Genomic DNA, 280,078 nt, shown 5'->3' on the forward strand with positions numbered 1-280,078 from the left:
TTGATGCCAATCGATAGTACCTGATCCTTATGCAACCAAAATGGTATAAAATTCTCAAATCGGCCAATTATTTGGCCGATTTGAGAATTTTATACCATTTTGGTTGCATAAGGATCAGTACTATCGATTGGCATCAAAAAAATGATGGCAAAATCAACAAAATGGCAAGGGGTTACATCACGTTTTTTCTCAAATTCGGGGTCGGTTCGAAAATCGAAACTTTTTTGAATTCGTCGGGATCCCTATTCAACCATTTAAACAAATTAAATAGTTTTGATTTGCAAACCAATCCCATGTTTGATTAAAATCGTGATGTAACCCCTTGATTTTTTTTTCATATTTGGTGAAATTTACATTTTGATTTTTGCCAACTCATAAGTATTATACATAAATTTTGTTCGAATGCTCTTTGAAAATAGGATATGATGATTTGATGTAGTTGTAACCTCCGTATTAAAGCCCTGTAAATTGCAGAAAGATGGGGCTATATGCACCGAAGTTCATTTCCATACTAATTGTTGGGCAAAGAGTCGAAGCTGGAAATGAAACAATTGATCTATAACCGCATTTTCGCGTGGAGACATGACGTTTGGAAACGACATAACTCCGCCGTTGACCATGTCGTTTTTTGGTGACATAACTCCGTCGATCTTTAAAGGACCTAATGTTGTTTTAAAGCGACATAACTCCGCCGTTGACCATGGCGAGATTACGTTTTAAATTAAGATACCTATTGTAGATGTAAGCAGACTCTTGGATGCGCAAGATCTTGACTGCCTCGCATACATTTTTCTTAAGCCGTTATAAATAATATGGTCGTCTTTTGTTCTTTCGGTTTACTCAGATATATTTTCTTGTTTAAAGCTTAATGAAAATTAACGTACAAATTGTAATAATAATCGCACAGCTTCGCATTAACGATGTGTGTATAGATGCTGCGCCCGGGACGAGTTGGGGCAGCTAAAGATACGAGGGTTGCTCGATGGGTTGTTCTTAGGCCGGGGCCGGCGTCTCGGGCGCCTGTTCCTGCAAGCACACAACCAGAACCAGTTCACACAAATGTTCAAATGAATCAGCGGGCCAGGAACAGCTGCAGATGTGGCTGGTGCTCAGATGTTCACATTGATGTGGTGCCGTGCAATACGATATCTAAGACTAACTCGGGCAACTGCAGGAAACTCGGGTAACTCGTGTGTGAGTGTGCGCATGCCCTGAAGAATGTGTGCCCAAGAGAAGAGAAAGCACGTAAGTGTGCGCTAGTCGGGCGTGTCCGACTGGCAGATACCCTGAACCCAGCTGACAGTGCAAACATGCTAGATATCTACTTCAGGCAGCGACTGTGCTGCTTCATGGACAAAATATTCTTGGTCAACTTGGGTTTTAATGGTCCAAACTTCTTACAATTTTCAGGCCTTCAATGTGGCCACAAAATGTGTGCGTGTTTTAAAGCGCAAGGCTCTAGCTTTTCAACTTGGTATTTTCTACAATTCAGCGGGAAATGGATGCACATATCGAAAATGTGGAAAATGTAAAGTCTGTTTATGCTATACAAGAAGTTTGGTTCACTAAGCTGCTATGTTCTTCGAGTTATGCTCAAGAAAACCATGTGAAAATGCGAGGTATCGGAAAAACTCGGAAAATATAACTATATATCGAATATTAAGTCTCTGCAGCTGCGGAGATTGACAAACTGTCGGACATGGCCAGGTTGACTCAGCTCGTCATCCGGTTCCTGGACTCAGAGATGCTTTCTTCCTTCCTGATATAAACATATGCACAAATATACCCTTTGACTGGGTTCAAGCTATTCGAAAAATAGGTATGCAACATGTCTTTCTGTTTTTTTTTTTTGTAATTTAGTTTAATTTACATTAAAAAATAGAATTTGTAATAATGAAATATAATTAAAAAAAAAAAAGAAGAAATAATTCATCAGAGCGTTCAGATGTTGGGCTGTTGTTTGAATCCATCATGATGGGAATTATTTTCGATAGCTGGTGTTTTGAAATGTTTTTTTTTTTTCTTTTTTCTTTATTTATTTTTTAAGTTTCTGATCAAGCTTTAGCGGTACTTTATTTCGTATGCACACATATATGGCATATATATATATATATGCATAGGCTATATATATAGAGATATATATTGTGAGATATATACACGAATATTGTTTGACTTTGGATATTTGGCATCAGATATTGAGTATTTTTGGTGAAATAATTGTTTATATTGAATTATTATTGTTTAGGGCGGGAGTCACGGGTGGTACAGTGGACACTACGTGGACGTGGACACTTAAGCTTCGGCCTCAACCTCCTCCTTTACCTTGGCATCGCCGGGCTTGCCCTTGGACCAGTCGGGTTTCTTCTGCAGATATCCAATGTGTTGCACAGAAACGAGAATAGATATAGTCGATTAGCAAAATCGGGTTAATTGTATAATGCTTAACATTTAACCAGAACATTCACTAGGTGCTGTGCTGTGGGCACTACGAGGCTACAAACTACATACATACACACAAATACATACAGATTGTGAATACTAGACTAACAAATACGTGTGTGTGGCTGTCTGTCTGTGTGTGTGAGAGTGTGTGTGTGTCTGAGAGAGTGTGTGTGTGTGTGTACCATATAACGAGACAGATAAACAATTAAATAGAGCGTTATGCAGAGACAGTTTGAAAGACAGTGTGTGTGAGAGAGAGAGAGAGAGCGAGCGAGATAGAGATAGAGATCGAGCAGTACATAAAGTGACAATGGAGGACACTTGGTGCTCGAACATAAACACACATCAGTTCACACATTCTTACACTTTTTGGCTGTTTTTAGAGAAGAGGCATCTTTTATCTTTATCTATGGAGCGTTCACAGCAATTTTGTCGATCGAAGTATATAAACACAAGCACACACATATATATATATATATATAAGTAATTATATATATATATAAACATGTGTGTGTGTGTGTATGTGTGTGTGTAAAGCATATAGAGTTTATAGCATATCAGTTATCAAGTTAATATACATAACTATGCATAATATTGCCTGGTGGGTAGCCCTTTGGAGGGGGTCACCCAACTAATGCAATGGATCTTACCTCCTTCTCTTCCTCCTCCAGTGTGAACTCCTTCTTCTTGACCACCTTCAGCTGGTTGCGGAAGTTGAACTCAGCGGCCTTCTTCTGCAGCTTGGCAAATTTGTTTTCGTATTTGGAGACCTTCTTCAAGGCTGGCTTCACGCTGGATTTGGATAAAAGAAATAAACCGTAATCAAAAGGGATTAGGAATAAGGATTTCATAATCTTCTAATGCCAAATTGAACCATCTGAACTAGTCTCTCAGCTAAGCTATGCTGTTGAAACGTAAGACAGCGTTTTCTTTTGGCAGTAGAAAGGTAAGTTTACATAACCAATCTGATCGATTCACTATATCATATAGCTGTACCGTAGCTGCGATCGTATGGAGAATAACTTTAAGCCTAACAAGAGGCGAAAAATAACAAAAGTCTTCCAAAAGATCCCAACTATTCCAAACGTGCTTTTGTCAAAGAACACAGATCAGTTGACTATATCTTATATACTTACAATTTGCCGCGAAGATCGTTAACTTGAGCATTGAGATCGTTGATCTATATGTTTGGCGACGAGAGATCAAAGAGAAATAACAACAGTTAGCATTTGTTAGATATATATCGAATGATTTTACAGATTCGTTTCAATAGACATGTACTCTAGATGTGGCAAACTACTTGAAATTGCAATATCAAAATCAAAATGCGGGCAAGTGGGGGATTGGTTGGGCTATAAAAGACGTGCAACAGTGGCAGTTGCAAGCAGGCGGTTTGCATGCGGCGCAACTTGCAAAGAGTCACAGTTACAGCTAAAAGTATACACACGTGCAGGCATAGTTTGTTCTTTGTTATTGTTATTTTCGAGCGGGTTTGAACTGGCGGCTGGTGCGTGCGTGCGTGCGTGCGTGCGTGCGAGCAAGCTAGCAATACAAGCCAAATACGCAGTTAGGTTTTGGTCTAACGGTTTTATGGGGCAGCTAAGGTCGGTTTCATTATTATTATTATTAATATTTTTTTCAATTGGTGTTTTTTATAATTTATTAGAATTTTCTTCTTTTTTTTTGTGGTCGATTGAACAGCATAACATCCAAATGTCGATTTTCTCTATATTCTTTTGGTATTTTTTTTTTTATATATATAGTATTTCTTTGATTTAGGCATTTTACAGTTATATACGATATTTGATAGAGTCTAGAGTTTTGACCTACATAACACTTGAGCGTACGGAACTGGGGCCTGAGGTACTGCACAGCATGGCACATACATACATAACATACATTGATTGATTGACTGATTGATTGATTGATAGATTGATAGATTGATAGATTGATAGATTTGATTGATTGATTTGTATTTGTTTGTTTGGCTTGATTGTTCGTCACTACAACTAGTACATAACATTAAGATATATATGTATATATAAATATATATATATTTTCGTTTTCTGCTTTGTTTTGTGTTTCTTTTCATTTTGGTTTTCTTCTTTAACATATTCATTTGTTTGTTCGGCTTTTGACAAAGGCTTCGTGTTTGCTTGTGATATAACGGTAAGAAAAATAGTAACGGTATAACGGTAACGGTAACGGTAACAGTAACGGTAACGTTTAGTGGGCAGCGGTGGCAAATGTCTAGCGTTAGCTGGTTGAAGCGAACCGACTTTTGGACTGTAGAAATATTAGCCAGAGCTCGTGCTCTGCGTCAACTTTTAACAGCTACAATTATTTTCATTTTCTCTGCTTTATTTTATTTATTTTTTTTTTTATTTTCTTCTTTTCTTTTTTGTTTTTAAACTCCAGGAAATCGACGCTTGGCTTTTATGCTCTTCAATTGCTTGGATTTTACGCTTTCATATATAATGTTTTTTTTTTGTCTTCTGCTTTTTTTTTGGATTTGTTTTGAATTATTGCTTTGGTGTTTGTTTTTGAGGTTAAGGCGAGAGCGTCGGGTAGAAAGAGAGCGAGCTAGTTAACGATACAATGAAGTCAGTTTTACAACCCCATTCTATTATTTACAATGAAGTGCGAGCGAGGTTCAGGTTGAGGTTAAGTACTTTTTTTGGATACTGTGGAACGAGTTGAAGAGAGAGGTGAGCAGTGGGTAGTGGGTACTGTGTGTTGTTGTGCTTGTTGTGCTTGTTGTTGTTGTTATGGTTCTGGCTGTTGTTGTTATTTTTGTCTGTGGCTTGTTGTTGTTGTTGTTGTGTGGATTTCTTTTGCTGCTGCTGCTGTTGCTGCTGCTGTTGACAAGTGCACATGCAGAAATTCGAAGTAAAAATAACTATTGCCTACATTTGTGCGCGTGCTAACGTGCTGTGTTTGAGTGTGTGTGCGTGTGCGTGTTTGTGAGTGTGACCAACGGACGCACAGACAGTGGCAACAAAAAACGATGCAGATGACGCGACAGCGAAACAAACAAATTATCACAATGAGAAAGAAAGTATGTAAGAAAATAGATATTTTGTAGTATGTAGGTAGAAAACACAAAACAATGTCAGAATTTAAGTGTTGTGCAACAAATGTTTGCAGTGCTAATCAACGACTATAGTTTCTGTTGACAATTTTGGCAGTGTTGTATAGTGCAGTGTTGAGTGCTGCAATTGCCCATAAATAAACAAATAAATGAAAGTGCAACAAAAACAGCTGCAAATTGTGGTGCCGCCTGCCCAAAGAGAGAGTTTTTGCGTAGAACTAACCTCACTTTTTGACAAATGAAAACTATTTGAACTATTTGAACTGCTTGAAGTGCTTGACAGCGATGTGAAATTGGCAATTTTGGAACAAAGTTTCGATTTGCAAATGTTGTTTAAGCAGCGTTTGATTGATTGAGAGTTTGATTGACTGTTTGTTTAGCTGGCGGCTGTATTCTATTCTTTCAATAGTCAAGGCAATTGCTTAAGTTTTCTATTTGAATTTTGTTTCGATTTGGTTTTGTGGCAATTTTTGAACTCACAGATATATATTTCATTGTTGTTGTTTGATTGGATTGTGTTTCCGTTTTAAGTACAAGTAACATGAGATTAACAACGGCATATTAAGAACTTTGAAAAACTTGAAAAACTTTGTAAAACTCGAACAGCGTGGTAAGTACAACAGAACCATCTATATATGTTTTATCATATGTATGGATACGTATTTTGTTTTTTTTTTTTTTTAAGAGCAAGTCACAAAAAACAGTTACAAGTGAGAGTCCAATACTTTTTGTTTTCAATCAAAAAAAAAAAAAAAAAACACACTCGTATCAAAAAGTTTTGATATTTGATGCAAGAAAGAAAAAAAAACGGAAACGTAAAAAACATGATACTAAACAAATTTTATGTCTGGTATTTGGTATTTTTTTTTTGTTGTTGCTTTTTTTCAATTGTATTTAGAGTATTTTGATATTTTTGAAAATTGTTTTTAAAATTGATTGAAAATTGTTGCAGTACCTCCCAGTCTTTTTTCCTGACTTCGTATTCCAGATCCCATTTCTGGCCTTCACAAATATACATACGCTCGTAATACTCTTCGCAAATCTCTTGCAATTCGCCTGTAAAAACACATTTTTTTTGGGTGCAATTTTTGGTTTGTCGTTCGTTTTTTTGCGACGCATCTTAAATTACTTATTTTAAATTTACATTTATGTATACGTGATTTATGTATTCATATTGTTTTATAGTTCTACAGATAAATATAATTATATCATAATCGAATTATATCGTTTATTTTTTTTTTTTTTTTTTTTAGATGTTATGTGTTCGGTAAGTATTCAAAATTTTTAGGAGCTGATTTGAAAAGTGATTTTACTTTTTGGAATGGGGGCGCAACGTACGGGTCTGAGAAATGTCTTGGCTATTGTTGTTGTTGTTATTGTTGTTGGTTATGGTTGGTAACGGAAACGTTGTCAATCGGAATCAGTTATCGATAAATCGATTGCTTAGAGACAGACCAAACAGACTCTGGGAGCAAGAGAGAGAGAGAGAGAGAGTGACAATGGGAGAGTAAAAGATTTTAATTTATACTCATTTGGTTGGTTTAGTTGAAATTGACGTTTAGGTATCGGGTATCGATACTTCTGCAGGCCCAACTGAACAACGTTTCCTTTTTTTATTTTTTTTTGGAGGGGGTCTCCCAAACGCAGAGTTCAAAGCACGCGCCGATGTTGCTTAGTATCGTGCGCCTTATATATTTATATATATGTATGTATATATGCAATTATTAAATAGATATCTGGTATATATATATATAATTTGTTTTTTTTTTTGGTTTTTTTTTTTTTTTAATTTTCGGCTTTGTACTTTTTTTTTGTAGTTTAGCGCAGTTAAAAACAATATCAAAAATTAGGTTTAAGAAAAAAACTGAAGAAGAATAATCGCAAAATAACTAAAGAAAAAAAAATAAGAATATGATTAAGAAAATATTTAGAAAAAAAATCAAAGAATTAAATATCAAGGGCATAATTAAAAAAAAATAAAGATTATAAATAATAATAATTAATTATTATTATTAATATTATTGTAGTTGTTGCTGTTGTTGTTGGCAATATTTTTGTTGTAGTTGTTTGCTTTTATCAATAGATTTGTAATAAATAAATAATAAACATTCGCATTTTGGTTGCTCTTTTTGGTTTCTTTGTGGTTTTTGGTATTTTGTGTGTGTTTTAGGTATTTTTTTGGTATTTATTTTGTAAATTATTTTCGTTTTGGGTTCTTGGCAAAATTAATGGGGAATTTACCTCTTGTGCTTTGATTTTCTGCACGTGCTCTAAATCAAATTTATCGCCCTCCAATTCGTAAAGTCGTTGCCAATATTGTTTGCATATTGTTTGCAGTTCGGCTGTGGTATCGGTAACGGTAGCGGTAGCGGTAACGGTAACGGTAACGGTAACGGTATCAGTAACGGTTGTTGTAACGGTTAAAGTAAACGTCAGCGTTTACGTGACATAACGTAACGCGCGTTAAAGCGTAATACGGCCGAGATCGTGGTGTGCGTGTTGTGTGTGTGTGTGTGCGCGTGTGTGTGTGTGTGTGTCGTTGTCGTGTGCAGGTATGTGTGCAAAAAGAGACGCAGATAGATGCGGATATAAGAAAAAGATAGACAGATATATATATATATAAAAAGTCAGAGACAGAGAAAGAGAGAGATAAATTGATAGTGTGTTGTAAGGTTTTTGTGCGTGTTTTGTGTGAAAGTAGGATAAAGAGATAAAAGATAAAGAGAACGGTAAAGAGAAAGATAATGACAGACGAAAGACACAGAAAGAGAGAGAGAGAGAGAGAGAGAGAGAGAGGAGGGAAAGAGAGAGAGAGAGAGAGTGACAGAGACGCACAGGTATCGCGCGTTGTTCGGCGCGTGTCAGAAAAGAGAACGAATATTATATATTAATATATAAAGTCAGATATTTAACTTTATCCTTAGCTTTACAATATAACATATATATATGTTGTAACACCTACAAGTTGCATATACATAAATACATAATAATTGTGCTTTGCTTGCTTTTCATTATACTTTTTATACGTTTCTTGTTTCTTGATTATACTTTGTTTACTTGGTTTCATAATTCTTATATTGTTGTTTTTATTTTTCTTTTCTTTTCTTTTTTTTTTCAGTGTAGTGCGCTTTTACGTGTTGGGTTGCATGAGTTGGGTGTCTGTTGTGCTTGGTTGTTGTGCTTTGTTTGTTGTGACTGCGTGATTGTACTTGGATATGTGTGAGAGGCCCTGCTTACGGAACTAAACAAAACGGGACGAACATATGGCTAATGCCAGCGAGTACTCATTGTAAGCTTGTACTATTACGAGTACTCGAATGTTGGTTCGAGTACTAGCATGTTGGCGCGAGTACTCGTATGTTGGCTTGAGTACTCGAGAACTCGTTTGCATACTTGTACTTGACGCGGTACTCGTTGATAGACCCTATGCTCAATGCTTTTAACGCGTAACTCGTTGCTCGTTATTCATTGTTCGTTGTGTGCGTTGTTCGTTGTAATTGAATTAGTAAAAGCTGTTTGCAAAATACAAAAATTAACAACAGCTGTACTACGACAAACAGACAACGAAGCTTTGGCTTTAATGACTTAAACTAGTTAGAAATTCTTAACGTTATTTTCAGAATATAAACTTCTGCAAAAAAGCCACAAAAAGCAAAATGTTGGCAAAAATATTTATATGCTAAAATAGATAGGGTCGGGCTGATGTAACAACAGCGTGTTTGTGGTGTTGTTGTTGTTGTTGGTTTAGTAGAGAAGCCGCAAGTTAGGTTAGGTCCGCCCTCTGACTTAGTCAGGGGCTTTCCACTTAGCCTTCTGGTTAGCTGTTAGTGGCATCGAGAAAAAATGGGTTATTACTCGTTTTATATACTCTTTCAATTAGCCCAAAATTCAAAATGGGATGTGTCAAATTTTGAATGTGCTCTCTTGGTAAATGTATTCAAAACTTGCACGGCTCTCTTCCAAAAAATATTCAAAATGCGGAAGAAAACCCCATGAGAAAAAATACAGTGAACAGAGCTCAAAGTTTTCTACGTGTTTAATTTATTTTGTATATTTTTTTTTTGGCTTGCTAAAAATGTTGCTCTACACTACGAATAGCCCCGGACTGACACACACACACAGACAGGCCGACAGGGGGCGTTTGAGTGCCGGCATCTTGATTAATATTTGCATATATCTTTTCAGGTGCTGGACTTATCAGGTATCCAACATGTGTGTGGAGCATTGTTATTAACATATCTTTTTTCTACGAAGAATAGCGACAAAAATTTCGTATAGTTCTCTAGTTCAATTATCTGTCAGCGAACGTGAGAGAATGTGACAGAGCGACAGAGAAAGAGAAAGAGAGAGTGAGAGAGAGAAAGTTAGTTGTGGAACGCTTGCCTCAAATTCCTTTCTGGCTACCTCGTGCTCCACATCGTATTTCTCAGACTCCAATTTCAGTATCTTACTGTTATAATCGTGACAAATTTTCTGTAGTGTATCTGCGAATGTTAAAACGAGTGAGTTTTCTGCGCAGTTATCTCTTTATGTTTTTATTATTCTTCTTGTTTTCTTCTCGGGTCTCGAACTGCTGACAAATTGTGCGTGTGTGCGAGAGAGTTTGTGTGCGTGTACGTGTACGTGTACGTTTGTGTGTGTGTGTGCTAGTGTGCATATATTGATATAACATATATTTGACAGGGGCCGATTGTGTTCTGGTTGTGTGTTGTTTATACGTGGGCGTGGCAGTGTGCTTGTGTGTGTGTTGAGTGCGTGAAACTGAACGACTTTCCAAGGTGTGTGAGACAGTACAGCTGTACACAAGAGAGAGAGAGAGAGAGAGAGAAAAGGAGAGGGCCAGAGAGCAAAGAAAAGAGAGGGAGAGAGACGGACACGGGGACACAGAGAGCAAGATGGCGAGAGCCAGAGCTGATAATCAAATACCTGGAATTACCTAAACAATTAATTGAGTAAATGATTTCTGAATTATTAATAAACTTTTCAAATATTTATAAATCTGGGCAATTACAAGCGAGTTGCTCGAAATCAGAGCTACCTCAACTCAGAAGAACTTTCAATTGCTTGAAGAATGTAAATAAGTTACAATTACTCTGTAATTATATTAAATTACTTTGTAATTATATCACAATTACTCTGTAATTGAATACTTTGTAATAAAGTTACAATTGCTATTCAATTTTAATAACTTGTAATTCAATTAAAATTACTTTGTAATGAACTTGCAATTACTTTGTAATGAACTATAATTGCTTTGTGGATATACTGTAAATGCTTCGTAATTAAAATACAATTACTTTGTAATTAAATGCCAATTACTTTGTATTTACTTTGTAATACAATTTAAATACACGAAACACTTGCTGTTATTATGGCACAATAACAGTTACAATTTAATATATTTATTGTAATTGCAGTTTGATTGGGAATCATTCAAGTAATTAGCTAGGTAATTAAAATTGAAAACGAATGAGTAAAATAATTGCCTGGACAATTAACCAATTACAGCTCTGTTAAAAAAGACTTGGTTGGGCTTATTGGCTAGCTAAATAATTATTCATTAATTGAGTTCGGCTTTCGGCTTACAAGTTAACTATACGAGTAGATATATATAAGTATATATAGGTATATGTATGTACAAGGACTTGTTTGCTTTTTTTAAGATATATATTTTTGATATCAGTTTAGTTTTTAGTTGGCTTGAGTTGGTTTGAGTTTTTACGGTATACAAAATGGTTTTGTACGAAAATTAAGTGTATTATACAAATAGTAAGTGTTTTAGACAGCAATTATAGAAATATATATATAGATAGAGAGAGAGAGAGAGAGAGAGAGAGAGAGAGAGAGAGATAGCTGACAGAAGGTGTTGGTTTTGCTGCTTTTGCAATTGTTGCTGCCATTGTTGTTGTTGTTGTTGTTGTTGTTAAGCGTTAAATTGTTTTAGATATTTGATTTTGATATATATATGTGGAACGCTTTGTTGGCAAATAGTAGATAGTAGATAGGCAGGTTTGTAATAGATAGAAAGATAGATAGATAGTTATGTAGTAGATATGTGCGTGTACCTCAACATCCTTGCGTTTAACAACATACTCAAGATCATATTTCTGGTCCTCCAATTTATTAATCCTGTCATAGTGTTGCTTGATCAGGGTTTTCAGTGTGTCTGTGCGTCGACCCAACCAAAAATTGGCAGCATGACAAAACACACACAGATACAGATACATTTTCAGATACAGATACATATATATATTATATATATATATATATATATATATACATATACAATATACATATTGTTGGGTAACATTCGATATGGACATGGGCGTGTGCGTGTGCGTGTGCACGTGTGTGTATGTGTGTGTATGTGTATGTGTATTTATATTGCAGTAGAAGAAGAGAGACGGGAAACAGGTTGGCAAGTGTGGGAGAGAGAAAGAGAGAGAGAATAAGTGACATATTTAAATACATAACAAATGGTTGTGTGGACGTGTGGGAGTGTGGGTGTGTGTGGGTGTGTGTGAAGCGCAACTTGTTGTTGTTGTGTTCTCATTTGAAAATAGTTTGTGTGTGTGTGTGTGTGTGTGTGTGTGGGTGCGTGTGTGTGATGATAGATGACACTTTTGTAGACTTTAATGTTTATGCTTTAAGTTCCTTATTTCATTTTATTTTTCTTTTTTTTTCTCTTACTTTTGTTTCTACATTTTTTAACTTTAGGCCAAAAAGCAGCAAACAAAATAGGCGTACACAAGGCCAGTGGGCGTGGCCAGCGTATTTTGTTTGCTGCTTTCTTCAGCTCAAGTATAAAAATATATATATGTATATTTTTTGATTGATTTTAATTCATCGTTTATAATTTTCTCAATGGAAATTTTATTGATTTATTTTTCATTTTTTTAGGTTTACTTCATATATTTTCTTCGCTTTTTTTGGTTGTTTGAACCGCTGGCACTCACCTTCACTGGCATCACTGAGATTCCTGGGGCTGCCGCAACGTTCTTCAATGATGCGTCTACGTTCAGCCGCTTTGCGTTCCTGTTCTTTCTTCAATTCCTCAGCGGCTTTCTTGCGCAGCAACAACTGTAAATCGATAGACACATAAATAACCATTCGATCTACCAACTAACTAGACAGAATCCGTTCTCTTATGTACGCATTTCAAGTTAATAATAAGACAAACAAGTTTTTTCGCTTCAGTGCTGCCAACTAGCCATACTTTGCTCAGCTGGCCACACTTAAAGGCTGGCGTTGCCACTTCAACGTAAAGTTGTGCCAGAGCTTATGAAAAGGAACTTGTATGATAACATGAGAGCACAGATCTTTGTTTCGCAATGCTGTCGTGCTTACCCGGAGTTTCTTCTTCCTTTCTGGGGTCATGAAACCCTTCTTGGCCTTCTTGGCCTTGGAGGCTTCCTCCATGCGCTTGCGCACCTCGGCGCGCTTGCGCTCGATCTCAGCCTGTTTAGCCTTCTTAGCCTGTAAGCACAGCAACACAAAATTGCCGATTAGTAGGTTAAACGTGATTGCTTACGGTTATTGTTATCGGTATTGTTATCGTTATCGTTATCGTTATCGCTAGCACAACAACATTTAGATGGCACACGTATATGACGTTGGATACGGGGCTTGGCTGCGTGAACTTGGACATTTGACTTGGTGAGGCGATTGGGGCCGTGAGTTGCGGCCACACACGTACACCAGTGTACCTCCTCGGCCTTCACTTTGGGATCGTTGGGATCCTTTGGCGGGCCGGCGGGCGCTGCAGCTGCCGCTTTTCCATTGGCAGCGGGAGCAGCGGCCGCTTTTCCATTGGCAGCTGGAGCAGCGGCGGCTTTTCCATTGGCAGCTGGCGCGGGGGCGGCGGCTTTGCCATTGGCAGCTGGCGCCGCTGCTGCCTTTTTCTGCAAGTAAACGATAAAGCACCGATTAGTTATCGATAATTTTAATGATACATATATATTAAGAAAGAGCGAGAGACGCAACACAGACAGCACAACGGGCAAGGACATAACGACAATGGACAATCGATAAACGTGAATCGAAAACATTGATCACTTGACAGTTAATCCATTGCAGTTGTCTGTATTGGCAGCGTTATCGGAACTATTATCGGAACTAGCTCGCCACCTGTGAAAGCAAAAGAAGCCATGTGTGTTACCCAAAGCATTTAATTGAGCTTTTCTTATTTATTTAACTATTGTTTGGTTCGATTAGCTTGATTTATGTTGAGTTAGGTTAGTAACTTGGCTAAAGCCAGTGTCGCAAACAAAATGAACTCACCTCAAACGATTTCCGATTGCCCGTCAGTTGCCAGTTGCCTCGTTCATAGTTCACGCGCGTCCCTTTTGCCTTATAAGCTTTAAGCGCTTTTCAACACTATTTCAACTGTAAATTGTGTGTATTGTGAGTATTGGTGAATATGCTTTCAATCGATGCTGCGCATTTGCTTCGATACTCACCTCACCTCATCATCAGCCATTTTGATTTGTGTTTTTTTGAGTTACTGCAAGTAGAAAAGAGTTGAGCACCGGGCGGTGAGTGAGTTTTGAATGAATCGTAATGCAATTGCCGACTAACGCATGACCTCATCAGACACGCACACACACACACACACACACACACACACACACACACACTAACACCCAACCACCCACGCACACACATACATACGCGCAATTCAACTATATCTGTCAGGCTGTCATTTAATTGGCCGGTGGCATATGTTCCATAATAAATTCCAAATAATTGGCTGTTTAGTTTCATAGAATTAAAATCTGTTCTCCCACACACACACACACACACACACATACTTGTGCTCAGTGCGTATGCGCAATGCATATAGATAAGCAGATTACGTATACGCCAGCATTGCCGCACCGTATATGGGGGCAGCGCCTGCTGATCGCGCCTGCAAATCAGACGCTCTCACGCGTGCGCTCTCTCTCTCTCTTTCTCTCTCTCGCTCGCTCGCTCGCTGGCTCTTAGTTGCGCGTGCAAGCAGGACAACCGACTGCCTTTTGCCCAACTCGATATCCAATTACAGGCGTCGGAAGAAAAGACGAAGAGAGAGCGAGAGAAAGCACGCGCGAGCTTCGCTCTCTCGCGCAAGCTCAGCACGCACAACAAAAAAGCTGCCGCTGCAAGCTTTTACAAAAGCAAAATCAATTCTAAAATCCGTTAAGAACGCATAATATTGGTAGAATAACCCATATAGAGCTATATAGCCATATAAACACAATTATTTTGTGTGTGTCAGTTAAAATTTAGCTCAAACCAAGGTCGCACTAAAACACTTCGAAGTGCACAAATATTGTAAAAGCTTTTAGCTTTAGCAGGCACAATGGCAAAAGCTCTGGAAAACTGAATATAAATATATGCATATATATATATTTATTTTTTTTAGAATATATAGTTGCCAGATGTGCATATATATATTTATATATATATATATATATGTATATATATATATACAGCATAGGTAGACTATGCCAATATATAAATACAAATTATTGTAGCCTGCTTTTAAAATTTCTAAATTTGGAGCTAGCTTTCAAGCAAATAGCTGAAATAGTTTATTATTAACTAAACGCGTTTGTTTTTTTATTTAATTATATGCCTAATTAAACAAACAAAACGAATATTGTTTATATGTTTTAAGCGAGTATTTGGCAACTAGAAAATTAATAAAGGAACTTAGTTAAAGTTATTTTGCATATAATGAAATTTTAGAAATATGCTCTTAACATTTCATTAAGCCTCGAAAGTATCTCAAAGTATCTGTAATTTGGGCAAGCAGTCAATTGCTAACGAAATAATCTCGCTTCTAGCCTTAAGCTTCAGCTGATTTTTGCCAGCTTTTGGCCAAGTTCAGCTAAATAAATTGTTAAATTTTCTTGAAAATGCGTCAATTCCAACTATTTGGCAGCTTTTCTTGTGCCTGAAAACGTGTCAAGAGTCAAGAAAATATATTTATATATATATAAATATATATATATCTCTAGTATAGTATATGTGCGTGTGTGTGTGTGTGTGTGTGTGTGTGTGTATATACAATGGCACATTTCTATTTTGGGTGGCAGTTGTTGTTGTTGCTGCGGCTGCTGCTGCTGCTGCTGCTGTTTCTGCTGTTCGCATAGAAATTGTTGCCGTGGCTGTTGCTGCTGCGAATGTATCTTGTATCTGACAGCTACATTTTTAGCTTTTGCACACGCACACACACTGGCACACACACAGTCACACATGCTCACAAAGGCACTGTTATGCTCCACATTCCTTACATAATCGTTGCGCTCAACAAATTATGAAAAATTCAACAAAAAGATGATGCAAAAAAAATCTACATATAAAAAAATAAAGTATCTTTTACTTTTGCTGTCTACACTTGGGCACTTGAAAAAAATGTTTCAAAAAAAAGTTGTATCTATTGTCGTAGAATGGATAATAAAAAAAAAAAAAAGTAGAAAAAAAAATTGTTGCAGTTCACACGCACTTTACGACTGGGTCTCGTCTTTGTTGTTCGTTAAACTTATGTTATTTTTTTCACAGCAAAAAAATATAAGAGTATTTTCTTGATATTGTTATTATTATTCTTTTTGCTTGGATGCGTTTCGCATTTGGCGATTCCAGTTAAGTTTTGCGTTTAGATTCGGTTGGCTTATTGGTTGGGTGCACTTAAACGCCAGCCCACTCACCTTCAAGGAATTAGAAAAAAAAGCAAAAAAAATTGAGCGTTGCTGTCGATCACACGAATCGGATTGTACTGAACGATACAAAAAGACTGAACGGTCCGACGATCCACGGCAGACTATATTCAAGTGGCGGCCAACCTATGGATACAGATACCGATTCGGATTCAGATTCGGATTCTACAATAGACACACACGCACACACACTCACACACACACACACAGAGAGGCAAATACATATAGCTGTGCGCCGCCCACCTGCCCGTCCTTCGCTGATTGCCTTTGTGCGCGCTCTCTCGCCTAGAGCGGGAGGGAGAGAGAGAGCGCGAGAGCGAGCAAGTATCTCGCAGCTGTATTCGAATCTGTATCTGTATTCGTATTTGTATCTGTATCTGGGCGCACCGCCTAAAAATAGACGCCGCTGGCAACCCAAATCGAAATGGATACCGAACAAAAATTCGTGTTTGCCCAATTCATGAGGTTGCCGCTGCGCTCCGCACTGAGCGATCAGCAGCCTGTTGCAGGCGGCCAAAAGAAAAAAAAAACAACAACAAACAGAAAAAACAGAAAAAGCACTTGGAGAAAACGTCCAAACATCTATATAATCATATATAATTGTATCTATATGTCGCTGGCTAGATCAATTGTGCGTGTGTGCGTGTGTGCGTGTGTCTTTGTGCGGTGTAAGCGGAGCCGCTTGGAATTCAATGCATGTGTTAAAAATAAGTTTGCTCCAGTTGAGCATTGAGTGGGCCACCAGCACCAGCAGCAGCAGCCGCGAGGAGCGTGAGAGAGAGAGAGAGAGAGGGGGAAGGTGGAGAGAGAGAGAGAGAGAGAGAGAGAGAGAGGGGACGCCTTGGGACGCCCACAGATCCCAGCCCCCATCAAGAACGATCCATATGCAGTTAACCAGGCATGGAAACAAGCCTACGGGCACTTCAAGCACAACATTAGCAAATATCCAATAATATGAGACAATAAATAGCTCGCCAGCCCTGGTCGGCAGCTACGACAGCTGCGATTCGATTCGAGATAGATATTTAAACATAAATATAACAAAGTCTTTTCCAGTTGAAATTGGAAATATTCAAAAATTATATAAATAGCTCATTGATTCTTTTCCTTTAGCCGTGCCGTGCATTACCCGGCCTTGCCCAGGCCAACTTTCATTTCAACTGCAAATCTTAAATCTACCCTAAAGCCTACTTCCCAAATTTTATTTTTCATAGATACTTTTAAAATGGGCTTCAATTGAATCTAAAGTCGATTGAATCAAAAGTTTTCCTCCCCAAAATCGTTATAATACATATTCATTTAATTTATAGTTAAATTGATTTTAAAACTAAATTTTTCCACACGCAAGCTTTGGCTCACATTTTCCGCTGCCTGGGGAAGAGTTTTCCGAAAAATGTGAAACACGTCTCAAATGAATTTTCATAAGGATTTTTAAAAACGATTTTACGGCCAAGCAATACAATTCAAGACCCTCTTCCACTCGTTTTTCACACTTGCGAGTGGAATTGCCCTAAATATTGATTTAGCTAGCGTTTACTTTACATTAGGTAACTACATTACAGATAGAAGCTCTCTTGATTTAATCACCAATCAGGCAATCAATCAGTCAGTCAGTCAATCGGTAAGTCAGTCAATCAGTCAGTCAATCAATCAGTCATGCAATCAATAAGTCAGTCAATCAATCAGTCAGTTAAACAGCTTTAAATATAAAGATAGTCATTTTTTCAGAGCCTGGACCTCAACTTAAGCCAACTTCTTCAAATCAATCGAATGCCAAATAGAATTATTGTACGAGAATTAATAATAAAATAAAAATTAATTACATTATTCTAAACTTAAAAGGTACTTTTGAGAAATTTTCAACTCCCTGCTTAGTAGAAAAACAAGCAAAGTTTTTAATTGGTCAACTCAAACGGATTCAACAAAATGAAACAAACAAGTCAGCATATATCTGATATTATATAGCATAGATACGTATATATATATAAATATATATATATATATATACATATATATGTATAGTTACGTCTAATGTATGAACATAAATATATATACATCTGTATTTTGGCAATGGCTATGTGAAGATGACGCTGCAACGCGTCGTATGCGCAATCTGCCAGAGAACAAACAAATTGGACAAAACAGACACAGAACAAGTTACAGATACAAGATACAAACACACAAGTGCCAGATACATATACAGATACAGATACAGATACAAACACAGATACAGATACAGATATAAGCGGCTGCCTTGCAGTCAGTGCTAATGTGCAAAAATTTCACAAAAATCCCAAACTTAAATTATTGTTGCTGTTGCTTTTGTTGCTTTTGGCGTTGTTATTGTTGTTTTGATGTAGCCTGGCAGCATTTTCAAAGCGAGCCACAAAGGCAATAGAAAAACTTTCAATCACAGATACATAATACATGCATATATATTTTAACACATATACATCTCTATATATAATACTGGTTGTCCTGACTAAATGACTGACTGATTGAATGAATAACTAATTGACTGGATGACTGACTGATTGACGGACTAACATATTGACTAATTTATCAGGCAATCAGTTTGATTGAATGATCAATTGACTAACTAACTTATTAACTGACTAATTGAGCAACTGATTGACTGAATTGGCTGATTTACTGATTGATGGATGACTGTTTAACTGAATGACTAACTTATTGCTTGACTGACTGAAGACTAACCGGTTAGCCAATGACTGACTGACTGATTGACTGACTGATTTACTAACTGACTAAGTAGCTGATTGACTGAGTAGTTGACTGATAATTGATTGACTAATTGACTGACTGAGTTACAAACTGATTGCATGACTAACTAAATGATTGACTGACTAGTTGAATGATTAATTGATTGACCAATTGACTGACTAACTGATTGACAGACTGATTACCTGTTGACTCAGTGACTAACTGTTTGGCTGACTAGCTGATGGCTGACTGATTGACCGACTGATTGACTAACTAATGGACTGACTGACTGACTGATTGCCTAAATAACTGAGTGACTGACTGATTGACTGACCGACCGATTGACTCACTGACGCATTGATTGACTGATTACAAATCAACTGATGCCTAATTGACAGATTGGTGATCAATGCACAGCTTAAACCGTAAGATCTAAAGCTGATATTCTTACTGTAGTGACCCCATCTGCTGTAAATGAAAACTAACACAGGCTTTTTGTAAATTCGACCCGCAAATATGGTAAATTGGGAGAAGATTGATGAATGAACGTTTGTTGTATAATATCCAAATGGACTCACAGACATAATGAAAATTTATTTAGGACATGTTTCACACTTTTCGCAAAATCCACGCCTCCTTGATGGAAATGGATCCAAAGATTTTGTAGGTGAAGTTTTGTACTCAAATTCTCTTACAAGGCTCTTAAGGAAAATTCATTTAAGACAAAAAGAAACATTTTTGAAAACAATTTCAAGTTTCTTCCAGGCGACTTCCAAGAACTAAGAACTTGGCTAAGTAATGTCTAAAATATGGCAAAAGAGGAAACTCGCCCGAGCAAAGCTGGGTAATACGTGCCAGCATATACATATGAACATGTGTGTGCTGTGTGTGTGTGGGTATGTGTGTGGGTGTGTGTGTGTGTGTGGGTGTGTGTGTGTGTGATGTTGTGTGGGCGTACGGTTAGCATATAGCTAGCATAAATAAGTTTTATATACTATGTCTATATAATGTGTATCTACTGCGATCTCTGTAAACTTTGTGTTGAAAACACAAAAAGAATTTCGTTGCCGAAATTGTCTACACATGAGTATTTCGAAATTATTATTTTCTCAGCTTGTTGTTGTTTTTCAATTTCATTTATCTGTGAGAATTTTGAATTTCTATTTCTTTTGTCGGGCGCGTTCTGTTTGTCTTGTTTTTAATAGAACCTTTTAGACAGCCGTCCATGTAGCGCACTAGCCATCGCATCCATCAGATACACACTAACATTTGGCTACGGATGAAGAATAAATAGAATAGTACTTTTTACGAAGAAGCACACCTGAAGTTCCTAATGAGAAGTGTTACAAGCGCAGCTTGTGCTTGGTTTTAAGTTTCCTAAACAAATCTCTAGAGGTCTTTAAAACTTAGTCCTACAAGATTTCATAAGGTTATATAAATAGAATATATGAATGAAGGAAAATTTGACCTCCATGTGGGAGAGAACATCCAAGTTTGTATGTATAAAAAACAACAACGTCTGAACATCGAACTAGCAATGAAGAGGTCGCTGGTTCAAACCCCAAGAGCAATTTTTAAATTTCATTGAATTTTTTAGCATTCACAAAGAAAACAACAATGAAATGGCAAATGAATAAGTATTAAGAATATTATTAGATCACAGCTCCTGGCATTGATCATCGATCAGTCAGTCAATCAGTCAGTCAATCAGACAGTGAAACAGTCAGTCAGTCAATCGTTCGGTCAGAAAAAATTCTTTAAAGCATAGAAATGAAATATTTCGGTTAATTTTTCCAATTGAAATATTGATTTTAGGTTTATGCTTGGTCAAAACCCGATGAAATACTTTAAAGCAGGCGCTCGAGCAGTTCGTCTATGCCGCAAGATTTGTTTTGAAGGGGCTTTCGCTGTCGCTGTCGCTGCTGCCTCTTCTGCTGTTCATGGCGGCTATTTTTATGCTGAAAAACCGTTTGAAACAGTTTTGAACAGATTTTTAGTAAATGGCTAACGAAATTTATGATGCTCGATATTGCTTTCTCTTCTGATTGTGTGTGTGTGTGTGTTGTTATTGTTGTTTTGCTTTTTGGTCAAGTTTTTGTTGTGTGCTATTTTTGGACTTTGGCAAACAGGAAACGGCGGGCGCACCGGCGGTGGGTCTGTGTTGAACAAGGCAAGGTAAGAATTAAGGGTTCACACACACACACACACACACACACACGCACACACGCACACACATATGGCACACTCATGTGCGCTATTGGGGCTTTCAGAGTGCGTCAAAGCAAAACAAACGTCATAAGTGCAGTCGCTGCCCGCTGCCCGCTGCAGCCCGTCCACGACCACGCCCCAATCGACGCCCACGCCCAGGGCCAGACCCACGGCAAGTGTTGCCAGTGTTTGCGACCCCATTGGCCTTGCGCTCTACCTGACAGCAGTTTGACGCCGTTGCCGCCGCCGCCGCTCCGTGTGACCTATATAAGGTTACACGCGCACACACGCACACACACACACACACACGCGCACACACACAGAGAGACGCCTTGCATAGATGACGTGCAGGCTGCTGTGCATGGAGCTGGCTGCAGCTGGCGCAGTTTCAGGTGCGGGTACGGGCGCGGACGCAGCGGCAGCTCAACAACTTGCACTAGTTTCACTTTGCGTACGTCACTGAAAACCGGCGATGACGTCATTGACCATTGCCAGCTGCGACGCCAGCAGCGACGCCAGCAGCGACTGCGACGTCGGCAACAACAATGCCTTAGCCAAATGGCGGCTAATTGATGTCCAGCAAGGTTCGAGCCGCCATCAGTTGCAGTGCCTAATCCTGTAGCCCATTGAATCTTGCCACCTCCACCCTTTCAGCCCTTCCCCCTTCGACACGCTTGTGCGCACGAAGGTCGCTCTTGGCTTTTGTTTTCGACTGCATCCGATTTGAATTGAGTTTCGGTTTCGGATTCCTTTTTGGCGGTTTCTGACGTTAGCAGCTGGCATTTTGTGGCCCGTGCCCGGATTCGCCTTGAACTGCAGCACTTGCAGTTTTGTGAATGAAATTTGCGGCCAGCACGCGTCATCAATGGATTTGGTTCGCCGAACCACCACCACCCCCTCCCCCCCTCCTTCCACCCTCCCACCTTTTTAAGAGAGGCCGCTGGACATGGTCAGAGCACACGCACACAGTGCACAGTGAGCGTGCATGGAAAGATGGCCCCAGCTCCATGATGCACAAAATTAGCTGACAGGCGTCATCTGCTGGCATTGGCGTTTATTTTTGGAATTTGCCCGAAATAAAGAAGCAGAAAAATGCAGCTCGAGTTTGATGAAAATCATATATAGTATATACACATATATATAAATAAAGAAGTTATAGGAATAGATTTGTCAATTGAATGCATTCGTGACGATCGGATAACGAGCTGCTGCGAAAGACAGGCTTTTAAGGATTGCTACAGCTCGCTTTTAATGTCCCAAATAAGTTGCCATTTACTTAACCGTGTTCCATTCTATGTTCCATTTCTATTCCATGCATTGGATTTGATTCCATGTTCCTTTCAATGTTCGATAAGTGTTCCATTCTGTGTTTCATTTGAGGTTCCACTTTGTGTCCCATTCTATATTTCATTTTGTAATTCACCCAGGTTCCGTTCTTTGTTCCACATTTTCTTAACCGCATTGTGGCTGCATCCCATGTTCCATTCTATGTTCCATTTCGCCCTTTTCAATGGATTTACTTTGGATTTGATTCTATGCTACATGCTGTGTTCGATTAATGTTCCATTCTATGTTTCACTAAGTATATCATTTTATATTCCACTTTGTGTTCCATTCTATATTTCATTTTGTACTTCATCCAGGTTTCAGTTTCATTCCAATTTAATTTACACTTTGTGTTCCATTCTATATTTCACTTTCACATTCTATACTTTCACCCACGTTCCATTCTATGTTCTAGTGTACGAGTCTGTGATCCACTGAAGGATCCACTTTGTGTAGCATTCTAAATTTCACTTTATGCTTAACCACGTTCCATAACATCTTCTATTATGTGTCCAATTATATGTTCGATTCCATTTTGTCCCCTATTCTGTACATAACTTTGTCTCCCATTCTATGTTCCACTTTATCTTCTATGTTCCATGCAAGATTCGATAGGTGTTCCATTATGTATTTTACGTTGTGTTCCATTCTGAATTTCACATTCGTTTTCCAGTTTATGTTTCACTTGATGTTCCACTGTTTTGTATAATTGTATAATTCACGTTCCATTACATCATCCATTATGTGTTCCATTCTGTGTTCCATTCCTCTCTGTCTGCCCTTTGTGACTCTATGTTTCACTTTGTATTCCATATGATATTTCACTGAGAATTCTATTCTATGTTTCACATTGTGCTCCATTCCCATTTCCATTTCCCACTTGGTGTTCCGATCCACGTTCCGCTCTGTGTTCTATTCTCATATCCATTCTGTTTTCTACTCCATATAGCAGCTCATATTCTGCAGCACATTCCATTTTAGCTGTTCCTCTGTAATTAAGATTCCCGTCTTAAATCCCGTTCCATGTTCCATTTGTCACTTCTAAGCTTTAGATGGATTCTATGTTCCTATTTTTGTGAGTATTTTCAATCTTAGTATACAGCTCTTTAATGCTCCCAACGTAACTGTACCCAACACACCCGTTCCCGACTTAAATGTGGGCCAACATTTTTTTCAGGATTTAGTTTAAGACCCCTTGTGATAACAGCGGGAATTATTCTGAGAAATTGCAGGTAAACTGAGAGCGGCCAACTCAGCGCACACGACGGGCGGCTATTGTTTTGCATCGCAGCTTAACTGGAGCCCCCTTGAAATTGCAGGCAATTACTCGACTGTTATTGAAGAGCTTATTAAATTGCGAATTAGATACGATGCCAGCAATAATACATTCAAGTGCATTATGCTCGATACTTCAGCGCACTGAATTTATTTTTTATTATTTCATTTTTTCTCGCTTTTTTTTTGCTGACGCACAATACTCAGAATGATAAGCTTGTGCCTTCATTGTGCAAAGGGGAAATATTCTAGGAATTTTTCATAGAATCGCATTCTTTTTGTTAGCATTATTATTACGAACCCTGGACAAGTGAGTGGGATGAAAATCCATGGGAGCTTAAATGCAAAAATGCAGCTGCTCGCCGTGCAAAGGCTTTAAGCGATTTTCACATTATACAATACTTTATGAAATATGCTGGAATATTAAAACCAGACCGATTGCCAAGTTTTTGGAGACTCTGAAGCGCACCCAGCTAATTCATTTGCATAAGAAAAGAGAAAGCTTCCATGCTTAAACTTATTCGACTGTTTATTTCTATGGTACTTATTATAAGTTATAGTTGCCCAAATGTTGCTTCGATTTTGCTCAGATACAAACAGATTGTTATTCAATACAAAAACAAATAATATTTTAATTATCGACTGATTATTAGGCTGACAAAATATCAGGAGAATATCCCCAAGGCTAAGAGACCCCATAGGTATAATATGTATGTATTTATGTATATTCCCGGTCAACAGAGACAGCCCATAAATATATTTATTAAAGGCAAGGAATGTAAAATATATGCTCTATGCTTTTGCATACCAAGTGTTTATCCTTATCGTCCCATTTGCAATGCTTCGATATAAATCGATTTTAAGAATCGCTTTTTTGGCCTAACTCGCAGTTTAATAGAACTAAATACATTAAACTGGGTATATAGGTTCTTGTATAGCATAAAATATTTTACTTTTTTGATACTTCTTCTTTAACATTGGACAATTAAAAAGGCAGAGTCTTCTGCGTTGTTATATGTACACATTTGGTTGCCATATTGAAGCCCTGAAATTTTCATAAGGATCGGACTCTAGGCACCGAAGTTTTGCTGACAAAGACAGCTGTCAACACAAACATTGCCTAACGCATATCTCATTTATATAGAAATTTAAGAAAGAGCTGATTTGAAATCGATAACTATATGGATACCCACACATAGTCCGAGCTAAATTCGTCGGAGGACTAGGAGATGCCCTCAAACTTCTTCTACCAACACCAAATGCAGACAGATGGTCGGAGAGAAAGACGGACAGACGGACGTAAGTGGCTAGATCGATTCGGCTATTGATGCTGATCAAGAATATATATATATGTGTGTGTGTCTATATATATATATATATGTGTGTGTGTAAAAGATAGCTTGAGGAAGCTGCTCGAGCTGGGTTCTGGCTACCTCCCAGTCGGGCACCGCCAACCAGAGCACTCTCACTTAACGTTATTTTTGCTTAAAATTAAAATTAAATAAACGTCAATCTTTTGTCCGTAATTGAGTATATAAATAAATGGCAAACGATATACTGCAGATATACATATCTAATTGTGTGTGTGAAAGACAGCGTCTAATTTGACAAATGCGGCAAAGTAAAAATAGATTTTGGATTGCAAATCAGGTTGCCTGATGCCTGATGCACACGCGTTGACAATGCGCGGCAAGCCCAAACCCAATCACAAGCCCAATCACAAATCCAATCCCAGCCCGGAGGCCCCAATTCTTAGCGAGATGTGACGCATATGCAAATGCAATTCAAATTGACTGGCAATTGGCAGCTGTCGTTGGAGTAATCATTAGTCGGGCTGTGTGTGTGTGTGTGTGTTGTATGTGTGTGTGTGTGTCTGTTGTGTGTGTGAAGTTGCAGCATTCGCAAAAGTTGTGTTGCTGCTCGACTGGCGCTGACCCCGTTTGCGTATTTTTAGAGAGAAACGCACTAAAAATAAATTTGCGAAGGTCGTGGAGCATAAGCTGGGGCGGGTATGCCAGGCCGTATCAACAGCATGCCCCAGCTGCCAGTATAAGGTCAAAGTGTCAAATAGATGCATGTGTGCATGTGTGTGTGTGTGTGTGTGTGTGTGCGCCACGAAACTGTGGCAATGGTCAAACAGGTGTCGACGTCATCGCAGCCTGCAAGCTCCGGCTGGCCCGAAAGCAGCTCCACCTGCTCCAAGTGCTGCAAGCGCCAAGCGCCAAGCGCCAAGCATGTATTCGAGTATTATCATTCGCTGTCGCCAGCGACAAATGTCGTTGCCGCACCACGTTGCCGTATCACGTTGCCGCGCCACGTTGCCCCAACGCGTGCCACGCCGGGCCGCAGCTGGGGAAAGGGCTGGCAATTCAGCTAGTTTTGGCTAGTTTTAGCGGCACTTTTCTTTCAGATTTAGCTTTTAGCTTGTTCCAAATATGTTTTTATATATTTTTTAGAGCGTTTATTTTAGCTTTTAAATTTATTTTTCGTTTTTTTACATCTAGTTCAAAGCTAACAAAAAAAAAAAAATGTGAGGGCAACATTTTCGCATTGACAATAAGAGAAGAAATAAAAGGCAACATCGTCGAAGCCAGCGCGAGAGCCTTGCCAACTGCTTCAAGAAAATTTGCGCAAAAGTTGGCAGCACTTTGCCTGTTTCAGCTTCTTTTTGGCTAACTCTCTTTGCCTGTTTCAGCCATGTTCGGCCAGCTTTTCTTATAGATAACAGAAGAAATAAATGAATAAAAAGGCAAGCATTGCCCAAGACAGAGAGAAAGAGAGCGTTGCCAACTGTTGCAAACAACAACTACGGAAAAGTTGACAGCTCTTTGCCTGTTTCAGCTATTTTTTGCTAACCTTTAGTGAGCATAAGCATTTTCACAGAGATAGAAGAAGAAATCAATGAAATAAAGTGTCAAACCAGAGAATTCGAATTGCCAACTGCTTCAAAGAAAACTGCGTAAGGCTGGCATCACTTTGGCTTTATAGCTACTTTTGGCTAGCTTTTAGTGAGCATCAGCATTTTCTCATAGATAATAGACGATAAATTAAGCAGACATTGCCGAAGCCAGCGCAAAGGCGTTGCCAACTGCATCAAAGAAAAATGCGCAAGAGTAGGCAGCACTTTGTCTGTTTCAGCTCTTTTCGGCTAGCTCTCTCTTCGTCTGTTTCAGCTATTTTTGGCTAGCTTTTAGCAAGCATATGACTTTTCACAGAGATAGAAGAAATCAATGAAATAAAAAGTCGAACGTTGCCGAAGCCAGCGCGAAAGCGTTGCCAACTGCTTCAAAGAAAACTGCGCAAAAGTAGGCAGCACTCTGCCTGTTTCAGCTTCTTTTTGGCTAACTCTCTTTGCCTGTGCTGCTAGCTTTTTTGGAGCATAAGATTCGGCTTATTTTGTGCAACACTGGCGGGGGAGGGGGAAAGGAGCGCGCCAAGCATCGATTGGCTGTCTGCGGGATGCTGCTAACACAGTGACCTACTGGCGAGGCCGTCGCCGTCGCCGTCGCCGTCTCTGACGAAAGCGAAAGCGCGCGCACGAACTGAATTCGGCCTGTATTTTGTTGCTGTGCTCCGATGACGTCATAGCTGGCATTCATTCACAGGATATGAGGCGGCGCAGCCAAGGTGCGGCAAAAGCTAAGGCGAGCAGCAGGCGGCGGCAAGGGCGCCGGGCAGGCTGCAGCGGGCACAGAAGGCCGGGGCACATGAAACTTCATTGAGAAAAAGAGGCAGCAACAGAGGCAGCAGCAACAGAAGCAACAGAGGCAGCAGCAGCAGCAGCAGCAGCAGCAGCAGCAGCAGCAGCCAAGTCGCGGGCACTCGGCGCTGCAAAGGACACTCTGTGCGACAGCAGCGCTTTGCCGCGCTGCCGGCGTCGCTGCCAGCGTTGGGAAATCTGCTGGCGTCTGGGCACGCACGGGTTTACTTTTTAAGGCTGGCGCATTTGGTAACATCAGTCGGAAATTCGTCTCCAAACCAACCAGTTCGTCAATCTCTCTGACCACAGCCAACATTAGCCACAGAACATACAGAATAATATGTTCTTCTCTATTTTTTTTCCTGTTCTTCAATTTTTTTTTTGTACACACTTGTCATTTTTGTTGTTGTTGTTTGTTGCTGCCAGTGTTGATCAGTGTGAATCAGTGAATCGCCATCTGAGTAAGTTGATAACGAAATTGAAATTCCATTTGGTGTCCCTACAGGAAGCAGCTCGCGCTTCTGCCCTACGTACGAGTTCCACTAATCAAGTTTTGAGCGAATTAGAAATTTGAAAACTTGACACGTTGAGCTCGTCCGTGCGGCGGCAAACAAGCCACAAGAGCACATCGAACGATCAAGTGTATAAATAAATCAAAAATAAATAAGTGACAAACATTGTAAGTAAGCAAAAATTGTAAATTTCGAAATTCTTTGATTGTGCCAGAAATTGGCAAGTTTGTTTAAATAAAGATACAAATTTATGGCATATACTTACATATATAGATTTAAGAATTGGTAAGCGCAGCTTGCGGCGATCTTTTCCAGAATTGTGGCCCGTTCTCAAATACGTTTTCGCCACAATTTCAATAGCATACTTTGTGGCGCCAGCAACAAATCCTAAAACTTCAATACTATATATATATATATATTATCTCTTATTGGTAAATAAATTGTTTAGAATTATAAGCGATTAAAATATGACACAAAGCGATATAAATTACATTATTTATATAAATATAATAGTTAAGTGATTAATTTTATTTCTATCCGAAATGCAAGGCTGTGCAAAATGTCGACAATTGTTCAACCTTTTGCTGTTAGTTTCAACGTTGCTGATGAAATTGAGAATTGACCTTTTTTAGCCATCAAAAATGCTTAATACAGAGCATTTAGCTAGAAATATTAACTACATTTTGAGTTTAATTACTGCAAATATTATATATGACTTATTCTGGTGAAAAAATGTGGATCGTAAATGAAGAAAATTCGGAAACAGGGAGAAAATATACGGGGCATTTGCCAGTTATTAAAAATACAGGCAACTGGCGAAGCTGAAAAGATGGCGAGAATTTAACAATAAATCGCCAGTTTCTGAACTAACTCCAAAATATAGGCTTAGCTACTATCGTAAACAACTTATATTCAGCATAGTCCCTAAATATATCATTTGCTATTCGTGCAACATTTAGCTACTAGCTTTATATTTATATATAAATATATATTTGTATATACATAAATGCATTTGAAGTTGAAAAATCGTCAACCGAAAAACTTCTGACCCGCAGCCTTAAGTCATATTTATTCTTATATTGTGTATGTTTAACATAAACTCTTCTCTTAAACACAAGCCGTCTGTTTGCAAACAAATGTTGCATGCTTTCGGGCGCCAAGCACAGAGAACTCTAGGGTTATTAACAAAAAGCACTTTGCCAACAATTTTACGTACAGTTTTCAACACTTCGCTAAGCTACTTATAAATTTAAGAAAAAATATATAAAAATATGCGAAATATGCAAAAAGCGAAAATAAAAACTGTTGCATGCTTTTAGAGTTCAAAACAAACTCCAGAGGAACGGACGCGCACTTAATCACTTTCAATATAGTTTCTCGAAAATTTTTGCATAAAGCTGCTAAGCTACTTAAAAAGAGTGTTCGGTAATTTAAAAAAAAAAACAATAAAAATGGGGAAAAGCTGCGAAGTTTGCAAGGATTTAAAAATTGTTGCACGTTTTAAGGCCACAAAGCAAAGTGTGCTGCGGAGATTATCTCCAAAACACATTCGGTAAAGTTTGCTGCGTCAAGCTGCCAAGCTCATAATGAGTGTTGGGGAATTCAAGGGAAAAATGTGCAAATATTTTAATGAATTTGTACAAAAAATAAGTATTTAAGGCTCTTGGCCTTACAACTCTAGAGATATTCCCAAAAATGCATTTCTTACAATTTCACGAACATTTTCGCGAAAAGATAAATTAAACCCACAAAAAGTGTTGAATAACGTGGCAAAAAGATTAAATATTTATTAAATATTAAAGAAAATACCTGTTTACAGTTCGTAGAGTTGGAAACCAACTCTGGAGAAGTTCCTGAATCAAAATTAGCTAAAATTTCAGTGTAATTTTTGGTTAAATTGTCCCAAACAACTTATGAAGTGTTGAATAATGCCTCAAAACAAAACTTCAGAGATGTTCCCAAAAACTCTTTCGTTACAAATTCACAAACAAAAGATGGTGAGTAACACATAAAGAGTGTTGAATAATGTGGGAAAAAAGATTGAAAACTTGAAAATATAATAAAAAAGATAACTGTTTAAAGCTTGTAGAGTTCGAAACCAACTCTAGAGATGTTTCCCAAATAAATTTTTAGCTACAATTTCAAGGTAATTTTTGAGTTAAACTGTGCCAAACAAAAAAAGTGTTGAGTAATGTTAGAAAAACGATAAGAAGAAATATTGAAATAAATCATAAAATCTCTGAAGCCTCAAAGACAGCTCAAGAGATGTTCCCAAAATAACATTGATTGCAATTTGAAATTTGGCAAAAAACAGTGTTGAGTAATTTGGGAAATGATGCTGCAAAATTGAAGCGAAATGCTGAGCAGACCAAATTATGTGGTATAACTTCAGCCAAGCGATTTGCAGTGTTGCGGCCTGAGTTTATAGCATAAACCAAGTAATTGCCAACTATTTTAAGCGGGCAACGAGCCAAGCAGCGGGAGCAAGAAGCCGCAGCAAAAAGCGTTGCCTGCCAACAGGCGCCGCTGCTGCTGCTGCTGCTGCTGCTGCTGCTGCTGCTGGGAGTGTGCGTCTTGGTGTGCGTCTTGTGGCTGTGTGCCAGCAACATGTGACTCGCTGACAGAGGCCGTTTACCCGCCAAGCCTGCTGACGTCATTGTCATCGACGGCGGGCACGGCGCGAACAGCATCAGGGCCGGGGCCAGGCGCAGGTCAGGACCAGGCAGCACACTAACCCACTGCCGAGGCGAGTGCCAAAAAAGGCAAAACCAAAGCCAAGCCGAAGCCAACAGCCGAAGCCGCAAAAAGTCTGTGACGTCATCAAAGCGCTTGGCAGCCACTCGATGGGCTAGGAGGGGGACGTGAAGTGTGGGCTGCTGGCGAGCCCACAAAGCCAAATCCCAGTGTCCCAGTTTCGCAATTTCGCACTTTCGCAGTTTCCCACAGAAGCCAACTTGCCAAAAACGGCCGCTTTTGCTGATCCTTTGGGGCGCGTCTTGGCTGCAACAATTTGTTGCCGTTCCTGTCGCGCTTTTGTTGCACGCGTGTTGCATTGACGTCGTCCGTTTGCTTGCACTTGGCCTCGCAACCATTCTTCTTTCTCTCTGTATGCCGCCCATCCCCCGGCTGTGCCGAGCTGCAAAGGACACGGCTGACGTGCACGCGCAGCAGGACACTGAGCCACAACACCTCAACCAACCTTCAACACGAGGAGCTGTCCAAAACGGCAAGTAAAAATAAACCTCAACATGACAAAGTGACACAAGGTGCGTGTGTGTGTGTGTGTGGGTGTGTGTGTGGTTGCGTGTGCATTTTAATACCAAAATTGTTTATGAATATTGATTAAAATCGACAAGTTTTTAACTTCCAGTCAAGATGGAGAGAGAGAGAGAGAGAGAGAGAGCGAGCAGGCGAAATAGTTTGCGACAAAATGACTGCTCAAGTCGGGACTAGCTAATACCCTGTATCCAGTTCCGAATCGGGTATCCCCGACTGTGTACTAGCTATACACTGTTCCTAGTTTCCCTCCCTACATAGAGACACACACACAGACACAAACACGTGCTTGCGCTGCTTCTTGCCTTTGCTCGATTTATCAAGCAACGCGTTCCCGAGTAACTCCAGTAACTCCTGAAGTAACTCGAGTGTTTTTGGTCTGAACTTTCTGAAAGTTGCACCCTTTTAATATGGTAACCAAATGTGTTTGTTAGCCCAATGCAGATGGCTCTAGCATTCAAAATGGGATTTTTTCAAATTATCGTACTACGGGTTGGTGCTATTAAAAAAATTAACTGAACTATTCGAGAACCTACATGCATAGCTGGGCGTCTAGTTCTAGTTATAGTAATCTCCGCGAATTGCTTAAAAAGCCATGTTTCAAAATCGATACTTATCGATATTATGCAAGGAATGGAAATGAGAAATTTCAATATATTTATGTTGCAAATATATATATATATATATAAATGTATCGGATTTGAATAAAGAAAGTATTGCTTTCTTTAATGCGGTAGGCTTTGCTCTTCCAACAAGCTTGAGAGCGTTCGCGTGCTGTCTCGCAAGATTTGCTCTCAAATCAGCTCAATTGACGTACAGTCACGACAAAGCACTGCACTGTACAAAGTCTCAAGTCCTGCGCATTTTCCAACACTGGCTGGTTTTAACGAAATAATCAGCGCACTATGACGTAACGCAACTCTGACAAAATATATATATGTGTTTGTATATAGAGACTTGGTTGAATATAGGTATATATACAGACTTGGTTGGATCGACGACTCAGCTCGGTCGGAGTTGCATGCCTTGCAAACAACTAATATGCCCTTCTTGCTGGTAACAGGATATTGGAACAATAAAGAACGCCTTGTTCCCATAGAAGCCATATGATAGCCATATAGTTGTTCGATTTGATACGGTTTTGGAGCTGTGTTGGGGGAATAATAAAGCTCGTTATTATTCACACACGATCTTTCAAATGGTTCTGTATAAAATGACTGACAATATAATATCATATAGAAGAAAAAGGTAATTATTCAGTTTGTTTAAGAAACAAAGCTCACAGAAGAACCGAACAATTCTCCAGGATAAATCTCAATAAATATATGAGATGGCAGCCCGATTTTGACAGGATTTGCCTCGCATATAAGAATAATGCCTAAAATCGTAAGTGTCAAGTGTGCTGAAGATATCTTGAGGGCCCAGAAACTGTATTCATGCATGTCAAAATAAAGCTGTGCCTACAGAAATGAGGGGAACGGAGGAACGTTATCTTAAACATAAAAAAAAAAATAAATACAAGATATGACAAGATATGACACATATATATGGAATGACATAGATAAATGTAGAATGATATTACGATTAGATCTTTTAAACAAATTAAGTAAATATCTAGATTGCAAAATTCCATTCCACTTCATTTTCTCTCTCTCTCTTTTTCAATGGACTTTAAGCATAAAAAGAATTTGTTATAAAAACAAAATATAATTTAAGCAATTCAATTCGAAATCGATATTCCAGATATTTAATTTAAGCCCTAAATCAAGAAATAAATGTAAAATACAATTTTTATTTCCGTGTAATTGTCTTCTTATACGGAAGCCACATTCGTACTTGTTTTGAGTTTGAACCAGCTAACTGGATCTATTCGTGATATTCAAATAAAAAATATTATATTAAGAGCCCAAGTTAAGGAAAACAAACACACATAGGCACACACAGCACTTGTGCTTCCTCTTCTCCCCTGATCCATACATTGGGTCGGGCCCTAATATAGGGATAGAACGAGAGGCAACTAAAGCTTGAAGCTTGAAGCTGAACGAGATTTTGCGACTGCAGCTGCAAGAATTCTAAGCTGATTGCCGATATTTATCGATTTAAGAGAATCGGAGCCAACTATCGATCAACTTAAAATGGTAACTTAAGTTTTTAGGACGTCTTCATAAAGAGACGAATGCATGGACGGACAAATTGACGCATATCGAATATTACGTATACGTCAAGTGATACGTTTTCCCCTAGATAAGTTTCTTGGAAACCCCCCACGAAGTCCCGCTGGCAGACAGAAAACCATTAAAAAGCGATATCCCTACTGGAAGAATCGCTTTCATATTTTATATAATTTTCATTACTTATTTGTTCCCTCAGCAAATAAGCGTGGTATAATTTACCGGTGCTGCACCTGTGTTAACCGTTGCGTAAAAAGTCCAAATGAATTATCCGCCAGTTGATTACGGACGTCAGTTGAATAGATTTCTCGCATATCAAGGATTTTCATAATATATTTATCCTGACAACAAGAGCGAGCACACTCACACACACACACAGACAATCAAACGCAGCCGAGTGGAAAAGAGACAGCGCGAACGAATGTGTCAAAAACTGTGTGGCCAGTGAGCGTGTGTGTGAGTGACGCCTGCTTTGAAAATTATGGTTTCGCAAGAACAACAACAACAACAACAACAACAGGAACGCAAGCGAGCAGAAGAAGCAGCTGCTAAAGAAGAAGAAGCGAGCACAACAACAACAACAACACTCCACACCCCGCACCCCTGCTGGCCTCTTTGCCGCAGACAATCTGTCACTCGATACGCGCCATTTTCGCTAAGCACCGACTCTCTACTCTCCACCCCCGCCCCCTCTATTGTTGTGGTTGTTGTTGTTTCTTTAAGCTGCTGTCCGCTGCGTTACCTTGTTGAGATTCCCCACACGGGCAGAGAGGCCCCGTTATACGGGCGCAGCGCAGCGAAGCATTCCAAACGGCGATGCCATACAAGTGATCGGTACAGCTGCGGCGGGGAGGGGTAGCAGAGCTCTTCTGTATGTGTGCGTGCGTGTGCATGTGTGTGCATGTGTGCGGCTAAAGGTGTCGCTTGCATAGAACAATGTTATTTAATTTTACCGTTCTTTTTATGCATTTTGGCCTTTGTTTCTGTTTCTTTTGCCGTTGTTCTTTTTCTTTTTTATTTCGTTTGTGTTACGTGTTTTCTACAGATTCACCCGCTGGGCGTCCCCAATCTGAAGGTGGCTAAGCGCAAGCCACCCCGTTGGGCGGCATGCAAATGCAATGGGGCAACTGTGGCAAAGTGTGGCAAAGTGTGGCAAAGTGCTCTGCACATGGAGTTGCAATTGCATAGCTCGTGGCGGCATCATGTTTCTTAATCAACTTTGTGGCTGTAAAGAGTGGGCAGGGGGCGCTGGGCGGGGCTGCTTCTCACTAACCTGCCCCAATGATTTCAGTTTTCCTTTGTTGCTTCTTCCGCTGCGCTCTTCTTCACATATGTTGCATGTTCCTTATGTTGTTATTGCAGCATTTTTGATTTGCAGCAAATGTGCAATCGACCTGCGCCTAAAAGTAGGCAGCGACTTTTTGCCAACATCGCAGCTGACCCCGCCAGCCCCCTCGCAACGGCTGGTCAAGGCACAGCCAACAGCCGCACACTAAAACCGTCTAATAATATTACAAAGTTAGTTACAAGCACACACACACACACACACGCACACGCACGGACACACGCACACAAGCACGCACACACATGTAAGACTTCGCTGACGCTTGCCCGCTGTCCAGTGCGGTATGTGTGTGTGTGTGTGCATGTGTGCATATGTGTGTGTGTGTGGGCGTCTCCATGCGCTGACCAGCAGGTAGTTGAAAACTTGACAGCAGCGATGGCAACGGCAACTTTGTGGGGGATGCGACGCCAGCAGCAAAGCTGACGGCGCAGCCAACGTCAGCGGCGACAGCGACGCCGACGGCGACACCTGCAGCTATAAAAGCGGTACGACGGCCAGAACATTGTCTCAGTTAAATATTGTTAATTAAGCGACAACAGCGACGAGCAGCTCCAGCCAAAGCAAAGAGCAACAATTTTTGCAAAATATCATCAGAAAAAATATTTATTTTTTTGTGTGCATATAAAAAATAAGGATAAGCTGTATATATACATAACAAATTTTTTTTTTAAATAATTTTTTTTACTGTGCTAATCAAAAGTTTGAAGTTACCCAGAAATCCGGGAAATGGCCATGGAAATGCAATTTATGCAGAAATATTTTTGGAATCGTCTAATTGGCTAGCTTTCAATTTTAATTAGGATGATTTGCAGCAAAAGGGACCACTAGAATTATTTAAATTGAAAATCAATAGCCGCTGCGACTATTTAATTCAATGAACTGACAAATTGTCAAATGTAAAAACCAACAAAAACAAAATGAAAAGTAACACCAACAACCACGGCAGCCAAACTGGAGACTTAAATATTCAAACCTGGGATTTGGGAACCGAAACATATGTTGGACCCTGTGGCCCATCATTAATTCAGGCCTAAACTTGTAGAGGACAGGCCTCTTCCGAAAAGCAAAGCAGTCGATTTTTTCAAGTGTTACAGTGCAAGTGTGCAATATGATATTGATATATCATCTTGTTGGTATCTATATATAAATATATATATATATATATTTATATGGCATTCACGAGCGGTACTTATTGCAGCTGCTGGCCACTGCACAAGATTAGACTTAAGACTCTTGTGCGTGTGACAGCGGCTATTGTAAGAGACCAGAGAAACAGCAAATAGTTAACTATTTTTCTTATTACTAATATTATATTATAATAAATGTCTTGCATTGCAGTTTTTTGCTTTTTTTTTTCGTTAAAAGACACTTTAAAAAATAGAAATTTATCCCACCCCAAAAAATCCTCTGCACAACGAAGCCCTGCAAATGCATTCCAAATTTTGTTGCTATACAGAAAAAATAAAAGGTTTTCACTTTTTGTTGTTGTATAATTTATAGACAGCAGAAAAAAAAAACTATTCTTTTGGTATTCGTGAAGGGTTGCTAAATTGTAACGGTTCTTAATCAAATTAACGTGCAAAATTCAAAATTCAGTGCGCCTTCCAGCGCATACCCATGAAGTTGGCTGCGCGCAAATTGCGCACTCACCCAAAGTCTGCACGCAATTTTGCACTGACGTGAGGCTGGCTGCACGCAATTATTTCACTCACGTGAAGTTGGTTGCGCGCACATTTGATATATCGCTGATATTTATCGAAAACAATAATACAAATTTCAACACTTGACATTTTGGCTGTCCAGAACAGCTGGCAGAAAGCTACAAATAGGTAAATACGGTCGGCAAAATTTGCTCTAGTGACAGACATGACGCCGCCACCGCCACCACCACCAACAACGGCAACACAGCCCAAACAACAACCGCCCCCGCCAAAGGGCCAAAGCATTGCACCCACTGGCGCTTTTCCAGGTAAGCCCAGGCCAAGCAATTCTTGCGTTAAAGGCATTATAAGCGTATTCCTGTCGAACTGTTAGGTTCACTCACTCCCGGGTGGAACGACCCGCCGCCAGTTAGCGCAGACGGGACGGCCAGCGCTGGCAATCGTCGTCCCCGGCTTGATCTGCGCAAACGCGTGGCGTATCCCATGAATGGCAGCGAGAGCAATCCACAAGCAACGCAGCCGCCACCGCCGCCGCTTTGATGTGATCTGGAACAGCTCGAACCGCGACACTGGCACCAATGGCTGCCACGTCAGCTCTAGATGTAATCGCTCTTAATAACGCAAGCTTAATATTTTCAAAAATTCCAACAATAATTTACATAGATAGCAACAAAATATATATATATATACATATATACATGATATATGTAGCTCATTATGGTGTTTGCCTCTACCAGGGCAGCTGTTCGCCGTTGTACTGATAGAAACCGCCATTGTGCGACTCGTTCAGCTGGCAAATTGTCTTCACAATCTGCTCTGTGCTTGTGGTCACATCCAGTGGCGCATTGTTGCCGCCCATGTCAGTGCGCACCCAGCCGGGATGCAGGCTAACGCACAGTATCTTTTGTGGTGCCAAATCGATGCTCATCGACTTGGTGGCCGCATTCAGTGCCGCCTTGGAGGTGCGATATGGCAAGAGGCCGCCGTCTGTGTTCGCCTGTATGGAGCCCAGAATGGAGCTCATATTGATAATGGCAGCACGCTTCACGCTAAGGGATACGTTCTCGTTGACCTCCGAAGCCTGCTTTAGCAGCGGCAAACAGGCCTTGGCCAGCATAACAGGCACCACGGTATTTGTTTGCAGCGTATCGATCAGATCCTGCTGCCTTGTGGCACCAAAGCGCACAGACTTGGGAGCAATGCCAGCATTATTGAAGAGCACATTGAGACCGGCATCTTTGGTCACCTCGGAGATTTTGCCAACTAGCTTGTCGTATTCCTCAAAGTTTCTCAAATCTGTTGAAAAGCAGTGTTGATGTTAGATCTCAGCTAAATTAAAGCAAGCAAGTGTGCTTTTACATACCAATCTCAACTATATGTATATTCGAATGCTCCTTCGCCAGTTTAGTGAGCTCCTGCAAGGCAAAACAATTACAATTTGTACGTCGTCAAAAAGACTGTTTTTCAAATGTGGCGCCAAGCACATGCACAGCTAACTTCAAGTGTGCAATAAAGTATCGATATATTTTTTGTTTGTTGCGATACATTGAAACTATCACTGGAAAAAGTGCTGCAAAAGCCGTACAAAAGTAGCGCCAAGTTTGCGCAGAGCGGCATCGTCGGCGTCGGTGCGTGCGCAAAAAAGCACCGATTTACAATTTCTTGCGATACATCGATAGATTGTGCTTTCCATAACTGGAAAACGAGCAGCAGCAAAAGCCGAGCCAAAGCATCGAACCGAAAGCGTAAAAGCAATTGCAAAAAGTTTACCGCTTATTTCGCATTTGCGTTCGCTGGCGAGAGTGTTGCGCAGGGATAGCTAGTTAACTGTCATTTCGACAAAATCGAGTTTGTTATTTTTTTTGTTAATTGCCATTTAAAGTGACCGTGCAAAGTGTGTTCATCTTCAGTCTAACTGAATAAATTTGTTGAATATTTGGAAGCAAGTTCTGATCCTGTTTTTTAGCCTAAAACACTTGCCAAGACTGCAAAACATGGCGCCCGTAGACGGTAAAGGTGAGTAACAGAAGTGATGCCACACACAAGACAAGAATATTTGTTTCTGTCTCGCTCGCGTTACGGGTTATATTGTTATTGCTGTTCTTGCTGTTCTTGCTGTTGTTGTTGTGGCTTTTGCCACTTATAATTATTCGCGTAGTTTCGATGTAGATGTCGGTGATACTCTTTAACAACTGACCCTGTGCATGAGTCACCCGTTGGTGACATGACTAGACAAAACTACTTACTGTGGCCTGCTCCAGGTTGCGGCATGTGGTAAATAGATGCTGCGGCGGCTCCGGCAGTGCGTTCAAAGCCTTCACCAGGCCCAGACCCAGTCCGCGATTACAGCCCGTTATTAAAATCGAGTTCATTTTGTCAAATTGTTTTTGCTTTCTGTTAAAGAAATCTAATCGGGTATTTGCACTTAAGATGAGGCAACAGGCACAATAAAATGTTGAAGCTTTATAACTGACACAAACGGCGTAAACTGGCTGCTCCACGAGGCGCTGCCTTGGCTACACTGCTTTTAGTTGCGTTTATCGCCTAACGTCAACACTTTGCGCACTCTTTATTTTTTATAACCAATAGACAAGCGCTTCCACATAGCGGCCGGTGGCGAAGGCAGCTGGTAGAGTTGCCAGCTGCACGCAAAGGAAGCATAAATGGCTGAAAAGAGTGCCAGCTTATTAGGCTGTACGGCAACCCTGACGAGGGCAGCCAACTGTTGCTCTTTCCAGTCGTTGTATTTATGCAAGTTATGCTAATTAATGTTTTTACTTTATGTTTGCAAAGGCTAATGAGACAGCTCGGCGACCCTATAACTGCCGCCATCTACATTGAATTCTCTTTTCAACGCGCATTCGCATACAACAGCTCTGCCGCTGTTACGTGGTGAGCGTCGCTGCCCACACTTTCCAATCATTCCAAGCACCGAGCAGCCGCCTGACGACGACGTCGCTCTTTTCATTCTTTTTGTCTTCTCCTGTGTCCGCGATTTCGCCAACAAAAACTAAAACTTTGTTAAGATCGCGCAGCGCAATAAACAACTTGAGAATTTCGCCATAGCTTAAAATTTGAGCTACAGCTACCAAGTACCTAGCTAGTGCATCGAGGGGAAGCGTGCTTCAACGTACACACATATATAAGGCGATTATAGATACGTATACAACATGTCGCTTACATTGTGGAATTCGAGATTTTCAGTAACGCTGGTGCGCCAGCAGGCGACGATTTTTATGTCGAGTGCGACAAAAACAATCGCTGCAAATAGTTTACACTACACGTTCAATAACAATTCCCAACCACAACACCAAATACAAAACCAACAACAACGAAGATACCTAACAACAGTAATGAAGCCAGTCAACACAGCCTTGCCTGACAAGGGGACTAGACGCACTTCGCAATCGGGTAACCGCAATCCTGGTAAAACATTGACACAGGGCCGCAACTCCCTCGATAGCTCGACCAGTGATTCCGGCATAAATGTGCCGCCCTTTAATCACCCCCACTGCGATAGGCAGGCCATGTACCAGCAGCCCGTGCGAAAGGTTAAGCCACTACGAGGTAAGCCAATACCACCGAAGCCCCAAAAGATTTGCAACTCTGCTGGTGATCACCGTCTTTCCAACCAGTTGGCAACGCCATCAAATGAAATGGCCGCTTTTATAGTCTTGTATGCTTATAATTACACTCTGCTGCTGCTGCTCTCTCTCCCGCTCGCTCTCACACACACACATATCCATTGTATTTATGAATTTATTATACAATAACTGTTAAGCGCCCCGCGCCGCTACGCACGTACGTTATCGAACGTGAATCGATTATTTGCCGGGCGTCGTTACCATTGGCTAAAATTTGTTATTATTTTGTGCACAGTCACGATCATGCAAGTGAAGGGTTTTTTGCAGCGAAGGGCGGCTTGAGGGTATATTTGGTAACAACTTTCTAACTCGAGTAATTTTATCGCCAGTTCATCTCGCTTCGGTATTTCACAAGATGCAACAAACTCGACATTTGCCCGCTGATAGCTGGGAATGTTCGAGAATATCTTGAGATATTTTGCAAGCACATCCTCAATGCACATACCGATTACGTCATCATGATTATCATTATCATCATCCTCATTAACACATCGTCATCGTGAATGTATCGAACTGCTGCTGCAATCGTGACTTGTTCTATGCCCTTACATTAGGTTCGCACCGTACAAGTTGACCAGTTTGTGACGCAATCAGTTGAGGGCTGTGGGGGGGTGGGGTGGGGTGACATTGTGACTGACTGGCAACGATAACTATGTAGTTATTTTATCAGCAGCACGTAATGACCCCCTTCCCCCCCCCCCCTCCCACCATCCCACGTACCACAATTAATTAGCTTTAGTATGTGGTTGCCTATTATATATTGTTCTAATGTTAATAAGCCTACGCTTAAACTCGATAAATGCTGTTCAATAGATGTCTATACACTATATATGGACATACATATTCATATTCATATTCATATTCACTGCGATCGGCATTGATTCGATTTCATTAAAACGCTTCGATAATCTTTGGATTTTATTATTTCCTCAATTCGGTATTCGAACAGCTTATGCTTATCAGAACGGTTCCGCTCCAATTGGACTTTTGGCTCAGCAATTGAATGGATGATTTGTATTTTTAGATATTTCTAATTTCTACAACGTCATTCCGGGTTTTATCATGTGGAAATTGCAACACTTTCAAATAATTCGGAAAAGCATTAAATCGTCCTACAATATGATATAGTTGAAATTTAATTTTATGCATTTCAATTATGTGCTTTATCATGAAGATAATAATGCCATGTACATGACATTGGCACAGTTGGATGAAAATCGAGCTTATGCATGAACACGACAATTGTTTTCTTTTGATTAGCTTACATTATCAGGAAACATATATTTATAGGCATCATTAATTTTTATTGTAATCAATGAATTTGAGAAGGTCTTCGGCCTGATATAATATCTGTCGTATGTTTGCAAAGGCCGCGAAACCTGCAGCCATTTTTCCTATTAGTTAACATAATTCGTCAGATTAATATATCGATAAACTGTTAATCGATAGAGAGATCCTGGTGTGCTCTTAAGCTTATTGCATATCAACTGGCTGGCGCCCTTTGCCTGTCTGGCAACCCTGCCTCACCACACCCCCCCCCCCCCCCACCCCACCCTTCCAATTTGAAACGGTTTATTCGTAGCCATGGCAAACGTATTGGATCCAAAGCAAACCGCGCGTCAAGGCGGGGCTTGCGATGATTGCTCCACTTTGATTTGCACGGCGGTGACACACATGTGCATAATTAATAAGCGGGACAACAACAACAGCAAAAAACACAGGCTTCTGTGCTGAAGCAGCAATTGCCGGGCAAATGCATCTATTTGAATTTGTGCCCGCCTCACTCGCGGATAAGCAGCCCGCCGAGGGGCGCAGCATATATCGTTCCGCATATATGGACATACGACTTCGGAAAACGAAACAGCAGCAGCAGCCCGCCAAGGGGAAGCTGCCACGGGGTATCAACTGCCAACTGCCCCAAATACACACACACACACACTTCCTACGGAATCATTCCATGTGCAGGTTTTTTAATGTTCGCTCTTTGATTTGCAGGTAACTACGATTATGATCTGGTTGTCATTGGCGGCGGTTCTGGTGGCCTGTCCTGCGCCAAGGAGGCCGTGGCGCATGGAGCACGTGTTGCCTGCTTGGATTTCGTGAAGCCAACACCAATTGGCACCAAATGGGGCGTCGGCGGCACCTGCGTCAATGTCGGCTGCATACCAAAGAAGCTCATGCATCAGGCCTCCCTGCTGGGCGAAGCCGTGCACGAGGCAGCCGCCTACGGCTGGAATGTCGATGATAAAATCAAGCCCGATTGGAACAAGCTCGTCTCCTCCGTGCAGAATCACATCAAGTCCGTCAACTGGGTGACACGCGTCGATCTGCGCGACAAGTAAGTGACCGCGACCGCGACCCAAACAGATGGCCACATCAATCGAAGCTTTATTTAATGCCATTCATGCTCTTTGCTCCCTTTGCAGAAAAGTCGAGTACATCAATGGCCTGGGCTCATTCGTGGATCCGCACACGCTGTCCGCCAAGCTGAAGAGCGGCGACCGCACGATTACCGCTCAAACCTTTGTGATTGCCGTCGGCGGTCGTCCACGTTATCCGAATATACCCGGCGCCGTGGAGTATGGTATCACCAGCGACGATCTTTTCAGTCTGGAGCGTGAGCCCGGCAAGACCCTCGTCGTCGGCGCTGGCTGTAAGTGCCTCCTGATCTTAGTTCTTGATTTTGTGCTTTATAGCTAACCTTTTCTGTTCCTCTCAGACATTGGCTTGGAGTGCGCCGGCTTCCTGAAGGGTCTCGGCTACGAGCCCACTGTGATGGTGCGTTCGATTGTGCTGCGCGGCTTTGATCAGCAAATGGCCAATTTGGTGGCCGCCTCCATGGAGGAGCGTGGCATTCCGTTCTTGCGCAAAACTGTACCGCTGTCCGTCGAGAAGCAATCGGACGGCCGACTGCTGGTCAAGTACGAGAACACGGAGACCGGCGAGGTCGAAAGCGATGTATTCGATACGGTCCTCTGGGCCATCGGGCGCAAGGGTCTGGTCGAAGATCTGAATCTGCACAATGCCGGTGTGCTCGCGCACAAGGACAAGATTCAGGTGGACTGCGAGGAGACAACCAATGTCCCGCATATTTATGCTGTCGGTGATATTATCTATGGCAAGCCCGAGCTAACGCCCGTCGCTGTCCTAGCCGGCCGTCTGCTGGCTCGTCGCCTCTACGCCGACTCGGATCTGCGCATGGATTACGCCGATGTGGCCACCACAGTGTTCACACCGCTGGAGTATGCCTGCGTCGGCCTGAGCGAAGAGGATGCCGTCAAAGCGTACGGTGCCGAAGAGATTGAGGTATTCCACGGCTATTACAAGCCCACGGAGTTCTTCATACCACAGAAGAGCGTGCGCTATTGCTATGTGAAGGCTGTTGCCCAGCGCAGCGGCGATCAGCGCGTCTATGGCCTGCACTATTTGGGACCGGTCGCCGGTGAGGTAATACAGGGCTTTGCCGCTGCCCTCAAGTCGGGCCTGACCATACCCACGCTGATGAACACCGTGGGCATTCATCCGACCACCGCCGAGGAGTTTACACGTCTCAGCATCACCAAGCGTTCCGGCCTCGATCCAACGCCCGCCAGCTGCTGCAGCTAAATGGAGTGCTCCATCACAATGTATTTGCCCCCCAATTCACACACACACACACACACACGCTAACATCTGGTTGGGCCAACGAATTTGAGAGTTGTTGCCGCTTCAAAGCGATAAAAGTTCAAGTTTTAATTTAGTTTCGATAGTAGCACACACACACACACCAACACACACACAATAGCTCAGCCGACCCACAGACGGGCAGACGGGGCACTTTTTTTTAGGGAGGGGGGGAAGGGCCTCTTGACTTTAGTCGAACTGAAGCTCTTACGAGATACCCAAAAGCCCCCAAAATTTGCCTGGCAGCGGCCTCTGTGCGGCATGCATCCAAAATTACGAAATTATGTTATGAATGAAAATTATGTATGAAAATTATTATGAATGATGATTAAATAATAATAAATAAATCTGTAATTTTACGGTTAACAAAAAAATTAAAACATAAAAAAAAGCAAATATAAGCTTTACATTCACATGCGAAACGATTGTCGTGTATTATTGTGAATGATTGATGAATGACGCACGGCTAGAGCTACAAATCCGAAGACCATGTCGTCCGTATTGGAGTCTTTTAATTTTTTGGTGAACGAGGGAAGGTTTCCAAAAGGTCCTCCTTATACTATGCGAGAACCAACATATCGATTTAGGTATTTGCAGCTCTAAGCTCTGATAAGAAACAGGATGGCCTCATCGATATTTATCGGTCTCGTGGAAAAGCAGCAAGTTATCGATGACTTGAAATGAAATCGATCAGTCTTTGAGTCTCAGAGCTACGCACAAACAGACTGATGGCTAGATCGGGACGCAGCTCGTTGATGCCGATCAAGAATATATGTCTGAAGGCCGAGACAAAGTCGTCCAGTTATAGATTCTCTTACAGTTTTTGGGTAAACGAGGAAAGGTTTCGAAAAAGTCCATATTGCGGGGCTGCTTATACTATACGAGAGCCGAAATATCAAATTAGGTATCTACAAGCGCCAAGCTCCGTGGTGTGATAAGAAACAGGATGTCCTCGTCGATATTTATCGATTTCCCGAAGAAGAAAAAATGATGTTATCGATGACCTGAAATAAAATCGATCTAGTCTTTGAGATCGACGCGTTTATCGTTGCGGACAAACAGACAGATGGCAAGAACATATTTAGTTAATTTATACAGATGTATGCTGAATAAAAAAGAATACTAATGAATCTCTAATTAAAGGCAATTCAAACCCAACTGGTTAAGATACTATTCGTATATCCCCCGTGGATCCAATACGGCATAAGAATGTCGGATATACGAACTGAAATAAATACGATTTGGCACTAGAAAAACGAAACAAGATTTACATAATCCAATTTCGTATATTCAACTTGGTTTTCAAAGCAAAATCAAATTGAATATTTCGTATGCCTTTTGCTTTCATCACGAATTCAATCAGCATATATATACCCTACTTCCATATATGTATGTATATATATATGTTATGTCATGTCAGCTCCCTCTTAAAAAGCATAAAAACTCACCCCAACGGGATCCTTAAAGTGTATGATATTTATATTGTATATATAAGTATATTTGAAATGTAGCTTTTCGCTAATTGGCAACCGATTAGAAGAGTGCAAGGGCTGAGCACAAGAACGAGAAGTCTATATAATTAAAGTGTTTAGTTTATAGTAGCTCGAATCTACGCGGTCTACATTATAATAACTCTTATGTGCATATACAATATATCGCGCAATTTTACTATATATTTCACGTTTCACGTTTATTTTGTGGTTCTGTTGGGTTTATCCTTTTCCTATTTGCGAATTGTTTAGTTTGTTTCTTTTCCAACAAGTTCAATGACATTTACAAACTGCTCAGCGCGCCCCGCCCCCTGCACAATTGTTTTAATTCCATTTTCTTTCTTTCTTTCTTTTTTTGTCTTCGTAGCATCTTTTGCAGTCGCTTCCGTTTCCGCTTGCTGCTCCCCAACGCTGCTCGCTGCTGGCCAGGATTTGAGTATTCGGCAATAATCGAAGAGCAAAAAGTGTTTGGATAAGCATTTAAAAAAAAATAAAATCAAAAAAACAACATTAATTATTTAGGATTTATGTTATAGGCCACATCAGATCGAAATTGGGGCGCGGCCGCCGTTTAGATGGCCGCACACTGCTTGGCCGCCTCGTCCTGCCGCTGCTGCTTGTTGACCGCCGATATGCACTTGGCCATGGTGGGCGAGGCGCGCGAAATGGCATCGGTCATGAAATAGTCGCGCAGTTCCTTTTGCTTCACATCGATGGGCGTGCCGCTGATGGATTTGCTCTGTAAATGATGGCAGACAAATTGGTTTAGTTGCGATTCGTTTTGGCACGGAATTTGATTGGTACTCACGGGTGTGGCCTGGGCGCTCGCCTCGCTGCCGCCCGTCGGCTGTAGTTGGCCGTAACGCGTTAGATGTGGCGCAATATTGTCGAGACGCGAGCGCAGCTCGTCGAGCGTGTCGTAGGGCAAGGGTGTGCCGACCACCTCGGAGAGAGCGCGCAGGATTTTCCAATCCTCGCGTGCCATGCCCGGCGGCGAGACGCCCGGATGTGTCTGCTGTGACCTGCCCTCCGTGTTGACATAGGTCGCCTGCTTCTCGGTGTACGCGGCGCCGGGCAGCACAGCGTCCGCAATGGACGCACCATTGTCACCATGCGAACCAATATACACAACGAAACAGTCGTTTGGCAGCTGTTCGCGCGTTATCTTGCCGGCATCGGCGTTCAGCAGAAACAGCACCTTGGGCTGTGACTGTAATGCGCGCTGCACGCCCGGCTGGTAGCCCACATCGAAGGCGCCCACCTGCGCGGCGCTGTTGTGCAGGACATTGAAGGGATTCCAATCCTGCAACAGAATTACACAAATGTTTAACGCTTGCGACTCGAACATGGCCGCCGACTACTCACAGGCTTCTTGAGCTTCTGACAGTACTCGGAGATGGTGGCATGTATGGCAGCGCCATCGGGACGCTCCAGCACATCGACGCCAATGATAATGGCCGGCTTCTTGGCGCCCTCGAGCACCTTGGAGAAGGCATGCGAGCCGCTGCACACGTCCTTGATCAGGCTGGCGTCCGAGCCCAAATTGTCGTGCTGATAGGACAGATCGATTTTGGGTCCAATCGAGGCAATCTGCAGCTCGTTGTGAACGTAGGCCTTGCGCAGGCGCGTGTTGACCAGCGGCGCCTCGTAGCGCGGATTGGTGCCCACCAGCAGCACAGCATCGGCCTGCTCTAGGCCTAAAACGCAAACGCAAAACGTAAATACATGTGAAAGCAGGAAATGGCAAAAACACCTACCTGCAATGGTGCTGTTCAGCAGATAGCTGGAGCGCACATCGATGCCGCTGCCCTTGATGAAGTCCTGTTCGGTGACCAGTTGGTTGCCGTCCAACCGATTGATCAGATCCTTGAGTGCAACCATCGCCTCCACATCGGCCAGTTGACCGGCAACGCCAGCAATCTGGCCGTTGGCCTTCTTCAGCGCCTTGGCCACGCTGATGAGCGCGCCCTCCCATTCCACGGCCTGCAGCTCGCCGTTGGGCATACGCACCATGGGCGCCACCAGACGCTGACGCTTCAGGCCGTCGCAGGCGAAGCGCGACTTGTCCGCCAGCCACTCCTCGTTGACGTCCTCGTTCTCTCGTGGCAGGATGCGCAACACCTCGTTGGTGCGTGTGCTCACCACGATATTGCTGCCGACGGCGTCGAGCACATCGATGCTGTCCACCTTGCGTATCTCCCAGGGGCGTGCAACAAAGCTGTAGGGTTTGTTAGTGAGCGCCCCGACGGGGCACAGATCGATCACATTGCCCGACAGCTCGGTGAGAAAGAGCTTCTCCACGTAGGTGCCAATTTGCATATCATTGCCGCGTCCAGTTGTGCCCAAATCATCGACGCCAGCAATTTCAGAGGCGAAGCGCACACAGCGGGTGCAGTGAATGCAGCGCGTCATCACTGTCTTGACCAGCGGGCCGATGTCCTTGTCCTCCACAGCACTAAAAGGCGAGCAGAGCAGAGTAAAGAGCATGGATTATATTTAGAGCTGTGAACGAGCTTACCGCTTGCCCGTGTAGTTGATGTCCGTGAAACGTGATCGATCGGAGCCAAAGGCCATGGCCTGATCCTGCAGATCGCACTCACCGCCCTGATCGCAAATGGGGCAATCGAGCGGATGATTCATGAGCAGAAACTCCATGACGCCCTCGCGCGCCTTGCGGGTCAAATCGGAATTGGTCTTGATGCGCCAGCCCTTCATCACGGGCATGGCACAGGCGGCGACTGGCTTGGGGCTCTTCTCCACCTCCACCAGGCACATGCGGCAATTGCCAGCCACGGCCAAGCGTTCGTGATAGCAGAAGCGTGGAATCTCAACGCCCACCTCAGCCGCAGCCTGCACGTTTAGAGTGGAGTGGAGTGTGCTCTTTGGTATTTATTTGAAAGCTAAGCTCAAGTGTGCTCACCTGGAGCACTGTGGTGCCTGGCAGAACCATCACGGGTATATCATCGACAAAGACTTCGATCTTCTCGGGCGCCTTGGCCGGCGTTTGGGCCATGATCGCGCTGGTGCGGACCGCTCGGCTGGCGATTTGGTGTGTGGGTGAGCCGAGCGCGCCCAGCGCCTTCACAAGCGGTGCACGTATCATATTTTCTGCAACAAATCAATACACAAACAACAAATTGGCAACAACATTCAATTTACGGGCAATTACATAAGTTGCAAGCGCAGGCCGAGCAGACACTTTCTCGGCCATTTATCGATTTGTGGCAGCCTCGCCTTTGCTCGCCAAGCCGAGCGCTTACCAGTTAAATAAAATCGCAAGTGCCAGCGTAAACAAAACTTACCGATATGCTAGAAAATATTTAGCAGCGCTACAAATAAATTTTAATGCCGAGCAGACAACTTTTTTTTATCGCTTTTGACAGTCGCAGTGTAACAGCGGACAGGGTTGCCAGCTCTTTGTTTGACAGCTGACTTAATGCGCGGCGCATTCAAATGGCAAATATCTAGTAGTATGCTGTTCACAGTGGATAAGAACAATGGCCAAGCAAAAGTTTAAGAAAGCACTACACAACTACAATACAATAATATTCAAGTGAGAAGTAGCTTATTTCCAATTAGCGATATTGAAACCTAGTGTACATATATTTGTTTTAGGGTAATCTTAATAATTTATGATTTGATGCTATTCCAATTATAATAATACAAGAAAAAAAAACAAAGTACTCATCAGTGTTGCATACATGTCTCTTGCTTACTCAATAAAATTGCATATCGGATTACGAATTTGAATTCATTGCTTGCAGCCCTCGTCGGACAGCTGTTCACCTTTTATTTTGTTTACTGGTTTTGTGGCCATTGCCATTCACACGTCAACGGCGGCGCGTGCAAAACTCGTTTGATTTTCAATTTGAAATGCAAATTGTTATTTCAAATAAGGATTGCGCTGTGCTGTCAGCAATGAATGCGTCAGCATAAAAACAACAATGGACAATGGGCCATGCTACCTGGCCACACATCGTGGCACAATTCATTCAGCTGCGCAATGTCAGCGGCGTTTAACAATGTTGGCGCCACACACAACACACACATGCACGCACACAGGTGAATGCATGTGTGGCGTCACACTGATGCGACGGCGGCGCCACAAGTGAGATTTCTTGATTAGAGATCTGAGAGTCACGCGAAAAAAAAAACTAAATACAAATACACACACAGATAGCAAGGATGATGCTTGAGAGGTAGCCATATGTACAATGTGTGTATGGGTGTATGTGTGTGTTTGTGCCAACGCACGATTTGTGGCTAGTCTGGTGCCTGCTGCCTGGTAATCAGATAAAAATATATTATGACGTACCAGACCGACTTTTCATTGTTAATTGAGCGGCGTTGGCGGCGCAAGCATCACCGGCAAAAAACCTTTCTGGCCAAGTCGGGGCCGAGACCGGCCCTGAATGATTTGAGATTGAGACGTGCTTGATATCTGTTGGCATCGGTAACGGCGGCGGCAGCGGCGGCGTCGGCGTTGCCGATGCTGCGCGACGCGTCTTTGGCTGGCGTCTGCTGGCTGTCGCGTCGCGTCGCGCCTCTCCGTGCATTGCTCTTATCTTGTATCTCACCATTTCGTATGTTTTGTTGCTGTTGTTCCTCCTCACATTATCGCATTTGTATCTGCTGCTGCCGCTGTTCCAGCAGCAGACGTGTCGCCACAATTTGCCGCCAAACGCCGACGCCGCCGCCACCGCCAGCGCTTGGCGCCTAAAAATCAAATGGGGCGCCATATAACAAATTTTTAAAAATAACGTGCAACGACGTCAACGCTGACTCTGACGCCGACGCCGATGCCGACATCGACGCCAACGCCGACGTAGACTAATAATGTGATTTGTTCTCCTCGTGGCTATTTTTGCGCGCCACGGCGCATTGTTAATGATCTTCTCCAGCGCGGATCGTCTGCAGTCGCCGTCTGCCGCTTGCTTTTTCTTCGTTTACAATGTGATAATTTTAAACAATTTACTCCCCTTTTTTCGCCGCTGGCGCTTTTGTGCATTTAACGGTGTCGTCCTTGACTGCGGCGCCGCGGCGCCGCCTCGTCGCTGTGTGGCAGTTTCTGGAACTGGAGCGAGATAGGCAGCAATTTCTGCGCATCATAAAGAACAAAAAAAAAAAAAACAAGAACTACAACATGAGATATACAAGATGTGATTATAATTATATTGCAAACAGTTGCCTTGCTGATAGCGCCACGCATAGCAACAACAACAACAACCACTCCAGACAGAGTCGCATGATGACAATGCTGATAATGGGCCACAGCGACAGGGTCACTGCCAGCAGCGACGGTGGCAGCGGTAGCGGCAGCGACAGCAGAAGCAGCAGCAGCAGCATCAGCAGTCGCATTTCCTTTTGGTGGGGTGTTCGTTGGGGGTCACATGCAGCTGGCGCGGCAATAAGACGCCGACGCCGTTGACGCCGTTGACGCCGCTAACTCCATTCAGTGAGAGCGCGCGCATCAGCGGGAGCTGCGCTGTCGCTGCCGCTGGCGCTGCCGCAGCAACAATCGCTCGTGCGCGCTTGTTCATTCGTTCGTGCTCGCATGTTCGTTCGTTCGTTTTGCTGGTTCGCTCGTTGCGCTCGTGCGGCCCGGCACTGGTTCGGCTCATTGGGCTCCGGCTGCGGCTTTGGGCTGGCTCCCCAATCTTTCCTTTCAATAAAACCAGCGCCCGCTTGCAATTTTCACTTAGTTTGAGTCCGAACGGCGACTGCGCCGGCGTGTCCGTGTGTGTGCGTGTGCGTGTGTGTGTGTGTGTGTGTGTGAGACAGTGTGCGCGCGTGCGCGTGCAAGTGTGTGCCCAAGCGCGATTCCAATCGAATCGACTCGCATTGTATTGAAATTGAAATTGGCATCGATAAGCGATCGGAAAAAAAAAACGCGCGCAAACGCTATTTTTTTTAATGGATTTTTCGGAAATTAAGTTCGTTTCGTGCAATTTTGTTCTCACATCAAATTTATTTTGTTTTTTTTTTTTAATTGTTTGTTTATCAGCGCGTGTGGCGCATGCGCAACAAAAAAAAAAAACAACAACAACAACAAGAAGTGAGCAAAAGAACGAAAACAGAAACTAATTCAATATTGAAAATCGCTTAGTCATCGCCGGCGCAAACATTTTAACTCCTTCTTGTTTTTTGGTAGTTATTTTTTTGTTGGTTTTTTTGTTTTTGTTTACTTTTTTGTGTCTGTTGCGATTCTAAAGAATCCGCCGACGACCCAAATCGCCGTCGTTGGCCGCAGTATTTACCTGACATCATCCCAGCGTCAACATCAACATCATCAACATCAACATCATCATCATCGGGCATTATCATCATAATTATAATCAGCAAGAACGTCGGTATTTGCGGTTGACATCTTTACGGGCTTCATTCAGAGCAAAAACAAACACAAGCAGCAACAACAACAACAACAACAACAACAACAACAACAACAACAATCTCAGCAGGGGTGAGTACTCGGAACGCCCTCCAAGCCCATTCATAGATTCATTATTACAAATATTATATGGAATGTTAAAAACAAATTTCAATTTGTACCCAAAATTAGTTCACAAAAAAAAAAAACAAACGGGAACACTTATCGGCGGAATAAGTCGGGCGGGCGAGTTGCCCGGACAGATCAATTTAATTTGAAATTTAAAAACATCAATTTCATTAAAAAAAAGTTCACATTTTTCTCAAATTAGAAATTTTAAGAATGAAAAGATTTCAAATGTCAATATATTTATAAAAAATGGAAAAAAGTTTTGTATTCAATAAGAATTAGGTAAATTATTGGTGCTCTACGATTTATAGAAATTATAATATTTTATTCATAGAAATTAATTTTTGCTCATATCAAAAATGCATAATTTTAATTTAAAGAAGCACAAGAATAGACAGAAAAGGCAAACTTTACTTGTATAAAAAAGAATATAAAAAGAATAAAATAAATAATAATATATATATATATATATATGTTTAACTCATATATAGCATCATAGCATGATACTTTTTTTCGAATTAAAACTCTAGAATTCTTATACAATTTTCCAATTTTTCATAACTGGTAAATCCCTGGGAGAAATTTCTTAGCTGGGATTATTTTGTAAAAAAAGTTTAAATTTTTAACACAAGCTACTGACAGAAGATCTATTAAAAATAAATTGTAATTTTGAGAAAATTGATTCATTTGTAAATTATAAATTCAAGCAAATAACAAGTAAGAGGTTCTAGTCGGGAGCTCCCGACTAGGGGATACCCTGAACCCTCTTCTTCCAAACTCGGGCGATAGGTATAAAATGAAAGAAAGAAAGAAAGACTATTCTAGAAGCTTCATGTCAAGTTTGGTGACTTAAGCTCATATTATTTGCCGAAATTGCTCAAAAAACCGGATTTCGATATCGATTTTTATCGATTACTTGGAAACGGGGCAAGTTATCGAATATCGGAAACAAACTCGATCTATCCAATAAATAAATAGCTTAACGAGTGAAAGATATGTGAGGAAGTTCGTAAAGCACGTCAAAGTTAAGTTTGGTCAAGATATCTTGAAGAACAGCAAAATTTAGAGCTATGATGATATAGTAGAGCTATGATGATATAGATATAGATGTTTCTGCTGCCTACCACAGAAAGAGGGAACTATGCAAAGTTTAGGGACGTTAGCTTTAAGATAGACGGAATTGGCTATATCCACACGACTCCTGATACTGGACACGAATACATATATATATAGCAGAAAAATACATATACATATTATCAACTTTTATCTTAGTTTGTTCCAGTTTGTACTCAAAGAATCCCTTGGGGGAAACAAATGAAATATGGTGAAACAAAAAGCTTTATGCAAATTCGACTTAAAACAAGCGCAAAATAGCTAGAAGCAAAACAGAAAAGTCCTAAAACATACATTTTTATGCCCTTATATACGATATATAAGTTTGTCATTAAAAAGCTGAAGACATCTCCAACTCTATAGCGCATGCATATATATTTAAGGGTTGTCTCAAGACCTTTCCGTTTTGCTTCAAGCTATTTTGTGCTTATTTTAAGTCTAATTTAAAGTTTTTTCCAGTAAAGGATTCTTTGTGTTTCAACAGGAAAAAAATGCTAAGAGAATAGTTGAAAGCCAAGAAAAAACTCTGGCTACGTTCCACATCCATCCAAGGAGCTGTCCGTTTTGTGGAGCTTTCACTGTAGTACATTTGGTTGTGCGGTCAAACAATTTTCAGAGACTTACGAATGCGCCCGTGCATCCATAATTTTGACGTCTTCTGATATAGCTGCGCGCCAGTGACAGCTTTTGGGGGCGCATGCACGAGGGTTTTTTTTGTTTTTTATTTTTATTTATACTTTGTTTCATTATTTATTTTGTGGAGGAATAGTGTGAAAAAAAAACGACGATTCTTTCGCTTCGTTTTTTTTTTCTTCTCTGTTTTCTTTCTGTTTCTATTAACGTGCTGCGGCTGCTGTTTGCACGTTGGTTCGCATTGTTTTTATTTTTTTTTTATTGTTGGTTTCGGGCAAAACGGTAGCCATATATTAAGCTAATTTCCTGTGTGATCTCACACTCGTATACAGATACAGATACAGATACACAGATACACAGATACAGATACAGTATGTGTATCTGTCAGATACACGGCGAGCCAAATAAATGCCACAAGCAGCACCCAAAAATGGTCAAAATAAGCGCCGCGCATGTTTTTTTTCTGTTTTTTTTTTGGCCAGAAGCAGCTACAACATTGTATGAGGCAGCACAGATAAAAGCAAATTAAATGATTTGTTATAACTTTTTGTTGTTGTTGTTGTTGTTTTTTGTTATTTTGTGGGCTGCAGTGCGTCCCACTACACACACACACACACACACACACACGCACACACGCACACACCGCTTCCCCTCGCCAACTCCAACAACAATCTCCGAGCGCTGACGATCCGTGGCCATCCCGAGCAACGCCTGTGCAAAATTTATGGCCTGCATTTGTTGTACAACAACAAGCTGAAGAGAGATACAAACTTAACAAAGAGCAAATTAGACTGCTCGACTAGCACATACCCTACACTCAGGGCGCCAGCTTGCGCAGCGGCTGTGCTTCTTCTTCACTTGGCTCCACACTTTGGTCACACTATTTAGTCTTGTTTAAGTTCGGAGCTTATGATCCGATCTTTATGAAATTTTCAAGATCTACTTATGGCACAAATTTATGTAAAAATGTGGAGAATGTAAGAGCAGTTATCGAAAATGTAAAATATGTAATGAAATCGAGTTCGATTTACACCAAGTAAATAGCTTATTTAGTATTGCAATAATTTCGATTCTTAAAATCGATAATTATCGATGAATATGATAATGAACCTGCATACATTAATCGAGTAATTTTTAAACCAAATAACTTGAATTTTAAATTTTTCAATAAGTCCATTTCTCAAAATCGATATTTATCGATATCGTCAAAGTGGAAGATATCGATAAAACAATCGCAAGAAAGGAGAATAAGTAATATTTCTTCACATTTCTTGCCATTATGTTTTATCGATATAACAGATAATAGAAATCTCCAGCTTTTAACAAAGGCTGGATCGAAACAGCTCGGCGAGCTGATCAAATATATATGTATATATATACATATATATAGAATGTCTGTGATCGTAAATGTCTTCTTCTGCCTGTTACACACATTTGCACAAGCACATTATACCCCTTTTTAACAATTTTCAATGGGTCAAGGGTATACAAAATCAAAACGACGTCGCCATAAAAAATACATTTTCGGCCCACATGCGATGGAACCGACGCGGAGACGCCCGCCACTAAAGAAATTAAAATATGCCTCGAGACGGTAACAGCAGCAACAACAACAACAACAGCAGCAACAACAACAACAACAACAGCAGAAACAACAACATTAGATCCACATATGCGCCTTTGGTTGGAGTTACGTGCGATCTGGACAGAGCTGAGGCCCCGGTCCCGGCCCGCGCGCCCCTCCTCTGCGCACGTCCGTCGCTGCGCGTTTTACTACGTTAAAAGATTCATTTCATTCATAAAAATAAAAGCTGTGTGCGTGTGCGTGTGTGTGTGTGTCTGGCAATGGGCGTGCGTGTGTGTGTCTCAATGAAACTACAACGCATGAATGAAAAAAGAAGAAGAGATATACATATACGTATGTGAATGAAGCCACGCAGCAATATGGGAGTCTCTCTCTCTCTCTCTCTCTCTTACCCTCTCACGCAGCCCAGCTCTCCTCCTCTCTCTTTCTCTCTCTCTCTCTCTCTCTTACGGCTGCCAGGTAGGCGTACAAATTGCTTTGGTCTCGTCTCTGCCTCGCATCCAAGTGAAATCTTTCTATAAACTTCACAGCTCGCCCCTTGCCGCACTTTTTGCCATTTTCTGAACGATTTTGCCATATGCCTGGTGGGCAGATGTTATCCAACGAAGTTTCGACGGCGAAGCTCTCAAACGTTCCTTGGGCATATAGTGTTTGTTCCAGGGGCGATCAATAAGAGAAGTACATATATTATAACTGATCCAAGCTTACTTGATAGAAACCCAAATATATAGAGCCGGGGTATTAAATATCAGAAATATGCCCAGTATTCTTATCATATCACTAACAAATCTCATGTCTCTAGTGTTTCCCGAAGGTTCTCTAAGCAAAGAAAATATAATAATAATATTAATGTCAATATTAATAATAATAATAATAATAATAATATAAAATAATAATAATAATAAAAATAATAATAATAATTATTATAATTATAATAATACCAATTATAAAACAAATAATAATAACAATAACAATAACAATAACAATACGAATAATAATACCAATAATAAAACTAATACTAATGATAATGATTATCGTAATAGTTTGTTAGTAATGCATTTCCTTAGATTCGCCTGCGTCAAGAATTTGCCTAATTAACATCTTATTAATTTATAATACAGTTTTGCTTAAATTTGAATAATAAATTGGCTTATAGTTAACAATAACAATAAAAATAACAATAAAAATCATAAATTAGAGAAAATTAAAACCAGAAATTGGAACCGGCATTTTTAAAGTTTTCAAACTAAAATTGGTATTTCTCACAAATAAAATATATTTGTATTAGTATATGGTTTGCTTACCCTGAACCTATTGAAAATGGCTAAGAAGAGCATATTTTTTACAGTATCATATCAGATCGGACTACAAGCACCGAACTTCATCAAGAATGTGAGGCAAAGAAGAAGCACAACCGCCTTAGATGTATCTAAGAAGAAAGTTAGATATTATGTGCAGTTAGCTAGGGTATCTTCTAGTCGGCCAATTCCGACTTGAGCACTCTTATTTAATCGCTTTTTCTGGGATTTTTCTGCTGGTATTTTGTGTGCGAGTCTTTTGGTCGCATTATTTGCATACAAAGCTCAGCTTGTCGCCTATGCCCCAAATGATGATCATTAATGATGATCATTAGCGCGAGATGATGATGTGATCGAGCAGCCAGGCCAAATGTAAAGCGACAACAAAACGTGGCTAATAAATTAAGCGAAGCGTCAACAAAGCTGTTGACAAATGTCAATTTTGGAACGCCAACGCCGGCCATTGAAAAAAAATATATCTATATATATTTGTTTTTTTTTTATAAAAAAATATAAAATGGGGAAAAAATACTCATAATAATAAATTTATTATGAGCACATAAGAAGTGTGCGTGCGCGCGTGTGTGTGTGTGTGTGTGTAAATCACATTTGGTCTATAGTGAAATTGGCAATCGAGGAAAACAGCCTAAATAAGAGAAACTATGTGAGATCATTCGATGCGTGGGTCATCAAAGTGTTTCAATGATTCACTGGAAATGTGCGCGATTTGATGACACATCCTTGTTGCTGCTGTATCGCCATTCTATCGCTATCTTAACAGCCAACGAATATAATATGTATCTATATATAAAACTGTTTGTCCTGACTGACTGACAGGTTGGTGATCACGCAAGCTGAAGTTTTCTCTGTAGTTACCTTATGTGTTGAAGGTGCACGTTGAGACGGGGTTTTGGCAAATTCCACTCGCACGGGTGGAAAAATTGCGAAAAACCTTTGTATGAAAATTTTTTGCTTACCATCCGATCGGCCTCAAACTCATTTTCAAAGATCTTTGTTCAAATTCATTTGAGGGGTGTTTCACACTTCTCGAAAAATGGTTTCCCCCTTGGTGGAAATGTTGGTCAAAGATTAGGTGGCTGATCTATGGAAAAAATCATTTATGACGTGTTTCACACTTTTTGCAGAATCCCAGATTCCTCGGTGGAAAATGCGATTCAAAGATGTTTACGGCTGTCTTAAGTTTTGTTCGAATTGCATAAAACTTATTTCGAAAGCTCTACATAAGAACTTAATGAATACGTGTTTTAGCGAATTGGGAAATATCGCCCGCGTGGTTAATTACCGAAAAATGGTTATATGAATGTTTTTTACTTACCATGCGATCGGCTTCAAAAACTTGTTCAGTGGTCTTTGTAAAAATTCATCTGAAGGGTCTTTCGCAGTTTTTGGAAAATCCATACTTACTTGGTGGAAATGGAAAGATTTCGCGCTCAAATTCATTTCCAAGGATCCATATGAAAAATCATTTGAGACGTGTTTCTCATTTTTCGCAGAATCCAAGCTTCCTCGAAATAACATTCAAAGATTTTTTTGGCGATGTTTAAAGTTTGCATATGCATGCCAGTTTATACATACATGCATTTTTGTTTTGTATATATTCAAACATGCATGCATGCGTACATGTATGAATGACTGTCCAGACACCTTCATACATGCGTGCATACATGCGTGCATACATACATAAATACATACATACATACATACATACATACATACATACATACATACATACATACATACATACATACATACATACATACATACATACATACGTACATACATACATACATACGTACATACATACATACATACGTACATACATACATACATACATACATACATACATACATACATACATACATACATACATACATACATACATACATACATAGATACATACCTACATACATACATACATATATACATACATACATACATACATACATACATACATACATACATACACACATACATACATACATACATACATACCTACATACATACATACATACATACATACATACATACATACATACATTCATACAAGCATATAAATGTACAAACATAAACACAAAGAAAAAAAAATACCAAAAAAAAAAGGCACTACACTAGTAGCTAAGCATGAAAAGCTGCAGAGCCTACTTGAATTCTTGAGAATCGAGGAGAAGAGCACTTGTATTTAAATTTGCAGCGCAGCGAAAAAATAAGCTTGGTCTGCGTTTGGTATAAGAAAAGAAACATGCATGCATACATATATTCATAAATGCACACATACATGCATGCATACACTAACACGCACACGCCCACACACACACACACACACACACACACACATATATATATATACTCGTACAAAAGGCTGATTAAAAATAACATGGACATAGACAGATACAAACCACGGCTGCTAACCAGGGTGAACCCTAACGCCACACTTTCCTCTGCCGACGACATTGACAGTGTGGTAGCAGGCCTAACTCAAGAAATTCATAACGCTGCAGAGATAGACAGATAGCCAGTAAGAGACCTTTATCTTTGGACTCCTGAGGTAGCCGCTCGCGTTGCGAAAGAGAGGCGACTCAGGCGTAGTTGGTTTTCTACCCGCAGCCCATGGGATAAAAACCTCCTCAACAGAGCCACTAAACGCCTAAAGGAGCTTCTACAAGACTTAAGGAAGAGCGCCTTTGATAGGTTCCTAGAGGATCTCGAACCAGGAGACCCATCAAATAGCTTATGGCAGGTCACACGCCATATTAAACGACCTATTAGAAGGGCAGCTGTGGTCCGAAAAGCAAACGGGGACTGGTGCTGATCAGACCAAAAAAGAGCAGATGCCTTTGCAGAGCACCTTTATGACTCATTCATGCCGTTTGATCGCTGCTCATTGGCGGACAAAGCGGATACTATCCGTTTCTTGGAGCTACCAAGTGTGGGGGACACACGGATCGCATCAGCATTCCTGGACGAGATTGAGAATGAGATTGCTGTACTTAATCCAAAAAAAAAACGCCTGGACACGATGGCATCGACGCTAAGGCGATTAAAATGCTTCCTAAAAATTGTGTCCAGTTGCTGACCAACGTAATTAACCGATGCTTTGAGATTGGACATTTCCCTTCCCAGTGGAAACGAGCTGAGGTAATTTTAATACCAAAGCCTGGTAAACCTGAGGCCGATCTCTCCTCTTATCGTCCCATAAGCTTACTGGCTACTCTCTCTAAATTGCTCGAAAGAGTACTGCTGTGCGGTCATGCTCGACGTGAAGCAAGCCTTTGATAGGGTATGGCACCCCGGTCTACTGCATAAACTTTATTTCACCATTTCATCTATAAAGAACATCAGAGCCGGAGTCCCACAAGGCAGCGTTCTGGGACCTCTGTTATACACGGTGTACACAGCTGACATGCCTGTCAGCCCGGATCAGAGCCTCTTGGTTGCCACGTACGCGGATGATACTGCCTTTCTTACAACGGCCAACACAGCGTCAATTGGACTCCCTGGACAGCTGGCTGAAAAGGTGGAACAGCGCGGTCAACCAGGAAAAGTCCACCGATACCAGCTTCACGGTGCGCAAAGGGAACTGCCCTCAAGTTTTCCTAGATGGATTACAGATTCCGGTAAGCACAACGCCCAATTATCTTGGCATCACACTCGACAGACGGCTGACATGGCGTGAACACATTGTGCGCAAAAGAAAGCAGGCTGAAAACAAGCTGAACAAATATTACTGGCTGATTGGTAGACAGTCCAAATTGAAGCTTCGCGTCAAGCTTTTAATCTATAAAACAATTATCAAGCCAACATGGACTTACGGCATCCATCTTTGGGGTACCGCCAGCAAGAGCAGCCTGAACATTGTTCAACGACCTCAAAATAAAACTCTGCGTATAATCTCTGATAATATACCTTGGGTAAAGGAGGTTATGGCCAAGCTGAGTGATCGATACTTGCTAGGCAACCACCCAAATAATCTTGCCACCCGCCTTTTAAAGAACAACTCAACAACAAGACGGCTCAAAAGGAAACACCCAATTGACCTCCCCCAAAAAGTCTAACTCCACACATTCCACTGCTTCCCCTACACTAAACACACAAAACAGACACATACAAAAAGCGGGCAGATTTTAAATAAAATAAATAATAATTATGTTCAAAAAAAAAAAAATACAAAAAAAAACTCGTACAAAATACCTTAATTAAGCTCACTATTATAAGTGTAAATAAATAAATTGCCTGCGAAAGGAATATCAGTTATTTCTAGGTGTATCGCCTTTCTTTCGCATTTTTAACATCCAAAGGATGTCAAACAGAGGGATGTCAATTCCTGGTCAAAGAAAAGGGCAAGTCTATTGCCTTGCGGGAAAGGAATATCAGTTATTCCTCGGCGTATCGCCTTTCTATCGCTTTTCTATCTGCTATTAGATAAAGTCTATTGTAACTGATCCTGGGGATACGAATGGAAGAGATGAACGAGCGGAAAAGATAAACGAATGAAAAACATGAACGAGTTGAACTATCCACTGGTTCATGTCTTTATCACTAACTTATCTTTCAGGCGAAAAAAGCGGCTAAGCAAAAGGAGACTTCTGGGGGTAAAGAAGCTTAGTCTTGGCTTCTGCCTTTGCCAGGAAACAAAACTAGATTTATTGAGCTATAAGTTAAAGAAATTCTCCGCTATCGCTTAAATGTCGCCCAAGTAGTTAAAAAGGCGATAGCAAAGCCAAAGCTAAGCATCTTTGCAATTTCGCCAAGGTATTTCTATTCGTCTGACTCTAGAGATGAGAAACAATGTCAGAGATTTGCTGAGAAGACAAGCACACTCGACTGCAGTTCATCAATCAGGGCGACGAGCCAGACAACATCATTGATCAATCAATGAATGGGGCATGGCGCCTGGGCATACCTACAGCAATAGGTATATGGTATGGGGCATGGGGCATGGGGCATGCCCGTCGTTGTCGTTGTCGTTGTCCAAATGAAAATTCAATCAATTGGCTGACATTTAATGGAGGGAGACGTCAAATGTGATTGATTGATTGTTTGATTGATAATTAAAAGTGGCGCCTGCAAGCCGACGCACAGCGCCAAATGGCGACAGACAACTTGTTGCTGCGCCAAGAGCAGCAAGAGAGATGCGAGAGAGAGAGATGAGAGAGAGAGATGGGAGGGAGATAGATGAGAGAGGGAGAGAAGAAGCAGAACTGCAGTAAGCTACATTTAACATTATGATAATCTGGCGCTTGCTAATTATGTGCGCCGCTTTCAAGTTTCGCCGCAGAAGCTTAGAAAGAAGCCTCCAAACTCTGGACGAGCGACTGGCAACTGGCAACTGGGAACTGCTGACGACAGTTGAGAGCCGAGAACTGGAACTGGTGACTGGGCCAGTATTTTATTGTCATTATTGGGTTTTTCTCATACAATTTGAATATAATTTAAAACGGCGCCTGCTTCAGGCGCCTCACAAAATCAATGTCTTTCAATACACTTCTGCTGCGAGTCTTTCCAGTTTGACCATCAGGCTTGACGTCAGACACAGATTTATTTAGCTTAGAAAGTCTCTGACGTACAAATCTTCGAATATACGCTTAGCACAAGGCAGGGAGCAAAAGGCAGCTGGTTCGAACTGTGAAAGGATTCACTGGCAGGTTCTTTTTGGCTTTGCTGCTCTGCATATGATATAATTATATTTCTTATTAAGGCTCTTATATTCTGTCTCTCGGAGAATTTAGTCTAAAACACATTTTGATTTTGACATTCTTCAATATTTTAGCTAACGTATTTAAATACATTTTATATATAAAAACAAATGTAGATACTTTTTATGTTTATCTTAACAAAAGTAGAGTACTTAATGTAAAAATAAAGGGAAAATCGATGGGAATTTCTATTAGCAAATCTACAAAAAGTCATATAATATTTTATTTCCAGATAAATTACTTATAAAATTCAAATTAAATCAAGCATAGGGTATGCAAAGTGCGTTGCCGCTTGCTTTCTAATCTCAAGTTTTTATCTTTATTTGTATTTTGTTTTTGGCCACGTTTTGCGACTGGCCAAAAGAGTTTGTTTTGTGTTGCCAGCTAATGAGCTTTATTTAATTTTATTAATGGAATTGCCAACATTTATCATAAATTACAAATCGTGATCGTGATAAGAGCGCCAACAACAACAACAATTGGCTGACTAGACGGGACTCTCCAGTTGCCAGTTGCCAGTTGGCAGTTGGCGATCTGCGATCTGCGATCTTCTCCAGCGTCAGCTGCGACGTCGACGTCGACTTCGTGTCATCTGTTCATCTATTGAATAATTAAGTTGTCGTGTGTTGCTTTGATAATGACACACAATATCGCTGTTTCTATGCCCTACTGCAGGGTATTAGGATTTTGCCGTGAATGATGAAACCCCCAGCCCATGGAGTATATATATATAATTATATATGTTATCTTGATCAGCAACAACAGTTGCAACTGTAGTCGACGATTAATAAGACGCAGCATCTTTTGAATCTGTCGTCAAATGTTCAACTTAATTTGAACATTTGGTCTATACTCGATCTACCCTGTATATAGATTTCAAAGACATCGATTGACTATAGCATATGGCTACATAGATCCCAAATTGTATTCTCTGCGGAAAACTTGTCTGTTCTGCAAGACAACGGCAACTACGAACTACACTATATCCGCCATAATTCTGAAAGGGTATTTGAACTTCGACGTGCCGCCGCTTTTGTTGTTCTCTTGTGTTTGCCTTTGAAGCGCCGCATTCAAATGATTTGCTTAATTTTATTGCCCATTTTTTGGCTTTAAATTTGGTTAGCCATTGTCTGGCTGTGGGCAGTACCCAAAAAAACAAAAAAAAAACAAAAAAACACACACACACCTGAGTAACCCTTCCTCGCCGCCTGCCGCAACTCGAGCTTCAGTTTTATTGTGAAGCATTTGCTAAAAAGCTAAAAGCTAATCAGCTTTTATTTATTAGCTGGAAATAGTTTTTTGCTTTCAACTTTTGTTGTTGCCGTTGTTGTTGTTGTTGCATATTTTCGTAGAAATTTATGCCATAATTGTCTGTCTGGCCCGATCGGGTTTGCATCATTCATTGCGGCGCTCCGCAACGCAAGTGTCCTGTATCCGTCGGCTGTCTCCGCCATTGGCTGCCAATCAAAGCGCTGGCGCCAGGGCGCAGCTACAAAATTGCTGCCGCAGCAGCAACAATTGCTACTTCCAGTTGCAACAGCAGCAGCAGCAGCTTTTGATGAAATGCGCACAATTGTAATTCAATCCGAATGCATTGTGGCCCGAAGCGACACCAACGCGGCCTGCGGTTGTGCTTTGTTGTTGTTGCTGTCTTGTATACCCTGTACTTATACGAAATGGGTAAACTGTCGTGTGCATATGTATGTAACAGAAAGGAATAAGCATCTTCCCGATCAGAACGACAAGCTGAGTCGATTTTTAAACATATTTTTAGCTTATTAGCAATTATTATATAGATATATTCAATCATCGATAAATATCGATTTTGAGATCTGTTTTTTTTTGTGTAGCACAGCTTTAAAAATACAATTTGTAGATACTCCAAACTTGGTATAGTATAGTCACTTGGCATACTCGTATAGTATATTCAGATTAAGAATATTTCACTTTCATGGACTAGCATTAGGGTAAATGGGGACTTATCCAAAAATTGAAAAAACCAATTCTTTTTCTAAGTTAGAACCTTATACCTTGGTATATGCTCACTTATATATATCAAATTTATCACAGCTGCGCAGAAGGATGCTGCACTTAGGGTATTTCCTAGTCGAGCACTCTGATTTGTTGTTGTTGCTGTCAACTGAGCCAAGTGCTTATGGTCACAATGACACTTGCTGCCACTGGCAGCTACTTGATTATTGGATTAATTGCATTACGAAACAGCACAAAAAATATGCGATCAGCACGTGCTCGACTAGTAAATACCCTTTTACACATTAAACACATGCATCAAGCTATTGTATAAGGTCTTAAATATCCCTAATAGATACTTATAACTTTTGTTTTTGGTTCAAAATTTAACGTTTTACTAAAAAGTATGCGGCTTATTCATTCAATAAAGATAATCTCTCAAAAACTATTAAATAGTTGTACTCTAATCTAGCTTTAAGCTTTAAGTTAACTCTGATGCATGCGCTTTGTGCGCTTAATCTAAATGCAAAAAGCTCACTTAAAGCTTTCGCCTAGCTAAAAAGCTTACAGCTTTGACTAAATGCCATAAACTCGATTAAAGCTTTGGACTAATGGAAGGAGCTCACTTAAAGCCCACGCGTAACTTTACGAAAAAGCTAACGTAAAGCTGTACTTTAAAGCTATCGCTAAATGCTATAATCTCGCTTAAAGCTTTCGCCTAACGCAATTAAGCAAGCTTCAGGCGGTCCTTTAAAGCAATTAAGCTATTAAACTAAATGAAAAAAGCTCCCTTAAAGCGTTCGCATAATACAAATATAGGTACATAGCTTAAAGTTGGCACTAAATGCAATAAGCTAGATAAAGCTCACTAAAAAGCTTAATTAAAGCTATCATTTAAAGCTCTCGCTTAAGCAAGCTTCCGGCGGTCCTGCAAAGCAATTCAGCATGTAAGAAGCTTTTGCGTAATTAGTAAAAGAAAGCTTAAAGCTTTCTATAACTACACTCAGGCTCAAAGCCAAAGCTTGAGCTGAGTATAAAATAGTTCGTTCAAGCTTCCAAAAATCAAATACATTTACATGAATAAGTTGATGAAAATAAGTGAACCTAAAAATCGCTTGAACTTAAATCTGAGCTTTATATTCACCTGGTGTCATTTGGCGCTTTACTCAGCAGTAAATCTGATTTGTGCTGTAACATGAATATATTTTGAACAAATTAATTTTTGTTAAGTAGTGTACCAGCTGTGGTTCTCCCGTTTTGTATGGCAAACAACGAACATGTTGTAAAAAATGTGTATTTAAAATAATTATCCATGAGTATTATTGAGTGTTAAAGTGATCTTCACAAGAGACGAAGGTGCTTCTTTCGTCTGCAGGTGTTTTTTGTTTTGTTTTTTCATTTGTTAAGATCTTACATTTAGAAATACTTATCAAAGAGAAGAAAGACGAGCTGAGTCGATCGAGACGTTTCCGCCTGTCTCTCTGTGAGTTAATCTCGGAAGCTACAAGGTCTAGAGATTGAAGATTTAAAATATATATTCTCGTATATCATGCGCATAGTTTTTTGTCGTTATCGAGTCCCTTTTCCATAATATCGATAAATATCGATCTTAAGACTTGGTTTTTTAAGCATGACTCGAAGATTGTATAACACACAGCTGAAATGTATTTCACTTTTTGGACATCTTCTCCCATTCCCTTCCAAATTGACAGAATAATCATTTTCAAAGGTACAACCTTGAGCTTTGGTATGTACATATGCTTGGTTTTGTGTTCTTATGTAGAAATTAGGAAGCAACAATGTTTGTAAGCCTAATACAGGGTATCGTTTAGTCGGTCAGCCCGACTAGAGCACACTCACACGCTTGAATTACGTATCTCTTCACGATTCCGTCTAAATTTTAAGTGTAGCAGTAAAATACTTTTGCTAAAATATAATTGAAATCTTTTGGAAATTAATCAACTTATTATTTATGCTTTGCCTTGCAGCTGCGCGACAATCTGACCGTGCTGGGATTGGGATTGGGATTGGGCTTGGGTGCCTGCATATAATGCAATTGCGGCCATGTGCCCACTAATTGCCAAGCTGTTAAAACGCATGGACAACGGCTAACGGCCACCCAGAGTGCGAATACTAAGGAGCATAAGAGACACTAAGAGAGAGAGAGAGAGAACCAGTTGTGAGAATTTGCGTACTTAAGCGTTCAATTATGAAGCGCCTTTATCTGAGCAGCCTGCTCTGCCTGTGGCTGAGCTGCGTCGGCTGCGAATCGCTTTATGGCCTGCACACGGACGAGCTGGTGGCGGGCGAGGGGCAGCTGGTGGTGCCGCGGCGTGTGCACGCCGACGGCGCGTTCATGACGCACACCCTCCACTATGCCCACCAGCGGGATCATCGACGGCAGCGTCGCAGCGTTGAGGCACAGCCCGAGCTGCATATCCAGCTGCCGCTGCGCGACGAGACGCTGCATCTGGAGCTGACGTAAGTCTTTGTCTTTGGCCAATCTGCGGCAGCAGCTCTTAACCATGCCCCATTGTGCATTGCAGACCGCACAGCTACTTTCTGGCGCCGCATCTAATTGTGGAGCGACATCGTCGCGATCTGCGCACACGTGCGCCGCCGCCAGCGCATCAGCTCAATTGCCATTTTCACGGCAAGGTGCGCGGCCAGCCCTCGGCCAACGTGGCCATATCCACCTGCTCCGGTCTGGTGAGTGATTATCTAATCTTCAATTTGATACTTATATATAATATGCAGGTCGCAAATCCAAAAACAAAATTTACACACACGCTCTACACAAGAATTTACATACAAGAAATAAATATTTGAAGGAAAGTTGTATATATACAACATATGTCAAGTATATATATTATTTAAGTTTATTCAGCCAGATCGACAGATTTTGAGCTTTTTTTTGTTGGCAACTCTCTAGCTATTTCCGTTTGAGCTTAATTGCACAATCTCAAGTTTGTTGCCTAAGTCATTTGTTTTTTCGCAAGTTCGTTGCCTAAGTCTTTCTGCTTGACATTGATTGCTTTTTGGCGCGTGTTTCCATTTATTTTTCTCTGCCAGGTGGGTCACATTAAGACGGCCAGCAATGAGTATTACATAGAGCCCTCCAAGCAGCATGCGGCGCATCCAATCAACGGCCATCCGCACGTGGTCTTCCAGCGCTCCTCGGTGAAGCCCAAGCAGAAGGTATGCCAAACCAGTGGTTGTGCGCAAGAGCTGCCAGATACTAATTAGCGTCCATTTGTGCTCTTTTGCTGTTCGTATTTGGCAGGCGGATCCGCACTGGCGTCACAAGCACAAGCGCAAGCGCAAGGAGCAGCGCCACAAGGGTCAGCAGCGCGGCAACCAGAGCCAGAGCCAGAGCCACAGCCAGAGGCAGAGCTCGAGTCCGGTTAGCAATTGTGGCACACGGGAGCCGCGACGCCGCATGGAGACGCGTCTGGAGTGGCAGGCGCGTGGCAAGTTCAAAATACAAGGCGGACGCAAGGTGCGACGCCATCATCATCATCAGCTCCAGCAGCAGCAGCATCATTTCCATCATCATCATAATCATCGTCTGCAGCCTCATCGGCGCTTGCAAAAGCATCCGCACACGAAATTCAAATACGATACACAGCCGTTGGGGCCGCATATGGAGCGCAGCCGTCGCTCGATCAGCAGTCCACGGCACGTGGAGACACTCATTGTGGCGGATGCGACCATGTCCGCGTTTCACAAGGACGTCGTCAGCTATCTGCTGACCATTATGAATATGGTGTCCGCACTGTACAAGGATCCCAGCATTGGCAATGCCATCGAGATAGTTGTGGTGCGCATCATTCAGCTGCAGGAGAACGATACGGAACCGGAGCTGAATCTCACGCAGAATGCCCAAAAGAATCTGGATCGCTTTTGCAGCTGGCAGCACAAGCTGAACACGCTCAACGAGAAGGATCCGCATCATCATGATGTCGCCATATTGATAACACGCAAAAATATTTGCGGCAACAATTGCATGTGAGTATTCGCCCCTCCTACCCCCACCCCAACCCCAACCCCCGCTAATGTATGCCTGTTGCAGGACTTTGGGACTGGCCAATGTGGGCGGCATGTGCAAGCCGAAGCAATCGTGCAGCGTCAACGAGGACAACGGCATCATGCTCTCCCACACGATCACGCACGAACTGGGCCACAAGTGAGTCGAACAACTTCCGTATCAGTTACTACTATGATGCCCCCGCTGCCCCGGCGCCACATTTGCATAGACACTGTCCATGCGCATGTTGGCCAACATGGAAATGCACTTCCAGTCCAGCTCGAGTCGCTTGGCCGCCGGCAACGGCCAACGCATGGCAAATGCATCAATTGATCGGCCAGCCGAAAGAGATTTATGTGCAGCCCAATTCGTTTAATGAATGAATCGAAGCAGCAAGCAGCCAGCCAGCCAGCCAGTCGGGCGTGCCCGACTATTGAATACCCCGCGGCAAGCTGCCTTGCCTTGCATGTAATATGCATTTCTAACTAACTTCGGTGCTTATTGTCCGATCTTTCAAGTCAAGCTCGCAAATGCTGAGTTAAGTGCAAATATCTTGGAAAACAGAATACTTTGCCATACAAGAACTTTCTTTCGACCGATTGTTCCTATGGCAGCTATATGATTTATAAGTCTGATGTTAAAAAGATTTTGGATATATTTAAGAAGCATAGTAAAACTTATAAATGACGTGTTTGGTCAACATATCTTGAAAAACAAAAAAGTTTTCCATATAATAACCCACTTTTCATCCGATTGTTCCTATGGCAGCTATAGGATATAGTGGTCCGATCCGGCCGATTCCGACATATGTCTTGCCTGCAACAGAAAGACGGACCTATGCAAAGTTTCAAGACGATAGACAGACGGATAGACAGACTTGGCTTTATCAACTCGGCTCTCAAAATCGATATTTATCGATATTACGATAATGGGAAAAGTTAGCAAAAAAAATATGATTAACTCAATTTATTTTACATTCGTATGATACACGGGAATGTATATACCTTGAATTTTCCGTTCTTGCTTATGTATTATAGTTTCCCATATGCCTGTCACATACATTGTCACCGAATCGTGATACCCTTTCAATTCAATTTCAATGGGTCCAGCAACAACAAATCGCATGAATGGCTGCTCTAAGTGGACGCGACGGATGCTTTGACACCTGCGTGTGTTGTGACAATGATCGCCTGCGTTGCACGCCCACAGTCGATAGTTGTTCACACACACACACACACACACACACACAGATACACGCCCCTCCCCTCCCCTCTTCTTCTCGACTGTCAACCTCCCTTTCAGCCCCTTCCGCAGTTGCCGCCCTCCTTGCGCTATTCAAACTCAATTAGTCGCAGAACCAGCGAGAAACACACAGACACACACACGCGTACTCAGAGCTAGAGATGGACAACTGATCGACTCATAAATCTCTTGTTATTTCTGGTGTATACTCTATATAAATTATAGACCATGTTAAATGCGAAGGAAGTGGAATAAATATTTATTTTAAGCTCGCCTTGACCACAAAACGCGAGTCTGAGCTTCCGAAAAACTAGAAGACGTGGTTTTGCAAAATTCCACCCGCAACTGTGGAAAATTGGCGAAAAAATGGCCGTAAACAACTTTTTTTTTACCATTCGTTCGGCCTCAACGACCCTTTTAAAGTTGTTTGTAAAAATCCATTCGAGACGAGTTTCACGCATTTCGCAGAATCCACCCGTGGGGGTGAGAACTGCCGATCAACGGTTTCATTTTTGTTCTCAGGAACATTTTCAAATCTCTATGAATATATGTTAGTGTTAAAGTACTGAAAATATTGTTAGCTTTCTAATAAATATAATTCGCTTCAGGCTCAGGTTAGATGAGGAACGAAGAGCATTACGAACCGATTTTTATATGTGATTATTATATAAGCATTTTAATAACCAAAAGCTTTGAAAGCTCGTATAAGCTTAAAGCGCCTTTAGTGCATTAAAGCATTTACTGAAAGCTTCAGCCGTGGGTTTACCTGACCGAGATGAATCAAAAGCTTAAGCTTAAGCTTTTAATTGAATTTGTATAACATAGTTGAGCTGTCAAGCGAAAAGCCTTTTAATTTGTCTGGCCAAGATTAATCCAAAGCTTTACCTCAAGCAGTTAGTTCGCTTTATGTTTATGTCATCTTTCAACATTTAGTCACTGATTTTTTTTGGTCCATCTCTAATGGGAGTGCGGCACGTAGCAATTTGGTAGCACAGCCGGTGGCTGTCGCAGTTGTCCGGTTTCGTAGGCTTATCTCGTTTGGTGTTCGTGCCAAGTGGATTTTTGTAAAACGCCTTATAAGCGCAGGCAAGTGCCCGTCAGTCTGGCGTGTTCCGATTGACTCAACCGGCCAGCGGATCAGCCAGCAGTAGCAGCAGGCGCTGCAGTGGCTGCAGCGGCCACAATCGTCATTATACCCTGTAATCAGGCAAAGTGTTGAGAAGGCGCTGTGATAAGTTTTCGTTTCAATAGGGCATATAACTATTCCTGATCTAGATTAACATGCAATGCATTTAAGATATATCTCTAAGGTCTCTCATTTAGTTAGTAAACATATTTCTATAAATTAAAGATCCCTTTTTTGAAGCCACAGTCCCGACTTTTGGTACACGTATGTTTGGGCTGATTTCTGATATATTTTCCAAACTTTAGACTTTATAGAAACAAGAAACTCTTCAGACGCTAGATGGTGAGAGCTTGGGCTGATAAAGCAGCAAGGTTTTGTTATTATTTTATAGACAAAGTTTTGATTTCCTTCAATCGATTATAGTTTTATCGATAAGCAAAATAAGACACAAGCTTTTTCGATAGTAAATCGTTTAAGCTTATCGATAACCTTTAATTATTAAATCGTTTAAGCTTATCGATAACCTTTAGTTATTATATCGCTTGAGATTATCGATAATCTATAGATATTAAATCGTTGCTACTTATCGATAATCTAGTTATCGAATCGATTATGCTTATCGATAGCTCTTAGATACTAAACCGGTAATGTTTATCGATAATTGTTGATTATACGTGATATATATGTATGATAGATATTAAAGCATTTGTGCTTATCGATAAGCAGGGTATCTGTAAGTCGATCACAGCCCAGGTCGATAAATTGTGACTTGTTTGTTGTTGTGCAATTTACGTTTGATTGTCGCTGGGTCGCCCGGTCATCGTCAGGTGGCAGCCGCTGGCTAACGATATGCTTATTTTCCATCTCTCTGTGTGTGTGTGTGTGTGCGTGTGTGTGAATTTGTTTTTGTTTTTATTGTGTGCTGTGCTGATTTAAGCACTATTCTAATAATCAGGTTTTTGACTTGCCCGCAGTCTAGTCACAGAGCGTGGCATAAATTGCTTGTCGCGTTTTGTTGTTGATCTTTTCTGTTTGTTTTTTTTGTCGTTTCTCAAAGACAATGCGAATAATAAATCTCAACAGATTAACTATAGTAGAGCGGAGCAATCACGAGAGGGCGATGGAGGAGAAGGAGAAGGGGGGGGGGGGTGTTGGTTAGGTAGGTAGATGCCGCTGAGTCGTTCAATTGCAACAATGTTGATCGAGTTTAACCCCTGTGTGAGTCGAGCGAATCGCTACTAACGCTTACGTAAGCTTCAGTTGCATTACGTAATTACATTACGTTTTTTGAGTAATATGTCGTATCAAATGTCTTGTATATCGTTTTTATGAAGAACTTTTAGGTAATTCCGTGTTTGCAGAAAACTTAAGGGTTTGCTTAGTCCTTTACGTTTGTACTGCGTAGAATGAGTTGCTTACGTCATTACGTTACGTTTTTGGGGTTTCAGTTCTTTTGAAGTGCTAGCAGACACGGGCATATAAAACTATTGTGCTGTGTCAGAAACGGGTTATCGATAACAAAAACTGATTTGATCGAATCGATAGCAATTAACTTGACCTAAGGCCGATAAAACCTCAAGAATCTAAATTTAAATAATGGGTTCTCGATAAAGAAATTGATTTACAGTCGACTTACGATATATATAAAACAATAAAATTGATTTGAGTAAATCGATAACCATTTCAGGCCGACAAAACGTTTAATGGGCTATCGATAAAGAAAATTGATCTACAATCCATTATTATTATCGTTTTCGATAACAAATGTTGATTTGATCAAATCGATAGCGATTAACTTAACTACCGGCCGAAAAAAACGTAAAGCATGTAAAACTAAAGGAATGAGTTAACGATAAAGAAAATTGATTAAAATCCAACTATCAATATAAGGGAGAAGAAAACGTAATGGAACTTATCGATAAGAAATTGATTACGAATTTATACTCTTATTTTAATAATAATTTTAATCTCAAAAATGTACAGGCTTCAGAATCGATTAATAATCGAATCGATTTACACAAAAACTTGAGATAACTTTTAGCTATCACAAATATTTTCTTTTATATAAAAAAAATAAGCAATATCGATTATTCGATCGATTAAAAATCGACTTAACTTACCAGCCAAATGTCGAGTTTTAACCTGTCCCAAATGTTAACTGTTATATATTTTATTTGCACAGCTTTGGAATGTTCCACGACACGGCCAAGATTGGCTGCCATCCGCGAGTGGGCTCCATTGTGCACATCATGACGCCAACATTTGGGGCGGATACGCTGCAGGTTTGCTGGTCAAACTGCAGCCGGAAATACATAACCCACTTCCTGGAGTAAGTAGCGGCTAGAACTGGCCACGATTCAGTGATAATAATCGATTGATCGCTGCAGCCAGGGACTGGGCGAATGCCTGAACGATTCACCAACCCCGCCGGACGAGTACAACTATCCGGAGGTGCTGCCGGGCGAGCGGTACAATGCCAAGCGACAGTGCCGCATGCAGTTCAATCTGACCACGGACAGCGATGTGGGCGCCTGCTCCGCACCGCACGAGTTCTGCTCGACGCTCTGGTGTCGCGTGAACGGCGAGTGCGTAACCAATATGCGCCCGACGGCGCCGGGCACCGCCTGCGGCAAGAACAAATGGTGCCAGAATGGCAAATGCGTGCGCATGGAGGAGCTGACGCCCATACATGGCGGCTGGGGCAACTGGAGCGACTGGAGCGAATGCTCGCGCAGCTGCGGCGGCGGCGTTTCCATACAGCAGCGCGAATGCGACTCACCGGTGCCGGCCAATGGCGGCGTCTTCTGCATCGGTGAGCGCAAGCGCTACAAGATCTGCCGCAAGAAGCCCTGTCCGGATCACGAGCCCAGCTTCCGGGCGCAGCAGTGTGCACGCTACGACAATGTCAGCTACCAGGGCGCCACCTACAAGTGGTTGCCCTTCTTCGACAAGAGTAAGTCCGCAGCTAGCCTGGTAAAAAAAAAATCTATATACAATATATGGCAAACAACGCATGCATAATGTCACCTACGAGCGTGGAAACTGGGTGGAAAATAAGTTCATTAATGAATATAGCTCTAGGTTCAATGATCGAAATTTAAATCAGTTTTATATCAGAAATCAGTTTTAAGACTAAACGCCTCATAAAAATCATTTTCTTTACATATTAATCTATACGTAGTATTTCCACAAGTTGTGCAAAATTCACCTTTACGGGTGGAAAAATGTTTTAGGGCAAAAAAAAAAATATTTCTTCAAACTTATTTGAGTTGAATATGCATTTTACTTTGATTTGAATTTCAAATAATTTACATCACTTTCAAAGATCGCTCCATTAATTCACTTTATACGTATTTCACCTAATTTTACAAAATCCACCTACCTGAGCGGAATGCGGCGGTTAAAGATTTAATTAACAAAAAATAAATTCTGATTCCAAGCCATACCTGAATTTCACTGCTTAGCAATAGCTGATTCCAATACCCCTATGCAAAATCCACTTCCAGAAGCGGGAAATGGGTGAAAAACAAAGATTAATTCAATTTATATACCATAAACGAGTCTACACGTTATACTTTTAGATAATCCGTGTCGCCTGTTCTGCAGTGATGTGGACGACACGATAATCGCCAACTGGGGCGAAACGGTGCTCGACGGGACGCCCTGCACGCTGGGCACGAACAACATGTGCATCGATGGCATCTGCAAGGTAAGTTCGGGCAAGCCGTCTATAGACCACAGCTGGTCGGCGAGATCAATTAAACGAGCGTTTCATTCAGAAAGTTGGTTGCGATTGGATCGTTGACTCGGACATGCAGGACGATCGTTGCGGTGTCTGCGGCGGTGCTGGTGATCAATGCAAGCCCATAAAGGAGATCTACAGTGAGCCCTTCAATGTGAGCGACGGCGTTTATGTACAGATCGTTAATATACCGGCACGAGCGCGTCGCATACTGATCAAGGAGCTGGCCAATTCGGCGCACTTTCTTGCCATCGGACGGGCGCAGGGCGAGAAGTTTTATTTGAATGGCGACAGTCTGATCTCCATGCCCGGCGAATTCGAGATCGCCGGCGCCGAGAGCCTATACGATCGGCTGGACGAGCAGGAGACCATCAAAATACCTCAGCCCATACAGCATGCCATAGCGCTCTATGTAAGTACCAGGAGCTGATCCTCTCTCTTTCTCTCTGTCTATGTATATTATTCCGACTATCTGCAGGCGATCGTGCGCAGCAATGAGAGCAACACGGGCATCTACTTTGAGTTCACGCTGCCCGCCTTCAATGTGACCAGCGGACGGCAGCATCAGTGGCGATTGAGCAACTGGACCGCCTGCTCCGCCAGCTGCGGCGGCGGTGTGCAGCATCGGGAGCCCATCTGCCAGGAGAATGGCAAGCGTGAGTCCATCTTAAATGTTCCTTTATATATATACTTATGTATATATCCAATACATGTGCCCCGTCAATTGCCACAGTGCTCGGCGATACGCTGCCCTGCTGGACGCACGCCAAGAACAGGCGACCCTTGAGGCAGACACGTGCCTGCGGCGAGCAGCAGTGCCCGGCGCACTGGTGGCCGGGTCCCTGGCAATTCTGTCCGCTCACCTGCCGCCAGCCGGGCGCGCCCCTGCCGCAGCGGCGTCGCTCCATTGTCTGCCTCGATCAGCACGATGTTGTCGTCGCGGATGCCCAGTGCGCATTGCTGACCAGGCCGCCCGAAACGGAGCCCTGCGAGTCAACGCTGCCCGAGTGTCGGCTCAAGCAGTGAGCGAGCTTAAGGAACCGGAACCGGAACCGGGACTGGAACTGGAACCGGTGGCGGCAACTATTTATTGCTAATAATTAAAGAGGAAGCTAATTTAAGTGAGCTGCTTTTCAAAACCCAGACAGTTTTACATATTTATTTAACAAGTTCGAATTATACGTGTAGTTATTGATAAGCCATGTTATCGATTAATAACTATCGATTAATAATTTGCGTGTGCCCTGCAGTTGCAGTACACAAATTGCAGTGGCGCCACCTGGCGCATATGCTGCGCAAGATATCGTTCTAAGGCAATTAGAGATGTGCAAATATAAATATATTTTCGATAAATCGATTTCGTTTCAGTATTTCATATTGCGATATTTTTCCTACAATTTGCGAAGCTAACCTCAATCATTCTTTCGATTCTTCAAAAGGGAACCCAGTAACAGAGAAATATAACTAAAAATTGTCGTTTATTCGTGTATAAATCTTGTGATTTATAGAAAATATCGGAGTGTATGGAAAGCCTATTTTAAAAAATAAAGGAAGATGTTTTTTTCCGCTCGCCCACCTCTAATTGCACTTAAATTTAACTTTCGAATATCCCAAAATACATTATTCAATTCAAATATTTAACGTTTAATACATTTTCAAAGCTAAGCTAACTTTGGGAATATCGTGTCGCATATCGTGTTTAAAACGACGATAAACTGTGTTTATGTTAAGTTTAAATAACTAATTCGATGCTAATGCATGCAGGGCATAACATAATGTAATTAATACAAATCGAAAACAAAAAAAAATATTTAAAAAAAAAAAGGATTCTAGAAACTAGGCCCAAAATTTGGGCAATATTTGTTTATATGATGTATTTAGTATTATCTATGAGCGTATATATATGTATATATATATATATATATTATATATTGAGATAAGAACAAAAAAAAAAATACAATAATAATACGCAATTAAAATATAATATAACAAGAGATGAGTGTGAACTAGAACTGGAACTGGAACTGGAACTGGAACTGTGGACGCCTAAAAGCGCGTATTGTCGGGCATTTTGCGAAAATAGGCAATCTTGTCCTTGGGCACACGATAGCCGTGCATCCAGCGGCTGCCCTTGCGCAGGGAGCCATCGATGCCATCCTTCCAGACGCCCTGCGGCAAATAAACTGAAAGCGAGAATGCGAGAGAAATCAATTGGAATACTATTGTGGCTTATTGGAAGCTGGAAGTTACCCTCACGCTCCTCGAGACCGGCATCCAAAATGGGCGCCACGATTAGCTCCTCGCCGACGGAGAACTCATCGCTGACAATGAGACAGGCGGGATCATGGGGATCGAGCATCCAGAGTGGACGGACCAGCGGCAGGCCCTCGTTCATCGATGGGCTGAGATATTTCTTGAGCAGCGCTATGACCACCGTCTGGCGCACCTCCTTCAGCTCCTGGGCGACGCGTGTGACCAGCTCGCTGTGGTACTCATCCGGCAGATGGCTGAACTGCATCGCTGGCAAGAATGTGGCCAACTGCAGCCAGCGTATGAAGAGCTCGGCATCTGGCAGCGGCGGCTGTGCCAGCGAATAGAACGATACCATTTTGGTGAGCGGACGCTGCAGCAGATAATCGCCGCCAATGGCGCCGGCCAGCACAAATGGATAGCCGATGACGCCATAATTGAGCACCGCGGCGAGTGTATCCCGCAGACCCTCCCACGTGGCATTCGCCGGCGGCGTGCTCACAAATGTTGGCGGCTTTGGCACCACACTGGCCGTGGAGACGGCCATCAGGCCGGCGCTCTCCAGGCTGCTGGTCAGCATCCGTGCATACATGTCCGGATTGTCCAATGGCTGTCGGCATTGATAGTAATGCGGCAGATTGTAGCCGGTGCCCAAGTCCAAATAGAAACTCTTTACGCCATACTCATCCTTGAGCCGTTGCAGCTTCTCAAGCAGCCAGGGCACCGATGCATTGTTTGTAATGTCCAGGACGCCGGCACTGGAGCTGCTCTTGTAGCGCGTCAGGGCCGGGATGCTGCGCTCCGAGTAGCGCTCATAGATGAGCAGCTTCCGGGCGACCGCATCCTTAAAGTTCGGACTGTCCGTGCTGATGAACGGCTGTATGGTGAAGACGACCTTAAAGCCGCGCCGATGCAGCACATCGATGGTGTCCTTGAGCGTGGGAAAGCGCACGCGATCCACTGTAAAATCGCCAATATTCTCCTGCCAGAACTCATTGATCACAATGTGACCCAGGCCCATGGCAATGGCATTCTCCGAATAGTCACAGATAATTGACTCGTTCAGATTGTCGCGCTGCGCCTGATTGGGTATACGCCAGACTGGCTCCTCCAGCAGCGAATGCAGCTCCGCAATATCCTGCTCGGTCAGGCCGTCCCAGAGGCTCTGCTGTGTCATCAGCATATGCAGGCTGCGCATATCCTCTGTCGTGCAGATCTTATAGTCCAGCTGGGGCAGCGGCGTCAGCCGATTGACGAACGTGAAATCATCGTTGGCCGCCCGCAGACAGAACTGGTTCTCCGTCCGATTGATGCCCAGCTGGAGCGGGGTGCGTTCGCTCACCTGCATCGCGACGCCGATCGAGTTGATGAAGTAGCGCTTGACCGCGTTGCCGAACTGATGCACCTTGTGATCGCCGCTGGCGTAGGGCATAAAGTCGAAGTTCGCATAGCTAAGGGACCACTCCTGGCCCTTGGTGATGCCGCCGCCAAACCACAAGCCATTGTCCCGCTTTAGCTCATAGCAGTCGGTCGGCAACAGGCCCGGCCTCAGGGCCTGCCATTGCAGCGTGTAGCAGCGAAAGACCTGCTTGTCCTCGAAGTTCAAGTGGAGACGGGCAATGCCGTTCCATTCGATGCAGACGCTGCCGTCGCTGCGCCGATGATTCTCCAGGCAGTGGAACGGCGCCGTGTCGCTGTCCAGGGTCACGCCCAGGTGCCCAGATATCACCTCCTTGTCCTCGTGGCTCAGTATGCGAAAGATGCGATCCTTCGAATTGAACTTGATCTTCTGGAAATAGCTTCTGGTCAGCACCTGATGATGGTACGCAATGTACGCATAGCCAATCTGTACGGACGACATTTCATGAGCTCGAAGTTCCGGCTTTTGATTATATCATTTCCACTTACCAGAAAGATGATGATAAAGAACATGATGATCACAAAGATCTTGATCTTGTAGTCCTTCGTCTCGCGCTTCTTTTTCCGTATCAGCTGTGGAAAGGCCTGTCAGCAAATGATCATTAACTAACGCACTTTTAGCTGCATTCCACTTGTCATTCCGAAATGTTGCTCAACATTTTATTAATATTAATCATTTATCATAAATGTTGGCACATTCGGAATGCAGACAATGAAACGCAACTATGTACATATTTATGCGCATTATTCTCTGTTTTACTTAACTTCTTTCTACTTATCCTCTTCTCTCTTCTCTATTTTCTCTGACATCTTCATTCGTCTCAATCATTTCTATTTTTCTTCTAAATTTCTTCAATTTCTCTTGTCATTTCCTTTCTTTTAAGAGTATCTTTCCTTTTGTTGTCATCTTCCTTTGCTTTCTTTTGCTATTTGGTTGGGCTATGCTATTATTTATCTTTCTTTTTCATCTTTCTTTTCTACAATTTCCATTCTTCTGTTCTTTTAATCTGTAGTCTTTCTTCTTCTTTCCTCAGCTTTTTTGAACTCTTTGCTTGTCTTCTCATTCACCTCTCTCTTCTATCTCTGATTTGATATCTCTCTCATCGCATCTCTCTTGTCTCTCATCTCTTCTCTCTTTCATCTCTTCTCTCTCTTCTCTCATCTCATCTCTATCTCTCATCTCTTCTCCCTTATCTCTTCTCTCTCTCCCTCTTTCTCACACTATCTCTTTCAATCTCTCCTCCCCCCTCTCTCTTTCTCTAACTCTCTCTCTCTCTCTCTCTCTCCCTCTCTCTTTGTCTCACCTGCATCTTCTCGCGCAGCAAACTGGCCAACGAGTTGACGCTCGTGATCGAGGCCTGGTTGCTGGCCAAGCTGTGGGTGTCAAAATCGCTGGCCAACATCTCCTTGCTGTTCAGTCGGAGGGCGGGCAGCGGGGCAATCGAGGCGCGTCGGCGGCTACGGAAGCGATCCCTGTCAAAAGTTACAAACAAAGTGAACCGTTAGAGCAATATTAGCCGATAGTCATAAATATCGATAAAGTCATATTTATCGATAACCTCATATATATATATATATATATCGATAGCTGCGTGAGTGCTCAATGTTTATGATCGCGATAACCGTTGTGTGCTCAACCAATCGATCTTCAGCTGTCAAATGTGTGTTCGTGCTGTCTGGCTGTAAATTACGCAGATACAGATACAGATACAGATAAAGACACAGATACGAAAAGACAACAAGCTGGGATACTTTTCAACAAATATTTATGACAATTTTGACAAGCTTTTGTCTCCGTTCCTATCTGAGATGTCTTAATTTAGTGCATAGTAAATAAATTGATATATTGGCAGCTAAACGGCATTAGAAATATTACTGTCGAGAACGAGTTAGTTTCGAACAACTTTAGGTGTTGGCTGATATTTATATATACATACGTATATTTGCGTTCTTATATATTAATTTATTTATTTATTGAGGGCATAAATAACTTGTTTGCCTCTGTTTAATTTAGTTTTTATATTTACTTATCCATATTCTACAAGTGCGTCTCAATTTACAAGCTATATACATATATCTGAGATTCTGCGTCTCTTAAGCCATGGATTCATCTGGTTGTAATAAACTATGAGTTTGGCTGGTCGACTGGAAGATACCCTTTCATTTATAAACAAAAGTGCAGATACACTGCATTAGTATATGCAACGGCTGTGCTGCCCTAGTTCCACACTTTTTTTGGGATATCGACTCTTACTTAACTAAGAACCCTGTAGATCGATATTCATAAAATTTTCAGGGCGTAAATATGGAATACAAAAGTATGTACATGCCAAAGCGCAACGCTCTGCCTTTAAAAATGGGTTCCTTTTCCCAATTTATTGGGGGTCTTGGGAAAAGTATCCAAAAATTGAAATGCCCTCAATCTGTAGATATTTCACAAGAGCCTACATACCAATTTTGATGCATCTAACTCATATAGTTTTCGAGCTATGCTTGAAAAGCCAAACTTCACAATCGATATTTATCGATATTACGAACTTAAGAGGAGCTATCGATAAAAACGATAAGTTTCCGCGATCGTTGCGTTTACACCGACAGGCAAACCAAGCAGCTCGTCGTTCTAATCAAATACTTCCTTTTTTTGTCAATGGGTTCAGGTTATAAAAAAACGTTGTATACCAGGAATTGGTTGCGACGCCTTGCGATTAAGAATATGATTAGCGATGGTTGGGAATATATTTTTATCGCTTATCTGGCACGCGTACAAAAAGCCCGAAGAACTCTTACCCAGTATATGGGACGGGCGTACGAGAGTTGCAAGATTTGTGACAATTGACTGACCCATTTTATGAGTTGTTGTAAATGCTGCTAGTGGCCTATCTAGAGCCAAGACAGTAGCGTGAATCGGGATCGAGCCCTGATATAAAATATGACTCGTTCTATTCAAGTATGTAAGTATATATTAATATGTTATAAAATACATACATATATTTATTTATACAATTTGTATAGGCGCCGCTTTCGGTGCGATAAGGCCGCCTCTGGGGGCCATTAATGAACTTTGTTTCAGCACAAAATCAGCACGAATTACAGCTAAAAGATGTAGATACCTGAGCGCACACATAGATACGTAGATACATGGCATTTATATGCATAAATATGCATTTTATATGCAATATTTTACCTGTATCTGTATCTAAAATGACAATGTGCCTGGCTTTGGGGCGGCGAGTTATGCGCGTTCGTCTTATCACCTCTAATCACAATTATCTACTGAGCTTTCGAGACTTAAAGATACAGATACAGATACAGACACAGAGACAGTTATAGCAACAGCTACAGCCTGAGCAGCCGATACAACAGATGCTACTGATACATACATACATATAAACACAATGAGTTGATATGTTAATACATATATACACTCAGTCACTGTGGCAATCAACAGACTTTTCACAAACAACAACATCAACAAAAAGTCGTCATGATTTCTGCTGCCTGTGCATCTGCCTTTTGATTTACTTATCAACAACGAGCGAGATTTTGCCCTCACCCTCCACCCGTCACTCGCCGACATCGCCGTCGCCTCTGCAATTACATTAATTCGCTTAAACTGCAAAATTACTCTCTCTCTCACACACACACACCTACGCTTTTCTCCGAAAAAGCTTGAGCTCTGTCGCCAGCCTCCGCGCAGGGGTTGAAAGCGCAAGCGCAGCGTTTGCTCTGTTAACGGCGCAGTGTGTTAACAGAGCTGTTAACTGATTTCGCTTAACATATTATGTTAAACCTTTTTAATGCTCTGCTACGCGAATATATTTGCACATGTTTTCGCCGCTTTTGAAGCTGGAGACTTGAAATTTGAAATATACGCTGAGTGTGTATTCGTGGCAGACAAGGCGTTGCAATGCTGACGGCTAGACTTCTAGGTTAGCTTTAAAAAAATAAAACAATTAAAGCTTAAAAAACTTAAAAAAAAAACATCTGTAGACAGCATAGCAAAAATAGCTGAAAGAAATTGAAAGCTTTTAAAAGTGTATAAGAAACTGAGAGCCTCATAAACTTAGCTAACAATGGGTCTATTCATTTGGAACGCAAGACCAAAAATGGCGGCCAATCGTTGTGATCGATAAACATGAAATAAATTAATCGATCGGCGATTGAGTATGGAATGCGCCGCCGAGTCTGTGTAATTCCCAGCTGTACTTATTAAAAATATTATTATTATTTTTTTATGATTATTATTATCATTATCTTCACTTGTTATTATTATTATCATTATTAATATTATTTTCATTATTATAATGATAGTATATATTATTCAAAAGGTGAAGAAAGATCACAGATTTAAAAAAAAAAAACTTAAAATAAACAGACAGTCTGTGTTAGCAGTCTTCTGACACTATTTACCCAACTTAATCTTTTGTTGCACATTGCGATTTTCGACTAGAGTACAGGGTATCTAATCATTAAGCACTTAAAGGCTGCGTTGTCACCTGTTTCACATTTAATTGCAGCTTTTCTCAGCCATAAATAACTGGCTCGACGCATTAATTTGGCTCAAAAAAGAAAAAATACAAACACCAAAAACTACCAAAGCTAATTGCACGTTTATAAACAGCAATTTTCGATAATTGACAAAACAAAGTTGAAGCCGAACGAGCCAAAGTTGGTTCCTAACTGTAACTAAAGATCCGTGCAATTTAATTTTTAACCGTGAAGCGATCAACTGAAGCTGAAATGTGGAAACGCTTCAAAGCTGGAATGTTGGGAATGGCACGTTCCCAATTACCCGTTCCCCGTTTCCCGGTTCCCGTCCCGATGCCCTTGCCCACAATTAAATGTGATTGGCAAATGGCGTGTTGTTAATGTTGTTAAACAAAAAAAGTCAAATCCAAATTAATTAATTTAATTGCAGCCTGAACTTTGGCATGAGACAAGCAATGAGTACGTGATGCCATATTCAGCAATTCAGTGCTGCCAGATAGTTACACTTTGAAATGGGGAACATTTCAATTACAGGGTATGCCAAGTGTGGAAGTTGTTCAGCGACTGCTTTTACAGAGCATTATTAACTGTAAGATACCCTGCACGAAGTCGTAAGGTATCTTAATCTATCTATAACATGCAAAAACCAAATTCTATTTACGTTTAACTCAACTGATGGAGGTTGAAATACCCTGTACGGACTACTTCAATATTGAAATCGTTTGATTGAATTTCGTGGATTACTCTGGAGAAGGCCGCTGAATGGTTATTATACAATTGCGTATAGACAAATATTTCTTCAAACTTCAACCGAGAGTATTCAACTTAAAAATACCCTGTACAAATTGTATGAGGTGTGTTACATGATATGCCTTAGCTGTTCTTAAGCATATATCTACAGTTAGCACAAAGCTTACGCTTATTTTAGCACTTTGCGCGACTTTACGATACCCTGTACAAATCTTTTACTTTTTAAAGGCTATGATGTACTCTCTTATGTGACCTTAAATTGTCAATTCATCTGATTGTTATGTTAAAGTACAAATCTTTTGCCATTTTATGAAAACTTTTGGATCTTAAATACCCTGTGCTCTTTTGTTAGCTAAGCTATCCATCAAATATACTCTGCAATTGGCTTCACATTTTATTTATTGCATATTTACAGCAACAGTCAACGCGCGTGCCGAGCGTTTTTAACACAATTATACCCTCAATCAAGGCCTTGTCTTGATTTGCGGTAATGCGTTACATATACCCTGTAATTCACTATACAGTATTCAGTATTCACATTGTGTGTGGGAAACAGTATAAAAAACCTCAGCTCGTGCCAATAAACTGTGAAAGTATACAGTTACAGGGTATCTGGCAGTCCAGCATGAGGCAACAACTGATTAATGCGTTCATAACAATGGCCAATTAACACTAGCTTGTGAACTGTTATTGAAAAAACATAAAGCAGGTGACAAAAATGATCAGAGATCGCAGTTAAATAATATGGAAATATATATGGAAATATTTATGGAAATATTTATGGAAAATAGTTTATGCGAATGATATTCGAGAGGGGACTTACCTATGGACGGGTTTCTTGGCATTTCCAAATTCATCGCTGCTGTCATCGTCCTCCTGCTTGGCATTGTCATTCGCTTTGGGAACCACCATGATCGTTGTGGGCGTGCCCATGCTGGAGGCTGAGGCATCGTCGACCATCTGTAAATAAGTCACAAAGTTCGATTTAAGCGAAGATATATATAGTTTTTGTATTTATTTGAAGATGTTTCGTGTGCTTTGTTTTCGTTTTGGTTTTGTTCTCGGCTGGCGGCAGCGGCGCAACGCGGCGTATGCGCAATTTGTAATGCATATTTATAAGACGCAGTCAGTGTGCCCGTTTCCTGACTGCAAACTGGTTTCGGCCAGCCGTAAGCCCCTATGGTTCAGTTCAGTTCGGCTCTGACTGGCATCGGGCCATATTAAGTACCTGCCTTGACCGCAATTAGCCGCTGCGCCTCGTCCTGGCGCGCCTCCTGCTGCACGTTGGCCAGCGCGAAGCGGCCGCTCTGGCTGGGCGAGCTCATCGCCAGTAAGGAGAGCAACAATTCCTGGTCCCGACCAGTCCGATGCCCAACAGATCTGCGAGTCCGGAGCTCGAACCGTCGTCTGCTGCCTTTGCCGGCCGCTTGATAATTGCTCGAATATTAGAAATGACGAGGGCTTTGCTTCCCATCTGCTATCTGTGCGTGTGTGTGTGCGTGCTCGTGTGTATACATATGTGTGTGTGTGTGTGTGTATTGGTATGTGCTTGTTTAATCGCTCGACGTCGCGCTTCATGGCGACTGCGAGCACTCGTTCCTGAGTGATTAATTACGAAGCTTCGGCTTCGCATTTCTCACAATTTCATTGAGACTCTTGCGACGCCGCTCACGGTGCGAGGGCAGTTCCATGAATTACGCACATACGAATTTCCAGATGTAGTTAAGCGAGATTTATAGCAAAATTTAGTTAAATTGCTGTTATCGTTATATCCCAAACAAGCTGACAATAGCTTAGAATGGTCTACATTTACTAAACAGACAGAAGAAAGCAACTCCGACTCCATAAAATTCATTTCCATTTTTCCATTTTTATTTTTAACCGATCGAACAGATGAGTCACAACCACTGTGAACGTCTATGTAAACAAATCTTGGAAACTACAAAAGCAGTAGACAAAAATAAATATTTTAGTGTTTCGGTTTTCGGTTCGTACCAACAGCTCGCCCTAACCGTCGATTCCTATTAACACAAATTAATAGTCAGGCTCGGGCTCGAGCCTTGGTACCTTGCATTGCCAGCTTTCCTTTACAGAACAATAACAATAACCATATTTTAGATACTCCCCGCCCCCAAAAGGCGTTGGCAAACCTAGCTGTTCACACAAAACAAAATTTACTCTTCACTTTGTGAACAGGTACATACGACCTTACAAACATGCATGCATATATACATACATACATACATACATACATACATACATACACACAAATGCGTACCCACACATACATACTAACATAAACACAGAGAAGGAAGTTAATAAATTTGACAACACACTTTTTTTACACAACACTTATAATCAAAGCATGAAAATCTGTTGGACCTACTCGAATTCTTGAGAATCGCATAGTAGGGCGATTTACGTTTGAAGTCATTTTCAGCGCAACGAGTAGAGTTATCAAATGAGTAACGTGCATACACACTTAGGCACAAACATACATACATATACATGAATACATATTGACATACATACATTCATGCATACGTACTTAAATACAAACTGTAATATACATACATGCGTTCACTTATGTGATACCTTCTCCAAACTACAATATATCGCTCAAAATCGATTATGCGTCTTTCTTTGTCGAGAGCGTATACACAGCTAAAGATTATTTTACTTTTTGGCTAAAATTTAAAGAACATGAATTGTGGAGCCTTGAGCTTTGGTATTTACACACATGCTAAATTTATGCCCTAAAATTTTCATAATGCTCGGATTATAAGAAAGGAAGGTGTTAAAGAATATATTGCCCTATAACTTAGGGCTTGGGAAAGACGCACAACCGCTGCGTACATGAATAAATGAAGCACTCTTAACTAGATGTCTTGCAGAATCGATTACTTTATTTCCGTGCTTAGTTTGTGACGCATTCGTAAACGTTTCACTGGCTTTGCCTTGGGCGTCGACAAAACTATTCGAATTAATTTTTGCTAAAGTTAAAATCGATAGGGCCTTCAAGTCTGCCTAAGACAAACAGACAAGCGCTATTCACAACGCTATTAAGGGTCTAGGTTTAGATTCGATTTTTGTGTGTATATCCATATATATCAATACTTCTTTGACCACACTCGCAGCTCTGGTTTTGGTTTTGATATGTGCCGAGAAATTGCCGTGACAGACTCGTAAATTAGTCAAGGCGGCATGCTTCATAATTATGGCCGACTAGATTTAGCATTTAATCTTAACTACTTCCCATAAATTACAGTCTATCGGCTTTGGGTCTCCCCATGGTTGCCCGGCTGTCCCATACACATAAATCATATTGGCCCTCAGCCATGGACACGACTCGCAGACTATACGAAGCTGATCACTGAGCCATCGAGAAAAGTCCTCAGAGGAAAAATTTTGACTTGTGTCTATATAGCGAGTTACCCCGGCCTTCCCCGTGGAACGTTTACAATGAATTCTCTCAAAGATCTTTACAAATGAGTTTTAAACCGGACGGTAAACTAAAAACTTTCATACAATCGTTTCCCGACTCGGCTGTGGCTACTGATCACGAACATATATGTACATATGTAATTTATTGAATTGGAGCCGATTCCTTAGGCTAGTTTATAGGCTTAGTGGATTTATTTATTTCTTTCTTTCTTATTAGCATATTTCAAGAAAATATCGATTTGGAATATTCCGATATATCAAGCCATTTAATTGTTTCTTTGCGCTTCTATACGATAAAAGTAATCGATGTTTATGCGCAACTCCCATCACTATCATCCTAGTAGGCTTTGCTCCCCTCTAATTCCAAAGGTCTAACTGTGCTGTGCAGCTGCTTTTCTTCTCAGTCGGCTTTGACTTCTCGTCCGGAGCGGACCAGATTTGTTTGCCCATTTTATTTTGCGTTTAAATTTTTGTTTGAATTGAAGATTTCAGTCAGTATTATATTGCAGTATTTCTCTCAAAGTACTTCGAAGACCATGTTCGAAAACTCGCAAAAGAAAATAATACTTTTTTTTTATATATTTTCTTTATCAACACTGGGTTGAACAAATCGTGGCTTATTTTTATTCAGCGTTTGAAAATTGGAATCTAAAATGGGTTCGAAATGCTTTAATTCGCTTAAATTTCAACAATATCCATCCGTAGCTATTTGATTTGAAGTCTTCGAAGAAGCCTTCTTCAATGAATTTTAAATGCGCTGCGGTTTGCTGAAAAGCTTTATGAAGACTATATGATATCATTTTAATTTTTTGTTTGCTGAATTTTTCTGCACTCGATAATTATATAATAATCAAGACTCTGTTTAAGGTATTTTGTTAAATTAATTACAATATTTCTTTAAAAGTACTCGACGACCATGAGAGAGAAGTTATGCGATAATAAGCATTCTTCTTTTTTACTTATCGTTTCGCAACATTTTTGTTTTCCCTTGTCTTTTGCAACACTGGTCAACCAGATCAGGACAAGCTTACGTTAAGGGTTTGACAGTTGACAGGCTGCTTTAACGTCTCAGCTAAAGCAGGTAAATCTTCTTTTTATTTCAATTATTTCTTCAAATCATTTTTTAACTGCTCTGCAAATACCTGACCTCAGGTACTCAGCAGCAGTATTTTTCTTTCTGAAAATATATTTTAACTTCAATAATTCTTTAAAGTTTTTGACTCGTAAAAGAATATACAAATATTATTTTTAATATTTACCGTTGTATAATATTTACTTTCCCCTTGCCCTTTTCAACACTGTGTTTACCAAATAGTGTTATGCTTAGGTTAAGGGTTGGATAATTGGAATATAAATGTTTTGATTAGACTTAACTTCAAGCTAACTGCTTTAAAGCCTTAGAGCTGGTATAAAAGTGTTCTCCATGCAGACAATTTATTTGAACAATATTTTACTATTATTTAATTATTCGTCAACAATTCAACTGTCTTTAAACAACATTTTCTTAAAAGGCTTAAAAATTGACATCGAAATGTTTTGATTATCCTAAACTTTTTTTAAGGTCTAAAAATTCAAATGTAAAAAACGTTGATCGTCGTTTATTTCGGTGGCTTCCATGCGCAGTCGAATGTCGATCTGCTTTGTTTTGTTTTATTTTATTTTTAACTATTTCTTTTGCTTTTATTATATTTCTCTCAAAGTGCTCGAAGACAATTTGTAAAAGCTCTTTATAGAGAATATACCATTGTTTTTTTTCTTTTTCATTTTTACTAGATTTGGTTTGGTGTTTAAATAAGATTTTAGATATTTCTTACCCAACTACGACATATTTTTCTCAAAATACTCGATGACAATGTGCTCGTTGGGGAATATACGAATATACGCGAAAGAGAATTTATTATTTTGTAAAATTGTGTACGAATACTTGCAAAGGAATATACTTATGTATTAGATATTTGCCGCATTGCAATACTTTTCATTTTCCCTTTTCTTTTCCAACACTGTGACTTGACTAAGTGCGATAGAATGCGAAGGATATACTGTTATTTTTTTAAAATATATTTATCGTATTGCAATAATTCTCTAGAAGTACTCAATGACAAATTATAAATATGAAAATAGTACGAATCTCGTGTGATTATTTCAAATATTTGCTATATTGCAATATTTCTCACTTTTTCTTTCCTTTTGAAGACTGTTTTGAAAATGTGCGATAGATCGAAAAATAATATATATACATATATGTTTTATTTGTTTAATTATGTAATTCTCTCAAAGTACTCTATGAAAATGTGCAGACTCGAAAGAGAATATATCTTTAAAAGATTCTTTTACAAAATTATTGTTATAAATATTTTCTGTATTTCAATACTTGTCATTTCTTCTTTTTCTTTTTCAACACTGCGTTTACTATGTAGAAAGACTCCTATTGGAATACTTATCTTTCTCACTTCTCTTTTCAATCGGCGATAATGGGATTACTAGAACTAGAGGATAAGTAAAATATATATGTAAATTGGAACAGAACTCAAGTTTTCAGTGAGGTATGTAGATAAAGACTTCAGTTCTACACAAAAGTATTGCAGTTGCTTTAGGCGCGATTCGCAATTCAACAAATATGTTGTTTACTTTAGGGCTGAACCAATATTAAATCGATTAGTTTAAGTGAAAAGAAGGTAACTTTTATTGTTAGTGCAAGTGGGTATCAAAAATTGCCTAAAAAGTTTAGCAGAAAGAGATGCACAAGGAAAAGCAAAAGAAAGAATTTCAAGCGAATAGAGTTCGATATATAGACGATATAATCATGTTAAATCTCAAACGAAAGATCAAAAAAAGGAAAAGAACCAGCTAAGCACATTTCGATATATCCCTTTTCTCGATTTGCCACACCCTCTATTGTGGGCGCAGGCAATATATTTTTTGGTCAGTCCAAAGAAGATGGATCAATAGTCTATGTAGATCCAAATTTGATCATTCTCTTCAACAGCTCTTCAACTGTGGCAGATATTTATATTCCCGATTTGCCGCTTAAATATCCAACAGGGAATACACATGACTTTCTCTGCCAAGTTTAGGATCTTTAACCAACGAGTATAATAAATGTTTTTATTTATTGTAATCTCGAAATGATAAAGGCGGTATTTATTTTTTATGGATACAACGCGCAGTTTCGACCTGGTTTTTGGTCTGTTTGCCGTGTTGCACAGTGTTATTAGCGTAATGCAATATGCGCCAGCCAGTGTATACATATACCCTGCTGCAGACTTGTATAGCGGGTATGCGCGACTGCGGTTCAATTTTGTTCACAATGCTAAAACAGCTTAAAGTATAAAGCTGACAGATTAAAATATATATAGAGAAATCGATCTTTTCGATAGATACATGAATATATATTTAAGTATATGAAGAGAGGGCAAAGTTTTTTAGTTACCCATTTTATTTCATTTTTCTGGCGTCAAATATTAAAGATCAATTCGGAGAGATTTCTTAAAAGTTTCCTTGTCCCTGGTTCGGTCAAGACTTATGAAACTGGCCCAGTTCAAGGTTCGGCTCGTTATAACACAAATAAAGCAATTTAGGGTCTGAACCGGCGTGTTCTAGCTTATACGAATTTGAATGAATAACAGGCAATGTTTATTTACAGAAAATAAATCAACATTTATTGCATATGCTATAAAAAGATAGGCTGAAAATCAAACATGCTCATGTAGGTCATGTATGACATTTCTATTTGTTATATTTATTATAATTTTATTTGCATGCAAATTTAATAGTTGTTGAAGAATATCTAGCAAATATGCAAAATATAAGACCCAATCTTATTATATAGATTCTCAGCTATTTCACTTTATGGATAACTCCACTCTTTATAAGTAGACTCTTGCTATAGACAAACGTTTGGTTGAGATACTTGGGCACTGAAAGTTTCAAACAGATCGGACTATAGACACCGAAGTTAATCAAGACGGCATTTGCCAAAGTCGAGGGGACAAAGGCAAGAAGAAGCACGACAAAAATGAGAAGTATAGACAACTTGACGCTGGGTGCAGGGTATCTGAAATTGAATTTCAGTCTTAATATGAAGCGCTGCCAGACACTGGGTATCTAGCAAGTCGTATACCAGACCAGATGTCCGAACCGCAGAATATTTGCAATTCACATTAATTACATTTGAAGTGTAAACATGAGAAATAAAATGGCAAAGAAAACGGATGAGAGAAGCACAACCGCAATAATCATATTAGAATAGATCGATGATGGCGATAAGAAATGATGACGATGACGATGATGACGATGACGATGAGGAGAATGATAATGATGACAATGATGAGCAGAATGATGACGATGATGATGACACATGATACGAGATGTTTAGGGACTTTTTTGACGGGCGGAGGAAAAAAAAAACCAAAACTTTGACAGCAAACCGATCTCAGCTGAAATATTTGACATCAAGTTTTTTAGTTTATGTTAATAAGCGTGTAATTTGCACACACACACTCGCACACACGCACACACACACACACTGCAGAGATAACAGTTCGCTTAATGAGCTTTTTATTGTTATTTATTTGGTTTTTTTTGCTTGCTGTTTTTGAGTGCAAAACTCGTTTCCAGACTCGAAAATGAGTCTTTAGCTTCACACTCGGCAGCCCCCCGACCAGCCTCTTAAGCAGCCAGCCCCCCCCCCACCCCCCCCCCCTGCCCCTACTCACACTCTCCGTTTGGCTCTCCTCGTGCAGCGCCTCCTGCGCCTGCATCTGATGCCGCAAACGCAATGCCTCTAAATCCAGCGAATTAATGCCTTGCGGCAGAGATATGGAATTGCGACGCAGTCCCGGCCCAAAGTGATCCCGTTCCCGCTCCCGATCCCGCTCCGTTGGCGGCATGGGCGTGCCCGAGTTAAGGGAACATATCTCCGGAGCGGGACGCTCATTGAGCACCAGCAGATGCGGCAGCTCCACATTGCGTCGCTGTCCCAGCGATTGTTTGCGCACGGGCAGCAGCTTTGCCTGCGCCTCATCCTCCTCCGCCTCATCCTGCTCGTCCGCATAGGGCAGCGCCTGAGCCTGCCCGTTGAGCGCCTGCGCGGCACGCAGCGGCGTCTGTGGCATGCTCCTTAACCAGGTTCACACGCGCGATATATACTTATATATATATGTATATATATATATATGCACACGTCGAACACGGGGCTTATGTACGTGTGCACGCGAACGCGTCCAGGTTGCGACTCGCGGCCAAATCGCATGCCAGTCTATCCCCCCCCCCCCCCCCCCTGCCCCACTGCCTTCCTCGCAAGCGTTGAGAGCGCGACGTTGAGCTCAGCAGCTGAGCAGAAGGGAGTTGTCTCTGGGCTAGGGGTGAGGGGTGAGTGGTGAGGGGTGATTGGTGAGGAGGAGGGGGAAGGGGAAGGGGCCATAAAGCCGCCGTCGATTGTGTCGCAGCGTGTGTTTGACTTTAATCAACGCTCGCTGCTGTGCTTATCATCATCATTATCATGAACATTATCATCGCATTCGCTGTGGCGATTATCGGCATTGGCACTGATTACGCATACGACGCGTTGTACGCATCGCTTTTAACTGGGCCGAGCCGTGTTTAATAATCTGTTTATTTGCCATGTTCATATTGATTCACTTAATTAAATTCCTCTATTTCTTTTTTTTTGTTTTTTTTTTTTGTATGGTTTTTTGGCCACTCAAAAAATAAACATGTGCTGATCGCTTTTTCCTTTCAGAATTTGCACAGCTAATTAGTTGACAATATCTCTCGCGCGCTCTCTCTCTCTCTCTCTCTCTTGTATTGTCCGCACACTTTCTCTCTCTCTTTCTCTCAATTTGCGTCTCGGGTCTGGTCTGCTATCAGTGGCTATAAAGCGCTTAATCAACGTCTAGCTAATCGCAACAATTGATCAAATATTGGTAACAAGCGTCAAAAGCGTATGGGTTTTCTTCTCTTTACAATCGATACCCTATACAGGTTACATCTAGGCATACGATATTTTTGCATATATTGCATTTCTAGAAGGGAGGAAGAGAATGCAAGAGAGTCAATTGGAGTTCGAGTGTGAGCAGCGATAAAGTTTGCTAAGTTTCCAACTCAAATTCCTAATAAATATTAACAATCAAAACATGAAAGTATCTAGCTCTTACTTGAATTCATGAGAATCGCATAGAAGAGCCTTTAAAAATACGTTTTTAAGTCATGCTGCGCAGCAGGAACAGACCACGTTCGTTTGTCATACACATATGCATACAAGCACTCACACATACATACATAGAAACTTACATACATACATACATACATACATATGTACATTCATCCATATATACATACATACATGCCTACATACATTCATACATTCATACATACATACATACATATATACATACATACATTCATACATACATTCATACATACATACATACATTCATACATTCATACAGACATACATACATACATACATACATACCCATACTTACATAATTACAGAGAAGTAAGTTTATAAATTTGTCAACACAATTTTTTTACACAACACTTATAATGCAAGCATGAAAATCTGTAGGACCTACTTGAATTCTTGAGAATCGCATAGTACGGCGAGTTACGTTTGATGTAATTTTAAGCGCAGCGGGTAGAGTTCTCAAAGGAATCATATGCATATACATTTGTAGACACATACATACATGCATACATACATACACACATACATACATACAGACATAAATACACACATAGATACACACATACATGCAGACATACATGCAGGCATACATGCATGCATACATTGCTGCGGGGCTGTTATTAAAAAAAATTATAAGCGAACATACCTACATACATAAATAGATATGTGCATACATATATGAATGCAAAAGTAGACTATACTGAATGCTCTTACTTTGAGTATATTAAATAACTACAGCTAAAAAAAGAACAACTTTCTAGTTATTACGGTTGTGCTTTGATTACCAATTAATCAAATACTTAATTAAACTCATATTAAGAAATGTTGATGTTTTCGTTTATTGTTACCAATTATAAACAACAATCAAATAAAAATACCAAAAAAGTTAGCAGGTTGCCAGCATAGCTATTCAAAGAATATGCCGGTTCCATTATAACCAAACTTTGCTAGACTTTGCATACAGCATGTTCCCATTTCAAAGCTTAAACTGGTTGAGAATCACAAGCGTCAAGCCATGAACAAAGCAAAGCAAGCAAAAGCTGGATTTATTTGGTATTTAAACAATCGATTCATGGTTGATAACAAATTGAAAATCCAATTCCAAACTTGTGCGGTTCGGGCTTATATCATTTTGTTTAAATTTAAAGGGTATGCAAAGTGCGACTAATTTCCAAAATACAATCAATTGGACATATGTACATATATTAGGCCACGAACATGTGTTGCCCATAGGCCAACATCATGGCAGCACGAGAGCGGCCCGTACCCCTCTGCACACCCCTTCTGCTCACCCACGACCAGTCAACCAGCCGGCGATAAGTTGATTAGCTGTATAGGCCAATCGAGGGCCACAATAAAACTCATTCGCAATATTATGCCCATAAATTTTGAATCAGCTCTTCACACTGCCAACTGAAATGAATTGGATTGGAAATCGATTCGCATACGAAATGAGGGCCCCGTACGTGGATACGTGATGGGCGCGGGTCAGTATGCAATGCGTTAATACGAACACGAGCAAGTCGTGTCGAGTGAGACGTGAGGCGGCACGAATGTCACGAGAGTAAGCACGACACGCGCTCAGCCAAAGCCACAAAACTGTTGGTAAATTGTGATGCAATGCTTTCTCTTTCACTGGCTCTCGCTGTCTCTCTCTCTCTCTGCCTCCCTCTCTATCTACTCTCACTCTCTCTCTTTCTTTTTTGTGGGGGTCAACCACAAGTCGTGCACGAAATTTCCAATTGCACGCAGCTGTTGGCGATTGTTTACGACTGTTTAATTTGGCCCAGTTAATTGATTTATGCATGTGTTAACGTTAAAACAAATGCCAAAATATGCATACCCTAGAAATCTTTGCTTATTCCATTAAACAACTTAAGATCTCAACTAACAAAGAAAACAGGCAGAAGAAAGTTTACGAATGGAAGAACAAAAATAACAGCAAGAGCGTTCTAGTCGCAAACATTCTAGTAGAATGTTTACGAATGGAAGAACATAAAGAATACAAAAATAATATTAAGATTTATCTGCTATATATATAAATGGTAACTTGAATAACTCGGGTGCTTACAGTTCAAACGTTATGAATTTTTCAGGGATCGAATATGATTGCCATTTATATGCATATACCAAAGGACAAGACTTTACCTATAAAAGTGAGTTCCTTTTAATTTCAAGGAGCATAGGTTGAGGTATTCAGAAAGTAAAATACTTTCAATCTATGCTTTCTATACGATAGCCAGCATAAGAATTTGGCTTTATTTCGCTTTTTTTCGAGTTGTGTTGAAAAGAAAACAAATATCAAAATCATTTTCTTATCGATTCTATGAATCGACAGGCAGATGAACTTTTTACCTACTTTCAATGGGTATTAAAATGCACATGTTGACAGCGAAAACGGTTACGAATGAGCGACAAAGAGGAATGGTAGAAATGCGCAAGCTGCACAAGATAACCCAAAATGAAACAGTTGATAATCTCTTTTTTTTGAAAAGGGGAAAAATGCAATTTTTATTTTTAATAAATTGGTATTCTTTTCATTTTTTATTTTGTTTGTAGTTGGTTTCTCTTTTGCGCTTCTTTGTATTTTGATTTGAATATTTTTTTTTTTTTGGATTTCTTTCGTTTTTTTTTTTTATTGGGCACGCGTGCGCTGCATTGTTGCTGCCTGTACAGTAGTTACTCGCTATATGAAGCGCACGTTTTGTTTGCGTTTTTTAATATGTTTTTTTTTTCGTTTTATGATAAAGTTGTTAATTGTGGAATTAGGCGCATATTTGTTGTAAATGTTTTTTAAATTTATTTATTTATTTGCGTTATGTATATTTAATATGTAAGAAAACATTGATATTCAATTTTAATTTTTTACGTTTTCAAGGAATGTTTCGGCTTTTAATTCTTCAAATAATTAATTTTGAAATAATTATGTTGTTGTTGCTGTTGCTTTTGTTACAATTTCAATTGTACAAATGATTTGCTTATTAATTAAATATGTTAACATTTTGTCTATGTTTTTTGTTCAATTGTTGCGGCTCATCAAATTTGTTTCCTGCACAAAAAAAAAATAAAGGAAAGTAAAGGAAAAGGAAAACAAACAAAACAAATACAAAGGCAACAAATATGTATATGTGTATATAGAATAGAATAGCAGAGCAGTTATACATAATTATATAATTTATGGAGCAATATAATAAACATATACATATAGATATATATATATATATATAATAATTATGGAATATACATAGTTAGTTGTACAAACTAAAAAACGTAAAACGTTTGCTATAGGTAAATGGCCAAAGAGCAATGCGTCTACATGAGTGTTTACTGTATTTGATCATATTTTTCTTTTTTTATTAAATATATTTGTTGTTTATCGATTTTATTTAAACATTCAGCCAGCGATGCGTTTTTTCGTGTATCTCTGGGATACGCACATAAAAATAAGTGACAAATTATTTGCTGTGCTTTTGAGACATTGTTCAGATATACATATGTATATATACATATACAAACATATATATACATATATTTATGCACTAGCGGGCATTACCCAAAATATTCGTTTTCCATCCATTCTCACTTCTGGCAAATTTGATATACAACCACTTTCCGCCGACTTTCCACATTTTTGGGTGAAATTTTCAAAAACCACGTCATGTCGTGGATTGGGATTTGCCATTCGACTGGATTCCAACTAATTTTCAGAGAAATTTGTGAAAATGCAACTTTCAGTACTTAGTTCAATGGACTTCAAGCTCATTTTCAAATATCGTTATAAAATGTGACTTGAGACGTAGAGAAGACTCTGATTTATACTTTTAATGAGCGGATGGAAAATGGGTGGAAAATCGAAGTCTACAGTTTGAAGCAAAAAAACTTGGACCGGGCAAAGCCGGCATATATTAGCTAGTAAATATATATATATATATATATATATATATTTGAATATATCTAAATATATATATATATATGATTATATATAAATATATATATATATATATATGAGACAATATATAGCGCGTTATATTAAATTACATACATTGAATAAATATAATTATGACAAAACAATTAGACAAAACAAAAAAAAAAAGAGAAAAATAGACATACATACATACATAATAATAATCAGATTGGTAATATATAATCATAAGCATAATAATAATTGTGTAAATTGTAAATATCACAAGCAGACGTCACTTGCATCGTTGATAAATATATATACATATATATATGATATATACGTATATACATTATATATATATTTCAATATATAATATATATGTACATATAAATATATATATATATATACAAATATTTGTTTATATGTAAATATGTGTGTATAATTGTTTATGCATGTGAGTGTGTGTAAATATAGTTGTGTGTGTTTATGTGTGTGTGTTTTTGTTGTACTGCTTTCTAAAGTGTTTGTTCTTGTTTTCCATACAATTGTGTGTGTGTGTGTGTGTGTGTGTGTGTGTGTTGGTATGCGTGTGTGTATGTGTGTGTGTGTGTGTGTGTGTGTGCCTGTGTGTATTACATTCATTGCTTAAATTAACCGATTTTTGTTACATTCGCCGCTTGTTACAATAAAGCTTTATTTTGAACAACATTTTTCTGTTAACTTTCACACACACACACACGCACACTCGCACATTTGTTTTACATTTATCTCAATTTAACCAAAATTGTTTGATTGTTTATATATATATATTTTCCTTTTTGTTTGTATTCGCATATTTTGTTTCAATAACTAGTTATAAACAGCTCTTAAGTGTAACTAACATTTTTTTGCTACCAAAAAAAAATTAAAATTGAGTACATAATTTCAACATATTTCGTTTGTTAGTTTTGTTGTTATTTTGTTTCTTGTTTTTACTACATACAAAAGATACTTCAGACAATTCGTACAGTTTTTATTATATATACTATATATATATATATATATATATATATATATATATATTTGCTTGTATTTTCTATATAAAGTTCTATGTAATATGCATTTTTTTTGTTGTATTTTTTTCTTTTGTATAATTAAAATTGACTTTTTACATTATTTAGCAGCTATTTAGTTTTTTCTGCGACTACTAAAAAAAAGTTATATATATATATATATATAGGCATGTATATATGCATGTGTGTGTGTGTATGCATTTTATGTGTATAGAATTAGAATTTATTATTTCTATAAATAGTTTTTGTGTTTGATTTTTGTAATTATTTTTTAATGAGAATCATTTATTTTATTCTTTTAGTTTTTTCTAATATTTGCTTAATTGGTGCTTTGCTTTGTGTGTGTGTGTGTGTGTGTGTTTGTGTGTTTGTGTGTGTGTATTTTTGTGTGTGTTTTCGAACACTTCTCTTCTCTTCTAACACTAAACTGTCTATCTCTATCTCTATGTGCTAAAGTGCTGTTAATAATCTTGAAACATTTTGTTGCCGCTGTTAACATTGGTTGTTTGCTTTTGTTTATTTGAATGTTGCTTGTTTAAACCCATCGCATAATTTACAAATATCATAGTTACTATATATATTCTTTACAATATACATAAGATATAGCACTTACAACATAAGATTCTATTTCTCATTTATAGAGCTCTGGACTGTGACTGTGACTGTGGCTATGTTGGCGGAGGCATTCTTGGTCCTGGTCTATTTGTCTCACTTTCTGCTTAAACTAAACTCAAAACGGAAACGGAAACGGAAACAGAAACGAAAACAAGAACAGGCACACGACAATATCGATATATATATATATACACAACGACACACAATTGATAGCTACATAAGCTTTTTAGATAATACACAAATTCTCGATTGAATAGAAAAAACGTAACCTGCAAATTTTCAAGTCTCAGTGTGTGTGTGTGTGTGTGTGTGCAGGTGAGTGTGTGCTCGTGTGTGTGTGTGTTTGTATGTGTGTGACTAAGATTGCATTGAGCCGCTCGCTGTGATGTTGTTGAGATGATTACGCTGCAATATATGTATATACGTGTATATATTATATGTATATACTAATATGTGTGTATATAATCTTTGTTCCTTCCTAATCGCCGCTATCCTCCCATTTGCGCTCCTCCATAATTCGATCAAAGCAGTCCGCAAGAAATGCGTGCTACAAGCAATGATATATAACAGTTAGAACGGATTATGTATAACAGTTAACGGTATATCAAGTATAATTACATATGGCGTATAGACTTTGACCCAACGTGCCGGCTTATCTGGACGATTGTACTGAAAGCAAAATGACATAGACTCCTCATCGCTCTCGGAGCGCGTTATGCTATCCCATGTTAGCTCCACCATTTGCGCCTCCAGGGAGCCATCATCGCGGCAGGCGTGGAGGCGAAAGCTTTTCATTCCTGCAAAATGCAATAAGCAAATAGACAAATTGAAAACGGGTATATTGGAGGGAGGAAAAATAAGCGACGGAGATGAAGGACGAGAGATTGAGATAGCGAAAATGAGACTTATAGAGAGAGTGTAGGCGAGAGAGAGAGAGAGAGAGAGAGAGAGAGAGAGAGAGAGAAAGAGAGAAAATGGTAACGAAAAAAATGACTAACATGACTTACAAATCAATTTTTGTATCTGTGGCTTGACTTGAGTTCATGAGAATCGCAAAGAAAGGTGCTAATATAAAACCATACTAATATATACTAAATATATCACTACGAATTGGGTATCATCTGAAGAACTCTCAACTCTCTGCTGGAGCAAGCGAAATAGGGAACGAAAAAAATGTTTGATTCAATGGAATTGGCTATAAATGAAATTCTTAGCTAATTGCTCAGCACTTGCACAAATGAAACTAAGTGTGTTTTTTTTTTTATTTCAGATTGGATTTGTGACTCACCCACGGCGGGCACAACATGTCCCTCCTTGCGACTATCACAGGAGCAGTGCGGAAAGACGACATCACCGTAACCGGGCAGTGTGCGGGCCAGTGTCAAATAATCGTTGGCCTTTTTGGCATCCTGCAAGGCTTTCAGCTCATAGAGCCGGCCATCGGCGCGTATATTGCCGCGATTGACCTCATCGACCGCCTGATAGAAGATGAAACGCGCCGCCTGCTCGCCAACGGGCAGCTTCAGCTCCTTGTTGACGGAGAAGAGCCAGCGTCGCACACAGAGGCATGTCGACGAGGCGGTGCTATAGTTCTGCACATAGAGCTGATGGGGTATCTCGTTCGGCTGCAGCTTGCGCTCGAAATTGTACTCAACGATCTCGAACAGATAGAAATATTGTTGCGTATAGGCTGTCAGATTGGCGCGCTGCACGAGTATCTCCCAAACGACCTGGGCGCTGGATGATTTCTTAACCGAAACGCTGGTCACCTCATGATCGGGCAGCATAACCTTAATGTCCACCGGCGATGCGGATACATCATCCTCGGTATCGGTTAGAAAATCCTGCACAGCATCACTTTCGGCAATCACGCGCACCGCGCACACCTTCTCCAGATACTGTTCGAGTCCGCGCCGGCGTGTGTCCAGCTGCTGTTCGCTCAGCTGGAATGGCCATTTGCCGGGCAGCTTCGGAAAGTTGAAGCCGCTGAACTCCTTGCGCAGCAGCGAATGCAAATTGGCGAACTCACGATATCGACGGGAGCACAGCTGCCGTCCGGCCATATGGATATTGAAGACAATATAGCGTTCACCATTCCGATTCACAATGCTGTAGTCGGGTATGCTGGAAGAGACGGGATTTAGTCTAGTGAGGCCTTCTAGTGATTGGGTTCTACTCACCTGATGGGCAAGGAGCGCTTGTCGGAGTAGTCTATGTAGGAGTAGCCGGTTTGATCCTCCTGCGGCTCCAGTCTGTCGGCCTCCTGCTGGGTCACAGATATCACCGTCAGGGTCAGGCAATCCCCACCAGATTTGATCAGATCCACCACCTGTTTGTGTGTGGCGCCCTCCACGCTGACGCCGTTGCTGCAACAAATGACAGATTTGAGAAGATGAGTATATGCGTTATTATTGGAAAATCCTGATGCCCGTCCACACGTACCGCCGGCAGCGACGCTCCATGGCGCTGAGCTGGGCAAAATGCACGCCATGGAAGGGCAACATTTCGGAGGTATCTATATAATCTATATATCTGAGCTAGTGCATCACAGTTGCCGGCTCGATTGCCAATCTTCAAATGAGCTGCTGCTTGCTGCTCGCCGTTCAATTTAAGAGCCCAAGCGAAACGGAGACAGGGAGAGACAGGAGAGAGAGAGAGAGTGAGAGAGTCTGATCCGATTGATCGCTTGGAACACCTTGTGGCTGGCACTTGGCGCACTGATAACGAGCCGCAGTCCCCAGACATACGATTCGGGTCAAGATGAATTTGTTTTAACGATAAACTCGAGCATTTGCAATTGTTGAACTTTTCAATGGAGCGCATCTACTCGAAAATTAAATATTGCACTTGTATAACAAATGAGTGTAATCCTGGCAAATCCTTCAAAAAGATCTCTAAATACTACTATATGTTGTATATGTTAAAGAAACTAAAATAAGGTAACATTTAAAATATGTTTTATAATGAAAGAGGACGAGAAAGATTGAAATAAAAGTGAAATTGAAGAAAATCGTTTGAAATTCGAATTTCTTTGAAAATCGCATGGAAGGGCGATATTTAGAAGCTGGAGCGATTAAGTGAGAGCGGGAAAAAGCGTGACAGACTAAGACCGAGAGAGAAAGAGAGAAGGAATTATTGATATAGAGGGAGCGAGAGAAAGAAGGTGAGAGGACATGTGAAAGAGAGAAAGAGAATGGGGAAAAGAGCGTGACAATGAGAGACAAATAGATGTTAAAAACGAGAAAGATTAAGACAGAGAGAATGTAAGTGAGATAGAGAAAGAGAGAGAGAGAGAGATAATTTATGCGAAAGAAAGAGAAAAACAAAGAGAGACGTAAGAGAGGAAGAAGAAATATACAAAATGAGAAAGTGAATGGGAGTAAGAATAAGCGAGAGAGAAAGATGAGAAAGGGAGAGTAATTGAGAGAGTTTTAGTGTGTGAGAAAAAGTAAAAAGAGAGAAGATGGTAGCAAAAATAAAATTGTATGAAACTTCCGCTTATAAAATGGCTAAAAAAGACTGATAGAGCTCCTGAGAATCGCAAAGAAAGGTGCTACTTTAAAAATTATTTTGGCTTTAGTTTGCAGCTGACCGAACAGAGCTGCCAAAACATGAAATAAATACTTTTTAGTCGCCAAAATATATGCCAACTGGACGGACAGATCAAATGTACATATACCCAAAAAGTTAAAAGACGGTAGATTTTACAGAAATCTTATTTACTATTCAATTCTTTACCTTTTCCCAACGTAGCTGCTCTTATTCGTTTCCTCTAAAGAGATTTTACGTAGATCACCGATCATAAGGCCTGTCAGTTCTCATGAATACTTAATCACATTTGATTTTAAAAGCCATGAGGGGATTAATCATTTTTGGCATAAATATTTTCGTGTGTCTGATCTAACACTTACTTATGTGCGAATGATGGGGGATTTACCGAGTGAGCAGAGAAAATAGATGTTCTAGGCAAGGATTGATTTTTTTCTTTTTTTTTGGGAATATTGCTGTCTGGTTTGTAGAACTAGGAGATACCCAGAACTCAATGCCAAGCTCGCATTGCAAACATTCTAGCTTTCTTCTACTGATTCATACACGAAGCCTCGGTGCTTAAGGTCCGATCTGTTTACAATTTAAAATGGCAAAGAAAACTATGCATAAACAAATAGAGCAAGGGCTCTGCCTTTAAATACAAGGACCTGCATGACAAGTTTATATCGATATATCGATTATATGAATATGGGAGATGACGAGAAAGTTTGGTCAAGATATCTTAATACACAAAACAGTTGTCCATACAAGAACCTAATTTTCGACGAATCTTTCCTATGGAAGCTATGTGATGCAGTCGTCCGATGCGGCCAGTTCCGACATAAGCCCGAAACAGAAAGGCGGACCTAGGCACAGTTACAAGACGATCGAAGGACAGGCTATATCCAATGGCCTAGTTCATGCTGATCTAGAATATACTCTATTTAGTCGGGCATATTTTCTATGCTTGGCACATTTCATGACAAAATTAGAATACCCTCAAACGAGTTGACAAAGCAGCAAATGCGTAACAATAATGTAATTGATTTTATTATCACATTCAGAGGCATTTGACACTCAATAATATTATGGTATATTTATTGAATAATTTGCGGCGTCTGCTGCTGCTGCCTGCTGCTGCTGCCTGCTGCCATTTGCCCCCATTTCGCATTAGTTTTGATCGGGTAAATGCTTTTAGCAAATTCAATTGCCAATTGCATTGGCTGGAGGAGCTGTCAGGGCGGCTGCTTGTGGCTTGTGGCTTGTTGCTTGTTGTTGGCTTCCTGGCCACCTTTTGGGGCCAACTTTGGACGCGTCGAGGTCTGCCAGGCCAGGCCAGAGACACTTCTTAGACATTGTTGTTGTTGTTGTTGTTGTTGTTGTATAACGCTCTCTCCCTCTGTGTGTATGTGTGTGTCTTTCCGGTTTGACTTTTGCCACCGCAGCACAAATAAATAAATCGCAGCTATCGTTTGTTGTCGTGTCGCTGCTGACGCACAGGGACAACAACAACAACAACAACAACAACAACAAAATGACATGACTCACATTCAAGCATACCTAACATACATACATAGTTAACGTATGTATGTGTGTGTGTGTAATAACTACACGTACATCGATATTAGCCCTGTGCTCGACTGCCCAGATACTCTGTAATTGTTAACAGTTCAAAGTAACAAGAGCTTTAACTGCTCTTCATTAAAAGAGTTAAACAGTTAATTGTTCTTTGGTTCAGGGTTCGAACCAGCTACCTGCTGGCTACATTCGGCTCGTGAACCGGGTTTATCAACACTATGAACCCAGCAGTTGGTTCACGTCTTGGTGCATTTTTTCTTATTTGGATAGAAGGTTCGGTTCAAAGCAAGTTTGCAGCCTTCGGTAACATTATCTAGCTCATACCTTGGCAATAAATCTATATGCAAATTGGCAGACTGTATCGATGTACATCTGTTATCGTCTGTGCGGCGTTGCCAGATGCGCACTGCATTGCCAAACTGGTCACATTGCGCACTGCATTGCCAAACTGGTCACACTGCAATCATATCAATTATATGCCCATTTAACAGACTGATAAACTGACTGCAAGTTTGACAATGGACAAAAAAAGCAGCTGTCAACTTTGACATTAATATAAGCAGGCTTTACTTTGATACAACTATACAATGCACAAAGCGAGCCCAACAATGAGCGACAGGCAACTGCTTTCAATGATTAAGTTAACTAAGTTAACTTTGGCATTAACAAGAGCTAATTGAATTTGCAACGCAATTGTAAAACTATTTAAGGTATCTGTTTGCTGCGACACCAAAGCTAATATGCCTTTCATGTGGACCCAGTCACGCTACCCAAGCGAAATAAAAAATAAAATGTAAAGAAATAAAAGTGCAAGAGACAAGCGCTGGCTGAGATTAGGACAAAAAGCGCAGACATGAAACCAGTTTCAGCAGTAAACGTCTAGAGAAGACATCTACTAGACAAGGAGCGCAAAGAAGCTCAAAAGATAACAACAACACTTTTCGACTGCAGAGGGCGCTGCGCTGCTAAACATTTTTAAAAGCTTGAACTCTGCAAAAAGAAAAAAACGTTTCGATTCCAGGAAATGCCTTTTGTGAAATATGAAAATGAATTCAGTGTTGCTTTGGTTCGCATTCAGCATATTTTTTGGCCAGGGCTGCACACGCAAGCAAAGTTGGCTGTGGTTCGGTTCACGAACCAGTTCTTTGCTTACAGATACGGTTCGTTAGCCGGATTCTTTACATTTATGTCACTTTTTTTGGGTTAACTCTTTCGAGTAAATTTTAAAAATAAATATGATTTGAAAGGGAAACAAATATTTTGCAATAAATCATTTCTATTTTTTTTTTTTATAATAAACTTTTTTGATTTAATTATTAAAATCACAGTTTTCTTTATTTCCTGCTGGATTGATAGGAGTTTTAAATTATATATTTGCAATTTAATTGTTAAATTAAATAGCTTTTTTGTTTCCTTTTTTCCAGCTTTGTACTGTAAAAAGTTCACTATCTAAATAGCCAATCCAACATGTTTTATTATTCACCAAAAACCTTGAATGTTAACGTAATTATAAATAAATATACCCTGTAAATGTAATCTATAATATATATTCGATATGATGAACATTCTCAGAGACTGTAAAAATGATTATTAGCAAATGTTGGAAATAAACAAAACTCTTTCAGACATGGGCAAATCATATTTAACAGACATATATTTTTTAAATTTACAAATTCATATTTACATCTTATCGTACGACCCCAACTGAACAAACAGGGTATTTACCAGTCGAGCAGTTTGTTCTAGAACCTTCCTCGTCGTTGCTAATTGTTTCTATTTTGTTTATTGCGTCGAGTAATCGCAATTCTGTTTTGCATTCTGCTTTGCTCTGTTGTTGCTTCGCGCACTTCTTGGCTTTCGTTCACAGTTCGCATTACAGCTCCACCTCCTTAAGAACATGCCCCCTTCCCTGCCCCGCTCCCCTGCCCATAAATTTCTCCGCCCACAGCCTCTGTCTCTTACAAGCCTGAGAGAGCCATCGAATGTTTCTGTCTTGGACTTGTGACGTCGCAATTCCGGAAATTTTTAAGAGGCGCGGAGCTCGAAAGCTACAAGATCTAGATTTCTGAAAATGAATATATATTGCATTCCATGCCATACGCAACGGGTCCTTAATTATCCTTTCAATATGTGCAGTTTTTTTTAAATATCGATAAATATCGATTTTGGGACTCGATTATTAGAAGAGCTAGACTCGCCAAACTTGATATGTGAGTTCTTGTATAAAAACTTTTTCACTTTTTGGATAACTTCCCGCATGCCCCAAAGAAAAAGCCCTTTCCATGAGTATGACTACCTAGTTGCAGGGTATTTCCAAGTCGCACACAAAACAGAAGCTGAGTCTGCTTCGGCTATGCAACTACGACGCCTTCGCCCATGCTCAGCTTGGCCCCAAAAACAGGGTATTGGAGGTAATGATATACTCTGTTGTGTGCGAATGGCCATTAAAGTGTGTTGTTTACTTGAGCCCATTGAGCGGAAAATTTGCCTGACCCATTGTTAAAGTACATAAATTTGATTGACGTTACTTTTACCAGCAAATTCTTTTATTTGCCTTTGTTGCCTGGGACCTGTGTGTGTGTGTGTGTGTGTGTGTGTTTGTGTCTGGATTAACTAGTGGACGCCTGCTCTTAAATGATATTATTTAATTTAGTTGCTTATCTCAATAAAATTCGAGTATCTTGAAACCAAAAGAATGCCTAAATATTTGCACAAGAACTAGCAGATTTCTTGATTGCAGCCAGTCTAAATATTTATAGTTTATTCATTTTTGCAACATTTTATTGCTTCTATTTGCAAAGATTTTCCATCAACACCAAAATATTTTGCATGGTACAAAATAAATCCAAGTATGAGCATATAAATTAAACAAAAAACGAGTAGGAGATTCTAGTTGGGAGCGCCCGACTAGGGGATACCCTGAACCCTTTTCTTCCGACAGGCGATAGGTATAAAATGAAAGATACTTGATATTGGAAACGGGGCAAGTTGTCGAATATCGGAAACAAACTCGATCTGCGCGGGCACTAGGAGGACCTTCAGCTAAAATTTCAAATCTCTAGCTCTTATAGGTTCTGAGATCTTTGCGTTCATACAAACGGACAGACAGACGGACGGACGGACAGACAGACGGGGACATGGCTAGATAGACTCGGCTACTGATGCTGATCAAGAATATATATACTTTATGGGGTCGGAGATGCTTCCTTTTGCCTGTTACATACATTTGCACAAGTACATTATACCCTCTTTACCCATTTTCAATGGGTTCAGAGTATAATAAACATATATATATATATATATATATATATATATATATATATATATATAGATAAGTTATGCATTTAGTATATGGTATACAGATTTTTGAAATATTTTGCATTAAACAAGAAGTGCAAAGTAAAAATTTGTTCTAGTAGATACTAGGGTATCTACCCACAAATAATATCCAAGTATATTTGGGCTTATATGTATATTTTATGTACCAAATTTTGTAGCTTTTGCTTTTCGAGAATTCGGAGATCAATTAGAGCGATATCTGTTTAAGTACCTAGTTGAAATATATATAAATTATACTAAAAAAACAAGATAACTTTCTCTCGATATGCTTAGTAAATTTTTAGTATTTATTTTTCACTTGGAAAATAAAGACACCACAGAAACAGATGGATAAACAGGACTATATCGAGGCATCTGGTGATCAATCAATCAGGAATACGTATTCTATATGGAGCTGGAGGTGTCTCCAGATGCCTTTCTTGACAATATTATAAAATTGAGATCCATAAACCGACAAATACCAAAAGATTAAAAATGTTTAAGTATTAATATATAATTGAAGAAACTAATCCACTTTGTTCTCTCTCTATGGCTCGACTCTATCTACCTTACGAAACGCACCCCCCTCTGCCCCCTTGGTCCTCTTCTTCATGCGCTACAGCGTTGCCACCTGACCGCAATCTTGCTCGCCTCCCTTCCCCCCTCGCGCACACAGCTCATTAAGTATTTTTGGGCAAATTTGTTATTTTATTTTTATGTTGTGTCCGTTGTGCGGCAAATGTTGCACATTGTGTCTATTTGCGGACTATTTCCTAGCACAAAACTCCCAAAAAAAAATCAAAAAAAAAAAAAACCTTAACCCGAAGCCCCAAATTCAAGCCCGGAAACCAGAAACTCATCAACTAAGCCGAAATGTGGGCGGATTTGAGAAGCAACGAAGCGAGCGCTGCCACTTTTCCTGCCCAACCATCCAGTGACGCAAATCTATTGATTATTCTGGGGCATATGCCACAGAGCAACAACAAGAACAACAACAACAATAATTTGGAACATGGAATAACAACAGAACATCAACACATAACCACATGCACAAATTTGGTGGTAGCATTAAATAAATTCAAATAAAGCACGACAACAAAATATAGAAATTGGTCGAGAACTCAATACACTAAGAAACCTGGTCAAGTATTCCAAGTAAACGTATGTATATTCAATACTGGAATATAGTATAAAAGAATTCAAATTTGATTAAATTTAATAACACCCAGCTTAAGCTATTAGCTCTCAGGGCTGCAAGCCAAGTTTGAAACGAACCGGTTCGAAGCCGCAATGCGGGACCACTTTATACCATGAATCGAACTTCAATCAAAGCAGTTATAAAAGTTAGCCAATCCAACCGAAACTCGAACCCAATCATATTTATCCCAGAAATGGTTTAATTTAAAATATAATAAGTAAGAGGTTCTAGTCGGGAGCTCCCGACTAGGGGATACCCTGAACCCTCTTCTTTCAACGGGCGATAGGTATAAAATGAAAGATATTTGATATATGTATATGTATATATACTATTCTAGAAGCTACATGTCAAGTTTGGTGACTCTAGCTCATATTAGTTGCCGAAATTGCTCAAAAAACAGGATTTCGATATCGATTTTTATCGATTACTTGGAAACGGGGCAAGTTATCGAATATCGGAAACAAACTTGATCTGCGCGGTCACTAGGAGGACCTACAGCTAAAATTTTAAGTCTCTAGCTCTTATAGGTTCTGGATCCTTGCGTTCATACCTACGGACAGACAGACGGACGGACGGACAGACAGACGGACGGACAGACAGACGGACATGGCTAGATCGACTCGGCTACTGATGCTGATCAAGAATATATATAGTTTATGGGGTCGGAGATGCTTCCTTCTGCCTGTTACATACATTTGCACAAATACGTTATACCCTGTTTACCCATTTTAATGGGTTCAGGGTATAAAAACTAAAAGCAGGGCGCTGGTTCAAAGCACATACCAAACTAACGGTTTTTTTTTTAGTGTACTCTACTTATTACACTTCTTAAATAAATAGTAATAATAATCATTTAATAATCGAAGAGCTTTAATCGTTTAATAATCGATAACTTTTGAGAAACTCTTTCAGCTTTTCAATAGTTCACGTATTGAATCTAAAAGCAGGGCGCTGGCTCAAAGCACACAGTTCACACAATTTACACTTGTTAAATGCATTATAATAAAAAGAATAATCGAAGAGCCAAAATCACTTTACAATCGATAAACCTTTAAGTATTAAGTAACTCTTTCGGCTTTTGCAATAGTTCCTAATTGTTTGCCATAGAGGAAGAGCAACAATGATTGCTGACACAGGCAAACAAACTAAACAACTTTAAGCAGTTAAGCCAGTTAAGCACCAGCCGTGAGCAACCCTCAGAGTGCACAAAGTTTTTATACCCTGAAGCCATTCAAAGCGGCCAGCATGGGTATAATGTATTTGTGCAAAGCGAATGAACAACAGGCGGAAGGCATCTCCGAGCCCATAAAGCCGAGCTATGCCATGTTTAACTAGCTTTAACTATTTTTTCAATTTGAAATATGTATTGAAGCATTAATATCGATAACAATCGATTCTGAGGCAAGCTCATGCTTCAACATATCCCGAAACTATATGAGCTATATTTTTAATATACATTCTTCCAAGCCGTATGCAAAGTTATTCTAATCTTCTTTTTATAGATATGCCTCCTGCTTAAATAATATCGATAACAATCGATTTTGAGATATGCTCTTTTTTTAGTATAACTCCAAATATTAAAGAGCTATATTTGAAATTCGAAATATATATTCTCCTAAGCCATATGCAAAGTTATTTTAGTTTTCTATCTATAGATATGCCTTCAGCTTAAATAATATCGATAACAATCGATTTTGAGGTATGCTCTTTTTTTAGCATAACTAGAAAACTGCCAAACCTGGCATTTAGGCTATCGTGTAGTATACACAGATTACAAATATATCAAATATATATATATATAGCACTCTTGACTTCTATAGTTTGCAAAGAAGAAGAACGAAAATATTCTCGGCTAGGGCATACGCAAGACAACCAACAAAGTTGAACCCTTAAGCTAAACTATTAGATGTGGATTTTAGTGTTGAACGTTCTTATTGTTCTTATTGCCGTGTTGCTCTAGCCGCTGGGGCAGAATAGTATAAGCATTGTTGTTGTTGTTGTTGTTGTTGTTGTGGTTGCTGCTGGCATTGTTGTCGTAAATGTTTAAACGAGCCACACGTCGAGCAACAAGAAATGAAAATAGTTCATAATCCCCATTGATTGCAGCGCAGACACCACACACACACACACACCCCACCCCACCCTATACACACACACACGCCTACTTTCAAACAATGCAATGCTAAGTGGCAAGTGCAGCAGCAGCAGCAACAACAAGAACAACAACAACAACAATAACACAGAAGCAGCAGCAGCGGCGGCAACAGCGGAAAAAGCTGAAGCTCAGCAAAAACCAAGTTCAATCTTGAATGTCACACCAACAACACACACACACACACACACCAACAACACACACACACACACCAACAACACAACACACACACACCAACAACAACACACACACACACTACATATCATCCATTTGAAAGCTTTCACTTTACATTTCTTGAAATGTTATTTTCTAAATATATGTAACAAATGTCCAAAATATTTTTGCAACTTCTTTAATTTAATTTTTGATTTACTTATTTAATTTTAATATTAATTAATATTTTTTGCAACTTCTTTTATTTATTTTTTATTTACATATTTAATTTTAATATTAATTTATATTTTTTGCAACTAATTTTATTTAATTTTTTATTTACTTTATTAATTCTAATATTAGTTTATATTTTTTGCAACTTATTTTATTTATTTTTTTATTTACTTATTTAATTTTAATATTAATTTATATTTTTATACCCTGAACCCATTGAAAATGGTTAAAAAGGGTTTAATGTATTTGTAACTGGCAGAAGAAAGCATCTCCGACCCCATGAAGTATATATATTTTTGATCAGGATCGATAGCCGAGTCTAGATCTAGAGCTAGAGACTTGATTTTGAGGTGTAGTAACTGCGCAGTACGGGTTAGTTTCCGCTAATCGATCACTTGTCCAAGCAATCGATAAAAATCGATATCTAAATTCTGCTTATGTTTTTTCTCATTGTTTTCAGAGCTCGAGTCACCAAATTTGACATGTAGCTTCTAGAATAGTATATATGAATATATCAAGTATCTTTCATTTTTAGGCTATCGCAGGTTTCAGGGTATCCCCTGAGACGGGAACTGCCACATAGAGCCCCTTACTTGTTTCTATATATAATATTTTGTTATTAATTTTTGTGTGAAGAGAAAAGAAAAGGTAAACTCGAGAAGATAGTATAATTCAAATTTAGTTTCTAGCTATTGTACCTTTCGAGATTGACGATTTTTCCACACACGAACAAATGGACTTAGATCTTCATTCGGATTAAGTATATAAGTGTACAGGCAGATCATATGTGAAACGTATGTAGGGTATCGCCACGTTGAGACAGCTTAGTGCAAGGCTTATTCTTGGCAGCCAGATTATTGAATTGTTTTGATGGACTGCGATGTCTCTATCAGTCCGATCAGTCAGATAGGCGAATGCATAAATGAAGTCCAAGCAAACAATGGAACAATGACAATTTTGGACAATCCACTTGGCCTAATCTAATCTGCAAGCGAAGCTAAGCCAAAAGTCAGTTCTTTGTCAGTTCTTTGTCGTCGAAGTTTGGGCAGTTGAAAAGTTGCCACCGTCGCGACAAGATGAAGTGCTCCAGGCGATTGCTGGCCGGTTTGACGCTGCTGCAGGTGATCCTTGCGTGCGCTGGTTTGGAATGCTATGCCTGCGATTCGGCCGAGGATGCGGAGTGCGCCACCCGACCCGGCCAACAGCTGGAGGTGGAGGAGTGCAGCCAACCGAGCGACGAGTGCGTCACCTCCATTGCGGCGGGCGTAACGCGACGCGGCTGCCTCCGACGCCTCTATCCGAACGGCTACTGTGCCGAGCCCTGCGATCGCTGCAACACCAGCCTGTGCAATCGACATGTCTATCCCACGGATCGACTGCGCTGCTATCAGTGCAGCGGCGCCGACTGCATCGATGTCAGCGCACGGCCGGAACTGTTGCTGCCGTGTCCCGTTTACAGTTCGGAGGATCGCTGCTATACGAACATTTTGCATTTGAGCAACACGCAACGCGGCTGCGAGCACACGAATCTGCCCGTTGGCTGTCCGCACGTGTGCCTCAAGTGCAACTACAACGGTTGCAATGCGGAACGCACCGTCACCGAGAGCCGCTGTCTGCAGTGCACCTCGGATCGGCTGTCGCCGAATGCGGACTGTCAGCGCGAACAGGTGCCCGCCGAGGCGGACAAGTGTGCGCTGAGCAATGCGACGGTGACGCAGTGCGTCAACAAGGTGATGCTGGGCCATCGGGAACGCTGCTACACGCATCGCAACAGCCAAACGGAGGTGCTGCAGCGCGGCTGCTCCACCACGATGGGCTTCTTTCCCACCGGCGAGCTGCATCAATGCTATGGCGACAATTGCAATGCCCAGTGCCAGGACATTGCCTGTGCCACTTGCAACTCGACCAGCGATCCCAATTGCCGCACTGGACACGCCCTCAAGAGTGAACCGTGTGCAGCGGGCACCACTGCCTGCTATTCGTGCGAGCAAGGTTAGGGTGAGTCCGGCGCTGGTACAGTCGCTGAGTCAGTTAAATGAACTAGTTTCAATTGTGAACCAAAATAAGCTTGTCCAGCTAACAAATTGCCCAGTTAAGAAACGTTCCTTTCATTTCTCCTAATATTATTTAGTTAAAGTTAAATCAACCAGTTCCAATTATGAACCCAACTATTAATTGTCTTTCCTTTGAGCTTTTCAAGGTAACAAATTGTCAATTTAAGAAACATTCTACTAGTTCTTCTGTTGAGTTGAATAAGTTAAAGTTAAATGAACCAGTTCCAATTGAGAAACAAAATGAGCTTGTCATTATTAATGAGTTAAAGTTAAATGAGCTAGTTCCAGTTGTGAACCAATTTTTCTTATTCCTAATTTGAGCTTATCAAGTTATCGAATTGTCAAGTAAAGAAAGATTCCTTAAGCTATTGAACCAGTTCCAATTACGAACCAAATTGTTTTTTGTCTTTCCTTTGTTTAATCTTTTCAATTTAACAAGTTCTCATGTTAAGAAACATTCTTCTAGTTGATTTTAAGCTAAATAAGTTAAAGTTAAAAGGACTTGCTCCAATTGTGAGCCAAACAGTTTCTCAATTATTATCTTGATGTTCAGAAAACTGTTTAAAACATCAAGTAATTGATAAATATACATATATTGAAGTTGCTTCAGTATATTCCTGATTTAAATAAGATACAATTTTATTGGACCTCAATTAAAGAAAGAAGTTGAAGAACTGTGTTTGCATATGCTAGAATTTAATGGAATATACATCTTTGACTTTTGGCCATGCTGAGGTCCTGGATTTTTGATTTAATTACAAGACAATTTATCAAGATTTTTCAAAAAGGTGGAACACAGCGTTATCTGTGGAGTTTGGAATATCAAGAATTATATAAATTGGTTTATTCAAAAAATTTCAGTTCCGAAAATAAGAAATAATCATAAGTTATAGAGCTAAGACGTAATTGGTTTCGAACTCAGTTGAATTCATAAAATATACAGCCGCAGCCAACTTAATGCAGACATAATTGTGCCCTTTTTATAGCCATAACTAACTGTTTGTAATTGGCTCTCAACTCAGTTTTATTTCACCATATAACCAGCCGCAGCCAACTTAATCGATCGTCATATTTGTAGCCAAAACTAGCGACTACTTTACTTGTATTTTCTTCAGCTTGTAATTGGCTCCGAACACTGTTTTATTTCACAATGTTACCAGCCGCAGCCAACTTAACACACACATCATCTTTTGGTGCTGCCAGATCGTCATTTTCTTAGCATAAACCTAGCACACTTGTAAACAATTTGTTTTTATTTTTTCCATTCGCAGATACGCTGCTGCGTCGCGGCTGCGCCGATGCGAATTTCGTTGCCGGCGCAGGTGAGGCATGCCAGCTGTGCCGCAGCGGCGATGGGTGCAACCGTTGGTCGGTGCGCAGTTGCTATCGGTGCAATTCGCAGGAGCAGGGCGACGACTGCGCTGCCATGGAGCAGCCGATGGGGATGACATTGAGCAACTGCAGCAGGCCGGCCGAGCTGTGCGTCAGCACGGTCATCAGCCGGCTGCAGTTGGTCTACACGGTGCGGGGCTGTGCGGGCGAGGTGCCCGAGTGCAGCGCCAATGATCCCTACTGTGTACGCTGCAATGGCAGTCTGTGCAACAATGCGCCCACCAAATGGGCCACGGGCCAGCAGCAGCTGCAGCTGACAGAGAAGGGGGCGGGGGCGGGGGCGGGGGCGGATTCAGTAAGGGGCGTGCTCGAGCAGCTGTGGCAGAATCTATGAGTAATTAGCAACAACAAAGCAATTATTTGAAAGCATTTAGATGAATAAACAATGAGCGACAAAAATTTAAGCTCCAACTAAATAACATGCCGCCCAACCACCCCCTACTAGCAGCTGCACCAACACCCCCCCCCCCCCCGCCACCCCTCAAACATCACTTCGCCCCGCAGGCAAATAAAGCAGAAATGTTGATAAGCCCGCCGGCCGGACGGACGGATGTGGAGGATGTGAGGAGGAGGCGGCGTTGGCGGTTGCCAACCGGCACAAAAACGCCCCTCGACAGCGAAAGAGAGACAAAGACACAAAGAGAGCGGGCGCTGCAAGAGAGCAAGAGAGCGGGTGGAGGGAGGCACTCAATAAGAACAGGGCTGGGCAAAACAGGGCTGGGCAAGTAGCTGCCAATTGAAAGGTTGCAGCGAACTGGTCTTTGCTTAAACATTTATAATTATTGAGGAATTACAAATATTTTAATATTATTTATTATTTAAATATATGTGCACGCTTCGATTCCATTTAGCTCAAATTTCGAAACACATTTTTGCACACTAAATAAAATTGAGAGATTAAACTATTTAAATAAAAAATGAAAAGATTTCCAAAACCAACACTAAAGATAAATCTTAATCTTTAAAAGTATTTTAGAACATCTATAAGTTAACTAATGTTTAAAGAAAGATATTCATTCAAAAAACTGAACAATTTAGCTATTAATCATGAATGATAATACAAATAATAATATTTATAATAATACATAAGTAATTTTGATGTTAACCATGAATAATTTTATAAATAATTTAAATTATAACAATAATAATATATAAATAAATAATAATAATATATTAATATATTTATTATACATTTTAATGTATTAAGTGAACTGGTTCATTTGAACGAGCTTGACACCTCGCAGCAATTAGCTGCATTTGTGAACCAGCTCTGAAGTGGTTATCAATTGCATAAAAATGCAGTGTTGCCAGTTAAGCATTGTGCTAGCTAAATTTGTCATTGTCTTTAGTAGAAAACAGTTCAGAAATATTTAGACAAACTTTGTGCTCAAAAAGCCAATTCAGTCTTTTTTTTAAATTGCATTCATCTATAATACATTTTTTTTAAATCGGCAGTTGACAACACTGGCAGCATGTATATACACGAATTGAACTAGATCAAACGGAGTTATGATCTAAAAAGAATTGACGTGTCATGCTCTGCAGTACAGTATTATCCAAATGATCATATGGATGATTCCAATTCCACAGAATCAAACATTCCACGCACATATCAAACATTTGTAACGAGTTTCCTGGTAATTTGCGACATTAAATACTTAAAATACCGAAAAAAAAATAAAGCGAACCAAAAACACAAATGAACCGTATTAATTCTGTTTGGCACATTTGACTGAATCTATGTTTGAGAACGGAAGAGATTCAAATTACAGTTAAAAAAAAAAATAATAAATAAACAAAAATAAATGCAAATGGTGACAAGAAATTCTCAATTTCGTTCTCAATTGTTCTGGACGCAACTGTTATTTATAAATAAATAAATTTATATTTGTAAATATACATACAAAAATGTTGAGAGATAAGCAGACTTTGCTTTATCAAGGTACAGCTTAAAAGCCGAGTTATTTGATAGTAAAACGGAATACACAATGTATACAACACTCGCATATCGATGCGAACTATTCACGGTTCACAATTTGTAAACAAACATAGAGCACATACATATATATCACGATGTGTAGAAAATGCAATAAATTATATTCAAATAATTTCCCATTCCAACAGCGATATATATATTCCTGATCAGGAAGTTATTTAAATGTCTCCTCATTAGTTGAGCTAACAACCAGTTGTTCGGGAAACTGGAATAACAAGGTTCTGGGTTCGAATCCCCAGGCTTGTGTATGGAGGTAGTCTGTCTGTCTTAACTCATAACCTTTAACCATATCTCTATAACTACTTATATCAATATCCAGTATTACAATATATATATGCTATATTCTCTGTATTAAAAAGAAGAGAAAGTGGTACTTAAGTATAGTTTTGGTGTAGTACTTTTCTTCTATTATGCGAATGGGTAAAAGTGTATGTCCTTGTATGAATTTAAGAAGGCATCTTCAACTTTATAAAGTAGATATATTCTTGATCAGGTCTAACCATGTCCGTCTGTGAGAACGCTTCGATCTCGGGAAGAACTACACAAAAGCTAATGTCTTGAAATCTTAAATATATTATATTCCCATATGCCCTACGCAGAACGAGTTTATAATTTTATTCGATAACGTCCCCCAACCATTTTGAAACTTGTTTTCTTAAGCATAGAGCTACTTTTACATAATTGAAGAATATTTCAATTTTTGAACAACTTCCAATTTAATCAACTATATTTGGGTGCCATATTAATGCCTCAGAAAATACACCAAAAAAATCGGAATATAAGCTCCGAGTACTCAAGAATTTCCCATGCTGAGCATCAGGCGGCGTGCTGTGCGCTATTTCCAGGGTATATCCAAGTTGAACATACTCGATCAGAAAACCTACCACTTATTTCATAGTAGCCAACAGATTTGCTATTTTACTTTTTGTTTTAAGATAAGCGCTCAGTACGTTACAATAAATTGTTTAAATTTATTTTACAATGACAAAAATCGTTTATCAGTATGTTTTCCCAAGCAAAAATGTTGTTCAGCAACAAACAATTACCGCAATTAAAGTGCATATCGTCTTCATGATTTACCAATTCGATTATTTCTTTATTCAATTAACGAATTCAACCAATTTGAACCGGTTCAGTTCAGAGCTGCGCCTAGTGGCAAATGAGACAGAAATTATGCACGCATTTAAATCGAAAACTGTTTGTGAAGCTTTTATTGCCGTTGCTTTGTTGCACACGTGCACCCAAATCATAACTGTTATTATTGTTCTCCCGTTAGAATGGATAATCAAATGATGGGCGCTACAACAACAATCGCAAACTGACAGCTGCGCCCCGGAGGGAAGTGCGAAAATATAAGTAAAATATATATATATGTATATATGTATATATATATATATGAATGTATATATATGTATGAAAAATAAACATTGCCAATTTGCGGCGTGTGTCTGCGCGGGGCACGCTGCTGCGCCATGGTGCTGCGCCATGGTGCTGCAGTGGGGAGTGGGCGGGGGTGAACGCTGCCAACGATAATTAAGTTGTTATCCGCCGCGCAACAAAACTGCTGCTAAATTTATTAATTGAATTTGTGCGCAGGTTTTCGCAGGTTTTCCCAGTTGCCACAGAGCGAGTCAAATAGAGACAATCTGACAGAGACAGAGAGAGAGAGAGGGCGGGGAGGATGCCCGGAAAGGTTATCACAGCACGGGCGTCCACGAAACTCAATTATATGCAACGTGTTTTGATTGATAGCATAAGCGGCGAGGGGCGGGAGCAGCATTTGGCTGTGCGCCGATAACACAAAATGTCAAAGATGCAAAACAAAAGCTTAGCGTAAAGCAGGAGCAAGTTTTGTCTGAGATAGAGAGAGAGAGAGAGAGCGAACGAGAGAGCGAGAGCATACAAAGTGAGCGACAGAGTGGAGTGACATAGAGCGAAAGACGGAGCGGGCGCGACATTTTAATTAGCTTGCTCTGTGGGCGTGTGGGTGTGTGTATGTGTGTGTGTGTGTGTGTGTAGGTGCGAGCGTGAGTGTGCATGTAAGTGTGGCCAAACAATGGCATAAATATTACGCCATAACAACAACAACAACAACAGCAAGAAGTATAAGAAGCAAACAGTTGCCAGATATGACGACGGCGACAAAGTTCAGTAACAACCCTCTCACACACATGCACATACACAACGTTTATTGATTGCAGGACTCCCAAGCCGCAGTTTTAAGTTTCTTTTCCATTTCGAGTGGAGCCGTTTTGTGGGTGGGCTAGACAACTCGCACTCTCTCACTCGCTCTCGTGTTTCGTTGTCGTTGTCGTTGCGGGGCAGGGCGGGGCACGGCAAACAGGTCAAACATGAAGGAAGCTTCTTTTTTTTTCATTTTTTTTTTTCTTTCTTTTTGTTTTAGCATTAACACTAGGCTACAAGAGTGCCATACTTACACCTCGAGTATGCGATCGCCTTTTTTGATGCCAGCCTTCTCGGCGGCGCCATTCTCCAGCACAGCGCTAACATGCTGCAGCGGAGCGTACAGTTCACCGTTAATGGAACGCAATTGTCCGCCCTCGGACACCTGTCCGCGCACATTGAAACCGAAGCCAGTTTCCGTCTTGTAGATGGTAACGACGCGCGGTCCATTGGCGGCTGTGATGGTGGTGCTGCTGCTGCCGTTGTTTTCGCTCATTGCTGTGCCGCCGGTAAGCTCCAAGAAGAGCACAAACAACAAACAACACACACGCACACGCACACGCACGCACGCTCACTCACACACACACAGTGGCACGAGGCTGCTGCTGCTGCTGCTGCTGGTGTTGTTATTTTACACAATTTTGCTATGTTTTTGCGTAACTTTTGTTTTTTTGCAACTTCTTTTTACACACAAACATTCGCGCGCGCACACGCTCAACGTAACCGAACGTACATGAATATAAATACAAAAACACAAATACAAATACACATACAGGCAAAGGCAGGCGGCGACGGCGACGGCGACAGCGACGGCAGCCACTTTTACTTTCCGCAAACCATACAAAAAACAAAAAATAATAATAATAATAATAATAAATAACACGGAAACTCGCAAATCGCAGCAACTCGCAACTGCAACAGAAATTGGTATCACACGCCGTTTGATGAGTGAATCTATGTGAGTGTGTTTGTGTGTGTGTGTGTGTGTTATGGGGCTAGCGACTGCAATTGGATATGGTTTGCATTGCGTTAAATGTTAACAGCAAACAACGTGCGTAGTGCACATTAATTTTGCATATTGCTTCTGCTTTCCTTAATTCACTTTTGCTTTTGCCTTTGCCTTCGCCTTTGCCACTCGCCCAACAACTGTCAGCCGCTAGTGTTGGGTTTGTCCATTAGGTGACTGTTTGATGAACTAATCTGTGCAAATGAGCTGCCTCATTCTTGGCTGGTTCTTTTTTGGAGTGAACTGCGAGTCAGTGTTTAGCACGACAGAATGGCAACGCTATGTGACGGTGCAAAAAAGATGACATAAAAAATGGTATATTTAATATAATTTCGCAAGATTTTTATAAAAGCATATGTAATTTATTATCTTAATCATAATATTGCTGATTTCCATTACAAAATAAATATTAACTCGATAGTTTGGCTGACAATTATTGATCCGATGAACTAGTTATCGATTGCAGTCAGCTGGCATTTGATTGCCAACTTTTGTGAATTGTAGCGGCGATTTTTTGATAAATTGTGCCCAGTTATGCATTTTGATTTTTGAAATTCCATATCACACTTTGCAGCTGCATATAAAACAATGCAGCAAGTTTTATTAAAATACAAAACGCCCGCCAATTATTCGATAACATATGCCTGAGGTTTTTGAACATGTTGCGAATATAACCTAAAAAATTTTAGATTCTTAAGACCTGAAAGCTGCAATTGAGGTAAAACTGTTTGTGTGTCTTATAATATTACAAATACCAATATGAAAGACAAAGTCTGGGGTCTTTAGGGGCTACAGGATTATTTCCGAAAATGCGGATAAAAGAAAAATGTACAAGAATTGCATGATCATATTGATTTTATAGATTGTTAAATATATGTATAGGACTATTATTAATGTTAAGTCGACAAAGATCTTGAAATTTTCGCTTGAGTTTATCATCGAACATTTTTCATTTTGCTGTGCTACAGAATAAATAATACAGTTATTTCAATAGTAAACCAAGATTATCCTCCATATAATTAGGCTATTCGAGTCAGGGTGGTGGGTGGGGGAAGGTGGGGACTGTGTTTACACAGGGGCGCATTCATATCATACATGGGCTTCACTGCCGCGGCGCAGCCCACCGAGTGGGGGTCATGGCAGCCGTGGTAGGCGCGTAATGTAGCATGTCTTGTCTATTTGTGGGGGCGGGGGGGGGGGGGGGGATGTTGGGGACAGAGGGCAAAAATAAACAATAAATGGTTGGACAAATTTGATTAGAAGAAAACGCCAAATGGCACACAAAAAATAAATTGTAAGCAATACTTTTTATTCAATTTGCAGCCAAATGTCGAGCTGCTGTTTTTTGTTGTTGTTGCCTATGAAATTTGTTAAATATGCTATTTTATTAAAAATATTTAATGCTCTTGAACGTATGTAACAAAAACAGGCACACGCACACGCACGCACACAGTCACACTCGCGTCTTTCTAACGGTAACTCTCGCCTCGTCTCTCGCCTATGAACAGTGTGCAAAAACGCGCAAATTGAAATAAACAAATATATCGATAACAAATGTTTGCGTTTAAAAAACAGATTTTCTTTTTCGTTTTCTCATTTTGTTTATATATATATATATATATATGTATGGTATATGTAATGTATGTATGTAACTGCATTGCAATTTGTTAAAAGTATAAGTGTGTATATGTGTGTGTGTGTGTGTGTGTGTGTGTGTGTGTTTGTATGTATGTACACATCTACGTTGAAATTGCTGCATAAAAACTAAAATCTAAAATAAAACTTAGTGTTAAAAAAAAAAAAACGTTATGAACAAAAAAAAACTTTTCGCCTAGAACAGATTTATGTATAAATATATATGAAGATATATAGATCAATAATTAAGTCAACTCCTGCTAAATACAACAATAAAAAATCACTTACGAAAAACAAATTTTTTATAATTATTTGAATAATTTAAAAACCTGACGAATCGAGCTGATCGCTTAAAAAAAAAAAAAGGAAATACATTTTTTATGAATTATATTGTACAGCTCAAACGGTTAAAAGTCGAACGCGGTATTAGAATAGAAAAAGTGTGTGTTTTAATTAAAAAATAAACATTAAATGTGATTTTCTTTTTTTGTTGTTTTTTTCTTTTGTTTTTCGCTTAAGCCTAAAGCCTTTATAATAATATATAAGATATATGATTTGTTTGATTTGTTTGATTTGTTTTGTTGTTTTGTTGTTTTGTTGTTAGCAGGCTTTTACGAACTGAAGTGGTTTTTATGCTTACTTGGCTAATACAGTTATTAGGCTATAGACTAAATCGACTAACAACTAATTACATACTCTAATGGGCTACAAATTGTTTTTAATTCTTGCATACATTTGCTTTAACTTTACACGTAATGTAACTAATTTTTGTTTATTTTAATTTTAAATTAATTTTTTTTTTTTTCATTTTGTTTTAGCTGACTTAAAGTTAGGTATTATTTTTTTGTTTATGCTTAGAATTAACTTTTGTTTTGTTTTGTTGTTGTTGTTGTTGTTGCTGTTGTTTGTTTGTTTTTATGCTTAACAACTACATAAATACAGCCCCTATACAAACCCTAAGAAAAAAAATATAATATATATATATAGAAATCGGTAATTATGTAAACCCCACGACACAGAATAATTTGCTCACGACAATTTCACTATATACAAATGTGTAGGTGTGTTATTGTGGTGTTGTTGTGTGTGTTGTGGTGTGTGTATTTTGCTGTTTGCACTCGAATTTGGGAATTGACACACTTAATATATATATATATATATATATATATATACATATATATTAGATCATTTCTGGTTTGGCCAGGCGCGCTGCTTCCTGCTTAATCTTAAGCTTTCATAATAGACTTTATATAGGCTACACACACACACATATATATATATATATATATATAAATTGGATATATATCTATAGAATTATGTATATATATATATATATGTGTGTAGCTAAACCTAACACTGCGGTTCAGTTAACGGCTGCTGTTGTTGTTGTTGTTGGTTGTTGTTGACATCACAGACATGTTGCATGTTGTTGTTGTTGTTGTTGTTGTTGTTGTTGTTGTTGCTGTTGCTGTTGTTGCTACTTGTTGCACGCTCAGTTCCATAGCAGCCAACGTTAACTCTTTGTTATCTCGAGCTGCTGCTGATTCCGCTCCCACCACTCCTGTATGCTGTTGACCATTTGGTGTCGCCGGAAGCGCATCGATTCCGTGATGCACATGTCTATGAAATCGGACTTCATCTCCTGGTCGCCCTTCATCAAATTCAAATGCTCCAGCAGTTGGCTGTAATCCCGACCTGGTCGTCGTATATCACGAAAAATTTGCAAACGCAAATCCACATTATGTTTGCGCGCCGCTTCGCGCTGATCCTCGCTGAGGAGGATGCGTTCCGGCGAGCTCGCGATCTCGCCGTTATTATCGTTATCGTTATCGTTATCATTATCATTATCGTTGCTGTTGTTGTTGTTGTTATTGCTATTATTATTATTGTTATTGTTGTTAATATTGCTATTATTATTATTGTTGCTGTTGCTGTTGGTGTTGTTGTTATTGCTATTGTTGTTGCTGTTGCTGCTGTTGGTGTTGGTGTTGTTGCTGCTGTTGCTGCTGTTGGTGTTGGTGTTGTTGTTGCTGTTGCTGTTGGTGTTGGTGTTGTTGTTGCTGTTGTTGTTGCTGTTGTTGCTGCTGCTGTTGCTGACGTGCGTCGGCGATGCTTTTGGCTCCAGTTTGGGGCTGCTGTTGCCGTAAGTTCTGCTATGAAAGCTGCTGCTGCTGCTGTTGATGTTGCTGTTGTAGTGGCTCAGGCCGCTGCCCCAGTAGAAATGCGGATTGCTAGCAGTTGTTGCGCTGCTGCCGCCGGCTGTGCGCTTCAGTGCATCAAAGCAGTTAACAGCTATGTTGTCCACTTCAGGATCATGGCCATTGCCCTCGCTGGCATTGCCGTTTAAAGTGTTGCTGCCGCTGCCGATGCTGTTACTGTTGCTGCTGCTGCTGTTGTTGCTGCTGCCGCTGCTGCTGCTGCCGCTGTTGTGGCTGCTGCTGCTGCCGCTGTTGCCGTTGTGGCAGGTTTGCAATATGCGCGAGATCTCGGAGGCATCATTGATATCATTATGACTATAATAGGTAGGTGTTGTTGCTGCTGTTGCTGCTGTTGTTGAGCTGCTGCTGTTGGTCGTTGCTGCTGCTGCGGTTGCTGACGCCGCTGCTGCTGTGGCAGCTGGTGCGGTCACGGCCGGCGGCGACAGCATCGCCGCATGCTGACTCGTATAGCCGTTGGCCACCAGCAACAGCGGCGGCATTGCTGCTGCGCCTGCGCCAACCTTATGCATTGCCGTTGTTGCCTCCAGCATGTTCATGGCATTGTCGAGGGGCACGTGCGTTGCGCCCACATTGCTGCTGTACGCCGGATGATGCTGCATGGTCAGCCCGTTGAGCGGCACATAAAAGACGCCGCTGCTGCTGTTGCAGGCGCTGCTGCTGCTGATGCTGCTGCTGTGATTGCTGGCATAGCTTATGCTGCTGCTGCTCGGCTCGGGCGCGCCGTTGCTGACGGCTGCAATTGCTGCCAGGCTGCTGCTGCTGCTGCTGCTGGCTGTTGCCGCCAGCGTTTCCGTCGTGGCAGTTGCCGCTGCGATGCTGCTGCTGCTGTTGCTGTTGCCAGCGCTGCTGCTGCTGCCGCCGCCGCCGCTCCCGCTGCTGCTGCTGCTGCTTATATTGCTGCTGCTGGCGGGGCTACTGCTGCTGCTGTTGTTGTTGTCAACTTCGTTGGCGCGCTCCTCGTCGCTGATGCCGTTGATAAAGTTGTGCACATAACCATTGAGCGGCATCTCCTGCTCGCCGGTCTCCTCCTCGCTGAAATCAAAGCTCATGCGTTCCGGCGTATGCGGACCCAGCGACAAGCCTGAGTCATTGTTGCCGGCGTCAATGTTGCCCGAGTCATTGTTGCCGCCGCCGCCGCCGTTGCTGCTGCTGCTGCTGCTGTTGATGCTGTTGATGCTGTTGATGCTGTTGATGCTGCTGCTGCTGCTGATGGACGCCTCGGATGCATAGCTGCTGTTGCTGTCCTCGTCGAGCAGCAGCAGCTCGGAGACGCTGCTGACCGCGGAGCTGGGGCTGGCGCTGCCGCTGCGCAATGAGTCCATGGACATGCGCCGGAACTCGAAGGCGCGCGGCAAGGGACCCGCCTTGCGTTTGCGACCGCGTGTTGTAGTCTCCAGCTTCTTGGAGCTGAAACCGCCCATGGGCCCGCCCAGGCCAATGCTGTGGTGGCTGCTGCTGCTGCTGCCGCCGCCGCCGTTGTTGTTGTTGCCGTTGCCGCCGCCGCCGAGCATTAGGCCGGACATGCCGCCAACAACTGAACCCATGCCGCCGCCAGAATTGCCGGAGGAGCCGCCGCCGCCGCCGCTGCCGCCGGATGTGGGCGAGTGGTTGCCATTGCCGCCATGGGAGCTCTGCTTCATGGGCGCCACATCGCTGAGATCGGCCTCGTCGACCATGACCATGTGCTTGTCCTTCTTATAGGGATTGCCGAACATGTGCTGGCGCACATTCGTTGGCTCGATTTCGCGCAACGGATTGTCCTTGTTCTTGAGATACTCCTGATAGTTGCCCATTTCGGCGATGGGCAGACAATGGCCCGAATCCTTGGCCACCAGGCTGGCGGGTCGCAAAAATGTCTCCCGCATCCGAGCAATCTCATCGACCAGATCCCGACGTGGTATATCGAACGGATTGCGATACGTTTTCGCCGACGACTGATGCGTCAGCTGGGGCACAACGATCGTATAGTTCTCGACGGGCTCGATTTCGGCATGGAGCTTGGCGAACGTGTCGCGCAACAGCGGATGCCGGACGAGATCGCGACGCAGTGCAGCGCCCGTGCACAGTTTGGCCGTCTCCACCTGGCGATAGGGCGGCTTTGGCTGCTTCAGCTGCTTGTAGACCTTCAGACAGAGATTCTCCTGATCCTGTTTGGCCGTGTTCTTGATGTGCTTCAATTGATTCGCTATCGTCGGCGACAAATAGTTGTCCACATTCTCCGGCAGCAGGAACTGCAGCAGCTGGTACGGCACATTGATGTTGACCAGCGCCTTGCGCAGAAACGGACAGTAATAGGGCGGTATGGAGCGCACATAGGCATTGAACTTGTACATGAGATCGTTGGGCGGACTCATGTTATACTTGTGGATGAGGTCGTGCAGCAGCGGCAACAGCGCCGGATAGTTGTAGGCCAGCACGTATAGATGCACCTGTGTGAAGTTCGGCGATGCCTTCAGATAGCCGAAGGGCAGCTCGAATCCGTGCATCCCATTGGTGACGATCACCTGCCAGCACTTGTTCATCTCCCGCTTGTTGAGTATCTGCAGCGTTAGGGGGCAGCCCTCGATCTCGTACTTGTCCACCGGAAAGCTGCGCACCAGCTGCGGCTCATCGACGGCGGGCGTTAGGATCTTCAGCTTCGGATGGGCATCACGCGGCGGCAACGTGATGGCCTTCGAGTCCGGCCAATAGGGCTCCGGCAGCGGCCAATATCCGATGGGGAAAGTCTTTTGTGTGATATGCTTTTGCACATAGATCATCTTCTTGATCGGCTGGAAGACAATGTCCGGCGTCGGCTCATTCGATGTGGATGTGGCAGCTGTCGAGCTGCTGGCGCCGCCGCCGCTGTTATTATTGTTGCTGCTGCTATTATTATTATTGTTGTTGTTGTTGCTGTTGCTGTTGTTGTTGCTGCCGCTGCTGCTGCTGTTGCTGCCGCTGCTGTTGCTGGTGTTGCCATTGTTGCCGCTGCCCCCGCTCGACTCCTTGGGCACCATGGGCTCGAATTGCAGCACAACACCGGGCTGAACCTTCTGCACCAGACTCTCGATGCACTGATTGAGCACATAATGGCTGCGGACGCGATAGGACCGACCGCCGGTTACCTCGCACATGCGCTCAATGGGTGAATCGTCGTGGGGCACCTTTCCGTCGACACGTTCATCGATTTTATTGCCCGGCATGCGCAATACGAGCGAGAACAGACGCTGATCCCAGCGGAAGGGCTCTTTGGTGAATTTGGTGCCCGGTATTTGATTGCTTAGCGGTAAAATGATCTCCTGATGGACGCCATTGCGATAGGAGTAGCGACCACCGTCGGTGATCACAATAATGACCGATGGCTCCAAATAGAACGGACATCGTCCCTGGCCGTATGTATCGATGCCCGACTGCATCCGATTCAGGTTGAGCAAGTCGAAGGCGTTGCGCAGCGATTCGCCCATTGAGGTGAGGCCGTGACTTTGCAGATTTTTCAATTCATTCATGAATGTGGCATGATTCTCCTTCCAGCCGGCCTTCACATTCGCCGGCGGCTCCTCGAACGTGAGCAGCATATAACGATCACCGAGACAATCCTGGGTCCGTTGACGATATTTGAGGAACGTCTCGACGGCACCTTTGGCTATGTCCAGATACGTTTTTTGCACACCATTCACATACGCCTTCTGGCACATGGACGACGAGGTGTCCACCAGGAAGAGTATGATTGTCATGGCTGCCAATGCCCGACTCTACACACTCACGCCTATGCCGTTGCTCTGAACACTCTTTGGTCTACCTAAAAAAAATACACATTTTTTTTGTTTTAAATACAAAAAAAAAAAAATGCATAAACAAAAAAATAACCGCATGAGTTAAAAACAAATAATTTGATACACACACGCGCACAAACACACACACACACACACACACATGCGTGGACACGCTGTGATTAGTGAGCGCATTAAATGCAAACTTAATTTACCGTTTCTTGCGCTTTGGAGAGTCTATTTGAGCTCAATGCAGCTGCAGTTTGTGAGTGAGTGAGCGAGCAAGCAAGCGAGCGAGAGGAGAGCGTAGGTAGGTATTGTCTGTGTAATTGTTGAGAGTTGTGGGTGTGTTGTGCAGAGTCGTCGTCTTCTTCTTCTTCTTCTCTTTTAACTACTGACTGTTGCACATAGCTCTTCTCCAACACTTATCCGTTACTTGTTGTTGTCGTCTCTGTTGCAGCAGTTGGTGTTTTTTTTCTTCTTTTTGGTGTGTTTTTGTCTGTGTGTGTGTATGTTGTTGTTGTTGTTTTTTTTTACAGCTCTCTTGACTTTGTTGCTGCTGCTGCTGCTGCTGCTCTTTCTCAGTGATTGCTAGCAGCGTGCTTCTTTCTCCTGATGTCCTGGACTTAAGCGATTTGCTCTTTTTCTTCGTTTCACTGTGCCGCTTTTATAGTACATGTTGCGTGAAACAGCTGACATTTGGATTTGAAAAGTACCAACAAACTCTGCAATGAAACGAGAGACAAAAAAACAAAAAAAAATTGATGGAAAGAGAATGGAAAAAAATATCAGTCAATTACAATTCGTATGTTGCGCATACGCACTGTGGTGCGACAGTGAAATTAAGCAAACACAAACGAAGTCGAGCTAAGTTTTGTAATACACACGAACACACACACAAACACACGAACGCACGACAGATAGATACGCATATACATATACATTCATATACATATGCATATATGTATATGTATGCATCTATCACCTTCGCAATCACTGATAATGCTCAAGCCAACGGAACTCAAACACATACATATACAGACACACAAACAAGAACACGCACAATTTGGACAATAAATGTGCTAATTTTGCCTGAAGAGCTTCTGACTGCGACTTTAAAGCTCGATCGCTCGCTCTCTTTTTTTCATTTTTCTTCTCTCTCCCTCTCTCAAGTTGTCGTCTTATATGCGCATCCCCGCGCTCTGGGTTCTGGAAACAAAAACAAAAAACAACAAAAAAAAAAAAACGGTTTGACACAAATTCAGGCCAAACAGCAGACAATCGACTCCGAGACGCCCTCTGCCACAGCCAGTTAGTTATTTCGGCTGCTCTACAAAAGTCATTCATTTACTCTACACTTGGCTAGTATGTGATCGCGATTGGGATTGCGATCGCTCTGTTGGCATTAGAGATGAGCGTGAGCGTGAGCACATTGATCAATTCACGAGATCCACATGCACGATCATGCTGATAAGTGTGTGTATATATACTACATATATTTATGCAAATATATATTCTTTTGTATGCGTCTACCTATGAATGCTCATATTTCTGTTGCTTTCACAATTTACACCCATGTCGAAATGTATTATCAAGGCCTTCTTTTGGAAACACAATGAATTCTCATACATATATGTATATAAATATTTATATATACATATATGTTTATTTATTTACATGCACACAAGAATAATTATATAGAGTCGCAGTCACACACATGCCCGTGCATATTATTTTAGAAGCACGTGTGCAGTTTTTTTCACTATCATCTCTAACGATCGGCTCACGTCACTCTCACGCACGCATCTCTAATTGGCAGCAACAACGGGCCAAATGCAAAGATGAAAAATATTCGGATATTATCTAAAAGTTCCGCACTTGCTGGCAAAAAATGAAGAAAAAAAGCCCTCCCCTGCTTCGGACACGATTTAAGTCCAAGTCAACGTACATATAATGTATTTCGAAGGAATGTAAAATGACGCGCGGCAAACAAAAAAAAAAAACTGAAAAATTCTTATCGACGCGCCTGCATTTTTCGTTGTCATCGGTGCCGCCGCCTTCTGGCGACTAATTGACTGAGTTTCGAGTACAAAGCACTCAATTTCTATTTGAATAGGAGCACTCATTCACACACATACACACACACGCGCACACATGCAAGCGTATTACATGCGTGTACTACATTCACGCTCAACGACGCAGCCCAGTGTTGCCAGACATCAAACAGAATGCACAATATACTAGGTAAGCAGATGCTTGCAGGTAACCAATAACAAGCACGTGGATATTATTATCAAACGGTCACGTCGAATTATTTAATACATTATTATTAAGAAACACAAACTCAAACAGAATTGTTTAGCACACAATAACATTAGCATTTGCCGCTGGTGGCAACGCTGCCACAAAAGCAAGGTAACACAACAATGCGGGTAGGGAGGGGGTTGAACATACTCCTGCAATTTTTTTTTTTGTAGCCGCAACTGAACACGCTACGTCTTTCAAATTTACTGCTTAGAGCTTGTAAAGCAACACAGGAACAAAAACACCTTGATTTAAGAATCGACCTTGCCGCACAGGATCGCCAATTGTTTCTGCGTTTTGTTGTAGTGTGAGTGAGAGCTGGGAGAGGGGTAGATGGTTAGAGTCGCTCATTATTTGACAAACATCATGATTAGAGTGACCTTAATATTAAATGCGACATGAACACGAACAAGAACTTATTTGCATGTGGCAGTGGGGCTGGCTAATGCGTTTATCGTCTATCGATCGACGATACACGCAATGCAACATTGCAACCGATTGTGTAGAACGCGCCAAGATTTCAAATGTTATCGTGTCTATTATTTGCAGCTGATTGTGAGTGCAATAATTGTTGCTGCGTTAATAACACTAAAAGAATAATTTTTACAACTACGTTCGCAACGTTACAAGCATTAACGTACACACTATCTCTTTCACAAACACACGCACAGCATCTTCATCATCATCAGTGAGAGTCGAGTGGTAAAAAAAAAAGAAGCACTAAACATAAGCTGAACTATTTACTACTACTCGGACTGGACTGGCTAACTCTACACGGCGCCTGTAGCCCAAAAGAGCGGGGCGCAGCCTTAGCCGTTTAATATGTTGTTGGCAATTAACTAAACAAATATTCATATTATTGTTATTAATCGGGAATATTCAGTTACAGTTGCTGTATCTGCGTTAAGACGAACAGTGTTGGACTGACTGAGGAGTGGGGGGATGGGGTAGGTAGCGCGCAGTGTTGTTTTGAGCAATTTTTTATTCTGTTATATTTTACTTTGTGCCAACAAAAATTTATCACCACCTCCGCCGCGCGCGCTCAAACCAACGACCATAGCCACGCACTCACACACAGTTAAATAAGGCACACACACATACACATATGGTGTATATGTGTGCGGCTGTATTAAGGTGCATAGCCCATAGCACACAAACAACAACTTTTATACGCACGCTCTCACGCTCACTGCTCCTCTCTTTTGGCGCTCGCTCATCCAAGCAGCCGCCCCCGCCACCCGACCGCGCAACCGAACCCAACATCCAACCAACCAATCCACTCGCCAACTGACTGACTGACTGACTGACTGTCGACTGCGATGACGATGACGACGACGGCGACGACGACGACAACGACAACGACAACGGCAACGACGGCGATGGCGCAAACGACCGACCGACAGCCGAACCGCCGAAGCGACACGACCACGACACGACCAGTGGTGGCATGTATGTATGTATGTAGCAATTTGTATGTTTACTTGTAGTATCTCAGCAGGCGGGTAAGTTTGTTTCACACACACACTGAGGCCGTCACTCTCGTTGCGTCCCGAGTTGTCGCCTCTGCCTTTTCTATTGCTATTGCATCTGTTTCATCTACTTTGGCGCCGCTGGCCAACCAACCTCTCTGTTCAAAAGTAAAAAACTAACTGAGCCGCTGCGATTGTTGTTATTTTTGGTGTATATCGATAAATCGATAAATGGACAGGGCTGTTAGTTATCAAACGGGCACAGAGTTGGTTTGGTTAGTTATTTGTTTATTTTATTAATTTCACAACTGAGCACTGTTTAATTGTCGATTACAATCAACAATAATTCGAATAGTAAATCGGATTTGCTAATACATTAACAAAATGTGGCATAAATTATGTGTTTATTTGTTTTGCCGTACACAACACAGGCGACTAGCCTGTATATTCTAATCGGTTCTAAAACAGGGTCGTTTTTCTATATAACACATGTTATTATTGTTTTGGCGCGCGAACTCGACAGACAACGGATAACAGGAACGACAACAAACAGCATTTCCCGGATCGATATTAGGATAAGGGTGTGCATCGGCGTGCCTACTTTTGTTTGTGTGCTTGCAAGTGCTGAACATAATAAGTGCTACTTCAGTGCAATGCCGGAGAATATTATCGCCGGCATTCCGGTGCATTTTCCCTTTGAGCCATACGAGGTGCAACGCGCCTACATGGAGAAGGTGATTATGTGCCTGCGCGATGGCACCAACGGCGTCTTGGAATCACCCACCGGCACGGGCAAAACGCTGAGTCTGCTCTGCGCCTCGCTTGCCTGGATACGGACACGTCAATCGGAGCAGCAGCTGTACATGCAGAAGATACAACTGGACCAACAGAAGCAGGCAACAGGTGCAGGTGCAGGTGCAGGTGCAGGTGGAGCTGGCGCTGGCGTTGCTGAATTAACCGCCGTCATGGGCAAGGCCAATAATTGGGGTGTGCCCAAGGTAATATACGCCTCGCGCACCCACTCCCAGCTGAGTCAGGCGATGCGTGAGCTGAAACGCACCGCCTATGCCAATATGAGATCTGTGGTCCTCGGTTCGAGAGATCAGCTCTGCATACATCCGGACGTCATGCGGGAGCTGGGCAATTCGAACAAGGTGAACATGTGCAAGCTGAAGGTGCACGCGAAGACGTGTTCGTTTCAGTTGCGCGTCGAGTCCAAAAAGGATCATCCCGATTTCCGTGGCCCCAGCATCATGGATATTGAGGATCTGGTTAAGGTCGGACAGCGCCTCAAAATGTGCCCCTACTTTGCCTCCAAGGAGCTGGTCAACGGTGCGGACATCACATTTATGCCCTACAACTATCTGTTGGATCCCAAGGCGCGCAAGGCGAACAAGATTGAGCTGAGCAACACGATTGTCATATTGGACGAGGCGCATAACATCGAAAAGATCTGCGAGGAGTCCGCCTCGGTGCAGATACGCTCCTCCGATGTGGCCATGGCCATTGACGATATCACGCACATTATGAAAATCTTCACCAGCGGCGATGCACAGGACACGGGCGGTCCCGAAGAGCCCAAAGACTTCACGCTCGACGATCTGACGCTGCTCAAGGAGATGCTCCTCGAGCTGGAGAAGGCCATCGATGGCGTTGTCGTTGACAACAAAGCCGAAGGCGCCACCTATCCAGCTGCACATATCTACGAGCTGCTCGGCAAAGCAAACGTGAGTTGGTCCATCAAATATATGTATGAAGCTAATCCATATACCCATTCCGATGCAGTTCACCTATGGCAATTGTGCCACAATTGTCGCCCTGCTGGACAAACTGGTGCAGTACCTCATGGTCGCCTCCCAGCACTCGACGATGCTGCGCAAGGGCGGCAGCTTTATGGTGCTGGCCGACCTGCTGAACATTGTGTTTGCCAACAAGGAGGATGTCATGGCCAAGGTGCATCGCAGCTTCAAGGTGCACGTCGAGATTGAGGACAACAAACAGACGAAACATGCAGCGAGCGGCGCCAAGCCGCAAACCGGCTGGCTGGGCAAGGGCAACAATGCAGCGAGCAGCGTCTCCAAGACGGCCAAGATCATTAATTTCTGGTGCTTCAATCCGGGCTTTGGCATGGAACAGCTGCTCAATGCACACGTGCGCAGCGTCATCCTCACCAGCGGCACACTGGCGCCGCTCAAGCCGCTAATTGCCGAGCTGGCCATACCTGTGGCCCATCATCTGGAGAATCCGCACATAGTCAACCATTCCCAGGTCTATGTCAAAATCATTGGCACCGGTCCGGATCGCGAGCAGCTCATATCTAACTACAAGAATCGGTATGGCGAAAAAAAAAAACAACACACGAAAGCAAATGCAATTTTCACTCTAATTCTCAAACGGTTTAAGCGACTAAGCTGGGGGAGAGAGATAATTATTTGCATTTATGTTTTCTCTATCTTTATCTTTTTGGCCTATTCACAGGGACAATCCGAAGTACATCAGCTCGCTGGGCCAAACGATTTTGAATGTGTCGCGCATTGTGCCGGATGGCCTGTTGGTATTCTTTCCCTCGTATCCGATGTTGAATCAGTGCGTGGACGCTTGGCAGGCGAGCGGCCTGTGGGCGGATATATCGTGTCGCAAGCCAATATTTTTGGAGCCGCGCGGCAAGGATCAATTTACCAGCACCATGGAGGAGTTCTATCAGGCGATACGCGATTCGAAGGGCGCCTGCTTTATGGCCGTGTGTCGCGGCAAGGTGTCCGAGGGCCTGGACTTTGCCGATCGCAACGGACGGGCGGTTATCATAACGGGCCTGCCCTTTCCCCCGCTCAAAGATCCCAAGGTTGTGCTAAAGCGTCGCTACTTGGAAACGAATCGCACCAAAGAGAACCAGCTGCTCAGCGGCCAGGAATGGTACAATTTGGACGCGACACGTGCCGTCAATCAGGCGATCGGCCGTGTCATCCGGCATCGCAACGACTATGGCGCCATATTGCTGTGCGATGCACGCTTCCAGGACATGTCGCAGGTGCAGCAGCTATCCAAATGGATACGCGGCCATCTGGGCGCACGGCCACAAAGCTCGCCGTTTGGTCCCATTGTCCGTGAGCTGCGGCAATTCTTCAAGCATGCCGAACAGACGGTTAGCCCACATTCATTTCCCTATCAATTTGTTATGCCAACTAACCTACCCAATTCCCACAGATGGCACAGCCGGAGGAGCGCGTCGTTGAGCCGCTGCTGCAAACCGTTTGCAAGGAGGAGCAGCCAACGCTGGCGTCCAGCAGCAGCAGCAGCTTGGGCCAAATCAAACGTGAACCCGGCACTGGAGGCACCAAATTTCAGCTGGCCAGCGAACTGGCTGCGTGAGTGCCTGAAGGGCGTAAATAATGCTGAATAGCTTTTGATATATGTTCAACACATTTTGCAGCCAAGCTGAAATGGCCAACTCGATTAAGACGTGGACGCCGGCGGATTATGCGAATGCAGCGGGACGCAGCACACTGGGCCGAAGAGCGCCCGATGCCATGGACTTTATGAGTCGGCTCAATGCCAATGTGACGGTAAGCTTGTTTGCCTGAGATGATGTCCTGAACTGACCTTCTGACTTGACAGAGCATCGACTTCAACGGCACGGACACTGGTCAGGATCTGGTCAAGATACACAAGCGTGAGCGCAGCTCGCCCACAGCCAGCGAATCTTTGATGACCACCAAGAAGCGCTACAAGCTCATCGGCAACGATTCGCTCAAGACTGAGCCCAGCGAGGCGGCGGCAGCTAGCAGAAGCAGCATCAGCAGCAGCAGCAGCAGTTTCTGCCCAACTCCCTCTCAGTCGCAGCTTAAAGAAGCGCCCGAATCGCGTGCAGATTTTCTGCGTGAGGTTTGTCTGGCCACACAGCATTTCCACAAATTCCTTTAACTCCTCTGCTCGTTTCCAACACACAGGTGCGCAGCGTCATCGATTGCGATCAGTTTCGCAGCTTTGGCAAGGCGCTGCTGGCCTATAAAACCGGCGGCGATGGTTGCTTTGAGACGCTCATGGTGCTCCTACTGGACGTGCTGGGTGCACCCCAGCTGCGTTATCTGCTGCATGGCATGCGACGCTATCTGAAGAACGAGCACAAGGTCGAGTTCGATGTGCGCTTGGCCAGCTTTCAGGCAACCTAGTCTTGCGCCTCGGCCAAGCAAGTTTTTCGCCCAACTGACTGAAGATTCAAGAGAAGAAACAAACTGTGTAAAGCTTCTAACATATATACTATATATAATAATACTGCCTTAGACTTACGCTCTGTGTTACCAAATGCTTGCTCCAGTCGCATATGCCGAAGAGTCCTTAGGGCATGTGCCACGCACACGATCCGTGTACATTCTCCGCCTGCAATTAAACATTTTATACAATCAAATTTACTATTCATTTATGTTTTTGCTTATGTACCGAATATTTAATACCCTTGCAGACACATGTCTTAGAAATGTTGTCAAACCCAATTGTTGCGGCTTATCAGATATGTTATAGGAGCATAATGCAGCTCGTAATATTGAGTTTGGTCAGAAAAAAAAAAACAAGATAAACAAAAAAGACTTAAAGCTGTCGATGTTCATTTTCAGAGTTGTAAACAGAACATTTTTCCATACAAAATGGCAGCTATATAATTTGGTGGTCCAATGTTTAGTTTCATTTAAATAATTTGTAGTTAGATTAAAATGTTTTGGAAAAATAAAAATCTTTGCATAGAAGACTTATATTTGATTATGATTTCAATTGTGACCAAAATATTCTTACATACAGTTATTATATATATATATAAATCTATGCATATAATCTTATGTACACGTCCAAGTGATCCTTTATACAGATATTTGAAAATATGTTTTAAGTTCGCATTAAAAATTTGGCATCAATTTTTTCCGCCCATTAAAAGATTGAACCCGTGTTTTCAGCCAAGACAGGCGGATTTTACGAAAAGCGTGAAACGCGTTTCAGCTTGATTTTTACAGAATGGATCGTCTCTTTCGAGGGAAATTTTTCCCCAAATTATTGTGGTCAAATGAATCAAGAAGAAAAATATATTATTTGATAGAAATATGAGAGCCAAAGGATTAAAAATAACAAAAAAAATAAATAAGCTTTCAAGTCTTCACACAATACCTTGAAACATGTTCAAACCAAATGTTAACAAAAAAATTAATTCTCTTTCGAGTCTTCACACATTGTCGTCGAGTACTTTGCGAGAAATATTGCAACCAAGTATTACAAAAAAAAATGTTGTAAAATAAGGTTATTGCTAAGTAAACGTAAAATCAGTAAACTGCAGAGCAGCCAAAAAAATTAAATGAAAAATCAGCAACAACGAAAAAAAAATAGGTCTGCTCACCACGACAGGTCGAAGCAGACTGAGAGCAATAACAGCAACCCACTCCAGACCTATGTTACTTTAACATAAGCTGTTAAGTTGCCATAACATATCATTAACATAACATGATGCTGTTAAAGTTAACCCGCGCACAATCACGAATTTAAAAATACCAGCTCGGATTAAAAAATGTTTTGCGTGTATGTTGGTGGATGTAAATTAGTAACAAACAACTATTGACTTTTCATACTTGCTTTAAGTTTTATTAAAAAAAAAAAAAAAAATTAAAAACACTTAAACTAATTACTTAAAATAGATATCAAATTAAATGGATTTATTTATATATATATATATATATAATTACTTGCAATTGTAAGTATTTCTTTTTGTTGGTTTACTTTAGTAAATCTGTTTTTATGCATTTTGCCTGGCTTATTACAACTTTACACTTAATTGTTACAATTTAATTCGATTTAAGTTACAATTGTTTGTAGTTGCTTAACGTTACGTTACGTTAAGTGACGTGACGCGACGTGACAATACGTTACGTCTTCGCTCGTCCGGTACTGCCCTATGAAATTGCTGCTGGATGTATTTTCCTTTTTTGATTTATAATTTCTTGTTTGTTTGTTTAAAAGCTGTATATATTGAATATTGTTGTTGCTCTTTTGGTTTGCTTATGGTTTTGTTTAAGTGACGGAGCAGGCGCTGGCGCTGGCGCAGGCGTCCAGCTGGCAGCCGCGAATGGCGCAAGAGCTGCGGCGTCCGTCACGTCATGCGCGAGGAGCCGAGTAACCGAACCAGCAGCCTCAGCCGATGCGCCGCCGCCGCCAGTTGGCGTCTGTGCGGGCTGCCATCACTTGTGCAATCAATTAACGGTTATCGGTTTATCAGTTATCGGTTATCGGCTATCGTAATTTGCATATTGTATGTATGATTGTATGTATGTATGCATGTATATATGTCTATGTGTATGTGCTCGAAGGATATGTGATGCATTTTGTTCAAAACTTTTTCTGTTAACTATTGCTACTGTTGAATGGAGTGAGGGTGGAGAGGCAGGGGGGGGGATGTAGCGGGTAAACACGCCACGCCAGATCGATCGCAAACGCTACTGAGCAGCCACATCATCGCTCTCATTCACGCGCTCTAACTCTCTCGCTCGCTCTAACTTGCTATCTTTTTCGCTCTCGCGACTAACTAACTTCTATTTAGTGGGTATAAAGCGCGCCTTGACCGCCTGCCCCATGGGCAAATGAAGATGTTGCTGCTGCTGCTGCTGCTGTTGTTGCTGCTGCTGCTGCTGTTGCTGCTGCTGCGCGGCCGCCTGCTGCTGCATATGCTGATTGAGCTGCTGCTGTATGGAAAGGCCGCTGGCACTGCTGATGATGTGCTGACTATGCAACGGCTCATTGATTTCTATTTTAATGGCCGTAGCTGCCAGTGAGGTCTTGTTCTTGTTTTTGGGCGGTCTGCCACCTGAAAAAGAGTTACAAAATTAATATATGTACGATAATATAAAGCTCAAATAAACTCAAATCAGTCGACTAGCTGATATGCCCTGTACACAGCTAAGAGAAACAGGCTAAGACCTCAAAATATATATAATATAATCTTAACTAGTTTAGTACACAAATTGTCGATTATAGATATACTAAAGAAGCAACTATTTTCGACAGGTGATCTAATACCCCTTTAGATATTTGGCTTAGAAATGCATTTTGCAATTGTGTTAGGCGAATAGTGAAGCTTGTATAAGCCAAGTTTGGACATGATATCTTGAAAAACAAAAAAGTTTTATAGTGATATAGTACTCCGCTATTGATAGAATGTTGTTCTTTGGTAGAACTTGAATAACAAACAGATTGTTCATACAAAAACTTAGTTTTTAGCCGATTATTTCTGTAATATATTGATCCGATTTGAGAGAGAGAGACTAGTTTGTAGCGAAAGAGACAGACATATCCACTAATATATATGTATATACACCTTATAAGGTCGAGATGCGTTACACATTTCCTGCCAAAATGATCATTTGCTTTACATGAAATGGTATGATAAACGAGAACTATTACATCAAAATTTGCTATGCCTAGTTTTCTGATATCTATCGTATTGATAAGTCAGGCTTGGCTATATAATCGGGGCTGTCCAGGCAGATCCCTAATATAATGGCAAAAACTAATAGCACCACAATTATCTGAATGTTACAAAAAGTTGCTTAGATATGTAAGGAACGTAAAATACAATATGCCTCTTTTCAACTACAAATTATGCTCATTTTCCATTAAGAAGTTCCCTAACTTTACAAATGTATATAGTTGTATATATGTACATAAACATACTTAACAAACCCTAATTAACCCAAATTAACTCTCGTCGACTTAATTTTGACCTGCCTCTCTTAAACAGCTGCACATAGCTACAGGGTATCTAATAACTAGATTTGTCAGATTTGTTTAAATTCGAGCTGTGGCCCAATCTCTAGATGGCACTTACGCTGCCCCGTCGTATGCTGCAGCGACAGCGGCTGCCCGATCATGGCAAGCGGCTGTTGTGGCGACTGCAGCGTGATCGTCTTTTTGGATCGTTTCGGTGGCGGCAGCTCGTGATGTGAGTGATTGGTGAGCAAATGTTTGGATAGATGCTGTCGGACTGCGAACGATTCGGCACAGTTTGCCACCGGGCAGTTGAGGTAGCGTCCCTCGACGTGGCGCTGCACATGCTTCTTGAGCAGCGATTCCTGATTGAAGCTGCTCGGGCATATATCGCATTTGAATTTGAACTCATCGTGCATCTTCAGATGCTGATCGAGATGCGATTGCTGCAAGAATTTCTCATCGCATTTGCTGCACTCATAGGGAAAGGCCAGTCCGTGGGTCTTCATGTGCGTATGCAGCTGTGACTGCAGCTTGAAATTCTTTTCCGGACAGCGCGGACAATAGTAGCCGGTGACGCCGGCATGCGCCTGCAGATGTTGATTCAATGAGGTGACCTGCGTAAACTTCTTGCTGCACACGTTGCAGCAATACTGCTGCACCTTATGGTGCGACTTCATGTGATTGTTCAGATTGGTCACCTGCAAACGTAATTGAACATTTTAATTGAAACTTGCCGGCAGAGCAGACACAGTACTTACCTGGGCAAAGCTGCGTCCACATTCCGGCTCATTGCACACAAAGGGACGCTCGCCGGTATGGAGACGCCGATGATTGTTAAGGTTGGTGATTTGAGTGAAGGTCTTGCCGCAGTCCACGCACTGATACGGCCGATCATTTGTGTGTATGCGCTCGTGATTCCGCAAATTGGCCGCCTGCGTAAAGCCTGCAATTTGGGAGGGCAATTAATTATGGTTGCTTAATATACATACATGAAATACAATGAACATATGCTATATGAACCCCATTTGATGCTTGTCATATTGGGTCTTAATATCGAAGCATCGATAAACGGGTAAGAGTGCTCGCCCGACTGGGAGATACCCTGCTCCTAGCTGCTCCTAGCTACCTCATACATATACTATCCACAAAGGAAATGCGTGTGTGATTAACTAGGTCTAAACAAAAATCGCCTTTTAACTTAGTTGCCTTTTAAATTAGTTAGTAGAATGTAGAATGTTTTCATTACCAATTTGGTCTATAAGGATTATCTTATTTTTGAAGTAATGCTTAAAAAACCAAGTCGCAAAATCGTTTTTACCGATTTATGAAAATGATATATAATATATAATGAAATATTTCTAAGATCGACGGATTTATATACATATTGTATAGACAAGGCTAGGTTAACTCAGCTCATCGTCCTGATCAAGACAAGACATGTTTAATGGTGTCCGAGATGCTTCCCTTCACCTCCAGTCTACCCTTTGCACACAGTTGTCACTCGCTAATGGGGAATCAAAAAGCCTTCGATATTTCTGTCAAAATCATTTGTAAGAAATTGCATTTTGAAAATTGAGTCTAAAATGTAGCTTTGTTGTTTTCATCTAAATTCCCTTGAACTAGTGAATTTATTCACTCTCTTGATTTTGTTGTTAGTTTTTTGATTACTTTTTATATGTAACTAACATATTTCATGAAACAAAATGACATTTAAAAAGAAAATTATCACGATCAGTAGAATTTGCGAGTAGCTATTTTATTATTTGAAGCATTTATTTTATTATATATTGTGATTTAGCCCTTGTTTATTATTTGAAATGTTCTAATTAGACTCCTTGCTTTTCTCTGTAATTCTACCGACAATTCACCATATCAAGTGTGCACTGTATACTTTGTATTGAGCAGCTTTGCCTAGGCATATAACCAGCACGCCTCCATTAGTTTTTTTTTTTTTTTTTAAATATACCCACCTTTGTGGCAGTAGGTGCACACAAATTTACGCTCAGCCGAATGATTGCGTATGTGCGTCATGAGCGAGGATTTGCGCGAGAAGGTCTTGTTGCACAGCGGGCAGGAGCCCTCCTCGTTGAATATCAGATCCACCTGCGTTGAAAGAGAGCGAGAGCGTTAGCGATACGGTTAGAGTGGCATTTTGATAGAGAGCTTCGGAGCTTTGCTAATTGCAAGTGTCACACTCACGCACGCACGCACCCACACACACACACACACACACACGCACACACACACAGACTCTTACGCTCAACAAGCTGGCGGTCAAAATTGTTGCAATTTTAATTCTATGCGCAAATTCCTTGCGACTTATGTTTGTTTATTGCAGATGTATTAAGTTTTTTCTAAATTCTGTATTGCGTTTTTTTTTTGCGTGCCACGCACACCCACACAAAAGCGTCAACTGAAAATGAATTTTTTTCGCTTTACACAGCGCACAAAAACGTCGTGCAGTCGACGTCAACGTCGACATCGCAGTTCCCTCTGACGCTGCTGTCTTTGTTGTTGTTTTTGCTTCTGCTGCTGCTGCTGCCGTCGTGAAAAGCAAAGCAAGAAAAAGGCAAGCAAACAGCGCAGATATTAATGAAAATAAAATAAAAAAAAATAAAAAAAAACAAAACAAAATAAAATAAAGGCAACACAAAAAAAAGAAGAAAATGGGCAACAAGAGCCGGTGAAGGCGACGTGCGCATACCCTGCAATCGCACATCTACTTTATAACCATGTACTAAAATAAATTCCTACCCACTCTAAAAGCACTTTAGGCATTACATTTATGCGCATATATGTGTCTTTTATTTATATTAATTAAAATAAGAACACAAAAGTCCTTTATATTTAATACAAGTTGTACTGCATGCTGTCTAGCGTATTGTTATGCCCGTATACGCAGACAGAAATTATGTAGGGCATCTGTGTTGTTGTTGCTGCTGTTGCCAATATTCTCAGTGCAGCGGTGTGAAAAAGAAAGGCAAAGGCATAAGCAAAGCGTAAAGAAGCAGGCAAAAGAAGAAGGAAACGAACTATGAATGTACATTAGTACATATGTATGTATTTATGTATATACACATGTATTTACTGCCAGTGTAATCTGCAGTTATGTATAGGGGAAGAAAAAAAGAAATAACAAGACAGCAATGGACAAGTGCAGCGGCAGGAATATTGCAGTTATTCTGCGCTTGTATGTGTGCGTGTCTATGCCGTAAGCCAACACTGTTGCCGCTGTAAGATTCTATTAGTGCGACTATACTCACTCTCTCTCACACTCGCTCGCTCGCTTACACTTACATCTTCAGAATCGTCCTGCGATTGTAGATTCTCGGAAGAACTTGATGATTGCAACTGTTGTTGTTGCTGCTGCTGCTGCTGCTGTTGTTGCTGCTGCTGCTGTTGTTGCTGCTGCTGCTGCAACTGCAGCACAGCAGCAACAGCGCTGCCGTTTGTCAGCTGTGCCGCCACAGCGTCGCCCTCACTGGCTGCTGTAGATGCAGCAGCAGCAGCGGCTACTGCAGCCGCCGCCACAGAAGCTGCTGCACCGTCCTGCACACGCACCGCTTGATGGAAGTTCGAATTGTTTGTCAACTGTTCCGAGCAGCGCACGCACGTGGGTATGCTATAGCCGGGCACTTGAAATAGCTGTAATTAGAGCAACAAAGAGAGAAAAAAAGAGATCATTAGAAATTAGACTCAAATTGGCGTGCAAGGTTGAAACCAAAAAAGAAAGTTTGTTGGTATTAAAATCTATAAAAAAGATACATAACGCGTTTTTTTTTTGAGGCAGACTCCACAGCTCCCCCTACTCGTCATCTCCTAATAATAACAACCAAGGAGCTCTCGCACTCATATGTGTATATATATATATAAATATATGTACATATATACACACACACACGTGCGCACCGAAATGCCAGCACCAAACAATAACAACTACAACAACAACAACAACACTGGCGACGGCAACGACGGTTTGTTGTTTTCATTTCATGTTTTTTTTTCCCCCTCTACAGCGTTGTTATTCTTTCGTTTTTGTTTTGTTTAGCTGCGAACGAACAGTGGCGTCGTTGCACGGGGTCTTAGAAATGTGACGTCACAAAGCTACGCTTATAGCAACAAATGGTGCGGGAGATCGTCGAATTTGTGCATATAGGTCTGTGTGCACATGTTGTGTGCGAGCGAGAGTTCTACAGCACCTTAAAGCTTGGCTTTGGCTGTAATGATCGCTACCCCACTTTACCCCCAATGAGCTGGGACCCCTTCTGTGCACGCCGCTGCTGCCTTAGCGGAATTTTTGTCATTTTGTTTTATTTTATATTATTTCGTTTTGTGCTCTTGTTGAAAAGGAGTCAAAATGAAAAGCAGCGCACAAACGAAATGTAAAAATATTATTATTTTTCGACATACATATGTACATACATCTATATAAATATTTTTTTTTGTTTTCAAGTTGGCGGCTTGAGCAACTTTGGCTGACTTGGCTAAAAATAAACGGCCGCAATAGTTGGTGCCAGGGAGGGGGAAACAAAACACACGCACACATACGGTGTACATACAAACATGCATACATACATATATATATATATATATATAAATGTATATTTATATATGTATGTGTGAGCGTGCGTGTGCGCGAGCCAAACTTTTGCCGTTGGGGTCGCGCCGTGTTCTGCGCGCGCTTTTCAACCCCCACCCAATTGACGACGGCGATGCAGCAGCAGTAGCAGCAGCAGCAGCAACAGAAAGACGAAGAAGCGGCAGCAGAAGTGCAAAATCCGCGCACAAATTCAATTTTTATCATTCGCCCCCCGCAAAAAAAAAAAGAGACAAAAATCAATAGAAATAACAAAATACAACACATAAAAATGCGCTGCTTGTTGCGCCCGCCAACTTAATATATATGTATATATAAATATATGCATGTTTATATGTATGCATATATTAAATAGTTAAGCTTTAAACGGTTTCTTGCACTTACCGTTGCTGTCTGAAAGCACAGCCTACAAATGGTGTCCATGGCTCTGCTCCAGTTTGGCGGCAGGGGCAGGACAACGTGCTCGCTGCGTCTTGCGGTATTGTTATTGTTTCTGCGGATGCTCCTGCTGCTGCGGTTGTTCGGCGTTGCACATGTATTGGCAAGGGGAACGGGATCGGCTAACTTTACCGGTTAGCATTTACACGCATCCAAAAGCTTTAATTGCCTTGTATTCTTTTTTTAACCAATGCAATAACAACACACTGTAACACACACTCACACACGCACGCGAGCACGCACACAGAGACAGCGATCTGCGTTTGTTTAGTTCTTGTTCTTGCTCTTGTTTATGTTTGCCACTTGCACTCCGCTTGCGTTGTTTTTGTTGCTTAATTTCTATGCAGTTTTTTTCTTCTTATTTTGGCGTAGGGTTAAAATTGCACTTTATTTTTTTTTCTTTTTTTCATTTACCATTCACGACGAAGGTTTTTCGTCCGTCGTCGTCGGTCGCGAGCAAACGAGCGTTTTTGGGGCCCCCGATGTTATTGTTTGGTTGTGTGTGTACGCGTATGTGTTGGAAAAAAATTGAAGCCATCTGTCACTATAGCCGTACTCCTCTAACACAGGCTACATTGCGCCATTGGCCAACAAGGTGCCATCTCTGTTTGCAGAACTAACTAAACAACAGATATCGTTAGCCAACACTGGCATTCAATGTACAAGAATCAGAGCGCGCAATTTAAATTTGAAAAGCCAAAAACATCGATTTAATCAAACACAATGGCTAAAAACACAAATAAAACATAAAATTGAATGATAAAATTAAAATGGCGACACAGCGCTTTAGATACAATAGACAAATGTCCAAAAGAACAGATTAAAGACCAAAAAGGCGAGCGGAAATATGAAACGCGCCCGGCTATCAATCCAAATGGCGATTTCCTGTGGAGTGAGTGTTGTCCAGCCGGTGGAAGCAATCTGTTCCTCATGGCTGAACTCTTCACCTAAGAGATTGTTACAGCTGCTAAAATCGGGCAGCTCCATGCTGGTTGCAGCAGCAACAGGAGCAGCAGCCGTAGTTACAGTAGCGCCCAAGGCACTTTCCACAAACGTCACATCTAGCTTGCGATTGGTGCTGCTCAACATATGAAGGCTATTTTTCCGGCTCGGAGCCGTTTGCGGGCCCATCACTTGGCCCTCGGTAATGGTCGAAATGGGTAAATTGACCGTCAAATAGTTGTTGAACGGTTGATTGCCGCCCAGCGAGCTGCTGTCCGGCTGGCGTCCAGTTCCTGAAAAGGAAAGGGAGCGGGCGTGGCTGCGGCGACGCATCAAATGCGGCGATAGCGTCGACTTAAGGATGTGCCGACTATTAAGCTTCCTGATGGGCACATTGTGTTTGCGTCGCCAAATGCTGTTCACAAATGCAAACTCCACCATGCTGCCGAATATGAAAATGGTGCAGCCTAGAAACCAAACCTCCGATACCTTAATGTAGCTGACCTTGGGTAGAGTTTTGCCTGCGTCCAAAAAGTTAAATGTTAAAACAGTAAGGTTCATAATTTGAAGTACTCATCGTGAGTTACCCTGTGCTGAAGCAAGTGTAATAAATGTTAACATGGTGCTGGTGCCTAGGGTAATGCGTGGCGGCGCTTGGTCCGCTTGCAGCCAGAAGGATACCCATGAGATGGCCACAATTAATATCGAGGGCAGAAAGTAGTCCATCAAGTAAAAGCCCACCACACGCGTTAGATGCACCGTAAAGCTTAGGGAACTATAATTGCCGGCAAAGGCGCCATGACGCAAATCGCTTAAATCAGCATTGATCACCGTCTCATTCGACCAGGAGCGCTGCAGGAGAAACTCGGTCAGGTGCAGTGCTGGATCGTACGTGATGGGACGCTTTTGCTCCCAATGTAGCACCAGCTCGGATGTGTTATACATCCAGCTCTCCAAAACCGTGGAGCAGTGCTGCTCATCAAATGGAAATTTCTTCAAATTTAGCCAGCAATAGAGCGTGGCTTTAATGCGCGTTGAGACAATGACAGTGCCATCAGGCGAAACAGATGTGAGGATATCCTTCTCCGTGGTGCCTATGTGAGCAGAAATTTGATGTCTTTGACTTGACAGATATATCGACACTTACCCAAGATGCTGGAGTCGCGCTCGTTGGCCAGAAAGATGTGGGGCAGCCATAGGGAATCGCGCAGCTGCTGTTCACCCAAAATGGGCTGCAGGCGTTTGGGTGACACATGGCGAAAATTCAATCGGGGATCCAAGTAGCGCATCTGCAACAGCGCAAAAATCTTGAATTGCAGATCGTGCGCCTCTAGGTTCTGCATAAAGTATATATAGGCACGCATGTAGACATCCACGGGCAGGCGTGTGCCGGCCTCGGTGTAGGTAACAGGTCGCTCCAGGCGATCGTAGCGGCAGCCGTGCGTCAGGCGATCTATTAACTGCGTCTGCGACAAACTGTCGCCGTTCGCCAGCGTTGGGCAGTCGTCATCGATGGCGGCCACAGCCAAGCGCAGACAATTTAACAATATTGAAATAATAAGTGACAAATGCATGGCGGACAACACAACTAACACGAAAAGTCGAATAAAATGAGTTTGCAAAATGCAGGCAGTTCAATAACGGTTAAGGCTGGTGGTGAGCAAAAGTGTTTGATTTGCTGAAAACGCGCCAAAGCATATCGATAGCTGATAAGCGCGATACTTATCGCACATGCCACCAGCGATAGTATACCGCGACGGCTGCCACATGTACAAATTTATGTTTGGCTTGTCAATGCCAAGAAGTTCATCTTACAAAATTATTATTGATTTTTTACAGTAATTTTTAATAAAATATTTTACATATATTTAATATTATGTTTTGGCTTTCAATAACATATGAAATCGCGCTTAAGTATATCGATAGCTAAGCATAATTATGCATTGCTTCCAAGTATTTGCGATATATTTTTATAGCACAATTTCCTAGATAACTTGCATGTCGGTAGATGGCGCTAGTGTGCCCAACACCTTCGATAATGGCGTGCAACGCATTTTGTAACGGATTTTTAAATTGTATAGTACCATATCTAGTAAATTACAATAATAATTAAATTATTTAATTGCATCGAATACTTTCAGAAACTTCAGAAATATATTGTAAGCACTCAAAGAGCTTTTACAACATTTGACGTGTCTTGAATATTCACACTTATCCCAAGATACTTCAGTAACTATCCAGGATACCGTTAATGATATCCTTTTATACAAATATTCATTCACGCATTTCAAATATAGAAATACAGCCAAAAATATTAATAAAAACATATAACAACAAGTAAGAGGCTCTAGTCGGGAGCTCCCGACTAGGGAATACCCTGATATGTTTTTTTTTCTCAAAATCGAGGTCGATTCGAAAATCAAAACTTTTTTGATCATTTTTTTTTTATATATCTCGGGTAAATATTGTCTGACTTTGAAATGTTATAGCTTTTTGAATTCGTACGGATCCCTACTATCAATTGGTATTCAAACAAATTCAAAATCGATCGGATAAAAAAAGTTGTTGGCCAAAAAACGATTCGTTTGTACAGTCAACCATTTGTGACGATTTTTTTTTTTTATATCTCGGCCAAATAATGTCCGATTTTGGAATTTCATACCATTTCGGACTCGTTAGGATCAGTACTATCATTTTTTTCCGATAATCGATAAAAATGGATATCGAAATCCAGTTTTTTGAGCAAATCTCGTATGTTATAAGAGCTAGAGTCACCAAACTTGACATGCAGCGTCTAGAATAGTATTTATATATCAAGTAACTTTCGCCTCCCCGCTACCACCACATAGCTATAAATCAAGTAAATAAACCAATTTGTATTGCCCGGACAATTGAAATTTTGAGAACATACAAATATCCTATAGTACAAAAGGAACTACTGTTGAACATTTCGTCAAGATCGGTTAAGGAATACAGAAGTTATTAAAGAAAACGTGTTTTGGCGGTCTTCGTATTAGCGGCAGCTAGCGCAAATTGCAAGAATTGTTGTTAATTGTTTACAAAGTTCTTAATGAAAATTTATTGGACAGGTCGTCTTGGCAGGAGTAAAAGACTGGAAAAAGTTAAATAAATAATATTATGTTTGCTTTTTTGTGATGTGTATAGATAAAGGTATTTTCCCAGTGCCTACCTCATATAGATGGGAGTAAAATAAAACAAGAATTTTCGGGTTAATAATGTTAATATTTAAATATGTATCATAATTTCTCGATGCGCCTTTGAACATCATCTATGCTTCCCATGCTCCCCTTACCCCTCCCACCACGTATTTCTATTAATTTTTTTTATTTAATAAAATCATAATCAAACACAAACAACGGAGTGTTTTTGTATAAACATAACATATTTGGAGGAATCTACTCGCTTCGAGCTTCAAGAAGATGTAAAAAGTTAAACAAATATACGCCACGCGCTTTTGCATTCAGCATATCAATAACAATTATAATATGCTGGATTTGAACCGGCGACCTCTAAATGATTAGTTCGATGCTCATTCCGTTTACACGCCACTTTTGCAAAGCTTAATTTTATAGCCGGGTTTTTTTTTTAAATATATTTTTCATCGAACCATTGGCCATCCCGCTGGTGGTTCGAATTTTTGCTAAATCCCATCGTTCAGTCATTCGGTTAGTCAATCAGTCAGTCATTCGGTCAGCTAATCAGTCAGTCAATCAGTCAGTCAATCAGTCAGTCAATCAGTCAGTCAATCAGTCAGTCAATCAGTCAGTCAATCAGTTAGTCAGCCAATCAGTCAATCAGTCAGTCAATGAGTCAGTCAATCAGTCAGTCAATCAGTCAGTCAATCAGTCAGTCAATCAGTTAGTCAGCCAATCAGTCAATCAGTCAGTCAATCAGTCAGTCAATCAGTTAGTCAGCCAGTCAGTCAATCAGTTAGTCATTCGGTCAGTCAATCAGTCAGTCAATCAGTCAGTCAATCAGTTAGTCAGCCAATCAGTCAATCAGTCAGTCATCCAGTTAGTCAATCAGTCAGTCAATCAGTCAGTCAATCAGTCAGTCAATCAGCCAATCAGTCAATCAGTTAGTCAGCCAATCAGTCAACCAGTCAGTCATTCGGTCAGTCAATCAGTCAGTCAATCAGTCAGTCAGTCAATCAGTCAGTCAATCAATCAGGTTTAACTCTTTGGTATATAGCCAAGCTAGTGGGTATTTTTTTTGATATTATTTAAATACAATTATTTGAATATGCTCAGATTTAAAAAAATGGGTTTGCGGGAATTGGTTGCACCTGAAACAGTTTTTCCTAGATTCCTTGGATCCGGAATCTTAAATATTCGAGCTAAGCCTGAAAACGACGCGTCTCAAAATCGATATTTATCGATATTATGAAAAATGTAAATATAGCTATCGAATAAACATTAAGTCTAACTTTAATCGCTTCGCCGAAGGACGCGCTCACGCAGACAAGCCGATATCCTCTTATGGATATATCTACTCGACTCAGGATCAAAAATATGAGTATATACTTTATGGAATCGGGGCTGCAAATGCAAACTGTTGTCTGGCAATCAATTTGAAGGGGAAATACTTAAGGAAGCAAGACAATTTCGCTCCATAAATAAACAAATCTATCAATTAAGGATGAAGCTTTAAGCTGTCGACACGCCCATCACGCCCATCCCGCCCACACGCACTTAAGAACTTGTCAGCGCTGGGAGAAATATGGCCAGAAATGCTTTCTCAGACTTGCAGCATTGTTTGTTCAGGCCACCCCCCCCCGCACCGCACCGCACCGCACCGCACGCCCTAACCCTTGAGGCCCCACCCCTTTCCGTTTGTGTGGTTTTCTTTTTCCACTTTTCCAGCAAAGCGCTGCGTTGTCATTGGTAAGAAACTTTTTTGGCGCAAGTTGAGCTTATTGCCCAGAAACTCAATCCACTTCCCTGCCACATCCCCCACATCCCCCCCCCTGCGCCTGCCAATCGTCGAGTGCTGCATGAATTATGAGCGTCTGCCAAGATTTATGAATACCAAAAAAAAAAAAATGAGAATGAGAAGACGAAAAATTGTATCCACAAAAGGCTTTAGCTGGGAAAAGCCAAAATCTGTCAGCTGTTAAGCTGCGTTGTAAATTTCCCGCAATTAGGTTGAATTTCAATTTCCCTTGACGCTCGGCGGGGGAGGGCAGGGGTGGGGCTGGGTGGGGGGCCAGCTACTTACTTTGATTGCGATTATGCCGCAATGATGCGATCCGGCCGAAACCCAAACCCAAACCCAAGCCCGAACCCAAGCAAATTCGTGGACACGCTCATAAATCAAACAAGTCGATTTTTTAGCGCTTTTTATCGATGCCTTTTGTTCGACCCCCCCCCCCCCCCCACCCCCTCCCCACCCACGCAACTGTACAACATTTTATACCCTTCACAGAAGGGCATTCCAATTGTGTTGCACATCGAAAATTATGTTTTGCTTTAAAAGATAAATTGGCCCTAGGTAAAGAAAAACTGTTAATCCCTTGATAGACTGGATCCGGATCGAGCTCAGCTATTACCAGATGAACTATTCAACTTATATATCTGCCAAGTCGGATTCATATATCTTTTAGGCCTTATGTCTACAAGAGTATTTCACCTTCGGCTAGCCGAAGTTTGTTCTTTTCTATTGTTCATACCCTGTTCAGCACGAGAAAATAGAGCATATATAGTCAAACTATCGATAGTTTTCATATATGCACAGAAAAGAAAGTAAGACTAAAATACAAAGTAAAAACTATCGAAATTAATTGTTCTGATTTAACGAAAACTTAAAATGTATATCGAAAATTCCGTAGCAAACTATCGATAGTGTTATCGATAAACGCAATTCTCTCTGCAAACTAAAGACGGGAAACTTGGAATATTTGCCTGTAAGTCTGTTTCAGTGAACCAAGCTGTAGATATCGATATATTGCACTTTTTTGCAATTTGTAAGCCAAAGAAATCGATATATATTTACTTTTCAGGCGATAAATTTATCGAAGCACCTGTAAAAATCGATATGTTGCACGTACCAAGGGATATATTTATAGCTGACAAATTTATGGTCGCAGAAATCAATATATAGCAGTTTTTAAGCAATATATATAATGCGGAGTCTGGAAAAATTCCCTTTCTATCCGTGTCGAATTCAGTGTATAAATCGATATATTGCACTTTTCTAGCGATTTATTTATCGCTCGTATGCGATATATATCGATTTGACTTTTTTCAGCTGAATTTTTTCGGCCAATTAAAGTTCGAGCAGAGTATCGCGCAGCCGTTGACGGCCGCCTGCAACATTCTCACTTGTTATTTTCATTTTGATTCCTTTCCATTTTTGTTGTTGTCTATTTTTTGATTTTTCCTTTTTTTTTTTGCCTCTGATTGGCTGGCAGTGCAGTTTTTCTGCCTCAATGCCTTGTGCGGTTGCGCCGGGGGGCGGGGGTTGTTCGGGGCGCAGCAAATTTTGCAAGCTCATGGAAAGCCATGCACGCCTTTTATTTTTTATTTAAAACAACACTGAGACAAATTTATAATGTGCATCGGCTGCGATACCCTAACAAATTTCGGCTATGGATGCTTTCAAGTAACCGGATACCCATTAAAAAACAACTGTCATTTCGCAATTCGCAAGTCAAATACAATTTTTTTGTATGAATTTTTTGTCGGGCATTTATCATCTATCTATCTTTTTATATCTATCTATTTATCATTTATAAGATCGATGTATTTGAATATATGTGCCATATGAATATATATATATATATATATATATATTTTTATGTATACAAATCCAAACAGATCTACAGATCTATTTCTTCTAAGTAGGACACGTTTTGCCTTGATCAAATAAATATATAGCGCACTTTTACAGGGTATAAGTAACAGGAAGCACATCGAATCGTCTATATATTTGTCTTATATATAATATGCGCTATATATATATATATATGTTATATAAACAGATCTACAGATCTATAGCTTCTGTCTTGCTCATATATAACCCTATCGCACTTTTACAGGGCAAAATGCCTGAAACTGAAACTGAAACGGAAACGGAAACATGCCGGACCGTCTATCAATTTGTGTTATATAAGATCTACTGCATTTGTATATATACATATTTACGTTATTTATAAATATCAATCTGAACAGATCTCCAGATCTATAACTTTTCCTGTCTTGATCGAATATATAACTTTATCACACTTTTACAGGGTATTAAAGAACAGCGTAAATTGACAACGCCTGAAACTGAAACGGAAACGGAAACACGTCGGCCTCGTTGTCGCGCGTAAGTTGGTGTTCAATGTTTGCTGCAAGTGCCACGCCCATTTGACCAAAAAAACGCAACGCCACAAATGGGCGAATATCGTGCATGTTCATTAAGCGCGGAATAACGGAATCAATGAATGGTGTAAAAATTAATATCCTGTGCACAAAAAACAAAAATCACAAAAATCGAACACAATTACAACAAAAATTAAAATTAAAAAAAAAAAATAAATCGCGGGCAATTCTTATGGCAAACACAGTTCCAAAAGGCACATGCACGAAGAGTGTACGAGGGGAGGGAGGGGGAGGGGGAGGGGCTTTGGTGTCAGCAGCCGGCAGCAGTTTTAATTTACACAAAGCGTAGTCAGGCGTGTAATGCGACAAGGGGGAAGGGTTGGGGCGAGCGGAAGGGGCCGCAGCCGTGTTGCTTCACTAAAAGCTGTTATGCAGTTGGGGGTGAAGGAAGGAAATAGCGGGGGGGGGGGGAGAGAGGGCGGGGCTTGGCTGACAGCACAGCAATTCGCGACAACAAGGACGACATTTAAAAAATGCCTTGAGGCAGGCGACGACGACGCCGACGCCGACGCTGACGCTGACGACGACGACGGCGTCAAATGATTTATGAAATTGCTTTTGCCGTTGCGTACTTTGCGGTTAGCGGTGAATATGGTCGGTGGGTGGAGGGGGGAGGGTGGGGGGGGGGGGGAGGGGGAGCTAGATATTGCGAAGGGATGAGGTTTGCGTTAAAGAATGTTGCTTGATGAAGCCGCGACTGATGCGTTGTCAATTAAGAACGAAGACAGAAATACAATCAAAATGGAGAGAACGATATGCAAATATTATTACGTCAAAAATTCTTTTCATTTTCTGTGTACGTGAGTGTGTGTGTGTGCGTGTATTGAGAGGCAGACAACATTTTGCGGTGGTTCGTTCGGTTCACGGCTTGAACCAGTGCCTCGGTTCGTGAACCGAATCTAGTTTTTCTAACAACCTTCAGCTGGCTGCGAAACTTGTTTCGTTTTATAGTTAAATTATTTAAATAATAGACAAATAGTGCATAAAGGGTTTCCAACAGGAAATATCTCCAGCCCGATCAGGTTTGAACTCTTAACAACTTTAAATAGCTGAATTCAGCTAGAAAATAGCTAAACTGGCAATACAGTTGCGTGCTGCTTCTAACAACAGCAACAAATAACATGAGATACTCATGTTATGACACTTAACAGAGCTCTGCTTGTGCTACTGGTATTTCTCTTAGTCTGCCTTGACGCCTCGTGCAGAACAGACCAACGTTTTACCTGCTTTCGATTTTAGTTTGAATTTGCTTTTATTATCTGATCCCTCGATGACCCTCTTTTTAATAATTATATAAAAATAATAATATAAATATAAATTTCTCTCTCAAAGTATTCGATAACATTGTGCGAAGCCTCGAATGAGAATATACTAGCTATAACAACCTCAATCGAAAAGCTGGGGTTTTTTAGAAAGCTTTGATTAATTTGGACTTCTTTGATGTGTTCAGTATTTTTGAACACTGCCCTTCTATGCGATTCTCATGAATTCAAGTAAGAGCTCGTGCGTAGAAATAGAAGTAACTCTCACTCTCTCTCTCTCTCTCTCTCTCTCTCTGTCTCCGTTTGTCACACTCTCTCTCTCTCTCTCTCTGTCTCCCAATCGAGGTCGAAAGTAAAGTCTTGAGCTATATATTTTTTATATTTATAAGCAATTTATATTAAACATTGTTCGTTAACACGATGATGTGGTAGGGCCTAGTCGATCTGGGTAACGGAGGCCTCGTCGTTGCTGGAGCAGCGGCTGCTCTCGCCATCGGTGCGATACTTGATGGAATCGATGATTTCCACATCGATGTCGCGCTCGTGCTGCAGGCTGCCCGTCTCGTGGAGTGCGCCGGCCATGTCGCTGGAGCCGCGGCCCAGCGAGTCCTCGTCACAGAGATCCGCGCACGCCGATGCCGATTCCGATTTGGTATCCAGATCGACGTGGCTCGCTGCCACCGCTGCTGCTGCTGCTGCTGCTGCCGCCGCCTCCTGTTGTGCTGCGAATTGACTATAGAGGCGTGGCAGATGCTGCAGCATATAGCTGGCGCCGGACTTGGACAAATTGGCAGCAGCAGCGGCCGCGGCAGCCGCTGCCGCCGCCGTACTGGCCGCCGGCTGATTCTCCTTGCTCTCGCCCAGATCATAGTATTTGGCATAGTGCTCGAACTTGCCCAAACCAGCCACGCCGCCGGCCAGGCCAGGCCCGGCAGCGCTGCCGCCGATCGCAGCGCTGCTGCCGTTGGCGCACAAATTGATGGCATCGTTCTGCGCCGACTTCGGTATGGGCACGGTGAAGGCGGAGCCGTGACGCTGCTTGCTCAGCAGATTGCTGCTGCTGTTGTTGTTGTTGTTGCTGCTGCTGGCCAGGCCCGTCTCCTCTGCAGCTAGCAGGGCGCCGGCGCCGGCGCCGGCAGCGCTGCTGCTGTTGCTGTTGGACAGCGGCGAGACGTTCTCCTTTTTGCGATCGTAGATGTGGCCCGAGACGCGCAGATCGATGAAGAAGTGCAGCGGATCGATGCCATAGGGCGCGTACAGCGGCGGATACCAGACGGGCGGCGGCGGCGGCAGCACAAGATCCTGTGGCGGCAGCGATGCCGCCGGCGGCGCATTATCCTGCAATTGGCTGTCCACGGAGCCGCCGCCCAGTGTCACTTTTGTCGGCGGCTTTGCCTCCAGCTGGGCGTACGTGTACGGGGTGGGCGTGGCCGACGTCTTATTGGTCAGCTCCAGCGGCTTCTCGGCAACTGTTGCTGCGGTGCTCGCGTGCTGCTGCTGTTGCTGTTGCTGCTGTTGCTGTTGCTGCTGCTGATGTTGCTGCTGCTGCTGTTGATGTTGATGTTGCTTCTCCTCGGCGTCGCGTCGCTCGCGCAGCTGCTCGTAGTAGGGCCTGTGCGACCAGGAGCGCTTGCGGGAGCGTCGCACCAGCGCCGCCTGCTGCTGCTGTTGCTGCTGTTGTTGCTGTTGTTGCTGCTGCTGTTGTTGCTGCTGTTGCAGCTGCAACACGCGCGCGGTTTCATTGTTGCGCGTCTGCACCAGCGAGCGCAGCATGTCGCTGAAGAAGTAATTGTTCGGCCCCACCGGTGCCGAGTATAAATATGGGGGCGTGGCAGCCATTAGGCGGCTAACATAGTCCTGATTACGCAGCTCGTGAATGTTGCTCTTGCGCGGCGTCAGCTGCTGCTGCTGCTGCTGCTGCTGCTGTTGCTGCTGTTGCTGCTGGTGGGTGCCTGCCGATTGCTGCTGCTGATGTGGCAGCGCTTGTTGTGCCGCAACTGCTGCTGCTGCTGCTGCTGTCTGCTGGGCCGCTGTGGGCGTGGCTGCCGCTGCAGAGCCGCCAACGCCTAACGCTGTGGGGCTGTTGTTGTTGCTGCCGCTGCCGCTGTTGTTGTTGTTGTTGTTGTTGTGGTTGCTGCCGCTGCTGCTGCCATTGCTGTCCTTCATGCTGTCACTGCTGCAAGCGAGAAAATTGAAATTTGTAATTAGCTAAAAACGTGCTTAAGAGATGACACGCCGTGACACGAACTGATTCGTGCGTGTTGCCTAAATTCCTATTGAACACGAAAAGGCAATGAGATTGAGTAGAAATCGAAGCACAAGCGATTCTCTTTAGACGAATCAAACATAGATTGTCCTCGAAAGTGTTAAATATGCTATATAAATTAATTCCTGAATAAAGCTCGTGACACGACAGACTCGTGCTTAATATTGAAACAAGAGAAGAAAGCACGTTAGAACTTACACGATGGACTACAGAAATGCCGTTGGCAAACCTTAAATAGTATCAAGGAACTACAGAAATGCCGTTGGCAAACCTTAAATAGTATCAAGGAAAGGGCTCCGACTTCATAATATATATATATCTATATAATATATATTCGTGAGCAAGGCGAAGAGCTGAGGCTTTCTCTTCGTCCGTGGCAAAAATTACAAAATATTCTCGCATATCATACGCAGAATATTGTTCATAATTGTCTTGTGATATGTGCTAACATTTTTAAAATATCGATAAAAATCGATTTTGTGATTTTGTTTTTCAAGCATAACTCAAAAACTATGCGGGCTAGGTTCACCCAATTGGGTATGTAGGCTCTGATAGACCATCCACATAGCTTGGCAATATGCGACTTTTGGGTTAGCTTTTCCATTCCCCACTCTTAAAGCCAGAGTCCTGCCCTTTGGTACTAACACATATCTGGATCGGACCTTAAGCACCGAAACTGTTCGAGAATACATTATCAAAAGTAGCTTGACGTGGGCTGCAGGGCATCTGCTCGTCGGGCACTCCCGACTGGATTATTTTACTAAGCATTACTTGCCCATCTCTAGCTGGAATCCGTTGTGCATTGTCATTTGCGGTTTTTAGTCTTTTAGTTGGTTAAAGTTTCTGCTGTTCTGCTCTTGATTTGAATAAGACGTTGTTCAAGATTTATGTCCATATTTGCATTGTCTTCGTAAAACGTCTTCATCTTGACTGTGTCCCGTGCGCTCTGTGGCACGCCCATTGCGGAACTCAACCCCCTTCCCCTTCCCCTTCCCTTTCCCCTCGCCCTCGCCCTCCTATCCTACCCGACATCCCGCACTCACAGCTGCTGTTGTCTACCTTTTGCCAGCACTCGAGCTCGTCTTCATTTTCCATTTAATGGCAATTAAAAATGATTTCCCATTTGCCTCGCAGTCTGTGTGTACCCAAGAAAAGCTGTTTAAATAGCAACGAAATAACATGGAATAGTATAAAGTGAGATTTAGATTTGGATATTAAGCATATTTAATGTTAAGGCTTTCTTATGAATCCTGCATATATTCCTATTCGTTTAAAATATTTATTATTTGTGGAACGTTTTTCATTTCTTTTCAAAAGTTACCAGTTACTTTTTACGTTTTAGGAAATGCCACTGAAAACTGTGGAAAACTCGCAAGAAACGTTTTTATGAAACATTTTTGCTTTACATGTAATAAGATAAACTATTAACATCACATACCTATGTTAATGACGCACTAACATGATCATTTAACATAACATAGAAATGTTATTGTGTTGCCCATTTACATAACATGCTATTGCTTTTTATAAATTAATGAATATATGTAGCCAGTGTACATATCATATAAATGTTAGTTTTACATAGAATATTCTTAATGATTAGCATAACATATTTATGCAAATGACAAATTCATTTAGATTAACAGTCGCTGCACAACTGAACATTGTACGTAACATATAGCTGTTAGTTTAACATTGAGTAATATTAACAATTAACAGGACGTATTTATGTAAATTGTCACATTCATTTACATGAACAGTCGCTGCCTAGCTGAGCAGAACTGTTGCCTAAGTACTTCTCAAAACACTTGTTTCCACTTGCAAATCCCTTAAATCTGTTATAATGCACATACACATGGCCAAATCTTTTTGTACAATGTGCGCCTCTTCCTTCCTACCCCCCACCCCCCTCCCCCGCACACACCCCACCCCTTCCACAGGCAGCCAAGGGCGCTGTGTGGATTACGTTGTTTGAGGCACGTGCTTTGTGTGGCGCTCACTCACAAATTTGCATAGAAAAACAGGCGACAGAAAAACACTCGCACACACACACCAACACACACACACACACGCACACTTGCGCTTAGTCTGTTAATAAGCTTACATGACGCGCTAAATTCCAGCAAATTAAATGTTTCAACAGTTGCCACACGCACACTAGACTGCAGCACACACACCAACACACACACACACACACACACAGTGGCAGGGGGGGGGGGGGGGTGTAACAAACTCAATTGTTGTGTTCGCCTGCCAAACTGTTGAGGCACTTGTCGCCGTGTGGCCGTTGATGTGGCATCCACACGTTGCCTGCCAGCCTGCCAGCCTGCCTGCCTGTATCCTGTCGTTGTCAATTCTAAACGCCCATCTGCCCCCCCCCCCCAACCCCACCCCCCTCCACCCCTACATCCCCAGCCTTGTCTTGTTGCTCTTTCATTTTCACATTTCAAAAAAGTTTTTGCTGCTGTCGCGGCTGTTGCCAACTTGTTGTTGCTTTCCATTTTGCTGCTACTTCTACTATATATATATATTTTTTTTTTTTTTGGTTTTTAATTTAAAATATTTTTTATTGTTCTTTCATTTGGTTGTAAAAATATAAAAGTTTTTAACTGTCGCCAGCGGCGTCGAGCGGGGCGCTCGATTTGCATTTTTTGGCAGCCGCAAAGAACCCGCGACACATTTCCGACCAAGTTGAAATTAGATTATGCTAATTAAGGCGTGGCCCACCGCCCAACCGCCCAACCGCCCAGCATCCGATCCGCCCGCCCGCCCGCTGGGCACTGATTGATGCGGCAGAGCTTTAATTGGCCGCGTCTGCTGGCCGAGCAGCATTTTAATATTCAATCAGCAGCTGGCGGCAACTTTTTTATGGCCAAGTCGACAAACTTGGCCAAGAGCGCGAGTTAAGTCTGCAGCTGAGATTAATGCGCAGCTGGCAAAAGTGCAACAACAGCAACAACAGCAACAACAGCAACAACAACTGCAACAACTGCAACTTCGTGTTTGTGTTGCGGCAAACAAAAATAAAACTTTTGCATAGTTAGCAGCAACAATTAAAGCCAGCAGCAGCAACTGCTGCGCTTTTTCTTGCAGCTGCTGCTAAATATATTATTCAGGATTTGAACCAGCTCCCAGCTCTTTTTAGCGTGCAAATCCCCTTTCCATACACTTTGGCGAGGCTATTCTAATTTTGTCGTGACATCGGAGACATCTCCGACCAGTTAAAGCCTATATATATTCTAGATCAGCAGCAACACTCGATTTTATATAGCCTTGTGTGTCTGTCTCAAAGCTTTCACATGTCGAAACCGACCGGATCGGACCACTATATCCTATAGCTGCCCTAGGAACAATTCGGTTGAATTTTTTTTGTTTATCAAGATATCTATTCTCATATATATATGCAGAATACTTTCCAAATCGGACTACTATATCATATAGCTGCCATATAAACGATCGCTGCAAAAGATGTTTCTTATCTTCTTATCTTCATCAAACTCATCATATCATATCATATCATATCATATCATATCATATCATATCATATCATGTCATATCATATAATATCATATCATATCATAGCATATCATATCATATCATATCATATCATATCATATCATATCATATCATATCATATCATATCATATCATATCATATCATATCATATCATATCATATCATATCATATCATATCATATCATATCATATCATATCTGCAAAAGACAAGGGCATTAAATCTTCGACGTGCCGAAGATATTCTTACTTCTCGTTCAAATTAAGTTTAATATGTATTTTTGCTGCATAACAGAACAGTTTTCTTTTTGCTGCGAACAACTTCTAATTATAGGCCAAATGTTAAAATATTCATTCGATTACTGTCCCACTGAGTCCAGCATAGCTGGCCCTATTATAAACATACTTAATATCTGTATTCAGTTGCTCCAGAAATTCGGTTCTATATGCTGAGAAAAGTTCTACAACTAGAACAATTGATATCATCGTTTAAATGGGCTTCAAGCTGGATTAATTTCTAGATTAATTTAAGCCTATTTCAAGCTAAACTCGGGTTTGTTTTAATATTAGATTGGGCTTTGTTTCTGGGCTTGGATTCTGTTCTTTTAATGAGCTCCAAATTGAGCCGAATAACTCGTACTTAAAAAGTCAAGCTTATAATAAGCATTGCATACTTAAGTCAAGTCTGATTTTTCTTGATTCAAGTACGAAAATCATTGCTTCTCTCTGTATAAGGAGCATAGATCAAAGTCAAGCAGATTCAGGACATACGATTCATTTCGGCAACTAGTTGAGTTCAAGGTTGCGTTAATGGTGAAACCAAATTGCAGCTTGGGGTTTGAACCGCAACGGTTCGAACCCTGCTGCGCAGCACGGGCAGCTCTCTGTTGATTGATATGTGTATGTATGTGTATGCCGTATACCTTGAACATAAATCAAATCAAAATCTACCCCTTTGCGGACAACCCTCAATGAAAGGCGCTTCAGCTGTGCTCGGGCACACACACACACACACACACACACGCACACACACGCACACACACAGACGCACATCCACTTAACTGACACTTTACGGGAACAACCTTATAACATAATTACAGGCATATCAAACAAGGCTTAGTCCATGGCTGGTACGCTGACAGACTCGTAGTTCGGGCGAGAGGTCAAAGCCACCCCGGCAAAACATTTGCACCCTTTTGTTAAAGATTTGGTAAACTAAACTTATTTGAATGGCGCCCAATGCAGGGCCCTCTATCATAACTAACTGATACAAATAGCTTATAGTATTTGGATAGCTGCAAAGTACACATATTTATATTCCCAACTGAAATAACCAAAATCACAGAAAAAAATAGAGAATTGGTTCACTAAGATCTTATGTTGCCCTCTATAAAGCGCTTCGTTTGGCGCCCAACGAGGGGCTACTTAATTTAACTTAATTTCAACTCGGAATGGTATCCAATTGGGAATACGGCAAGAATAAACACTTTTAACTAACACTACATGAAAACTGAATAGATGTGGAAGTACGTTCAATATAACCAAGCTCAAATGTGACTCAGCGAAGCGCCCAAATTGGGGCGTTAAATACATTATGAGAGCAAGGAAATTTGACGAACGCCTAGGTAAGGCCGTTGGAAAACGAAGCACGTTGGAACATCAAGCCGAATATGCTTAAAGCATAGACCGAAAAACGTAATACTGTTTATTAAATGAATGGCGCCCAACGGGGAGCGCTGTAAATCAAATCATTTAACACAAATTGCAAAACTAGCCAGTTGAATTTTCTCTACTCATTAGAACTTATTATCGCCATAAATATGTTGCCAATCATTGGAAAAATAACGCCATAAATGTGCTCCAAAACATTGAAGCTCCCAACTTGGGGCAACGAAAATGTTAAAACAGCCTGTCAATCGACAAGCGCCCACATGAGGGCGCTAGAAATGAAATAGAAATGCGCCAACTGCACACAAACTGCATAACGAGCTTCGTAAATGCGACGCCAATCAGAGTGGCGCCCAAGGTAGGGCGCTAAAAATGAACAAAAACCTTGTTAGACGAGGCCGCTAAAAATGAAATGGGAGTATGTCAACTGCAACCAAATTGCATAAATAACTCAATAAATTAGCTAGGGTCCAACGTGGGGCGCCAAAAATGTTGTTAACCAACTGGCGCCCAACGTGGGGCGCCATAATTAGGTTTTTCTTTGCATTTCAACACTGTTTACCATGGCTGCTGAAGCATTTAAGCTGTGACAGGCACAGCAGTGACTGGCCCTGTCCATTGGCTGTCCACACACGCACACACACACACACACACACACACACACTCACAGGCACACAGGCACACAGGCACACACCCAAAGTTGAAATTGTTGCTAAAGTGTTGTCGTCGTTGTTTTTGTTGCTGTCGTCGTTTGGTGTAAACGTTACAACGTTTGACTGCGAATTAAAATAATGTGCCACTTGTGGCTCCTGTGGCATGTGTGTGCGTGCGTGTGTGCGCCCGTGTGAGTGTGCCACTCCAGGACCTTCAGGACACATTCACAGCGCAGTTGAAGTGGCAATGGGCTGACCGCTTTTTGGGGTAGCTCCGTGCTCGACAAAATCTCATTTAGCTCGTGAGGTCCTGGCCATGTAAGCCAACACATCGTTACCCTAATCGAATTTGATTTGAACCCTTTTTTATTTTGGTCCTTGGCAAGGACAGTTCCCCGAGATTGATGTGTGTGCGGGGTGTGTGTGGGGTGTGTGAGGGGTGTGTGTGGGGTGTGCACTGCAATCCTTGACGCTTGGCTGCATTTTGTGTTCTCGCATTGGTAGATCTCAGGTTTACGGGTTTCGGATTTCGGATTTCATTTTTCCGACAGGGTTCACTCTCGAATTGAGAGCTTAACGCTCTCTGTTTGGGTTAGGCAAATTGATATGTTAGGCATTATTGTGTGCACAGAGCTTTTCATGGTCTGCTAACTCCGGCTATTTATTTACCTATTTATCTGTTTATTTATTTAACCATCAACGAAATCCTATTAGTTCCACGCTAGACCAAATCGTCTCAGCACTTGCTCAGCCAAGCTAATATTATAGAGAGTTAAGCCTTAAGATTAGAAATTGTTGAATAGGCTGCAAATCTAATTATGTGGATCCTTCTTCAACTATTGTCTCCTCTTAAGTTTCGGTCTTATGAAATCGGCCTCGGACTCGAACCTAACTTTGTCATATTCTCTCCTATTAGTCCTATGCTTAATCACATGTCTTCAAATGCTCTCAGCACTTGATTCAGCCAAGGTATTATATAATTAAGAGCTATATCTTAAGATTGTTGAACTTATCAGGGCTCCCATCAAGTCTGCAAATCGAATTGTGGTTCCTTTGCTGGTTCCGTTCACAGTTCCAATCCATGCCTCGTCCTAAGTTTCCGTTCTATTAATCCCTCCTCGAATTTCCTATGTTTTCCAATAGAACATTTCTAATGAACTAAAAAACTAATTGGTTTTTCAACTATATACGCAATAATAACTAGTTTTATATATAGTTATAGCTATTTATGCTATTTTATATTTAATTATAGTTATATTATTGCAAAATTCGCTGTGTTTCGACTTGGCTCTATAATATTAAAAAACCAACTAGTTTTTCATAAAGTAAAATATTTTAATATTGAATATATAAAGGTATATTATATTGAATATACTGAATATACTAAATTCTTAGAACAGTCAAATGGAAATATTTTGAGTACTCGACAGGAGAGCAGGAGGATAATTTATAGTTCTGGCCAACATGTCAGGGCTTACAATAGCTATCACTTTTCCAGAGAGTCAAAATCGCCAGCAACTGCTGCTTGATTTATTGATAAAAATGTCAAGTTTTGCTTTTCTGCCTCATCAGCTAAGCAGAACCAGAACCCAAATCGGATCTTATTTATATAACAAAAATGTTGGATATAAAAATATAATTTCCGAATTTGTTCATTTGGAAATATGCTAACTAATTTCGACCAACTTTTATTAATAATTTATTAAATTGCCTTCTTGAAAATGGTAAAAAAACAAGTGTGGCAACATTTTAAAAGTTCGGAGCCGAAACTCGAGGCAGCCGATGGGTTTGAACCATTAAACGAATCAAACGCACATTTTTGTGGCGTGTTTTTAGACTACAATTAAAAAACGATAAAAAACGAAAAAAACCATAAAAACTACAACACATTTATTTCTAGAATATGGTTTTCGTGTCCATCTACAAGTCCAGAAAAGTTCGAATCGAAAATGATCTCAGGAATTGATTTTAATACGCTCGACTTTACTTGGGATTTATAGATTGATGAAAACAGCGGCTATTTTTTGAAATAAATAATTCATTAACTTTTTCGGTGCGCTTAACAAACTTTTCGCATAAAACTTTCATATACTCCCGTTTGAACGTTTAACATATATTTTGTTTATATATTTTGTTTATATATATTGTTTTAATCAATTCTCACCGTTTGATCTTCGATAACACAAACTGTTTAATTTATAATCGATTGTCCATCGATTGCGCACATTCACAAAAAGCAATCAAAATATAAATATATATATTTATTAAAAAAAAAAAAAAAAATGAATATCGCGATATGATAAGCAAGTTTTGCCGGAATCGGAATCGGAACTGCGGCCGTGGATGTGGACTGAACTGGCGTCGATGACAGTTAAAAATCAAATGAAATGAACGCCACGGCAGTGAAGGCAACCGCATGCTGCATGCCGCATGCCGCATGCGGCAGGACACAGACACCAGACGGCAGACGGCAGACGGTGCACGGCGCACGGCGCACGGCAAACGAATCCGATTCGGAATCCGTTTCAGAGACGCGAGCACGAACCAGCTCGAGCATTCGGCACGGTTTTAAAATTATGAATTTGTTGAAAATGAAACGAGGCGTAAGCAGAAGCCGCCAGCAACAGTCCGCCTTTTGGGTGGGTGTCCTCCCAGCTGTTGGTGGTGCGCAGCAGCAGCAGCAGCAGCAGAGTGTTAAGCCGAGGCGGCAAGCAATCGAGCCACCCTTGTGGCATGCTTCTAAAAAAGGATTGCGGCCGTGGCGCCGCAACTTTGCGCATTATCTCTTGAGAATGGCTTAGTTGGCTGATCAGTGCGACGTTGCCGCACTTCACAATGACAAATCTCTCCTACGCCTGGTCACACAGTCGCTTATTTTGCGGCAAGCATTCGAGCCACCCTTGTGGCATGCTTCTAAAAAAGGATTGCGGCCGTGGCGCCGCAACTTTGCGCATTATCTCTTGAGAATGGCTTAGCTGGCTGATCAGTGCGACGTTGCCGCACTTCACAATGACAAATCTCTCCTACGCCTGGTCACACAGTCGCTTATTTTGCGGCAAGCAATCGAGCCACCCTTGTGGCATGCTTCTAAAAAAGGATTGCGGCCGTGGCGCCGCAACTTCGCGCATTATCTCTTGAGAATGGCTTAGTTGGCTGATCAGTGCGATGTTGCCGCACTTCACAATGACAAATCTCTCCTACGCCTGGTCACACAGCCGCCCATTTTGAGCGACGTTGACGAATTTCAGCTGCGTTAAACAATACACACAACAATATTATTGTATTCAAAGACCTTGGGGGCTTCAGGCAGCGACAAGTGTACATATGTAGATGTAGTACAGTCTTTGTATGTATAACTTAGTTGCCAGTGCTATTTTATTTTTTATATATTCCAAATCAATTCTACAGCAAATTGTTTTTTGCATTACACAATTAGGATAAAATAGATCCATAATTGAAATTGGGAGCTTGACCCACATAACCTCCAAACGCGCCGCAAGAATAATAAGCGTCTCGTAGTTTCGTACGGCTTTAAGCAAATATCAGGCAAAGCTGTAAACCGGCTTTGAGACGAACACATTCGGTATTTTGCAACACTTTCTTATTGTCAACTCAATTGAAAAGAAACTGAAATAAGCTAATAAAGTTTTGAGACATCTCGTGATTCAAACTGCCAAGTTATCTAATCTACATTTTCCATTTGCAGCGTTGCTAATTTGCAAATCGAGACGAACCATTTCGTACCAAGTTCTTTGCAACCCTGATATTTAGGCACATTTGGTATTTCGCATCACTTTTTAAGTGTTTTTTAATTGTCAAGTCAATTGAAAAGAAACTGAAATAAGTTAATAAACTTTTGAGTATTCTCGTGATTCTAATTGCCAAGTTATCTAAGCTTTTCTATATTTGCAGCGTTGCCAATTTGCACATTGAGTTCCTTGCAACCCTGATATTTAGGCACATTTGATATTTCGCAACACTTTTTTATTGTATTTTTAATTATGAACTCAATTCAAAATAAACTGAAATAAGTAAATAAGGTTTTCAGATTTCGAACTGTTTTTATCCAATTAACATTCCTTAACACAGCTTCAGCGTGTGCAACGTTGCCGTATGTATTTCAGTTGCAATTATTTAGTTCACATACGAGCAATATCCATTTCCATGCAACGTTGCCGCACTTCATTACAACTTATAAAACGAGACTGCGGCGAGCGGCCGGCGGCCGTTTAGCAGCGAGAACAAAAGAAGCTCCTGAAAATGGGATACGGCAAATGGAAATGGGCAACGTGTTGCTAAAACGACGGGCCCGCCAATTGTGTGGCCGGGCCGTAAGCTTATAATTTCTATTACAATAAAGGCGTGCGGATGCGAGCATGTAGAGCTGCGTTTTACTTCTCTCTGTTCTTCTTCCTTCTTTTTTTGCCTATACCCTGTAACCGAACAATTTCGGGCATATGCGCAATAAGAAATGCAATGGACAAATTGTTGAGAAAAGGATGATTTTTTTCCTTGAATATGCTATTCCAGCAGTAGTTAACGCTTTATGGATATTTATATCGCCCTTTTATCGCATTCCTAACTCTCAACGGAAATAAGTCTTCTTTGTCTATTGAAAGCTTACTAATAGAAGGAAAGCTGTCAAATGGAAGTGGCAAAACGTTTTGCTTGGGGGATGAGAAATAAGAGAAGACGACAGCTCTGAACCCAAATAAAAAAGTCGCTGGTTCAATTCACGGCTCGAACCAGCTTCCTGCCCATAGATTCGGTTCGCTCATATGGCTTGGTTTTGGTTCAAGCCTTGTCATAAATTTTCAAAATTGGATATAGTTTTAAAATCTACCTATCTCGCCAAGGGATTAAGGTATTGAAGTTATATTGTACGTATAATCAGGACACTTTTCGCTCCTTTTTTTCTGGCTCTCGTTGAGTTAATGCAATGCTGTCGCATTGGAAGATAAAAAAGCGATATTTATGTAGGTTTATTTTGACTGGATTCCGCTTTCATTAGTCCTTTCTTTTGTTGTCTAAGGCAAAATTAAACTCTCAGTTTTGAAATTCTTAAATGAGTGCAATGCTATCGCTTAGGAAGATAAAAAAGCGATAACAATTAATTGTTTCTTTGGGCATCACTGTGAAAACTTTTAACCAAATGCTTGGAGATAGGAAGAACTAGAAAATCTATCGCTTAGGAAGATACAAAAGCGATACCAATGCATTTTTTCTTTGGGCATCACCTTGAAAACATTGAAGCTAGAAGCTTGAAGATAGGAAGAACTAGAAAATCTATCGCTTAGGAAGATACAAAAGCGATACCAATGCATTTTTTCTTTGGGCATCACCTTGAAAACATTGAAGCCAGGAGCTTGAATATAGGAAGAACTAGAAAATCTATCGCTTAGGAAGATACAAAAGCGATACCAATGCATTTTTTCTTTGGGCATCACCTTGAAAACATTGAAGCAAGGAGCTTGAAGATAGGAAAAACTGGAAAATCTATCGCATAGGAAGATACAAAAGCGATACCAATGCATTTTTTCTTTGGGCATCACCTTGAAAACATTGAAGCAAGAAGCTTGAAGATAGGAAGAACTAGAAAATCAGGTCATATATGTATATATATAGATGTCTCTCTTTAGATGTCGATTATAGGGTATCTTCTAGTCTCTCAACTAGAACGTTTTATTTGTATATTTTTTTTTTATATATTTTTGCTTTTTAATGAATATGCAAAGCGGCAACGTTGACTGCGGCTGCCTGTTTGCGACTTCATTAGCGACACCCCCCAAAGGACTTTCCCATGTTGCAGTCCCTGCTCCTCCTCCTCCTCCTCCGGCTGCTGCTGCTGCTGCTGGTGTTGCCAAGCAATTGCAATGTGTGTGCCATCCGCATCCGCATCCATGATGTTCCTTTTCTTCTCCACACATACATATATTTTTTTTTTTTGTATCCTTTTCGACTTGTTTGGAAATAAATACCGTGTTAGCTGTTGCCGTTTGTCAGTCGGTCGTTGGGCGCGTTGTTAGAGATACACACCCCACACACACACACATAGTACACACCCACACCCTCACCCCCCCCCCCCCCCTCCCTTCCCTTAGACCACCTTTCGCACACACACTTGTCCGTCTGGAGCTGCACATCAAACGTCAGGAGCCAGCGCAGCGCGTCAGCTCGGAAGGAAGCTGTTGGCTGTTGCCTGTGAGGCGCATTGTCTCGCCTCCCCCTCGCCTCCCCCATCACAGACCCATCCCCGGCGCCGCCGCCCCCATTGCCAGTGTTTGCCTATTCCTCAGAGTGGCTCCGCACAAAGGCTGTGAATGTTTACACTTTGGATTTGCTGCTGGTCGTCGCTTTTTTTTTTCTTTCTTTTTTTTGATATGAAATTTGTTTGGTTTGCTCTGCTTTTAAATGTGTTTTCGGTTAACGGTTGTTATGGCAATGTCTTCGGGTTGGGGGTGGGGCCAGCGCCGTGTAGCAGCGGCTGTTGCCACTCGGAGCGCCCAGCAGCCACTCACTGCCACTGCGGCAGTGCATCATCTAGTTTTCTAAGCGAGACCCATTTCAACTGCAGTGCGCCATTGCCAAACTGCACAGCACTTAAATTTCCACTTATGCTACGTTGCCAAACTGCACAGCACTGAAATCTGTGCTTATGCTACGTTGCCAAACTGCACAGCACCTTAATTTCTGCATATGCTACGTTGCCAAACTGCACAGCACCCAAATTTTACTATCGCAGCATTGCCAAACTGCACAGCACTCAAATCTTTGCTTATGCTACGTTACTAAAATGCACGGCACTTAAATTTCTGCTTATACTACGTTGCCAAACTGCACATAAGCCAAATTTTATTATTGCGGCATTGCCAAACTGCACAGCAGTAACAGTTTCGCTTTTGCTACGTTGCCAAACTGCAAAGTACTACAATTGTTGCTTGTGCTACGCTGCCAAATTGCACCCCATTAAAATAGAACTAGTGGTACGCTGCCAGACTGCACTACACTCAAATTTTTGCCTATGCAACGATGCTAAACTATTAATTAAGTTCCCAGTTAATTTACTTGCTACGTTGCCAAACTTCATAACATTAACATTTGCTTTGCGACATTGCGAAGCTTCAGAGCATGCTCTAATACGTTGACAAAGTTCACTTATTGTTATCATATTATTATTAATGGTATGTTGTCAAACTTCACAAGATCATTCTTTAAATAAGTGTTACGTTGCCATACTTCACAGTATCAACTTTGCAATATTGGCAAGCTTCAGTTTATTAATCTTTATTGAATGTTGACAATCTTATAAGCATCGCTTGAGACAATACCGAATGGCACTTCATTGGCATTTACTTAAGTAAATGCTATGTTGCCAAATTTCGTTGCATTGCCTTTCCACTTTGCCGCACTTTTCAGTACATATCACTTAGTACAAATGTTATATTGGCAATTTTCATGATATCATCTATTACAAATACTATGTTGCCAAACTTCTAAGGACTCAGTGCAAATGCTATGTAGCCACACTTCTCCCTACTGATTATTACAAATGACATGTTGCCAAACTTCTCCATAATGATTATTACAAATACCTTGTTGCTAAACTTCCTATCACATAGTGTAAATGCAATGTTGCCACACTTCTCCCTACTGCTTATTACCATTGACATGTTGCCACACTTCTTAGCACTTAGTACAAATGCCACGTAGCCCGACATCAACTTTATTGCCGCTACGTTTGTCAAATTTGATTGTCTAAGCTTGGCAAATCTCTGTTTTTACTGTACAGGATTTGTCGCGCTTTGTCGCTCAACCCACAACCCACCGAGCGCTAGATATCACCTGTACACGTGTGTAATATACTACTATAGACTCGCAATCTGTGAATAGTTGCAGAGCTTGCAACGTCTCCACACAGTCACACACACACACACACACACACACAGACACACATGGCGCACAATTTGTGCCACTTAAGTGTTGCGCATCCATTTCCGCTTAGGAGGCAACAGCCACAAAGCCCAACCACAAGCCCAACCCCACAATTCACCCACTCAACCACAGACACAAGCGCAGTCACATTATCCTTGCCTTTATTTTTTTCAATTTTCACTCGAGCGTTGATTGAAATGTTCAACGAACGAGACACACACACACACACACACACACACACACAGAGAGAGAGCAGAGAAGCGTGAGTGTAGATGGAGTATTGAAGGACAGGGGATTGGGAATTGAAATGAGAATGAGAATGAGAATTGAGGACATGCAGCAGCCGGCAGCAGTCAGCGGGAAACAAGGCAGCCAGAAAGAGACAATTCACAAGATAGTGTTGACAATTTAGCCATTTTCTAGCTAGCATTTGGCCACTTTCAGCGGTTGTCAGCTGGGCACAAGATTCACGCGCTTTTGTTGACAATTCAGCTATATTATAGCTAATATTTGGCTACTTTTAGCGGTTGTCAGCTGGGCACAAGATTCACGCGCTATTGTTGACAATTCAGCTATATTATAGCTAATATTTGGCTACTTTCAGCGGTTGTCAGCTGGGAACAAGATTCACGCGCTATTGTTGACAATTTTGCTATTTTCTAGCTAGCATTTGGCTTCTTTCAGCGGTTGTCCGCTGGGCACAATGTAAAACCGATTTTTTTTTTGGCAACTCAACTAGAGATGGGCTTGACTCGTGTTTTTCTCCGTGACACGAAGCGCCTAGACTGCGTACGGGTCCGATCAACTCGATCTTTAAAGTTAGGCTGCAGGACAAAAACCTTTTTTTTGGATTAAGCTTTCGACTACAATCCATCAAATCCATCAACTAAAATCTTAGGCTAGTCGACAAAAATATGAATAAGAGTAGAGCCATAGATATTGAACTACAAAATAGTTAAACAATACAATACTATATTAAATAAAAGCTGATTCAGTAATTCCTATTATTTAATTTTGGATAGAAGCGAACAGTTGAAAAATATTATAGCTCAAGGAAGCAGATGCCAAGATCCCTATCATTAAATTTTAGGAAAATAAGAGAATAATTAAAAAATATTCAATTTTCATTCGAAGCAGATCCCGAAATTCCTATTCTTTAATTTTGGATAGAAGCGAATAGTTGAACGAAGCAGATCCCAAACTTTTTTCTATTCTGAAACTTTCGAAAGAAGCGATTTCCAAAAAAAAATATATACATTTTTTTTAGGAATCGAAGCAAATCTCAAAATTCCTCTTCCTAAATTTGTTTTAGAAAGTGAATAATTAAAAAAAATATAATAAATGTATTCTCGAACGTATTGGGCAAGTTAAGGTATCAAAAAAAAACAAGTAAAAGGTTCGATAGGTATAAAATGAAAGATACTTGATATATATATATACTATTCTAGAAGCTACATGTCAAGTTTGGTGACTCTATTTCATATTATTTGCCGGAATTGCTCAAAAAACAGGATTTCGATATCGATTTTTATCGATTACTTGGAAGCGGGGCAAGTTATCGAATATCGGAAGCAAACTCGATCTGCGCGGGGACTAGGAGGACCTACAGCTAAAATTTCAAGTCTCTAGCTCTTATAGGTTCTGAGATCCTTGCGTTCGACTCGGCTATTGATGCTGATCAAGAATATATATACTTTATGGGGTCGGAGCTGCTTCCTTCTGCCTGTTACATACATTTGCACAAATACATTATGCCCTTCTTACCCATTTTTAATGGGTTTCAGGGTATAAAAAAAGCCCAGCACGCGTCCATTTCTAGCTTGAGCTCTGCAAGCTAAATCAGCCGTTTTTAGCTGCTTTTAGAGCTAGAGCTCTCAACACTGGCGCAATGGGCTGTGCTCAAGAGGGATGGGGTTCGGTTTGGTTTGGTTGGTTTGGTTGGGTGGTTGGGTGGTTCGCTGGGTGGTTGGTTTGTTGTTGCTTTGTCGGGCTTATTTGTTTGTTTGCATATAAATTGCAATGTGCCGCCCGTCGCCCGTGTCGCTTCCATTTTTACTTTATTTCTTTTCTCTTTTCCCTTTTTTTTTTTTTTTAGATTTTCAACTTTGTATCTTGCCTTTTTGCTAAATGCTTTAGCTGCTTTTAGCCACCACCGCCAGTCCGTCAGTCATTCAGTCAGTCAGTCAGTCTGTCAATCAGTCAGTCCGTCAATCAGCCAGTCCATCAGCTTGTCAGCCCATCATTCATCAAGGACAATCAACGCCGAGGCTCGCGATTTCCATTTGATTTTCAGCTCGCAACAAATTTGGTTTCATTTTCATTTTTTATTCATCTGCAGGGGAGCAGGGGGAGGGGAGGGGATGGGAGGGGAGGGGAGTTCGGGCTGCCGGCTAATGAATTAGTTTTCTGCGTCCGCCCAACCGAAGTGAATTGTAATTATTTTAATGAAAGTCCACAAATTGATAGCTTCGGCGCGAGGTCTTTGGCAGGGGCAAACAAAATTCCATATAAAACATATTCTATGCTCGACTCGACAGTCGGTCAGTTGTCCGAGGAGAGGAAGGAGCGGGCCAGCCGACTGCTGGATACCCTGTACTTGCTGGCGAGCTGAAGTCGCGGGCATTCTAACCTTATTCTTCTGTGCTTCTTCTTCCCTTTGCCGCACACTATGAAAAATGGCGATCGGTGCTTGGAGTCCGATCGTTATCAAATTTTCAATGCCCGCACAATTTGTGTCTATGTATACCAAAGCGAAAGGCCTTTAAGTATGAGTTGGGATAGGTATCCAAAAAAGTGAAATAGTTTTCATTTGCATACAGATTTTGGAACATATAGCTCTCAAAATGTAATTGTTTTCAATATGTCGAAACTAGATGGAAATATCAAATAATAAAACAGACAAGCCCGATTTGAGAGAGACAGACAGACTTGGCTAGATGGAGTTAGCTCGTCGATATATATATACATAATCTATATACTATATCCTTGATCAAGTGTATTTTATGATTGAGCATTCTTGCTATACATCATTCTATATCCTCTATAAACGGACATGATCGATTCAGATCATCTCCTTAACCAAAGATCGAATATGCTTTTTTCATACATTTATATTCTCAATCATATTATATTTATAAATATTTTACTAGCGGGTATACTCCGGCTTTTCCCAGGTCGCATGATAAGCCAATTTACCACTGTTGCGGGCGAAATTTCCCAAATCGCTGAAACACGTATTGTGGGAAATTTCGACCCATGGGTATATCTGATATTTTCACATGAACTTCGACCCAAAATAATGTTGCTAGATTTAGATGCCAAATTGATCAAGAGGCCAAACCATGAACAGAGAGCAAAACTTTATTAAAATCCGTTGAATTTTGACCGAGTTATTTGAGTTATGGGAAATTTCGACCTAAGTCTGAATAGGATTGTTGAGGGTACAATTTTCTGGCATGAATTTTGACCAAGAATAATGTAGACAGATTTAGATGCTGAATCGATTTATAGGCCAAACCATGAACAAAGAGCCAAACTTTATTAGAATCCGTTAAGTTTTAACCGAGCTATGCGAGTTATGGGAAATTTCGTCCTATGTCTCTATAGGATAATAACGGGTATACCCTTCTCCGAGATAAAACTTGTATTATGCAAGTATTTTTTGATTAACATTTTAGCTGGACACCTGTTTCAGGGCTAACTCAAGTTTTCCAGTCTAAATTGAGTTTGTTCTGATCGTCGCTGGGAAACTTTTGAAAAGAAAGACGAGTTCCCTGCGATAAAAGCCCATGCTGGGCAAACACTAAAAGGACGATTGAAATTTTGAAATAAGTATTATAGTGAAAACTTCCGGAACGTAGTTCACATAGAGAGAGGAAAGAATTTCAGGCAGTCGAACCAGCAAAAAGCGGAGCTCATTCGCCTAAAACAACTCGTACAATAAACAAATACAATAAAACTCTCTCTCCAGAAAGACATACAATTTTATAATAATATAATTTTTTTTTTCTTCATAATATAACGTTTCCAACAACAATATGAAGCTGCGCAGCGGTCTAGTCTTGAAATCTGGAGAGGGACGCAATCCGATGCGCGGCGTCAGGAAGCCGAGCGCGGCATCGTCTACGCGTACAATTACGGCACAACAGGTGACATCGCTGATCACATACACGGACGAACTGGAGGAGATGCTGTGCGAGGCTGGAACCAGTCGACCCAGCCGACCCAGCCGACCTAGCCGACCCGGCCGCAGTCTCAAGGCCAGGCAAGCCGCGCAGGCTGCCAAAGGTGCCGCCAAATTGGGTCAACCTCGGCGCTCTGGGCGAGTCGCTGAACTCTATCAAATAGCTGGCCGGGATCAGCTGGGCGGGATGAGCAGCCGCTGCGATTATCGAGTCGTTGATGTGGGCCAGCAAGTCGATATGGGCCAGGCTGTTGAGGTGGCCGGAACGGATGGCGATTCAATGCTGGAGGCGGATCGAGCAGCCGTCCAGCTGGTGAATCGAGCCGCAACAGGTACTAGAGTCGTTCAATACATTGAAATCCTTGACGTCATTACAATCGTTGGAGCCACTCCAGGCTTAACGGACGCCGAGCTCGTTGGACGAACTGCAGCCACATTGGGCGCACTGAACGCCTTGAGCAGCCGGTTAACGCCAGTCGCTGCCTCCGCCTGCGCTCCTGGCGAGGATGAGGCCACAGCCGCTGCCGCTGCCGCTGCCGACGGCGATCTGAGCGATTTGGATGAAGATGCCGAAACCGAAATGTCATCAACGGAGGAAGACGAGGATGTGGCAGCTGCTGTCCAGGCACGCAAGCAAGAGGTAGGTGCAGTAACAAACCATTAAATTGATGGTCAACTGGATGATATGTTCGCAGGGTTGTCGTCGGAGATTCTGGACGAATATCAAGAGCGCCTTGATGCGGTGGGTGAGCTTTGCCTGACTTTGCGGCTGGACGAGCATTAAATACAAAAGCACTCGCCCGATGATTTCTATGTGTGTGTGTTGTGCGTATGTCTATATATATATTTTTATAGTTCTTCAAGCATTGGTGTAATGCCTGGAAGAGTTTTTCGAGCATCAGGTTGCATGCAACTCCCCGAAAAATAGTTCCTATAATCATTTATTGCCGTTAGATATTAGTTCAGCGAGCAGTTTCTCGAGAATTCGCCTTCAACAACCATAAAAAAAAAAAAATTCCAAATTTCTCCCAAGTTTGTACTTTCCCATTTTTGTTTCAACAAATTATATATCGACAGGTATTTATCTAGAGCAGCGTACGTGCCTGAATGTAATTTACCAAAATGAAAATAAAAATTAAATAATATTCGAATGCATCTCGAGCACAATTCAAATTACATTTACACAACACTTATAATCAAAGCATGAAAATCTGTAGGACTTACTTGAATTCTTGAGAATCGCATAGTAGGGCGCAACGCCTAGAGTTCTCAAAAGAGTAACGTGCATACACACTTATACATTCATATATACATTCGTACACACATGCATACATACATTCTTGTATACATATATTCATTCATACTTACATATATACACCAATACATACATACATACATACATACACATGCATATATATATTTACATAAAAACACAGAAGGAAATTGGCCAACACACTTTTTTAACACAACACTTATAATCAAAGCAAGAAAATCTGTAGGACTTACTTGAATTCTTAAGAACCGCATAGTCGGGCGATTTACGTTGGAAGTCATTTTTAGCGCAGCGGGTAGGGTCCTCAAAGAAATAACATGCACATACACTTGTAGACATACACATACATTCAGACATAGAGACATGTGTATATACATATATACATAAATACATACACACATGCATACAAACATTACCAAAAGTAGAAAAGACATATCTTTACATAAACACGACACTTTTTGACAAAAAAGCAAACTAAAGTCAAAGCAAGCAAACCTCGGCTTACTTGAATTTTTGAGAATCGAGGAGTAAGGCACCACTTTAAAGTACGTTGCTTTTTAATTTACAGCGCAGCTTGAATTTAACTTTGTCTACATTTTTTTTACATACATGCATTTGCATATATACATGCATACATACATACATGCATAGATACTTACGTACATACATGAATGCATATATACTTACACACACACACATATTCACACATATATACATAAGTACAAATACACACATATACATATAAATACAAATACACACAAAAGTAAACTTTCTTAAATTTCCAACACTTTTTAATATAATACTTATAATCAAAGCATGAAATCCTATAAGTCTCACTTGAATCCATGAGAATCGCATTGAGGGGCATTCAAACATACATTACTTTGAATTTGCCGCACAACAGGGGAGTTATCATAAAAGTGAACTAAGCTTGGTTTGCGTTTGGTATAAGAGACAATACATACATACCCGGTTTTAAGCCAGGTTTTACAGAAATAAATGTAATTTGAGTAAATTTAATTCGATGGAAAAGTGTAATTAATTTGAACATTATAGAAGGTTCGGTATTATTAGTGAAATGCTACGGGGATTAAACAAAGTCCGTGGCAGATTAGATAAAAGCTTTTGAAAGCTCTATTGAAACTCGCATTAAATTCATTTATTGGAATTGGAATTTACTTTCATCTGGAGCTGCACGCACCCTGCTACGAATAGTTAATCGATGCCATACAAAAAAAAATAAATCGTGTAACTATTAACTAGAAGAATAAATGGTATACAAAAAAAAAATCATGTATATATCTAAGAATAATGTCTCATCCTGCTAGTTGGCGGTTCTGAAGCTATTTGTTGTGCAGGACACTTTTAGTTAATACCACAATTAAACGTTGAGCTTGAGAGCAAAGTCAACATTCATTTTGACAGCCGGTTTGCGCACAACAATTGCCCCATTACGCTGTTCCACCTCCAGCTGCTGGCTGATGCCATTCACTGTGATCGTGGCACCGCTCGGCACATGGCCCAGGCCGGCAATGATAATGCGCTCGATCCAGGCGTCCGATTTGTATTGGGGCTTGCCAATGAAGCGATTGGTCAGCTGATTGTCGGCAAACTCGTAGCTGACATAGATGTGTTTGCCATCGCGATACGCATACGATTTCTCATCATCCAGGAAAAGTGTGCCGGCAGCCTTGCCCTGACGATCCAGGCAAATGACCAATGTATACGGATCGTTGAGCATCAGCTTGGAGGAGCGACGCTGACGTTCCTTCTTGGGCACAATGCTGCCGCCGCGCTGCCAAACGGGTATCTGCAAAATAAATGAAATTGTTGATTGTCATTGGTACGGGACCAGTGCCGAGGGGGAGAATGGAGGGGAATTCAAGTACGCACCTTATTCTCGTCGACTGGTATGCTCTCATAGCCGGCACGCTCCTGCCGCTGATATGTATCCACATCGTACCAATAGTCGCCGTTCTTCTTATCATCAATGGCCGGGAAATAGACATCCACCTTGCTGACGCCCAGCTGCATCACAGGACGCACCAGCAGACGCTGCTGCACCAGCAGCTGATTATCAATGGCAAAGGCCTCCTTGTCCAGCGGATAGTGTGTCAACAGCGGTCGTATCACTGGCTCGCCAGTCTGCTCCAGCTCATAGAAGCTGGTATACCACAACGGCAAGTAGCTGTAGCGCTTTAGCAAAGCGCTCTTGATGATTAGCCGAGTGCGTTCAGGGAAGAGCCACGGCTCACGGCGCTTGGTATCGATGTGAGCGTGAGCACGGAAGAAGGGTAAAAAGGCGGCGGTTTGATACCAGCGCTCAAGCAGCTCAGCATCTGGATTGCCAAAGAAGCCGCCGATATCGGCGCCGCAAAAGGAGAAACCAGCAACGGCCTCGGTCAGACACATCTTGATCGAATGCTGCAAATGCGTCCAATCCGCCATATTATCGCCCGTCCAAATGGCCGCATAACGCTGCGAGCCCGCAAAATGTGCGCGCGTCAAAATGAATGGACGCTGGTTGGGATCGCGTTGCTGCAGGCCAGCAAAGGTGCCCATTAGATGCATATGACCGTAGAGATTGTGTACATCGCGATGCTCCCAATTGCCATAGTGCACCAGATCTTTGGGCGCGGTAATTTCGGGTCCATTGAACACAGACGGCTCATTCATATCGTTCCAGATCATGACATCCTCTGTGACAGTCTTGAACTTTGACAAGTGATATTGGCTGGCATAATAGTCGCGCACAACCGGATTGAAAAAGTCCGGATAGCTGGCTGAGCCGGGCCAGCACCAGCCCTCATAGTCATTGCCCTCACGCGTCTTCACATAGTAGCCGTTCTCGGTGCAATCCTGATGGAAGAAGTAGGCATTGTCACGCTTAATGTGCGGATCAATGATGACCACCAAATGACGGCCCAGTTCGGTTAGGTTCTTAATCATGGTCAGCGGTTCGGGGAACTTGAATTTGTCCCATGTGAAATAGCGCTTGCCATCCGTATACTCAATATCTAGCCACATGGTATCCATTGGCATATTATACTCATCGAACTTGGCCGAAACGGAGGTCACATCACGCTCATCATTGTAATTCCAGCGGCACTGATGATAGCCCAGCGAAAACAACTGCGGCAACTCATGTGTGCCGGTCAGTGCAGCGTATTGCTTGAAGACATCAATCGGCTTGGGGCCCAGCATTATGAAAGCATCCACAATGCCCGACTCGGATATGAAATGGGCCGATGGTGGCGTCGATTTTCGAGAGCCCGATACAAAGTTAACCAGCGAAGAGACCACATTCGTTTCAGTCGTATAGATATCCACCCAGGTCTCGGCGGCATTCTGCCAGTAGACGCCGGCGGTGCGTTTAGGACTGCAATTAAAGGTGTTCAGTGTGACAAAAGAAGAATTGAATTTAGGAAACAGCTTACCCATGACCATAGAGCACTGGCACCGAACCATAAAGCGCCATCTTACTGTCCACAATATACTCGAAGACATCCAAATTGTATAGACGATAGGGATCCGTGCCGGAGGTGGACTTAAGCGCAAAGCTATCGGCATGCTCGGGTATGCCAAAGAGAATCTCCGAGGCGGGGAACGAGAAATCGAGTGCAACTGCCTGTGGTCCGTAAGGCTTGGTGTCGTGATGCGACTTAAAGTTCTCCTCCCATGTACCGGGCTCGTCAATTGGTTCACTAGGCGACTGTACTGCATCCGAGTTCTGTTCCTGCTGTGCCCCATCGCCGCCCTCTGCTGCCTCGCCGGCTGGCGCTTGTGCCTTTTGCCGCAAATGCTCAAAGTATAGCCAGTTCTTGGCATTCACCGAGACGACATGCACATCGTTCTCATAGAAATCAATGCGAAACGGATCACCTTGTATGACAGCCTTGGCGCTGCCAGCCGTAATAGTCAGCTCATCCGATTCCAGAACACGTATCTGTGCTGTCTCCGGCTTGCCCTTTAGCGCATGCTCAACGCGGTAGCGCGGACGCAACGGCTGCTTCTCATCGATCTGCAAACGGAAGGTGCTGCCGACCAGAGCCTCCAGCTTCATTGTGAACTGATGATGATTCTCCTTGTTGATCAAATCAGCGGTCACCGAATCCGTATACGTGTTCAGTGTGCCCCGTATCAGCGCATATTTGCTGCCCGAGCTCTGCACCTTGCGCGAGCGTCTGCAGCGGCAGAAAAGGAATTAAAAGCAAGAAAAGGGGAAAGCGCTATCTTCGGCGAGCCGAGGAGTGTATACCAAATGGTTAGGCTAGGTTAGTGCGTTGGGCAAGAACACTTAGCCCTTGATTCACTCAAATCAAGATGGGGCCATTGCAATGCCACAAATACACGTTGCCCGCTTTCCCAGAGACCAGAGCTATGATATATGGGAGTATATAAAGCGAATAAAGCCTAAGATGCCAAGTTTTGCAAGATATCTTGAAAAACAATAATGGGTTTTATGCAACAACTTTTTGGCAGCTAAGTCTTACAGCAACTGCATATATGATATTGTCCGCGGCGGCAACAATAATGCGAATCTCTGCCAAGTTTCATGACGACAGCTTCTAAACTGAGAGACTTGTTTTTATAGAAACAGACAGACAGAGGCAGATATCGCTTGATGAATGGCAAAGCTTAAAATACAAAATTACAATTGAAGATATAATACTGAATACTCTTTTCACGTGAGGAGTATACAAAATATGGGAGCTAGAACATAACGAATAAATATGCATCTTTAACTTGAAAGTCGCGTATTGTGCGATATGTAATTCTTGGCGTTACACATTCCATGACAAAATTCAAATACCCTACGCAAGAGTATATAGGGTTAATAAGCAAATGCTCGTGTATTAGTGAATGTTTGCGTTTTGCTTTTAGCTTTACAAACCAACGGTGTGTTCGTGTGTGTGTGTGTGTCTGTGTGAATGAAAGGTCAGCTGGCAACCGTTGGCCTGTTGTGACATACCTGCAGAAGCTGCTCTGCTCGCAGGTCTTGAAATTACTTGGATCAACGCCAGCAGCATAGTAGAACAGAGCCCCGATGATGAGGCAAACGAATAATGTGAACCGCATTTTTACAGCCCTTCAGCGCCACACAGCTCCGCAGGCGTTCAGATCCTCCCTTCCGGATGTGTTGTGTTTGTCGATTGTATAACAGCACAGAAATTCTTTGGATAGTCCTAACTGAAATAATCATACATAAATAATATCCGAGTTAAAATACAGTTTTAGTTGTCATTTAAAGCTGAAATTTTGACAATTAAATGGAACACGTCAGACATTTTGCGACCAATGGAGCCGGCACCGAATTGGCCCAAAAGCAAGGGGAAGTCAATAAAGCTAAAGCAAGAAACGAAAAAAAAAAAAACGTGTTAAGCACAGCTTTTGCTCCCGGTGTCACTATCTTAAATCTTTAATCTTTACTTCTCAATCTGTAATTTAAATAAACTTGACATAGCCGGCACCAGTGCAACAGAGATAGTTGTTTTTTTTTCGCGACGTCTTGGCGTATAAATTCCTAAATGCTTACGCTTAGCGGCGCAAGCAAATCATGCTAAATTGCGCCTACAACTGTATCAATTATGCAAATTTGCTAAGACTTAAATAATATTAATTACCTGTAGGCCAAAATGGCACTTGCTATTAAAATTGTTGATATATCGTGGACTCCGATATGTTACACTTTTAATGCGATACTTGTTATCGATTAATCGTAAATAAAAGGGTGGCTATATATTTAAGTTACAGTAGGAAAAGAATATCCGTTTAAGTCAGGGCTGGGTCAATTTTAAGGCAGTAGCTCTTACATTTGTTAAGAATTTTATAATATACAGTCACTTTAGCCTCAAAACAATAATTCAGTTTTAGCAAAATTGCTGAATGTTGTGCGGCAACTTGACGATGAATTCTAAATAATTATTAAATATCGCCACTGGTTCGAAATAAGAACCATTTATCGATGGCACTTCATTATAGATATCGTTCATTTATTTGGCGCCAATTTAAATGCTTTAGAAACAAAAAGATAAATATTATTTAAATAATATTGCTTTGCTGGTTATGCAAAATACCTAATTATCTTTCCCACACTTCCGACAGCAAACATACATTTTATTTTTTTTTAAATAGTATAGTAAAAATAATATTAATATCAAATGTAAATAACTCGTTATCGGAATACTTTTATGAATTTAAATTTGCCGAATCTACTTATCGAATGAGCTGCCATCGATATATCGCCATAAATCAAAGATGTTACGGTTGTGAATAATGTGCTATCAAAAAAAAAAAAAATTTATAATACACTTCCCATTTTCCCATCGATTAAGAAGTAACGATTTGATTAACAATCTTTACCCATTTTCTATGTATATGTATATTTAAATATTTTACAAATCATGTACACTAAAGGATTGATACTGAAGAAAACCAGCAAATCAGAAGCTCATCCCATGGAATTGCAGTCGGTCAAGAGATCTGACCCTGCAATTCCTGGTTAAGCAACTTTTCACGCCAGCCAGGCCGTTGGCAACGTGCACGCAACGCCTCCAAGCGCTGCGCAATCTCCTCCAGCGGCACTGTCGCATCTTTGGCCAAGCATTCGCTCAATATGCTTGCGATCTCAGCGCTCAGTGCCCGCTCCAGCAGCACCGGCTCCTCGCTCTCGATGTAGCGTTGTACACAGTCCACGAGCTCGGTGAGATGCTCGTCGACGGCATCTGGAAACAGTTCGCGCATGGCTATCGACAAATTGAATAAATACTCGCGATTCGGACCGCTGGGACCGGCTGAGGTAAAGATCTGCTTGGCAATGCATGGCACTTGCCAAACGTGGCCCGCATACGAATCGTTTGCCTGCGTGGCCACATACATAATGACCTCGATGGGCATTGTGGCGGCTGGATATTCGTGGAACTCCAAGTTGCAGCGCTCGTAGCCGTTCTTCTCGCGGTAATCCAGATGATCTAGCACCTGGGACTTTTGGGAGGCCGCTATGCGATATGCGACACCATAGACACGGTCCGCGGCCATGTCGCCCGGCAGCAGGGTAACCACGCGTCCTGGTTTCTCGGGTACGCCGCGATGGTCGATGCTGTGCTGATAAAAGCGACGCTTATAGCCGCAGACAAATCCGCGCCGGCGATCGATATAGGGAAAGTCCGCCTTCCACACCAGCGAGCCATAGCCAAAGATCCAGACATCATCGGCGCTGGGCGCTATGCTCTCCAATTGATTACTGGGCTGTGCATCGAAGCAGTGCAGCAAAGCGGACCGCTGCTGATGCTGTTGCTGCTGCTGCTGCTGGTCCCCGTTGGACATGTGCCGCTCAAGCAGACCGGCTGTGGCCGCCAGCTCAGCGAAACATTGCCGATAAATCTCAGCGGCAGCCGCTGACAGCTCCGGCGCTTTCAAACTGTTGCTGAGCCGCAAACTCTGAACAAAACGCAACATCTGCTCCAAACGCAATCTGACTGCTACGTCGCCTTTCAAATATCAAATATGAAAAAAAAAATAATAATAATAGTTGCCGTTGTGAATGGAAATGTTTAATATTCTATCGATTATTTTGCTACGGTGTTTTGTTCCAAACTATCGATTTTTGCGCAAAAAATTCACTGCTTGGTATTTTTCTCGCAATTAATGCGGCATACTTAAAACATATACATAATAAAATATTAAGTTCATTTAAAGAGTTTTATTGAATATGCTATTTAGCGAAATTGAAAATTGGGGCCAGTAGGAAAAATTGATGCTTAACAATAAAGTGCGCTGTGATTTATTAGAATTTGTATAATAGTTGTCAACCATTGTTTGCATAACTAAATGTGCTAATTAATATTAATTTTCGAACTTTCAACCTGATTAATAACAACTGCAAAATCCAATTCGTTAACGTCGATTAAATGTGTGTTAATAATCGATATCGATAGTTAGCAGCATCGGGCAGAGTTAACAGCTGTTCGTCGCAGCCGTTTCACTCACACTTACAGGCGGGTCCCGGCACAGCTGTGCGCGCTGCCACAGCAACAATACATTGAGACGTAAACAAACGATTTTTGAATTTTTATTTCTTTGCCCAACGCACACACACACACACATACCGCAAGTAGGCCAAAATGTACGGCAAGGACGATCGATCCAAGGAGTAAGTAATACGTAACCGCAAGCGTTGCAAGTCTCTGCAAGCTAACACAAATAAAAATACATATAATTTTTAGCAATCGCAAGAATATGAAGCAGCATAAATATTACCACAAGCAACAGCAACAACAACAACAACAGCAACAGCAGCAGCAACCGCAGCGTGGCGGCAACACATCCTCCAGCTCCCCACAAACAACGGCGGTACGCAGCATTGTGGATGTGGCCGATTCCAGCGATGAGCCGCGCTTCGCACGCAAGGGCTGGTCGAGCGGCACCCGCTCGCTGGCACCGCAGAAGAACCGCGATATGCTCGACACACTGCCGCCAACGGACACAGACGATGTGGAGCAGCTGGTCGATGGCACGCCCATTGATGAGAATGCGCGCGCCCAGCTGCGGGCCGGCGACTACAAGCAGATGTCGCAGTTTCCCAGCATGGGCGGCGGCCATTTCAGCTTTGGCGCCGAGAAGGAATGGAATAACATAGCCGAAGGCCAGACCCAGCTGCACACAAAGGCGGCCAGCAGTTACTTTACGCTAAATCTCAGTCTGCTCAACTGTGGCCTGCAAACCATTCCGTTCTACAAGCGCATGGACTACTCGACCAGCATGTTCACGCGCCAGCAGATTGTGGCCCAAAACGAAGCAGCTGAGCGCGCCGAGCGCATATACCAGGAGCGTGTGCTACGCGAATCGAATGGCATTGGCAGCGCCGGCAAATCCCGTGCGCCCTCTGCCAAGTCCGCAAAGCAGGTGCAGCCGGCGACGGGCGCTGCAACAGATGCGCCCGATGAGCTGGACGAGCTGCTGGCGCTGACCGATACGCAGCTGGCGCAGACCACCATCGCCTCGGGCCAAACACTGCCAATTGCCTCGCCGGTGGTGCAGCCGGCGACGCCAACGAGTGCCGGCAAAAACGATGTGGAGCAGTGGCTGGACAGCGTGCTGGATGAGTGAGCCACCAAAGGCAACGAGAGCTAAACTCCAAACGCATTTTCTATCCAATCCTATCGACGTATATGATGTATGCTTAAAGCGCTTCTTTAATTAATTAAATTGCTTAAATAATCAAATTGTTTGAATTGTGCTCGTTCCATTTGCCATTTCGTTCCATCAGCTGTCTCATGCATTACGCATGTGTGCCGGCTCAAGCTACAGGCGCAGCGTAAAACGCGTGTTGCTCAACACTGAAAGTAACGGCAGAAGCTCCGGCAACTGCCATCAACAAATTGATCGAATGAGTCCTTGTTAGCTGTAAAACGACTTAAATGAATGAAAATGTTTTTCTTAGAAATATGGCTTCAAGCTTTTGGTGTGCCCCTTAAATAATTGCACATTTAACATTTGTAGCAAGTAGAAAAAACAATCGATTAGATAACTTTTCACTACTTTTAAGCCTTGCCTCATGAAACTGCTTTTGGAAGCACAGTTTATAAGAAAAATATAGCGAACTTTTCAAATATGTTGTTTGTTTTTGCATAACTATTGTTTTTTTTTTTTTGCTAGTATTGAAAAATATGCAATTCTTGATAATTGGGCAACTCTCGTGGCACATTTCCGTTTTGCGCGTTTTAAGCACTGTGCAAGAAGTTTCCCGAAAGAGCGCAAGTGTACAGTTGGAAAAAGAAATATCAAATAATTATTTTCGAGTGCAAATTTTGCCGATTGAGGCCAGGTGTAGCAAAACTACAGGTAATACATTATAATAATGCACATTTATTGCTCGTAAATTATGAGGATTGCGTGCACATAACCTCAATTTGTGCAATTTACAACAACCATTCGAAATCTTCCTCGTTGTCACACTGATGATCCGAAACAAAGCCATCATCCTCAAAGTCAGCAATGCTGTAGAGGCGCTGATAGAACTCGGCGAGATGGAGGTGCACCAGTTTCATAAGCTCACAGGATGTCTCCAGGACAATCATGCGCTCCTGCACATGGCCGTCGCGCAGCTGCAGCTCGTCGCGCAGCTCCTCGACGATGGTGTTGAGCCAGCGAAAGAGCACGGCGGCATCGGCATTGGGAAACTCGAGCATATCCTGCGGCACGCCCACCTCGTTGCGCAGCTTCTCCGTGGAGCCATACGGCCCGGCAATGAGCAGAGCGCCAATTACGCGCACAATCAGATTCAGCGAGTGCAGATAGTTTTGCAAATAGACAAGGGGATTGACCATGGCAATGGCCATCATCAGTTCGGGATAGGCGCGCAGCCGATACGCATCGAAGCCCAGGTCGGTCAGCTTGTCCAGCATCGCCCAGAGCAGGCAGGTGCTCACGATTTGGGCCATGGTGCCCAGCGGGCTGGCGTTGCGGCAGCACGTGACCATATTGAGCATATTGTCCGACTCGTTAATATCCAGCAGCGACAGGATCTGTGTGCACAGCTCATGCACCTGCCATAGAGAAGCATCATTTATATATACATACATACATACATACATAGCTTGAAACGCTTCTCCGGCGCGATCGACCTACATGCGTCTCCTCGGTGCAGGCCATGTAGTCGAAGCAGCGCTGCATGAACAAGGTGCGCTGCACCTGGGTGCTGCTCAGATCGTTGTGATGCAGCATATAGAGCATCATGCCAGCCACGTGCAGTGCGGCCAGCGGCTCGGCTCCGAATTCGATCTCCTCCCGCGACATCAGTTGCCCAAACGCCTCAATTAGCTGGACAAAAAACAAAAACAAAAAATGAAACTCACATTAAATATCATGGTGGCATATCCTGGGCGCACTCACCTCCAGCACATTGTCGCTGCTGTGTATAAATTGGGCTTTCTCCTTCAGGCACGATTGGACCACAATCTGACGCAATTGCTCAATATCAAAGCCCTGCGGGCGTATGGCCAGGTGCCTGTAAATTGATACAAATTAACGTGACATTTTCCCCTTAATCTGTGCTGCCATATCGTTCCATATTCACAATGTGGCAACGCTGGCAAGTGAAATGAAATTTACATATCGGAGTCGGCAAATCAGATCTCTATTCGAACTGAGCTTTTACATGAAAAGAAGAATATATGAAGAAAAACAAAAATTCAAATTGCTTTTTTTAGTAGTTGTTTTTTTTTTTTGAGCAGCAAAATAGTCTGGAATAAGATATGTTAACGTAACTTAAAAGGAAAGTAATTTTTGTTTGCGTCTTTAAAACACAAATGCCTCCAAGATTTGTGTTTAACCGGAGTAGCTGCCATTGACATTTATTTAGAAGCGATTTTCGGATGAGCGAGAAGAGAAATGACGACAAAAGAGAGTTGATTACACTTTTGCGGAAAGCTTTCTCATATTGCGAATTTCAAAAGGTTTCAATTTGTTGTCATTTGAGCTGATGCTGGAACTTTTTCTGGGAATGTCTATGCATGTGTATTGTACATGCATGTATGTATGTGTTGCATATGTGTGTGCGTATGCACTTAATAGGTGTTACTCAACATTGAGTTGGCCGCTGTTATTGGGCAGCTTGTGCAGCCAACTTAACACTGTTTACAATTCGAATGGCGCAGCAGTTTTAATGAGCAGCATACCATTACCATTTTCGTAAGCACTCAACGGCCGCCATGTTTATTTGTTGCGTACATTGTGGAATGTGTGCTAGTGATACTTGGCGAAGATTTGCTAAGTATCTTGGGGCTGGGTGACAAGACCAGCGGCAGTTGTGCAAGCACACATACATACATACATATGTATGTATGTATGTATAAGCATACATGCACCCAGCTGCACATTTGCACGCTTGAACGGGTGTGCATGTGTGTGTGTGTGTGTGTGTGTGTGTGTGTGTCCTTGCAAGTAACTGGCAAAATGCAAGTGCACGCGCGACTCGCACATTTTAGCATAAAAGTTGCCGCCCCCATGTTGCTGCTTGAAGTTTCTTTGCACACTTGGAAATATCTGCTCATTATGCATTCATATTTTGCAATTACTAGCCTTCCACACAAACAAGCACACACACACACACACACACACCCACGCACAGCGCAGCAACAGCTAAAAGCGCAAATGTGCGAGAGTGAGAAAGAGACAACAGCAGCAGCAACGCGGGGGAGGCCAAAAGCTGACTGTTAACGAGCAGCGGCAACTGTTAAGTTGCTGTCTGCAAATGTCTTTATATATATATATATATGTGTGTGTGTGTGTAAGTCTATTTTTTTCTTGCTGCAGCTCGGCCTTTTTGTTTGTTCCTTTTTTGTTATTTGCCATTTGGCCCATTTGCGTGCGAGCAGGAGGCGCAATTTTTTCATAGAATTTCCATATTCAGATTTTAATTATGCAGCTGCATGAAAAGATTAACAACTTTTGCCCAAAGACGAAAGCAACGGCCAACACCGTATTGTGCATTTTATATTTTAATTATGCATATTCTACAAAGGCAGCCAAAGGGCCAAGGAACGCACAAACTTCTTGCATTAAATACATGCATACATAAATAGGTGCACATGCACATACAAATGTACATCTGTGTGTATGTATGTGTAAGTGCCAGCATCTAACCTAACCTCAAATTGGAATAAACAAACACTCGAAAAACATTCAAATCAGTTTTAAATGTCTGTTAATTTTTACATTTTACAGCTCTTTTTAATTGGATTGATTTGGAGATATATCAAATTTATACTCTCTCAGATAATTAACCTAAAATTGTGTGAAATATTTTGTTAACAAGATTCAATTGTCAACAATATAAGCTTGAAATACTTTTGAAAACAATTACTGAAGAGTAATATTTATCTGTCGAAATGCTGTTCAAAATTGTTAAAAATTTTGACTTGTTGCCAAAGGGCCTATGAAGGCTGAAAGCACATTTCGAGCTAACCCAACTCAGTGAAAAACTGAATCAAGCTATCTAGATTGATTTTATCTCGATTGATGATATATTCAAGTGAGCGCAAGGTGCACAGGGTTGTATTCGAGGGCTGCATTATGTGTGCCTTTCTCACGTTTAGCCTGAAAGCAGAGCCAATTATGCAAATCAGCTTAGGCAGTTAGTACTTGGTAGGCAAACCGATCACAATCTCAGAGCTTCACATAAGTCCAGCATTAGAGAACACGCCCTTCCACTGTAATCCATGCCGGCGTACCACAAAGTCGCAATCAATGCCAACTGTATTTTCACTTCAATTAGATGGCGTATAAAAGCCTCAAATTAGCGGAGGGGTTGAACGCACACCCCCACCCCCCACCCCACTGCCACTCCCCCTCCTCGACCATGGTACAGGCAGTGCAATTGAAAAGAGTGTCAAGTGTGGCCCAAAAAAAAGAAGAGCGGCAAATAACAATCATAACGATAACCGGGATGACGATGACGTTGATGTTGATGTTGATGAGGATGATAAGTAGCAACTACCCTTTTATTAGCAAGACTTTATGTATACCCTGTACTCGTTGAAAATGCCAAAAAGGGGTATCATCTTTTTGTGCAAATCTATATATCATATAGAAGGAAATATCGCTGTCGTTAATCAGTTTGTTTTTATTTTCCGTACTCGAAATTAAATTCGACAGTCGCAACTTGTTATTTCGGGTTTTTTCTTGTATTATATAGCTTTAAAATATTTCACTTTTTGAATATCTTCCCAAATTGAAAAAAATTGCAATTTTAAAGGTAGAACCATTGTATATATGGAAGGACTATGAATACCCAAGCTAATCACGGCTGTACTGTGCTGGGCCCAGGGTATCGCCTAGTCGAGCACGCCCGGCACAGGACACGCCCACATGTTCTATATGGGGGTTGGGTCGTTGTTATTGTTTAGCAGAGCAATCTGTAAATTTTACGCCTAATTTGGGACAAATTGTTGACATACACTCGCCACTTTTTGCGAGCGGTTAGGTTAAGGAGGGGAGGGTTTTTTTTTTCTATTTTTTATTATATATGTATGTATATTCGGGCCTGGGCACAAAAGCCAACAGATTTTCGTATCATTATGCGTTGATTCGTTGGGTTTGCCACTGTTTCGACTGTTTGTTTTTTAAAATTGCTGCAGGCGATTTTTGGTTTTGCTAACGAAGTTGTACAAAATACAGCTGCGGCAAGGACAGACGGACGGACAGACAGACGGACAGACCGAGAGAGGCGCGCCACAGGATAGCATTTGGCCAGCAACTGGCTGAAAAACTGTCAGGTTCAATTTGAATTCATTTGAAAGTCCCTAAATTGCCAATTAGCCGACAAGCTCTGCACTTTGGCCCCCCGCGCGCCGCCTTCGACGCCTTCTGTGGAATAAACAAATTTTGCTGCACATCAATTTATTTACACTTGCCATAAACATAGACACATTTCATAACAAATGCCCATTTTGCATTGTTTATGTCTCGTCGACTCTGTCATTCAAAACTTAATTTTCAGGTGACATTTGTAGAAGTTTTCGCTTCAAGCTACAAAGATCGGGCAAACGATAATTATTATTTATCGATAACATATCGAGAATGAAGCAAGTTCCATATCTAGACGAAGGTTGCCAGATATTGAAATGTGCGTGTTTCAGTAGAATTAAGGATATGTTTAAACATTTGATATGACTATTTGACTTCAGAAACAGTTATTCACACCTCCAAGAAATCCTTTGTTTATTTCCTCAATTGTTTTGAGCTCTTGTTGTTACTTTTGAAGAAATTTGTAAAGGTTGGTAAGATTTTCCATATATAAGAGCGAACACTTTAGCCGAAGGTCTCGTTTGCGAGTGAGCACTGTATATTAAGCCTCATTTCTGCATCATATGTATGTTTATACAAAAAAAAAGTTCAGCAGGAAAAAACTTTTGAAAAGATAACCAATTTCTGCTATGTGCTCCGTCCTGCTCTTAAATCTTACATAAATACCTATACTATAATAATAAATAGTAAGAAATATATACAGACTGTTCTTGTTTAAATATAAGTCCAGTAATATTTGGAAAGTTATTTGTAATTTCGAGAGAATGTATCTTCTTTTCTTTTCTATCTTTACGTAAAGTTTTGATCCAGAGGCCGGATTCGATTTATATATAAAGCTGATGTTTTAGAACTTTCTAAGAATTTTTTATAGTTCAAATTGTTATATACATATATTTGAATTTAAAATATATTTGACTTGATCAAATTTGTCATCAGATAGAATTTTGAAAAAAGCTCATATTTTACATTCAACAAGCGAATATGGGAGACAACAGAATTTTTTCATTTTAATCAATGTGTATTTTAAAGTAAATAAAGCTTTAATTTTAGATCATTTAACTTCACATAGTTTGAATACGACTTTCACACATATATACATATATAAATTAGTGCGGGAAGGGAGTTTTCCTATAAGAAGACATTTTCTCGGAAACATAATGAAATTGAGTTTGGATACAGTATGCATCTGCTATAAAGATGTATATAATGATCCGATCCGGGCGAGACTGACTTAAATCATGGAATCTTTGCCAAGTTTCTCAACTTGAGATCGGCTTTTGATGCTGATCAAGAATATAGATGCTCTATCGAATGTCGCAGATCCTGTCATGAGACGTTTCACGAAAACAATTCACTGCGATTCAATGGAAACGAATGGAAACAAAACGATGCGGCCAGCGATAAATATCGAAACGCGTCCATCCCTAACACATAAATGCCGTTGACTATTTGTTGTTGTTAGCATATCGTTTCAGGGAAACGGCCAGAGCCCGATTCAACTGGAATAGGAATAGGTGCGTTCGATCCTCGAGTGAATTTCACATTTCACATTTGGCAATTGGCAATTGGATATTTTGGGATCGTCAAAGATGAGCTATGCGAATTGCAGCCAGTTCTGCTCGCTTGACCAGCTGCGGGCGTGGGTCGAGTGCAGTCCCCTGGCCCACAAGTGCCTCATCATCCACATGACGAACGACTTGGATCAGGTTAACTAACTGATGCATTGCCCGTCCATTTCGCTCAAATCCCTAATCCCAGCAATTTCTCGGAACAGATCATAAATGGGTTTGAGACGGTGCGCAAATTGGCGCGCAACTGGGATGAGGATATGCAGCGTCCCCTGCTGGTGGCCGTCTGCATGCTCTTCCTCATACACGGCCCGCTGGAGCCGCAGAAGAATATGCGCAGCCTGCTGTTCCGTGTGCTGGGCCTGATGGATACCAAGGATCCGATGAGCGTAGGTTGAGCATGTCCCCGCGGGGCTACACATGATAATCCGTGGCACATCAACAGGTTCACGGTCATGTCGAGTATCTGCTGGCCGAGCTGCACAAGGTGGATGTGGATCAGGATACAATACTGCTCCATTTGGCTTTGGGCCTGGTGCGTGCCAATGCACGCGGCCTGCCCATTGGCGTCTGCATGCTCTGGTCAATAATTGGCCAGATCCTGAACCTGGACATAACAATGCATCGGTATCGCGAGTTCAAGGAGCTGGCCCAGGCCCTCGGCCCGGTGGCCCGCTTCAGCCTGGCCGAAATGGGCACTGGTCAGCTAAGCGAGCTGGATCTGCTGCTGGAGACAATGAATCGCATCATGGAGCTGGTGATGCTCACCAACAATGACGACCTCAAGCTGGCCGGCTATCCGGATCATTTCTTTCAAATGCGGCGCAGCGATCTCGAGTCCATGCTCAACTGGGCCACAACCATACTCTATCAAATCCACATGAGCTGTCGCTGGCTCGGACAGGTATCTATAACTGATATTATATGCATTTCATATATATATATTTCTCTACTGTTCAGATTGGCTCTCAGGTCACCGCAATGGTGAGCATATTGAATCGCATCAAGCTGGAAATACCGGAGCTTGTCGAAGAGGAGGAGCTGCCAAAGATGTGGCAGGCGCCCATCGATACCTACTCGGATCTGGACGACTGATCCATGCCCAACGCATAGCTATTACCCCTACGCACAGTATTAGACAAACGACTCGCTTTGAAAGCATGTTCAGTTCTCAGAATATATACATATGTATGTTCAATATGCAAATCCAACTTACGGTTCCATCATTTAGCTGTTATCTGATACCCTTCCCCAAGCACTCGACGACGATCACACACACGATCACAAGCTGCGATCTCAGCAATGCCCGACGATCAACTGGCCGGCTACTTGATTCGGGTCTGAAGCCAACATCGAACAAGTTCGATTAGCCAACATCGAACATGTCAGACTCGACAGATCGTTGCAACCTAACGCCTACGAGCTGTGTGTGTTTGGGTCGCAGCTAAGACTCTTTCGTATTTTATTCGATTTGAAAACATTTGTACATACATATATTTCATGACATAACTTAGTCCTTTCTCATTTCCAATAGTTCAGCTATCTTTGAGGATCGTCTGGTTATCGAGTTAGGCAAATAGACTAGGCCTTAGCTTATAGTCAAAATTACAAATGACTTCAGATGTTATCTTTAAAGTTTTATCATAAGTTTTCTAGCCATATCCCGACTGTGGAAAGACTTTACCGCCTAGTTCTGAGGAATTGACTTCTTAAATGTAATGAAATATTTGTGCACTACTTAATCATATACGGTTTAAACAGTATTAAAAGTTCGTGAAATATGTTTGTATTAATTATGTACAGGCTAAAAATCACGAAAAATAGATTGTTTAAAAGCATGTTGTAAATGTTTTTTCGTATAGAGGGCATTCAAATTTTAACGTAAAACATTGAAGGAGACATTTCCGATCCCATAAAATATTATATTCTCGATCAGATATCAACAGCTGAGTTGATATAGCCCTGTCTGTCTGTCCGTCTGCCCGCCTGTCTGTTCCTCTGCGAACTAGTCTCTCAGTCTTAAGGCTATCTATATCATCTTGAAACCTGGCATAGGAACCGAACCGAACGGACAACCATATCGTACATCTGACAGATTGATCGTACGATCGAAAAGCAGGTCCTTGTATGAAAAACACTTTTGCTTATCCTATAACTAGGCTCATATACATAAACTATGCTCATATATGTGCATCTTTTCAACATCGCACCACGATAATATATAGCTGCTATAGGAACTCAATGGATACTAAATTTTCTATGATATATAATTATCAAATAACATGCCATTATATGCATTCAGTTGCTTTTTTATTTTTTTTAATACATATGTGTAAAGCTGCTGCGCTCCATAAATACCTTTTGTTAAGCTCATTTGTGGCCTTTGTGCGGCAGACAAGATGCGAAGATAATGCGACAGACCACAACAACAACAAGAAGAAGAAGAAGAAGAAGGACAACAACAATAACAACAACAACAACAACAATAAGCAGCCAACGCACTTGACTTCCGACTGAGACTTTTAACCGTAAAGGCCAACATCGAGTGGTGTGTATGCGTGTGTATGCGTATGTGTGTGTGTGTGTGTGCGTGCTGTTGCTGTGTGCTACTGTTGTTGTCCTGCTCGTGCCTGAAGCGCACTCCTATTGCGGTTCGGTGGTGGGTTTCGGTTTCGGTTTCGGTTTCAGTTTCATTTTGTGATTAAAATGTTTGTCATTATCCGTTTGGAAAAATGTTGCGAATTGTGTTTGTGCCGCGGGGCGTGTTGACACTTGTCTCGGTGGTGGTTGTTGTTGTTGTTGCTGTTGTTGTTGTTGTTGTTCCTCGTTGATGTCACCAGCGTTGTGAAACGCTAATTGTTTTGTATATGTGTGCGTGTGTGTGTGTGTGCATTGCATTTACCGTTAAACTGCTTTGTCGTTAATCTGCAAAATCTCTTTGAGGTTGGAAAAGTTCTTCAATAAACAACTGAAGTTGTTAACTTATTGTTTAGCTTTAATATTGCATAAACTTATTCCAGTCGTGAATCAGGCTTTTTTTTGGTTATTTTTACTTTCTTTTCTATTTCCCTTTCTATCTTGTACAAAAATTCTATGTTATTTGTGTTAATAACTTCTGTAACATAAATATAAATACATAATTTTTATTTATACTCTACTGAATAGCTCTAAATTGATTAAAAGTTGTTTGCTTAAGTTAATTTATTGCTGCTCTTCCTAAGCCATTTGAGCCAATCATATAATACAAGATTTGACAAGCGTTTATTTATGGTCTTAGGTTGTTTTATTTATTTCTGTTTATATCTTTCTCAAAATCATGCTCTAGATTGTGCAGATCAATGGGCCTTATCCTGCGAATCTTCCGTTGCCTCTGTCTACTGTATACGATATTGAATAATGTTTGATTGTTTTTTTTTTTGGAGATCTGATCGGTTTCCCATATGAATATCGTCTAAAATACATTTAAAAGTAAATAAATTGCAAGCAAATCAGACTCTTGGCGTGTCGTATCAATCAGCTTTATTGGCAGCTGCAGCACAAGTGCCGTGCCACTTAGTCTTTGTGCTGCACAAGAGCTACAGTGATCTATCTGCGTAAAGGATAGGCTTCAAGCAAAAGTTGCGCCAGTTGAAGCCAACTGAATGCCCGCCTTTGACCATCTTTATTACCATTATAGCCCTTTCAGGTTTGTTGTGTGTGTCTTGTTTGCACTGGCTTGATTGCGAGTTCTTGCATTTAATTGCGAATATTGAAAGCTTAATGCAATTAATAACTCATTAAATAAATACAAATCAAAGTGGAAGCGTGCACAAACGGCACTGAAAACAGTTGCCAGTTCCTTTTGCACTCAAAGGATGGCAGACGTAAAATGTACCAATTAAAAAATGCAATTGAAATTTCAATGGCTGCGCAAATGAACCGCAAACAAAAATAAATTCATAAAGCCAAACAAAACTGTATGAATGGTGCGAGAGCAGTGAAGGGTAGTGGCGAGGGGGGGAGGGGTGCACACGGGCTGAAGTCTGCTGCATTTTATTCATTAAATTACATTCACATTTCATAGACAATTTCATGGATAACTGTAAAGTTAACGTGGCTTTTTTTAGTTTATTTCTAACTTGTTTTGCAGCCGTCAGCGTCGCCGTCGCCGTCGCCGTCGCCTCCCGCTCAAGTGTCTTTTTAATTAGCGTTCTGTGCTGCTGCTGCTGCTGCGCTGCTTCCGTTGCGGCCACTCGAACTATGACTAGCCCCTCCACCACCCCTTCACTATATTCGCTGCTGTACAGTCGTCTATATCAGTGCGTCTCTCTCCCACTCAGTGGAGCAGCTGCTGCTTGTTAACTGACTCGCCGCAGATTCAATTTGTGGCTAAACATTTCTCGTCCTTTTTGTGTTTTGGCCCCCATCATCGCGAGCTAAATGTGCATGAAAATCTAACCACAAAAGTTGACTGCGACGCTGCGTCGCTGCTGCGCCCACGCTCGCTGCCCGCTGCTCGCTGCTCTCCCCAGCCAGTGCTTTTGCGGCTGTTACTATTGCTGTCTCGCTCTCGCCCATGCGCGTGGAATATGCTGGCTGTCTTTGCGGGCTTGTGGCCCGTTTTAATTGCGTGCAGTGTTGTTGCTTGTTTTCCGGTTGGCTGCCATGCCATGCCCATTCAACCCAACCTCACATTTATATAACAACCTATATGTATTTGTGCATGCACATAGCATACCATTTACTACTATATAGCGACAAATTGATATCGTTTTGTATCATTCGCTCAAGTTGATTTTTAAGCATGACTCGATGCTCGCACAATCACAAATGCAGCACCAACGTTTACTTGCAACTGCAACGAGATTGGCAATGTTGTGCTGAATAACGGTACATGTCTACCTGACGGTACTCAATTATTAATATTTTCTTTTCGAGACTTTTGAAACTAATTGGTTTGATGAGCTGTTAAATCAACTGTCTACGTTTCCGTTCCAAATCCCAGGCTAAATATACATATAATCTGCAACATATCCAATTGGATTCTTATTTGAGTCTTTGAACAGCTAAAAGCAATCTGTAATGTTTCCCATTTAACATTATTTGGATATGTGTCTAAACTTGTTCCTTTTATAGCCCCAAATATAGCTCAAAATTCGTTTATAAATGCAGTTATAGATTGTAAGTATATCATGAACACTTTACACTAAAACAGAGCCACATCAAAATAATCTGTAGCATTTCTATATTTTTTTGTCGGTTTTACTTATAGCATATCCTTAACACCAGGAGATTAATCTGTAGAGTGCTGCCAAAATCTCAACTCGAATCTCGAGTCTCAAAAATGTCTAACCAATATATAACATTTGAACAGAACCTATCTGAATCCTTCTGCTACCTTAAACTAAGCCCTTAAATGTGGTTAAAAAAAAAACCAATGAAAACCCTTAATAATACTCGACAATTTTTAATAACGAACTTTATCAAATATGCAATTCAATGTTTATTTTCACAAAAAAAAAAATTTATCGTTTTCGAGTGCACAAAGTTCACAATTGTTGTTATTTTTTGTTACATATGAGTACAGTTTGTTGTGTGTGTGTGTGTAAGTGTGTGTGTGTCGGTTACAGTTAATTCGACTAAGCCTAAGGTATATAATTGGAGAGCAGGCGTTCAGGGTCAGGAGCTTAGTGGTGGGAGGTGTGTAGTTGAGGGCATCTTAGATAGCTATCGATGATCGATTAATCGATAGTTCGATTACGCGCATGGAGTAGACATCGAGCTGGAGAAGAAATTCGTATTGCACATAAACCATTTATCGTATTTACATAGGCAAGCGTGGAATTGGATTGGCGGAGTGAAGCTCTGCTGGCGCCGTGGCCTTTACATGGGGCAGCCGTGGACGTAGCCAACGTTGCGGAAAATGGCCGCCGCAGCGGCCGAGGTCAAGAAGTTGCACGGATTGCCAGCCGCAGCGGCTGCCGCGGCGGCGGCGGCGCTAAACGAATTGGACAAGCCGCTGGGGCAGCAGCCGAGAGCGCCGCCCGCGGCATTCTCCTGCACCACAAAGTCCTTCTCCAGCGTGGCCTGGTGCCGCAGCTGCTCCAGGCGCAGCTGATTCTGTCGCTTCCACTTGGTGCTGCAAGCGAGAAAGACGGGCATTAAATATGGGGCAACATGGGCCAGCCCAAGCTGCCTTTACTCACCGTCGATTCTGGTACCAGGTCTTGACCTGCGTCTCCGATAGGCTCAGCGTCTCGGCCACATCGCTGCGATCCGCCACGCTCAGATACTTTTGGCAGCGGAACTTGCGCTCCAGATACGCCAGCTGCGCGTGCGTGAATGCTGTCCGTCGTCGTCGTGGCTTGCGTCCGCTCTTGCTCAGCTGTAGCTTGTGCTCCGCATAGCTGCCGCTGCCCAAATTGCTGCCACCGTTGTTGCCGCCGCCTCCACCGCCGCCGCCGCCGGCAGCAGCTGCGGCCAACAGACCCGCGGCCATGCCCGCTGCAGCGGCAGCAGCGCTCAGACCGGCGCCCGGACCGGGCGTGGTTGTGCCGCAGGACTCCACGCTGGACTCCTCGTTGTGGTTGTAGTGGTGCGCCAGCAGCAGCTCCTGCTGGCAGCCATTCGCCGTCGAATCGGGCGTCGAGCGATCCTCAATGTCTATGTCCGAGTCATCGTTGGACAATTCGATTTCTGGTTTGACAAACATAACGAATTAGTTACTTATTATTTCTTGAGACTCGGATTTCCCAAGGCTCTGCTCTCGTTCAAATATTTTAACGAGAGCGAGTAAGAGAATAAGAATACGAATCCGTTAAGGTAGATCGGGTCACTCGCCCAATGACGCTCTCGTTAATAGTTCGCAAACGTTAACGAGAGCGAGTAAGTCTAGTCTCTCGCTGAACGACGCTCTCGCTAGCAGTGAACAAGCGACGGCTATGAAGATGACATAATAAGAAAAGGCGAAAGGAGCGATTGATTTTGATATAATGATAAGTCAAGCAGCGCCTTTTTTCTCTCGCTCGCATATCAACGAGAACTAGAAAACTAACGAGTATGAATACAGAATACAGCCTTAATAAAAGCGAGTAAGCTTAAAAGAAATGCTGTCGCAGACCAAACATGCTTATAACGCATATTCTCTCGCCATTTACATAACCAACGAGAGCTCGATAGACATAAGAAAATTAGGAAGAACGAGAGTAAGTTAGCTTATGACAGATGTCAGATAATGAGCATTTAATTATGAACTAGTGCGCCTCTCGCTAAGAGTCACATACAAAAACAGTAAAAAAGTAAAAACAGGACGAATATGAGGATAAACACAAGCACAAGAGCAAGTGCGTTTATAATTAAACGTAGCATGCTTTCGAGCGTGCCGTATATACTCTCGCTAGCCAGCATTAGGCGAGTAACGAGTGGAATGCTAATCAACGAGTGATTGCTATATAACGGGTATAAAAAAGGAAACGAGAACGTAAGCGAGAAAACTTCAAAATAAAGAACAGAATACCTTTTCCAGCCAATGAGAGTTGCAAAGTTAACGAGTATAAAGACACAAGGCGTGATTTTAGGCAGAGAACTCCAACTTCCACTTAAAGCTAACCAACGAGAGTTTGAAAATAAACAACGAGAACGTAAGCGAGGAATAAAAGAATTTAAAAAAATTATGCCATTTCTGACGACCGAGAGTTGGGAAGATGGCGAGAATGAAAGAAAACCAACGAGAATGGCAGCGAGTAAGCCTCCCGAAGCTAACCAACGATAGTTGTAAATATAAAGAATATGAAAAAAGCAACGAGAAGAAAAGTGAGTAAGCCTAATATGAGGCATGATTTCAAGCACACTATGCCAACTCCCTCATAAAGCTAACCAACGAGATTTATAAATGTAACGAGTATTAAAAACTGAACGAGAAGAAAAGCGAGTAAGCTTAATACAAGCTAAAGCGTGATTTTAAGCACAGTACGCCAACTCCCTCTTTATGATAAGCTCATCAACGAGAGTTTGCAGGATAACGAGTAAGACAAAAGCGACGAGAACGTAAATGAGAAATCTGAAAAGCCAAATCAAACGTGCTTTAAAGAAGTTGGGAAGATAGCGAGTACGAAAGAAAACCAACGAGTACGAAATGGAGTGAGCTTAATGCAAGATAAGGCGCGATTTGAAGCACAGTACGCCAACGAGAGCTTGCCGGACAATGGGTATGGGATTCGAAAGGCGAATGAGTGCAAGAAATCTGAAAATAGAATATGGCATGCTTTTATCGCAGCGTGTCGTTAATGCGTCCTGCGTCCTGCGTCCTGAGAGGCCGCGAGAGATGCGCGCGTGCAGGCACTTTGGCCAGGCACTGGCACTGGGCAACCAACGGACTCATTACCATCCAGCGGCGACCGCAGGCCACAAAGACAACGATAAACCATGCCGGAGCACAAGGTCAGGGATGGTTCGTGCATTAAGTGGGCGTTCGTTCGCGTCCATTAACGAAGACAAAGTGGAGCGGGACACATGAACACATGTTGTGGCTGATGGAGGATACGAATACGATTACGATTACGATTACGAATACGGATTCGGGCGAATTGGCTTTGTGCTCGCTGAGCAAACAACATGTTATTTATATCCGACGCGCATATCCTTATAAATATATGTATATATGCATACATACATATATATCCTGGACGCGCTACGGGGCTGCCTGATTAAATTCACGTGTCGTCCGCTCGAGAAGTGAGCGCTCAATGCCTTCTTTCCTATTGGAATTTTCAGGCATTTGGCAAAAGGAGAAAAAAAACCAACCACCAATGCACAAAAAAAAAGGACGAGAGGAGCAGCCCACAGGCGCTCACGTGTGTCTGCGCCCAGCATGGAATCTACTCTATATATATATTTATATATATATATACATATATATATATCATATTTTTGCTGCGGAAATTATTTTTGTATTTTAACCCCAAATGGGTTTGACTTCTATTTATGAAGAAGGCGAAGAAGCAGCTGAAGGAGACGGCGACATGTGAATGATGATTCAATTATCCACGTTTGTGTGTGTGTGTGTGTGTGTGTGTGTGTGTGGGTGTGTGTGAGTGTGCGTGTGTGGACGCCCGCGTGGGGAGTCTCAAGTGAGTTTCTTTATTTTTTCGATGAAAAGTCACGTCGTATCAATTTGCGGCACAATTGCCATTTAATAGGCACTTGAATTGTGAGATATGAATAAAAAAATGAAAGGTCGCATGTGTCGGCAATTTACAGTTAACTTTCGACCCACACTCAAACGCACAGTGATTATTTCAGGCTAAAACAAACTTATAAATAACCCATAAGGGTTGCCCATAGCTGGCATCCAGCTGAATATGTTGGTATCTAATCTGTTCTGAAGCTCGTTAGTTGGGTTCTGATGTACATCAAAAAGCTAACCTCAAAATATTGTTGAGGTTAGGTTGGGTTAAATCAATCGACAGGGTGTTCACGGTGTTCGTTAAACGCAACAAACAAAAGCGAAAGCTCATTATTTGATCTCAATTGGATATGATATACGAAAATATTGCATTCCACATTGAATTTTGGGGTTAGCTAAGGTTTTTTCACATTAACCTCAAAATATTGTTGAGGTTAGGTAAGGATCTACCATATTAATTAAACAACCTGTTGTCTTGGTCTCACTCGATTAAGATAGTCTCTGGCACTAACTGTTACCGAAAGTATTAAATATATTGTATATATTGAGAAGACGAGCTTCAAAAAAGTAAGGTTAGGTTCGGCTAGATTCCATTTAATCACCCTGTGAGGAAAAATGCTTATGAACCATGTTTGTTTCTTAAAATAAAGCGAGAAAAATTGTGTGTTTCAGAGAAGTAATTATTGATACAATATATAAACATTAACTAGAAACCTAAAAAAAAGAATAATTAAGAATATAATAGGATTAGTAAAAATGGAATAGCATAAATCAGGATTAGGAGGAATAGCTACGTTTTAAGGAGATAAGTAAAGTTTACAGGGGATAAGGACTTAATTTTTAAAAGCAAACTTTAAATTTAAAAGCGATAAATACATTTTAGGGGGATAAGTTAGTATAATAAGGTTTAAGCTAGGTTGAAAATAAAAGCCATGATTAAAGTTTCCAATTCCAAGGGATAAGTTCAGATTTAAAGTCCAAGCTGGGCTTCGAATAGATAAGTTAAGCTAAGAGCGACACTTGCCTTCAAAGCTAACCGCAATTACTTTTCCATAAATTTTTGATTAGGCGCCGCAAAGTATGCAGCGAGAAGAGGAAGAGCTGATCAAAAAGCACTCGACATAACCTCAAATTGAGCTCGTTTTAACTTTGGCTCCTTGCATATTTCTTAATTGTCTCGCATTACTTCTGCTGCGCAGCGGCCAATTAGCCGGCACTTTACATGCACCAAACCACCCAACCACCCAACCACCCACCCAGCCACACTTTTGATGTTGTGCGTGTGTGTGTGTGTGTGTGTGTGCGTGTGTGTGTGTGTGACAAACCGCTGACAACTGGCCGCGGGCATTTAAATCTCACACCTCGCCTCAATTAGAAACGACAACAAAACTTTTAGCAACAAATTGAGAGGGCGAATGGCTCGACGAGGGCAGTGGGGTGGGGGGACGGGGACGGGGTCGGGGGCTTAAGGGGGGGTGTGTGCATTCAGTTAGAAAACCAGAACGGCTTGAGGCAATAATTTAATTTTTGCTGTTGTTCTTGTTGTTGTTTTTAGTCGTAACTCGCGCTCGAGCAATTTGTCACGTACAACAACTTTGATTGTTTAGCCCCCGTATGAACCACAACAACAACAACAACAACAACAGCAACAACAACAGCAACAACAATGCAAAACAATAAATAAAAGGCAAGTCAGTCAAGACTAACAGATACCCTGTAGCTAGCTAACCGCAAAAAGTATGCCCATGTGCCCATTTGTTGATGATTCTTTTCTGGCTGCTTTGCCAATTCAGCCATTTTTTTGGCTAAAACTGGCTAGTATCATTTGCAACAGTTACATTTTTAATCTGAATTCGGCTTTTTTTTTAAAGCTATTTTTAACATTAGATTTAGATACTTTTTTTTAAAGTAGCAGCTGGTCACACTGCTGAAATGAAATCCAAAAATTCTTATCGGATAGAAAATATGGTTTTTTTCTATTATTTCCTTAAGAACTTTTAATATCTATATAGAACTTAACCTAAATCCGCAGCTAACAATTCTAATAATTGCGAAACAGCTTCAGCAAGTTCAACTTGCCCTGCGTATCTCAAGTCCAGGGTATCATATAGCCGCAGGTGCACTCTCATTTGTATGACTTATACTTTTTAGTGTGTGTGTGTGTGTGTGTGTGTGTGTTTGTTTGGGGTTGTCCTCTAATTATGCATGACATTAAATAAAGTTTAGCTCAACAATTACAACTATTTAGTAGCTAATTGCTCTAAACATGTGTGTGTGTGTCTGTGTGTGTGTGAGTGTGTTGTGATTCATGAGTATTCAAGATCCAAGCGCTGAAAGCACCATAAGGACTTGAACTCAAAAGCAACATTCGTTATTAAGCAGAAACTAGGTCAATCTTTTAAGCACGATTAGAAGCTTTAAATCCAATCAGAGCTCAAATAAAATGAACCCAATTGGGAGCATAATTTTTTCCAAAAGATCGAAAATCCTTTCAATTTAATCACTCAAAAATGAGCCAGATACAGATTTGCTTATTTCTCTATAAAATAAACATGAATAAATGTTGTATGTGGGTTTTGTTGATTGAATTTTGAAACTTTTCGAAATTCATAAAACAGTAAAATAAGAGCTAATCGAAAGGCAGAGCCATTTTTAAGGTCTACACAAATTTACAAGTACTAAAGTACTCATTTTTACAAAGTATTTATTCCTTGAACCATTTACTCGCAAATTGTTTTACGGTCAACTTATGTATAAGATGGAATCAGGTGGAATACACCTGTTCATAAGTCTGAAAGAATGTATTAATCATTTATCCATTTACTCGCAAATTATTTTTCGGCTTGCTCAACTCTAACATGCTGTTCCTAAGTCCTTTAAATAAAATTAAAAAATTTTGGGAAATGTTTAATTTTGAAACATAACCTAAAAGCAAACCGTAAAGTTAACCTAACCTACAAATTCAAATTAACAATTGGCCTAAATTAATCCATAATAACGACTCTTCTATAAAGTGTAGCATTCTTTAAGAAGAGACCTCTATATAAAGCACTCAGTTACTGTTAAGGAAATCGGAAAATTGAATCTGAAATGATTTCCATTAACCAATCGCTGCTTACCGGAATCCGTTTGTCGACGATTGATTAGGTCACCCAGAAGATCGCGTATTAGAAACGATTTCGAACTTTGCATTTTTATGGTTTATGCACTTTTAACACACGCAAATTGAATACAAATTTTCAACAGTTAAAACAAATTTACAGCAATGCAGCTAACATTGCGTTCGGATAGATCCTTGGGTAGATCCTAGCACTTGGCACAGACCAAAAAATTAAACAAAAAAAAAAACAATTTAACAGCCTGAGAAACCAGCACAGAAGATATTGTTAAACGCGTTTAGTTATTTCCGTCGGCAGGTGGAGCTGGAGCCAACCTATTGAATATACTGCATATTTGTGTAGTTCTATGAAATTTCAGTTTAATTAAATTTCTGGCAACGCTGGCAGCTGAACCGTTAAGCGCAAAGTCAAATGAACAACTGAGATGCGAACGTTTATTAATCCTTTTAGCGTAGCGCAAGGCTCACACAGACACACATACACACACACACACACACACACACACACACATACATACACGCGCGCGCCCAGAGAGACTAGGAAAAAAGTGAATTACACGATTTGTTGCTGTAAACGGGACAGTTTAGCGTGCACAGCCGGCAGTCGCAGCGCCCAAAAGTCGGCAATGGCAGCCGCCCAACCACCAGACCGCTCGCCCCCGCCCCCCCAGCCAGCCTGACATCCTACATGTTAACATCTCATTTAGCTGTGATTTAATCAGTCATCAGTGCTGCCATCCCGCTCGCACACAGCGACAAGTCCTACTTCCGCTACGCGTTAGCCATTTTGTTTTTACAATACAGCGCAACGGCTGTGCACACAGCTAGCGCCAGCTCGCTCGCACACTGGACTGCGACGACCGCTGATTGGTCAACGGTCTGGCGACAGCAACAGCCCTGTGCATTTGCCAAACATCCCTGTCGCAGCCATCCAGCAGCCAGATGCTTGCGCTCAGGTGGCAGCCTTGCATTCAGCCAGTGTTGCCTGCCGTGAAATTAACGTCCGCATCGCTAAAGCCGTTGCCGTCGGTGTTTTGAAATTTGGTTTGTCGACGTGTTTGCACTGCCTGAACATAGCTTTTGCCGACGGCTGTATTGGCCACCTTTTTTGGTGAGTTCCTGGAGGCTGGAGAAAATATAACAGCTTTTGATCACTTAATATTAATCTGTTAAAACCTCGCTTGTACGATTTTTTTTTTTTAGTTTTACAGTTTTAGCTGAGAGATATCTGGTTTAAATCAGAACTTTTAACAGCTTTCCATTAATCTATCTACTCAAATTTAGTGCAAATTTATATGTAAGAAGATATTTGTTTCTATTATATCGAGAACTTGCTTTTATTTTACCCATCAGCAGAAAAAGAACTGATCATAATTTGCTTTTTAAGCTTAAAAAAAAAACTCCAAGTGAAATATTGTGTGTATTATACCAAAATTTCAATTATAATATGCGATTTTTTACTATTTTACTATATACACAATATTGCATAGGCTATTAAATATAAAAAATAAGTGGGGTTAGGCCTAAAAGCTACAGTTACTAAAAGGGTTGCCACATTGCGCAATTGCCAGACTATTAAGAAAGCATTGCTCAATTGGAGTTCTATTTGGCGAAATGAATCAGAAGGGTTTCATAACATTTCCATAGAAACTCATTGGCTCGACACAATAATTCCAATGATAGAAAACTTGTTGGTTGTAAAACGAGAATCTCACATTTCCAGCGAGTGTAAACTATGGAAGTGAAGTGTGGTTAGAAAGAATCAGTTGAATGTTTACAAAATATACATATGTATATATATATCTAAATATATAAAGGGGGGGGCATGTATTAAATGCCTAGTCTTAGTTTAGGAAGGGGCGTACATAGAACTATAAATATAGTTTCCAATTACATGTCATGCGATCGACCGAGCCCGTCGTAGCCGGTGCATCAAGTGTGTCCATTTGCCGTTGGCGGCGGCTCCGAATGGAAATCGTTAAGTACGGTAATGACAGCGCCCAGCAAATGTATGGAGCCGGTTATCAGGACATCCAGCTGAATGTTGTAGGGATAGCGCGTACGGATCGCAACGAATGCATCCCAGACCGTATTATACATTTGTCCATGATTCGGCTGCTGCTGGGAATCGCATAGCTGCTGCCAGGTGGCGGCTATGCTTTGGGCGCGCTGACGCTGCGCCTCGGGGCTGCAGTGGAGGTTCGCCTGGTTGGGATCGTTGGGCTTGGCGGTCGCCAAATTGGGCACAAAGCAGATCATATCAAAGGCGCACGTCTGCTGCAGCACATGCAGTATGGCCTTTGTATCCGAATCTCCCGTGCGATTGAATACCAAAATATTTGGATTGCGACTGAAAAAGAAAACCCAAAATGAATTAGCTGCAAGCTGGCATCGATGTGCCTTTGGCAAGACTTACCTGTGCCTGATGCTCTTCCGGTACCAGTCGCAGCAGACCCGTATGCTCTCCACGGTGTGCGCCCCATCCAAGTGGACACGCATATTCTGATACTCGACCAGCTGGCAGCGTCCGGGCCAATTGGCCGCGTTCAGGCCGCGCAGGACCTCGCTGGTTATGTGCCGCTCGTTGATCGGATAATCGTGATGCAGTCGACCCGTCGTCTGGCGCAGCCAATCGTACGACAACTGTATGGCCAGCGAGGCATTCAGGCGTACATACTCATTGAAGTTATCCGCATTTTGTAGATAGGCGTCCGTGCTGGGCACCTGAAACACCTGGGCCTTGCGCTCGGCGGCACGCTCATAGATCACCTGCAAGCATTCCGGCTGTGTTACGTGCGTATAGACATGGGCGCCCGGCTTTATGATGCCCGCCTTCTGCCAGGCAATCTGGCGGAGCGTGTTGCCCAACAGGGCCGTATGCTCCAGGGCCAGCGATGTGATGCCCGCCGTGCGCACATTCCGCAATATGTTCGTGCAGTCCAGCTCACCGCCGAGGCCCACCTCGAGCACAACGACATCCACACGCTCCGCAATGAACACATGGAAGCCGACAATGGTCAGGAACATAAAGAATGCCGGCATATCCTTTTCATGTTCGCGCTGCACCAGCATACGATTGTAAACGAGCCAAAAGTATTTGGTGAACTTGTCCTTGGCCAGCGGATCCCCATTGATCCGGATCCGCTCATTCGTCGTCGCCAGATGCGGCGAACTGAAGAATCCCGTCCGTGCGCCATATTGTCGCAATATCGACTCGGTCAGCGCACACGTAGAGCCCTACAAAAACAATATATATACTATATATACTACATACATATATATGCACATATACTATATGCAAACTCGCAATCAGCGATACGAAAGCTCAGTCCGATTTCCACACACAATTCATACAATTCACACTTATCAGTAATCAGTCGATAGAGTCAAAGGTAAACCGAGCGCTGCGTCTACACTGAGCGAAATCGACTATAAACAATCAACTGGCATAAATATAAACAAACAAACTGAACTAAAGATCCATTAAACGGAAAGGAAGAGAGGCTCGAATTTCTATTTAAATATATATATATATATGTATATATGTAATCTACAAGGAAAGAATCTGATGATATAAATATATTTATGTATATATATATCTCGAACGGAAAGGATTAAAGACACGAATTTCGAACATTTTCGGTTCTTCTTAGTCTCTGTTCAAAAGGTAAGTACTTTTCAACTTTTGGCGATATATAAGTTATATACGAGGAAAGCATATAAAGAATATATCTTTTACACGGGAAAGATTAGGGATTCGAATTTCAGACATTTCATATTCCATTATCTATTCAAAAAGCAGGTATTGATCTTTTGGTGATATATAAGTAATATACAAAGAAATAGTTTGTATATATGTATATATATATGTTTTGTTTGCATTGAATGGGGTAGATTAGAGGTTCGAGTACCAGGTATTAATCTTTTGTGAAGAATCTGTACATATATTTATATATATATGTATACATATTAAATAAAGAGATATTCCTAGTTTCTATTCTATTTAAATATATCTTAAGTGCACAAAAGAGAATTTTATTAAAGTATTACTAGACTCGGAGTATTAGAGGTTCGAATCCAAGGCGTAAATATGCATATGATTCACAGCTGAAATCTTTATTAGCCCAAGCTATTCATACCTATTATCCAATATTACGCTTCAATCTTTTGTAATATCTTTTGTTATCTATAAAAAAAAAAAAAAACTTTAGATTTATTTAACGAGAAGGTTAGCAGCTCGAATCTATTCATACTTTTTATTGTAAATGACGTATCCCCAGATTTTGAAATATCTTTTATCTTGAACAAACTTAGGTTTATTAAAAGGGAAGGTCGAGAGCTCCACTCCCAGTCTACAATAGGCAGGGGCATTATAAACTCCAGGTATTTACAGTTTTTTTTTCATTTGTTAGCTATCGATAGTTATCGATCTTAAGTAAGCTATATAATGCAATGAGAAATGTAAAATTTCGGATTGCCTAATTGATTTACTTTTTCTGAGAATATTCAAAATGAAATCAAAAACAATATATATATGCATCAAATATTTGTAATTTATACCTCATATTTTCTAGCATTTTTCCGATATATTAATAAAGAACTTTCCGTAATCCCATTATAAATACATCTCTAAACAATTAGTTTTGGGCTTTATATTCATAAAAAGTAGATTTCTTTGCAAACTATTCTCTCAGTGTATCTATATGTTTAATAAACTTGATTTTAGCTGGGCTATGTCTAAATATTCGTTAAAAAGGCGCAAGGCCATAATATCTATAATGTGCTCAGTATATTTATAATATTATGCGAATATTAAAAATATTATTTATTATTATTATTTCTGGGTAAAATTAAGAAAAATAACAGATAACTAGGTTTACTTTCCGCTTAAAGAATGAACTTCAATTAAAAGTTTTACTCAACTTTCTTTAAAAACTGCTTGTAAAAACCTAAATATGTGTACATAAGAAGCAGAATACATATATATATATATATATATATATATATATTTATGTGTTCAATTCAATATTTTCGAATACGTAATAAACGAGTTGTTAGCTACTTCGAAGATTCTTTGATCAAAACGATTTCGGTTGAAAATAAACCTGTTTTGGGCTTCACACGTCGTTCTACGAAATATTATAACGCGTTTTCAATCTGTCACAATTATTGTTTGTCGTGTATTGTCAATTGTTTATGTTTGTGCCATTTATAATGCTCCAATTGGTGTTAATTATCAGTTATTCGCTCGTTAGCAGGTACAAATTAAAAATTACAATAAAAATACCTACCTTGCCCTTGGTGCCGGCCACATGGATCACCGACAGCTGCTCCACGTCGTCCAATGTTAGTCCGCTGCGCTCCAGATACTTGAGGGTGTGCACCAGCGAGTTCAACTTTTTGTCGGAAATGGAGTTGCGTATGCTGTCGCCGTTGCCCTGTAGCTTTGTCAGCGTTTCAATGGCTGTCTAAAATCACAAATTGTTTTTTCACTGATCAAAATCCACATTTCTGACAAACTACCTAGAAACCCGCCCCCACCCGCTCGCCCGCCAAACGCATTAGTAGATGACTCACATTGTAGTCTGCATCCTCACGTGCAATACTGTTGGCATCCTGATCGTTGGGCATAGCTGGGCGTCCGACCGGATAGAATACCAGATCCGCAAAAGGCTGTTTCCTTTCATCGTCGTGCCTCTTTGGCCAGCCATTGCTGTCGGCAGTTGGCTTCAGGGTCTTGGGCATGGGCGGCCCCGAGGCAACTCCACGCACCTTAATCTCGTTCATTCGTCTGGTACTGTACGCCTTTCGGACATCTAGGCAGCGTGTGGTGACTTTATATACTGATCGCAGTTGTTTGCGCATGATAATATTTATACCGATCGCTTTTCAACGCTCTCTCACGAATTCGAGTAGGGAGTGTGGTGAGCCCGAGCTCTGCTGGGTTGTTCGCTAGAGGTAGAAAAAAAAAAAAGAAAAACAAAACAAACAAAAAAAAAACAACATTAGTAGGTAAATTGAATTGAATTATTTATAATATAAATAAAGGAAGTGCGTGTGCGGGCACCAGGTGATAAGATAGTCAATTTTTACCATAAAACGAGCATGCAACGATGACATACATATTTCCATGCATATATAAATACGTATCAAATTTGAACATACAACACAACAGGAAAAAAAGAAACTCAAAAAGATAACGGTAATTAGATAAAGCGCGCGCGCGCGCGCGCTCTCTTGCAACGAGTTCTAGTTCGTTTAGGTTATCGAAACGAGCGATTACGATAAATGCACGATAAATAATTAGATGGCAACTTCGCAATGCTTACACAATAGACGCACATGTACTGATTGGCTCGCGCACTGAACATACTCACGCACACACGAACACAGACACACACAGGCGCACACACGCGCATCGTTTATTATATTTACAGTTCTGCTATTAACAGCGAATTTAACAGAAATAGCTATGAAATATGTGAAATGCAGCCGTTAACTGAAACGCGCTTCCAATGGCGTCCACAATTGGGACTGTGGCGCCGACGTCACCAAAGGATGCCACCGGTTAAATCACAAACAAAATACATGTATAAATTGTACACAGAGTATGGCCGAAAAAGAAACCGCGTTGGGACTGGCGCACGTTTGCGTCCGTCCGTGTGTGAATGGCAAAACAAAAGCGCCAAGCAAAATGAAAAAAAAAAAATGTGACAATTTAGAGGCAGCTGTTGCTGTTATGTGTATGTATATAAATGTGTGTGTGTGTGTGTGTGTGTGTGCATGTGTGTGTGTGAAACAACATTACAAATACAAGCATGACTGAAACGAGCAGTCAAGCTGCCAGGCATGTGCATTAAATAAAATAATTACTAATTTATTATTTAATATGATTTTCTGATTTATTTTCACCCTTGCAGCCGGCCCTCGCGTCTGGGCAATTGCGAGGTGTGCGCCAGCCAAGCGGCCCGCTACGCCTGCCCCAAGTGCGAGGTGAAGACCTGCTGTGTGGCATGCGTGCAGATCCACAAGCGGGAACTGAACTGCGATGGCAAACGGGATCGCACCAAGTTCATGCCCATCAGCGCCATGACCGAACGTGAGTTCATGAGCGACTATTGCTTTCTCGAGGAATGCACGCGCTATACGGAGGATCGCAAACAGGATCAGATCAAGCGCTATACGCAACAGCAGCGACAGCTGCCGGTGTCGCAGCATCGACTGCGCAAGGCGGCCCAGGAGCGGGGCACACGCCTGCAGCTGCTGCTGCCCAACTTCAGTCGGCACAAGGAGAACACGACGTATTTGAATTGGAAGCAGCGACGCATCTACTGGCACATCGAATGGCTGTTCGTGCATTCTACAAGCAGCACGTTGACACGTTTTGTGGACAAACACTGCGACGAGGAGCGTACACTGGCCGATCTGCTGAGCAAGTACCTCGATCTGTTGCAGGCGGAGGCGGTCGAGCAGCGCAAGGTGTTGCAACACCATCAGACAGCCGGCATTGGGCAGCTCAGCATTTGGCTGCGTGCGGAGGGTGTGCAGCGCAGCGGTCAGCGCTGCTATCGACTGGCCGCACATCAGACACTGCGCGCCAATCTTGCGGGCAAGACAATTGTTGAGTTTCCTGCCATTTACATTAGCTACGAGGCTCGTCCGCCCGCCGGCTATGACCTCATTGACAGCGGTAAGCGGCACAGTCCACATCCAGCACATTAACTATAACTTACTACCTTTGCAGATGAGGAAGTGGAGGCTGCCAAGTCCAGCAACAAGCGCAGCCAGCAGCCACAGTACTTGGAAGCGCAACCCACAGCCAAGTGCAGCAAGGCAGCAGCAAAGTTAACGCAGCAGCCCGAGGTGCACGATATTTATGGGCTGGCAGGCAGTTTCGGCGCGGACGACAACTCCGCCTCCAGTACCAGCAGCAGCGATGAGCTGGAGGCGCAACTTAATCGAGCTTCAGCAAATACTGCGAATTAAATTTAAGAAAATACTTCAAAACAATAGATGTAAGCTGTTAAATTAAAGCAAGGCTTTGCCATAGTTGAACCCAAGTTAAGTTGTAAGAGAACTCTGACAAGAATTCATGCGCTATTTCCTGAGGCAACACTTAATATCGAAGTGTCAAAGATATCAATCGCCTAAAAAAGTTCGTAATTTGTGAGTTTGGCTAAAACTAAATCACATTGCGATATTTTAAATACTTTAAATAAAATAGACTACAATTTGTGAATACAACATTGCAACCGAAGAAAATATATTGGTTAATAAAAAAATGTAATTACTTTATATAAAATTGAGTAAAACGCGATGAAGCATGGTTCGAGGCAAAGCCCCAAGATGAGGCATTCCCTGAACCCATCGTAAGTGGGTAAAAAAAAGTATACAGATTCGAGCACGCAGATTAAAGCATTACCGATTCCATAAAATATATATCCTTCTAAGCAACATCAATAGCCGAGTCAATCTTAGAGATCATAAGAGCAGGAGACTTAATACCATGAAATCGATAAAAATCTAGCTCGAAATCAAGTTTTTGACCATAACTCGTAGCTTATAAGAGCTAAAGACAAAAAACTGATATATAGATAGACTCTCGTGTAGTATGGTATTAAGAATATTTCACTTTTTGAATACTTTCGCTTGTGCGTTCAGGGTATCTTCCAGTCGGGCACTCCAAACTAACTTGTTGTCGATAAATGGATTGATTTGGTATTTAGATTCGAGTTACAATAGATATAACTTGAAACATGTGAACTAAAGTTAGATCTTAAGCATCTTAGGGATAGATGTTATGTTTGTATGGAAACTATCTTGCGCTAACTCAACTGTCTCTCGCTTTTTGCAAACACAACAATTCAATTTGTTTACCATTGCTTTATTTATTTCGGTTTTTTTTTTTAGGCTAATTAAATGATAAGAATTATACCACACGCTCTCGTTATCGTTTCATTCTAAATGGGTGGAGGAGGGGGGAAAAAAAACGTCAGTTACAGACCAAATTATCAACGCCGCATATATGTATCTGTATAGGCATAATCATATATCATCTCTGTGTATGCTTAATTTGTGTACAATTCGTTTTACTTTTTGGGGCAGAATTTGTAAAATGCCTGCCATAGATTTAACGCAATTAGCTCAACTAACGTTAACAATTAAATTTCGATATACCAATTAGTTGCTTTTGTACATAATACATAAGTGCAAGTGCTAGTGCTAGTGCACAATATACATATATAGCTCTATTAAATGTATGTCAATATAATATTTCATTTTGTAATGTTTTATATCGATTTTTTATTTTTTGCCTGCACCAGTTGTTGTTTTATGTTTTTAAGCTAAATAAAAATTAAATTAACGCGTAAAAAAAATAATAATAATAATAAACACATAGACACAACTCTAACAAAATTAACATTGTTTTGTTTTTGCTATTTTTCTTCTTTTTTTTTCAAATGCATTACAAAGAAAACATTGAAACATTGGAATATTTATGTGAATATTTGTGATTGTATGCACAACAAAAATCAACACAGAATAGATACATCGAAAGTACATCGACAATTGAGAAACGAAGAACTATTTTTGCTTTCAACTTTTCTTTTTGTTTAATTAACTATGTGTATAAATATATATTTTTGGTGTTTAAACCAATTTTCCAACTTTTCTTTTTCAACTTATCTTTGCTGTTTATCCAGCATACGTACATGCGTTTGCTCTTTCTTTTCACAGACTAATCGAAGATTATTAAATAATAATAATATATATATATATTTAATGTAAATCAAAAACAATATTATTGTAAATTGCCTGTCTTTATGAAATATACAACTAAAAACGATGCAACATGGAAAAAAAAAAAACATTGTTGAACTAAAAACTTGTTGCTTTAATCATATCGGGGTTGTTGCGCATGGGTTTTTGGGGGATTATAGGGGCTGATCGTTTATATAGGAGAAGACAAAATTTACATATACATATATTTTACTAATCATACATAAATTTGTTATCAATTTCGCTAAACGCGCACATTTACAAATACAGTTTGAACAGAGAGAGATAGAAAAAAAAAATATATATATATATAACGAAAAATAGTAACAACAACGAAACACACGCAGAGGAGCTGCCCAACATGTTTTGCAGCAGCATGCAATAATTAATAGAAAGTAGCACTTGTTGTTGTTGTTGTTGTTATTGTGACTGTTGTAGTTGTCGTTGTCGTTGTCCGCTCACGTTGTTGTCGCTTGAGTGTTGTTTGCCTAAGTTGTTGCTGCTGTTGCTGTTGATGTTGATGTTGATTGTTGCGGTCGTTGTGCGCGCCACGTAGTTATGTTAAGTTTACGTATTAGATGAAATGCTGAAAATAGAAAATACATAACTATATGTACATATATTTAAAACAAACGACATTCAAAGCACGCACATTCGCTACTCCTATTGGGGCTGCTGCTGCTGCTGCTGTGTGGGCACTGCGCCAGGCACAAAGAAGCCGCCCTGCGGCACGGCCACCGGTGCCATAATGGGCGCCAGCACAGTCTGTGGCGCTGAGGTCATGGGCGCGCCCGATGGATTAAATACATCAACATAGGAGTTCTTCAGCGCTGCAATTGAGAATGATTGTGTTCAGTCATATGTTGCAGTGCATCAGCATTGGCTAAACCTACTGCGATTGCGTTTAATTTTGAACATGTTCGATTGAAGTTTGGGCTGTGCGCCGCCGGGCGGCGTTACTGCTGCTGCTCCCGCTGGGGCAAGACCAGGCGATGGCGATGCTGCTGGTGCTGGTGCTGGTGCAGGTGCTGGTATCGCAGCTGATGGTGCCGCATAGCTGGGATAGTCATACTCCATCTGATTCTCATAGACATTATTGGCGTTTGGCAGCTCATGAGCATTTTGCTGTGGCAACAGATTGGGCGTGGCAACTGGCGTGGGTATGGTGCCCAATGTATTGAGTGCTGGTGGCGCCGATGCTGCTGGCATACCCATGCCCATATCGCTCATCTTTGGTGGCGGCTTAAATGATTCCGTTTCATCGGGAGTGCCCTCGGTATTGGTCCAGCATTTGCGCTCCTTATCCCACACAATTGTCGGATTCTTGTCATCCGGTAATATCATTTGATTTTTCGGCTTTAGCGAAAACTTGTTCCACAGGCCACCAAACCAGCCGGCATTCTGATTGCCCGGCGCGCTATTGACCAACAAAAATGATGAGAGATTATTTCTGGCCAGTTATGGGAATGGGGGCGAACTTACCCGGGCAAACCGCCAGCGCCGGATTGTTGCTGTTGCTGCTTGCCCGCCGTTGAGGCTGCGCTTCCGGACGTTGCATGGCCAGCTAAGGATGCAGCACCAGTTGTGGCAGCTCCATCGTCGTCGTCGTAATTCTTTGATTTTGGCATCGAAATCGTGGGTCGCATTTGTTGCTGCTATTGGTCATGTTTGTTGTCGTTGTTTTTTTTTTTTGTATTTTTTTTTTGTATTTTTTTTTGCGTTTGATTTTTGATTTTGGTTTTTTTTTGTATTTTTATTCAAGTGCGTGTGGTTTTGGTTTTTCAGACATGAAAATTTCAAATTGTCGGTTGGGGGCGGGATTTGGAGAAATGGCAGTTGATTAGTTTCGGTTATTGGCAAACGAAAAGCAAAGAAATTAGTTATAGTGCATAAAACACACATACATAAAAGTATATACATATGCATACATATATAGATAGATAGTTGTTAGTGTTGGCAAATACATAAAAAGAAAATATTGCTGTTGGTTTAACTGGCGCAGTCAAAAACATATGTATCTTAAATCAAATATCAACTGGTAAATTCAGCAGGCTCGCTCTTCGATTGCATTTAAACATAGCTTAAGCTTACATTTTTTATGTTTGGTTTTGCATTGCTTTGGTTTTGTTTTTATATATGTATGTAAGTATATGCATATTGCCTAAACATTATTATGCATACAAAATCACAGAGTGCCATTTTACAGTTAATTTACAGTTGTATATTGCAGGTACATAAAAGCGAGATAGAGATAGAGATAGTAGAAGCTCCGACCTGCTCTAATCGAAACAAGCGACGTGCGCCGCACATTTTACAACACTCTCATTTGCAGCTGCCGCTGCTGCTGCTGCTGCTGCTGATGCTGTAATCTGGCAACGCTGCGCACGTTGCTTTCACAAGAAAATAGGGAAAAAACAACAACTGTTAATGACATGTTAATCTAAATCTGTTTCTTAGTGCTAAGAGCCAAGCCGGCGGCGCTGCTGCCATTGCCATTGCCATTGCCATTGCCATTCCCATCGGTGGGTGCATCAATATCATATGTTCGCACCACGCCAGGTGTTGTGCCTTTTGTTGTTGTTTTCGTTGTTGTTGTTGTTGTTTGACCTTTGGCATCCAGATACGCTTCAAATTTGCTCAAGCTCTGCTCCACCTCAGTGCACATTTTCTTATAGTTGATCGGTATGTCCGGATTGGCGATTAGCTCCTGCATGGACCAAACGTTTTGCGGCGTTGTCGCCGGCTGTTGCTGTTGCTGCTGCTGCTGCTGTTGCTGCTGCTGTTGCTGCTGCTGCTGTTGCTGCTGTTGCTGCTGCGGGTGCGGCTGCGGGTGCGGCTGCTGGATGATGCCCAATTTGCTGAGAAAATTATTGTTCTGCTGCAGCACATAATAATCATCGTATTCATCATATGCATCGTCGTCGTAGGCATCTTCATCGTCGTCATCGTCATCGTAGTCATCCTCCTCGGCTAGCTCCTCGCCCTCGGCATCCTCATCGATGACATAGTCATGCATCATATATCGATAGCGCTGCATTTCACTGCGATCCGCATTCGCCTCGGCATCGTAGCTGCTGCGATGATGTGACGCCAGCGGCGCCGGCGGCGTTGCGCCCAGCGGCATATCGATGGGATAGGTGCCATTGAATATAATATGCGGCTTGCAGATGCTGCTCCCTCTGCTGCTGGGCTTGCACAGGCTGTACTTGTTGTGGCTTTGGCCGGGTCGTGCCAATGCTAGGCTGTAGCTGATATCGCTATCGTTATCGTTATCGATTTCACACTCCTGCTCTGCCACCTCATCGATTGTCGAGGGCAGGTCAAAATTGACGCGCTTAACACCGCCTGTTGCTGCTGTCGCTGCTGCTGCTGCTGTGGCTGTGGCTGCTGCTGTTGCCATTGTTGTTGCTGTTGCTGTTGTTGTTGCTGTGGCTAGGCTGGCTGCAGGCTTGGCTAACACCGGCTTGGCTGGTATGAAGCGTGTGGGCGTGGTTAGGGTTTTGGGCACAGCATTGATTAAATTGTTGCACTTTTTAAAACTATTCACGCGACTAGCGATAGCTGTTAATTTTGCATAATTGTTTCTGCTGTTGCTGATGTTGTTGCTGCTGCTGTTGCTGCTGCTGTTGCTGCTGTGGTTACTGCAGCTGCTGCCGCTGTTGCTGGTAGCATTATGATGTTTATTTATGGCTATAATGCTACTTACATCATTCAAATTAAATGCCTTCGTTGTGGTTGCCGTTGCTGTCGCTGTAAATTCCGCTATATTGCTGCCGATGCTGCTCTTGTCGCTGTTGTTGCTGCTGTTGCTGTTGTTGCTGTTAGCAAATTGCAGTTTTCGTGGAAATTGTTTGCTTTTGTCCTTGTCTTGGCCTGTGTAGTGCATTTGCTTGCCATTGCTAGCAGCGGGCAGCTTGAAGGCATTGTGTTTAAAGCGATTGTTGCCGTTGTCCATGTTGCTGCTGGGCGCACTTGGCTCTAGCAGCTGCAATTGTTCCTCTTGTTGCAGCTGTTGTTGTTGTTGTTGTTGTTGCTGCTGCTGTGTTTGCTCAGCTTCTGCTGCAGCTGCAGCTGCTTCTTCTGCTTCAGCTGATGTTGCTATTGCATTGTTGTTGTTCTTGTTTAGATTGTTGCTGCTGTCATCAGCAATCAACTCGTTGCTCTCCATTTGCGCCAGCTGCATTCCAGGTGTGTTTGTGTGTGCGTGCGTGTGTATGTGTGTGATTAGATTAGACGTTAGCAACATATTGCCTTAATTTACATGCAACGCGTTTAGCAATTGTCACTTCTCTTTAGCCATAACAAAGATAACAAAAAGATCACAAAAATAATACTACAATAAATCATATGCTTAACTACAACTATAGCAAAGTCAACATAAATACGATAAATTAAATATGCATATAAATCAATAAATACACAAGAGGTACAAATGTAAAACCAAAGAGTGGCCTCTGAGCAAGTTTTAACTAAACGCGACCTGAGCGACTGCAGCTGCAACAGTTGCTGTTGCCGTTGCCATTGCACCACCTACCTCATCGCCATACGGCTGCTGTGCACCGCTGGGCCAATAGTCGTAGCCAGTTGCTGGTTGCTGGGCGCCGTAGGCCTCGCTGGCGGGCTCAATGTGCCCATAGACTGTGCCCGGCTGCAGTTGCTGCGAGGGATCATACAGTTGTTGTTGCTGCTGCTGCAGTTGCTGTGCCGCATTGGGAGCGTAGTCTGATGGCGCCGCATAAATATGGCTGCTCAGCGTTTGCTCATGACTCGGCTGTATTTGTGGCGGTGGCGGCGGCGGCTCATAGTATTCTGCCGGCTGTTGCTGCTGCTGCTGCAATTGCTGTTGCTGCAATTGCTGTTGCTGCTGCTGCTGCTGCTGCTGCAGCTGCTGCTCCTGCTGCGCCTCCTGCTCGCGCTGCATGGTATCCTCATATTGCATGTTTAGCTCGCGCATTTGCTTGCTCAAATCCACAAATTGCTGATCAATGTCGCTCTGTTGCTGCTGCTGTTGTTGCTGCTGTTCCTGTTGATGTTGCAACTGTTGCTCCTGCAGGGGCTGCCGAATGTAAATGCATTAGCAATTGTTTGTAATCGCAACAGCTGCAACACACTCACCTGATCAGCCAGCGTGCGCAGCTGACGCAGCCATTCCTTTTCCTCGGTGGCGCCTTGCGGTGCCGCTTGGCCGCCATTTGTGGCTGTTGGTGGACTGGCAAAGGAGACGCGATTGATCAGTATGGGATCGTGATAGCGCAAACGTTCCGCCAGACAGCAAACCTATCGGTCGACATACACGGAAAAATTATTATATAAACAATGCACACATCTATTTATATATGAACAGAACATACGCGCTGTATAAAATCACCATCATAGCTGTCCGGCTTGAGCTCAATGTGCTTGGCTATCTGCTCCAGATAGTTGGTGCAGCGAAAGTGTTGGCCATAGTCCAGGATGCGTGTCGCCAGCAGGAACTTGTAGTGCTGGAAGTTGACAATGCTGAACTTGTGATCGAACAGCGATCGCGCATATTCATAGATCTCCGTCATGATGATCGCCTCGTTGCTGGCAAACTCATTGAATGGCTTGTAGTGTGAGGCGCCCAGCAGGATCAACCTGTCCAAGAAGGAGAAGAAGAAGGAAACTTAGTTCAATAAGAAGAGCTTGTCATGCTAAGACCCTTCCGCTCACCTAGGCACATTGCCAGTCAGCGTGGTTAGCTCCGTGGCAGCGCTGTCATAGCGTCCGAACTCCTCCTGCGCAACCAGATAGCAAAAGTGTGCCGCATAGATGTCGCCGCGTTGAAAGAGAGTATCGCCCAGTGCGACGACAGAGCTGCGATCGTATTCCGGCTGGCGTGACTTGTTGGTCACCAATATAGAGAGATGGGAACGCCAGTCGCCCCACTGTTCGTCGCGCAGCTGACTGACGCAGGCGGGCGTATGACAGCTCTTCATTTGATAGAGCGTTTGCAGCGGATCGTTCGCTTTGATGGCGCGATTGAGAAACTTTTGTGCCACATCTGTGAGGGCATAACGATCCTCGTAGAGGGCCAAGAAGAACGCATGCGTCCACAGATTGTGATCGGTGGCCCATTGCAGTGCCTCCTCGACATTGCCGCGCAGCACATAGCTGCGAAACTGATCGGTTGCCGCCTGTTCCGACATGGGCGCATCTGCATCAGCATCTGGTTCAGTCTCTGCAGCAGCTGCACCGCCCGCTGCCACCGCCTCATCCGCATCCGAGTCGTTCAGGGGCTCGCCAGCGTGTACACGTGCATCCGCGGACTCGGCATCCGCCTCTGCGTCTGGTGCATAGGGATACTCGTGCTGATTCTCCAGCAACAGATCACCCACATCCGTATCGGCAATGACCTGGGTTTGGCAAATGAAAACGAGTTAAGACATGATTCGGCTTGGCTATTCGACAGTTCGACTCTTACCCCATTCTGTCGCAGCAACAGGATGAGCAGATGCCACATGAGGGTATGCGAGGCACGATACTTGTCCACGCTGCCCAGCGGCTTCTTCTGTGTGGCATACAGCACGGTGCAGGCACGTGCCGGACCCAAGCGTATCTGCTCCTTGCAGAAGCTAATGATCTTGTCCTTGTGCAGCTTGCGACCCTGCAGCGGACCAGGATAGGAGCGCAGCAAGCTGCTGGTGGCATCCTTAATGCGTGGCGCCGACACCTCCACATCGTTGCGCAGACGACCGCGTCCCGCGTACTTGGGACGGACGCGCAGCAGCAGACTCATCGAGTATGAGGCAACCAAATGTGGCCGATTGTAGAGCAGCGGTGTGCGACGCCTTGGTGGGCGTGCCACAGCCGTTGTTGTTGTCGTCGCAGTTGCATCCACATTGCCGGCAAATGTTGTTGCCACAGCACCAAGACCAACCGCAGCAGCCGCAGCTCTATCCGTTCGAATAGAAAGTGTGGAATAGATAGTTTAGAGATTAGTCGAGAGCTGGCAACTGGTTTCGAGATCTCAAGGCAAGCAAAATCAAAATCAAATTCAAGATCAAAAAATGTAATATCAAATAGATAATAGATCAAAATCAAATGCATGCAGAAATTGATGGACAAGGCGGGCCAAGATTTGGCAGCGGATTTACTGGGCATGGCTGTTAGAATGGGCAGAGTCAGTTAATATTCTTTATCTCATTGCCGAATAGTATAGACTAAAGCTTTGATGATAAGCACAAGCCATAAACGGAATTAACCTCAGTTATGTAAGAGATAAAATGTCAGATATAGTGAGTACGTAGATTGAGAGAATATTTATATATATATACATATATGTATATATAACCAACTCCAGTACCTGAGATACTAACTGTCCTAGAAGTGTAAACTTAATATACAATATAAATGAAAAGATTGTTCTCGAGCTGCCGCAGTTTAGTTGCCCTTGCAGACATATAAAAGAGCTATCGTTGCTTATAATTCTCAATTAGTTTTAGCCTCGAAAAGGGGATAAGCGCGTGCAAGCCTTGAGTTAGTAGCAAATTCTGCTAATAAGCAATAATCTGAAGTTTCTTTAAATAGCATTACATATATCTTGTTCCTGTTGGTTATAATAGTCTAAAAAAAATAACTCGATGCCGTCAGCTTTAAGTTAAAAGATCTGCAATCTATAACTTAACTCATAAACAAAAACTCGTAAATGTCAAGTTCATAGATAGTTAAATAAAAAACCTTTCGTTCACAGCGGCGCTTATATATGATATTGTAATCTAATCCCAATATGATTATAGTCCATGATTATTCTTTGAAAAACCTAATATTACAAGCTGTGGCGAAAAAACTCCGTTTTGGACGGATTATTCTTTCCTATGACAGGTATTTAGTATAGTGAAATTAAACGAATTCAACTAGAGATATATCTAGATATCTACAGATATATATTCTATTTATATACATGTATAAGCTATGTTCAAAGAGTCTTACTATCAAACACAAGAGTATGTACAACATTTAATATAAATAATATTCATACGCTTTCAAATTCGAAATAAGCCCAAAAAGGAATTCACACTGTTCTGCTTACATAGTATGTTAAATAGCTGTGCGCTGTTAATGACCCGCTGTTACTAACACTTTTATGTTATATACAATAACAAGATAGCTGTTAATTACAGTCAAAAGCCTTAAGATCAAGCCGTTTTTACACGTTATGCGTCTATTCGAAGCATAAAAAACCGGCAGCAGATAAAAGTTAACATTAACAGCGTCACATTAACATTGGTGGCTTTTATGAACAGCATTAGGCAACATTTTAGTAAGCGTTTAACAGCTTGTTCCTGTTAAGCAACTGACAGCCTAAAACGTATTCACAGCTCCTTAACAAATATTTATAAATTTGGGTAGATCTATTTTGGATTCTGTAAAAATTTGGAAATATTTTTTTAGGTCTGCTCCCCAATGTAATGATATATTTACACAGTTGATGTCAAAGCAGCGCAACTTACAGCGAAGGAATAGCAAAAGTTTTTCTTTTTTCGATATTTTGAATAGGACGAAACTGCGAAAAGGTAAAGTCATTGAAGCTCAAGATGGGAAAGCGAAAAAGTGTAGCACTTGATGGTATATAGATGTAAATGTGTGTGTTTGTGTATGTATATATGGGTTTACAAAAGACTTGGCACCATGTTGAGAGCATATTTAGGATAGAAGAGCCTATATGGAAAATGAATTTTGAATTTTGACATTGATTCTTAGGCCCTTGCAGTGGGTATTAAAATATTGTCTAGAGGTAAATAACGTATAGGTTCTTGATCAGCAATAAAATGCGAGCCATGTTCTTCTGCTTGACTCTCCCTCTCCCTCTCGCTCGCTCGCTCTCTCTCTCTCTCTCTCTCTCTCTCTTTATGTCAACTTGTTCCTTGGTTTTTTTATTGGAAAGTATCGGACCAGTATGTCATATAGCTGTCGCTGGGACTATCATTCAAAAATAGGGTTTTACTTTTATAAAAACCTTTAATTTTTACAAGAATTTCCCAGCCAAACTCCTGTTCCTGGGTTTTTTTTTATTGGAAAACTGAACTTTTTTGTCTGATGTTGTTTTTGGGTTCTTCAAGATTCCTGATTTATATATAATGTTTCTTTCATATAGGATCTTTCTATATATATAGCATATTCTATATGGAATGCATTGCTTGAAAGTCAGTTTTTTTTTTTAAGATATCTTAAGAAACCTGAGAAAAACCTAAGCGAATTCTGCTTTCTAAAAAATTCTAATATTAAAAGTGGACTACTTTATCGTGTACGATTAAAGTTCTGACATATTATTGAATATCACAGCTGCAAGGGTATTAAAACTTCGGCAAGCCGAAAAGTAGAAGAGATCTTTCTGGTTTTAGATGAGCTATGTATGAGTGAGTTTTTTGTTTTTGTTTTTTTTTTTTTTTTGTAGAGACCACCTGATATCAACGTTGCACTCCGAGCCAGCATAGTAACGCGCATATCCTGCGGAGGAGGCATCCTCACAGTTCAAATTGCTGAGCGAACGTGCACTCGAGATGCCATACGGAGCCAAGAGCCGGCGGCTGCTGTGGGTATCGCTGCCAAGGAGGCTGGCGCTGTCATCGCCCAGTGTCGAGTTCAACATATCCGTGTAGTTATGTTGTTGTTGTTGGTAGAGATTGAGCTGTTGTTGGCGACGACGATGGAATTCATTGGCTTGTGTTATGTATGCGTGTGTGTACCTAAAGAGGAAGCACATGGCGGCGTTTCGTGTATGTGTGTGTGTGTGTGTTGTTCGAGTTGTTTGTTGTTGTTGTTGTTAAAAACGAAACAGTTTGGTAAAACATTATTTGTTTGTTGTTGTTGTTGTTATTGTTGTTGCTGTTAGTAGCAGACACAGCCCAACAGCTTCGAGTAAGTTTTTGTACTGGTTTCAAGTAGTATTTTTTTTTTTTTTTTTTTTGAGGTTAGGGGAATTACACAAAGCGCAGCGAGCGAGTCGACAGAGGGCGAGCGAGGAGTATGGTAGATAGTCGGAGCGGGTGTGGGATGCGACACATAATTAATTACGCGGGGAATTTGATTAATCGCTAAGACAATTAAAACGACCAGAGGAAATTTGATATTATCATCATAGGAATTAGCTACAAATTAGGCTGGCAGCAGCGCTGTTAGCTTAATGTTAGCTCAGCATGTTAGTTAACATAACGAGTAAGCCAACCACTAAACGAAAACAGAGAGAGAGAGAGAGAGAGAGTGGGAGGGAGGGAGAGACAGAGCGGGCAACTCTGCAGCCGAGAGCGAGAGCGACCATCAGAGCAGATCAACGAGTAAGTTAGGTGAATTGAGTTGAATTGAGGTAAGGATAAGTAGCTACGACATCATGCCCAAGAAGTTGTGAGAATTAACAAACAACAAAAAAGTATAAACAAGTAAAAGTAACGAGTAACAGTAACGAGTAAAAGTAACGAGTAACGAGCATTTACTTCGGTAAAGCCGAAGAGCAACTCTGCAGAAGTGAGCATATTAATTAAAACACAATTATCTACAATTTTATATTTAGTCTAGTCTTAAGACAACAGTTCCAAAACGTTATGAATGGTTGGTATTTGTGAAATACGTCTATTTAGAATATCTCAAGATGTACTATTTAAACTTAAGTCAACTTTTGCCTGGGGGAATAATGGAATGAAACAGTTGTATATGCGAAATTATCCGAAAACGTTTGCAAATGGTTCAAAATTTAATATGTAATTATGGCTTATATCGTAAAACGGGTTCGTTTTAAAATTTTGAGTCTTTTTTTGGTCTGGTTTTGCGGCCGGAATGGTGGAATGAAACAGAAGCTAACCTAAAAACAGTCGCAAATGCAGAAGAACTGAAGTTCTAAGAAATTTTAATTGCAATGTCAATTCGGTCGTATATTTAAATAAAAGATCTCTTGATTGGAACATTTTCTTTTACAGGGGGTGCAAAAAAGAAGGATATACCATGAAACACTCTTCGAATATTTCTAGTGCTTCTTTCCAATCTGTGACCTAATTGCATTTGTTAATCGAATATTAATAGGTGCAAGTTGAATTATATTATATATCATTTTCATATGTTGCATTTCCATTTGTTCCATTGGGTTTTTTTTATGAGATTAAGAGACTTTGTGACTGGAAACGATGTGTGTGCCCATGAATTAATAGATAGCAGCTAAGCAACTAATGAACTAATTTAATAAACCAACTCAAGAAATGCTACACAATCTGCAAAGTTAGCGTTTGGGAGTTGCTGTTTTTCTGTTTTTTTCTTTTTGGCTTACCTTTCACGTTCCCTGAGCAGAGCTGCCTCATCCACGCCGGCAACCGGTGCGCCCAACTGATGGGCCTGCGTCTGCAATTGTGGCACCGCCTTCGATGCGGCCGCAGCGTTAACGGCCGCCGTCATTGAGTTAATCATCTGGCCGTACAGCTTGGCGTACATGTCCGCGTAGGCGTGCGGATTGCGCGACATCTGCTCGTACATGCCGTAGGGATCATAGCTGGCCGCGGCATTTGCATATTGATCGTAGTTGTTGCGACGTTTGCCGCCGCTGCTGCTGCCGGCGGCGCCGGCTCCGTTGAGTAGCTCCTTGTCCATGTCGCTGTTGCGGGAGCTCTTGTTGCGATAGCCCTCGTATTGGCGGGCATCCCAGTGCTGTTGCCAGTCCGGATGATGTGAGCGCGTCCGTTCGCTGCCCTCGTGACTGCGCCGGCTGCCGCGCGGCTTTTCGTGTGATTGCTGATGCGACTGCGGTTGCTGTTTGTCGCGACGTGGCCGATAATGGCTGCCGCCACGTGGCGCCGATTGCTGTTCATAGTCCTCGTAATCATCGTCAGCGGCACCGCTGCGTCTTTGCCGGCTTGCCTTGCTGTTTCGTCCGCCCCCACCGCCGCCGCCACCGCCGCCGCCATCGCTGGCTGCCGCTTGACCGGCTGCCAGTTCGGCTGCATCCGACTCGCCATCATAGTTGCTGTTGCTGTTGTTGTTGTTGCTGTAGCGCGTGGACCGTCCGTATTGCTGGTCGTCGCGTCGCCAGCGATTGCGTTCCCGGTCTCGCTCACGTTCCCTTTCACGTTCACGTTCACGTTCGCGTTCCCGTTCGCGTTCCCGCTCCCTTTCGCTGCGCTCGCGTCCCGTGCGCTCCGGTTCATGTCTTCGCTGATTGTCCGCATCGCGACTGCGTCGCTTTGCATCGCGCGTCGATTTACTGCTGCTGTGGCTGTCATTGTGGGCAGTGTGAGCAGCGCTGCCAACGCCACCGGCAGCAACGCCGCCGCGCACCGAATCCTCCGTTTCGCCCTCGTAGTTGTTGTTGCTGTTGCTGTGGCGCCGGCTGCCGCGCAGACTGCGCATGCTGCGCTCGTCCGGCTGCTGGCGGCGCGGCGGCGGATCATGCCTATCGCTCAGCAGCCACTCGTCCTCGGACTCATCCTCCGACTCCAGATCCAGTGAGGCAACTGGACGCGGTTTGCCACGCGGCTGTTTCTTGTCAAGCGGCGTTTGCTGCTGCTGCTGCTGCAGCAGCTGCTGTTGAGTTGGCAGCGAGGAGTTTGCCTCGTTCTCGTCGTTGCTTATGTGATGTTGTTGATGTGACTCGGTGTCCAGATCGACGGCAGCAGCTGCTCCTGTTGCCACGCCGGTTGCGTGTGTTGTCGTCGCTGTTGCTGCTGGCACCGACAGCGGCGCCGGCGGCATCGTTGGCCGATGATCCTCCAGATTCTCGCCATCCAAGACCACCTCGCGTTGTTCCCCAGATAGCACCACAGTGGCTTGGGTCTCCACGCCAGTCACTACGCGACGCGGCGGCGTCTGCTGCTGCTGCTGTTGTTGCTGCTGCTGTTGTTGTTGCTGCTGCTGCAGCTGCTGTTGCTGCTGGTAGAGATCATTGCGCGTCGGCTGTTCACCCTCGGAGGTATCCTCACCATCGGCCTGACGCTCAGCCATGTGCAGCGCATTGGCCACACGACTGTGCGGCTGCTCGGTGCCGGTGACCAGACGTTGCTGCTCTACCAGCTCCGGCTGACCGAGCACCAGACGTGACAGTCCCGGCGGCGGGAACAGTCCATCTGCCTCCCAGTTGCCCTCGTTAACCTCCTCGGGCTGCTCGGATAGGTGACTGGTCTGCAGATACTGAGCACGCTCATCATTTGGCGCCGCCAGCAATACCTCCTGATTCTCATACGGCTGCTGTTCCGGATTCGGTTCGGGCAGCAACATCTGCACAGGCGCTACGGCAGCCACGGCGGGCACACTTGGCGCTGATGGTGGTGGTGGTGGTGCGGCTGCTGCTACTGTGCCTGGCGTAGCCAAAATATTCACGCGCTTGCTGAGTCCTCCAGCGCGTTTGAAGGGATTTCCCGCAGCAGTCTCCATTGCGGGCGGCGGCAGAACGGGAGCCGCTGCCGAAGCAGCTGCTGGTGGAAGTGGTGCTGCCGCTGGAGGAGGAGCTGCCTGTGCTGGTGGTGGTAATGTAACTGCCGCTGGAGGAGGACCTGCTGCTGCGGCTGGTGGTGGCTGATTTTGAAAAGCCTGCGGCGGCACAATAGCATTCAATTCCGGCTCGGACACTGGCGACAACTGTTCCGTGGCGGGCGACAGCAAAGGCGGCAGTTCCAGCGATTTGCCGGATTCCGGATTATTGTTGTTGTTGTTGTTGCTGCTGCCGCTGATGTTGGTGTTCCTGTTGTTGCTGTTGTTGCTAAACGCGTGCCAGCTGCTTTGGCCCTGCACATTGAAGGAATCCTCGACTACGCTGGCTAGCGGCGCCGCCTCGCTATGGTTCATGATGCTGCTGCCGTTGTTGTTGCTATTGTTGTTATTGTTGTTGTGGTTGCTGCCATCATTCCAATCGCCCCAATCACCCCAGCCATCGTTTTTGCCACTGTTATTATTGTCCACGACCTCGACAGCTGGCAGCTGCGCCTGCGGCTCCACTTGCCCTGGCGCTGGCTGATAAAATTGCTGCGCGGACATGGCCGGTGCATAGGACAGCGACGCGGGAGGCGCATATCCCAGCGGCGGCGGCGGAGCTGTGCCGGCAAAGTCGTGATAGCTGAGGGTCGTCGACTGCTCCACTGGCCAATATGCTGGCTGAGCCGGCTGCGCCTGAGGCTGCTGAAACATTTGGCTAGCATATAGCTGCGGTTGCGACTGTTGCGTAGCTTGCGGAACTTGAGCGTGATGTAGCGAAGGTGCCTGCTGCTGTTGCTGTTGTGGCTGTTGCAGTTGCTGCTGCTGTTGCAGCTGCTGTTGCTGCAATTGCTGTTGCTGCTGAGGCGGCGGCAGCCAGTTGGCATTATTGTGCAACATGTTGTCGCAGTGCGTTAGCTTGGCAAACTGTAAAAAACCCAAAACAAAAAAAAGGAATAGTTAAATTTTGGCACTTAAGAAAAACAATTGCCATATCCCTTAAATACGCTGCCATTTGTTGCTCAAGCACTTTCGACCTGTCTGGCAACGTACAAACTGTTGTGTTTCTTGTTTTTGAGCCTGCCAGGCGCCCATTCAAGTATTTACAGTTATTTTGCCCGTGTGTTTATGTGTGTGGGCTTTAGCAGAGTTGCCACACAGCTTTCAGGTGACAGCTGTGCTCAATTCGACTTGGACTAAGAAAACAAAATGCAGCAAACGCAACGATACCTGAGCCTTGTCAACGTTTTCATTCTGATTGATAATTATTTGCAAATCTGAATTGGTTTTCGCAGCCAGCTGCATGCTCTGGGCGCGTTGCTTCAACCATGACATGTTTTTTTTTCTGGCTTTTTGGGTCTACGGACTGATTGCAAATTAGTTTGGCTTTTGACAAACAAAATAATAAAGAAAGAAAAAACGAATCAAGTCAACTTATATGTACTTGCCAATTTCTTATACCTCGCTTCGTTTTTCTAATTTCTTTCCTCTCTTTCTTCTTTCTTTTATTATTGTGTACACTTTTGTATAATCCGACAATGACAATGGCAGCAACAGCGGCAGCAACAATAACCACGCTGAGCTAAAAGTTTACGTGGACGTTTGCTGTGCTCGCCCCTATACCCGCTTACTGCCCATCACACACACACACAACACGCACACAATCTTTTTCGTCGTTTTTGTTACCACCGTTTCGCTCTGGTATTTGTTGTTATTGTGCTGCTTGACACAGCAGGTTTTTTGTAGTTGTTCGGCTGCGGCGTTTTGCATTTCATAAGCAGCGAGTATACTTTACACTTGCATTTTTATAATTTTAATAACTATATGTATTAATTACTTGTTTATCGAGAGTTTTTCTTATTAATTTTTTCCCCTACGTCAGACGTTCAGTCAAAAGTGAAAACAGCCAAATTGGAGCAGTGGTTGTAGGCCTGACAGGCAGTGGGAGAGAGAGCGAACGAACGAAATAGAGAGCAACGTTGCCAGAGAGCAAGTAAAGTTTCAGGCGAACTGCAAAAACAAATAGTACGCACACACACAGGGTTGTTACCGCTGAAATGTAATTGCAGCAAGTGCCCCGGGTGGTGGAGGAGGGGGTGGGGTTGCTGACACTTGCAGATAATTTCGCATAATTGGGCATAAAGCAGCTGATTAGCCGATAGGCGCCTGTCCATCAAATTTGTAAAAATAACAACAGCGGAATCCGTTCATGAGCCAACAGAAAAATACACACACACACGGGCCCCATTCTCACGCACATCAACACAAATACAAGGTGTCAGTACTGTGCTTTTCTGTTTTTTGCTGTTGCCCAATTTCTAATACTTGTATGATTACAAACACTTACACGAAACTGTTTTTTAATTACGCGTACTTGAAATGTGTTACCATTTACTTATTTAATAATTTTAATGCGGTTGGGTTATTTCTTTGATTAAATTGAATTTTTCGAGTACAAATGCCAACTCGACTTTTCGCAAGCGTTGCCAGTCTGTTAGCGCAACACTGATTCTTTTAACTACCAGTAAAGCAGAATGTTAAACAACAGCTGCTAAGCCTTACGCAAATCGGTCACACAGTTTTTAACAGCTCTGGCCGCGATGCTTGGCTCTGCACAATATAAGAAAGAGTGTAACTGCCCGTGGCAAATGAGAAAATACCAAATAAAATATGGAAAATACTAAAAATAATCGCGATTCGTCTTGAGCATAAAGTGGATATTTTTTTGTTAAGCGCATATGGTCACTAAAACGTGCTTTCCATCTTTGAATAGTCAAGTTGTATTTATATTTTATATTTAACTATAATGGGTAAAAAGGACAAGAATAAGAAAAAAGGCAAAGGCGCCGAGAAGACAGCAATGAAAACCGACAAAAAGCTGGCAGCCAAACAAAAGAAAATGCTGGAAAAACTTGGAGAGGTAAGGCACGTTTTATTCGCCCCGGCAAAGTTCTCACACGATTTTCCCCATTTACAGGCGGATATAGCGGAAATTGTAAAGAAACTGGAAAATCAGGAGCAGAGTATAAAGGCGATAACCGAGGAGGTATGCGCACCACCAACGCCACGCTCCAATTTCTCGCTGGTAACACATCCCGAAAAGGAAGAGCTAATCATGTTCGGCGGCGAGCTATACAACGGCGCCAAAGTCTCCGTATATAACGATATGTTCTTCTATAATATACCACGGAACGAGTGGAAACAGCTGCGTTCGCCATCGGGCCCAACGCCGCGCAGTGGCCATCAAATGGTCGCCGTTGCCACCGATGGCGGCCAATTGTGGGTAAATATCAACAAGAAGATCAGTTCGCATGATCTTTATATATAACGTATGGAAATTGTTTGTCTGTAAGAGCTTGGGAATATGACTATGAGCATGGCCATGAAACCACATCCGCTAATTTGTACAGAACCTAAATCATTGTGTTTATCCACTTTGCAGTTGTTTGGCGGCGAGCATGCCAGTCCCTCGCAGCTGCAGTTTTATCACTACAAGGATCTCTGGTCGATGAGCCTGAAGACGCGACAGTGGTCCAAGATCGCGGCACCCAATGGCCCCAGTGCGCGTAGCGGCCATCGCATGGTCGCTGCCAAGAAGCGTCTGTTCATCTTTGGCGGCTTTCATGATAACAACCAATCCTATCACTACTATAACGATGTGCATGTCTTCTCCCTGGAGTCGTACGAGTGGCTAAAAATCGAAATCGCTGGCACAATTGCGCCGGCTGTGCGTTCCGGCTGTTGCATTGCCGCCGCACCGGATGGCAAAATCTTCGTTTGGGGCGGTTACGCGAGAACTTCAATGAAGAAGGATCTGGATCGTGGCATCACGCACACGGATATGTTTGCGCTCGATGTGGACAGTAAGCTGGTTCTTTATGCTTTATGTATATTTCATTTGTTGATGCTATCCAATTTTTTAATTCCAGAGACCGGCTCCGGCAACAAGTACAAATGGACAACTGTCAAAGCTGGCGGTTATCGTCCGAAGCCGCGAAACAGCGTCGGCTGCACCGTGGCACCAAATGGCAAGGCGTATTGCTTTGGCGGCGTGATGGACGTCAACGAGGATGACGAGAATGTCCAGGGCCAGTTCGGCGACGAGCTGCTGGCCTTTGATCTGACCTCACAGTCGTGGCGTCTGCTTGAGGTGGCTGCCAAGACCAAGGCCAGCAGCAAGCGGGACAACGAAAAGTCCAACGATATTGAAATGGCCGGAGATGCGGCGCCCGCTGAAAAGACTGTGACCACCACCACAGATGGCATTTTTACGGTTACCGTTGGTGGACCCGGCTCCAGTCAAGCATCCTCGTCCTATGTGTCCAATATACCCAGTCTGTTTCCTGCTACCCAGCACAGACGCACAGATGTGCCCTCGCCGCGCATGAATCCCGGCCTGTGCGTTTGCAAAGGCATTTTGTATCTATTGGGCGGCCTCTACGAGGAGGATGAGAAACAGCACACGCTTAACGATTTGTATGCGCTAGACTTACATAAGCTGGATCAGTGGAAGGTTATCATAGCTGGCAATCAGAAGGCACACGATTGGATTGATGACACCGAGAGCAGCAGCTCCGGCGAGGAGTGCTCCGACGAAGACGACGACGACGACGACGATGATGATGACGATGATGGCGATTCGGATATGGACACGGATTGATTAATTAAAACTAAGAGCTGTAATTTCAATAAATACGAAATTGTTTGTAAAACTATAAAAGGTTTATGAAAACTGGTTACATTTTTTAGTTATTTATATTGTTTTATTTATGTTTTGTTGTGAAAATCATTTGAGCAAGTTTTTGTTTTGAAATCCAGGCTAGTTTATAGATGAAGCGTTGCCTTATCCGAACGCTTATTATTTATAGCAATATCCTATTCTACAATTGATGAAAGCATTTAAAAAAAAATTTGGCGCCCGGTTTTCTACATCTTAATTTGAATTAGGCTATTTTTTAGATTATTTGCAGAGGTTTTTAAATATGTTTTAACACATATCAAATTGTCAAAAAATCTCAGTATTTTTAAGAAACAAAATTCGATACAGTATATTTGATGGTATTTAATACTTAATAAAAAATATCGTGTATTAACAAAAAAAAAATACACAAAATATAATTATACTAAAACATGCAAAAAATGTCTTCTGGTATTTAATAACCTAAAGCGATTAAGGCTGAAAAAGGAATGTGCTTAAAGCGTTCCAACGAGCAATATAAAATACTTAATTGTACAATAAATACTTAATTGCAATATAAAATACTTATAAAATAACTGAATTCGCTTAAGACAAAATTTAAAATACAAAAAATGGCTTTAAAGTAGTCTTTTGCAAATTTAAGTAAATTAAATATTAATATATTATTTGCCTAGCTAAGTAAATCTTGAAATTTTGCTAACTACCAAAACCGCAATTAATGTCGGTATTAAATACTCTTAAGCGCTTAAGTTGGCTAAAAAATACCAAATGCGTATTTAAAGCGTGGCAATCAGCATTTGTCAAGCACTCACCCGACCTGTGTGCATGCATGTGCGTGTAGGTGTGAGTGAGTGAGTGTACGTGTGTGTGTGTGTGTGTGTGTGGATGGGCATGTGCCTCTGCTGGTGCTGGTGTTGGCGTGCATTAGTGTATGCGTGCGTGCGTGCGTGCGTGTGTGTGTGTGTGTGTGTGTGTGTTATTATTATTGTTAAGGTTAACCAACAAGTTAGTTAAATGCTTAAGAGCTTGCGTATTTAGTTAATTTTATAAGTTAAGTGCAACGGACATAAGCTACAGATGCTGCGCCTACTCCTAACCAACTGCAGTCGCGGCGATATGCTCAGGTAAAGCACGGCAGGGCAGCGCAACGCCAGAAGCCACCCCAACCCCCCCCCCTCGACCCACAGCCACATAAGACACGCATGGCTTGTGCGAAGAGTGCGGTGGAAAAGGGGAGGGGCGGGGCGGGGCGCCCTCAGCCGCGTTAACTAATGATAAAAAAGGTTGCCCTTTTTGGCTGGCCTCTGATTATGTCATCGCTTCTCTCTGACTCTTCTAGCCGCAGCCTGTTGCAGCAGCTGCCGCAGTCGCAGCTCGGGCCGCGGCTGCAGAATGCCAGTCGCTTGATGCGCCAGCATCAACACATGTGGCGGCCACATGGATCGCCCAGCAGTGGCAGCTGCCGGGCCAAGCTGCAGACGTGCCGAGCGCTGCTCTGGGGCGGCGCCACTCTGGGCGTGGGCGTGGCCATGCGCGGCTGGTGGACGTCGCGATCGCTGGTCGCCCACTGTGAGGGCAATCGGCTGGCGGGCGTCATACAGCACACACTGGAGCAGGAGGATCAGAGCTTTGACTGGCGGCGTCTGTGGACATATCTGGAGCCGCACACCTGGGAGCTAATAGGCGCCGTTCTGGTAAGTCAAGTGGGCTCTCCGAGCTGCCATTCGATCCATACGATTCACTGCATCCGCACACTTTGCAGGCGGCGCTGATTGTGGCCTTCATCAATATACGTATACCCAATCTGCTGGGGGATCTGGTGAACACGCTGGCGCGCTATGCCAATACGTATGTGATGGATCCCATCAACAACTCCTTTGTCAAGGATGTGAGCAAGCCGGCCAGCAATTTGCTGAGTCTGTATCTGCTGCAGTCGGGCTTCACCTTTGTCTACATCTATTTGCTGAGTCGCGTGGGCGAACAGATGGCCGCCAGGATGCGTCAGGATCTGTTCAAGCAAATCGTCCTGCAGGACATCTCGTTTTTCGATGAGAACCGCACAGGCGAGCTGGTGAACCGCCTGACCGCCGACGTCCAGGACTTCAAGACCTCGTTCAAGCAATTCGTCGCCCACGGCCTGCGCAGCTCCGCCCAGCTAATTGGCGGCAGCGTCTCCCTGTTCATGATCTCGCCACATATGGCGGCCATAGCGCTGGCCAGTGTCCCGTGCGTGGTCATGTTCATGTCCTATCTGGGACGCAAGCTGCGCGCGCTCAGCAAAAACTCGCAGGCTCAGGTGCGTAAAGATTGCCCTAACCCAAAACCCAAAACCCAATTAATAATTCATCTAATTCTCGTTGTGTAGACGGAGCGAGCGACGGGCGTCTGCGAGGAGGCCTTGTCCAATATACGGACCGTGCGCTCCAGCGCCTGCGAGTACCGGGAGATGCAGCTGTTCGAGCAGGAAACGAACGAGGCAGCACGCCTGGCCCAGGAGCTGGGCTATGGCATCGCTGTCTTCCAGGGCCTGACCAACTTTTTCCTCAACACACTTGTGCTCTCCACGCTCTTCATGGGCGGCCATCTGATGTCCACGGAGAGCCTAACGCCCGGCGCCCTGATGGCATTCCTCGTGGCCTCGCAGGGTGTGCAGCGCTCGCTCTCGCAGGGCTCCATCCTGCTGGGCACCATGATACGCGGCATGACGGCCGGCAGCCGGGTCTTCGAGTTCCTTTCGCTGCAGCCGAAGGTGGAGCTGTTGCGCGGCTATATCATACCGCCGGAGCGTCTGCATGGCGAGATCCGCTTCGAGAACGTGTCCTTTGCGTATCCGATGCGACCAGATCATGTGAGTGTGTACGCCTGCTGTGTGCCTCTCCAGCCTCGCCAGCCTCTCCAGCGTCTCCAGCTTAATGGCTCCGCTTCTCCCACAGATCGTGCTGAAGGACTTCAATCTGACGCTGCGTCCCGGCCAGACCGTGGCGCTGGTGGGCGCCAGCGGTTCCGGCAAATCCACAATAGCCGCACTCCTCGAACGCTTCTATGAACCCACCTCCGGCAACATCAAGCTGGACGGCTATAAGCTGTCGGACATCTCGCCGTTTTGGCTGCGCGCCAATGTCCTGGGCTTCATCGAGCAGCAGCCAATTCTCTTTGGCACCAGCATCTTGGAGAATGTGCGCTACGGCAAACCGGATGCCAGCCAAACGGATGTCTATGATGCCTCCAAGCTGGCCCAATCCCATGACTTTGTCACTGCCCTGCCCGATGGCTACAATACCCATGTGGGCGAGCGCGGCACCCAGCTGAGCGGCGGCCAGCGGCAGCGCATCGCGATTGCCCGGGCGCTGGTCAAGAATCCGCGCATCCTCATACTGGACGAGGCGACCAGTGCGCTGGATGCCACCAGCGAATCGGAGGTGCAAAAGGCCCTGGACACTGCCGTACAGGATCGCACCACATTGGTCATTGCGCACAGGCTGTCCACGATACGCAATGCGGATCTGATTGTGGTCATGGATCAGGGACGCGTTGTCGAGGTTAGTTAAGGAGGCAACCCATTCAAAATGGATCGGACATATCTTAAAGATGAATATAGCTGCAGCTCGGCGCTGGGTACAGGGTATATGCTGGTCGAGCATACCTGACTAGCGCACTCTGTTAATGCCTGTCACTAAGCTATGTTCTTTGTTTTCTGTAGACGGGCAAGCATGATGAGCTGATGGCCAGACGTGGACTGTACTTCGAGCTAGTGCGTCAGCAGGAGCGACGCGAGAACCAGGACCAAGGGCACACCGTCGTGGAGGAGGGGAGCCCGCCGCAGGCTGCGGCGCCACAGAACACAGTACAATAATAATACGAAACGATAGAACATATTAACACATAACGTATATGCATATGATTCCCTGTACATACATTTTATTTATTTAATTGTTGGCTCGCCTAAGGGAGAATTTGTAAAAAAAATTTATTTGACAGAGCGAACGAATTCGTTGAGATAATTTAGGTAAATGGAACAGCTGGTGTTCATGTTAAATAAAAGCAAAACAAATATATTGTTTTTAGATACATAAACAATGAAGGCGTATTTTAATTTGCCAGTTTCTCAGCTAAAAACTGAAGTTCTCAAGCAACCACAAAAAAATAACGTTAATTTAATTCTATAATTGAATCTATTCAAAAAGTGTGGTATTTGTGGTATTCATCGCATTGGTTTGTTTTGGTATTAACGCGATTGTGGATTTTCGCATACGACGCTCGCGGTCACACTGAACACTAACGCTAGTCTCATTTTGGTTTTTTTTTTTAAACAAATGCATTTGTTTTTTATTTTCGAACTGTGTGGAGTAATACAAGTGCCCAAACGTGCGAACGCTTGTGGAAAATGGTGTGAGGACGAATGCAAGCAAATTTTACGATGTGCGTTAAACAGCAGCATCAAAATATAAGATAAAATTATGTAAGTGTGCAAGTGTGTGTGTCTTGTTTGTTGTCTGTGTGCGTGTGTGTGTGTTTCTGTGTACATGTGTATAGTTTTGGCAGTAACAACTATTAGTAAGAATGCAACAACAACAACAACAATAGCCTAAACAACAATAGCACAAGCTTGCCATTTGCTAATGCTGATGTCGTTGTTGTTCCCGTTCCCCCACACACATTTCAATCAACATTCAACTGTGTTTTGCGCTTTTTGTATATACATATATGTCGTGTGTGCGTGCGTGTGTGTGTGTGAGCGCGCGCGCGCGTGTTTGTGTTTGTGCATTCGTCATTTTGTGTATGTTATTTATATTTTTTTATCTGTGCATAACAATACAGCTGCGTCAGCTGCTTGCTTCATTAGTTATATTAAGCACTGATACTATTGCTAAAAACATATGCAATCAAATGTTGTTGTTGTGCAAGAATAAGTCACACCATTTCTCAGGGTCAATGCTGCCAATAACAATAGATTCCCATCCCCCACCCCCGCAATCCGTCAACCGTATCCCGAATTCCCATAGAGTTGAGCGCTGCAGTTCAGCTGAACCAGTTTCATGGCTAGCTCCGTAATAACTATTAATGTTGCAAATATGTTTTCGCAAAATACGTATTTGTTGCAATATTGTTTTTAAATATGCCGGCTATGACATCATGCTTAGATTAATTCTATAGCCACATGCAGTTAATAAGTAGTTCGACTTGGATTACACATGTTTGTGTTTGCTTTAGGCTACCAACATGCAATCGAGTAGTTCATTCGCAAAACCGGTTCAGTAAACAAAGGCTTGCCAGATCGTTGCACATACATACATACACACACACACACAGGCACGCGCGCGCGCGCGCTCGCTTACACGGCGACTGACTCTTTTGAGCCTGCTCTCATCAACATTATGCTCTTTCTCTCTCTCTTCTCTTCTACCAGCAAGCGACGCATAAACACACACACACACACAGGCACACATACACACACACAGACACACATACATTTCCATGCATCAACAAAAAGATCAACTACAACAACAGCGCACAGCAGCCGTGCTGCCAGCCTGCGCCAGTTGCCTCTGCCCCCTGCTCGCCCACAATCACAACGATGAGCCGATTGTTATGGCACTCGGCCAGCAATGGCATTGCGACTGCTTTCGCTGTTCGGTCTGCGATTCCCATTTGCATAGCTGGTATTTTGAGCGCGAGAACTTGCTCTATTGCCGCGAGGATTATTATGCACGTTTCGGCGATGCCTGCCAGCAGTGTACGGCGGTTATCACGGGTCCGGTGATGGTTGCCGGCGAGCATAAATTTCATCCGGAATGCTTTTGCTGTGCCGCCTGCGGCTCATTCATTGGCGAGGGCGAATCCTATGCCCTGGTCGAACGATCCAAGCTCTACTGCGGCCACTGCTATGGCAAACGCCTGCCCGTCGATGCCAGGGCACGCATCACAAATGCCGGCAAGCCTATGCATTCCATACGACTTGTCGAGATACCCAAGGATGCGACGCCCGGCCTGCGTGTGGACGGTGGCGCCCTCGATGATGGTTGTCCCACGGTTCGGATAACCGAGTAAGTTCTGAACGGCCAATCTCATTGCGCACCATTTTTAATTTGAAATGCACAAAAAACGGACGTCATTTAAAAATACTTCAAAAGTATTCATGATGCGTTTTAAATACCAAAAAAAAAAAAAAAAAAAAACTAACCTAAAAATAAGGATTATAGGTACAAGCTTAAAATACTAAAATTTATTCAAAAATACTATAAAAAAAAGTATCCTTTAAACAGTTTAAAGACAAGCTTAAAAAACTAAGAACACTTTTTTTAAATACTACAAAGCAAATATTGAATTTATGAAAATACTAACGCTAACACTTCAAATCAAATATTTAATATAATCGAAAAAAGTATAAGCACAATCTTAAAATACTAACATTTATTTACAAATACTACAAAAGTATTTAATATATTTAAAAAAAAAGTAAAGTTCTTTAAAAAATTGACTCAGAATATACCAAAAAGACAAATTTTGATAAAAAAAAAATAAATAATACATATATAGGTATTATTATATAAAAACCTGTAAAAAAAAATTAAGAATATTAAAGTATTTTAAACTTGTTTCAACTAAGAAAATTGCTGAAAAGAGTATTTTTAAACAGAAATTTAATTTAAATACCAAAATGAGCAAATTTAATGTTTAGCGATATTTGTATTAAAAAAAAAGGAGTAAATTAAAGCTTTGAGGTCTTTAAATAGCATTTGCATAGTATTCATTTAAAAACATTTAAAAAACATCTTAATTTTATAAATATTCGAAGGTTTTATTCTTTTTACTTGCTTAAAATACTGTTTAATACTAAAAAAAAATACTCGTAGCGTACACTTTATAGACTAGACTAAAAGTTTCCTTTTAACTTAACACGATTTTTGCATAAAGTTTAGGCAAAGTTTTTAAATTTAAATTAATGTTAATACTCTTTCATGAGAGTTTTTTTTTTTTAAATAGAAGCATTTAAATCAGGCGTATAACAGTTGCATAAGCACACATATCGATAGCTTTAAGCTCACATACAGCGCACACATACACGGCAGCTGGCTGGGGTCTCAGAGCGTGTGGAAGAAACGCACCAATACTTGTGCACACACACACACACACACAGAAATACAACTGCAGCTGTTGGCAATTGAATTAAATGCTTTTATTTTAATTATAAATTATTTAACAATTAAAAAATGATAATTTTAATGCCTGGTGCTGGTTTCATACTTTCCTCTCTCTCTCTCTCTCTCTCTCCCTCTCCCTCTCTGTCTTTCTATCTGTGTTACACTGTGTCGCTTTTCAAGCTTAATTTGTAAATTTTATGGTCGCATTGGCAAATACGCCTTCTCCCTGCTTACTTCGGTGGCGGATCGTTGTTGTGCTTCATATAGGTAAACAAAAGAAGAAAAAAAAACACCCTAACTAACCCGATCCTCTTCACACGCTGTCCTTAAACGTTCGTCAACTAATCGAGCATTGTCTTCGCCTTACAGGATCGATGTGAACCTAACGAATCTGCACATCGGCGATCGCATACTGGAGGTCAATGGCACGCCGGTCAGCAATTCGTCCGTGGACCAGATCGACAAGCTGATACGCAGCAACGAGAAGATGCTCCAGCTGACAGTCGAGCATGATCCGGTGCAGGTGTGCCGCAGCTGCAGCCAGGCGGACATACAGCGTGCCAGTTCCGCAACGACTCTGGTGCTGCCGCTGAGCACATCCGCGTCCAGCGTCGAGGTCGGCGGACGCGGTCGTGAGCGTATCTATAAAGCAGCCGCTACCGAGCCCAGCGGCAAGATGCGCAAGATGCGTCAACAAACGGTGCAATCCCTCCAAGCGTCCAAGTCAAACGTGCAACAGCAGCAGCATCAGCCAATCGAACAGCAGCAGCAGCAGCAACCGGCACTGTCCTCCCAGCTGAAGGAGAAGGAGCGCTGCTCGAGCCTGTCCAAGCTTTTAGATGAACAGCACACGGCGCAACAGCACTCGGCGCATCCGCAGCTCTATGATTTGTCGCGCACCCAAAGCTGTCGCGTTGTCCAGAAGCCGCAGCGAATATTTCGCGCCTCCGATCTGGTCATGGGCGAGAAACTGGGCGAGGGCTTCTTCGGCAAGGTGTACAAGGTGACGCATCGTCTGACCGGCGAGCTGATGGTGCTCAAGGAGCTGCATCGCGCCGACGAGGAGGCGCAGCGTAATTTCATCAAAGAGGTCGCCGTGCTGCGTCTGCTCGACCATCGACATGTGCTCAAGTTCATTGGCGTGCTCTACAAGGATAAGAAGCTGCACATGGTCACCGAATATGTGGCCGGCGGCTGTCTCAAGGAGCTGATTCATGACTCGAGTCAGACGCTGAGCTGGGCGCAGCGCGTCTGCCTGGCCAGGGATATTGCCTGCGGCATGAGCTATCTGCATTCCATGAATATCATCCATCGTGATCTCAACTCGATGAATTGTCTGGTCCGCGAGGATCATTCCGTAATTGTTGCCGACTTTGGGCTGGCACGCAGCGTCGATGCGCCCCGTTTGCCGGGCGCCATGCCCACGTCTGGCGCCAGTGCCAGCTCGGCGGCTGGCATGGACGCGAATGCCATGTCGCCCAGCGGCACGCTGAGACGCAGCAAGAGTCGCCAGCGACGCCAGCGCTATACGGTGGTGGGCAATCCCTATTGGATGGCGCCCGAAATGATGAAGGGCCTCAAGTACGACGAAAAAGTGGATGTCTTCTCCTTTGGCATAATGATATGCGAGGTGGGTCATCTAGAGTCTGGTAACTGTGCCTCTTTTGTTTTTATTCATCTATAATTTTTGGATTCTTCTTTGTGCCGTCTTCGTTAACGTTTTACTGGCTGCTGCCGTTAGTTCTCTCGTGCGCCATGTGCAAATGTTTCACTTGTTTTTACATTCCTTTTTTTATCGCAATCTTAAACGTTTTACTGGCAGCATACAGTTTGCTCTTCTCTGTTCATTAACTTTATTAATACATTCGTAAACATTTTACTGGTCGCACATGCTATGCATTGACATTATCGCCAGCATATTTGACAATTCTTCTGTGTGTCTCATATATATATATATATATGTATATGTATATGTATATGTATGCCATACTTCTTATTAAACTATAATACTGGAATTCTTTGTGCCGTCTTCGTAAACGTTTTACTGGCTGCTGCCGTCAGCTTTCTCTTAGTTCATTAATTCCTTTTCCTGCCGCATTCGCAAACGTATAACTGGCCTAAGAATTTGTATCTTACGTTAAACTGTTTTTATAAGCTCCTTTTAGTCTTTTGCCAAAACTAACTGCTCTTCAATTCCTCTTTCTGCCGCATTCGTAAACGTTTAACTGGCATATATATACATATATTTTACTCGCTCTTTAAAGCTCTTTTTTGCTTATTCATGTCTCTCCTTCCATCGCCACAGATCATTGGCCGCGTGGAGGCCGATCCGGACTATATGCCACGCAACTCGGACTTCAGCCTCAATCAGCAGGAGTTTCGCGAAAAGTTCTGCGCCCAGTGTCCGGAGGCGTTCGTCAAGGTGGCCTTTGTCTGTTGCGACCTGAATCCGGATATGCGTCCGTGCTTCGAGACGCTGAACATTTGGCTGGAGCAGCTGCGCCAGCATTTGGATGCACAGCAACAGCCGCCGGCGCGTTTGCTGCACGAAATCGAGAACTTTCAGGACAGCTACATCAGCTCCGAGGATGCCCTCTCGCCCACCTCGCAGCGCAGTCTGGACAACTTGAACGTGGCGGTCGCATCCGCATCCGAAAAGGCAGCGACGCTGACGACGGCGACGACGCTGCCCGGCAGCGAGCTGGAGGAGAAGGAGAATGTGGAGCTGTTGGAGAACGTGGTAATGCGGCCGCAGGATATACCTAAATCGCCGCATCTGGGCAAGGATTTCTCGCCGAGCGGCGAACGTTTGCGCGACAGCATGCGCGCCCGTCGCCGGCAACGATTCCTGGGCGCCCAGCCCGCCCAGCTGCGCGGCCTCACGCCGGAGACAACCTCAACGGAGCGTGCGCTCAAGCAGGCGCTCAAGAAATGCCGCCCATTCGGCGAAAAGGGTTATCTGGTCGATTTGCGGCCGGGCGCCGAGCTGCAGCTAAACGATGTGCGCGACCTGAACAACTATTCGGACGTGGACTCCAGCTGCGATACGAGCCTCAATTACCATGAGGTGAATGCTACACCGCCGCCGCCGCCGCCGCCACCGCCGGTGGCGCCACCAACGCCGCCGCCCTTGCCGCCGCTCGAGCATCGTCTGGCGTTCGAGGATATGCGCACGCGTCTGCATCAATGCCGCAGCAAATTCGAGCATCTGGAGGAGGCGAATCGACGCAACTTTAGTCAATCGCAGCACTCGATGCGCAACTTTTTCAAAACGCCGCCGGTGGCCCTCAAAATGTTTCAGCGTCTCGAGCACGAGGCGTCGCTCAATGGCGGCAACAAGGCGACCACGCAGCGCATCAATCAGACGCCGATCTTTGGACGCAGACAGCTGCCCGCAGCACAGCCGCAGCTGCAGCACGCGGAGTCGCTGGAGCATCTGGCAGCAACAACGCCAGCGGCAGCGGCGGCGGCAGCGGTGGCACTTGTGGCCAAGCAGACGCCGGCGACCAAGCGCAGCAAAGCGGCCGCCACCATTGCCGCTGCCGTTGCCGAGCCGCATGCCACAGCAACAGCGACATCGACAGCAGCTGGCGCCCAAGCAGCGCCAGCCGCGATCGCTGCCAACGATTGCCTGCCCAAGAAGCACAAGCTGACGCTGCCGCTGGCCGCCAGCCCGCAGCGACGTCCCGGGCAGGCGGCCAGCAAAGCCAAGCCCACGAAGCCCACAGCCAACGGCGGCACCAGCAGCAGCAGCAGCGGCGGCAACGGCCACGGCGCCGGCTTCGTCTCGCCCACACGCAACCGACCCGGCTCGCCGAGCAAGCATCTGGCACAGCGACACACGGCCGCAACAGCACAGCGTCAGAGCAATAATCATGGTAAATCATCCTCAAGAGCATTTTATCTAGGCGCTTGGGGCGAGGGGCTGGCCAGCACTTTGTTTGCCCAACTCTAGGGTTTGTCTGTCAATAGGACAAAAATGACAAGAAAGTTGACAGCAAGCAGTTTTTAAACGATTTTGCGCTTATAATTCGCAACTGGTTTAGGCATAACTTAGATGAAAGCAGTAGAGCAGACGGAGACAAATAGATGTACGGTCAGATTATAAACCGATTGAACCTGGTAGATCTACACAGATAAAAAGAGACAGAGAGGGACAGAGAGAGTGACAGAGAGCGGGTGACAAGCCCAGAGCCTTATTTAGCGCAAAGTTTGATAGACATAGACATAGAGATACATATATAACTAGAGTTATCAAAATGGGACCATGGGTCTGGCATATATACAAAGTATAAGTATTATAAGACTATTAAAAAGAAATCGTGAGATCTTGGGTTTTGGCATATGAAAAGCAACATATAACTAAACTAATAAAATAATAACAGATCTGGGGTCTGTTATATTAAAAGTGGAATTATTTATTATTAGGCTAATGAAAAAATATGAAATGGTAGCAAAGCGTACCAGTATAACAAATATCTCTGATAATAATAGTTTCCATATGAAGAGTAGCACAGCTTACAAGTATACCGAATATCTCTAATTATAACAGTTTCAAGTATAACAAACTCTTTAACAGTTTCCATCTAATATGGTAGCACAGATAAGAGGCATACCATTATAACAATTTCTAGTTGAAAGGGTACATCAAAGTATAACAAATATTTCGGAATATAAAAGTTCTATCTCAAATGGTAGCTCAACTAACAAGTATAGAAAATATCTCGGATTATAACAGTTTCCACCTGAAATGGTGCACACCTAAAAAGTATAACAAACCCTTTTTATTACAGTTTCCATCTGAGAGGTTAGCATGGCTAACAAGCATAATAAATATCTCTAATTATAACACTTTCCACCTGAAATGGTAGCACAGCTAAAAAGTTTAACAAATATTTCTCAGTATAACAGTTTCCATCTGAAATGGTAGCGCAGTTGACAATTATAACAAAAATTCAGGACTATAAAAGCTTACATCCAAGATGGTAGTAAAGCTAACTAGTATAACCAATATTTTGAATTATAACAGCTAACAAGTCTTTCAAAAAAGTTGGATTATAACAGTTTCCATCTGAAACGTTAGCACAGCTAAAATAACATAACAGTTTCCAACCGAGAGGGTAGCACAGCTAACTAGCATAACCAATATTTCGAATTATAACAGCTAACAAGTTGGATCATAACAGTTTCCAGCTGAAACGCTAGAACAGCCAACTAGTATAATAAATATTAATTAAGATATTGCCCAATATATGTTTCTAAGCTTCTCACGTTCTACTCCACACAGTCTCATCAGCCCAGCAGCAGCATCAGCAGCAGCTCTCGAAGAGCACTCGCCTCAGCATACTCAGTCCGGAGAAGGTGCATCGCCTGGGCGCCCGTCTCACTGACCAGAAGCAGAAGATGCGCGAGGAGGCGGCAGCAGCAGCAGCGGCGGCTGCTGCTTTGGGTGCCAGCAGCAACGGCCATGCTGGAGCGGGGCATGGACGCGCGGGGGCGGCTGGAGCGGGCAACAGTGTGACCGTAGATCGTAGAAGACGAGCGGCGCCAGCGCCGCCGCCGCCGGTGCGGACGCACTTTAATACACGTTGTTAACTGTTATATGTTCGATGGCTGTTATACGCGCGTGGCAATTGTGTTGTGAACTGTCGATTTGTGCAGAAATTACCATAACTGTTATACGCATCAGACGCACAAGCCCAGCAATTGTTACAAACGACGACTGTTATACACAGCAGCAGCAACTTCTTCCTACAACTGTAATACACCTCTATCAGTGGCTGTTAAGCACGGCTGGCAACTGCACTGGGTATTAACTGTTATACACAACTATGCACAACCATTATACTCAACAACATCTACAAATCCCTTTCACGATTGTTATACGGCGCTATTATTTGCTGTTATACGCGCGTGTCAACTGCAATGAGTATCAGCAGCTCGTGAGTAACTGTTATACGCAAAAATTTTTATACATTTCAGCTGTTTCACCTAAGAATTATCATACGCCTAAGCAGATGAACGCAGTAGCCCAGAGTGTGTTATAAACAGTAACTGTTATACATAAAGACAACAAGAACAACAGGAGCAGCAACTCATTCCCACAACTGTTATACAACGCATTCCACAAACGCAAACATTCCATCGTGCATTGCATTGGCAATACGAAAAAGAAAAAACCCAAAAACGACAAATCAACGAAGCTGACGACGAACAGAAAACGAAGCGAAAAGCGTTGCCACCTGGCGGTAACCGGCGGCAGCGCAGCGACGGCGGTTGCCAAAACTGTCCGACTGTAGTAGTAGAAGTAGCTCTCTCGCTCGAAAGAGAGGAGCAGGAGAAAGTAAAAAAAAATAGTAGGCCAGTCGAATGAGAGAGAGAGAGAGAGAGATAGATAGAGATAGAGTTAACGAAGTTAAAAGCAAAAAGTTACGAAACTTGCCTCATAACCTGTGCAGCTAATCCAACTGTTATACAGCTTGAATAACAGCAAAAGCAACTGTAAACACAACTTACGCGCTGCAGTATAACGTATAACATATAACAGTTATGCTCAATTTTAACCAACTGTTACACAGCGTTAGTTTTTTTCTGTTTAAATATTCCAATTTATTGTTTGTTGTATCTATTAAATAAACTTATATCTCCGTATACTTATAGTATATCCCAACTAAACCAAGGTTAAGTGCCTGTAAAAAAAACAGATGTTGCAATATTTACAAATTGTATAAAACGATATAAACCTAGCAGCTAAGTTTACAGGGTATTTGCATTAAATTAACAGTTCCCAACATAAAGTTAATGAACAAAACGTAAAGTTAAGCAATTTTTTCTCTGTCGCTCTATGGCGAACCTGTAAAAGAGATAGATGACAAATCGAATAACGAATACGAATAGAAACGAGATGGAGAGAACCTAGTGCCATGGCCCATCCAAGCGAGAAAGCGAGACAGACAACAAAAGCTGTTAAAAAAAAAAAAAAATAAGAGAAAATATTAAAAAAAAAAAAAATATACAAGTCTGTGTTAGGATGGGAAATTGAAAAGAAAAAAGCTGACAACATAAAAGACAAAAACAAAATTATTTTTTTATATACATACACACATACATATACACGTACACATATATTCCATGTTAGTGCTTAAATCTAATTTATTAAATATAGAAACAAAATATTAACAAAACTTTATACCCTCCTATCAACTAATACGACTACGAACTAAACAATAATGTTGCGCTAGCCAAGGGAAAGAAGCTTATATACTACTTACTATATATGTATATATACATATATATAAATATATATATATATGTAGATCGATCGAGCAACCGAAAGTCTAACTTATACTCGTATACTTATATGTTTATTTGTACTACATATGTGAATATTTGTATGTGTAATACAAGAATTGCAATTGCTCAAAAAGGCGGCATTAGTTCGTAAGTAGCACAGTGCTAACTGTTATACAAACGCACATTCATACAAATGTTTATGACAATTACTTATGCTGTTAAAAAAAAAAAAAAAGGAAAACTGTTATACAACGCTGTATTGTACTTTACATAACTAGGCATAAATTACACAAAAACAAATAAGAAACGCTTACGATTAATTGCTATTATGCGAACACGCCCCCACAGCCCTCCAATAACTGATTTACACACATGTATAAATATACATATACATATTTATATAAATACTGACTACTTGTTTAGCTGTTATACTAGCTGTTATACTAACTGTTATGCTAGGCTAACAGACGTAGCTGTTATACTGACTGTTATGCTAGTCTAACAGCTGGCATACAAGCTGTTGGCTCTCTGTCATACTACATAAATGTGCGCCTCTTAATGTTTAAACTAACTCAACATATACATACATAAATATATACATACACACACACACCCACACACATAAAATACATTATAAATTTAGTAATATATATTACGCATAATACATAGCGTATATTTTTGTATGCAGTTGAAAATTATTATGTTTAAAAATACATTTGATTCCATCAAACCCTATGTGATATGTACTTTATTTGGCAATAGTTTGCTGCAATTTGCTTCCATTCTACCTCAAGGATTTGTTAAAAGGATCAAAAGAGTGAAGATCCTTTTCCTACTTACAATTCGACGTGAGACATGTTTCGTGTTCAAATCCACCAATCTGAGTGGAAAAAGAGTGGGTCCCGATTATCAATTTCAAGTTTAAGCTTCGAAATTGTATTTCTACACAAGAGCTAACATATATTTTTGTTCTTCCTGTCAATTACACCGCAAATGGTCGAAAAACGTGTAAAACCAACATTTTGTAATCCACGAACACAGGTGGTAAATGACTTCAAAATTTTGTAAAGTTAACGGTTTGAATTGTACTTATATATGTACATATGTATATGATTTAGACAATTTAAACATACATATGTATATGTATGTATATCTCTTCAACAAATATTTGAATTATTTTGTACTTTATTGTGATATTGTGAAATTCACCCGTAATACGGGTGAAAACCTGAAAGTTGATAATACCAGCTTATCATTATTAAATTGGTTGAATTTGCCGGAGCAGCTAGCCCTGCCTCCCAACTCCCCCGGCATACGAAATGCACCAGGCTGGGGTCTGGGGCCCAGTTCAGATTGTGTGTATCTGGTTTTTCCGCATGTTGCTTCCAGGAAGCCTCTCCGCAAACAATGTTGAATACACACAAAATAAAGGGCAATACGACAGGTTGTATCCATCGTGGAATTTGTCCCAGACCATGGTCGGAATATGGATCGATATGTATATGTATATGTTTGCGGCCGGGCCAACAGCCCAGGACAATTGGAGTACATGCACGCAGCAGCGGCAGGGGGCGTGGCATATTGAAAAATTACATACATATGCATGTACATACATATATAGATATATGTACATAAATGCACACACATATGTATGTACATACAAACGTACATGCGCAGTGGAGACGTTTCCTGGTCCCGAAATGGAACATACAGTTTACATCTTATGTAAATATCAACTCGTATGCCAGCTACATTATGTACATACATATGTATAACGTGCGTAACAGCGCTGTTGACTGTTAACAGCGTTGCAACGTTGCCAATCTTCAGGCTGCCGCTTAACAGCTGTTAAGTCAGCTGTTTTTACAATGGTATCGCGCTAAACAGCTGCTGTCGCTAATTAGTTTCATTTTTGCTTTTTTGTTTTTTTTTTTCTGCTGTTGCAACTGCCATGGAATAACTGCTCAAGAAGTGCGTAACGCGAACATCATGCAAACGTCATTGGGCCCGATATGTGCGAAGCAGATGCGTTAGCAACGAGCGCAACTGCAATCATTTTCAGGCGCTGCCCGCTGCATTTGCTGCGAGCGCCACTGACGTGACGTAGCAGCGACGCCGGCTGCGGCAGCGACGACGCGCCGTTACGTATTCAAGGTCTACATTTGTGTATCGATACACGAACGTTTGTATGTACATACAGATATGTATATGTGAATGTGCCACAATTTCGTGTGTATACGCCTGCCCATGTACATACTATATTTACATATGTATGTACACACACATACATATATATGCATGTAAGTATGTGTGTGTGCGCGCATAGTATACACACAAGCAACGCTAGTGTACTGGAGCAATGGTCGCTGTTCTCTTTTCAACCCCCAACACGAACGCGCCCCTTTTGCACGACGTATCCATGCCATGCCCCGTCGTCACAGCGTCAGCGCCTTGGCTTGCGTTTTGCTTTTGCTTATGACGTGCTCGCACGTACGCGACGCACAACTGTTGTGTGTGTGTGTATGTATCGCATCGTATACATGTATTTACATATATGTGCATGTGTTGCGGTACAGTGTTGGCACGCTATCGCTGACCGCAGAATCTATTGAATTGTCGCCTGCACAACATATTACTTATTCGATGTGGACAGTGGTTGCTAGTAAAGAGCTCGCACTGTACTAGTGAATGCTCATGTGTGTGTGTGTGTGTGTATATGCGCCAAAAGGCGCACGCATACATACAAGAGCGAGAGCGTGCGCGCATGAACTGAAAAATGTGTACAACAGCAAATGACAAGTAGCCCAATTGCCAATTGGCCAGTCCGTAACGAGTTAGAAAACTGTAAATAAATTGGTGTTTATAAGCTTTGATATTAATTTTAAAAGTATTGTAAATTGGTTGATATACAAAATAAATATAATTTAGATAGGAGAGAATGTTTTTGTTTTTATTTATTTTTAAAGACCCTATCTTGAGCTTGAGTATTCTATAAAAATCAATTGATAATGTGTAACAATATTAAATTAGATACGAATACTGAAGATCCAGTTAAGACTAGGTAACTGATATAATAGGTTACTTCAACTGCTAGGTTTTTCCTTCGATGATTTATGTCGTGATATTACCATTAATTTTAAATGTGTACTTTTGCATTAAATGGTAATTTTAGTTTATAACCACCAACTGTTTATTTTCTTCAAAATACAAACAACCCTGCTGCAGTGGCTAACTGCATGTCCCGTGCATGTTTGTTTGTGTGTGGAGTTGTGCGCATTTACCACTGGGTCGCCAGTGCTGCTGACTATTTGACGTGCCTGTTTTTTTTCTTTCTTCTTTTTGTTTGGTTTTGCTTTGCGCTGCTTTTGCTTTGCGCACCGCTCATTTTCATCATTCTGTAGCCGAACGTTGCCGCGTCAAGTTACGCTTACGCTAAATATTCTTCGGTATTGTTGCCCACACATATATATTTGGCGTCGGTCGTGTACGTGTCTCTGCTGTCGCTCTGCGTGTATGTGTGTATTGTGTGTCTGCTGTGCAGGCGACAGAGCATACGAAAAGCGTGCGTGTATGTATAATACATGCATACATACATATGCAGTTGTGCGTGTTTGTGTGCGTGCCTTGTCGTGCGCCGCAGCGCAATAGAAAAATAATAAGCAAAACAATATAACTAATTTTTTTTTGACAGTGTAAGCAATAAAAAAAACAAAAATTTTTTGGCCTGTGTGTGTGTATGCGCTGCTGCACGAAAATCAATAACAAAGCGCAAGACGCTAACACAACAGCAGATAAAAAAAGAGAAAAAAACAAAAAACAAGTTTCGCAGACGGACATGGCTATAGCCTGTCAGCTTGTCGCGCTGAACAAGAATATATATTCGTTGTGCTTTAAACAAATTTTTAAAAAATAAATTCATAATAATAAATAAAATGCCGCAGCAGCAGCAGGCAGAGCGCAATGATAAAAACGACAACAAATTGCCGGTACAACAAAAACAACGAGAAGCGGCGCAATTATTAAACAATAATCGATACATTTTATCGGCACGCAATTAATCAAAACGATTAACAGAACAAATTTCGTTTGTCTGTGTGTGCGTGCGTGCGTGTCTGTGTGCGCGCATTTGTTTGTGTTTTTTGTGCATGTGTGCGCGCAGCGACGCTGACGCCGCCAAAAAGTGGGTCGAGTTGCGCGCGTAAATTTGGGTCGCAGCAGCCAACGTCGCAGTCGCAGTTGCCGCCGCAGTCGCAGTGCATTCCATTCGACTTCCAGTTGAACTACTACTACAAACTCCACCCCCCCACACACACACCCCCCGCACCCATCGTCATGTCGCTGCAAACGAAACGGCAACATTGCTACCTTTGCGATCTGCCCCGCATGCCCTGGGCCATGATCAATGACTTCTCGGAGGCGGTTTGCCGCGGCTGCGTCAACTACGAGGGCGCCGACCGCATCGAAGTCGTGCTCGACGCCGCACGCCAACTGAAACGCTTGCATCCGAGCAGCAAGCGCGCCCACGAGAACGGCGAAGTGGTCGTCCTTCAGCAACAGCAGCAGAGCCTGCAGCAACAGCAGCAGCTGAGCGGGCCGCAGCATCGCGGCGCGCCAAGCACATCAGCAGCGGGCGGTCCGGGCCCGCTGTCGCTATCGCATCATCATGCGGTGGCGGCCGCTTATCAAATGCCTCGCATTGGACCACCGCCTCCGCCGCCGCCGCAGCAGCAGCAGCAGCAGAGCAGCGGCGTTATGGATTTTCCCGTTAAACTGGAATCGGCACCGGATGTGCGACCGGTGCGCATCTCCCATATGACGCCCCACCATATGCCGCCCACGGCAGGCCAGCGTGCCGGTCCCGGACCCGGTCCCGTTACACAGCAGCCACCTGGCGGCGGCGGCGGCGGCTCAGCGATGCTGCCCGCGCTCTCCGTTAATCTAAAACGTCCGCCTTCCGAGGATGTGGACATCGAAAGCGCACAGCAGCCGCACGGCCCACCCCATGTCGGCGTCGGCGTCAGCGTTGCCGAACTCGCCGCCGGCAGCAGCAGCGGCGTCGGCCCCTCGAGCGTCAAGCGCAGCGCCCTCGAAGATCCCAACGGCGTGCGGCCCCCATTGACCCGCGGCGAATCGCTGCCCGCGGTCAGCTACGTGCCCGAGCGGCAGCTTAACTTGCGGGACAAACAGCAGCCGGTGCGGGCGCCCAGCTTCGATGCGTCGACCTTCAAGGCGGCCGGTGAGTTGCAAATTTTACGTTGTTCATATCTTAAACAAGCACCGACTACGCAATACCCTGTATAGACAGTTGTCAAAAGAGTACAATTATGGTGCAATGGTACAATGTTGTTTTGTTGACCAATTGGTACCTTTTCAACAACTATTTAATAAGTGCCCTATTTAACAATCTTAAAGTTCATTCTGCTTTATTAGTGCCATGGTACATTATATCTATTGGTACATTATGTATATAGTTTAGTTAACCAATTGGTACTTTTTGTACAAATATTTAATAATCCCCCAAGCGATATGCAAATGTACCTGTTTTAATATCTTAAAGTACCTACTTCCCTATCGCTTGGAGAAAGAACACAAAGTATTCATTTTATTTAAAAGACATTCAAATCTGAAAATAAATATGTACCTATTTTATGTACCTATTTTACATATATATATATATATATAAGGTACTTTTTCAAGTCAAAAATGAACCATTTGATAGTTGATTTGTTGGTATAATCTTTCATCATTTTGGGCAACAAATTGTCTTTAATTAATGACCTGGTCTCTCACAGACTGTTGCTAAAATGGTACAAATGGGTCAACATTTGTACCTTTTGCATTCCACGGTACACTGGAACTATTTGACCGTTAGGTTTTAAAAAAGGAAATTAAACAATTCATTTTATAGACTATGGTTTCCAAAATATTGAAATATTGAATATGAAAATGTTTAATTTAAGATTATTATATTATAAACATCCAGTAAATAGTTCATATATGGTATACACACACTTTTCGCTTTAGAAGTTCATTCCCTGTAACTGTAACAGAGCTAACGGAGACTTTTACAGTAACAGAAACTCAGTCTTGAGTCTGTTAATGAACGAACCAGTTCGTGGTTACGTCTTTTTAGGTTTTATAAACTTTGTTTCATTTTTGAATATGAATTTAAATGTTAACATGAGAAAGAGAGAGAGTAGTCGAGAAGCTGTACAAATCAACAGACATCATTCATTAACAAAGTTTCACTCTTAAAATATGCATATTTAACTTTTTCTAATAAGCATTTGGCATATTTTTCTAAATTTGTTTCGGTTTATTCCAAATCTTGTGTTTTTTTTTTTTTTTTCATTTTCCATGTATTCCAGACACCAAAGCAAATGTAATACCGTTAGAAACTTCACATTATGTTAATTAACATACAGCTAAAATCTGATTTGTTTTATGTTAACATTTTTGAAAAGTTTCCAATGGGAACCGCAACATGCAAAAGGTTCAGTTCCGTGTACATACACATGACATGTGTAGGTGTGTATGTGCATGTGTATAAACATATGTGTGCGTGTGAGTGTATGCGCAGTTGGAAGATAAGAGTCGCTGCAAACTGGCACAAATCTCAAGCAGAGTGAACGAGCGTGATTGTCGCTTATCAGAGCAAAAGAGAGAGGGAGTGAGAAAGAGAGAGAGAGATGGAGTGGAGTGGGAGAGAGCACGCGTAAGGGAGTGGGGGGGGGGGGGGCACAGGAAGAGATAGTAGATAGGAAGACATGAGTTTTGCTATTGTCGCTTATCAGTCGAGCACCAACTATACTCTGATAAGCTGCAGCAACGGCGGCGGTGCTGGCAGCAGCGTCGCCAACAGCGATTAGATAACGGAACAGGCGGCCACATATTCTTATCACCAATGTGCTTATCGGGCAGAGCCGAAGTCGCTGAGCTGCTGCTGCTGCTGCTGCTGCTGGCGCTGCAGCGGTTGCTGCTGCTGCTGCTTCCGCTGCAGCTGCATTTGGTGGTTGCCTTGACGCAGCTTTTTGGAACGCGTGAGCTCTTCCAGGCTCTGGGCCACAACGAAAATGCGTGCGTGTGTGCGCGCGTGCATGTAAAAAGCACGCGCATATACATGTGCCCAACATGAAGCGTGGAAGGAGTCGAGCGCAGTGACAGGCCAAGCGGTAGATTGAAAAGGAGAGGGAGCGAGACAGCGCATTGTCGAAATTGCATTTATCTAAGCAATTTTTGTTGTCTTTTTTCGGGCGCACAGAACTGTCACGTACAGAAATACGCACGCACACATGCATGAGCGCGCACACCTACACATAGCCGCCTGCTGTGCAAGTCGCACGCATTTCGCAAAATGACTTGTACGACGGCGACGCAACCCTCGTTGACACGGCGGCACCTTTTGCTGCTGCCAACCCTTGCCATAAAAAGGCATTTGCTTGTCATGCGCAGAGCCAAAAAGCTGAAATACATAACACGCATTCACACTCACACACACACACACACACAAATATAGAGGCACACTCACGCACACAAGCCACGCGGCTACACGTAACCCGAAAGGACGGCCCGCGACCCGCAAAAAATGTAATAAAAACAGACGTGCAAAAAGTCAACGCCGCTGATGCTGCTGCTGCTGTTGGGCTAGCTGTAACTGTGTTTCTCTCTCGCTCTCCAAAGCTGCCGGTGCTGTTGCTGTAACTGTGCCTCTCTCGCTCTGCTATTGCTGGCTGGGTTAAACGGGTTTTGCTTTTACTGGGTTCTGCTTTTGTGGGATTTTTGTTGTTGTATTCTTTTCGTTTTATATTTATGCTTGTGTGTGTGCGCGCGCAAAACGTCATTAAACTTGTTTTGGTTTTTATTTCTTCTTCTTTGCTGTTTTACGCTATGCGATAACAAGTTGCACACACACACAGATACGCGCGCATACGCAGAACAGCAAACAGTGTAGATAAATTTTTAGTTAGTATACAGAATGGACTGCAACAGCAGCTTTAATTGTGCATATACATACATACATACGTATATGCATATATGTATATTCATGTGTATATAGATTTATGTATGTATGCGTATACATGCCTGAATACTCACCAAATAGAAATGAAAAACAAAATAATGAGAATTTTTCGCGCATGCCGATGCCGATGCCGTCATCTGCTGCTCCACAGTGGGCCCAAGTATGTTTTCATTGACGATCGATCGCTGCACTTGAACTGAATATTTAACTAACTTGCTGTAAAATGTAATTCAAATTGCGATGCAAACTGGAAGAAGCATAATTTGTTGAGTTATTGAGTTATTTAATAATCATTTTACGTTAATAATATTTTACGTTGCGCAAATCAAATTGGCATCAATGTGCGTAATTTGTTTGAATGCCTCCGTTGTTGTTGTTGTTCATACTGTTCTTTTACGCTTAACTCGGATGGGCCGTTTATTGCCTATTATGTGTATTTACGTTACGTTTGTGCTTTATATTTATGTATTTGTGTTTCATTACCAAAATCAAAATCTTCGCATGTGTGTGTTTGTATACTAAAAATATAACAAACGATTTGGTGTACATACACAATAACGCTGCATACACAATTTGTGTACATACATGCGTACATACATACATATGTAAGTATTCATCACAGCTTTAGCGTCTTTTACAACTAAACACATAATGCATACAAGCGTATACCTTCACATTTATGTTTGTGTGTATGTTAACACACACGAGCTCACCCAACGTGCGAGCCTGCTTCCAGCCCCATTCCCGCCTCACTGCCCGCCCACTTGTGCAACTCTTTCTCTCTCTCGCTCTCCTACTGTACGCCTTACTGTCTCGTCGTCTTCATTCAGCGCTCGTCGCATGCGTTTTTGTTACTGCAGTGCAGCTTGCACTGAGAGCAAACTTCACTATTGAGTGTAGTGTGACCATTCCAATGCGCGCGTTAGTCAGGAATTTTTCGCTCTCTCTATTTGTCTCTGTCTCTCTTTGCTGTCCTAGGCGTTAATTAGGCACGCTCTTCTATTAATCAGAAGCGACCTCACCAGCAGCATCTCATCATCAGCATGCAGTGTAGCGCTTTTACCGTTAACACGTGAACAGCGGCAAGCAGAGATACTGCAATGAGAGCCCATGCATGTGTTTGCGTGTCGCTGTGTGTCTGTGTGTGTATGAACCTAGGCAACGTCGCTGCTGATTAGATGCATCAGGGCACAGTGTGACCAACCAGTACAAACGAAGGCAATACGTGTGAATGAAAGCGACAATGGTTTTGGTTGCATAAATTGAAATGTTTTTTTTTTTATTATTATTATTTTTGGCCAGGCACTTGCCCTAACGATAAGCGACAATAAAACGCATATCATGCGGTTGACATATGTATCTTATCTTACCTTATATTCTATCAGCCAAGTATGCCTTATCACTGAAAGTGGAAGCGATAAGCAGGTAACTGCTCGATAAGCGACACTGTACAGTGGTTGTGAAACTATTTTTGTAACATATTCATTATATATGCATTGAGACGATTGAATGTTATCAATAAAGCGGTGTTGGTTTTTTGATAATTAAGATTAAATATTGTATTATCAATGATATATCGATTCCCCGGGTCACCCAATCATGCATATATGTATATGTGTATACATATGTGAATCGGATGCGATAAATAATATAAGAAGCCCCCCGTTTTGGGGCAGGAGCTTTTATTTGTATACCTTATTTATGAAAGTATTTAAAACTTTTTAATTTCAAGCAGAGCTTAATTTATGTGGTTAATATCGAATAGAATTGTCAATACAAAGCACAGCATTATCAAATTTCAAAACTATAATTATTTATATAAAATATACATTTAAATTTGAAATATACAAACATTTAAACACATTTTAAAACAATCAAAAACCAATATATTAAAATAAACTAATCCAATGTTCAAAAAAACCAAAAAATACTCAACTTTTCGCGAAATGTAATGAAAAAAAGGAAAGAAAAAATAGAACTGGAAGCTTCTTGAAATACACAGAGACACAACCGCATAATTTGTTGATTGTTTACTTATTCATTTTCAAATAAAATAATCAACACTGACCTCATGTTAGCCTAGATTAAAATTTAGTTTAACACTTAATAAAAAAAGGATCATTTGTTAACCAGAAAATGAAGGTTAACCCACATAAATAACCAATTTACGGTACACTTCTACCAAATGCAACATAAACATGCCTCGCAACTGTCAGTGTCACATTAACATATGTTAATGTCACAATAACATGAATGTAGGCAAATTCATTTTGTTGCATTATTGCTTGATGCAATGCGAGTTTTCAAGCGTTTCTTTTATGATTTCCGAGCAGCTCTTTTCTCTCTCTCTCTCTCTCTCCCTCTCTCTCTCTCTCTTCAAATGCTCGGTAGATAAGCTGTGCGTGAGTAAAGTACTTAAGCCGCTGCCCAAATAGCGACTGGCGATAAGTGCTTTGCCTTTGATATTTTTACAGTCAGATTCGTTGAGACGCTGCTCTATTTAAAGCGACGTCATTTTCTGTATTCCTATATATGCCGCATTCCTACGATATTGGTCGGGCAGTGTGCTATATATATATTTGTACATATTTGTACACACATATATCATTTACATACATGAGAGTATTAATTTATTTTCTGTATTTGCAAGGCTCCACTTTCGTTTGCCTTTGGCTGGTTTGTGCACACAGCTGTTTTACGTATCTTATCGTGAGAGGTGCCTCATTGAGGCAACTATCTTATCGCCATGGCCAACTATGACTGATAGCGAAAGGTTTATGTATGTATGTATATGTATATGGATGGGGTATACTTCTAGATGGAGGCAGATCACACGATTTAAGTGCTGCCTCGCTCTGGCGTTATCTCCTGTTTATTTTTGATTATGAGTTGTATATTGGGGTTTTTTTTTCTTTCTTTTCCTTTGCGATATGTGGGCTGTTATTATCAACGGAAATCAATTAAGAGATCCGTATAGCTGAGAGGTACACACTGGCAATAAATTAGAAATTACGAATTACGCGCAACTGTTTTGTTTCGTAAACAATTCTTAAACAATTCTAAAAATTGTTCTAGATCTAAACACATATCTATAAATGTATTTATAAATTCATGCAGTCGCTGCCCACCCCCTTTTGGGGTGTGGCCCCCTTTCATTCATATCAAACAGGCAAATAGTTCGACAAAATGGTGCCTTTTTGTTTATTTCTTTCTTCTAAGTATTTGCATTGGACTCGAGAAATGATTCATGTTTTCGCTGTAGTGTGTGCAAACAATGTGCCAAAAGGAGGAAAAAATTAGAATAGAATTGAAATAAAATCAATTGAAGCTAAAAATAGATTGGCCCAAAGAGCGCGCTCCAAACAGATTCGTGTGCTGCATTCACATTGAAATTGATTATCAATAATAATATTAATAATACAATATCAAAGCAACTCTTAACAATTTATTGATAAATACTGAATTAATTTTTTTGGCTTTTCTGTATAAATTGTGAAATTGCAAATAAATTGGTTGACATCCACTGTGCACATGGCGCCTGCATGCAGTTCGTTCCCTTGCTCTCTCGCTCTCTCTGCCGCTCTTTTTGAATGGCCCCGGCAGCTGCGCTGCTGCGAAGCCAACGCTGACTGCGCGGCTACTCTTGTATTTATTGTCGTAGCTGCTGTCATTTTTTTTTTTGCTTTTGTTATTATTATTTTTACACATTGGCGTGCAAAATATAAACAAATGCTATAAATAAACAAATTTCATTTATGGTGAGGCCACACACAGCACGCTCGACGCTGACGTCGACGGCGACGGCGACGCCAACGCACCAAATTGCGATTGCCTGAGCGCGTTTTTTGACTTGCCAATTTAACAACGTGCTGCAGGAACAGGCAACAGCAACAACAATAACAACAACACAGCAACAGTTTCCAATAAATAAACATAACAGCACTCCCGGGGCAGACGGCAGCATTTGGTATGCAGCCCACTGTGCGGCCGCTGACAGCGTCGTCGACATTTGAGCAATGTGCGCGGCCCCGCTAAGCATACAAATTAAAGCCCAGCTCAGTTCAGCGTGCCTCTGGTTTTTTTTTTCGATTTTTAGCTTTTCAATATCATCATCAGGCGTAGTAGCAGCAACAGCAGCAGCAAAAGTAAATTGTGGCTACGCGTGCGCGTGCGTTGAATGTGTTGAAACCTATTAAAAAGTTAACAGACCAAGAGTTAACAGAGCAGCGGGACAGAGACGCGACCTGTAAAGACTGGCATCGGAATTGCGCATGTCATGTACATGCAGAAATACACATACATATGTATATACATATAAATGTATATTTAATATATAATATACACATACATATAATTCATACGTATATTATGTGTGTATGTATGTTAATTGGCGTGACCGCCGCTCGGCAAGTCACGCGGCAACCGTGCCGGCTGCGTTACGAAAAAAAAAACCAAAGCAAACAGTCAAAACAAAACTTCAAATATGCTTGCGCATGTGTGTGTGCCCATACCTGGTATACATACATAACGTCTCAGCGTGGCGTCTCGTTACATGCTTGCAGAAAACGAAAAGGAAGAAACGAAAAGTAAAGAGCAAAAAGTAAAACAACAAAAGCTAAAATAGAAACCGGTCCTGTCAATTGCATTCTGCACGTTCGCTTGGCTTGGCCGCTCTCACGTTGCTCTGCATGCGTTGCTGCCTTGTGACGTATGCGCAACAGCAGCAACAAAAACTTGTTTCGTTTCTGTTCGTGTCGTTTGTTATTTCGCTGCCGCTGCCTCTGTTTCTGGCACTTTGCCAACTGACGTTGTTTTTTGACGTAGCGTTTGCAAAAAACCAGCTGGTTGAAGATTCTTTTGTTGTTGTTGTTGTTGCTGCTGCTGCTGTTGCTGTTGTTGTTCGCTTAGCTGCGGCACAGTGGGGCCACCAACCTGCACAGTGTGCTGTGACGTCACGTTGCCGCTGCTGGTGAATGAAAACGTTGTCGTTGCCCGTTGCCCGTTGCTGTTGCCAACGCACATAAAGACACACACACGCACACTCAATATATATAAATACATACATATATATTTCACATACATATATATGTACAGCAGTGTGTCTGTGTGCGTGCACATGAACTGTGAAATGTTCGTGCCAAGTTCTAAATTTACAAACATTGCGCTGCAAAAAAATAAAGAACAACATAAACAGCAACGTCTTGCAATGAAAATGATTTCATTTAGTCTTTTTAATTTATTTATTTGTTTTTTGATTCATTCGAATTATAAAATCGAAAGCAGCCTTCATTAAGTAAATACTGTAAATACACAAACACACATCACGCATCTATGCATACATATATGTACATATATGTATGCATAGATGCGTGATGTGTGTTTGTGTATTTGCATCTTGATTTGGCATTTTGTGCAACATTTTATGTACAGTAAAATATCAGTAAAGGGAAAAATGCGTTTGATTTGCAACGAAATTAACTCTGTTTTTTTATTATGTATATGAAGAAAAAGGAACTAATATTGCCTTATTAAATATATACTAAAACTTACCATTCGATTCCATTCATTCTCTTTGCTCTTTCATTCAAATGCACAGCTCTCATTTTAAAATCAGTGTTGCACAATGCCCAAAAAGTTTTTAAAAGCTCATTAACATGCCTCATCCAACTAAAGAGCGATGATATTGGACTTAGTTTTTTTTCTTACTAGATTTATTAAATGCACTTTTCAACACTACGCCTGCATAACTGTAAAAACAATAATAAAACTAAACAAAGCATAAACTAGCATATTTAAACTTTGAGAATCAAAACTCTCGCGCTCTTGGCAACATTGATAGGAAAGTGGGAGTTAAATAATTGCGTTTTTCAACACTAAATCTGTATAAAGCGCACAGAAGCTACTAGCGATCCATTTTGTCCTGTACCTCTATAAAGAGATTATAAGCTAAAAGCTAAAGTTCTTTCTCTCGAGAATTTAAGTTATATTCCTCTTCATCTCAGTTAGATTAAAGTTCCCCGATTACTAGCATTAAAGCTCATTCTCTCTGTCTCTCTGCGTATAGTTAAAGCTCTCTCACTCTCTCTCTCTCTCTCTCTCTCTCTCTCTCTCTCTCACTCACTCTCTCGATCTCTCTCACTCACTCTCTGGCACTTTCTCACTCACTCTCTCGCCCTCGCTCTCTCTCTCTCTCGCTCTCTCTCTCTCGCTCTCTCTCTCTCGCTCTCTCTCTCTCGCTCTCTCTCACTTTCTCTCTCGCTCTCACACACTGTCTCTCCCATACACTCTCTCTCACATATACTCTCTCTCGCATATACTCTCTCACAAACACTCTCTCTTTCTCTCTCTCTCGCTCTCTCCCTCACTCTCTCTTTCTATCTCTCTCTCTCTCACACCCTCTCTCTCTCTTTCTCTCTAAAATAACATTAAATCTAATCCATTTTCCAATTCTTTTTACATTACAGAACACTTGTCCCCAGCCAGTCGACGCAATGGATCCAGCCCGCCATCGGGGCCGTTGCCCCCGCGCAGTGTCCACTCGCCCAACAGCTCGGGTAAATGAGTTAACTGTAAAGCTTTGAGGTTAAATTGAAACTAACTCCGTCTCCCTCTCTCTTTCCTTTATAGGCTCTTCATCGGGTCGACGCTCTTCGGGCTCTCGCCATGTTTCCAGCACAACCGTCACAAGCAGCGAGGTTGGCGGCTCGAATTCCGTTCAAGCGGGCGCCGTTGCGGCTGGCCTAGGCCCGGGCAGTGGCGCTGGCGGCGGCGGCGGCTCAATGGGCGGGCCGGGCGGTGCCAGCAATTCGCAGCTGAGCAGCTGCAGCAGTGTTGGCGGCAGCTCTGCATCTGGCAATGGCAACGCGGGACCCTCCTCGCTGCCGCCCAATCCGAATGCGGTGGCGGGCGATGGCAGCGCAGCTGGCGGCAGCAATGGCGGCTCCATCGGACCGAGCGGCAGCAATGGCAGCGGCTCAGTCAACGCCGGGCCGGGCAGCAGCGGCAGCCAAGGTGCGCCTGGCATGGGCAGCAGTAACAGCAGCAGCAGCGGCGGCGGCGGGGGCGGGGGCGGCGGCACAGGTGGCCTTGGCGGTGCGCCTGGCAGCAGTGCGGCGCCCAATTCGGCAGCGGCGGCCGCAGCGGCTGCGGCACAAAATGCCACACTTAAGTGCACATTGTGCCAGGAGCGTCTGGAGGACACACACTTTGTCCAGTGCCCATCGGTGAACATTCACAAGTTCTGTTTTCCCTGCAGTCGCGAGAGCATCAAGCGTCAAAATGTAAGTCAAGAGCGAGAGAGAGTGCAAAGTTTCGACTGTTACTAATGCTATCTCTTTCCATCTTTTCTTGCAGGGTCTGGGCAATGAGGTGTATTGTCCCAGTGGTGAGCGCTGTCCGCTGGCCAATTCCACCATACCGTGGGCATTCATGCAAGGTGAAATCACAACCATATTGGGCGAGGAGGTGAAGGTGAAGAAGGAGCGCGAGTCTTAATGTCCATTTTATTGTAAAAAGCTGCGTAGAGCTTTGGAGCACTTTTGAGCCAGACAGCCAGCGGTAGATGGAGAGATGCGTTAGATCGAGGGAGTGTGGTGAAGAGAGGGAGTGTGCGTGTGCGTGTGCGTGTGTATGTATGTGTATGGCTTGGCGATCACAGGCTGCAGCACGCGCTCGCTCGCTCTCTCTCCGACTCTGTCTCGCTCGCACTCTAGCAACTATGTATTTGTCTGTCTCTGACAGTCGCGTCAATTTTGTATTGAGCGAGCGTTGGCAAACAATTTTTTTTTCTGTGTCAGCCGCGACGCCGGCGTCGCCGGCAGCACCTGCAACTGGCTGGCGCTCTGTCCATGACGACCAACAACAACAACAACAGCAACAACATTTGTAGGCATAAGCAACAAACGAAACAAAAACAAATGCAATTTGTTTCACACAAAAGAAAAAAAGAAAAAAAAAAAAAACGAAAAACAACAAATTTGTAACTTTAAAGCAAACAAGAGAAAACACCAAAAGCTCGCAACGGATGCCGCAAAAGAGCAAGAAAACGAAGAAGCAAAAATACGTTTTGATAAAGAGCGAGAAATCAGAAGAGAAAATTATTTTAAGCATAATTTGTAGCATACTTTTGCGAGCGACGAGTGAAGAGTTTTTTTTTTTTTTTAATTTTAGCCAAGTGAAAAAAATGAACAGATTAGAAAAGCGGAAGAATACACACAGCATACAAAATTAAAGAAAATAATAAATAATATATATATATATATATATGTATGTAATTGAGAGTAAAGTGAATTAAGTCTAATACAACAAATACTAAATCATAATGAAAACGATGAACGTACGTAATATATATCTGAATGCATATGCAAATATATATACATATACATATATATATATATATGTGTCGACTTATATAAATACAAATTTTTTTTTTGATACACCTAAATTACAAATTAAGCTGATTTTTGTTGTTAACGCATGCAAATTATTTAAAAAAAAAAGAAAAAAAAGAAAGAAAAACGGAAAACGGAAAACATTTCTTAAGCCTGTTTAGTTTTTTACTAATGCATTAATTTATTTTCTTTTAATTTTTTTTTTTACTCCTTTTAAACTTTTTATTCTATGCGTTAAACACACACACACACACATACACATATGTCATAATTTTTTTTTTATTATTGTAATTTTACTTAATTTAAAACCAGTTTTTATGCTAAAGATTGTACATATAATCGGAATACTAAATATATATATATATATATATACATACATACATACATACATACGTACATACATACATATATGTGTATACATATATACATGTGCATATATATGTGTATGCAAAATAAATAGAAATATATTTGATGTTGAACACGACGCAGAAGAAGAACAAGAAGATGATGAAGAAGAAGGAGAAGAGCACAAAATTGGTAACACTCAATTGGCTAATACGTAAATACAAAACGTAAATTTTTAAAAAACGATTTTTAACTGGAACAAGAAAAGAGAAAAATTGCAACTAATATAGTAATGTGGGGTGGGGCGCGGGGGCGGGGCGCGGGGGGGTCAAAGGGCTGCAGCATTTAGAACGTAATTTAAATACTGTTGCAATAAGCAGCAGAACAAAAACAAAGAAGAAGATCAAAGTAAACGGCATTTGTGAGCGCAACAAAATATGCGCGCGGTTGCCAAATTTAAGGGCGCCGAAAAACGGCAACAGCGCAAAACGAATTTGTTTGTTTTAAAAAAAAAAAAAAAAATTTGCCGCAAACTTTGGCGCACAGCTAAAATTGTAAAAAATTCACAAGAATTTTTTTAAGCGATTTTTTGTCAACCACGAAGAAGAAGAAGAGAACAAAAGTGGCCACTTCGAACACTGGACCAACACTGTGTTGAAAAACGCAACACATGCAGCATCAAGCAAATTTTAAGGTGCCACAAAAAAAAAAAAAAATTCACACATTTTGTAGAATCAAAAGCCGAAAGAGCATACAAAAACAGTTGCCACACAAAATCTTCAAGTTTGAGGTTAGGTGTGTGCTGTAGAATTTTTTGCAGTTGCAAGCGATTTTCACTAGATTAACGTTAAACACACATCAAATACGAGCTAAATGACATCAAAAGAGAAATAAAAAATTCAAATAAATATATTAAATCAGTCAAGCTATATACATTACAATTTATATATAGACTATATGCATAGCTGTAATCAAAGCAGGCGCTGTTCCAGTTCCATGTTCCAGCCCGAACCCGTTCCAACCACTTAAACGGACTGTCTCCTGTCTTGTCTGTATTTTTATTTTTTACTTTTCAATTATTATTTTCTTGGCTTTAGCTTTTGTTTAACAACTTCGTAAACACTTTTTGTGATAAAACGCCAAGCAACAAAAAAACAAAACAAAAAAACTAAAACAAAACGAACTCTTCTCAAAACTATATGGCAACCCTGCAAACTGGGTACATTTTTGGTATCAATCAGCGCACAGTGGGGCAACTCTATGGCAGTTGCAGAACTCACAGTGGAGAAATTTGTAATTTGTAAAACTGAGCAATAGGCCAATGTTTTAGTAATCGTAAGTTAAAGAGAAAGCGAGCGAGAGAGAGAGAGAAAGAGAGCAGTCGAAAAGCAGCTAGAGCGAGAAAGAGCGCAAGTAACTGTAACTTAAAGAAATTTCCTTTGTAAAAGTTGATGTGCGTGTGTGTTTGTGTGTAAAACGTAGTGATACAGTTATCAGATATAATGTCAAGCTATCTAAGCAGAAGAACAAACAAAAAACAAAAACAAAAAAGAAAAAAGAAAAAAACAACAAAAAAAAACAACCGTATAAAGGCATTTCTTGTGTGTGTATGTTCGATGTCAACTAAATGTTTAAACTAACAGATCAAGATCAAATAATATATATATATACATATATATGTGTGTGTATAGGTGTGGCAATGGCAAACTTTTCAAGCAACCCAATCGATATATCGATTAACGATAACCATCACGAATAGCGCGTATATACAAAGTATATCGATAATATTTCAAGCTGTTTTATGCCACACTTTAAGAGCTAGGGCAAAGGTTGAGTATAGAGGAATAAAGATAAAGATAAAGTTACCGATAACGATTACGATAGATCTGATGAATATGGCAGCCAACTGGCAAACCAATTAAAAATACTATATAAAAAAGTGAAGAAAACTTAAATATAAAATAGAAATTGAAGTTTTAATATGGGCGGCGATTTTTGAATGAAATTGTGTTTACCATTACAATAAACACTTGGTATTGAGTAGAACAGTTGTTTTCCCAGCTCAGTGTAGCATAAAAACAAAATTGAATAAGAAATTACTGGAATTTAAATAAAAACATTCTCAATTTTCACATCAAATTGCATAGATTAATAATTTAAGGCTCTCCACTGTGCTGAATGGCGGCTGCTTCGAACATTCCAGCAACTGATTACGGTACATTCCATATTTACCGAAATGTCCCAGCAGGTTGCGGCTGCGTTACCACAAATACCAGGCTGGCGCCATCTGGCGCTCATTTACGCTGTTGCCGCCGGTTAACAACAGGGGGCAATTGTGTGCGGTTAACAAATGCCGCTTGGAATATCCCAAAAATGTCCCGTTTGTGTTCCCACAACACTCGATATTTTGGCAGCAGAGCAGCAGCATAGCTATCGATAATAAATGTATAAATAAGAAGTAAAAGCTATGCAAAAGGCAAACTGCAAAGTTAATAAAAGAGAACAATAAATTTGGCTAATTAAGTTAAAGTTTTTCCGGACGGCTGCAAGTGTAAATTAGTTGCCCGGCTTAGAAAGCAGCCTCAATGTTTACATTTTGCAAAGAGAGCAAGTGACAGAGAGAGAGAGAGAGCGCGCGAGAGCCTGGCAGCGCGAGTAACGGAATGCGGCGCTGCCGCTGCCGTGTCAGTGTTGAGCATTGCTCGTTGTGGCTGCTTTATTTGTGCGTGCGCGTTGCCAATAAACGGGCAGAGGCCTCTGCTCCTGGCCAAAAAGGCGCAGCGAAATTCGTTGTTTGTGATAAAATAAAATGTAAATTGACAAAGACTTCCGTTTCCGTTGACTGTGTGTGTGTGTTTGTTAACATGCCTAAAAGTAGACAACGAAAAGTGTTTAATAATATTAAAACATATTTTCCTCAATGTATCAATTGATGACTTTGCCAACGCGCTCTCTCGCAAGGAATTCCGTTACAGCGTCAAGCGCAAATTGTTTGTGTTATACACAGGACGTGGCAGCATACAATAACAACAACAACAACAACGACAACAACGACGACGCCAGCGACGGCTTGCGCCCACGCACGGCAGAGCGAAAAGCGAGAGCGAGAGAGAGCGCACTTGGACAGCTCCTGTTTGTGCAGGCACAGTGGCGCAAATTGCTTAATTTACTCTGTTTTTCTTTGTATTATTTTTTGCTAAACGTCTGTTGATCACCAATTTATTCATAATTGCTCTTTCCCAGACTCGCCAGTCGCTCTCATTGCTTATTAGGCACATAGAGCTGCAATTTCTCTCGCGAGCTTAAGCTCTTAAATACTCTATGAAGGCTTGCCTAGGTTTAAGCCCCTTAATGAAAATTTCACAAAAGCTCACCCGTTCTCTTTGCCGGATTCCATGTTCGAAGTTCAGTTCCTCACTTTATGGCCTCACTTAATATTCAAGCGTGTCCTTCAAGATTTTAACGGCAAGACTCCAATAAATATGCTTAACTAGCTATTTTTAGCTAGCTAGCTCTAAAATTAAAGCTGTGCTTGCCTTGCATTCACTTATTTCCTTGAGTTTTTAAACCGCTCTCTTAAGCCCTCTTAATTACCAGTCTTCAATTAGCTTTTACAGCTGCAAAGTGCAGCTTTAGCCCACTGTGCTTGCATAGAGAGCTCTAGCATAGAATTGTAAGCAGCAGCAGCAGCAGCAGCGCAGCAGCAGCAGCAACAACAGCTTGGCGACAACAAATGCGGCGCTTTGGGTTGCCAACGCGACGGTAAACTCTCCTGTTTTACTTTCCTGCTATGCCCGTGTGTGTGTGTGTGTTGGCGATGGCGTTTTTTTGCGCTCTCCGCTCATTACTAACGCAAAATTAGACAAAACGTGAAATGTGTGTCGTCGCCGTCGCCGTCGCCGTCGCTGACGCCGTCTTCGTTGTGATACTCATCTTCGCAGTTTCAGTTGTCGCTGTTGCTTTTCGCTGCTGCTAATTGCTGCTATTTATTTCACTTTTTTTTAAGTGAAAAGTTATCCAGTTCAAAAGAAAACAAAAAAAAAAATAAATTGAATAAAATAGAGCTGTGCATGCAGCTAGTTAGTTTGTGTGTGTGAGTGGGAGTGTGTGCGTGTGTCTGTATGCGCCTCGCTCAATTGCTCTCTGCAATTCACAATTCATTTTCATTCACAAGTGCAGTAGGAGCAACAACAAAAACAAAAACAAAAACAAAAACGACAATAACAATGGCGCGACTTAACGAAATGAGTGAAGCGCGTGCTTAACCTAAAATTGTATGACAAAAGTTTTCGCACACACACATATAAAGCGCCGTTATGCTCTGTATGTGTGTGTGTGTGTTTGGTTAAACTCAATTCATGCTCTTTGTTTTCTGCTTCCGCAATCCACAGTCAACAACAGCAATAACTAATAACAAAACAACAACAATAATGCATAGTTCCTGCTGAGTAGCTTTTTGTTATTGTGTGCGTGCGTGCGTGTGTGTGTGTGTGTGTGTGTGTCTGTGTGTGTGCAGGCATGACGCGGCTGCTGCACAGCGCCACAGCTGACAAACCAACAGCCAAACACTGCCACCCCGCAACAATAAAACCACAACAACAACAACAACAACAGCAACAATAACTTCCACTACAGCTCCTAGCTCCTGCCCAGAGCCGCCCCCAGTAGCTAGTAAAAATTGCATAGTTCAAGAAAAAACAACAACAAAAAAAAAGCGAAAATTTATAAAAATAGAAAAATAACAGAAACATCCGCACAAAATCCGACGCCATGGAACGCATGTGGCGCAAAGTGAATCACAGCCTGCGCAACAGCAAATCCCAATCCCATTCGCAGTCGCAGTCGCAGCCGAGCAATTCGGTTGCCGTCGCTGCCGGCGCCGCTGCTGCCGGCGCCGCAACGCCGCAGTCGAGCGACACCATCAGCTCGGCGGGCGGCTTTGGGGATGCGCAGCTTGTGGTCGCCGTACAGGGTCTGCCCTGCGCCAGCGCCAGCGGCAGCGCAGCCGGCGGCAGCAATGCGACCGGGCGACGTTTGGCCAGCAGCGGCCAACCGCCGTCCAACTGCCACAAATCGCTTAGCCAACATGTGCTGCAAACGCGCACCGCCTCCTCGGAGCGTCGGCGGCGGCGTCGACGCAAAAGCCGACCGCGTCGCAGCGGCGGCATGGCCAGTGTGACCAGCTGTGTGGGCGATGCCGGTGGCGATAACATGTCGTAAGTACAGCCACATTTTTTAATACCAATTATTGTCCATTTAGCATAACCAAATCTTAAATAAAACAACTAGATTTGGCTAGCAAGGAAGCCGGTTCAAATCCAGTAGCTCATCTAAACCGAACCATATTATAAATTTGAGAAGATGCTTAGATAAAGCGACAAATTCATACATACATTTATACACATCTCTATATATAAAACTGGTTGCCCTGACTGACAGACTGATTAATGATCAACGCAACCCCCCTTATCGTGAGAGCTACGAAGCTGAAATTTGCTGAAAATGGTACCCTCAAATATCCTATATAGACATAAGTCAAAATTTCCCACCCCCGTAACTCGGTCAAATCTCATTAGATTTTAACGAGGTTTGTCTTTTTGTTCATGGTTTGGGCTCTAGATCAATTTGGCATCTAAATCTGGCAACATTATTCTTGGTCGAAATTCTTGTAAAAATTTTACCCTCAAATATCTTATATAGACATAGGCCAAAATTGCCCACCCCCGTAACTCGGTCAAATCTCATTAGATTTTAACGAGATTTGGCTTTTTGTTCATGGTTTGGCCTCTAGATCAATTTGGCATCTAAATCTGGCAACATTATTCTTGGTCAAAATTCATGTAAAAATTTTACCCTCAAATATCGTATATAGACATAAGTCAAAATTTCCCACTTCCATATCTCGGCCAAATCTCATCCGATTTTTACGCGGATTGGCTCTTTGTTCATGGTTTGGCCTCTAGATCAATTTGGCATCTAAATCTGGCAACATTATTCTTGGTCAAAGTTCATGTATAAATGGTACCCTCAAATATCGTATATAGACATAGGTCAATATTTCCCACCCCCATAACTCGGTCATATCTTTTTGTTCATGGTTTGGCCTCTAAATCGATTTGGCAACAATATTCTTGTTGTTAGGCTTTGTTCCATTTGCTTCAAACTAAGTTTTAAAGCTCTACGTAAGAACCTAACGAATACGTCTTGCCGCGATTTGGGGAATTTCGCGGAAAACTGTTGTATGAAAGGTTTATTTCCGATCGGTTTCGAACTCATTTCCAAAGATTTTTGAGATCATTTATTTGATACGTACAACGGGCAAGGCCGGGATATAAGTATATTTTAATAATAGCAAGATTTTAACAATAATTTGACTTTTAACTTTAGCCTTTACTTTAACGTCAGCTTTAACATGAACTCCTGCTTGCAGTTCCTCTGGTGGCTTCTACACGCTGAAGGAGCACCATCAGCACTATCGACATGGCCATGGGCATCATGGCAGCGGCACCGTGTCCACATCGCATCGACTGCTTGCCAGCTCGGCGCCCAGCGGCACCGTCATGATGTATCCGAATGCACAGCGTGCTCCAGTGCTGGCAGCGGGCGTTAATCCAGCAGCAGCAGCAGCAGCAGCAGTGGCGGGAGGAGGTGCGGGAGCAGCTGCGGGTGCTGCACAAACAGCAGCAGCAACGGCGCCGGACATCTCGTTGAGACAGCGGGCGGTTGCCAAGCTGCGCATGTTCAACTTTCACCTGAACTGGGATCTGCACATGACGCACTGCAAGCCCTGCGGGTAAGTGCCCAACCGAAGGTTGACTTCGGGATCAAGTTGTAGTTGAAGTTGCAGTTGCAAGTGGCCAAGTGGCCAAGTGGCCGACACTTGAGCCTACTCCAGTGGCTTGTGGCTTTTGTTGGGCGTCGAGTTTTAGCCTTTTGTTTTACCCAGTACCCATAAAACGAGTACAAAGGGTATATTGAAGTTGTGCACATCCATAAAGTAGGAAGAAGAAATTGTCTTCGAAATCGTTAAGTCATATATCTTCTTGATCAGCGGAACACTCAAGTCCGTCTCCCTTTTTTCTCTCCCCACAGAGAGAGAGAGAGAGAGAGAGAGAGAGAGAGAGCTTGAATAAAAACTTCATTAGTCATTTAGGCAGATACGAATTTTCATTAATTACCCATTCAGTTCTTCCTAAATCGATAAATATCGATTTTCGATTAACCTTTTTTAAAAACATATTTCAAAACTTTTGATACTTCGTTTCAGTTCAAGCGTACACAAGTCACGATTATTTAGATTTTGGAAAACTTCGATAAACTTTGGTTAGCAATCTTGGTTTTTTGGATATTAACGATAAATATCGATTGCCTACCAATTTATCGATTTGTAGATTTGTTAAGCTAGGCATGTCCGATTTTCTATTACTTTTTGTAAATTAAGTTTATTTGATTCTTATCGATAGCTTTTGAATTAATATTGATCGGTTTTGATCGCTTCCATTTTGTCTCAAATTCTAAAGCTTAAGCCGCACACAAAATGAAGTCTATACATGCTCTAATCTCAAAAGCAGAGCAGCTTTAGGTTTGCGATAAATTCGATAAATATCGATGCTTAATCCGACTTACTTGGGTAGAGCTCGAAAATGTTGGGATCGTGTCTTAGAACTACGAATACTTTTCACGGCTATCCGAAGCTGGGTACAGGATATTTCCTAATTGGGCTCTATCGACTCTGTGCTGGACCCAGGGTCTTTTAATTTAGGTAATTTTCAACTCTCCCAACTGCGTACAGGGTATTTCAATGTCGAGCCCTTGCGATTTCTGGCTAGGTTCTTCTGACTTCTCGATTCAGTGCTGGGTACAAAGTAATTTCCTGTCATGTATTTTCGACTCGGGCATGGTTAGAGGGTGTCCTTCTGTCTAAGCTACATACAGGGTATCTTCTTATTGGGCACACTCGGCTTCTTGTCGGCCGCTCTGGAAACCCTTCTCGATTCAGTTCTGCGTACAGAATATCTTGAAGTCCAGATCTCTTGAGCCTCAGCGAGTCGCTCTGGACTTGGAGCTGGCTACAGGGTATCTCGCAGTTGAGCACTTCCGCTTAGAGCACTCTCACCTGAGTCAAACGCTTTCGCCTCGTCTGAAGACGGACTCTGGAGTCGGTGAGTCGGTTAGTTGGTTTCATTGAAGCGCTGCGAGGGCGGGCGCCTGGCTGAGGGGGCGGGGTCATTCGTTGAATGAACCCAAATGCAAACGCAAAACTGGGTCGACGACATTTTCCGTGTTGGCAACTTTAAATGTTGCGGCTTTAACCCGACACCAGGTCGACAGAGAATCTCCCTCTCTCTCTCGCCCTCTCTCGCCCTCTCTACCTCTATTTTTTTCGGCCTCCGTCCCAAATGTGTCAAATTTTAATGAAGCGCTGCCTAACGAGCTTCTTGCCAGGTGCTGGCACCAAAGCGTGCGAACGGATGGCCCGGCGGGGCTGGAGGTTGAGGGGAGGGGGGGAGGAGGGGGGAGGGGGGCAATGACAAGCTTTGGGCCCGTGCTGACAAGTAATATCCAGCGGCTGAGTTAATGATGTGACACATTCGGAAGGGGGGGGAGGTAGGCCAAAAAAAAAAAAAACCAGCTCAAAACTGTAAACTTTGGGCATATGATTAAGATAGAAGGCGGAACGAAAGGGGGCAGTGGGCGGGTTGTCTGAAATGTGATATGCCTATTAAGGTTAGGGTGGTTTTTGCAATGGACTGAAACTATGAGTACTCAAGTCGAGGATTATTCAAAATATTACAGAAATTCCTACGTATTATGCTCTTCCATGAGAACTAGACTAGACTACAATTACCTGTTTCAGGAATCATAGCCCATCTTTAAATCTGATTCTATTTGATGAGAATTAGTTTTAAACTAAATACTTTGGAAAATAAATAAAGTGTCTTAGGTGCCCAAATGAGGTTAGGTAAATGTTAGGTTAGGGCTAGGTTGAGTTTAGGTTTTGCGCAAAATATATCGACCAATAAAAATATATCGATCAATAAGATATATATCAATTAATATCAAATATATCGATTAATAACAAATATATCGATTAATAAAAAAATATGTCGATCAATAGCAAATATATCGATATCAATCATTAAAAAATATGCCGATCAATAAAAAAATATATATCGATAAATAAAATATATGTTTATCAACATGAAAATATATCAATCAATAAAATATATTTCGACCAATTCGGCTCAAATAAAAAAATGTATCGATCAACAACAAATATATCGAACAATCGAAAACATATATCGATCATTCAAAAAACAAACAAACATCAAAAGAAATCGTCTTTTTACAATTGTCCTTTGCTTATCATAATAACAAGAAAACCCCCCCCCCACTCCACCCCTTCCCCCCTCTGTTCTCTTCTATTTGCTAGCCCCCGTTTGAGCGGAAGTGGAAACATAATCACGCGTCGCCTGTGCCGCAATCGTAGACGCGAGGACAATGAGCTCTATCGCTCGAATAGCTTCAAGTTTGAGCGTTTCGAGCGCAAGGAGTGCCTCGAGGAGCTCTCTAGCACATTGCAGAAGCAGGTGAGTACAGTTGTGCCCAAAAGCCATTGACCGTTTATCTCGGAGAGGGAGAGGGCGAGGGCGAGGGCGAGGCAGAGAGAGAGGGAGGGAGGGCGGACGCAGCTGGCGGGGGGGGGGGGGGGGGGCGTATAAACAATTAGTGTAGCCCACGAGGGTTGCGTAATTTATGCGTGCCTGGACCCGGGCTCGCAACACCTTGCCACATGTTGCATGCTGCTGCTGCTGCTGCCGCTGTCTTTTTTTTCTTGGCGGGCCATCCATCAGCTTGCGCAATTTATGCGCATAGATTACAACTAATTGAAGTGTCGAAGAGCTGACCCCAAGCCCAACCCCCGCCCACTAATTAGAAAGTACCCCCCGCCTCCGCCTCCATTTGCCCTGCTGCAGCTCAATGAAGCATCACTGAGAAAAATTGCATTTAGGTGGACGGGGGCGGGGGCGGGGGTCGTGGGCTCTGTGCCGCAGGTGGCGCTGTCTGAAACTTGTTTGGCCAAAGTTCGTCGGGCTGCTGCGGGCGCCCGCACAGCGGGGGAGGGGAATCTAATTAATGGCGCGCAACAAATTGAATTTTAATTGAGCGTCGAATTTGATTTGCCCCTCAAGTTCTGCTCCTGCCGGCCATCTCGAGGTGTCTGCAGCCCGACTCTGTTCGACTCTGGATGGCTCGGGCCACAGCTGATAATCAAGTTAAATACATTTTTGGGCATTGGCTTTGGCCATGTTAGACAGTGCTGCCAATTTAAGCCAAAGGCCAGAGCATTGCACTCAAATTTTGACTAGCAAATAATGCCGAGAGAAACAATTCTCTAAAATTGTCAGCATTTTTGTGATAGTGAAACTTCTAAATGTTGACTTTGATGAAAATATCTTGACAGAACAGAATATTTTGCCACACGAAAACTCATCTTTCGACCGATTATTCCTCAAAAGTAGTGCAATCTTGATAAGACTTGGCTCATAAATAAACAGCGTAGTTTAAATGAGTTAATGTCGGTTGGCCAAGACATCTCGATAAACAAAAAAGTATTCCATACACGAACTTACTTATCGAGGGAACTTATTTGAATTAACTTTATCTTAAGCTTTTAATATTGGAATGTAAATTAAAAAAAATATATATATAGAATATTAAGTATACGCATTTGTAGACATATGGCAGATGTGTGATAAATTCACACAATATTACAAAACTCTTAGACCTAATTCTGGCCCAAATAAAACAGCTTTTGTTATCTCAATGGGAATCTAATATGTTGACAGTCTCAGTATAGACACAAGCATGTTGGCAGTTCCATTATAAGTAAACAGAAACAACTTGCCAGTCCCAAAAAAAAAAAACACCAACACCTTAGCTGTCTCGGAAAGAAGCAATCTAGTTGGCAGCCCCAATAAATGCGCCGAATGTCTCAAAACAAAATCAAGTTGGTTGTTCCAATACGAAAAAGTTAATAGTCCCAATTAAAAGTCAGGGAATCCCCAGTAAATACGAAACAAGTTGCCAGCTCACAAAAAAGTTCCACGCTTTGGACGGCTCAATAAAAATGCAACCAGTTGGCAGTTCCATTATAAAAATTAAAAGAATTGCCAGTCCCAAAGAAGTGCAACATTTCTGATGTCTATGTTAGACGCAGCCTAGTTGGCTGTCCCAATAAAAGTGTCAAATGTTTTATGTGAAAAATCAACAAGTGTATAGCTCCAATACAGAAATACAACAAGTTGGCAGTCCTCTTCATAAATCAAAAGTCTGGCAGTCCCAATAAAATACGAAAAAACAAGTTGGCAGTTGATTAAAAATATGTAACCAGGCGCAAAAAAGTGCAACATTTCTGGCAGTACCAATACAACTGTCAAATATCTCAATGGAAAATCAACAAGTTGGCAGTTCCAAACAAAGAAGCCCAAGAAGTTGGCAGGCCTCTGCATAAATCAACAGTCTGGCAGTCCCAATAGAATACGAATAAAGTTGACAGTCCCAACAAAATCCATAAGTTGGCAGTTCCAATATTAAAGTCAATAAGACAACAAGTTGGCAGTGCTATTCGGAAATCAACGTCAGGCAGTCCCAATAAAATACCAAAAATTCCCACAAAAGTGCAACAAGTTGGCAGGTCCATTATAAGAAGAAACAAAACAAGTTGCCAGCCCAAAAAAAGTGCAAAACTTTTGCTGTCTTCGTTGAAAGCAGCCCAGTTGGCAGGCCCAATAAAACAGTCAAGTGTGTCAATAAAAGTTCAACAAGTTGGCAATTCCAATCAAGAAACCCAACAAGTTGGCAGTCCCGCTAAGCCCTTAGGCTTCGTGCAGTCGTGAGAGGCGTGGCGTCTAATGTAATTCAATTTTTAAAGTACTTGCCGCTTGTTGCCGTGGCAACCCGTGGCCCCATGTTTGCTGTTTGCGTGCTTGCGCCTTGAATTGGCAACAAGCACCTGTCCGCCCCCCCCCCCCCCCTCCCTTGCCCTGCCAGCAAATGACAGGCAGCCATTTATCAGAGGAAATGTTTGAAGTGTGCTGCGGTTCGCTCGGCGAAGCACTTGAAAATTGTTGTCGCCGGCATTCGCAACAACTGTCAGCTGTCCGGCTCGATAAGCTGCAGCGACGACGACCACGACCACGACCAGCCCCGCCCCCAAATCCTGTTGTGCGGCCAAATCATCTGCAACATTTGCACCTTTACAGCGTGGGCAGTCGCTCTGATAAATAAATGAGGTACACAACTTTCCTCCACCCCCGCAACACGGCAAAAAGAACGCAACCTGGCAAAGTTCACAGATTTTGTTGGGCATTCGCCTGGAAACTGTCGGGACGCAGCTCCCCGTTGCCAGTTTCGCTCCCAGTTTCAGTTTCAGTTTCAGTTTCAGCTTCCGCTCCATTAACAGCTTCATCTTCGCTTAGATTTATGTTCGCTGCGCCGCCCAGTGACATGACATGTCTCACCTGAGTCGCAACTGTCTTGTCCGACCTGCCACCCGCTAATCATGCCAAAGTGCCTGCCGCAAACGTGTCTGCCAAACTTTTTGCTGCACCAACCAACCAACCAACCAACCAACCCAGCCCACTTGTGGCCTGTCGCTGTCAATTTGATTTCCCAGCTAAGGAGAAGTAAAAATAATGCGACGCCAAGACAAATGGCATTGAAATTTTCTTTGGCAGCTTAAGTAGTTAGCAAATGCACTCGAAAGCCCCAAAACCCCAAAAGGTCCGCTCCCCTCTGAGACGCTCGAAAAAAAATGCTCCTCCATAAAGTTACATCTATGCATATGCTAAGTTTTTTGTTTGTTATGAATATTACGTTTATCATAATATCGTTAATCTTTCGCTGAACCTGTAGTTAGACAACGTTGAAATATTCCTTAACTGCCTTTCACATAAGAGAGTTACCCTGTAAATGAGAAGCGAATTATCAGATGTTTGTTCATCGAATATTATAGATAATAATAATAATGGCAATAACAATAATGAGTTAAAGGCAGTCTCACAAAAGAGTGGAAGGGCGGGAGTGGCACTTCGACCGGAAGGTTCTACTGCGTCCGGGGTTTTATAAGGAGAGTGGGAAGTCGAGCTGGAGAAACCCTGACCAGAGCGGGGGAAACAAGCTCCTTGCCCAGATGCTTTCATCTATCCCATTTATTTTTTGGACTTTCATATTCATTTTGTCCTTCTCCAAGTCAAGCCTACAACAACCTTTGTCACATTGTTGATATTTGACTGTAGGTTGACCGTTCAGGCAGGCAAGCAGGCACTTATCTCTAGTTCTAGCAGGGGATCAATAGGCAACCTAGCTTGTCAAAGTCTACCGATTCCTGCCTGATCATTTCTTTGGTGTAGGCCCACGCCATTTTCCATAAGGTCTGGGGGAAAACCCGTCTGTTGCCAGAGGTCTGGCAAAGCCTTACTAAGTTGTGGGTCAAAAGCAGCTGAAGACCGTTTCAGCTGTCCGTTCGAGGTTATCCTGTGATAACGTTGTTTCCTCTTGAACCTCCTTTCACTTTATGCGGAACAAAAAAGATATCCATTCCGACAAATGTTAGATCCTGTTAAATAGAACACATATTTGATTGGACCCTGTATACCCTGTTAGACTCTGTCAAAGATATTTGGTTAGATGCTAAATAATATGATAGATAACTTAAATAATTATATCCCAAAGTCAAGTCGTTCTCACACTTTTCTTCCAGTCAGCGCCTTGTAGAACTACCTTGGGAACTTTTTACTGCTTTTACACATGTTCTTAACCTCTTTTTAGTCAACCTTCCTCTCTTCCATATGCACGATTCCCAACCTGTTAGTGCACATTTATTATTTAGACTATTTGGCATACATATAACCAAACAATTCATCTGACAGTGGCAAAGTCAGAGTAAATCGATTGTTAAGCAAAAAAGTTATTCAATAGCAAGAAAAGCCTTGGCCAAGAAATATTTACCTCCTGCCGTGGCCCAGTTGCCCAACCCTTTTATTTACTTTCATTCCGTATTTGTTTTTTCCCCCCAAATTCTGCTAGTTGGGCAGAACTCTTTTTGGCCTTTGCCTTTGCCACGTAAATTGTTTATTGTAATAAAGTTTTTCATTTGGGATTTGCCGACTTGTGATTTACCATTGAATATTGCTGGCTCGAAATGATTATGGCTGGAGAGCTAATTTCGACCGGGTCGAGGCTTTGTTTTGCTTCAACGCCCATTGCAAATGTAATTATTTTAAATGAAATTTCCTTCAATGCAACTGTTTAATAGAATTTTTGGGAAAATTGCATTTGAAACCAAATTTATTGCAAATTCAATTCAATTTGCGCCTTTATTTGTTGCGGCTACTGAAAGGTCCACAGCTTGGAATTGGGTTAGATAAATTGGTTTTTGTCGGCTTTTTGAATTGCAATTACGGTTAACTACTCTAAAACGAATCTGTAATAAAAGCTGAAATCCGGCTGAGTCGCTTAACTTGGAATACATAAGTTGCCCAGGTAACTAACTCGCCTTTAGATGACTTAAGACCTTGGGTTGGAGAGATCCATATATTATTCCATAGGTTTCTGGAACAACGGAAAATAGATCAGCTATAATCTCTATATATAAAACTGTTTCTCCTGACATTGGTCGAAATTTCCCACCCCACATAACTCGGTCAAATCTCATCAGATTTGCACGAGGTTTGGCTCTTAGTTCATTGTATGGCCTCTAGATCAATTTGGCATCTAAATCTGGCAAAGTTTTTTCTTGTTTTTTGGTTTTTTCCGATTTGCTTCAAACTCATTTTCATAGATCTGTGAGGGAATTTATTCCATACACTATATAATAAAAGCTGAAATCCTGCTGAGTCGCTTAACTTGGAATAGATAAGTTTTTTTTAGTTAGTTCACTTGTCTTGAGATGACTTAAGACCTCGGATTGGAGTGAACCATATAATGCTCCATTGGTTTCTGGAACAACGGAAGATAGATCAATTCCCTGCTGCATTACAATGTTCGTCTAACCTAAGCCAACCTAAACTCGCTTTGACATGTTATCTTTATCGCTACTTCAGTAATTACTCTTGCTCTCCACACACAGCTCGTATTTATTTAATTAATTTTCTTTTGTAAAAGGTGCTTTCAACCAGTGCCAGCTGTTAAAGGTCTTAAGACACTTGTAGGTGGCCTGGTTGAATTCATCAACGCAAGTTTTTCCAGGGAACACCAAATGGAAGACCTTAGATATAATATTTGGGATCCTTTAGGAATAGTGAATAGTTTTTGTGTAAGGGTTCCGTTGAAGAAGCAATTGGATCTTTGATGCAAAAAGAGTGCAATACCTAGGCATTTGGCAACACGTACAAGTGGAGGTCCTGAGACCTTTTGCCTCAGACCCTCTGTAGGTAAACTAATCAAAGGCCTAATCAGAGGTATTTTGGTTACCTTATACCTATGCCTAAGCAAGGGCTTGTTTGGACAGGGAAATTGTCTTTAGCTTCCTTATCCCAATGAATGCCAGCTCAAGCTTTATCAGGGAACACCAAATGGAAGTCCTGGGATGTCTTGCCTTGCGTCCTTTCAGAATAGAGGAAAGTGCTTTTCTTAGGGTTCGGTTGAAGGATTCATTGGATATTCAACATAAATAGAGTATGCTTTTCTTAGGGTTCGGTTGAAGGATTCATTGGATATTCAACATAAATAGAGTATGAGAGCGAAGCAACATTAAGTTAAGCTCCAGAGATTTGGTGTCTACACATGGAAGAATTTGGAATTTTGGAGATTGTGGTAAGACCTTGCCAAATGCCTAATCGGAAAAGGTCTGTGCTTGGGTATGGAAATGCCTTTTAGCCTAAACTGTATTTCCTGCTTTCCCAGCTGGCGGCCATTCTCTCGTTGTCCCACCCCCTTGCACTTAGAAGCTCAGTTCGTATTCAATTTTCCACACAACTTCGAACTGTCGACAGCCATTTGGTCGCCAGCTCTTTTGTGCTCCTATAATTTCCCATCATCATCATCAACATCATCGTCATCGTCATCGTCTAATGCGCTATCAGAGTGCTCTGTACCGCCCACCCATTACATTTGATGGCACAATTTTCAGCTATCCCCCTGCTGCCTGGTTTTTGTGCGCCCGCATCGACCTGTCCCGACCTGACACGGGCGCGTGTTGGCCAACAGAAAATTGCGCAGTGATCTGTGTGCTGGCAATCATTAGCCCGCGAAACAATCAGTCGAAATGTGCCCAAACATTCAACGAGCCCCAACTACGCGAACTTCTCCAAAACTCTGGCTGCTTATTCATGCAACAATTGTTGATTGCCTGCCCAACCAACCCCCACATTCAAGCACCCTCATTTGTTGTGCGAGTGTGCACAAGTGTATGTGTGCGTGTGTGTGTGTGAATTATTGTTGTTGGCTCATAACGAGAAATTGTGCTGTCAGTGGGACAATCGCTGAGATATGCCGTCGACCTTTGACCCACTGCAATGCGAGAAATTATTTAACTTACCCGCTAATCAACCCCGCTCCAACATCGAACATCCCACCCGCAGCTGGCTTAGACTCAAGTTTAGACCTAGTTAAATGTAATGCGCCATAAAACGAGTTAATTTCCGACGCCTCGCCAAAAGTTGTGTGTAGAGTATATTGCCATGAAGTGGCAACCGCTCGACGCCCCTGCCCCTACAGTGATGCCTCGCTACAAGTGGCTACAAATTTAATCAAACATTTCGCTCTGCCACACACTCAACCACACTCACACACACATATCTATCCTTGTAGAGGTGTGTGTAGTCTAACCTCATTCCATCCCTCACACCCTTGCCGCGCGCAGTCATTTCGCTTGGCGTTCTAAATAATTCATGTCGGCAACATCGTTCCTACGTCCTTTTGTGCCGGAATTTTGTACGTCCAACTTGTTGTAATACATTCAAATGAGCGCGCGTATGTGTGTGTGTCATATGGCCATGTATATTGTGTAAATCTCAAGTTGTTAAAAAAAAAGAAGAAGAATACAAAATATATGCAACGACGCAAAAAGAAAAGTTTTTCAAGTTTTCAGCTGCACTGTGCGCACAGTGCCCAAGAAGCGCTTTCAATTGCTTCAAATGACAAAGGAAGAGCCTTCTATGCGATTCTCAGTCGAATAAAAAAGTCAATTTATAGGCATCAAATTGTTTGGGTTGATGCATGCTGAAAAGCCCTTAGAGTGAAAGATCAAACGGGTTTTTATAGCTTATTTAAAGCTTTTGTGCGTTTCACTTACGCTTAAGCACTTAAAGCTCACAAAAAACTCGTTTAAAATTGAGGCAATGTACTTGTAATTGGCATTTTCTACGAGTTAAACACTTAAAGTTCATTAAAAGCTCTTTTAAAATTGAGTCAATACACTTGTAACTGGTTTTTTCTATAATTTAAGCACTAAAAGCTCCTTTAAAATAGAATCAAAGAACTCGTAACATTGTTTTTCTTTAACTTTTTCTTGGACTCGTGGAATTTAAAGCTCATTGAGTGCTGCAATTTATCCCACCTTACACTCAAACATTTAAAGTTTATAAAGCCTTGTGCTTGTGTGTAATTTTTAAGGAATAAAAGCTCTGTTGCTCTATGAACTTTCTCTTTATATTCAATAAAAGCTCCTGCTTTTTCCTTTAATTGAAAGAAAAGCTTTTGAAATTTGTATTTAGCTGAACCCAAATGCTTACGGCTTATTCGATGCCTTTTCAAGCGTAAAGCTCTATAAAAGATGCGCGTAAAGCTCCTTTTTCAAAAGCTTTTGTCTTTTAATACGATTTCCGTCTTTCTACTGCGCTGCTTCAGTGTGGCACGAGTTGCTGCTGATGTTTTCAGCTGCCACTGTAAACAATGCTTCACCTAGAGAGAGAGAGAGGGAGAAAGAGAGGTAAAGAGCGATAGAGAGAGGCAGAGTGAGAGAGAGAGAGAGAGAGAAAGGGAACTGAGAGTGAGAGTTGTGCTCGAGTCAACTTAAATATGCGTTTCACTTGTCTTGCGTATTATTTGGCGCATTAAATTTATGTGCGCAATTGTGCTGAGTTGTGTGAAACATCCCCACTCTATCCCCACCCTTTCGCACCCGCACTGCCCCTCCCTTCATTGTGAATGTGGCATAGCCCATTTGTGCGATTGTGAATGCGCTTATTATATGGCGCTGAGCTTGCTTTGTGCTGGTCTGTGCGCTGCTCTTGGGTTACCAGCTCGATTTCGAGTTGTGGATTTCGATGCGCGGCACCTTCTCGACAGTAGCCAAGGACTCGAAGGACTTTCCGCTGAGAAGCTGCGGGCTTCTTTCATTTTGGGGGTCCTTTGTGTGTTATTATTCAAAATCCAGTCAATAATACGATACGCGACGCTAATTTATTATACCAAAATGCGAAAAGGCGCATGCCGAATGCCACTTTCTAAATATTTCAAGAGAGCAGTTACAATTACAGCTGCCAAGCCCCCTGCCCCCCTGCCCCCCTACCCCCCTGCCCCCTTCCCGCCCGTCCCTTTACGAC

The 280,078-nt window shown here is 42.1% G+C and overlaps 30 protein-coding genes and 4 long non-coding RNA genes across 79 annotated transcripts in view; 17 read left to right on the forward strand and 17 right to left on the reverse strand.

Annotated features, from left to right (window-relative positions):
• Positions 1-897: 897 nt before the first annotated feature.
• On the reverse strand, positions 898-16,359 carry wupA (wings up A). 17 transcript variants are annotated; one of them, XM_064684494.1, is made up of 10 exons: positions 16,225-16,359; positions 13,998-14,036; positions 13,240-13,434; positions 12,881-13,009; positions 12,490-12,613; positions 9,917-10,017; positions 3,579-3,622; positions 3,093-3,234; positions 2,323-2,364; positions 898-1,026 (listed from the first exon to the last, which is right to left on the reverse strand). In XM_064684494.1, exons 2-10 carry the CDS (start codon positions 14,010-14,012, stop codon positions 994-996), a joined length of 825 nt encoding a protein of 274 aa, XP_064540564.1. In that variant the 5' UTR covers positions 14,013-14,036; positions 16,225-16,359; the 3' UTR covers positions 898-993. The 17 variants fall into 17 exon arrangements, with proteins under 17 accessions (XP_064540564.1, XP_064540563.1, XP_064540562.1 ...); XM_064684493.1 differs by lacking the exon at positions 9,917-10,017 and adding an exon at positions 7,775-7,875 and having other exon boundaries at positions 901-1,026; XM_064684492.1 differs by lacking the exon at positions 9,917-10,017 and adding an exon at positions 6,489-6,589 and having other exon boundaries at positions 904-1,026.
• Positions 16,360-36,502: 20,143 nt separating this feature from the next.
• On the forward strand, positions 36,503-37,068 carry LOC135429980 (uncharacterized). Its single transcript, XM_064684490.1, has 2 exons — positions 36,503-36,736; positions 36,802-37,068. The coding sequence occupies exons 1-2, from the start codon at positions 36,634-36,636 to the stop codon at positions 36,966-36,968; spliced, it is 270 nt and encodes an 89-aa protein (XP_064540560.1). The 5' UTR covers positions 36,503-36,633; the 3' UTR covers positions 36,969-37,068.
• Positions 37,069-37,088: 20 nt separating this feature from the next.
• Positions 37,089-39,051, reverse strand: sni (SDR family oxidoreductase sniffer). Its single transcript, XM_064684489.1, has 3 exons — positions 38,675-39,051; positions 37,792-37,843; positions 37,089-37,724 (listed from the first exon to the last, which is right to left on the reverse strand). The coding sequence occupies exons 1-3, from the start codon at positions 38,798-38,800 to the stop codon at positions 37,159-37,161; spliced, it is 744 nt and encodes a 247-aa protein (XP_064540559.1). The 5' UTR covers positions 38,801-39,051; the 3' UTR covers positions 37,089-37,158.
• Trxr1 (Thioredoxin reductase 1) lies at positions 38,211-43,881 on the forward strand. 2 transcript variants are annotated; one of them, XM_064684488.1, is made up of 4 exons: positions 38,211-38,444; positions 42,068-42,410; positions 42,499-42,725; positions 42,792-43,881. In XM_064684488.1, exons 1-4 carry the CDS (start codon positions 38,423-38,425, stop codon positions 43,676-43,678), a joined length of 1,479 nt encoding a protein of 492 aa, XP_064540558.1. In that variant the 5' UTR covers positions 38,211-38,422; the 3' UTR covers positions 43,679-43,881. The 2 variants fall into 2 exon arrangements, with proteins under 2 accessions (XP_064540558.1, XP_064540557.1); XM_064684487.1 differs by lacking the exon at positions 38,211-38,444 and adding an exon at positions 39,438-39,995.
• Positions 43,882-45,196: 1,315 nt separating this feature from the next.
• On the reverse strand, positions 45,197-48,675 carry ND-75 (NADH dehydrogenase (ubiquinone) 75 kDa subunit). Its single transcript, XM_064684509.1, has 7 exons — positions 48,528-48,675; positions 48,146-48,333; positions 47,744-48,075; positions 46,983-47,680; positions 46,591-46,922; positions 46,034-46,528; positions 45,197-45,964 (listed from the first exon to the last, which is right to left on the reverse strand). Exons 2-7 carry the CDS (start codon positions 48,326-48,328, stop codon positions 45,797-45,799), a joined length of 2,208 nt encoding a protein of 735 aa, XP_064540579.1. The 5' UTR covers positions 48,329-48,333; positions 48,528-48,675; the 3' UTR covers positions 45,197-45,796.
• Positions 48,676-51,342: 2,667 nt separating this feature from the next.
• On the forward strand, positions 51,343-75,525 carry AdamTS-B (ADAM metallopeptidase with thrombospondin type 1 motif B). 2 transcript variants are annotated; one of them, XM_064684524.1, is made up of 12 exons: positions 51,348-51,685; positions 66,024-66,516; positions 66,582-66,744; positions 67,108-67,233; positions 67,319-68,043; positions 68,108-68,221; positions 72,613-72,759; positions 72,818-73,383; positions 74,012-74,139; positions 74,210-74,584; positions 74,651-74,828; positions 74,906-75,525. In XM_064684524.1, exons 2-12 carry the CDS (start codon positions 66,245-66,247, stop codon positions 75,196-75,198), a joined length of 3,087 nt encoding a protein of 1,028 aa, XP_064540594.1. In that variant the 5' UTR covers positions 51,348-51,685; positions 66,024-66,244; the 3' UTR covers positions 75,199-75,525. The 2 variants fall into 2 exon arrangements, with proteins under 2 accessions (XP_064540595.1, XP_064540594.1); XM_064684525.1 differs by lacking the exons at positions 74,651-74,828; positions 74,906-75,525 and having other exon boundaries at positions 51,343-51,685; positions 74,214-74,366.
• LOC135430011 (uncharacterized) lies at positions 73,261-74,502 on the reverse strand. The gene is made up of 4 exons (XR_010436513.1): positions 74,364-74,502; positions 74,006-74,307; positions 73,877-73,929; positions 73,261-73,400 (listed from the first exon to the last, which is right to left on the reverse strand). It is a non-coding gene; the product is annotated as an uncharacterized LOC135430011 (long non-coding RNA).
• A 610-nt stretch (positions 75,526-76,135) lies between the features above and the next one.
• Positions 76,136-91,724, reverse strand: LOC135429990 (myogenesis-regulating glycosidase). 5 transcript variants are annotated; one of them, XM_064684527.1, is made up of 6 exons: positions 91,239-91,724; positions 83,903-84,039; positions 79,146-79,314; positions 78,331-78,414; positions 76,423-78,268; positions 76,136-76,355 (listed from the first exon to the last, which is right to left on the reverse strand). In XM_064684527.1, the coding sequence occupies exons 1-6, from the start codon at positions 91,635-91,637 to the stop codon at positions 76,219-76,221; spliced, it is 2,772 nt and encodes a 923-aa protein (XP_064540597.1). In that variant the 5' UTR covers positions 91,638-91,724; the 3' UTR covers positions 76,136-76,218. The 5 variants fall into 5 exon arrangements, with proteins under 5 accessions (XP_064540597.1, XP_064540596.1, XP_064540598.1 ...); XM_064684526.1 differs by having other exon boundaries at positions 78,331-78,426; positions 91,239-91,722; XM_064684528.1 differs by lacking the exon at positions 91,239-91,724 and adding an exon at positions 84,312-84,500 and having other exon boundaries at positions 78,331-78,426.
• Positions 91,725-95,323: 3,599 nt separating this feature from the next.
• On the reverse strand, positions 95,324-118,928 carry Snx27 (sorting nexin 27). 2 transcript variants are annotated; one of them, XR_010436508.1, is made up of 6 exons: positions 118,323-118,928; positions 100,462-100,647; positions 99,570-100,405; positions 98,900-99,078; positions 98,551-98,828; positions 95,324-95,759 (listed from the first exon to the last, which is right to left on the reverse strand). XR_010436508.1 is itself a non-coding variant. In XM_064684543.1 (5 exons), the coding sequence occupies exons 1-5, from the start codon at positions 118,562-118,564 to the stop codon at positions 98,760-98,762; spliced, it is 1,512 nt and encodes a 503-aa protein (XP_064540613.1). In that variant the 5' UTR covers positions 118,565-118,928; the 3' UTR covers positions 97,048-98,759. The 2 variants fall into 2 exon arrangements, 1 of the variants encoding a protein (XP_064540613.1); XM_064684543.1 differs by lacking the exon at positions 95,324-95,759 and having other exon boundaries at positions 97,048-98,828.
• LOC135430021 (uncharacterized) lies at positions 111,482-114,353 on the forward strand. 2 transcript variants are annotated; one of them, XM_064684575.1, is made up of 2 exons: positions 111,482-112,434; positions 113,768-114,353. In XM_064684575.1, exons 1-2 carry the CDS (start codon positions 111,519-111,521, stop codon positions 114,220-114,222), a joined length of 1,371 nt encoding a protein of 456 aa, XP_064540645.1. In that variant the 5' UTR covers positions 111,482-111,518; the 3' UTR covers positions 114,223-114,353. The 2 variants fall into 2 exon arrangements, with proteins under 2 accessions (XP_064540645.1, XP_064540646.1); XM_064684576.1 differs by having other exon boundaries at positions 111,486-112,440; positions 113,768-113,897.
• Positions 118,929-121,166: 2,238 nt separating the features above from the next.
• On the reverse strand, positions 121,167-130,626 carry IntS6 (integrator complex subunit 6). Of its 5 annotated transcripts, none has more exons than XM_064684520.1 (3): positions 130,463-130,626; positions 126,893-127,402; positions 121,167-126,702 (listed from the first exon to the last, which is right to left on the reverse strand). In XM_064684520.1, the coding sequence occupies exon 3, from the start codon at positions 126,639-126,641 to the stop codon at positions 122,223-122,225; it is 4,419 nt and encodes a 1,472-aa protein (XP_064540590.1). In that variant the 5' UTR covers positions 126,642-126,702; positions 126,893-127,402; positions 130,463-130,626; the 3' UTR covers positions 121,167-122,222. The 5 variants fall into 5 exon arrangements, with proteins under 5 accessions (XP_064540590.1, XP_064540587.1, XP_064540588.1 ...); XM_064684517.1 differs by having other exon boundaries at positions 121,167-126,706; XM_064684518.1 differs by lacking the exon at positions 130,463-130,626 and adding an exon at positions 130,158-130,283 and having other exon boundaries at positions 121,167-126,706.
• Positions 130,627-130,748: 122 nt separating this feature from the next.
• Positions 130,749-134,855, forward strand: Rtel1 (Regulator of telomere elongation helicase 1). The gene is made up of 7 exons (XM_064684523.1): positions 130,749-132,177; positions 132,236-132,783; positions 132,929-133,592; positions 133,655-133,815; positions 133,881-134,013; positions 134,066-134,332; positions 134,398-134,855. The coding sequence occupies exons 1-7, from the start codon at positions 130,849-130,851 to the stop codon at positions 134,617-134,619; spliced, it is 3,324 nt and encodes a 1,107-aa protein (XP_064540593.1). The 5' UTR covers positions 130,749-130,848; the 3' UTR covers positions 134,620-134,855.
• Positions 134,856-136,185: 1,330 nt separating this feature from the next.
• LOC135429998 (gastrula zinc finger protein XlCGF8.2DB) lies at positions 136,186-143,687 on the reverse strand. Of its 2 annotated transcripts, XM_064684541.1 has the most exons (6): positions 143,169-143,687; positions 141,485-141,832; positions 140,158-140,290; positions 138,946-139,130; positions 138,306-138,885; positions 136,186-137,285 (listed from the first exon to the last, which is right to left on the reverse strand). In XM_064684541.1, exons 1-6 carry the CDS (start codon positions 143,205-143,207, stop codon positions 137,014-137,016), a joined length of 1,557 nt encoding a protein of 518 aa, XP_064540611.1. In that variant the 5' UTR covers positions 143,208-143,687; the 3' UTR covers positions 136,186-137,013. The 2 variants fall into 2 exon arrangements, with proteins under 2 accessions (XP_064540611.1, XP_064540612.1); XM_064684542.1 differs by lacking the exons at positions 141,485-141,832; positions 143,169-143,687 and adding an exon at positions 140,445-140,584.
• Positions 139,720-144,524, forward strand: LOC135430010 (uncharacterized). 2 transcript variants are annotated; one of them, XR_010436512.1, is made up of 2 exons: positions 139,720-139,838; positions 143,651-144,524. It is a non-coding gene; the product is annotated as an uncharacterized LOC135430010 (long non-coding RNA). The 2 variants fall into 2 exon arrangements; XR_010436511.1 differs by lacking the exon at positions 143,651-144,524 and adding an exon at positions 140,631-140,854 and having other exon boundaries at positions 139,742-139,838.
• LOC135430012 (uncharacterized) lies at positions 142,539-143,085 on the forward strand. The gene is made up of 2 exons (XR_010436514.1): positions 142,539-142,569; positions 142,641-143,085. It is a non-coding gene; the product is annotated as an uncharacterized LOC135430012 (long non-coding RNA).
• LOC135429996 (pH-sensitive chloride channel 2) lies at positions 143,904-145,793 on the reverse strand. Its single transcript, XM_064684539.1, has 3 exons — positions 145,312-145,793; positions 144,752-145,258; positions 143,904-144,685 (listed from the first exon to the last, which is right to left on the reverse strand). The coding sequence occupies exons 1-3, from the start codon at positions 145,736-145,738 to the stop codon at positions 144,009-144,011; spliced, it is 1,611 nt and encodes a 536-aa protein (XP_064540609.1). The 5' UTR covers positions 145,739-145,793; the 3' UTR covers positions 143,904-144,008.
• Positions 145,794-153,171: 7,378 nt separating this feature from the next.
• LOC135429994 (probable serine/threonine-protein kinase yakA) lies at positions 153,172-154,981 on the reverse strand. The gene has a single exon (XM_064684533.1). The coding sequence runs from the start codon at positions 154,975-154,977 to the stop codon at positions 153,247-153,249; it is 1,731 nt and encodes a 576-aa protein (XP_064540603.1). The 5' UTR covers positions 154,978-154,981; the 3' UTR covers positions 153,172-153,246.
• A 2,136-nt stretch (positions 154,982-157,117) lies between these two features.
• Aven (Apoptosis and caspase activation inhibitor) lies at positions 157,118-183,522 on the forward strand. 2 transcript variants are annotated; one of them, XM_064684550.1, is made up of 3 exons: positions 157,118-157,132; positions 182,409-182,450; positions 182,524-183,522. In XM_064684550.1, the coding sequence occupies exons 2-3, from the start codon at positions 182,422-182,424 to the stop codon at positions 183,404-183,406; spliced, it is 912 nt and encodes a 303-aa protein (XP_064540620.1). In that variant the 5' UTR covers positions 157,118-157,132; positions 182,409-182,421; the 3' UTR covers positions 183,407-183,522. The 2 variants fall into 2 exon arrangements, with proteins under 2 accessions (XP_064540620.1, XP_064540619.1); XM_064684549.1 differs by lacking the exon at positions 157,118-157,132 and having other exon boundaries at positions 182,277-182,450.
• On the forward strand, positions 172,765-174,176 carry LOC135430007 (uncharacterized). Of its 2 annotated transcripts, XM_064684555.1 has the most exons (3): positions 172,765-173,357; positions 173,421-173,665; positions 173,721-174,176. In XM_064684555.1, exons 1-3 carry the CDS (start codon positions 172,880-172,882, stop codon positions 173,784-173,786), a joined length of 789 nt encoding a protein of 262 aa, XP_064540625.1. In that variant the 5' UTR covers positions 172,765-172,879; the 3' UTR covers positions 173,787-174,176. The 2 variants fall into 2 exon arrangements, with proteins under 2 accessions (XP_064540625.1, XP_064540624.1); XM_064684554.1 differs by having other exon boundaries at positions 172,767-173,665.
• On the reverse strand, positions 175,410-180,031 carry GCS2alpha (glucosidase 2 subunit alpha). The gene is made up of 5 exons (XM_064684531.1): positions 179,923-180,031; positions 179,271-179,488; positions 177,736-178,482; positions 176,192-177,677; positions 175,410-176,108 (listed from the first exon to the last, which is right to left on the reverse strand). Exons 2-5 carry the CDS (start codon positions 179,375-179,377, stop codon positions 175,680-175,682), a joined length of 2,769 nt encoding a protein of 922 aa, XP_064540601.1. The 5' UTR covers positions 179,378-179,488; positions 179,923-180,031; the 3' UTR covers positions 175,410-175,679.
• On the reverse strand, positions 180,643-181,834 carry LOC135430001 (putative glutathione-specific gamma-glutamylcyclotransferase 2). Its single transcript, XM_064684544.1, has one exon. The coding sequence runs from the start codon at positions 181,754-181,756 to the stop codon at positions 180,773-180,775; it is 984 nt and encodes a 327-aa protein (XP_064540614.1). The 5' UTR covers positions 181,757-181,834; the 3' UTR covers positions 180,643-180,772.
• Positions 183,523-184,023: 501 nt separating the features above from the next.
• On the forward strand, positions 184,024-191,608 carry LOC135430005 (uncharacterized). 2 transcript variants are annotated; one of them, XM_064684552.1, is made up of 5 exons: positions 184,024-184,141; positions 190,068-190,311; positions 190,380-190,562; positions 190,619-191,077; positions 191,146-191,608. In XM_064684552.1, exons 2-5 carry the CDS (start codon positions 190,195-190,197, stop codon positions 191,266-191,268), a joined length of 882 nt encoding a protein of 293 aa, XP_064540622.1. In that variant the 5' UTR covers positions 184,024-184,141; positions 190,068-190,194; the 3' UTR covers positions 191,269-191,608. The 2 variants fall into 2 exon arrangements, with proteins under 2 accessions (XP_064540622.1, XP_064540621.1); XM_064684551.1 differs by having other exon boundaries at positions 191,134-191,605.
• LOC135430003 (uncharacterized) lies at positions 184,158-191,474 on the reverse strand. Of its 2 annotated transcripts, none has more exons than XM_064684547.1 (4): positions 191,390-191,474; positions 185,192-185,306; positions 184,928-185,119; positions 184,158-184,845 (listed from the first exon to the last, which is right to left on the reverse strand). In XM_064684547.1, exons 1-4 carry the CDS (start codon positions 191,398-191,400, stop codon positions 184,219-184,221), a joined length of 945 nt encoding a protein of 314 aa, XP_064540617.1. In that variant the 5' UTR covers positions 191,401-191,474; the 3' UTR covers positions 184,158-184,218. The 2 variants fall into 2 exon arrangements, with proteins under 2 accessions (XP_064540617.1, XP_064540618.1); XM_064684548.1 differs by lacking the exon at positions 191,390-191,474 and adding an exon at positions 185,411-185,472.
• A 4,077-nt stretch (positions 191,609-195,685) lies between the features above and the next one.
• LOC135430018 (homeobox even-skipped homolog protein 2) lies at positions 195,686-202,589 on the reverse strand. Its single transcript, XM_064684571.1, has 3 exons — positions 202,456-202,589; positions 196,359-196,848; positions 195,686-196,291 (listed from the first exon to the last, which is right to left on the reverse strand). Exons 1-3 carry the CDS (start codon positions 202,526-202,528, stop codon positions 196,036-196,038), a joined length of 819 nt encoding a protein of 272 aa, XP_064540641.1. The 5' UTR covers positions 202,529-202,589; the 3' UTR covers positions 195,686-196,035.
• A 1,266-nt stretch (positions 202,590-203,855) lies between these two features.
• On the reverse strand, positions 203,856-209,144 carry Fpgs1 (Folylpolyglutamate synthase 1). 4 transcript variants are annotated; one of them, XM_064684535.1, is made up of 5 exons: positions 208,890-209,144; positions 208,032-208,406; positions 207,746-207,922; positions 204,871-205,691; positions 203,856-204,804 (listed from the first exon to the last, which is right to left on the reverse strand). In XM_064684535.1, exons 2-5 carry the CDS (start codon positions 208,317-208,319, stop codon positions 204,387-204,389), a joined length of 1,704 nt encoding a protein of 567 aa, XP_064540605.1. In that variant the 5' UTR covers positions 208,320-208,406; positions 208,890-209,144; the 3' UTR covers positions 203,856-204,386. The 4 variants fall into 4 exon arrangements, with proteins under 4 accessions (XP_064540605.1, XP_064540607.1, XP_064540606.1 ...); XM_064684537.1 differs by having other exon boundaries at positions 208,832-209,144; XM_064684536.1 differs by having other exon boundaries at positions 208,784-209,144.
• A 197-nt stretch (positions 209,145-209,341) lies between these two features.
• Positions 209,342-210,698, forward strand: LOC135430006 (uncharacterized). Its single transcript, XM_064684553.1, has 2 exons — positions 209,342-210,144; positions 210,199-210,698. The coding sequence occupies exons 1-2, from the start codon at positions 209,529-209,531 to the stop codon at positions 210,438-210,440; spliced, it is 858 nt and encodes a 285-aa protein (XP_064540623.1). The 5' UTR covers positions 209,342-209,528; the 3' UTR covers positions 210,441-210,698.
• Positions 210,699-212,325: 1,627 nt separating this feature from the next.
• On the reverse strand, positions 212,326-228,146 carry LOC135429985 (uncharacterized). 6 transcript variants are annotated; one of them, XM_064684512.1, is made up of 13 exons: positions 227,986-228,146; positions 223,510-226,565; positions 221,657-221,941; positions 218,677-219,148; positions 217,926-218,608; positions 217,586-217,850; positions 217,350-217,511; positions 216,769-217,290; positions 215,941-216,411; positions 213,717-213,886; positions 213,128-213,651; positions 212,887-213,064; positions 212,326-212,820 (listed from the first exon to the last, which is right to left on the reverse strand). In XM_064684512.1, exons 2-12 carry the CDS (start codon positions 226,536-226,538, stop codon positions 212,898-212,900), a joined length of 6,750 nt encoding a protein of 2,249 aa, XP_064540582.1. In that variant the 5' UTR covers positions 226,539-226,565; positions 227,986-228,146; the 3' UTR covers positions 212,326-212,820; positions 212,887-212,897. The 6 variants fall into 6 exon arrangements, with proteins under 6 accessions (XP_064540582.1, XP_064540583.1, XP_064540580.1 ...); XM_064684513.1 differs by lacking the exon at positions 227,986-228,146 and adding an exon at positions 227,476-227,573; XM_064684510.1 differs by lacking the exon at positions 227,986-228,146 and adding an exon at positions 227,325-227,441.
• Positions 214,433-215,934, reverse strand: LOC135430002 (PAN2-PAN3 deadenylation complex subunit pan3-like). Its single transcript, XM_064684545.1, has one exon. The coding sequence runs from the start codon at positions 215,632-215,634 to the stop codon at positions 214,675-214,677; it is 960 nt and encodes a 319-aa protein (XP_064540615.1). The 5' UTR covers positions 215,635-215,934; the 3' UTR covers positions 214,433-214,674.
• On the forward strand, positions 220,588-223,130 carry LOC135430009 (uncharacterized). 2 transcript variants are annotated; one of them, XR_010436510.1, is made up of 3 exons: positions 220,588-220,768; positions 221,650-221,981; positions 222,763-223,130. It is a non-coding gene; the product is annotated as an uncharacterized LOC135430009 (long non-coding RNA). The 2 variants fall into 2 exon arrangements; XR_010436509.1 differs by lacking the exon at positions 222,763-223,130 and having other exon boundaries at positions 221,650-222,048.
• Positions 228,147-228,367: 221 nt separating the features above from the next.
• On the forward strand, positions 228,368-230,358 carry LOC135429997 (kelch domain-containing protein 4). The gene is made up of 4 exons (XM_064684540.1): positions 228,368-228,558; positions 228,616-228,921; positions 229,081-229,501; positions 229,568-230,358. The coding sequence occupies exons 1-4, from the start codon at positions 228,445-228,447 to the stop codon at positions 230,296-230,298; spliced, it is 1,572 nt and encodes a 523-aa protein (XP_064540610.1). The 5' UTR covers positions 228,368-228,444; the 3' UTR covers positions 230,299-230,358.
• A 913-nt stretch (positions 230,359-231,271) lies between these two features.
• LOC135430024 (mitochondrial potassium channel ATP-binding subunit) lies at positions 231,272-234,414 on the forward strand. Its single transcript, XM_064684580.1, has 6 exons — positions 231,272-231,461; positions 231,677-232,031; positions 232,100-232,633; positions 232,703-233,185; positions 233,271-233,876; positions 234,038-234,414. Exons 1-6 carry the CDS (start codon positions 231,415-231,417, stop codon positions 234,188-234,190), a joined length of 2,178 nt encoding a protein of 725 aa, XP_064540650.1. The 5' UTR covers positions 231,272-231,414; the 3' UTR covers positions 234,191-234,414.
• A 212-nt stretch (positions 234,415-234,626) lies between these two features.
• LIMK1 (LIM domain kinase 1) lies at positions 234,627-245,507 on the forward strand. Of its 3 annotated transcripts, XM_064684577.1 has the most exons (6): positions 234,627-234,796; positions 235,745-236,381; positions 237,660-237,746; positions 237,849-239,109; positions 239,785-241,357; positions 242,767-245,507. In XM_064684577.1, the coding sequence occupies exons 2-6, from the start codon at positions 235,813-235,815 to the stop codon at positions 243,072-243,074; spliced, it is 3,798 nt and encodes a 1,265-aa protein (XP_064540647.1). In that variant the 5' UTR covers positions 234,627-234,796; positions 235,745-235,812; the 3' UTR covers positions 243,075-245,507. The 3 variants fall into 3 exon arrangements, with proteins under 3 accessions (XP_064540647.1, XP_064540649.1, XP_064540648.1); XM_064684578.1 differs by lacking the exon at positions 237,660-237,746 and having other exon boundaries at positions 234,629-234,796; XM_064684579.1 differs by lacking the exons at positions 235,745-236,381; positions 237,660-237,746 and having other exon boundaries at positions 234,628-234,796.
• A 3,042-nt stretch (positions 245,508-248,549) lies between these two features.
• Positions 248,550-260,767, forward strand: Pits (Protein interacting with Ttk69 and Sin3A). The gene is made up of 4 exons (XM_064684532.1): positions 248,550-250,008; positions 259,257-259,346; positions 259,420-260,072; positions 260,146-260,767. Exons 1-4 carry the CDS (start codon positions 249,105-249,107, stop codon positions 260,284-260,286), a joined length of 1,788 nt encoding a protein of 595 aa, XP_064540602.1. The 5' UTR covers positions 248,550-249,104; the 3' UTR covers positions 260,287-260,767.
• A 3,513-nt stretch (positions 260,768-264,280) lies between these two features.
• hwt (heavyweight) overlaps positions 264,281-280,078 on the forward strand; it is a 78,774-nt gene continuing 62,976 nt past the window's right edge. Inside the window, exons 1-4 of the mRNA XM_064684572.1 lie at positions 264,281-264,338; positions 265,919-266,743; positions 267,958-268,320; positions 270,961-271,117. Of these exons, the coding sequence (XP_064540642.1) occupies positions 266,298-266,743; positions 267,958-268,320; positions 270,961-271,117 (966 nt within the window). The 5' untranslated portion in view covers positions 264,281-264,338; positions 265,919-266,297. The remainder of the gene's footprint in view (positions 264,339-265,918; positions 266,744-267,957; positions 268,321-270,960; positions 271,118-280,078) is intronic.

The sequence above is a fragment of the Drosophila montana genome, unplaced genomic scaffold, assembly GCF_035044405.1.
Source record: "Drosophila montana isolate Dmon_TW-CO22-7 unplaced genomic scaffold, ASM3504440v1 contig_2781_1, whole genome shotgun sequence".
NCBI lineage: Eukaryota > Metazoa > Arthropoda > Insecta > Diptera > Drosophilidae > Drosophila > Drosophila montana.

Coding starts and splice junctions, on each gene's coding strand:
- wupA (XM_064684494.1), bottom strand. Junction 13,010..13,239: donor CCAAAGTGAAGGCCGAGGAG/GTACACTGGTGT, acceptor CTGTGCTTACAG/GCTAAGAAGGCTAAACAGGC. Junction 10,018..12,489: donor TCTCAGTGATGCCAGTGAAG/GTGAGTGCCAGC, acceptor TAACATTCGCAG/ATACACTACAGAAAATTTGT.
- LOC135429980 (XM_064684490.1), top strand. CDS start 36,634: ATGACGCCGCCACCGCCACCACCACCAACAACGGCAACACAGCCCAAA. Junction 36,737..36,801: donor ACCCACTGGCGCTTTTCCAG/GTAAGCCCAGGC, acceptor TCGAACTGTTAG/GTTCACTCACTCCCGGGTGG.
- sni (XM_064684489.1), bottom strand. CDS start 38,800: ATGAACTCGATTTTAATAACGGGCTGTAATCGCGGACTGGGTCTGGGC. Junction 37,844..38,674: donor GCAACCTGGAGCAGGCCACA/GTAAGTAGTTTT, acceptor TTTGCCTTGCAG/GAGCTCACTAAACTGGCGAA. Junction 37,725..37,791: donor TATACATATAGTTGAGATTG/GTATGTAAAAGC, acceptor GCTTTTCAACAG/ATTTGAGAAACTTTGAGGAA.
- Trxr1 (XM_064684487.1), top strand. CDS start 39,599: ATGTCGCTTACATTGTGGAATTCGAGATTTTCAGTAACGCTGGTGCGC. Junction 39,996..42,067: donor AAAGGTTAAGCCACTACGAG/GTAAGCCAATAC, acceptor TTTGATTTGCAG/GTAACTACGATTATGATCTG. Junction 42,726..42,791: donor CCTCGTCGTCGGCGCTGGCT/GTAAGTGCCTCC, acceptor TGTTCCTCTCAG/ACATTGGCTTGGAGTGCGCC.
- ND-75 (XM_064684509.1), bottom strand. CDS start 48,328: ATGATACGTGCACCGCTTGTGAAGGCGCTGGGCGCGCTCGGCTCACCC. Junction 48,076..48,145: donor CAGGCACCACAGTGCTCCAG/GTGAGCACACTT, acceptor CTAAACGTGCAG/GCTGCGGCTGAGGTGGGCGT. Junction 45,965..46,033: donor CGAGCGCCCAGGCCACACCC/GTGAGTACCAAT, acceptor CATCATTTACAG/AGCAAATCCATCAGCGGCAC.
- AdamTS-B (XM_064684524.1), top strand. CDS start 66,245: ATGAAGCGCCTTTATCTGAGCAGCCTGCTCTGCCTGTGGCTGAGCTGC. Junction 66,517..66,581: donor ACGCTGCATCTGGAGCTGAC/GTAAGTCTTTGT, acceptor TGTGCATTGCAG/ACCGCACAGCTACTTTCTGG. Junction 74,829..74,905: donor CTGCCAGGAGAATGGCAAGC/GTGAGTCCATCT, acceptor CAATTGCCACAG/TGCTCGGCGATACGCTGCCC.
- LOC135429990 (XM_064684526.1), bottom strand. CDS start 91,637: ATGCCACAGACGCCGCTGCGTGCCGCGCAGGCGCTCAACGGGCAGGCT. Junction 84,040..91,238: donor AGGAGAGCCAAACGGAGAGT/GTGAGTAGGGGC, acceptor ACTTATTTACAG/ATGGTCGACGATGCCTCAGC. Junction 78,269..78,330: donor TCTTTATCATCATCTTTCTG/GTAAGTGGAAAT, acceptor TCGTCCGTACAG/ATTGGCTATGCGTACATTGC.
- LOC135430021 (XM_064684575.1), top strand. CDS start 111,519: ATGAAGTGCTCCAGGCGATTGCTGGCCGGTTTGACGCTGCTGCAGGTG. Junction 112,435..113,767: donor CTGCTATTCGTGCGAGCAAG/GTTAGGGTGAGT, acceptor TTCCATTCGCAG/ATACGCTGCTGCGTCGCGGC.
- Snx27 (XM_064684543.1), bottom strand. CDS start 118,564: ATGAGCGAAAACAACGGCAGCAGCAGCACCACCATCACAGCCGCCAAT. Junction 100,648..118,322: donor GGCGATCGCATACTCGAGGT/GTAAGTATGGCA, acceptor CATTTGTTGCAG/CAACGGCGTCAGCGTGGAGG. Junction 99,079..99,569: donor ACATGTTGTGCCCGCCGTGG/GTGAGTCACAAA, acceptor TGCATTTTGCAG/GAATGAAAAGCTTTCGCCTC.
- IntS6 (XM_064684520.1), bottom strand. CDS start 126,641: ATGACAATCATACTCTTCCTGGTGGACACCTCGTCGTCCATGTGCCAG.
- Rtel1 (XM_064684523.1), top strand. CDS start 130,849: ATGTGTTTATTTGTTTTGCCGTACACAACACAGGCGACTAGCCTGTAT. Junction 133,593..133,654: donor TCAAGCATGCCGAACAGACG/GTTAGCCCACAT, acceptor CAATTCCCACAG/ATGGCACAGCCGGAGGAGCG. Junction 134,333..134,397: donor GTGCAGATTTTCTGCGTGAG/GTTTGTCTGGCC, acceptor TCCAACACACAG/GTGCGCAGCGTCATCGATTG.
- LOC135429998 (XM_064684541.1), bottom strand. CDS start 143,207: ATGGACACCATTTGTAGGCTGTGCTTTCAGACAGCAACG. Junction 141,833..143,168: donor TGTGCTTTCAGACAGCAACG/GTAAGTGCAAGA, acceptor CTCTAATTACAG/CTATTTCAAGTGCCCGGCTA. Junction 138,886..138,945: donor GTGGACGCAGCTTTGCCCAG/GTAAGTACTGTG, acceptor TTACGTTTGCAG/GTGACCAATCTGAACAATCA.
- LOC135429996 (XM_064684539.1), bottom strand. CDS start 145,738: ATGCATTTGTCACTTATTATTTCAATATTGTTAAATTGTCTGCGCTTG. Junction 145,259..145,311: donor GCGCGACTCCAGCATCTTGG/GTAAGTGTCGAT, acceptor CTGCTCACATAG/GCACCACGGAGAAGGATATC. Junction 144,686..144,751: donor TACACTTGCTTCAGCACAGG/GTAACTCACGAT, acceptor TTTTGGACGCAG/GCAAAACTCTACCCAAGGTC.
- LOC135429994 (XM_064684533.1), bottom strand. CDS start 154,977: ATGAAGGACAGCAATGGCAGCAGCAGCGGCAGCAACCACAACAACAAC.
- LOC135430007 (XM_064684554.1), top strand. CDS start 172,880: ATGAAGCTGCGCAGCGGTCTAGTCTTGAAATCTGGAGAGGGACGCAAT. Junction 173,666..173,720: donor TCCAGGCACGCAAGCAAGAG/GTAGGTGCAGTA, acceptor ATATGTTCGCAG/GGTTGTCGTCGGAGATTCTG.
- GCS2alpha (XM_064684531.1), bottom strand. CDS start 179,377: ATGCGGTTCACATTATTCGTTTGCCTCATCATCGGGGCTCTGTTCTAC. Junction 178,483..179,270: donor GAGCAGAGCAGCTTCTGCAG/GTATGTCACAAC, acceptor CTGCCGCTGCAG/ACGCTCGCGCAAGGTGCAGA. Junction 177,678..177,735: donor CCAGTGCTCTATGGTCATGG/GTAAGCTGTTTC, acceptor CTTTAATTGCAG/TCCTAAACGCACCGCCGGCG.
- LOC135430001 (XM_064684544.1), bottom strand. CDS start 181,756: ATGTTGCGTTTTGTTCAGAGTTTGCGGCTCAGCAACAGTTTGAAAGCG.
- Aven (XM_064684550.1), top strand. CDS start 182,422: ATGTACGGCAAGGACGATCGATCCAAGGA. Junction 182,451..182,523: donor AAGGACGATCGATCCAAGGA/GTAAGTAATACG, acceptor TATAATTTTTAG/CAATCGCAAGAATATGAAGC.
- LOC135430005 (XM_064684551.1), top strand. CDS start 190,195: ATGAGCTATGCGAATTGCAGCCAGTTCTGCTCGCTTGACCAGCTGCGG. Junction 190,563..190,618: donor ATACCAAGGATCCGATGAGC/GTAGGTTGAGCA, acceptor GCACATCAACAG/GTTCACGGTCATGTCGAGTA. Junction 191,078..191,133: donor GCTGTCGCTGGCTCGGACAG/GTATCTATAACT, acceptor TCTACTGTTCAG/ATTGGCTCTCAGGTCACCGC.
- LOC135430003 (XM_064684547.1), bottom strand. Junction 185,120..185,191: donor GCAGCGACAATGTGCTGGAG/GTGAGTGCGCCC, acceptor TTTTTTGTCCAG/CTAATTGAGGCGTTTGGGCA. Junction 184,846..184,927: donor CCTGCACCGAGGAGACGCAT/GTAGGTCGATCG, acceptor TCTCTATGGCAG/GTGCATGAGCTGTGCACACA.
- LOC135430018 (XM_064684571.1), bottom strand. CDS start 202,528: ATGCAAAGTTCGAAATCGTTTCTAATACGCGATCTTCTGGGTGACCTA. Junction 196,849..202,455: donor TCGTCGACAAACGGATTCCG/GTAAGCAGCGAT, acceptor TTGTCAAACCAG/AAATCGAATTGTCCAACGAT. Junction 196,292..196,358: donor ACCTGGTACCAGAATCGACG/GTGAGTAAAGGC, acceptor TCTCGCTTGCAG/CACCAAGTGGAAGCGACAGA.
- Fpgs1 (XM_064684535.1), bottom strand. CDS start 208,319: ATGCGCAAACAACTGCGATCAGTATATAAAGTCACCACACGCTGCCTA. Junction 205,692..207,745: donor TGGCCGGCACCAAGGGCAAG/GTAGGTATTTTT, acceptor TTGTTTTTGTAG/GGCTCTACGTGTGCGCTGAC. Junction 204,805..204,870: donor CGGAAGAGCATCAGGCACAG/GTAAGTCTTGCC, acceptor TTTCTTTTTCAG/TCGCAATCCAAATATTTTGG.
- LOC135430006 (XM_064684553.1), top strand. CDS start 209,529: ATGCCCATCAGCGCCATGACCGAACGTGAGTTCATGAGCGACTATTGC. Junction 210,145..210,198: donor CTATGACCTCATTGACAGCG/GTAAGCGGCACA, acceptor CTACCTTTGCAG/ATGAGGAAGTGGAGGCTGCC.
- LOC135430002 (XM_064684545.1), bottom strand. CDS start 215,634: ATGGCAACAGCAGCAGCCACAGCCACAGCAGCAGCAGCAGCGACAGCA.
- LOC135429985 (XM_064684510.1), bottom strand. CDS start 227,408: ATGCAAAACGCCGCAGCCGAACAACTACAAAAAACCTGCTGTGTCAAG. Junction 219,149..221,656: donor GAGTGCAACGTTGATATCAG/GTGGTCTCTACA, acceptor TCGAACGGATAG/AGCTGCGGCTGCTGCGGTTG. Junction 218,609..218,676: donor TGTTGCTGCGACAGAATGGG/GTAAGAGTCGAA, acceptor TGCCAAACCCAG/GTCATTGCCGATACGGATGT.
- LOC135429997 (XM_064684540.1), top strand. CDS start 228,445: ATGGGTAAAAAGGACAAGAATAAGAAAAAAGGCAAAGGCGCCGAGAAG. Junction 228,559..228,615: donor TGCTGGAAAAACTTGGAGAG/GTAAGGCACGTT, acceptor CCCCATTTACAG/GCGGATATAGCGGAAATTGT. Junction 228,922..229,080: donor CCGATGGCGGCCAATTGTGG/GTAAATATCAAC, acceptor TCCACTTTGCAG/TTGTTTGGCGGCGAGCATGC.
- LOC135430024 (XM_064684580.1), top strand. CDS start 231,415: ATGCTGCGCCTACTCCTAACCAACTGCAGTCGCGGCGATATGCTCAG. Junction 232,032..232,099: donor AGCTAATAGGCGCCGTTCTG/GTAAGTCAAGTG, acceptor CACACTTTGCAG/GCGGCGCTGATTGTGGCCTT. Junction 233,186..233,270: donor ATCCGATGCGACCAGATCAT/GTGAGTGTGTAC, acceptor CTTCTCCCACAG/ATCGTGCTGAAGGACTTCAA.
- LIMK1 (XM_064684577.1), top strand. CDS start 235,813: ATGCATCAACAAAAAGATCAACTACAACAACAGCGCACAGCAGCCGTG. Junction 237,747..237,848: donor CGTTGTTGTGCTTCATATAG/GTAAACAAAAGA, acceptor TTCGCCTTACAG/GATCGATGTGAACCTAACGA. Junction 239,110..239,784: donor TTGGCATAATGATATGCGAG/GTGGGTCATCTA, acceptor CCATCGCCACAG/ATCATTGGCCGCGTGGAGGC.
- Pits (XM_064684532.1), top strand. CDS start 249,105: ATGTCGCTGCAAACGAAACGGCAACATTGCTACCTTTGCGATCTGCCC. Junction 250,009..259,256: donor GTCGACCTTCAAGGCGGCCG/GTGAGTTGCAAA, acceptor TTTACATTACAG/AACACTTGTCCCCAGCCAGT. Junction 260,073..260,145: donor AGAGCATCAAGCGTCAAAAT/GTAAGTCAAGAG, acceptor CTTTTCTTGCAG/GGTCTGGGCAATGAGGTGTA.